Raw genomic sequence first — 288,358 nt, 5'->3', positions numbered from 1 at the left:
TTTAGATCAACTGTTCCTAAAACTATGGAAACAACAGGTGTAATTCCTATCAGTTAGCGTCGTGGGTCATGCTGTGTACCTGCTGACTGCCACCGTCTTAACTGCCTGATGCTTCCCCACCTGCTGTCCTCCGGGTGGCTTCTCAATTTTACTCTGAAAAAGCCCCTTCCTTCTTCCCTGCCGGAACCATTTTTCCTTTTTAACTCAGGAAGTTAACTTTTCTTTAGAACCTCTAAAGAGAAAAGTGATCCCATGAGGTTGTCCTTTCTAAGGCATGTAGTGCTCCATGATGAATCAAAGGCATGTATGCAAAATGTTGAGAAACACAAAGAAAAACGACTTTTGACAAATCCAAATAAAGATTTAGCCAAGCCAGCCTGACTTGTTAGAGATGCATAGTTGAAGGTCATAGAGGCCCCTGTCCCATAATTGGAACTTGACTCACACCTCCATTGGTGGGAAGCTCACAGAGTTCCCTGTAGATGCTTTACATCGTATTGCTGCATTATGGACTTTCCAATGTGAATATGATGATGTTTTGAAAATCTCTACAAGCCCTTTGTAAGAAAAATCACTAGCATCTAAAACAATTTACAGACACAATGAAATCTCTGTCCTAGCAGGACAATGTGACATTCTGATGTAGCCGTTTTGACATAAAGTCAAAACTTTAGTGATCAAGTGTCCTGTCCCCAGATAGTAATTTGACTGTTATCCAATAACCCTAAAAACTAATTAAGAGTAAAGATAGAGTTATTTATCTTTAAGGTCCAGAGTAAGTGTGAAATTATTTTGTCTTAGCTTCTCTCAAGCCCATTTCCATTCCATCAAAGGCCACACTGACAGGAGAGTCAGCCCCACAGTTCTGTCTGGTATCTGACCCTCTAACCCAGATCAACACACCAAAACCAGGAAAGTACACTCGGCCCTGACTTGTTTTAATGAAGCAAGCTAAGGGAGGAATGTTTACAGGATTTTAGGGCCTGAAGTGAGTGATTTTCAGGCAGGACTTGCAAAGTGGGGCCTGATTGAGACTGGGAATCAGTTATGACGCAGTAGCTTTGGACTGATAGCCGTGGCTAGGAGTCTTGAAGCAAGTTGTGATTAGCAGGTTGCTTTGGTCAGATGGCAACCTTACCTTCTACGCGCAAGTATTTCCTGAAGCAAGTAGCTAAGGTTTCTTACGCCTGGCCCCAGCATTGCTTAATTCAGAAATAGGGAGTTATGTTGGTCTCAGTTCCCAAGATCTACACTTGCCTAAATAGTATCAGAGAAAGAGGCAATCCAGAAGTTCTCACAAATACATGCTTAGATTACCATTTGCACAACTGTCCCCTCACCACCACCACCCCCCCCCCCAACCAACCAACCAAATAAGCAAACTGTTCCTCTTCATTTCTTATCTCTCTTCACTCTGTCCCGGATTCTGGACCAATTTATCCTTCAGAACATCCTTACAATGCTACCCACCTGAAACCATTGGACCCATTGATCCTGATCCTTTCCATTGTCACATCATCATAATATGCAAGAGGCTTGGTGTTAAGGATTAACCGTAGTTCTCTAGGCAGTGCTTCTTTAGAAGCAGACCTAATGTTGACAGGTTTTGAGTACTGCAAATCATATGGTACTTCTTTGACCAAAACTACATAAAGAATGAAATCTTGCCATTTGCAATGACGTGCATGGATCCAGAGGGTGTAATGCTAAGTGAAATAAGTCAGTCATAGGGAGACAAATACCATTACGATTTCACGCATACATGGAATCTAAGAAACAAAGTAAACAAAGACAAAAAAAGACAAAGAACCAAAAAAACAAAAAACAACAACCAGACTCTTCAATGGGGAGAACAAATTGGTGGTTACCAGAGGGGAAAGGGTTGGGAGATGCCTGAAATAGGTGATGGGGATTAAGAGTACACTTACCAAGATGAGAACTGAGCCATGTATAGAATTGTTGAATCACTATATTGTATACCTGAAATGAATACAACATTGTATATTAGTTATACTGGGATTAAAAAATTTAAAAAAATTTAAATAAAATTTTAAAAAATTACCACAAAACAGCTTTTTAAACAAAACTACACAAGACATGGTTTTTCTCTTCTTGCCCTCTCTTTCTGATCACAGCTCAACCCTTACCTTTTACAGAAAACGTTCAGTAGCTTCATTTCTTCTCCCCTTACTTCACATCCCCTGGTCACTTTCTCCATTTACTCATCATTTACTCCATTACTCCTCACCTCTGACTTTCATTGTCTGATACTCAAAACTGACAACACGTTTGGGTTGGCCTCCACTGCTCTACACTGGTCATGAGTTTTCACGCATATTCTGGCTGCAAGCTCTTCCAGTGGCTTGGAGTTATTACCCCTTGGTTCCACATGAGGTGGTAAGCCTCTTCCTCAATTCTGATCTGTTCCTCACTTCACTGTGAGAGAGAATAGATGGGATATTTTCCGACAAGTTTCCTGAATTGCTAATTTTAAAAATATGCACTGTTCTCTTGGGTATTACCTCTAAAATTTAAAACTTCTAAAAATGTACAAATAGAGCAACAACTGTAAGTTTTTCGAATCGTCATGTTCCAATACCTGTTTTCTAATGGGAAAGCTGTGGGACGGGATGTAGTTGGCAAGATAGTCTGCACTTCAAAAATGAATGCTGGATGTTGAACCAAGACCAAAGATGGCTGTGGAAATCAGCGGTAGGTGCTGGGCACAGAATGAGTACGTGAACGAAGAGACTTGGGGCGCCTGGGTGGCTCAGTTGGTGAAGCGTCCGACTTGTGGTCTCGGCTCAGGTCATCATCTCTTGGTTCGTGAGTTGGAGCCCCGTGCTGGGCTCTGCGCTGACAGTGTGGAGCCTGCTTGGGATTCTCTCTCTCCTCTTTCTCTCTGCTCCTCCCCTGTACTCCACATACTCTCTCTGCTCCTTATCCACACTCTTCCTCTTGAAGATAAATAAATAAACATTTTTAAAAAATGAAGAAGAAGAGACTTAGCAGTTACTGCCCGGCCTGGGCTCCCCTTGCAGTTTTAGTTTTGGTTCGTGGCGACTGTCGGCACATTATTGTTCCTGCTGGACGAGGCTTCCGGAAAGCTAACGTGCATCTTCTTCTCCCCTAGATCCTTCTCTGGTCTGTGGTTTGGCTCAGGTGTCCTTCTAAGTTTGTGCCAATATTTTCAACAGACATCAGTGAGGAGGATGTCATTTTCTACTTGTTAAAAAAGAACTTAGATAGGGAAGTGTTCAAGTCACTTAGGTGTATTTGATTGGTCAAGTAACTGCTAACAACAATGAATTATTATTATTCAAGGGAATCAAAGGAGGCCTTGAATGAAGAGCTTCTTGGTGCTGCTTTGCTAAGGCGAGCCTAAGGTCTCACTATGCTGCATCTAACATTTTCAGTGTGTAGATTGCTAAATAATCAAGACTTTGAGATGCATATTCCTTCAGCTAGACTCTAAAGCCGTGTGTCTTAGGTAAACCTAAGATGTCAGGTTTATCAGCTATATTAAGTATCCATATCTACATGTAAAATATAGACATCAGATATACACAATAGAATTAATCTGCGTAAACCCCACAAGGTAGGCAGGACTACAGTCACGATTTACAAAGCAGGACACCATGGCACCAGGAGGTAAAGTCCATTGCCCATGGTTATATCACGAATTGGTTAATAAGCTAGCATTTGAACCCAGGCAATTTGGCTCCAGAGTTTCTATTAAACACCATATGATGCTGCCTCAACAAGGAAAAATAAACCACTTTAAGTGGCTTGTGTTAAAATACATTTCAGCATGATTCAGAATTCAGGAAAAGGTGACCCTTACTTGAATACCATCTAGGGGTTTGGGAGTTCTCAGAGGGCCTCACCAAAGGTCTGTCTCTCAGGCAAACCTTCTCCATTTCTGTGCCCCAGCCAAGCACAATGCCTGGAACTGTAGAAGGGATTATTAATGTTCTGTGGTATGGAGCTGAGGCTATGGAACCTGTAATCTCTGATGGGCCAAGACTCTCAGCACAGCTTACTGGTTAAGAACATGGGGTCCAGGGGAGCCTGGGTGGCTCAGTGAGTTGAACGTCCAACTTTGGCTCAGGTCATGATCTTAAGATTTGTGGGTTCAAGACTCATATTGGGCTTGCTGCTGTCAGTGCAGAGCCTGATTCATATTATCAGTCTCCCTCTCTATCTCTCTGCCCCTCCCCTGCTTGCATGCTGTATCAAAAAAATAAACAAACATTTAAAAACCATTAAAAATAAATAAATAATAATAAAAAAGAACATGGGGTCCAGAATCAGACTCTTTTGGCCTTAAATTCTGACCATGGGTTATGATGATATCGATGGATACCTTTGGCAGGTGGTTATAGCCCTATAAACTCCATCAGCCACTGCCACCCTAAATAAGTCTCTACTCGTTGGTGAAAACTGAATATTTGCCTACAAATGAAGCTTTAGGATGACTCTCCTGGCTCCCACGTAATCCTTAGGACTCCTCCCAACAAAACTGCCTTGCCAAACCCTCCCCAAGTCACTACTCCACAGCCCCATTCACCACTGAGGGTGGGCAAGTTGTCTGACCTATCTCACCCTCAGTTTCCACATCTGAAAAATGGGAATTTCAGGAAAGGTGAAGTAAAATCATTATGTAAATCAGTTAGTACAGTAGTTAACTCACAGTAAGCATTTTGTAAACAATTATTACCACCTGGGTTCCATCTACGAGTGAATAATCAGGATTCACAAACACTCATCTGTATTTCAAACAAGTCACTGGAAATTACACATTTATTTTTCAGAAGGTTGTATTGACAGAAACACCAAGTTTCTTTGCTTTGGGTGGGGTTATAATATAGTGACATTTGTTACATGTCCCTAATTAAAGAGTGGAAAAACAATGTCTTTAAAATGAAGTTGGTATATAAAATATTTTTCTAAGCTTTCGAATTTACACAGGCTTACCTATTCAAGATTGTTAACAAAAGTAATAAAATTATAGTACTATAGATTTTTAGTTTATTAAATTTTCATTATTAGCCTCAAAGGACACTTATTAGATACCTATTAATTTAATTAAGAATTTAATAAGTACCAGGCACTATATGGAAAGAAATATATATTAATGCAACCTATAGGAACACGAAACCTTCTTTTTACTATTTTTTTTTTCATCCTCACCAGAATACAGAATATCTGGATTTAAAAGCCTACTTCACTGGCTCCTTAAGAGTTAAAGTCACATCTTTTAAGAGGGCAGACTAATTTATTGAGATACTGGTTTATGCTTATTCTGACTCTATTTTTTTATCCTCCTCCCCTTTCAAGCAGGTTTTGCGTTCTTTTTTCTGGAGGATGGCAAAAGGAAAAGGACCTATTTCGTGGGAAAGGTGATCGTTGTGCAAGGAGAAAGCTGAAGCCCGCTGGAATGAACAGCACCTCTGTTCTGTACAAGCCTAAAGTCATCATGACAGCACTAGAGGTCTTGGAGTGCAAGAAGAGAGAAGAAGGCGTCCCTTCAGTTGCAGATGAAGAGAAGGGTTGAGAAGAGATTTTCTCTGGGATGGAAAGAGGGAGGGGGTCTGTAGGGTGCAGGAATAGTTACGACAGTCATACGGCTAGGCGTCAGCACCCCAGGGAGGTGGCAAGCTCTCAAGGGAACGGCTGTGTGTGAACTTCAGGAAACCAGACCCAGGCACCAAACCCAGACTTCCATCTTCTGCAAAGATTCCTGTGTCCCACAAAAACAGGACAACAAGGAGCCACCAGCATTCAAGCGCTGCATTGGTCTCAGCGTGGCTGGTAACTTGATGGCCCAGAGGTTCCTGATGTTCTAGGTTCCATGTAAGTCTTCAGGACTTTTGGGTGATCTCAAGAGAGATGGAGGTAGAACCCTACTGCTGCTTTTTTAAGGTAGGGGGCTCAGAGTCAGACTGGGGTTTCTTTAGAGAACATAAAGAAAGAGGCTGGTCTTGCAGAACTTCTAGTTTGTAGGCTACCAGCCTGTATGCTTTAGCACACTACTTTACACATATTAGGCACTTAGGGAATTTTTTTGAATCGGTGAGACACTGTCGGTGGAAATTTATGGTAGCAGTGTTAATTGAGGTTTACACAATCATGTAGACACTTGCCCCAACAGAGATTAGAAACTATCTAGGAAGCCATTACTTTGGTGATTAACAGTGATATTGCCACAAGGCAAGTGTATATTATAGAATATGTAGAAAAGGGTAAACAAAATAGTGCCAGTTCAGTGTGGCAATCTTTGTGTCACTTGCTTGCTGAAGGGGTGAGTTATGCCCTTGTTTAATTTGTCAGTGTTTCAATTAAAACATCATTGGTGACCCTTCCTCCTGACACAGGCTATTTTGTTCTTGCTACAAACTTGGCCATTGGCCACATTTTCTGTTATTGATGATGCGAATTTATGTATTGCAGATATAAATGATTTAATTGCATATATAAATGATTTAATTGCAGATTAGATAAATATGATGTAGACATTCCCAATCACATAATTATTCAAAAGATGATAATAATTTTGTCCCATTTGTCAAATAATGTTACTGCATTTTAATTTACATTTTTAGAAGATTTAATTAACCAAGTTCTAGGAATTTAGACAGGAACAAGCCGTCTTAAATCCTTCCTGCAACAAGGCAGGATATAAATAAATAAACAGACAAGAGCAGATTGTCCCTTTTACTGATATGATTTCTTTCCTCTAAAGATTCCTTTTTTTTCTCTCTCAGAGAAGAATGTGATGTACTTGAAGTGACCCATCAAAATTAAAATTAATCATCATAAAAAACATACAGCAAGTGTATCCTGACTTAGAACATTTTAAGATCTATTTCTTTTGGAGCTGCTCTGTGGCATTACGTTAGATCAGGGATACTTAACTAAAACTGGGGAGTCCTAAACATGAGTGGGAAACAATTACATCTTTATTTTTCCTGCAATGAAATTTATCCTCTTCTTCAATTATAAGTGTAGACAACAAATCACGGTCGTATTTGTAGTACCTGTGATGTTGCTGATGAAAACCTCCTTAGAGCTTGTTATAAAATGTGTTAGTAAAGAGGCATGTATCTTCTGTATTGTAATTATGTAGTTTTAATATGGATTTCCTTTATAGGAAATGTATTTGACTTTATGCATTTTAAAACATTCTGAGAAGGGGCCCATAGGCGGCACCAAACTGTCAAAAGGGTCCACGGCAGAGAAAAAAAATTAAGAACCTTGACTATACACAATATTTCAGGGAGGAGTCCTTCACCCAAAGCCTCAGCAGGGACCGTGTTGTATGCCCACACTTAAAGTAAGTGCTTAATAAATACTTGCTATGAATAAATATTAAATATAATATTAATAAATGTATTTGTATATATGCATTAAATGTATATGGTCACCTCATATATGATATGATAAGAAACATTACAGAATTTCCTTTCTCACATCAGAAAATTATTAAGGGCATGTGGACATGTTCTCATCTTTACAAGACACAGTTTGTACTTTAATACTTATTTAATACGTATTAATTCTCCAAATTCCATTTTTAATAACGCCAATGCATATGCTGCATGTTTTCATATTTCCAACAAATCATTTGCCTTATATGACATATGCATAGGGGGAGAGAGAAGGAAGTAAATGATGTAAAAGTTCTGACACAATTTTCTGCTAGGCCAGCTACAGTTTACATATGTGCCACGACTTTCACAGAGCAATCACGAGCATTTGTTCACAGCCACAGTGGAAAGAAGGGGTGAGACTTTTGAGAGAAAATACAGAAAGCTTATTTAGAAAGAGGTCTGTTTTATTCGGGAAGACAGAATCTTGCTGGGAAACTTTTTTGTTCCCATCTGAAATCCAAAGGTAAAGGTAAACAGTAGATCTAGTAAAATGTCCCCAGGGATTGAGATGTCCCCTTGCCTGGGGAAGCCATTGAGCTCAGCAAGGCTAGAACTAGAACCAGCATGTGAACAGTGAGGCCCTGACAGCATGCTGCTGGGTGGAGAGTCTAAAGGGTTCGTGCGAATGTTCTCTCACTGCCATAACACATTAGCACAGACTTAGCTTAAAACAACACAAATCTACTATATTGCAGTTCTGTGTGTCAGAAGTTGGGCACAGGTCTTACTGGGTTAAAATCGAACACTGACAGGACTATATTCCTTGTGGAATCTCTGGGTAGGAGACTTTTTCTTGCCTCTTCTCAGTTTCTTCTTCTTCTTTTTTTAAATGTTTATTTACTTATTTTGAGAGAGAGAGAGCAGGGAAAGAGCAGAGAGAGAGGGGGAGAGGGAATCCCAAGCAGGCTCCATGCTGTCAACACAGAGTCCGACATAGGGCTCGACGTCACAAACCGTGAGATCGTGACCTGGGCCGAAATCAAGAGCTGGACGCTTAACTGACTAAGCCCCCCCCCCCCCAAGCGCCCTGCCTCTTTTCAGTTTCTAGAGGCCATGCTGCCTCTTTTCAGTTTCTAGAGGCCATGAGCATTGCTTGGTTTCTAACTCCCCTCGTTCCATCTTTGAAGCTAAGAAAGGTGAACTGAGTCCTTTTCACATCACACCAGACCTTCTCTTCTGGCTCCCTCTTCCACTTAAGGACCCTTGTGTTTATATTGGACCTACCCAGACAATGCAGGATGATTTCCTATCTCAGTGTCCTTTATTTAATCACAGCTGGTATTTAAATGTAATCATATAAGGTAAAATTTTCATAGGTCTTAAAAATGAGGACACAGACATCTTTGGGTGAATGTGTCATGCTGTCTACCACGGTGTTCACAGGCATGATGCCTAACCTAGGGGAGACAGATGGCTCTAGAGAAAAGTGGTTACCTCACGAAATAAATTCAAATTTTGGGTAATAAAAAAAGTTGCTCAACTTACCACAGCCTAGTGGTTACTTAACAATGGGTTCAAAGAGATGAGTGCAAGGGAAGGGGACAAGAGGTTAAAAAAAAGGCAAAGAGCAGTGCTTTTCAGCTATAGATTGCAGGCCATTAAAGGGAACAAAGGCACAGAGGCAGAGAGAGAAGTACAAGAAGAAAGATGACAACAGCTGAAGACCCACCACGACAAGCTTGAGGATAGACAATTGAGTGGTCTTGTACAATAGAATGCGATTTAGTAAGCCTGAGAGCCCAGCCCAGCTCCCATACTTTAAGAGGCGTTATTATTATAGGAGGAATCACTTATCCCCATGATGCAAGTATAGAATCCACACAAAGAACTATGCAAAAGAGACTAGAGATTTTGACTACAGTCCGTTTTGGTTTCAGGGGAGAAAAGCAATTTAAGAAGAAGGTATTAGGTAGATATTATTACATGTATGTGAACTTAGTCAACTGCTCTGTTAGTGCATTTACTTAACTAATCTAAGCCCTGAATTAAAGACATCCCTATCTATGAGGACTCTATCTATGAGGATCTTGAGTACTCTATTTGGAAAGTAACACAGGGGCAGATGCCTTGGCAGGACTAACTGTACACCAAATAAAAACAACAGCCAGGAAAATGCTAGTTAGGATAGATATAATTTGCAGAAGCAATTGATCCTTTTAAAATGGTAGGTTTATTTCTGGTCTTAACGGTCTGACTTTTGATAGCAACTAAATGTATCTTGGTAGTAAAATTTTATTTTATTTTTTTAAAAATGTTTACTTATTTATTTTGAGAGACAGAGAGCAGGGCGGGGATGGGGGGGGGTGGGAAGAGAGAGAGAGGGAGTGAGAGAATGCCAAGCAGGTTCCATGCTCAGGGCGGAGCCCAACACAAGGCTCAGTCTCCCAAATCCTGAGATCATGGCCTGAACTGAAATCAACAGTCGGACACTTAACCGACTGAGCTACCCTGGCACCCAGTAGTACAATTTTAAAAACAATGACTTTTGATCATTGTTAACTTCACAGGGTTCTCCGTTAAGAGGAGACCCAAGAGACAATTTAACTGTTTTCTCGCAAACTAAGAGTTTTTCAAGAAACAGACATTTCTAGTTGCTAAGAAACCTATCTTTAATGTGACCGCTGATAAACAAAAGTCTCATAAATGCATTCTAATTTTTCAATGTAATTATGATATAGTTTCACTTCTATTTTGACAATATATCTTACCATTTTTATGACTTAAATTCCTTAATGAATTCGCTATTTGAGTAAGCAAATAAATTTGAATCTGGGCAGTCTTTTCTGAGTCTCAAGAGAGAAAATAAAACAAATAAATTAAAATGCACATAATTACAATACAATAGAATTGTTTGTAATAGTCTCCAATCCACGGCCCTTTAAAAACTAAACAGGAAGTTTCAAGCAATATGTTTAAATAGAACACACTTTGTATTGACTCACTTGTATTGTCTGCACTTTTGATCACCATTTAAGAGAACATGGCTTCGGGCCAGCTATAGAACACACAAAGACAAACCTTTAAAGACTCAAATGATGTTTTGTCAAGGAAATCAAACACCTAGCCAAAGGGCATCATAAATAAATTTGATCTCTTTTCAAGGGGTGTCCCCCCAACTAACAGGCCATTAGAAAGCCTCTCTTCAATCCAATCCACCCAGAGAGGAAACTAATTAAACCCACTCCCAGATAAAGTTGATTAGTCTGGAAGAAGAGCTTGTAGCTGGGAGACAGAGACTGAAACACTGAGCCATCCCAGACATCCTGTGGCGAGAAAGCTACGGGGAAGTTCTTAGGTTTGGACATAAAAATGATTCAATAGTGAAACTGAGCCAAGCCGCTGAGAACCCGTGTCCTTCTCTGTATCAGAAGGAAAGAAGGTGCGAGCTAATAGTGGGGCCACGCATGCCTTTCCTGTACTGCACCCATTTTATTTGGAGAGCTAACACTTTAGGGACATTTTGGTGCAGTGTGATGCCTCTCAAATGATATGTGGAGCAGATTAGTTTTTGTCTTGCTTGGCTTTCCAATCTATCATGGCTGATACTTCTATAAAATACCATAGAAGTGTATTACTAAAATAGGAAACAACAAAGACACATGACTTCTAAGCCTCAATCTTTTATTATTATATTCAACAGGTGTAAAATTAATGTTCAGTTACTCTGAAATGTCTATAAACACTGACTCTCAATTCCTGGAGTTCTTTCTTTGCAGACCAGCAAGGGCCTACGGACCACACTGGGTGGGAAACTACTGCGAAGTATGGACTTTTGTTTTATTTATTTATTTTTTTAATTTTTTTTTCAACGTTTATTTATTTTTGGGACAGAGAGAGACAGAGCAAGAACGGGGGAGGGGCAGAGAGAGAGGGAGACACAGAATCGGAAACAGGCTCCAGGCTCTGAGCCATCAGCCCAGAGCCTGACGCGGGGCTCGAACTCACGGACCGCGAGATCGTGACCTGGCTGAAGTCGGACGCTTAACCGACTGCGCCACCCAGGCGCCCCTGGACTTTTGTTTTAGACAGACTTCTGTTAAGTTCCCATTTGTCACTTATTATCTGAGTAACTTAGGAAGTTGTTTAACTATGTATAAGAGGATAAAACCCAGAATTAGCATGCGTTCCTAATCTTACTAGGATCATGTACAAGATCCATTTTATAAATGTCAAAATACGTTGATACCTGAATTCCTGCGTTTGTTGCTGCCACCTGAAATTGTTATCAGAAGACAGACCCTCTCTAGGTTTCCCCATTTCTGTTAAGATATCATTTTAGTTCATCGCAGATGCTAACGAGGCCGATGCTTGCTAACAATGCATTCCAGGAAAAGTCAAAAGTGAAGAATGATGGTTTTGGGTTGGGAGATTGGAAAAAGTCTAACTGCAACCACAACAGTAGCCAAAATGAGTGACTCGAGTTCCCAGATGATGTCTAAAGTTACCTCAGGCTGACCCAAGGGGTGGGTCACTGGTAGTGAAGAACTCAATAAATATTCGCAAAATGGATTCTGGAAGAGTCTTTCCGAGTAGACAACAGATGTGTCCATGGGGTGGAAACATAGGTGATATGTTACTTCTTGTGCAAAACTGTAATTATTTTACCGTCTCAAGCGTGTTATCTTCAAATGTACTATCATACACATCGGCCCACTCCCTGGGCCAGCTGTTTTCCAAATACTTTTAGCCATGAAACCTATCTTGAAATGCAACCTTAAATTGAGAGCCCACTGTATAAAACACATGGAATCACACTCGTGTGAGTTGAAGAGGTGGAAGAATGAGCGTTTTTCCTATTTTGTCTTCCAGACTGAAAAGGACAAAACAAAGCACGATTTGAAAATCTTGGCACTAAAATTCTACTGCATTCCATGGAAATTCCAAACAATGAGGCAAAAAAAAAAAAAAAAAAAAAAAAAAAGCAAGTTGCACTGTTGCCTTAGCTTTCAGTTCTCCAATGAGACATCTCCAAGGTACTGCCATTCATTGATCCTGCCTCATTGCAGTCCACTGCCTCCTCACCCTGGACAAGACCATCTCTCCCCATCTCTTCTGTCTCTTTCCTCGTCTCTGTGCGTTCTACCCTCAATGTCCACTCTGCCACAAATTAGCATACTTTCTTATTTAAAAACCCAAAACAAACTCAACCCAAGTGCTTTGCTGTATTACTAGAGCCTGAAGGGTATAGTGGACCAAGAAAGGTTTGACAAGTTGTATACCTTCTCTCTTTCCTGTCTTAGTCTTCAGCCTTGTCTCCTTGGAGCATCTAAGGTGCATTCCTCTTGCCAACGACTGTTCCTGCATCAAGAGAATAAACATAACATTATAATGACTGGACTTGTATCTATTTATTTGAGGGATAAAGTCTCCATAAAATTCTAGGTCTATAGGTCCTCAGAGTATACACTAACCACTTCAGGTACAGTTATGGGTAAAGGCAAGGTTTATAGAAACCTCATGCATTTAGGGATTTGATCAAATTTTTCTTTTTCTTTCGGAGCTCTTGGCTTTTAGTATATAACCATAACAGCTCTTGTAACACAATAACCTCACTATAATATATATATAATATATATATATAATAAATGTTAGTGAAATCAAAACACCATAGTTACATGAATATTCCAGAAAAATATACAGATGACAGGTTCATTGTGTGCATTCAGGATAAGTTATCTCTTCAAATGAATAACATAATATAGTCTCTCTGTAAGTTATGCCAGCCATGTTCTACAACTTTATAAAACAGTAGGATCTGAGTCAATCTCATACTCATGTTTTTAATCCAAAATGTTTAACCTTGCCCATTTACAATGCCACGCTTTAGGAGCACATAGCAAACAAGACTCATTTCCTTTCTTAGACATCTTTAATAATTTCTGAACTTGCTGACACATAAACAGTATTACTGTCAGTCTTACCAATAATTCTCTTATAGAGAATTTGTTTATGTTAGAATGGAGATACAGAAATCAAATAACAAAATATTAGGCAAGTAAATCGATGCCTTCAAAATAGATTTCTTTTCTTTCTATTCAGAATTTGGGAAGACAATTAAATAAAAATTCTATCTAACCTCTAGGAGGTTTTTTTTATATTGCTATATATCAAAACCCTTAATGTTTTCCATGGAATATTGATATGTTACATCAGTTCTATAAATCCTATCTTGATAATTTATTATTTTAAGAGAATGTTTGGTTGCAAACAAATTTAAAACATGACCAAATACCCAATTGTGAAAGACTGGAATTTTTAGAATTGTTCTTCAAATAAACTTGCTAATAAATACGGATTACTTACAGGAGATGAGAAAAACAATGTGACATTAACCCACAAAACAACACCCATACCGTTGAGCAAGGCCAAAGACTGTTCTGCAGCCTGTAGGTGCTGAATGGAGGAAGGTAATGAGAAAAAGTGATTGTGACAAGCAATTATGTCACCTATGTGAACAGCTTAATTTTCTAAATTAGCCACTTTGATAATTATGACATCTCATTTGTCTTTTAATTCCATGAGCCCTGAAGTTTACCTTTGAATTTTTCCAATCAGATGAGAGTCTTTGATAAGCCAAGGGTCTATTATGTGTCTGAAAACTTCAGATTTCAGTCTGATTGGCCTTGCTGCTGGCTTCAACCAGCACAAATGGCTCTCTCCATAAGGGCTCTCAAACCTTGCTTTCCTCGCTTCTGTTTGCAAGAGTGAGAGAAAAATGGGGAGGGGAAGAAATTGCAAAGCAAATTAAGTGTCAACAGGACCAAAGAGAAAACTGTTCAACCTACTTCAGAGGAAAGGCAAACTGTTTTTCGAGTATATTAAAAATCACTTCAGCAGTGTCCACTTTGCATGCATGCCCCCAAATTACCAGCCTAATTACAAATTATTCTGGTGTACTCATTGAAGCACTTAGAAGATCTTCAGAAGACTACAAATTCTTGTTTTTATTGCACTGACTTGGGAGATGTACAAAAAAGTTGGGACACCTATAGCTAAGTATATTAGGAAGATTATTTGAAAGAAGAATCCCAATGACCACTGACAACTGGATTTCTGGAGAAGAGTCAGATATAAAATTAAGGAGAGTACTGATTGAATCAATTTCAGGAACTTTGGTATCAGTTGTGACCTCTCTTACTTGAATGTGTATGTACTGAGGCCAAGAAATACCAAACCAGATGCAGGAGTAATTGGTTTACTCCATTGACAAGGACATGCCCGTATGTCCCTTCACAGGTAAGGTCTTAAGATGAGGTTCAGATCAGAGTGTGGTAGCACTTGGTACCAGAGTGTGAAATACTTGGAGAACTCAGGAAAATTGTTTTAGCCCCTCACATTAAGGCAGGGCCATGCAGTTTGTGTTAATAGGGCAGTGGCTTAAGGATGTGGCCCTCAGGAATCAAGAGATGACTTGACTGTTCACACACACACACACACACACAATCATACACATGTGTATATATATATATGTATTGCCTTATATCCGACCATGTCCTAAGTGGATATTTCTACTCTCCATGTATTTGGAAGACTGTATATTATCCTTTCCTTTTTTTTTTTTTTTTTTTCTGAGAAACAGTGAGAGACAGAGCATGTGAGCAAGGGAGGGGCAGAGAGAGAGGGAGACACAGAATCCAAATCAGGCTCCAGGCTCTGAGCTGTCAGCACAGAGCCCGACATGGGGTTCCAACCCATGGATGCAAGATCATGACCTGAGCCAAAGTTGGACACTTAACTGACTGAGCCACCCAGGCGCCCCTTCTCCTTTCCTATTCAGGGCTACCCTCCTAGCTTATTTTAACCTGATTTCCCCAAGAAAAAGAAAGTTTTTGTGCATATTCCTGGGATACATAATAGGATAAGTATTCAATTAATTGCTTAGAACAAGTAGTTCCCAAACCTAACTGATCAAATTTACCACCCACTTCCCCCACAAAAAAAGACACCCAGGCACAGTCAGCCTTAAATGGGGAATCTCAGGCATCTCTGCAGTTGGTCTGGAACCCTTCTGAGTCTTTGGAACTGTGCCTAGATTCTTACACCTGTGACTACACAGAATATAGAAGTGTCTTTGTGGTTAAATCTCCAGCAACACGGGGCAGGCCAGGAGCCATGACCATGGCTGAGATCAGAGTGAGATTTTCTGCTGGAAAACCAGCCAGCTACAAAGAGTCTGGATCAAGACATTTTTTTAAAGCAATCCATTCTTTCCTTTTTTAATATTTAGAAAGCTATAAAGCCTCTTTACGAATCTATTTGTCAAACTTACCATTAGTTTATCATTTTTTTAAATGGAGTGGATTCTCAATACTTTTTATCAAGATATAATTTACTTACAGTAAAATTCATTTTTTTAAGTGTATAGTTCTATAATATTTGACAAACATATATAATTATATAACTAACACCACAATCAAGATATAGAACAGTTCTATCACTATATCAATTCCCCTATGTCTCTGTGTGGTCAATCCCTTACTTGATCCCCAGTCCCTAACAACCTCTGATCTGTTTTCTGGCCCTGGAGTTTTGCTTTTTCCAGAAAGTCATGTAAATGGAATCATATAATATCTACCCTTTTTGACTTGTCATGATGCAATTGATTTTCATCCACTTTGTTATGTGTAGCAATAATTCATTCCTTTCTATAGTTGAGTATTCTTCTGGTGCATTGCTGAACCATGGACTAAAGGGACAGTTATGCACTGAAGGACATTAGGGTTGTTGGCAGTTTTTGGCCACTCGATGCATTCACGTATTTGAATCAGGATTCATCAGAGATTCCTGATTCTAGAATAAGTGCTAACAATTTCATAGGTGCTCTTCCCACGGAATGAATCATCTCAGCCCCTGACCTCTGCTTTCCTTGGATACTGAATCTTCCAGGTCTCCAGGAGAAACTTCCTTTATTTCTTGCACACAGCTTAAAATCCACATTAGAGAAAATCTCATTATCTTTTGTTTTCCCAGGCTGAAGTCTCTACATACTAACGAATAAAGAGATATGAACAAGTCTATGGTATTTGCTCATTGCCTTAGCTACATTTTTAAAGGAAATTTCTTCCTTACTTGTTGAGGTTCCCCACAGCTTGAGCTTGCCTTTCCTCCTTTGCACATGCGGCATGGGGTAGAGTATGCCCTTGACACTTAAATAGATGGATCCAGAGAGAGACATTAGTTCTTACTTTGGTTTAGTGTGTTTTCAAGTTCCAGGTAGTATGAACATTTTACTGTGTCTGAAAATCACATAAATGACAGCTAAGAAAGAGAAAATGTCTACAGAGAGTGCTCATGGATACATGGGGAAATTTTGAGGTCAAAGAATTTATCTAGCCTCTTTAGAGCTTTAAGAAAAGGCAGTGTGAGAAAATTCCAATTAAAAAACTATGTTTATCAGGTTCTGGGTAGTCATTCCATAATCACCATGTCTTTCAGAAAGCATTTGCCTTGGTTTTCCACTGGGAAAGCAAACTCTCCAGTTCTTCCAGTGCATTTAAAATGACCCCCTTCAGCCACCTATTGCATCAAATACGATAAGGCATGGCTTCATTTTTGATGCCAGTTTTATTTTATTGGAGGGTAATGACTACCCATCCTCTATGTATTTGGGAATGGAGGCTATAAGGGGCAGCGGGAAATAGTGAGGCCTGTTAATTTTTTCATGAGATCATTTTTTCCCTTGACATGCAATTTGATGCTTAACAATTTTTCTGAAAGTCAAAAGGAGTACTACGTTCCCTAATTTTCACAGTGCTATAAATAGCCCCTCACAAAGCATAATTGTATAAAAGAGATGACACTTCTTTATGAAAGAATTTCCACTGGAAAGATAAAAGGAGGTCAGAACTCTTATGTGAGACATGTATTTTCAAGTATTCATAAAAATAGAAATCATCAGCAGTGGGAAAATTCTTCATGATAGACAGTCACACATAAGATATTGGAGCCAAAGCCATTTTCACAGGCGCCAACTGTAGTTTGAATGGAACCCAGCCAAGAAGCGGCTGCTGGGCATTTAGCTCAAGTGCCAATAAAAGGGAAGAGTACACACACACACACACACACACACACACACACACACACACTCCAGCTTGTAGAGGTATTTGCCAGAAACATTTTCGGGCTTCTGCCATCTGGGTCCTGCAGCCATCAGTCAGGTCCTGTGGTGACTCCAGCTGCTGAGTCCTGCTCCTAAAGGTGGAATAATGTGGGAAAAATGAAAAAGAAAAAAATTAGGAGAGCACCGACAACAGCTGGAAGGATCGGCGAGCTGGCATTTAGATAACATTAAGACTCCGATTCATTCGTCATGACTTTGATGCTGTGAAAATATTAAGATGTCTGCTCAGCTTGAAAGTGATTACACATGCATTTTTATTGTTTTTATTATTTATAAATCACCAGAAATGGATAGGACGATTTACAAAACATTGATAAAGACTAGGACTCTATCCCACTAGGTTTTTAGGCTTACAAAAAAAAAAAATCATATATGTATATGTGTGCATATATATATGGACACACAACACATCATCAATTATTTTAAAAATCATTTGTGGTGATGATATTGAGCCACCATGTATCAAGTCCTTACCATGTGCCAGGCACCAAGTGAGGTCTTTACATAAACCCTTTATTTTAAGCTTTACAACACTCCATGAGAAAGGTATTCTCGGCAGCTTCATTTTGCAAATGAGTGATCTGACCTTAGGGGATGAAGCTGTTTGCTCAATACCCCACAACTGGTTAGAGAGAGAGGTGAGACTTGAATCCAGGTTATGTCATATATTTTGTAAAGTTTATTTATTTATTTATTTTGAGAGAGAGAGCAAGTGCATGTGCACACACACACAGGAGGGGAGGGGCAGAGAGAGAGAGAGAGAGAGAGAGAGAGAGAGAATCCCAAGCAGGCTCCAAGCACTGTCAGTGCAGGGACAGATTCAGGGCTGTATCCCATGAACCAGGAGATCATGACCTGAGCTGAGACCGAGAGTCTGATGCTCAACTGACTGAGCCACCCAGGCACCCCCTGGTTGTATCATATTTTAAAACCTGTGTTCTTAACCTCTGCTATACTGCCTTCCATGAGATTGTGCTAGGTCAGACCTCTGTAGCCTAAAAACGTTTCTGTAACCTGCCAATATTCTGAATATACAATGAGGGTCTGATAGAACAGTGGAGCACAGACAGCCATTCTTCTGGCATTTCCCATGCAAATAAGTCTCTTTCACCCACTTCCACATGAGATTGCCCTCTGGAGGGTGCACAAATCAGATACCTCCTCTGGATAATGATGATTACATTGCCCCAGCATCCCATGTCCACAGGTATATGGACATGCATCCAGCCCTTGGACAACGAGTTCTCACAGAGGATGAAACATGGCTGCTCAGGTCTGTTTTCATCCTTATGAGGATGCGTGTTAGGGCTGGGATGGAAGCTGAAAGTTAAGATTATTTGCTGGCAGCAAATGTTGTTCTCTTTTGGCTTCAAGTATCTGTGCCCTCCCTGTTGATTATTTCCTGCCACACTCTCAGTTATTACATGCGACAAAATTGGGGGGGGGGGGGAGGAAGAGGAAAAACCTGTGTAGGGTCAGATTCTCATTCACCTCATCACTTGGTTCACTTCTTCCAAGCTCAGAACTCTCTCTGTCGTCAGGCAGAAAGGGAACCTGGGGAAGTGGGGCAGGAGGACTGGGCATGCAATAATTTAGTAGAACTTCCTCAAAATTTCATCATTCATACCAGAAAGATTGTGTCCTAGTTTTATTGAGGAACAATTGGCATACAACGCTGTTGTAAGCTTAGGGGGTATAGCATGATGGTCTGATTTACATATACTGTGAAATGATCACCACAATAGGTTTAGCTAACATCTATCTTCTCATATAGACACAACAAAAAGAAAGAAAAAAAGAAATGGAAAAAAAAATTCTCCTTGTGATGAAAACTCTCAGGATTACTCTCTTAATGATTTTCCTACATATTGTGCGGCAGTGGGCTAGAGTCAACATGTTGTACATTACGTCCTAGTACTTGTTTATCTCACACCTGAAAGTTTATACCTTTTGACCACCTCAGAAGTATTTCTTATGGGGTAATATTCCCGTGCTTATGAAAACATTGTGTGCAGCTGAACTTGCCTAATCTGTGATCATTTTGCCTCTCTGAAGATTTGAGGCAAGGGTATTATGCCATTATAATGTTAAAACGCATCAGTGACTTGATCATTTGAAATGCTTTAATAAAAATGAACTCTGCTAGCTGATTCTGATTATCCAGCGCCAGACTTTTTAGGCTTTTAAGACATTTTCCAGTTGTCAGATATTTTTCTGTGAGACATTTAAATATTTAGATTCCATTCTTTCTGGGTATTCCAAATATAGGAAATAGATATCTTAATAGCAGAAATATTAGCAGGATTACTCTGTGGACTGTCTTCCCCATCTTGATCTGATTATGGATCAAACCTTTATGCTTGAAGTGAAGTTGCAGGTAGAGACCCAGAATTCCGTTCTGTTAAGGTTAGGTGTCTGTTAAAGAAATATATTATTATGGCCAATTAGAGAGACTGCAACGTGGCTCATTGGATTCCCTCAAAAACTTCTCCAAGAGTAGTAACTATCAATAAAGGATACCCTGTGTGACATTAAAGTCTGCATCTAAATATGGTGTTTATCATGCATTCCTTGATCTGTTGAGCAAAACTCATTTGCATAACACACATGCCTGCCACACACATGCATGTGCGCGCACACGCACACACAATGATTTTTTGTGGTAAAGTGTTAGGAACCCTGCAGGTGGAAAAATAATTTTAATATGTTAAGCAATTTATGTGTTGCATTACAAATATTTTCTTTTTACCCTGGGGCTTTTCTCCCATTTTAGCTAGACTATGAGGAATCATTTCCTCCGAGGAGGTCTTACCATAGTAAAGTAGATAAAAAGTATCTGATACTCCAAAAAGAAGATTCAAAGTGTGAGTTAGAAGAAGCCTCTCTCCCAGTCCCATGCCCATTCCCAAGGGCATATAAAAATTCATGGGTTAGAGGGAATGCAGAGGAGGGACATGAAGGGATTAGACCCAGAAGGTCTGTATAAAGAGGAGCACAATCAGTATAGAGACCATTCCTCACATCTCCCCATCTTATGCATCATGACAGGACAAGAGAGAATTGTAGAAGAGTGGAGAAGGTTATATATTAGTATCTTTAACAGTACTTTCCCCCCATCTTTTGAACACAGGTGACACTTTCATTTCCCACTGGGCCCCAAATGTTATATGGAAAGGAAAGCTATCCTTACTCCCTAACCCATTCTTTGGTGTGACAGAAACTAACCAAACCTCCATACAACATGACCAGAACACATTTGGACATCCCTCTAAGACAAAACAGCAGTAGAAGGTTCTCCCATCACACTTACATTTCAATATATGTCTCAATGTTTATTTCTGGAGCAGTAAGTATTGTTGAAGAGTATTTTAATTCTTGGTAACTTTTTTTCCTCTGAGGATAAGAGACGATTTACCCCCTACTTACCTAAAACAAATGTGCAGAAAATTAGTGAGATCTCAAAGCCCCCAACTCCAATACCTTGAAGGACAAAGTTTAAGGATGATTGATGGATAAATCAAGATAATGTTTAATTATTGAGCACCTATGATGTACCCAGCATCCTGGGAGATGACTGAAGGGGGATGGATAAGACACATGCGGTATGTTAGTTTTCTATGACTGCATAACAAATTACCACAAATTCATTTATCAACTCAATTTTTGCGGGGCAGGAGTCTGGGTGTAGCTTAACGGGGTTCTCTGCCTACCACATCCAAGAAAAGGTGAGCATGCTTGCATTGTAGTTGGGGAGATAAGACTAACATTTCTGAATCACTGAGATCTGAAACTAAATGCTTCTATGGCTTCCAGGAAGAAATCCCCACCCCCACCCACTCCATCTCTCTTTTATTTATTGTTACTTATTTTTTTAATGTTTATTTATTTTTGAGAGAGACAGAGCACAAGTTGAGGAGGGACTGAGAGAGAGGGAGACACAGAATCTGAAGCAGGCTCCAGGCTCTGAGCTATCAGCACAGATCCCAACACGGGGCTTGAACTCACAAACTGTGAGATCACGACCTGAACCGAAGTCAGACGCTTAACCTACTGAGGCACCCAGGCCTCCCTCCACCTGTCTTTTAATGATTCTGATAAACATTAACCAAGGAGTGATTATAAAGCACTATGCCAATATGGAGGTCAACAGTAAGTAAATAACCTAGTCATTTGTGTTACCAGATAGCTTAGGATAAATTACCTACTCTGATGTGATAGGTTACTCTATTTTTATAACTTAAAAGGGGAAAAGCTTACCTCTTCCTCTTCCTTATGTCCAGGCCTGTGGAACCCTCCAAAGGAAGCTGAGTGATGGTATTCTCCTCTGCTTCTGGTCTGCAGCTGCCCCTCTCTACAACCATTATGTAGAGTATAGGTAGAAAGAAACAGTGCACCTGCTCATTGATGCCCAGGAAGGACTGGGAGCCACCCATCACCAGAGAGACTTCATCTAGCAGTTGAAGGAGGCAGGTTTGGGACAGGATTAGAACTCCACTGCCAGACCAGGGAAAATTGCAGCATTCCAGAGATGTCATGCTAAATACTCAGAAAATGAAGGAAATTTCTAAGTGGTAAAAATGAGAATGACTTTCAATGTGGAAGAGAGGAAGTGGGGACCTACCAGGATGGAGAAGTTCACATTAAAGATCTCAGATTTTGTAGGATGCCTGGGAAGCTCAGTTGGTTAAGCATCTACCTCTTGGTTTCAGCTCAGGTCATGATCACATGGGTTCACGAGTTCAAGCCCTACGCTGGGCTCTGCCCTGGCAGTTCGGATCTTGCTTGTAATTCTCTCTCTCTCTCTCTCTCTCCCTGTCCATCCCCTACTTGCACTGTCTCTGTATATCTCAAAAAAATAAACTTAAAAAAATATTTCAGATTTTCCATCACAATCCAGTCTGGAGCTCTGTGGAGGCTAACCTGATTCCCAGCAACTGACAACGTGCTTCTGAGGTGGGGTAGCTTGACCACGCTAAACTGAGTCTCACTGAACAGAGAGTTTGTTTATAAAGACAAATCCTTTGGTATATGTGCTACTCAACCCAATTAATTCAGTATAATAAAAAGTATTTTCAATTAAAGAATGTATACTGATTAAGTTAATAGAGTGTTTTAAAAGCCCTCAAAATCAGAAAATTATTTAAGCAAAAATTGGAACACCACTTAGTTTTCTAGAGCACCTTCTATTTCTACTGATTAGAAATGACTTGTGACTTGTCCAAGATTCAGTCTATGTTGATGCCTTTGAGACCTCGTAGACACCGTCTTGGAGTATTATATAGACAATTTATTTAGAAACACAGGATACAGCTATAATTTATTTCCTGCCATGGGGAAGAATGCTAGGCAGACTTTGGAATAATACCCAATGGAAAAGGATGCTATTCATTAAGTAGGCCATGCTGTGGCATAAAATGCATTCAGACAGATTTCTCTATCTTTTTTACTCACTGAAAAACCAGCCCGATGACACTAACTTATACTAGCACCTTCTGGAATTCTTAACTTTGCTCCATAGGTATTTTGGGTCAAATTTTCATTCAGTAGCCCTCTGGTAAACTTTTATTTTCTTTTCTTTCTTTTTTAATGTTTATTTATTTTTGAGAGACAGAGCATGAGTGGGGGAGGAGCAGAGAGAGAGGGAGACATAGAATCCGAAGCAGGCTCCAGGCTCCAAACTGTCAGCACAGAGCCCAATGCGGGGCTCGAACCCACGAACCGTGAGATCATGACCTGAGCCTAAGTCAGACGCTTAACCGACTGAGCCACCCAGGTGACCTGTAAACTTTTCTAATACCACAGATGAGACTTTGTTCCTTATTTTCACTCATTCAATAGTTATTGAATATTCTTTATGGGCAAAGCACTGGGATAAGCAACAGAAAAAGTAACAAAATATAAGTATGAATGGGCCCCACCCCTTGCAACTTATATTGCAGACAAAAGCAACATCTTTCTCTCAAGTCTTGTGTGATGGAATGTTTAAATGAAGCAGTCTGCTTATACTTCAGGCATTAAACACACACATTTTCATTCAAGAGTTTTCATAATGATTTTTCCTAAGGTCAGTTACTAAACCTGAAACTTACTGATCTTGTTTTATACCATTGTGATTTTCCTTATCAGTCCTCCACTCTCTTTTGCAGGGCTGAGTCAAGCATGATATTCTTTTTATCTGTATTTTCATTTCATTGTCATCCTCTTAATATAAGACTCTTTGATTGCTATCAGCTGTAAAAAGTGTTCCTGGCTAAATACAATAGATGTACCTCTGAAGCATTTCATGCAAATTGAATTTTTTTAAATTGAATCATATTTATATTTAGACTATAATTTTAGAAGTGTAGTACAAAAGAATATACATTGCTTCAAGAAATGGTCGAATAATTTCTGATGCCTACCTGGAATTATTAAATGAATATGCCTGCATCTTTTCACATCTTATAGACCATACAAGGCAGGATCAATAATGGGACACAGAAAAATCCATTAACAATTTACCTGAATATTGAACACATTTTTTTTCTGGAGACCTTACCTGTATTTTAAACCTAGGATGCTACATTCAAGTTAGTGCTTTCTCTCACTGTCATGGATTCAATTATTTCACTCAAAGGGAACAGGCTTGGAGCCCAATTCCCTGCAATTTAAATTTTGCCATTAGGTTAATTTGGCAATTTGGGATTATCAGGTGAAATGTTTAATCTACTTCTGACACCTTGGGAATCCTTCCATTTTCTCTTTTCAACATGAGTCAATATAGCTCAGGATGTAAATCCTACTGAAAGATTCAAAGGGGAAGATGAATATAGGCTTAGAATGGAACTGACTTTTGTTGAGTGTCTTCTACATCAAGTCCCGTGCCAGGTACTTTAGATCTATCATTTCATCCTACATCAGTGCGAAGAAGAATGTGAATGTACTCACTTGACAGTTGAAGAAATAGCTTTTGAGATGTTAAGTAACTTACCTGAAGAGACTCAATAATAAATGCAGGGAAGTATATGGGAAGAATGGGGATTTGGGAATCAATCAGACACTGGATTTAAATACTTGCAGGACAGAGGGAGAGATGCTTAACCTTCCTAAGCCTCAGTGTCTCCATCTACAAAATAGGGCTATTGATACCTTCTTCCAGATTCATTGTAGATGAAAATAAAATACACACAAGATCTAGCTTATGATGGGTGCTTGATACATGACAGTGATAGTTCTATACTGAACTGAAGCCTAGGTCCAAATTCCCAGCCAGTGTTCTTTCCAGACTGCATCATTTAAAGTGGTGGACCAGTTAAGGAAACCTAGAAAATCCCCCACAGAATGGTATTCCTGGGACAAGTCCATGAAAAACTAGGGTATCTTGGGGGGGGCGGGGTTCTTCTAGATTTCCCTAACATCAATCAGCAAAAGAGTGAGCAAGGTAAGAGCCCTGATGCCAGCATGAGCTGCAAGACCTTGGGTAAGTCATGTAATTCTCAGAGCATCAGTGCCCTGATATTAAAATGGCAAACCTGGATGAATAAGATGACCTCAAAGATGCCTTCTGACTCTCAAAGTCCATGACTCTCATTTGACCAGGACCTGGGAAACAAATTCTGGGTCTTCTTTGTGTAATAACTCTTTTCTTTAATAAGTCTGTCAGGCAGAAACTAAACCAAAAGAAGCGAATGATCAGTTGACCATTTAAAAGCCCATTTCCTCATTCTCTGTTCCAGTTTATCAAGAATCTTGTCAGTGAACCACACATGTAAGCTAGAGCCACAAAAAGTACCTACAATAGAGCTGCTTTCAGCCAAGACGGGTCGAAACCAACCAAACAGGTTGATGATGAGAGATAACTGCTGGTCTGCATGTATCGTAGACCATGTTACTCTTCATGTCAAATTAAAAATTGAAAAGGCTCTTTGAACAACAAGAGCAGCTTTTCTGTAGCTTCAGTATCTGCCATCAGCAAACAAAATTAACCATGTGAAGGCCATTCAACAAAGGACTCACCCGCTATTGCATTCTGTCAGGTCCACAGATCCGTGTTGTAATGGATATAAGGATATATCAGCATCGGCTACTGTTTAAAACACATGGCCCAGTGCTTTCTTCCACTGGACCTTTCCAGCAGGCTAAACAGTATAATTTATTAAAATTATCTTGACTCCTGAATAATCCTCTTGGTTTCTATATTTTCAGTCTATATCTTTAAGAAAGCATGATTCAAAAACTCAAGTCAATAAATATTAATTGAATACCTGCCATTTGCCGGGGTCTAAGGTAGGCATTGTGAGGACAGAGCAAAGACAAAGGATTTTAAATGAACAAAACATGATATCTGCTTAGAGAAGTTGACAGTTCGATTTCCCAACTATAGAGCCCTAAGACTTCAAAATTGAAACTTGGCTAAAATACATATTTTTAAGGTTTGAAGTGAATTGTCCCTGCAGACGAAGAAAGCCCAGCCCAATGGAAGTGATGTTGAGGGGTAGAAGGGAGGGAGGAAGGACACAATCCCTCCTTGTTCTCTCTCCCTACCTGTCAAGTTTGATGATTCTTCCCATATTTCTTTGGGTTTTATGATCCCAATCAGGGCAGGGAGAAGAGTATGGAGCCAGCGGGTTGGAGAAAGTTGGCAGTTAGTGACGTTGCCTTTTGAAATGCTTTCACTTCATTCTAATTTATATGTATGGTAATAAATAAACAATGAGGAAAGTCTCGTTCAGCCACGTAACTCACAATATGGCTTTGCCATAATCATGGAATGGGTGAAGGGAGAAGCAAGTATGAAAGGTGGGAAATCATTTCTCTCTCCGCGTTACTCTCTCAGTCACAAGGAGAGAACTAGGCTATGGCATTTTTCATCTGATTTGATGACGAAAATTTAATTTAAAGCTTGACATCTGTACATTGAGATTTGTGATGTTGAAGATCTACTCCAAGTATGTTACTGATTTTATAATCAGTACTGAGTTTATAATCAGAAACTCTGAATAAATTTTTGATATGTTTTCTTTATACATTATTATTGATATACACAAATCATACAAAGGATGCCTATTTTACTTATTCATATTACATGCAATGAAGAGAATGGATGCTGGTTTATACTTAATATAGAACTCATAAGCTTTGAATATTACTCTTCAAAACATTTGAAAATATCAGAGACTTATCATGTTCTACATTTTGAATTTGCTGAAGACAATATAGCAATTTTTTCCTATGAAATACAGTAAAGAAATATGAAAACTTCAAAGAGTCTCCACAGGGAAAATACTTGATTGTCAGCATCTTGCTACCCCCTTTCTCACTCTTCCTACTACTAGCATCCTGATTTAGGACTCTAGGACCTCTGCAAGCACTTCCTGTTTTCCCCTTCTAAGCATCTCCCACCCCACATCTGCCAGGGTTACAGTCATAAAATTCCATATTCTTCATAACATTCACCTGCATAGTCTTCAGTGTCTCCTCAATACCTGAAAGACACAAGTTAAAACACATGGATTTCATACCCAATGCTCAACTAACTGGTTCCAGCATCTCAGTTCAGCCTTCCTTTGGTTCAGTAAAGCTGGGAATTCAACATGGAAACTTCATCAATGTTCTTTCCTGCCTAGAATATCTCTTCTCTCATTTGTCATTCTTTATACCCAACCCATTCTTTATAGGTCTTTTCAAATCTCCCTCCTTTTTCCTCCAGACGGCAGCAACATCAAGACATACATTTTCCCCACAGTCATGTAAAAAGTCATCCTCTCCTATATCTTCATGTCTCTTACATTTCTATTTAACTTTCTTTATCTGGATTATGTCTTGATTCCGATGGGGTCAGAAACCATCATTATACTTTCTAATGATATGGATATAATGCTAATTATACTCCTTTCTAGTCTCCAAACATTTAGGAAAATAGGAGCTTTGCTGAGTTTGTAGTTTTTAAATTTTTTTACATTGATAATTTTTTTAAAGTAACCAGTTGGTCTATTGTTAGGAAAAGACTCTAAGAATGTTTAGTCAAGTAGAAGGGCAATAGTAACAGTCCTCAGAAAGTCAAAGTGGGCTCTTTCTCACCATCCTGGTCATTGGTTTATATATACTTGCTCAGTTATTAAACACATAGACCAAGCATTGGAAAGATTTACATATTATTTGGAGACACAGCAGAAGTGGCGGTAGCTCTTTACGTTACCACTTGCATTGGCACCAATTTCCGTGGGTCTCCAAAGGAGAGTTGTCCTATTGGAGGGAAACGAGAGAAGTTCTGTGAGGTCACCCATGTGGGTTGAGTGTAAACAGGACCTGCAGAATCCCTTAACAAAGTAACACTAAGAATTCCAGAGTTGGCAATGGAGGGAAAAATTGGCCAACCAGGGAGGGGCAAATAAAATCTGTGGTCCTAAAACTCGGACTCCCATTCCCTTGGGAAACGATTATTCCTTCCACCAACAGAATGCCCTCAGAATGCTCCCCTTTTAAAAGCTCTAGCTCAAGCAAGAATAAACCACTCTTTTATCCATCGATAATGCTCTTTTCTGTAAAGTTGAAGGATGGATCTTCATGTGGGCAGGAACCACTAACCCAAGCCTGTGAATTCTTTTTTTTTTTTTAATGTTTATTTATTTTTGAGAAAGAGACAGAGCGAGAGTGGAGAAGGGGCAGAGAGAGATGGAGACACAGAATCCGAAGCAGGCTGCAGGCTCTGAGCAGTCAGCACAGAGCTTGATGCAGGGCTCAAACTCTGAGACCACTCTATCATGACCTGAGCTGAAGTCAGACGCTTAACTGACTGCGCCACCCAGGTGCCCATGGAGCCTGTGAGTTCTTGCCTCAGAGGTTCTTCTTTCCTTTGATGGTCATTCTTGTCCCACCACATGCAAAGGAATGCATCAACTTCAATAGGCTTGATGTTCAGGAATGCTGAGAAGTATGCAGAGAGAGAAACATCCTGAAGGGCTCTTGTGAGCATGTAGGGATACTGATTCCTCATATCGGAGACATGAGCTAAACTCCAATATAATGAATCAGAATGATTATCTCAAGTCATATTTTCATAACAGAGAAGAGAATAGACTTTCCCTCATTCTTCCCACATGGAGTTCTTGGTATTCATTTTAAACTTCAGCATATCATTTCCCTAACAAAGTAGACCATAACATTTAGACTGGAAGGAGACGACAATGTGATTTTTCTAAAAAGAAGTCCTGGTTTCTGTACTGTTGGAGATAAAGTACATTTGAGTAAGTTATAATAAGGCTGGAAAAGAAGGAGAATTTGTCTTGAAAGAAAGATGTTGAATAGAGGTATGCACATACTTGTTCAGAACACATACATTAGTATTTTCCTTACAAAAGACACTGATGTGCAATATAAGTGTTATTAAGCACTGGTGCCTATAACCATACCTGGAAACATAGTAGTAATTATTTATTGAACACATGAGAGTATTGGACAACAGTGATGTAGAACCAAGATCATAATGACTACCATTTTGGTACTTAGTGCATGTTATTAACTCTCTATATGACCTATAATCCTTACACGATGAGAGATAATAGAATTATTACTCCTAATTTTAAAGGTAAGGAAACAGAGGTTTAGTGAGGCTAGGTAATGCTCACATAGTCAATGGTCACACAGCTAATGAATGATAGTATCAGTATTTGATTTTAGTGTTCGTACTGAAAAAACTCTTTTTTCCCTACAACACCAACAATGTAGGGGGAAAACTAACACCTCTAGTAGGAAGATGCAGATTCTAATCTCTAACAAGTTTCTGCTACCAATTTAATCCCTGCCATGCTGACTTCCCTCCCTGCTCCTTTCCATGATGTCACTACTGCCAGAGTACGCTACAAGACTCTCAGAGCCAGTCTTGACTGGCTCAAGACATCAGCATCTAAGAGGTTTCTGGATTCAAAGAGGCTCACAGCTAAAAGTCTAGATGTATTAAGTATTTGGAGATCAGTGTTAAAGCTGCTAAGGGCTTAGATGGAAATTTCAAGGAAGTATTCAACTTAGAAGTGCAGGTCTTAGGGCTTGCATGAGCTAGGATGATTTTGGCTGCAAGTAACAAGGAAACAATGAGGAAATTTGTCTCATGAGACAGGAAATGTGAAGGTAGAGTAAGTTGCAGGCACATTATAATCGGCTATCCAAATGCTGCCATCAAGGACCTACTTCTCTTTGTCTCTCCCATCTGTCATTCTCAGGTTTCATTCTCAGCTGTTCTCTTGTAGCTGATGCAAGATGGATGCCAGGAGCAGTTGAGACTGGATGTTTCCTTAGCTTCAAGAGAGACAGAAAGAGAAAGAGAGAGAGAAAAAGGGGAAGGAATCCAAAAATATAATTTCTTTCCTTCAGTCTAATTAGGGTGATTTAAGTCACATGCCTATTCCTGGATTAATAATAATTGCCAGGGGAAAGCCATGTACTACCGTGGAGGTAAATATCTGAGAAAATGGGGGGTTCTGTTAGGAAGATAGAGGACGATAGACTCTGAGTGTGCACATTAAAGTGCCATTGTTAGAGGTGCTCAAATGATAAACATAATTAGGTTGATGCCAATGGTCTCATGAGTGACCAAGTGGAGTATAGCCTTGAGGCAGATCCCCCTGACCCACAACTCCAATTCAGGAAAGTATGTAACATACATATGTACATATTTTTAGCTTTTTAAAGGAGTCATAATGTTTTAGGCATTTCACTGGCAAAACTCTGATAAAGAGGATGTTGTCAGAGATTTACAAAGAAAATAATAACTTTTATGTTAATAACTATATGTTCAGGCAGATGATGCTGTTTACTCTGAACAGTTTGGGTAAATTGGAAAAAATGATCATTTTTTTGTCGTTCTATGTAAATCTCTGACAAGATCCCATTTAACATACCTTCTCACTGAGAGACAGCTCACCAAGATGGGTTAGAGTGTGAGCTTGAAAACCAGGTGCCCTGAGCTGAGCCCTCCAGCCTGCCACTAACACTAAAGAGTCTTGGGCAAGTCATTTAACTTTCTGTGACTCAGTTTCCTCTTCTACACGTAAAATGGCAATGATAAGAAGAGCAATGATAAGGTTGGTCTGAGAATTAAATGTGAAGTGGTTAGAACAGTGAATGGCCCAATATCCTACATGCATGCTAGATAAAACAAACACCCCAGTGTTTACAAAGAAATGGTCTACCTGAAACCCACAGATGTGTGGCTATCACACAGTTCCCTACATGTTCCGGTCCCTTGAGGGTTTACCCCATTTGGTGTTCATTGAGGCCCTCTGAAGTCCCCAGTTTTACTCTTTATGTCCCCTGCTTAAATCAATGGTCCCAAATCTGCTAGCATCTGACTTTGTAGCTCAGCCTTTCTTATTTCATAGAAAACAAAATGGAAGATTGGAATTGCCAGCTGTCTGGTGTTTAATGGGGAATTTTTCCCCCTCCCTCCCCACCATTTTTTTTTATAGTTCACCTATCGTACTCGTGTGCAATTGAATGCCTCTCCCGTACACTATACTTGCCAACTCTATCTCCAGTAATTATTCTGTTTTAGTCCACTGCAATGTACCTGCCAACAATCTGAAATGTGCAGGTGGTGGCTGCTAAGCACTGCCTCGCTCTCTCTCCCATTTGCATGCACCCTGTGGTGGCAACCTAATGTGATGGCTCTGACATCGCTTACAAAGGAGACAATGACAGGAGGCCAGGGCCGCACAAGTGCCTCTTCTATTTACCATCCAGATGATTTTTTTTTTTTTTTTTGCATTCCCTTTCCCTTCTTTTTCCCAGAGAGAGGCAAGGTAAATGTCCGCACACACTATGCTTTAGATTGGCATGAAACACTTGCAAAATACACAAAAACAAATATCCTCAGTGCCTCAGGGAGAATAGAGCCCCTACTCCCTGACCCCTCCTCAACCACTTAAGAATCTCCTCTGAAAAATTAAACATAACACAATTCGTTGGTGACTCCTTTTGACCATGTGAGTGTATTTTTTTTCTTAACTTTTATCTACAGAAATACCTTTAAAAATGTATTCTATATTCCCTTAGGGAATGTGACAGATAACAGCTCAAAACGATAGTTTTGCTCCCATACACCATTTTTGCTCATCGATTCCTTTCTTTATTTTCTCAAAAAAAAAAAAAAAAACCCTTTGGGACTGGAATTTTCTGAGATTGGACTGAACTTAGCCATTATCTAAAAAAATTCATTATTTCAAAATTGTTGGGCTACATTCTTTCAATTATTTTTGAATTATGGAAAAAGTACAGTTTTCCCACTTTGACAATGGACTCCCACCATTTACGGGTATGACTCAAAAATAGCGATCAGCTCCAATCTGACTAGACGAGTCTTTCATGAAGAGTGAAAAGGAATCCAAATTTGAAGTCGCATGCTTGGAGCCCTTAACATCATGAATTCCTGAAATTGCAAGCCTGAGTGTGCAATTATTACATTTTTGTCTCAATCTTTTTTAAAGTGCTTCTGTTAAAACTCTCATTTTGAAGCAGCTCCAATAAAGTATTAGTGACAAAAAGCCCAGAAGCTTTAGACATTTTCTGAATTTACTCTCGGAGTCAAAGTGTAGATCAAATGCCTCTTACAGCCTACCTCCATTTTCAGAGCTGTGTCCTCGACCACAATTCCCTTCTCTTAGACCCACCTTTCTCTCAGTCACTTCTGACCCTTTTTTCTCCACCCTGTCCATTTTCCTTTCCAAATACTAGCCTCCTAGTACTTCTTTCTATTATGAATACTTTTTTCGACGGCATAATGCGATACAATGGCATACAGGAAGCACTGACGTCTCTCCGGAGTATAAAGGACTATGTCCATTTTTGTCCCCCTTCCTCAGGTGCTCACACTCACATTAAGGGGATTTGACTACCCTCTAGATGTCTCAACACTCCTGTGGAGATGGAAAAGTCATGTGGTTTCTAACTTCCAGAAAATGTTTTGGGATACTTGTGTGCAAAAATCAAAGAAGGTAATTTGCGATCACTTTAAAGGCTTCCTTTATCGTGGAAATGAAATGAAGGCCAAGAAAGGTAAAGTGACAAGTGGTTTCATGTGTACATTTATTCTTCCTGTTTTTATTGAGGCCCAACATTGTGCCAGCTACTCAGGGCTGAGTAACAACTGCTCACACTCAGAAGTTGACTTGGAGGGAGGAGGCGCATAAACAAATTGTTGTAAACCCACATGGAGTAAAAGAGATGTGATGGTAGAGAGCCGGAGGAGAGGAATGGAAGCCAGTCTTCAGCTTTGGAGGGTGGGACTGTGGGAAGGGAAGGAACCGACACATGGACCGTGTGCCTTGCCAAGGGGCACTCAGTCATTGGATGGCAGAGACACAGTCTGAAGACCCCCTTTCCTGGTGACAGGCACTCCAGTACTCCACCTTTGAAGCCAGTCTCAAGAGTCAATGGCATGATTTTCCCGCTCTTTGTCTTTGAACGTAGCTATCTGCTCTCTGGCCACCACCTAAAACATGGGAGTCAAATCCCAAATTGGCCCATACCAGACTGGATTGGCACAGTGCCTGCTCATCAGCTAAACACTTCCCACATCTCCTATGGTAACACTAATGATGCTATGCTACGTATTTTGGTTTTCAGATGATTGTTTTGAACAGCAACAATTTGGAATGAAAGAAGACAAACAAGAGTGTAATTCTCCATCTTAATTCTTTTTGTTTCTAAACATCATAATAAAGGTATGTCCAAAATCGCTTCTATTTTATTCGGTTATTGATGTGTATACTGACTCATTTCTCAAAGAATGTGAGGTGACATATAGAAATCCACATAATGTAGTAAGATAAAGCAGTCATAACATCTGGGAAAATAGGGGACACTAAATTCCAAGGGTGCACATTTGAATGATAGATGCACTGCAGATATATTGTATATACAACTGCCCAGGCAAACGAAAAGGAATTTCATGTGGAAATCTGTCTTCTGCAGACATAGTTCAGCGGGTGCAGTCAGAATAGCAATCACACCTTAGAGGCCAGCAGCTGCGACCTCTCCTGTTCTGGCCCCAGAGTGTCCCATTAATGCACTGCTTTCAAAATAGCAGGTCGATTTCCTTGTACTGGTTTGCTTTTTGTTTTTTTCACTTTTCAAATTTTTTCCCCCCAGGTTAAAATGTCTGTTTTTTAAAATCATCACAAAGCTGTTTTTATTTTTAACATCTTTCCAGCTTTATTGAGATATAATTGACATATAACATTGTGTAAGATCAAAGTGCACAGTGTGATGATTTGACAGACTTATTTATTGCACGATGATTACCATCGTCGGTTGGTTAACACCTCCATCACCTCACATAATTACCATTTCTTCTTTGTGGTGAGATCCACACTCTTGGCAACTTTCATGTGTATAAGACGTGCTAACTCTACTTACCATGCTGTATATTAGGTCACCAGAAGTTGTCCGTCTCATAACTGAAAGTTTGTATGCTTTGACCAACATTTCCCCATTTTCCCCACCCTGGAAACAACCCCTGGAAACAAGTCCCTGGAAACAACCATTCTACTGTTTCTATGAGTTTGACTTTTTTAGATTCCACATGTAAGTGATATCATAGAGCATTTGTCTTTTTCTGTCCGACTTATTTTACTTAGCAGAATGCCTTAAGTTCCATCCATGCCGTCACAAATGGCAAGATGTCCTTCTTTCTCACGGCTGAATAATATTCATTGTGTGTGTGTCTGTGTGTGTAATATATCTTTATCCATTCATCTGCAGATGGACAGTCTGTTTCCGTGTTTTGGCTATTGTGAATAATTCTACAATGGACATGCGAGTGCAGATACCTCTTTGAGACCTCAATTTCATTTCCTGTGGATATATACCTACAAGTGGTATTGCTGGATCATATGGTCGCTCTGTTTTGAATTTTCTGAGGAAGCTCCACACTGTTTTCCATAGTGGCTGTTCCAAGATGCACTTCTACCAATAATGCACAAGGGTTCTTTTTCTTCCACATCTTCACTAACACTTGTTATCTCTTCTCTTTCTGCAAGCAGTCATTTTAACAGGTGTGAGGTGATATCACATTGTGCATTTCCGTGATGATTAATGATGCCGAGCTTTTCATATGTATGTTTCCCACCTGTATGTTCTCTTTGGGAGAATGTCTATTCAGGTCCTCTGCTTATTTTTTAATTGGAATTTTTGTGGGTTTTTTTTTTTTTTGTTACTGAGTTGTGTGTGTTCCTTATATGTTTTGGATATTAACCCCTTATTAAATAGACAGTTTGCCAATATTTCCTCCCATTCTGCAGGCTGCCTTTCCATTTCATTGATTATTTCCTTTGCTGTGCAGAAGGTTTCTAGTTTGATGTAGTTTCACTTATTTATTTTTACTTCTGTTGCTTGTGATTTTGGTGTCATATCCAAAAAATTATTGCCAAGACTAATATCAAGGAGTATTTTTCCTTTATTTTTTTCCAGGTATCAGGTCTTATTTTTAAATCTTTAATCCATTTCAAGTTAATTTTTGTAGTGGTTTGAGATAGGGTCCAATTTCCTTCTTCTGCAAGAGATTACCCACTTTTCCCTAACACCATTTATTGAAGGGATTCTCTTTTCCCCTTGAGTATCCTTGGCTCCTTTGTCAAATATTAATTGACCATATATGTACAGGTTTATTTCTAATCTCTCAATTCTCTTCTTAGTCTATTTATCTATTTTTAGCCAGTATCATACTGTTTGGTTACTATCATTTTGTAATATAGTTTAAAATCAGAAAGTATGATGCCTTCAACTTTGTTCTTCTTTCTCAGAATTGCTTCAGCTATTCAGGATCTTTTGCGATTCTGTATGAATTTTTGGACAGCTTCTTCTATTTCTGTGAAAAATCCCATTGGAATTTTAAAAAGCATTGCATAGAATCTATAGGTGGCTTTGGGCAGTAAGGACATTTTAACAATATTAATTCTTCTGATTCATAGAAATGGAATATCTTCCATTCATTTATGTCTTCTTTAGTTTCTTTGATAAATGTTATATAGTTTTCAGTGTACAGGTCTTTTACTTCCTTAGTTATATTTTATCCCTAAATAGTTTATTGTTTTTGATACTATTATAAATAGGATTGTTCTCTTGCTTTTTCAGATAGTTTGTTATTAGTGCTTAGAAATGTAACTAATTTCTGTATGTTGATTTTATATCCTTCAATTTTCCAGAATTTGTTAACAATAACAGTTCTAACAGTTTTTTAGTGGAGTCCTTAAGATTTCTTTATACATGATCATATGTATGATCACATCATCTGTAAATAGAGACAATTTTACTTCTCCCATTTCAATTTGGATAGCTTTTATTTCCTTTTCTTGCCTAATTACTCTGGCTAAGACTTCCAGTACTTGTGTAATAGGACTGGTGAGAGTAGGCACCCTTGTTTTGTTCCTGATCTTAGAGGAAAAGTGTCAACCTTTCATTGAGTATGATGTTAGCTGTGGATTTGTCATCTGTGGTCTTTGTTATGTTGAGGTACATTCTTCCTATACTTAATTTGTTGAAATTTTTTATCATTAAAGGATGTTGTATTTTGTCAAATGCTTTTCTTTCATCTACTGACATCTCACTAGATCATATGATTTTTATCTTTCCATTTATTAATGTGATGAATAACATTTATTGATTTGCATATGTTGAACCATTGTTGCATCCAAGGAAATATCCCACTTGGTCACAGTGTATAACTTTTTTAATATGCTGTTGAGTTTGTTTTGCTAATACATTTTTTCTAGAATTCTCATGTCTATATTCATTAGGAATATTGGCTTCTAGTTTTCTTTTCTAGTAGTATCCTTACTTGAGATAATACTGGCCTCATAAATTGAGTTTCAGGGTATTTCCTACTCTTCAATTTTTTGGAAGAATTTGAGAAATACTGGTGTTAATTCTTCTTTAAGTATTTGGTAGAATTCACCAGGAAAACCATCTGGACCTGGGCTTTTCTTTGTTGGGAGGTTACTGATTCCTGATTCAATCCCTTTGCTTATTATTGGTCAGTTCCAATTTTCTATTTCTTTATGAATTCAGTCTTGGTAGGTTGTATATTTCTGGGAACTTATTCTTTCTAGTTATCCAATTTGTAAAATTGTTCATAGTAGTCTCTAATGATCTTTGTACTTCTGTGGTATTATTTATAATGTCTCATTTCTTTTAAAAAAGTTTTTTAATATTTATTTTTGAGAGAGACAGCATGCAAACAGGGGAGGGGCAGAGAGAGAGGGAGACACAGAATCTGAAGCAGCCTGCAGGCTCTGAGCTGTCAACATAGAGCCCGACATGGGGCTCGAACCCATGGACCATGGGGTCATGACCTGAGCTGAAGTCGGACACTTAACCGACTGAGCCCCACAGGCACCTCTGTCTCTTTCATTTCTGATTTTATTTATCTGAGTCTTCTACTTTTTCTTAAGGTATGGCTAAGGGTTGGTAAGTTTTATTTATCTTTTCAAAACATCAGCTTAGTTTCTTTGATTTTTTTTTTCTATGATTTCTCTGATCTCTATTTCACTTATTTCTGCTCTGTTCTTTGTTATTTCCTTTCTTCTACCAACTTTTGGGATTGTTTCTGTTTTAGTTCCTGGAGGTGTAAAGTCAGCTTGTTTAGTTGCAGTCTTTCTTTTTTCTTAATGTAAGCATTTATCTCTATAAAATTCCCTCTTAGAAATACTTTGCTGCACACCATAAGTTTTGGTATTTTGTGTTTCCATTTTACGTGTTTCAAGATTTTTAAAAATTTCTTCGTTGATGTCTTGGTTGTTCAAAAGTGTGCTGTTTAATTTTCTAATATTTATTAATTTTCTATTTTCCCTCTTGCTACTGATTTCTATTTGTATAGAACTATGGTCAGAAAAGGTACTTATTACCTTTAATTCTTGGTAAGTTTTGTTCTTTTTTAAATTTGCTGACACTTGTTTTTTGGCTTATCATATGATCTACCTTGGAGAATGTTCTGTGTGCATTTGAGATAATGTGTATTCTGGTGTTATTGGATGGAATGTTTGTGTGTATGTTATATTCATTTGGTCTAAAGTATAGTTCAAGTCCAATGTTTGCTTATCTGTATGGATGATCTATCCATTGTTGAAAATGGGATATGGAAGTCCTCTATGATTGTCATATTGTAGTCTATTTCTCCCTTCAGATCTGGTAGTATTTGCTTAATATATTTACATGCTCTGATGTTGGATATGTGTATATTTATGAGCGCTATATCTTATTGATGGAGTGATCCCTTTATCATTATATAATGATCCTGTTTTTCTCTTCTATAGCTTTTGAGGTAAAGTCTATTTTGTCTGATGTAAGTGTGCTATCCTGCTCCTTTTAGTTTTCCTCTTGCATGTAATATCTTTTTCCATACCTTCACTGTAAGCCTGGATGTGTCTTTAAAACTGAAGTGAATCAGGGGTGCCTGGATGGCTCAGTCAGTTGAGCGCCCACTTCAGCTCAGGTCATGATCTCATGGTTCACGGGTTCAGGCCCCACATTGGGCTCTGTGCTGACAGCTCAGAGCCTGGAGCCTGCTTCAGATTCTGTGTCTCCCTCTCTCTCTGCCTCTACCCCACTCACACTCTTGTCTCTCTTTCTTTCTCAAAAATAAAATAAGATAAATTTTAAAAAAATTTTAAAAATAACTGAAGTGAATCCTATTATGAAATATAAGATAAAAACCTTAGTCAAAAGAACTGTTCAGTTTTTTAGCAATATTTAAAAGAAATGTAGAGGGCCCAGAATAGGCTCTCAAGACAGCAAAAGATTCTCAAAGTAAGAAATGGCCTTGGGGCAAGGATCAAATCTAGGGTAGTAAAATGTTTCATGGTATACTAAAGTCAAGGATAAAATTATAAACCCTTTGTTAAGATCTCAGAAAGATGAGACTTGTGGACACTTTCAACCAGACAAAAGGCTTTCAAAAGATATTAAGAATGTGTCTTCACCCAGTTAAAAAATGGGCAGAAGACATGAATAGAGACTTTTCCAAAGAAGACATCCAGATGGCTAACAGACACATGAAAAGATGCTCACCATCACTCATCATCATGGAAATACAAATAAAAACCGCAGTGAGGTACCACCTCACACATGCCAGAATGGCTAAAATTGACACAAGAAACAACAGGTGTTGGCGAGGATTCAGAAAAAGGGGAACCCTCTTGCACTGTTGGTGGGAATGCAAACTGGTGCAGCCACTCTGGAGAACAGTATGGAGGTTCCTCAAAAAACTAAAAATAGAACTACCCTACCATCCAGCAAATGTACTATTAGGTATTTACCCAAAGGATACAAAAATATAAATTAGAAGGGGTACACTCACCCCAATGTTTATAGCAGCATTATCAAAAAAAGCCACACTATAGAGAGAGACCAAATGTCCATCTACTGATGAATGAATAAAGAAGATGTGATATATCTCTACAGTGGAATATTACTCAGCCATTTAAAAGAATGAAATCTTGTAATTTGCAACAGCATGGGAGAACTAGAACGTATCATGCTAAGTGAAATAAGTCAATCAGAGAAAGACAAACACCTTATGATTTCACTCATTCACTCATATGTGGAATTTAAAGAACAAAACAGATGAACATGGGAAGGCTAAGGGAGAGAAAAGAGGGAAACAGACCACAAGGGACTCTTGATGATAGAAAACAAACTGAAGGTTAGTGGAGGGAGGCAAGTGGGAGATGAGCTAGATGGGTGATGGGTATTAAGAAGGGCACTTGTGGTGAGCACTGGGTGTTATATGTAAGTGATGAATCACTGAATTCTACTCCTGAAACAAATATTGCACTGTATTTTAGCTAAAATTTTAAAAAAAGAATGTGTCCTCATGGCTTTCTTGATTAAACAAAAGACTTTGAAGAGGCATTGTCCTGCAGCAGCTTCTCAGAGAGCCTAAGAAAGTGAAGGACCTATCCTGAAGGGCTTTGGGGAATGTAATATAATTTCCTGTATAGGAGTCCCACAAAGCTTTTGAAAGAATTATGTCAGCTGAAACTGAAATGGTCAAAATGAAAGTCCAAAATGAGCCACAAAGTAAGAAGTCTGAACACTCAACTGGAGATACCATGTAGAGAAGTCCTGAAAGTATATACATAGACTAGCCTAGTTTAGTGCAGCCTTCTAGCCATCCCAGCCAAGACATCAAACATGTGAGTGAAGCCTTTTTCATCTCTCCAGACTAGACTTGTCACCAATTGAATATTACCAAGTGACCCACTTGATGCTTCATAAGGCAGTAGAATCTTCCAAGTGAGCTCTGCTCAAACTTCTGACCAACAGACTATGAAATTAATAAATAGAAGAGTAACTTTTTTTTTTGAGGTTTAAACAATAGAAATCTGTTTTCACATAGTTCTGGAGTCTAGAAGTCCAAGATCAAGGTCAGATATCAGCAGAGCTGGTTTCTTAGGAGAGTTCTTTCAGTGGCTTATAGATGGCCTTCCTCCTGTATTTTCACATGGTCTTTCCTATGTGCATATCTGTGTCCTAATCTCTAGAATAGTAACTTTAAATTCTAAACTATGGGGTGTTTTCCTAGTTGTCATAGATAATTGGCAAAAAAAAAAAAGTCACTACAAGGATAATCGACAACAGTAATGATACAGCCATCATGTTTCTCTAGGCTTTGAACCTCTCAGCACATTCTCTCCCAACAGATATCATACAACTCCCAAGTATGATATATACAACCCAGAAGGATCTGGACCCTATCAAAATTTTTGTAATGTTTCTTTTACATTAACCTATCCTTTAAATCAAGTGTCTTGCATTTTTTTTTCCTAACTGGTTATCCAAATGTCCCATAACAATTCATCCCCTGAGCAGCTGTGAAATGGATCTCAAATACAAATCTGATCTTGCCATTCCCATGCTCAAAACCCTTTAGTAGTTGTCCTTGAGACAAAGTCCACATTCTGAACCATTTATCACTACAGTCTTTTCTTTGCCATTCTCCCAGCACTCTATGGCTTCTAATCTCCCAATAAACTGTTCTAAATCTAACTTCTGGGCTATGGTACAGGCTATTTCTTTTGCCCCGAATATTTTGTGTCTTAGTCCTCTTGGCTGACTCCTAATCATTCAGATCTTAGCTTAATCTTTATCTCTTTAACGAGACTTTACTCTTTGCTCCTACAACTTGTGCTTATAGGAGCTTAGGGCTTATCACCCTCAGTTGGACTCAATGTGTGTACACTTTTGAATCAGCTCCATCTAATGACCTTACATTTTTGAAGATTTACAAAATTGATGAAATTACTTTTTGCATTCAGTATACCTTTCATTTTAAAATTAAAAAGCAAAGAGGAAAAAGATAAACAGTCTACACATTGCTGAAATAGTGGCTCAGAGTTCTCATGTTATAATATTGATGTCCTCATGAAGTTCCATGAAAATGGAAATAGAGATACCCAGAGGTATTGCTTAAAAGATTAAAAGCCTCAAAAAAAAAATAACTAAAAGAAAATAAAAGATTAAAAGCCTCATTTGTCTTTCCTATAACACAGTAGATCAAAAAGTCCTCTGTCTGTTCTATGTTATAATGCTTTCCAACTTAGTTTTTGCTGAAAGGCTACTTTTCCTTTTTTTAATAATAGCTTTTAAAGTGAAGGATTTTGTAATAATGGGTTAAAAGATGAACCCTATATTTTCTTCAATTGTAATTATGTGGTAAACTTAATGAAACAACTTTGGAAGTACCAGGCTACAATCCCTACCAAAGAAGTCAACTTTTTACTTAAAGTTTCTCTATCCCAGAGTCAGAATAATTGGGTGAACTAGACCTTGAAGATTTGCGGACAGGTTAGCTTCTTCCAAGAAACCTCAAGAGAATTTGAATTACTGTCTTCTTTCTTGTCCCAAGGATGGGCATGTCTAGTAAGTCCTGAGTGCTTAAAAGAGAAATCAATTCATTATATACATTAGATGTCTGAGGGATTTCACGAAGACTCTTGGGACAGTGTTTAAGTAGAGTTGGATGGTATTGTGGTAGTTTACTCCTTGCCTTATGGTTGTTTTTTCATGATAATGATTTGAAATATTTCCAGTTAAAAAAAAATTCATCTCAGAGCAAGCACTGGCCCTCAAGGGAGTTCACCAATAGAGGTGCTACTTAAATATCTTAAAACAAAGATTTGCTCTGCCAGAGAGTGGCTTCCCTTTAATTTAAACCCCATAAAGCAAAATCATGAGAAAACAATGGAGCTTTGTTAGGGTAAAGAAGGCCCTACATCTCTTTTGCAGTAGGATCATGGTTTTATTTTAGAAGTGTGATTTCCCAAGAACTCTTGATATTTGGTTTATTTTGCAAAGACTATCTTCCCTCTGTCTTGCAGAGCTTCAGATCTCCAGTTACCAGCAGCCATTGGACCTATTTTCTAGAAGACCATTTCCATTTCCCAATGGACCTTCCCATCTTCCTCTAGGGAAGGTTGGGATACTTGCCATGCTTCAGGGGAGTCATGTGCTCTCCAAATGGAACTGAAGCAGTTAGGTTACCTGTTTCATAACTACAGAAGGCAATTCTGAAGTGCATGATTTGTCTTGTGCCAAAGGTATGCCTTGCAGAGCTGCATTCAGACGATCACTGACGCCAGTATTCTACTTTGTCTGTGCTTATGGCCAATGGCAGTGATGCCACAAAGGGTGTTTCATTGACACTGACATTACTCATTTCTCTCTATCATTATTTGATATGGTTTTGTTAAAGAGATACAACCTTAATAAAAGTAATCCATCCTTACCCTGGTGCCTACCAAGAATGTTATGGTTGGGAGTCACTCATCACATCTATAATAAATCTTTTTCCCAGCGTTGCATGTTTTAATTTGATCATAAAAATTTTTTTCTTAGTTGAACATGACACCTCCCAGCTTGGGAACACTTTTATTTTTTGAGTAAAAAGTGAATCTACTTGGCAATTTCTAATGAACATAAATAAGAGGAAATTATTTACCCCTGTGCCATTCTTCCCCATTTCATTGCTGTCTTTAGTGACAAAAGTACCAATTTTCAATGCCTCAGAACCCAATAATTAAAAGCAATTTACTTTGCGTTCTCATACTACAAAGTGAACAACATCAAATCACAGAGGCATATTTGGGTTTATATGGGGGAAAAGTTCTAGTAAGTTCCATACTCTGCAGCATTCAGAGGAAAGTCCATACCATGTCTCCAGTGACTCTTCCTTCACACGTTTATGACACCATGCCTTTAGTACACTATGCCTTTATAATGTAGTAGGTGTTTAACAACCATTTGTTGATGGGGTTATATTGTTTTGTAAAAAGAAGGTCTTCCTTCTCCCAGAGAATATCAGAATGGGTCGTTCATTAGGAACAGCCACTTTTCACTTTTTTAAAGTAAGACTTTGAACAAAATGCCAACAAAGGACCTGCAGTCCTGGGGACAGACAGGAGGCCCTGACAAAGATGTATTTGCTGATCTAGAAAGCAAATTTGTGCTCCAGGAATTCAATCAATGCAAAGCTATGAATGGAAAGAATATTCTGGTCCAGTTTGTCAGGGTACAAGGATCAACCTACGTGCATTGGCAAAGTTCATTTTAGCCACTGGAATAGATAAGGGCTCTAGAAGTTTCCACGCTCACAGGGCATGATTTAATCTGCACCACCACAACCAATAAGATTCCTAGTACATCTTGAATGTATTTCAGATCTGCTCTTGGGACTGTGCCTAGACCTGGAATGCTTCCTAGCACTCTGAGTCACCTGGGTGAGAACCCACCAGGCTGTTTGAGATCTTGCTTCAATTCCCCCAATAATTCTAATTTCAAACATGGACACTGCCTCAAGCCTCCTGTACTTGTATCCTACCCATCACTCAGGCCCTAAAGATAAAGAGACTGATCCAGAACAAACTCTGTGATTAGGATGCTTGGGCACAGCCCCAAATCCCCTGACCATCCACGGGAAGTCTGTCAAAAATATCAAAAAATTTGGACATGACTAAACAGGGTCACAGATCATTATGAAACAATACTTAATTATCCATTTAACCCAAGTGACAATAAAAGATTTCAAAGGCAAATACAGAAGGTTATAGAGCTATGAGCACAACTTAGCCCTTTTCATGTTAAGACTTAGTTTTCCCGAGTAATCAAAGACCTGCTTGGTGATAATGAGCACAGGAACTCGCTTTATTAAAACACCAAATCTCTGCTTTCTGGGCAGATTGCTTAAAAGGTAAAGACAAACCTTTCACAGGGGCAGACCAATAGTCCAAGAAAACTTCTCTGTTCAGCAAATCAAAGAAAATTAACTTTTTTAAAAATAGAAGTACACAATTAATATTAAAGCTTACTTTTAAAACCCTCATAATAAGAATTCCATTTTAGCCAGCTTCATTGCACAAAATAAAATTCCTTCTCTCTTCCTAACTTTCTATTCAATTTGTCCTTTATTTTCCCCCTTGCCTATTTTGAAGTCACTAGCTCACTTTGAACCAAATTTACTTTCTTTTCCCTTAACAAAAATGCACTTTCATCCTCTCATACCTTTTCTTAGCCCAAAACACATCTTATTTGCGCACAGTTATTTCCCTCATTATTTCTGGCAGCTTTAATCGCATATGTGAGAATTCTTAACCCTTAGGTACTTTAATTTCCTGTGAAAATGACTTTCATTTTAGTAAGCAACTGTGAACTCCCTGTCACACCAGTTTTCTTTTAGGCTGGCAAATTTATGAATGCATTTCATAAATTCTAGAAGCATGTGCTTCCCCATAGTACAATTTCTCAGTGTCAGACTAAGTGTGTTGAACAGACCCAAATATCTTTAATTTCTCTGTAAGAAGAAAGCCAAAAGTAGGTAAACTTATATTCAGTAATTAATGTTTCATTATTTTATTGGAAATTATCTAGACAGTCAATAAATTTTTACCTTCTAATTTAATTGAGCAACATGCTAAAGTTCCAAGTTACCAAAAAGACTTTGGAAGCTATTTTTAAGTACACATACAACGAAATATAATTTTTGCTTAAAAGTTCACCTAAAAACTCTTATCCTGCTTGCATCTACCTAAATCATTGCTCCCAACAATAAGGTTTAGACTACTCATGAAACCTTTATGAGACTCAGACACAGTTAGCTATTACATCAGCAATTTTTCTTGCTGTCAAACTTTGCAGGAGATAACATGAAGTTATTTGATCTTTCCTAGTCTATGTAGAATAAAAGTATTATATTTAATGCTGATAACTCTAAAGACATGTCTATTTTAACTAAACCAAGAAACTTAAACTAGCTTTAATAACAAATCCTTTTTCAGATAACATTGAACCCGAAAAACATTTGGGTTAGTTTCTTTATATTTCTGAGAACTTAACAAATAGTTAATTTATAAACGCTTGATTTTAAGGCAATCAAGTAGAGCTCTTTATTGATTAATTTTGGCAATACTATTCAGAGGTAGAAAAATATCCCATATCTATATTATATTTAATTTATATATGTTTATATATAAATTATATTATATAACGTATAATTTATTGTTACACACATAAACATACAGACAGATCAGATTTTATAGCTTCATTTTTAAATTTTCGCCCTGAGGTGGATATGAGAATACAAAATTCACTGGTTTATAAAAGAGTAGCTGTATCCAAACTTTTTTTGGCAGATGGAATAAATTAAGGTTACCTGCTTAGCTAAAAGCCTGTTGTGCTAGTATTTGTGGAGAAAACATTTAAGATTTTTTCATTAGCCCAATTTCCAAATACCTCCCTCTTCCTTTTTTTTTTTTTTTTTTTTTTTTTTTGTCTTATGAGAATCATCACTCTAAAGTTTGCACCTTAAAGACTGATTCTTTGGTCCTAGAGAAGATAAGCGTTTAACATTTACATCACAAAGGCACAGAAAAAGTATCCAATTTTTCACCAAGGAGTTTTGGAGTATGTTTGCCTGCTATAGGAGGTGCAAAGTAATTACAACTAAAATTCTTCCTTTTCTTAAGTGCAAGACAATTCTGTTTCCAATGTTCTTATCTTTTACAATATCTCCAAGCATTCTGAGGTGAATAGGGCAGGTTTGGGGATTGATCAGGATAGAACAGATTTGGATTGCTTCTAGAGCCACATTTCTGGTTTTGTGCAGATTTGTAAGACAACGGGAGTTATTTCCAATTCCCCAAAGAACTGGATCACTGCCCGAATGTTGAGGGACTCACCTGCCTTTCCAATTAAACTTGCTTCTTTCTATCAGGGAGATTTCCAACCAGAGGGCTTTATAATTTAGAAGACCTGCTGCCGTCCAGGGGACATGAATTTTTTGCGATGGGAGTCCAGGATACATCTCATAGCAAAGGATATCTCATAGGAAAGCCTGAAGCTGTCTGGGCCTAATTGCAGAGCCCGGGAAAACAGGAGGGATCTTAAGGGACAGCAAAGTGAGCCCTACAGCTTATCTTGGGTGCTTCTGCTAAACGGATTTCCTGGCTTTCAGTATTACATGAGTGGCCTACGCACCCTGGGCCTGGACATCGGGCCGGAATGCTCTCTGTAAACTTGTGGGAAAGGGGAGGCTAAGATAGGCAGATGGGGCCCAATTTTGAGAAGAGGGATTTACACTGGATGAGGACATTAATTTTTGCTCTAATCTCAGTTCACCTTGCTAAAGGAGTTCCTAAGGCTAGCCATTATATTCCTCTGTGTTCACTTTTTTTTTAAGTTTATTTATTTATTTATTTTGAGAGAGAGAGCACACACGAGTGGGGGTGGCAGAGAGAGAGGGAGAGAGGGAGAATCCCAAGCAGGTTTCATGCTGTCAGCACCGAGTCCCACATTGGGCTCAATCCAGGAACCATAAGATCATGACCTGAGCCAAACCAAGAGTTGGATGCTTAACTGACCAAGCCACCCAGGCACCCCTGTGTTTATTTTTTAATTTATTCTTTTCCTACATACCAATGAAACAATCTTTTATGATGAGAGTTTTCTAAAAAAAAAAAAAAATTTCATCAAACATAGAAGTTTTTTCATTCTGGCCATTGATGAGTAGGGTCTATTAATCTCATGTGCCTCTGCATGGCTAAACCAAGGATGCAAGAGGCATCCCACAAGAGAATACAAAAAAAAAAAAAAATGCAGCCTGCACCTGCACAAGCTCCAGAAAATTTACTCCCAGAATTAATCTAAGTAAGCAAAGGCCTTCATCGTCACAGATGGTAAGAACTGTGAAGTAAAAACAGTGTGTCCGGTCTCACGGGAACATGAGACACCTTAAGTCACAGATCCAATAACCTGTGATGCCTGGCAGGTGCTACGGCAATAGGACTTTTCCAGCACTAACAAGACAGCAAAATAGAGATGACCAAGGCCCCTTATGGACTGGGGCCCCTTATGACCAAATCCTCTGAAAGCTGGCACAGACGGACAAAGAGAATGCTGCTTATTGACTTTATATCTCAGAACCCCCGTCTATTCAACTGACTACCAAGATGCACAATGGTACATGTACCTTCTGGACAGCAGAGACCAGAGAGAACCCAAAGCCAGGCTTAGAACATAGAACAAGATGAAAGGAAAATCTCTTCAGATTATGGTTTTCCTCCTTATGACAAACAACAGAAAAGACAACAGTGACCATTTCTGAGGGGAAAGGGTCCAACAGAAAACAGAGTACTTATAACAAATCCTTACCAGAGTTTCTATACCCAAGGAACTAGTTCACAAAATTATTTTCTCCTGCAATCTAAATTTGGGAAAAGAGAAGGACTCTCAGCATTTTGCTTCCAACAGACCTTAGAGGCAGGGACTAACATGGTAAGAATTCTCACCTCCTGCAGGCTCTTGTAAGGGTCCCAGCACCTCTCACCTCTAGCAGTCTCAGAGTGAGCAGTGTCCGGCCAGTGAGGTCCCATCTGGGTCACTAAACCTGAAGGAGCAGAAAGATTTTCCATTCTGGGTTCTTTGATTGGTCTAATAATTAAATTGATTAACAGGAGAAAAACAAACAGAAGTTTAATAACATGTATACCTCCTGTATACATGAATGAGAGCCAGGGAAACTGAGTAATTGACCAAAATGTCTGAAGTCGTCACCTCTAATACCATCAGTAGCTAAAGACAAAAGAAGATTGGAGGTGGAGAGTGAGTTATGGGATGTCACCAGGAAAAAACACAGTAAACAAGGGTTAGGTTGTTATGCAGATAAAAATTATTGGCTTCTTCATCGATAAGAGTTTCTAGAAATTGAGTCATCCTCTTCTTCCTGATACAGCAGGGGGACAAAGGAAATTTCCTTTATCCATGTAAATGTCTCTTACAAAAAGGTAACTTCTCCTCAGTTTTTCAGAGTTTTTACTTTGTCTATTTCTTAAAAATAATCAGCCCAGGGGGTGCTTGGGTGGCTCAGCTGGTCGAGCATCCGACTTGGGGTCACGTCGCGATCTTGTGGTTTGTGGATTCAAGTTTCACGTCAGGCTCTCTGCTGTCAGCACGGAGCCTGCTTTGGATCCTCTGGTCTCCCCTCTCTCTGTGTCCTTTCCCCACTTGCACTCTTTTTCTCAAAAAGAAAAAAAATGATAAAAAATGAAAAGATAATGAGTCCCAAATAATCAATATGCCAAAGAAGCATATTTTGGGGTGGCAAAATCTGTTCACTTTCAAGATACAGACATTTATGGCCCAGCCCAAGTGTTCTAGCCTCTGTAGGCTTTCTCCGGTCACTCTGACTAAACACACTCATCACCCTCGACTTCTTTGAGTCCTCACAATCATACAGCCACTGGAGTGATTTATAGTATAATCTCAGGTTAGCTCCTCAGGTGAGCTCCACAAGGGTAGTTGCCATATCTGCCTTGTCTATCAGCCTATCCCCTGTTCATGGCACATAGTAGGAGCTTAATAGGTGTTGGATCAAAAAAATGAATGAATGAGAGGTGCCTGGCTGGCTCAGTTGAAGAAGCATATGACTTTTGATCTCGGGGTCATGAGTTTGAGCCCACATTGGGTGTAGAGATTACTTAAATAAGCTTTTTAAAAACTTAAAAAAAAATGAATGAATGAAGTGGCTAATTAGGAATTGGATGAAATTAAATATGATGCCTAAATATATAAATTATTCCATTCCAGATTTGGCTTAAAAGTATACGAGTAGCAATTATGCCACCTCACTAAATATAACGACTTATTCTGGAATACTGCTATTGGTCAGGAATAGAGTCGAAAATCAGGCATACCAGACAAACCATCTGACATTCAGCAAATGACCATCTCTAAATCTATTTCCTCACTTGTAAAATTTCTAAAAATTAAAAACAAATTCTTAAGTGTTACCTAAATGGATGTTTTCCATAGTAACCTTCAGCAACAAACCCACATCCCACATTCTTCCTCTCAACATTAGAAAGAGATGAGAGAGAGGAGGAAGAAAAACGCAATGGGTCAGAGCGTTGTTTCTACGCGTTTTCCCCGTGAGCGGCTGGTCCCTTGCCCTCGCCACTCCATCGAGCCCATGAAGTATAGCTCAATGAATAACTAACAGATGATTACATTTATGAGGAAAGAGTACTCAGAGCAGACAGCTACTTCCTACAGGTGACAAGCAATCTTCCGCCGGGGCTTCACCTGACGAGTCATTTTGGGACGTGATCACAAGGGTTGGAGACTGATGAAATTATCCTGTCCAACATCAAACACAAAGTGGTTGTAAATCAGCAGAGGCTGTGGCAGAACGAGAGCAGCTCATTCTTTATGCTTTGCAGACAGTCTTCCACCTGGGGGCTGCGTCAAGCTTCCTAACAATCATTAAGTGACCTATAAAGAGATTTAATTAAAAAAAAAAAACATTAGGGTATCTATTGACTCGAATCCTTCAGCTGTCTTGAGCAAGTTGATTTGAAAGCAAGTTATATGATTTAAAAACTTGAATGTGCTGAGACTAACTCAGCATAGCATGGCAACATGTATAAATAAATAGATGCCTGTCTGTTATAACTCTCCATCTGACCTTGCCAGGCGATTGTGCACTGAACTTAGACTATCAGCATGTTTCCTGAGGGTCACATAGGGAAAAGCCAGCCAAAAAAAAAAAAAAAAAAGAAAGAAAGAAAGCGAGCCAGCCAGAGTTTAACCTGGTCAAGGGAGTTCTGCAGAATCAGAAATTGATCTTGCAAATGACTTCTGTAAAAAAAAGAAGGAATAAAATAGGGATGATTTACTCGTGGTATCTGCCGAACAGCACTTGATTTACACATGATCTAAAGAAATGTGCAGAAACTGTTCTGAAGTTGCCCTATGGACGGAATCATATTTTAAGAGTAAAAAATTGGCAGGTTTCATTGAATAGGGAAGGAGCTTTCTAAGGATCCCATTTCCCCATCACCACGAAAGGGATTTATATGCATTGTTCCCTTTCGTGGTGTCGGCAAGTTCCAGTGTAAATCCTTTAGATTTCACTGTGGGTACCAGCTATTCAGAGGCTCCCGGGGCTTGATGATTCGCACAAAATTGTGGTTTAAAAAAAATGAATGGAAAAACTATTTTTTAAATGGTTCTGCTGGAAAGGTAACCGAGCTTCCCCGGGGGTCAGGTTGCCATCTTCTGCAACCTCAACGCCTTCCTGATTTACTTGCATAACCGGCTAGGCGAGGGCATTTGAGTGGCTCTGCGTGAAAGGCCTGCACACATTTAAAAAGGCTGTGTGAATAGGAATTGTGACTGATGTGAAAATACCCCCTGCATTTTATTTAGTGCTTAGTTCTCCATTTGTAATTGAAATGAAGCTTCGAAAATGCCGCTTTCCTTTAAATTTTTAGGAAATCATACCTTTGGTCTCCTAAGGGCGTTGTTCTTCAGGTAATTTCGCGTAAGTGATTGAGGGAGATAGGAGTTTAATTTTTTTTAATTTGCAACTTCTCACAAAATAGTCAATAAGTGGGGAGAAAAAAAAAAGAATAAAATGCCTCAGATGGTAAAAAAGAAAATGCCTCTATTTGAAAAGAAAAGGAAAGTGAATGTAGCAAGGAGCCGCTGAGGTTCCCAAGAAGCGTGCTCCGTAGCTCTTTCCTGCTGGCTATTTCTGTGCACACGGTCTGGTCTGCGGGGCTGTCTCCCGTTGAACTTTAATTATCCTGCACTTTGTTCGGGGCAGGTATGTGTTGGCTCGCAGCCAATGTGGGCTAGGACTCTTCTTGTCACTACAGTGTCTAACAGCATGTACAGAACAATATCCCAATTAGATCTTTAAGTGTTAGAAATATGATACACCAGGGCATTTTTCTCGCAGGCTGATCAGTGGGGAGTTTCAAAAACACACAGAAGGTAAGCTTTATTCTAATCCTTTAAACACCAGCCCAAGAAGGCAGCCAAAGTAACGAAAAATATAACTAGACAGGTGAGTATCTCTTCAGCTTGTAATTTTGTCTTAAAGACAATTCATAGGTCAGAATGGTCAAACCATCATTTAAAAGAATTTTTTTTTTATTTATTCATTTTTGAGAGAGAGAGACAGAGACAGCATGAGTCGGGGAGAGGCAGAGAGAGGGAGAGAGAGAGAATCCCAAACAGGCTCCATGGTGTCAGCACAGAGCCCATCACAGGGCTTGAACCCACAAAACCATGAGATCATGACCTGAACCGAAACCAAGAGTCAGATGCTTGACCGACTGAGCCACTCAGGTGCCCCTCAAACCATCATTTTAAAAGAACATTCCTTTTGTTATTGTTACCTCCCAAGACACAAATTCATTTCTTCGGGAACAAAGGGAACTTTTTGTGCCTCCAGATTCATAATGTTTCATTGCTAATCGGAGATTTCTGGGCTAATTAACATGAGGGATGCTTTAAGTAGCCATGTAACTTAGATTCCTTTTCAGGTTAATTCTCTAAATTAACTAACAAATACTATTTATTAACTACTAAATTAACTAATTAACGAATAAATACTAATAAAATAACTAATAAAACTAATAAAGTGAAATGCCCCTCTCTCTATGTCTATCTCTGTCTCTGTCTGTCTCTCCCTCTCTCTCTGCTCCCCCTTTCCTCTCCCTACTCCCCCCGCATATCAAAGATGGTAAGAAAAAAAAGATGTGGCAAAGGAAGCAAGCTCCTTTTATTCTTCTGCCCTGTTGAGACAATAATTGGGTAAAATGTCTGGACTAAGTTAAAATAGCCAAAGACAGCCTTTAATTTACACCCTGCAATGGGTTAAGAGTCCAGTCAGTCTTTTCTGTTTCTATCAGTCACTCTCTTTATAATCATTGAACTAAGTTATTTTGGATGTTAAAAGTATTTACATTCTTTCCAGTAGTCCTACAGTCAACCACCGCATGGATTATCAGCTCCATGGATTATTAACTGTCTTCAGACTGAGACTGTAAAGGCTTCAGCTATGCCTGTGCTGATGACAGGGCTTAGGAGAGGGTAGACAGGGACCAGGGGTCACGACCAGAGGACGGCAGTGGACACATTTCTGGGGAACCACGGGAGAAGGGAAAAGTAAGTTCGATTTTCACACACAGGTGCCACCTCTCTCTCATCCACGCTCACGTGTACACTCACATGATGAGACTTTCTTTTGTGATATCAGTACAACAGATGGCTTAAGTGTGATTATTTGGTATGATGTTTCAAGTTTTCTTAGTTCACTGTAGTCTTCTCAAAAAATAATGAAATACCTCTGCTTTCTATCGTTTGTCATTTATACTTAGGTACTCCTTTCAAAAAAGATCCCATGCCGAAACACTGGGAATACTCCTTTTTTTCAAAATATTGGCTAACATTTAAAGAAGAGACTGTCTAAGTCCCTGGTAAGTGAAGTGCCTTAATATGCTGAAGGGAAAGACACCATAATTATTGGGCAAAAGATTTAAATGAAATTTCGAATTTCGAATTTCTAATTACTAATATCAGGGCAAAATGTGATTAACACAGCCAAGTAGAGGAGCCTGAGTTTATGTGACGTAAAACTGCTGCCTTTATGAAGCTTTTTTTATGGGCTTCACTTTAAAGATTGACTGGTAATGATTGGTGTCTCTGACCACTTTCCCCAGTTTCAGTTCTACCTGGACCTGCCCCCACCGCCACCACCTCCAGGCCCAGGAAGGGACCATGGAACTGAGAAAGAACAAGTCATCTGCTATTACAGCACATTTTAAGAACCAAAAGGAGCACAGGGCACCTGGGTGGCTCAGTCAGTTAAGCATCTGACTTCGGCTTGGGTCATGATCTCACAGTTTGTGGGTTCGAGTCCTTCGTCGGGCTCTGTGCTGACAGCTTGGAGCCTGGAGTCTGCTTTGGATTCTGTGTCTCCCTCTCTCTCTGTGCCTCTCCCGCTGTCTCTCACTCTCTCTTTCTCTCTCTCAAAAATAAATAAACATTAAAAATTTTAAAAAAGAACCAAAATGATCACAATGTTTATTAAAGGCATAGAACTGATAAACTTGGAAGTCTTTTATGGATCCTCAAGGTAGATATAACCTTGGCAGGAATGGAAGAGAAATTACTGCCAGCTCTCAGAGTTAATTTCTGGGCTTCTCTGGTGCCCCAATTAAAGGATTTAAAAACTGATCTAATGAAGTGTTTTCATTAGGAGAATAAACAGAATAATAATTCAGATTAACCTTGAATAAACTCAATTCAATGACCAAGTCATCTATTTCAATGTAGGTGTCTTTCATTGATACAGTCGCTCCCAGAAACATCGCAAAACTTTTCTTTCTTTCCAACATCCTTTTATGGATCAGACTGTCACAAGAGAAGTCAGGTGACTTGCCCAATGTTGCACAGCCAGTGAGCCGTAGAGCAGGACTAGAACCTGTGAATCGACTCCCTCCATAAGCTTCTTGGTGCTACTCCCAAGCCCGCCCTTCACAGCATTAACAACATGTGATAAGCTGATGCTCCCCTAAGACGTCCACCTTGTCAAAGTAGAACCACTGCTGTCAAAGACAACGACTGGTTTTCTTTAACTTTTCTTTCCACTTATTTTAGTGGATACTGTGAGTACCATGCTGAGCCGCAATGGAGTAAAAGGAAAAGCAATTATACTGATTTTGTCTTTATTTAAAATATTGATATTGTGGGGCACCTGGCTGGCTCAGTCGGTAGAGCATACAACTCTTGCTCTCGGGGTTGTGAGACTGAGCCCTGTGTTGGGTGTAGAGATTACTTAAAAATAAAATCTTTTTAAAAATAAAATAAAACATGGTAGTTATCATGGAGTTTTTTTTCATAATTTTTTTTTTTTTCGAGAGAGAGCGCAAGTGTGGGAGAGAGGCAGAGAAAGAGGGAAAGAGAGAATCCCAAGCAGGCTCCACACAAAGCATGGAGCCTGACACAGGGCTTGATCCCACAACCCTGGGATCATGACCTGAGCTCAAATCAAGAGTCTATTGCTCAACTGACTGAGCCACCCAGGAGACCCCAGTAATTTTAATTCTTAAAAATTTCATTAAAATATTATTTTGAGCAAGTAGATGAAGGAAGCCATCACTTCTGTTTTGCTATTGGCTTCTGTCTGGGCGTTTAAGGTTGGTGTTCAGCTTTATGTGACCCCAGATGGCGGGTTTGTCCTAACCTGTCCAGGGAGGGAGGAAGCATGATGGGAATCTCGATTGCTCTGGATTCCTTACCCAAAGGTCTAGGACCTGGTCAGGGTCACACCAGGAAACTATCACCCACCCATATATTCTCTATTGCTCATTTACATTATGCTTAAAGCTAGTGTCCATTTGGGAGCTCTTTAGGAATGTAGAAGGATGGGGAGAAAGAAGGAGTCTCTAGGGTGTCATGTGGCATTATCTCAAGTTGACAGGCCCTCCATCCCAGATCTTGTAGATATCAGAGCCCCCCCAGCCTCCCTTTTAATGAAACAAACCTGGTTTACGTATTCTTATGGATATACAGCCTTCATTCAATATATACTCATCAGTGCTTCATTTTAAGAAGGTGGAAACACATTTTGCAAGTTTTTTCTTAGCCTAGACAACTTGAGGGGGGAAAGGCAGCATAAAAGTCAATCTATGAAAAAAAAAAACCTGAAATACCAAATTTTATTGAATTCTTTCTATCACACATAAATCCAATGGTAGTTATGGTGACAACCTCACAAAGATTATTCTCATATTTAGCCCAGCATTTAGCATGTAGTTCTTCATGTACTTTGTCTCATTCCAAATCACAGACTCCTGATGACAGAGTCAATAAGATAGAGTAGGTAAAAAAAAGGACGGGAAACTCAGGGATGCTTGACAACTATTCAACAACTATTAGATATTGCTTTTCTACTAAAAGAACATTCTGGGGCAAAATTTTAGTCAGCAATGGAATCTGCTTTTTCATTGATGTACTACCCACTTGAGTGGAGCAGACCTTATTTACCTGAGTGGTGCCGTTACTTTAAAAATTAAAATATTTACATTAAAAAAGATATCACCCCCCCCCCCATAAAAGTTGTAGGTACATGGGAGGAGAAAAAAAATTGATACTCTTTGTGTTTCACGATCTGTAAGTTATGTCTGTCTTCATGGATTTTGATAGCTTATGTTTTGCCAGGTTTTCATTTTATCTTAGCTAACACCCCGAACAGAAAACACAGCAAGTAGGTAAAAAAATCATCTGTGAACCATAATAAATGGATTTCTGCCAATGACAGGTCATGATACAGAAAAAAATCTGTGATGACCCTCTTTCCTCTACACTCATTTATCTCTTCCTGGTGTCCACTGATAGATTCTTGCTGTATGATTTATTGCAGAAAAACACCACCTAGAAATGGGCTTTTGATAAAATTGTTCAAGGATTCCTGGACAATAAATCCTAATCTTAACATGCAATGCTGCAGAATGTTTCACCTTTCTTATGCTATAAATAAAATATGCCAAATGTGATAATAAATCCATACATTTAAGCACTATCTATGTAGTTTAGGAAATAAAGTCATAGTATGTATGCCTGATGTTAATAGCAGTTCTAAGCCTGTGGACATTGATGGCAGTGTTTGTGCATTTGCCATCCAAATTTTTGGCACTTTACAGTACTTATGAAATTTCATGGCTTTTATCTGCTTCAGAAGGCTTGATCTGCAGAACATATGTGGGTTAAGCATAATCAGTTTCTGGTGGCTTGAATCAAAAGAGATGTTTCCTGAACACAGACAACTTGCTCTGGGAGACAGCTGAAATTTTGAGTTCATGCAGAGACCTTTCTCATAATTAATCATCTACTGAGGAGGCGATGAGAGGCTCAGTCACCTTACCATGACCCCACTCATGGCCCAGGGTGTTAAGGGTACAGAGCCCTAAGATTTAGGCTTCCTCTCATAAGCTCAAGGACAGGTATCTGACTTCCATACATGGTAGAAGGTTGAGGGAGCCAAGCCCTACTGATCTTCTTTGAGCTGATTTGCTCATCACTGCATGGAAACCTAAAGACTGATTTTAATTACTGAGTGCCCATGAAGCTTATAAACAATTGTAAACCTCCATCTGTTCAAAAAGATGGAGGCAAGATCTTAATCACAGTCGGGTTTCTCAAACTTGGCACTATTGACATTTGGGGCCAGATAATTCTTGTTGTGGATGGCTGTTCTGTGCATTGGAGAATGTTTAGCAGGATCTCTGGTCTCTACTCACTAGAAGCTAGTATCCTCCTCCCTATCCCTCCAAGTTGTGATAACCAGAAATGTCTCCAGACATGGCCAAATGTCTCCTGCAGGGCAAAATCATCGGTGGTTGAAAACCACGTTGATCAATCCTATCAAATACATGTAAATAAAAACCATGACATTAAAGAGAACAAAACTACTTTTATCTGCAGAAAAAGGAAAAGAGTCAAAGTAAAAGATGCTGAGTTTGGGAATGAGAGTGAGTTGGGCTTTATTTTAAAGAAGGCTAAAAATGTCTGTGGAATGACCTCCCTATACCACGCACAGAAAAAAGGAAAAGTCCCATGAAGTGCTGTTACTAAGAAATCGTGTGTTAAATACCCCATTTGTGCAATCATTTACATTGAACCTGACAGAATTAAAATATGGATATAAAAATAGGGTGTACTTGAAAAGGGTGACCACACTAGAAAGGAGGAAATGGAAATGAGAATCAAAGAACCTAAGGGAAGTTTTTTTCTCCAACAAATTGGAAGTGGAGAAATCCATTATATCATGTGTAGCTTTCTTTGTGTCCTCAGATATTTATTGAAGGTCAAAGACAGAGATGCCTAATGGGTTATGATTATGTGAAATGAAGTGAGAAACAATGTTTTATAACAGAAAACACTTTTTATAGTGACAGTGTATTATGTTCACTAAAACGTCTTACAGCTGCCTTGTCCCTGGTATCCATGGCTCAAAGCAGGAAAATAATATGTTATTCAAGAAATACATAGAAATTGGGGGTGTGACTTGTTCAGAGCTAGGGCTCTTGTTTCAAGACCCAGGAAAATTTCCCACTATTCTTTGTCCAACTTGAATAACTATTTACTCTAAAAAAAAATATTGCTTCCTTCACATCATTTTTTTTCCATCTCAGCTCTGAAAAAGCATTATATCTTAGTGATAAAGAACTGATGAAGATTTACATCAGGGTTCCCACCATTTTGAGCTTGAGGATACCTTTACAATACCAAAAAATCTCAAAAAATATTCTCATTCATGCATTTATTCCTTAATTTATTCACCAAAAGTTTATTGAGTGCTTCTTAAATGTCAGGAACACTTAAATGCCAGGAGCCCTGAGATCAGAAAACAGAAAGAGCCCCTGCCCCTGGGAAGCATGCAGTCTAATGGGAGACACAACATGCTCACTGCTACATCTTAGGACTTAACATGGGGCCCAGCGCAATGTACATGCTCCATCAGGGCTCATTGAAATTTAGTGCATGTACACATATAGAATAAAATCTAAGTGGCTTATTTTGGCCTGTGAGACTGCAACATCTGGCTCCTGCCTTCCTGACCATACCTCTTAGCATCCTTCCCCTCACTTTGCTCTAGCCATACTGGTTTCTCTCTGCTTTGTGGGTCATGCCAAGCTCTACCCACTCACCCCACCCCACACGTCCCATGCATGGACTTTTCTCCTTGCATGAAAATATCTTCTTCCAAATCTTTGCCTGGCTAGCTCCTAGGTTTAGTGTTCAGCTCATATGCCTGCTCGTCACTGAAGACTTCCCTCACCTGTCTCTCAATGTCCTGTTTTATTTTCATGATAGCACTAAGCACTATCTGATACTTTTGTTTATTCGCCTCCTTGTTTAGTGTCTGTCTCTCCATAAAGAATGTTTGTCCCATGAGGACAGGGACTTTGTCAGCTATGTTTATCAGTTTAACACCATGTCTAGAACACATCTGGATCACAGTAGATGCTCAAATATTGGTGGGAGGCTGAAGAAAACAAATACACATGTTAATTATAAGATGTAAGGTGCTACTAAGGAAAGAGAACATTAGCATGGAAAATAGCAAGAGGAGATTTACAAGGTACAATTAGTGAAGATTTCGCTGGGGAAGTAACATTTAGGCCAAGACAAATGCTATCAGAAATATAGTGTGCACAGGCCCCAAGGGAAAACAAGATTTTTTGTCTTGGAGGGGCTAAGAGGAAGTTGTGTGATTGGTACTTAGGAAGCAGGGGAGGGAGGAATGGAAAAGTAAGAGGAAGCAAGTTATATATGGCAGGGGTTAGCAAAAAATGGCCCATGCCCTATATCTGCCCTGCCACATGTTTTGGTAAGCAAAATTTGATTGGAATACAAACATGCCCATTTGTCGACATATCACCTAAGGGTGTTTTCCCACCACAACAGCAGAGTTGGGTAGCTGCAAGAGAGACTGTTGTTTCACTTCCTGAGCCTCAAATATTTACTATCTGGCTTTTACAGAAAAAATGTATTAACCTCTAAGGTCTTGGGGCTGAGGAAATGGACTGGAGTTTCATTTTAATGTAATGCTATCTGCAGGTTCTTTGACATTCCTTCCTTCTTGGAGAGGAGTCTATGTCTCTTTGCCTTGAATTGGGCTCTGTGACTCTTCAGCCAATAGGATACAGAAGAAGTGACACTGTGCACTTCTGTAGACTCAGGCTTCAAGAAACTGACAGCTTCTGTTTTGTGTCGCTTGAAACCTGGCTGCCATGTTGTCAGGAAGACCAAGCAGCCCACAGGAAAGTCTGCAGGGTGAGCCCCACATGGGTGCCAAAAGCCAGCACACACTTGCCAGCCGTGTGAGGGAGGCTTCCTGAAAGGAGATCCCAGGAGGGCCACAGCTTTAAACCACATACAGCAGAGAGGAGCTGTCCTTGTCTAAATTGCAGATTTGTGAGCAAAATAAATGAAGAATTGTTTTTAGCCACTATGTTTTAGTGTGATTTATCATCCAACAAAGGCAACCAGAACAAATGGGGAGGCATTGATGTCATTTTCTCTACATAGTTTCTCTACATAGTTTCATATCTCTTTTAACATACATGATGTAGAATCACTTCCTTAATGTTTATCCTGTCTCTCTGTTTTCCTTTCAAAGTATCTCCCATCTGATCACACAACTTCATTCATTCAATAAACAAATGAATGTCTACTGTATGTAGGAGTCTATAGCATAAATTGTCATTGCTTGGCAGCTTGATATTTAAACAGGATATTCAGTTTGAAAGTGAAGGCTCATACTTCCAGTACTTCTGTCAATACAGAGGAACATGTATCTAAATAATCAGATTTTTCCACTCTGGAATTTTAATTGTGAAATTTAGTAAGGCCCCCTTATTTTTTGCCATTTTCTAAAGTTTCAAAGAACAGTTTGGTGATCATTGTAGAATTCTCATATTAATAGATTATGTTGGCAGTCCATAAATATCATATTATTATTCTATTTATGAATCAGCCATTTTTCTTGAAACACATGTATATAGTGCCAGGTTTTTTCTTAATATATAGAAACTGAATCATTACAAACAGAACTGGATGTTAAAATTAGAAAAACGAGTACCTGAAGATGAGGAAAAGGATTCAGAAAAACTAAAAAATTAAAATGTTCCACATATAGTGTCTTTTGGAAATCCGGCCTAATACTTTGAAGACTGATATAGAAAAAAGCTGATAGAAAAATTTCTTTAGCACTATGCAAATTTTTAATTTATGAAAAAAGCTATATTATCTGCCTGCATATGAGGAATAAAAATCACTGGGTATTTTTTTTAATCCTTTCATTTTACAGGCCACAATAATAGGGCAAGTTACAAAAAAATTGTTTTCTGCCAACTTCACGGTTCAAACTCTGAGTAAGACTGAGATAATTTATGGTGGAGAAAATGATCTGTATCTGGAATCTCTAGTTGAACCTGCCACATGACTGAGCTAGTTTTTATAAAGAAGCTAGAAATCTGGCGCCACAGCAAATGAAGAAAATGAGTTTAATCACTTAACAAGCATGCTGCCTTGGATGCTGATGGCTGGAGTGGAATGAAACATCTAAGGAAAGGACAGCAGGTAGAAACATTGAATGTCTATGGACCACTGATGACTGGGCATGTCAAACAAGCCAAAACAAGCAAATCTCCAAGGACATGGGGGATGGTGAAACCCAAGACCATGGCATTATGTGTGTAAGAGAGGAACTCTGTGTTATCTATGTGACAGTAGTTGATAAGATGGCAAATAAAGGGATAAGGGACAAATAAGGGACACTGGCCCGTCAGGGAGCAGCTCCCAGCATGCTGGAGTAGCATCATGCACTTAACGCTTCCGCGCAATGGAGTTTTTATTTTCAAAACTCACCCATTACGTTACTATGAAATGGCCATCCTGGGTCAGAGATGGAGCAGAGACAGGCAAAATGTGCAAACCACACAAACTCAGAACAAGGGAGAAAGACAGAGCTACAGGCTCAAGCAAAACTCTGGAAATTGATTAAAAAGTTCTCTTAAAGAGAATACTGAACACATTCAGAAAAAGAGGCATCCTAGAGAAATGATTTAAGAACACAAACTCTTTTAACAGCATCCTTAGCGTTCAGCTCCTAGGTTGAATGAAGCTTTTACAATGTTCAACTTATTATTATGCATATATATTGCATTCATTATTTTGCATTTATTAAATACATATTTAATATATGGAACATGTAGTATATTTTAACTATTACATAACACAGAACTGGGTTTGGATTCTAGCTCGATTACTGTTACATTGAGTAAACTGCTTAAATGTTCTGTACCTCAGCACCTATAAAATGTATGAAAGTATAAATGTATGAAACAACCTCACTGGAGTTCTTTAAGGGTTAAAAGAGACCATAATGGAAAGTACTTGGCACAGACTTGTGTTATTTTTAAGCTTGAGGGTAACAGCTTAGACACCAGAAAATAACATCCCAGCATAGACTGTAATGGAATTAGAATGGCATTAGACACACAGAAAAGGATCAGCATAAATTTGGAAAATGGGATAAAAAAGATTCTGAACGGAATTAGAACCAAGGCTATTCCCCCACTCATACTGTTAAGAAGTTTCTATTAAATTCTTAGCACTGATAAGGGCACCTGGGTGGCTCAGTTTGTTAAGTGTCCAACGCTTGATTTTGGCTCAAGTCATGATCTCACAGATCGTGAGTTCAAGACTTGTTTCAGGCTCTGTGCTGACAGTGCAGAGCCTGTTTGGGATTCTTCCCCTCTCTTCCTCCCTCCCCCTCTGCCCTTCCCCCACTCATGCATGCTCTCTCTCTCTCTCAAAATAAATAAAAATAAATTCTTAGCACTGAGACAGGAAATTCCACAGAAAACCTTTTGTAGCTTCTTGAATAAAATTGCAGTTTTGTTAGCAGTATAGAAAGTGAATATATATACCTTGACCCCATGCTGTGGTTTCAGTCATTCCCAAAATTTCTGAGAAAATACCCCTGTATAAATATATTCACTTTTTTGAAACAAGTAAGGTCTACACCCACTGTGGGCATCAAACTCATTACTCAGAGATCAACAGTCACATGCTCTACTGACTAAGCCAGCCAGGAGCCCCTAAATTTATTTGCTTTTATCAAAGAGATAAATACCAGGATGTTAGAGATCACTTCCTGGAGGTCGCTGCAGCTCAAAACATCCCTGACCTTTAAGAGCCAAAATGAGAAAGAGGTGGGGCAATCAAAGCAGACATTCTCCCTCCCTCCTCCAACCCAATAGCAGATCACAGCAGCATCCCTTTAAAAATCCATCTCTGGATGGAATCATGTATTCAACATTATTAGATATGGTCTTCGGTTGAGACCTTATTACGATTTATTTGGCAGGCAGTTGAAAGCCCAAATGGCATAACGACTGGGCTTGTGAAGCAAAAGGAGAAAGAATAGGGAGCTTCCAAGAAAGAGGAAGGAAGAATAGGTGATAAAATGTAAAAGGTGAAATATAAAAACATATTTTAAAAAATATAAAAACTGCTGAGTCATTGCCTCATGTTCCCATAGCAGGTATTCCAGGTCATGGCCTTTTTCTACAGCCTGTGAGGTCATTATCCAAACAACCATGTTCCAAATCAAACAACAAATAGCTACAACTCGAGAGTCCTTTACAATAACCCACTGTTTGAGAAGATTCACACCATCTCCTGCTAGACTAACCTGCGGAGCTAGTGTAGACTGTTCAATTAAAATGTTTTCTCACCAACGAGAGATGCAAATTGGGTTATAAAAATGCAACTGTTTAATAATCACCACTTAAACTAATGAATTAGAACAAAGACATACCCAGAAGTCCATACCTTGTGGCGCAAGTAAGGAAAGAACCACAGATAACGATGACAGCACATCTGTTCGTAAAGAGCAGTAGCACTGGTGGGAATGAGGTGAGAAGTCATGACTGAGACACATGCATCACCAGGACAGGAAAAGAAAATAAGACTGGGTGGGTCACACAAACTCCGTCTCACAAGAATCCTAAGTGTCCTCATGAAGAAATCCATCTAAGTCAAAAATAAAATCTTATACATAGATTCTAAGACACCTTGTCATTTTATATCTAGAAGGAGAACTTCAGCGCCTCCTAGTCTAGGAGTCTACAAATTTGGCTGCTTATCAGAATCCACACAGGACGCTTTTTAAATCCCAGATTGAAAGGGCGTCAGTCCAGAACTTCTTAGGGTGGACTTTGGAACCTGCAGGGATGAGAATCTAGCTTCTGGTCCAGTGCCTTTCTTTCTTTATTATTATTTTTAATATTATTTATTTTTCATAGAGAAACAGAGGTGGGGAGGGGCAAGGAGAGAGAGAGGGAGACACAGAATCTAAAGCAGGCTCCAGACTCTGAGTCTAATTCAGGGCTCGAACTCACGGACCGTGAGATCATGACCTGAGCCAAAGTGAGACACTTAACTGACTGAGCCATCCCGGCACCCCTTGGTCCAGTGCCTTTCAGTCCTAAAGTCTGTTGGGTTTTGAAACATTAACAATGAGAAGTGCAAGGGGTGTTCTAGCAAATACTCATGCACCTGCCTCTCCTTTAAAACATTTTCTCTTGAAATAAATACTTTCATAAAGACAATGTATCCAAAATCTGTTTCTAAATCCATATTTTCAAGCGAAACAGCAGTTGAAAACACAACTTTCCCAGTGGTTTCCCACAACCTGCAATGAGACCTTGATTTTAGCCCTTTGTCAAGTGAACGATTCATGACACGATTTAAGCAATGAGAGATGACAAAAAGCAACGTGTTTGTGTGGCATTACACTTGCATTATACCTTCATGCCCCCCAGGAGGACTGAAGACAAAAAGGCACATTTAGCCAATTGTTGGTCTCAATATTTTTTTTTACTTTATATGTTGAAATAATTATAGATGTCCAAGAAGTTGCAAAAATGGTGCAGAGAGGTTCCCTGTACCGTTCACTCAGTTCCCCCATCAAGGTAACATCTTATATAGGCTCTGACATAATTATGGCAAAATATCAAAACCAGAAAACTGACATTGGTTTCAATTTTATTATTCAAATTTTTTCACCAGCTTTACATCCACTCATTGAAGTGTGTATGCTTGGTGTGCAATTCCATGCAGTTTTAGCCTCTGTGTAGACTCACGTAATCTCTACCATAAACATAATATATATAGAATGCTTCCATCACCATAAAGACCCTTCTTGCTACTTACTCCTTTGTAGTCCAACCTAACCCTCTCCTATCTTCTCCTCAAGATCTCCAATCCCCTCCCTAACCTCTGGCAATCACTTATCTCTTCTACATTTTAAAAATTTTGTCATTTGGAGAATGGTACGTAGATTAAATATAGTACGTAACCTCTTCAGATTTTTTTTTTCCCATTCGGTATAATTCTATTGAGATTCACCCAGGTAGTTTCATGTATCGATACTTTGTTTCTTTTTATTGCTGAGTCCCTTTCTATCACATGAATGCATCACAGAGTGTTTAACTATTCACCCAATGAGGGACATTTGAATTGTTTCCAGTTTTGTCAGTTATAAATAAATCTGCTACAAACATCCATGTACATATTTCTGTGTGAGCTTAAGTTTAAATTCTCTGGGACAAATGCCCAGGAGTGTGATTGTTTTGCTGTATGGTAAGCATGTGTTTCAATTTTTAAGAAACTGCCAAATTGTTCTCCAGAGTGGCTGCCAGGAGTTTATATTTCCACCAGCAAGATGAGTGATTGAGTTTCTTCACATCCTCACCAGCATTTGGTGTTGTCATTATTTTTTTTATTTTAGCTGTTCTAATAGCTGTGTAGTGATATCACATCAGGTCTTAATTTGTGTTTTCCTAACAGCTAGTGATGTTGAATGTATTTTCATGTGCTTATTTGCTATCTGTATATCCTCTTTTGTGAAATATCCATTCACAACTTTGGCCCATTTTCTATTTGGATGAGGTTTTTTTGTTTGCTTTTTTTCTTCCCTGTTGAGCTTGAGAATTCTTTATATATTCTAGATGGGAGTCTTTTGTCAGTTACATGGCTTACAAATACTTTCCCTAGTCGGTAGCTTGTTTTTTTCAGAGCTTTTTGTAAAACAAAAGGTTAGATTAAAAGAGAAAAAGAATACTATTTTATAGACATGCCAGTAAATTTTATGGATAATTAAGATTTGATTGTAGTCAACAACAGGAAAATATTTATAATTTAGTTAGCAAGTTCTTTAAAAGTCAACTCTGATGTAACTTCTTCTATGAAAGTAAAAACTTCAGTAACTTTAGTTTTTAAAGGAAGCGTTACATTCTTCATTTTAATTATTATATCAAGGATAAACTTGTACACATTAATGGGTGATACGTGAAATAAGAAATAATGTTCTCACTTTCTAGAAGTTAGTTTCTGATGGAAGCAGAACACTACCAATTAACATTCTTCCTTTTAAAACCCTCAATGCCCATATCTCTTGCTCTCTGCCACTTACGTGAAAATATCGTTTAATTGTTTCTTCCTTCCTTCATATTTCCACATATTCCCACAGTTCATTGCTTACATCTGTTTTTAACACTTAGGGGTCTTTCTTTACTTTATATTTTAGTTGGCTACTGACGAGTGTCCCTTCTCTCCCTCACCACTCAAATTAGTTCTTTGAATTGTCTTTGTTTCCTTCCCTAGGTCCTACCTTACACCTGACCAATTGCAAAGAACTCAGTAAACATTGATATGATTTTAAATAATGCCATAACAAGATAATCTCAAACTATGATTAGTTTAAAATTCATCCATGAAGTTCATTTTTGCCTCTAATCTGCCTCATCAGGCTCATTCTCTGGCTAACATGACAATTAGTGTAAGTTCTTTGAGCCATACCAATTGAGGAATCCAGGGGGGCAACCTCTGAATATGTTGCATGTAACCGAGAAATGCTTATCATGGATTTAGTGAGGGCAGTTTGCTATCGTTAAGTTCTGTGTTTAATTTTGCCTCAGTGTGCCTTTCTCACTAATTCATGACTCTCTTTATTAGATGATGAAAGGATTTTGGTGGGGCTTTTGGCAAGAAGGAAAGATAACTACCTCCCCTGCTTCTACTGTGCAGAGAACAACTTTCTGTTAGTGCAGGAAGAATATAAAAAAGCAGCCTCTTTCTCCTTGGCTTAATATTCCATCTCCCTTCCAACATTAAATTTTAACTGTGGCTTATCTGTGTGATCTGGGATCATTCTGGTGGCCTGGCCAACCCCACAATGGTCTCATCCGTCCCCAGTGCTCCAGGCAGGACTGAGGCCCCATATAATACAGTCTCTTCTCTCATCTTGGGCCTTGAAGCCTCCTTGGCCTTATCATTTCAGTGCAGCCTACCAGGTGTACTGACCTAGGAATCATGCTGGAGCCCTTTTCTGTCACTTGCCCTCCCCATCTAACCTTCTAGTCCCTATTTTTGACCTAAACTAGCATTCACCAGTCTCTACTTAACTCCTCTAGCCCAGTCTTGGGACCTTTATCCTAGTCATTTCTCAGGGCCTGAAATTTGGGGTTTTGACTAGTTTTCTCCAGGATTCTAAACTGTAGCTTCGCAGGGCATATTTGGCTTGATTTTCTGTCTCTTACCACCGTTGTAGATCAAATGAGAGTTTTCACTACATCTCAAGTCCTAGGGCTCTCCATAGTGACTGTGGATCTGGCTTGTTCTGGCTAGGCCAAATTACCACTTCTTTCCCCAGACCATATAAGAGAATAAAGGTTGGGGTGGGTGGATTCAGGCACATTCTTTGACCTCTTTACAACCTAAACACCAGCTTCCACTCCATTTCAATAGCTCACTCATGAAACCCTCATTTATCAAGCTTCTCCTAACCATTTTTTGGTTACTTAATCCAAAAATATTTCATCTTGAGTTCTGTGTCTTAGAGAAGTTGCCCAGATTACTCGCCTCATAAGAAAGTGACACCAGGAGGAAAGATGGACTCAAGACCTCTAAAAATCTTCTTTCTCATAAAAGCAATGAGAATGCTGGTAAAAATTGTCAAAATAAACCTTTTCAGAACTTGAAATAAACCAAAGGCTTCATTTCAGTTAGGGAGCATTTGTTGAAGAAAAAAATGGTGAAATCTTGGTCACAGCAGGTTGTTTTGTGGCATTTGAACTTGTGCTATTTTCATTTCCCCCGCCACAGCTCTGTGGCAGCTTTGAAAGCCCTCAGTGCAATTACAATGAAAACCAGTAGGCCAGCAGCCATAGGAGGGGGCAGAATGGGGTTGGATCTCCTCCAAATCCATTACTAGAAAATCGTTATTCTTTGACCTATCTGGAAGTTCTACTTGTAGGGCTTGTCTTTATTTGAACTGATTCAGAGCTCATCTGGTGTAAATAGACTTTTCTGTGGAGGCATTTGTTGAAAACAGCCAATGGCAATGGTTTCACAACAAAGCTGCCTTTGGGGCCAAAAAGAAGCTACCCAAAATACTCAGAAGGAAAACGTGGGAAATTTGATGAACATGAGTTCTGAAAAGATCTCACATATATCTAGGAATCCAGAAGATCACGCATATGCACAGGACTGAAATCATGCCCAGAACTTTGTGCATGCAGGGAAACAAAATTGAGAAGACCCAAAACTCTCTTTCTGCATGACTTTGAGGCTCTGCACAAGTAGGAAATTAAAGCTAAGGCAGAGTTGTAAACTGCCTGCCTAATATTGAAGGCATACCCCAACACTCGCATAGAACCTCACAGCCAAAGCTGGGACACTTATTGGTTCCAAGCATTTAATGAAATCTCTAACTATTAGCTGCCCTCTAAACTAGCCAAGCAGACTTCATAGCCTCACATAACAGAGAAACAGACATCACCAATGTCTGGCAAGAGAAAGAATTAGCTAACTTGAAGATATGTCAATTTAGATGATCCCGTTTGATAAACAGAAAGAAACAAGAAAGAGGAGAAGAACAGTGTTTCACAGACCTGTAGGACACCATTAAGTGTGCCAATATATGCATAACAAAAGACCCAGAGAAAGAGAGAAAAAAAGAGGCAGAAAGATTTTTTCAAAAAACAATTGCCCAAACTTCTAAACTTTGATGAAAACATTAATCTACACATTTATAAAGTTCAATGAATCGCAAGTATGATAGACTCAAAAAAAAAAAAATCCACACCTAGGCACAGCATGATCTAACCGTAAAAAACCAAAAGCAGAAAAAGAATCTTGAAAGCCACAGCGCCGTGACTTACCTCAATAGTTCTCAGTGGAGTGGAAGACTTAGTACTTTCTGGATGGCAATATTCCTTAAGTTGATGTATAGACTCAGGGCACAAACAACTGCTGTGGGCACCTGACCCTGGATTCCTCTAGCTTGGCTGCCCTTTGCCTATTTTCCACTTTGGCCACTTATTTAATCAGGTCTCTTGTCTTCTCAAGCTGTTTTAGTGCTATACCTCAGCTTCCTACTTCCATCTAGATTTCTTGGCTTTAAACCCTTGATTTCTTTAAACGTGACTTGAGCAATTTGCCTTCAGTTGCAAATACCACAATCATGAGGCTGGGGCTTCCCCAAATCTCCACGCTAGCACCCAGCCCAACCTAGACTGTGCTGGGAGACCTCTGGGTGCAACTCTATAGGGAAAGAAGAACTAAGAGCCTTCACCTCCACAAAAATAAAGACACGTATGAACTCCAACCTTATCTTCCCTCCATTTCCCCCTCCAACTCAATCTATCCTTACTTATTTTCATCTTGTTACAGAATAATGTGCCTCCTTCTTCTCAAGATCAACTTGTGTTCTTGACTCAATTCCCACACACTCCTCTCCTCCAGGATCTCAATAGTCTCTTCTCTCTTCTGTCCTCCTTCATCTTTCCAGCTCTATTGGATTGCTCCACACAGACTGTAAACATTATAAAGTCATTCCCAGCCATGCCATTCCCCACCTCCCCATACACAAATATTCCTTAATCTCTACTTTGATTTGCCATATAAAACCTTTAAAGGAAAAGCCATACTCCCTGCTTCCATTCCAGTCATTTATCCAGGCAATAGCCTTACTCTTTCACTATCCCAATAATGTTGTTCCTGAAAGTAGCCTCTTCTGGGACCTTGTTTTACTAGACTTCTTTTAGTTGTTACAAGCTGCTACCAGGAGGGTACACAGACCTCACTCACTCTTTCACCTTTCTCACTGTTGAGACCATGATTTAAGTCTATGTTACACATTAGAGCCGTCATGGGGGTTTACAAATTGCCTGTATGTGGGATCCACCTTAGAAATTCTGATTTAATTGATTTGGGGGGAAATGCAGGGCAGCTATACTTCTTAGAGACGACCCTATTTGTTCCAATGTACAAATAGACTTTCCCAAGACTCTGCCCTCAGTTTCCCCCTGCTCTTCTCATTCTCCCTAATATCTGGGGGTGGTTTTTATCAGCTCCTAAGGCTCCAGCTTTACCTGTAATCTCTAGATATCCCCAAATCTCATCTCCAGAGTGGAGTCTCCAATACCCCTTAGCACATTCTGCTAACTTCTCTGTGCACGTTTTGCAATGACTTAAAATAAGACTATTTCCTGAACAAACTCATTATATATCCTTCAAAATATGCTGTCACTCTTCTTTTTTCTCTCTGTCTGTAAGCAGCAACATCATCCACCTATAAACAAACTCCAGAGTCAACCTGGATTACTTGTCCATTACCTCCTAACAGCTTCTTACTTATCTAGTGCTATCTGCCTCTGAACTGTTGAAACATCATGGCTTTAAACTAAAGCACATCTCAGTTTGGAGCTCCACCACCTATTAGATATTACTTGTGTCACTAACTTCATATCTCTAAGACTCTTTAGAATGGGCATAGTCACGCTATCACACAGTGTTGTTCTGAGGAATAAATAAAACGAGGCATTTAATTCACAGTAATGACAGTAGTAAATGACAGTTGTGGTTATTGTTCTAACCTTCGTCCTCTGGATCCCACTAGAACCGAATTTAAGCCATTGGTCTCTCTTCCTTGGACAACAGTGGTATGTCTCCTCCTGCCCAGTCTCAGGGGCATCTTCATAAAACACAGATCTGATCACATCACACACGACTTATGAGACTCCAGTGGCCCTACCATTCACATAGAACATCAGAACCAAGAGTGAAGAGCCTGTGATAGAATGGTGGGTAGTTTGGGAAGGAGGGTGAGCTTTCTCATAAGCTTCAACAGCACCCATCCATTCTTTCATAAAGACAATTGGTGTTTTTTCACCTTTACGTAAAATGCTCTGTGATGGATGCTACTTTACATTCTTCACTCATCTTCCATTGAGATTGCTGCCCCATCCCTTGTATATAGAAATTCTGGGGCTACTACTGTCAACCGGGAAGGACCTCCCATCACCCCACTCTCTCATTCTCTACTGGATACTGCTCCATATTCATAGAATTTCAGAAACAGCCCTAAAGGCAAAATTCTTGAGGCCAGAAGAGGTCAAAACTTTGTTAGCACAAGCTGATCACCCTCAAGAAAGTATGGAAGTATGGTAACCCGGTGGATTTTTTTTTTCTATTGCTATTCATACACATCTCTAATAACAGCTGCTTCCACGGTTGGTGTGACAGGCAGAAACAGGGCAAATGTCAAACTACCAATGATAGTGACAATTCAGTGGGTCCTCCATTCACTAAGTACTTAAAATTCTTTTGCATAATTACGCACATCTCTCTTTAAAAATATGTACATATTAGTTTTAGCACAACTAATGATAGCTTTTCTGACACAGGATGTCTTTAGTTTTTCTCAATAAATTGCTATTTTTTTATTTTTTTATTATGGGTTTTGGAATGAAGATTGATTTTTGAACCATTTGGGGGGGATAATAGCTGACTTTTGTGCTACTGTGCCATTGCACAGTTCACATTTCAATAATTAAATATAAACACGCTCCCTCAAGGAACAGAGTCACTTAAAATATGGCAGTGCTTCATTAATAATCGATTTACAGAATCTCTCGTTGTGGAAACGACAGCCTCTCGAAGCTGTCATGACACTGTCAGTCTTGCTAAAGCAGGTAAGAATTACTTCTTGAGCTCCAAACAGAGTCACAAATAGCAATGGTTTCCTTGGAGACTCAGCAGCAAAGCTTAGAGCACTGTACCTGTAGTGCTGGGGCTTCCAAATTGGAAGGAAGTTTCCCCCCAGAGACTGATCAGTCTTCCCAGATTGAGGAACTTTTGGCGCTTTCTTAGGGAGAAATCTCTAAATGTTTGCTAGTGAGGAGGAAGGACAGAGGAGACAGAGAATGTGCAGCCTTGTGAGTTGGGTCACGGTCAGAGCCACAGCCACAAGCAGCCTAGTTTGCAATGCTAAGGAGGCTGGGAGCAGCGGACAGCTCTCCTTAGTAATGAGTCACCCCTTATGAAAAGCCTCCTGTCTGTGTCTCTGGACTGATCATCATCAAGTCACAAGAAGGATATGCTAGAGACAAAGACAATGCAAGTCATATTTTTTAAAAGTGGTGTATGATGATTCTAGTCCTTCCTTCTTTTCGTGTTATTTTATTTGTGGAATCAAAAAAGTTGGGCTCTTTTGGACATTTTAGAATTCTGGACGCTCTTCGTGGATGCTGTGGATGTATAGCACATTTTTTCCCTTCTCCCACACTCTTTTTAGCATTCTTTCTGGGGGAGGTCCTACAGATTTATTGGGGAGATTTGAAGGAGACTTTGGTGCAAAATGCTTATCTCACTTCTCCCTTTCCCACCACCCCCCCCCCCCCCCGCCCTCCCACACCTCTTGCCTAGAGGAGGCAGCCAGGGTCCCTGGGTGAGAAGTGGAGACAGAACTCAGATAAGATGTGAATTTTGAGGGGTTAAGAAGCACTCTGACTTATAGATACAAAGTAACTGCATACAATAATGTGTCAAAATTAGAAGATGGGACCACTTCAAAAACCTGCATGTCCTATAGAAAAATGCATTTGCCTGAAAGGTGTAACAGCTGCTGGATCACCAGCCTGCATTTTTCATTAAATGTACCTTTCATAGTTACCTATTTATAACTACATGTACTGAGTAACAAAACATGGGAAATATGGACTCAATGCCCTGCATTTATATAAACTATAGTTTATATAATATATTGCATCTGAAAATTATTACCAAGCACAACTCCTTACCGTGAGGATTTATCTTCATTCGTTACCCATGAAAGCTTATTTTGTGTAGTAAATGAAGCATACTGTGTGCATAATTTTCTTTAAATCATACTCATTTCTTTTTTATTGTTTTTATGTGTTATTTAATTGTTTATTTAATGTTTATTTATTTTGAGAGAGAGAGAGAGAGAGAGAGAATGCGTGGGGGAGGGGCAGAGAGAGAGGGAGAGAGAGAGAATCTCAAGCAGGCTCCGTGCTGTCAAAGCAGAACCTGATGGGGGGCTCAATGTCACGGGCAGTGAGATCATTACTTGAACCAAAATCAAGAGTGGCTTTAGCCGACTGAGCCACCCAGGCTCCCCAATTATACTTGAGGATACCTACTCCCTTGGACAAATAAAAGCAGCTCACTATTACAAGTCCCTGTCTCCATGATTTCTATTTGTTGCTGTTTATCTCATACTCTTTGAGGGGCACAGTGGTTATAATCTTGAGCTTTGGAACTAGGCAGACTAGCTGTTCAAATGAAGACTTGAGCTGTGTGCCAAGCCTCTCTGACTCTGTTTTCTCATCTGAAAATAGAGTACTAGCTCCTACTTCACAGGACTGTTATAGGAATTGACTGAAATTGTATCAGTGACCAGAGAACTGAATATCACATATAGCACATAATGAGAACCATTTAATTTTTACTGACAGTATTTTATATTTGTGACTTCCTTATGCTTACTATCTATACTCTTCATATAATTTTTTACAGTTTTTTAAACTTTCTATGGACAAAACTTAGATCGTATTTATTCTTTAGGCTGAATTTTGACTGAACTATGCTATTTTAATTCAGTCAAATTTTAAAAATTGTGGACATCTTTTCTAAATGTCTCAAAAACATCAACATATTCTAAGGTCTAGTTTGCTGGAAGTATGCCTATATATAGTTGATTGAAAGCCAACTAGACTAAATCACCTTAAAATACCACTTTATGGTCAATTACAACAACAAATATTTATTGCTATTTTGCAGGAGCAATGTGCTACGCTTCTGTGCTAGGTCTCCTGATGTTTTGCAAAGTGTACTTGTTGTCCTACTGTAATTGTCATCATCATGACAGAATCATACTAAAGTGAAATTAAAACTATGTGCCAATTTTTTTCCTCTAGGATTTTATATTAAGTTGAGTTCAGGGCAGGGGCACCTGGGTGGCCCAGTCAGTTGGATGTCCGACTTTGGCTCAGGTCATGATCTCATGGTTTGTGAGTCTGAGCCCCACCTTGAGCTCTGTGCTGACAGCTCAGAGCCTAGAGCCTGCTTCAGATTCTCTCTCTCTCTCTCTCTCTCTCTCTCTCTCTCTCTGTTCCTTCCCTGCTCACACTGTGTGTGTGTGTGTGTGTGTGTGTGTGTGTCTCTCTCTCTCAAAAATAAATAAAGATTAAAAACATTAAAAATAAATAAAAAATAAATTGAGTCCAGGGCAAATTTGATTCATGACACTCCATTTTGTCTATACTACAACAGTAACCTGGAAATGTTAATTTTCCAAACATATGTATTTTGTCTTTAGTTCTGTATCTGTGTATATTTATTTCCAAGGTGGCTTTGAGCCACATCTTTTCAGTACTTTTAAGGTTATTTGGTAGTAAACAATTGATTTTCAAGCACACTGATCTCTTTTTGGTAGAATAACATTTTTGTAACATTCTGATTTTACTAAAATGGTCAGATACTCTAATGTATTAGAGAAAGTGTGATGTGGCTGAGAAATAAATTCTTGGTAATATTTATGCTCTTTTCTTATTTATAATTTATTTGTCACCCTATATATTTGGTAAGTGTTTCTACACATTGTTCTTGGCATTGTGATATTTTTCTTGGAGGTTTGAAATGCTGGTCAGGTCATTCAAAGCCCTCCATGAGTCTTAGCTTTAGGTTACTGAGAATTAAGTTCAGAGCCAATTGTTGGGGGAGAGGGTCATGGACCACGTAGGTATAGTGAGTATCAGAGGGAGAGGTTAAGTAGCAGGACCAAAAAGGTGGTTTTTATCAGCTGGTGCTAAGTAAGACCTAATGCTTGTTATGAACAATCCTTCTTTTGCAGTCACTGCACAGGAGGGCGGAATTGCACCCTTATGACCCATCACTCTACCAAGGCTGCATTTTGCGGAAGTTTCTCTCCCCCTAATTATATGGATGTCAGACAGGAGACTCCAAACTTTTGACTTCAGAACTATGGAATTAAAGAATTTTAGATCTGGAAAGGACTTAAATTCCTAGTACCTCCCGCCAGTCATTTTATGGGTAAGAGACTAAAGCCCATCAAATCTAAATGACCCTCCTGAACTCAGGTGGAAAAGCAGGAACAAGGGTTTGGAGATTTCTTTTTTGCTTTGAAATCTTGAAATCCAAACCACATGGGGCACAAAGTGAGAGGCAAAGTGAAGATGCATTAAATTTCTGTATAAACAAGATGTCATTTAACACTGTTTTGAATGAGATAGCATAGAAGGAAGGAAGTTTCACACTAATCTTTTTCCCCCAAACAGTGAAGTGTCACACTTTTCATTTGTACTGGTTGGCCAAATATTCCAGATCACCTATATTGTGATTTCCCCTTTTTGAAAATGTTTGTTTGTTTGTTTGTTTGTTTGTTTGTTTTGGAGAGATAGAAACAGAAACAGAGAGCAGAAAAGAGCAGGGGAGTGGCAAGCAGAATCCTAAGCAGGCTCCGCACAGCAGTGCTGAACCTGTTGTGGGGTTTAAAACCAGGAACCGGGAGATCACGACCTGAGCTGAAACCAAGAATCAGACACTTAATTGACTGAGCCATCCAGGTGCCCACAGTAAATATTTTTGTTAAAAATATTACAGATTTTTTATTTTTTAATCTGCAAGTATTCTACATCCACTTGTCTTTTCTCAGTCTTTAACTTTCTTGACTTCTCTGGAGAATATGACTTTTTATTATAGGTAATTCTGTAAGGAAATTCTTTGCTTATATAGTTTTTAGGTTGTTTAAGTAATTTGGGGGGAAAGTTTCTCCATATTCCTAGATCAAAGCACATGAACACTTGAGGAATCAATTACCAAGATTTTGTGATAAATATTGGCTTTTCACATGTATTATGATCTTGCTCTTAAGGCCCTCCTCACCTTTGGAAGTAGGAAACCATCATCCTCTGGCTGTTTTCTTTCTCCCATTTCTGGAATAATAGCTGTTGGCTAAGTTTCTAATCTTCATAAGCTTCTTCTGCATCCCTTGGAGAACTCATACAGCCTGACCACAAGCCACACTGTACATGTGTACAAATCTATGCCATTACTTACATCTTTCTGAACCCCAGGTCCATATTTTCAGCCATGGAGGGCAATTTCCAACTATCCCTGGCATCCTACACTCTTATTTAACATTAAAGATAATCTTTCCTTTCCAAATCAGCCATTCCTCTTAACTTAACCTACTCCTGATAATGACTCAATCACACATTTGCTTAACTAATATTTTTTGAATGCCTATTATATGCCAAGACCTGAATTGGATGCTGGAAATATAAGGGAAATAATTGTGTTCCAATCTTTGCCCTTAGGGCACAGAGGTGGATAGAGGCAAAGAAGCAACACTTACAAAACGTTAAGTAGGCACCAAGCCAAAGCAAGGACAGGTGATATGAGAGCTCTTCTCCCTGATAATAAGGCATAAAATTTTTTAGTGATCTTAGCCCCTCTATGTATGCCCTTCTCTACATTTGATGAGCAACTTACTTCCAGGTAATGCCTAGTTTCCATTTTCACAATGATTGTGGCAAATTAAATATGTGTATGTGTGTGTATATATGTATATATATATATATCATGTATACATATATATTAACATGTGTACATATACATATAAATATGTATATATATTATGTATACAAATATATTTGTATATCTATTACAAATTAAATATGTATATATATAATATAGATACACACAATATATGTGTATATGTATATATATATACAATACATATATATACTATATATATTATACATATATACATATATTGTATATATACATATATTGTATATATAGGAGATGTGGTGATACCTGCTTTACAAGAGCACTCTAATGTATGAAACATAAGTTGTACACTGTCAAATATTCTATATATACAAATGTTATTTACTCTTATTCAAGTTGTTACTGCTATTTTTCTCCTAGCCAATCTCTCACTTGACATTCTTCTGATATGTTCTTTTGTGGAATCCCTTACAACATGAGTACAAACCCTTAAAGAATAGGATTCAGGCCATAAATACCTATATGGTTCCCCCCATCCCATCTCACAGTGTCATGCCCAGAATGTTCTTCAATAAGATTTTGTCAAATGAATGAATGAATGATGAATGTGTACTGTTGTTTAGTTTTGGTGCTCACCTTAAGTCAGTGATTGACTAAATGTAGTAGAAAATACTTCCATTAGGCCACAGACTATAACCACAAATCCGGTGTGGCCAGCTGCAAAGCCAGAATTAAAGCTCTTGCCTTTACAGTGATTAATTAACACATGGAAGAAAAGGCCAGTCCCGCCTCAAGCCGAGAAGGAGACTGGTGGCTTAGTATACCTAAAGCAAGTCTTCCAAAGTAAGGCAGCCTTTCAGGAAAACTGCAGTAGGAAAATTAAGATAGCAAGAGATGTCTGCAGGCCAATGCCAATATCCTAACAAAGAATCTCAAGGGGGTGGAGAACGAAGTTATGAGAGAAAAAAATACCAGGTGCTGAGAAGTTGAGAATCCTTGCAAATTAACGCTGTTTACTATTTGGGGATTAGGATCTCATAGTCAAATCCAGTTTTACAATCATTTTTATGGTTGCCTCAGATATCACTGAATATTGTAGTGAAATGTACTTAATTAATCTTCTATCAGTGGACAATTAGGCTATTTAGAAATATTTTTATCGTCATATTTCATTTTTATACACTTATCTTTAAGAGCTTCTCTCAGCTAAATTCCAAGATGTAAAATTTATTGACTCAAAGAATATGTATATTTTAAAGACTTTAAAAAGGTTTGGCAAAATTAGGTTTGCCATGGTTGATGACAGAGTTCAGCATGGGAGAGAAGGGAAACCCAGGATCTGGGTCAGTCTCTGCCTTGGGTCAGACCCTTACCACTTCCTGCAAGTGCAAGTGCAATGGCACCCAAGTGGTGTTCCTGTCACCAGTCCTGAGGCCAGAATGTTCTTTCTAACTGTGATAGGATCCAACAAATCAGATCACATGTCTCCCTGGTGAAGCACAAAAGCACCTCTTATCTGACCCCTGATTACCAGGCCCCCATTTCTTTCTCCACGCATCTCCCACCTGCACTTTATGCTGAAGTCCTAACTTCTTGAAGTTTCCTTAAGCATTCAAAGCCCTCTAGATCTTCATGCCAGCACTTACACTTCTCTTAACTCTTATATCTTTTCTCTGCATCCATAAATGGCCTATTCTACTTGTCTTTTAAGACCTGATCATCATATTCTCTGGGAAGCTGTCTATTCACTAAGTTTCTGAGTAGCCAGTACATACCTCCACCATGACGCTCCCCACATCATCTCATCCCTGTTGGTTTAGTAGACTGCATTCCCAGGTAGGTCAAGAGCCCCTTGAAGGCAGACTGTATTTTGTCTAGAGCTTAGCTCAGGACCAAGCACATTGTAGACACAGAAGAGTAAGCAACCCAACAAACAAACAAAATCAGGGAGAGTAATATGGGAAGAGGAGGAGTAGATCGCAATGAAGGCAATGTGTAAAGACAGGAGTAGGGGGATTTAGAAGTACAAGAGGTCAGACAGTAGCATTTCAGGATTTGAAAGTCTGAGTTCTGGATATGAAGATATAAAGAACAGCAAGACAAAAGATATACTGCAGGTGGTGGATGGCTACACTTGTCAAATCTTGGGAAATCAAGGAACAAGGAGTCATGGGCATTGGAAGGGTCATTAATGTGGATATCAGAGTTTTCAGACATAAAGGGATAGCCAAAAGGAAGTTAGGCTGCTCTCTCTCTATAGAAGTGGGTGTAGGATACTTCCTGTATTTAAGCTTAATGTCCTTAACCTGAGGACATTTACAGGCTATAAGATTGTATTCTTACAAGTTTTTGGTGTACATATCATTATCATTTTAGTAGCAGTCAACATTTTTGGAGTGCTTAACTCTGCGAAGCAGCTACATTTATTATTAGTAAGCTCTTCACACTCAACAGCCCATTTTACCTTCACTGAGCTCAAAGATTTCCTTTATACCCCCTCTTACTAAAGACAAAACCGAGGCTCAAAAAAATTAGAGTGACATCCCCAAAGCCACACAAGGGCGTGTCACCGAGACAAGATTCCAATCAAGGGGTGTGCTAGCTCCTGACTTCCTCCCTCATAATAGTGTCTCATTTGCTCTTGCTGGAAGCAGAGAGCCCATCACCAGCACCAGCACATCCTCATATGTTGCTACAGTATCCATCACAACTCAAAATCTATTTTACCACCAGATTACGGAGTTTAGGTGTTTACATTAAAATGTCCTTATTCATCAGGATGACACAATCCTATGTCTCAAAAATATTATGGGTCAAACATGTTCTTTAGCCTTGCCTGAGAACAAAACACAGTTGAAAACATTTATTGAGGACTTATGATGTCCTAGACAATGTATTCTTTTTCTGCGGGAAAAAAATATATCAGAGTAGCGATAAAAATTGAAAAATGTATTCTGGGAACTAAAGTTGGATCTTGCCCACATTAAAAAGAAAGGAGAGACAGAGAATATTAAAGAAAGTCACTTGGACAATTAGTTTCCCTTCTCTCCCTTGTGCTCAGAGATTTTCCCATGTGGAAATCTCATGCCCTCAATAATCTCTGTGATACCCTGTCTCAGTGGTTTATCAAGTGTGGTCCCTGGAACAGTATCATCAGCATCAACCAACTTGTTAGACATACAAAATAGTAGTAATAATAATAATAATAATAATAATAATAAATGTGCTAGTCTTGGTCTCAAAGCCCAGGGGAGAGCTGAGGGATAGTGATAATTTAGCTTATAGTGCAATAAAATTAAATTAAAAGTACTACTTTCATAGCAAGGATTATGTCTTATGAAGGAAACCCTGTGCATAAACTGCAGGGACTCTCAGTCACATAAATGTCAGTGTAGTAGTAACAAAAACAACAGTATTTGATCATTTTTAACTTACAGATTTTCCAACTTCTTTTATTATGCAGAACTCATTTGAATTTTTCTTCATTTATCTATTTTTTTTTTTGGATCTGTCCCTCTGTACTTTTATGATTTCGTACAAATTCACATTATTAAAAATATGCCTACAGGGTGCCTGGCTGGCTCAGTCGACAGACATGCAACTCTTAATATTGAGGTTGTGAGTACGGCCCCATGTTAGGTATAGAAATTACTTACAAATAAAGTCCTTATGGGTGCCTGGGTGGCTCAGTCAAGTGAACGTCTGACTCTTGATTCTGGCTCAGGTCATGACCTCATGGTTTGTGAATTCAAGCCCCACAACAGGCTCTGTGCCGACAGTGCAGAGCCTGCTTGGTATTCTCTCTTTCCCTCTCTCCTGCCCCTTCCCCTGCTCTCTCTCTCTCTCTCTCTCTGTCTGTCTCTCAAATAAGTAAATAAACTTTAAAAAAATGTTTCAAAAATAAAACAAAGTATTTAAAAATATATGTCTAGGTCTTTCACAAATATCAAGGGAAATGAAATATTCGTGGCTATTTCCTACACTTTGGTGAGGTGAGTGTGGGAAACTGTGAAAACTTCCTCAAATCTTTAACTAAATTCTACCATGGACTAATTTTCCCCTGGGTATTGCCAAGGAAAACCTACATATTATTCATTCATTAAAATTCCTTGCAGTGCTATCTCGGTGGCTAATTCTCTACCTAGCTACCAGGGAAATGAAATCTCCAAATTTGATCAAAGTTAATCAAAACAGAGGTGTGTGACTCATTCAAAAGACAAAGCATGCCTATTAAAAATGTTCCAAAAGAAGATACACGGATGAAGCTGCTGGAGGCCACTCTAACTTGTGTTATGATCATTTAAAAGGGATTTTAAATGACTATTTACGTTAGTATTCAATCAAAGGTACCTTCCATGACAGCCCCCGAATTACACGGAATATTTATCCCGTGCCTGAAACACAGAGCATCTACGTTCTTTCCAGTCAGCTTACTACTGTGTTGCATTTGACCTTTCACTTAATGGCAACTCTATAATCATATTTTGTCCCCCCCCTTTTTTTTTAACAAACTATGAAAATAAATAGGATGGAAGCCATAGATTATAAGTAAGAAAAAATGGAAGGTAAAGACCACTGGATTATGTTTGCCTTGGGCTCTCTTGATTGTGCCACTTTGTTGTTACTGCTGTAATTTTCACTGAAGCGAAATTACGCCTAGTAACTTTGTAACTTTTAATTTCCATTGCGAATGTATGGCACTTTTTAAAAACATAAGCTGATGAGGCCTCATACTTAATATGGCTAAGGTTTCAACATTCAGTTCTTAAAACTTTTTTCATTTATATAGCCACTTATATGCTTATATACCTCCAAAGATTTGATTTAACCTATAATAATTCCTCATCAACTACAATCACAAGACTACCAGGCATATATAGGAAAGTGGTACTCTCTTTAAATGTCCTAAAGTCGTCTCAGGAAGACAAAGCTTCTTGATCAGTTTTGGCTGAAGCATCATAGGAGGAAAGAATTAGTTCAGCTTTTACCTCTGGTCTTTGAATACAGTCATGCTAAATGACCATTATGCACAGCAAATCAAACTCTATTTTTAAAGCTTCTCTGTGCCCGTGGGGATAATGTCGCTTATGATTTCCTTCGCGCCCACCATTCTTAATGCCTACTTTCAACTCACCATAGAACACTCTGCACTGGTTTATGTCTTTGCTTACCAGCCATGCCAGATTTGGTGGGAATATGGTGAACTTCCTGTTAGTCTGAAGAGATTTTTGAAGGAAAAAAAAAAAAAAAAGAGCCCAAAACTACTGTATTCTGTGACATACTTACAGGATGAAGCCATTTTAATTAAATCTACTGTCTTCTCCCCGCCTCCTGCTACTATCTACCTTATATTTTCAGGGCCAAAGATACCTAGCAAAGGGGCGCCTGGGTGGCTCATTCTGTTAAATGACCAAGCCTTGATTTTGGCTCAAGTTGTGATCTCACAGTTTGTGAGTTCAAGCCCGGCATCAGGTTCTGCGCTAATGGTCCAGAGCCTGCTTGGGTTTCAGACAGAAAACCTCTCAGCCCCAAACCCAGCTTGTGCTCGCGCGCTCTCTCTCTCTCTCTCTCAAAATAAATAAACTTAAAAAAATGTTTGAAATTTAAAAAAGTACACAGTTAAAAAAAAAGATATCTAGCAACACTAGATTATAGAAATTTTAAGAGTCCAGCTTCTGAAGTCATTACACAGCATTAATATTCATAGTATCATTTCCTTTACAACATTTAGTTTTTCACTTGAACCTCCTTGAAAAAAACTCTCCTTAAGTCTTTTATGTCACTGCCTTCTCCATTTTACAGTCAATTAGGTCAAAAACCTGACGGTGTGGCCATCCAACATTTAAAATGGAAGTTGGGATGTGAGTCGGGGGCCCAAATGAAATTAGGGCTTGCTGAGGCAATGGCAGCTCCCGCCTGGTTTGTCACACCACCCATTAGTCAGTCAACACCAATCGCCTGCACAGAAAAGGAATTTCATCCATGAACGTACACATGTGCAATCCCACCCGATGGAAAACAGGTAAAAATCACTAGACATTAGGGCTCTGCCTTCAGAGCACCTGTTTGGTCGAGTCCGAGAATAATAGGTATGAAAACATGAACATCTCTTTTGAATATCTTCATGCAGGAAGACGTAAAGTCATGTTAATTTAATCTCCTTTCCTAAACGTTAACAGCAGTGTAGAAATGGACGCTCTCATCCCTGTAATCAGTTGCACAGTGCACGGGGGCAGCGGTCTCTTGTGCCTCATCTGTGAGCTAATCTTTCATTTCATAGCAGATCTTTCCATATCAAACAACACAAATGACTTAATTTGCATGACAGGATTTGTAACGGGGCAAATCTAGTGTCAAAGTCGATTAAAGATTACACCAGAGAACTATCATAATCAGTCCTCTAATGAGCCTAAATAGTACATGTAAAGTCTCCCCTTTTTGCCATTCCAGTCATGTATAAAAGGGAATGTGTTTCTTTTCATCGATGAGCCAGGCCTTTGGTTTGCACATTACGCCCTACGTTGAGCTAAAGTCATGTCAGTCTGGTTTCAGAGGGAGAGAAAGGGAAATAATAAAGCAAACATCACTTCACAAATGACATTGCTTGGTATAAGCCAACGTTTGAAGCCCTTAATTCTTCTAATCTGCAAAATAGTCAATGCTAATGGGTTTTTGCCTTTGTGAAAGCTGATGCATAGAAAGAAAAACTTTAATGAGCTGCCTGGGCCGTATGCTTACAGATACCTGTCAAATGTCTGTCATCTTAGCTATCGCTGAGGCATTATAAAGAAAGTAAGAAGGAAGGAACGACAGTATTTGTACAAGCATTTTCATGCTAAAATGGCACAATTTTCTTCCTGTCATAATTTCATTGTATCTGAAAGTCAGAAAAGCTTAACCCTTTCCCTAGCACGTCCTGTGTACTCGTATCACACCATTTTGGAGGGAGCGGTTTAAAAACAGCACTGTGATTTTGTAAACAGCATCTTCTGTTGAATTTGTTTTTGAAAATGGAATTACCTACATTTTAAAAAATGTGACAACAAACTATTTAAATCAATTGCTTCGCCCCAGGGAGATCAGGAGTTTATTAGATGCAAACCTTCCGTAATGTGTGAGGCTGTCATTTGAATCAGTTCTTTCTGAGTTCTTAATTTAATATTTCTTTGTATCTTTGCGTGCTTAACACACATACCAGGGCAATAAGGTCAACAAACTCCCCTAGTCTCACCTTCTCTTTTGTTCATAAAAACAGGGAACGCAAATGTATCTTATTACTCCAGCACCTGCAAGGTCTGTTGTAAGAAGCTTGTATTAGTCTTATTTTCTGGGATTCCTAATAATGCAGTCATAAAAATGCAATGTGAGTTGAAACTGGGCAGGAGAGAAAAGCCTCTGTCCAGGTGTGACTTGTTTTCCTTCTTTCAAATGACAAAGCAATGTAAGCGTATATACACACACACGCTCCCGCACGCACGGACTTTCAAGTTTGGGGTCAAACAGACTGGGGTTTTCAAAAAGAGTGGACTTTAAGTCTTATGTCTCCTGGGTGGACAGCGAGAACAGAAATGTGCCCCCGTCTGATTGGTTGTGTTGGCCATACCCTTACCACCAAATAAAGCTAGAAAGAAAAGGAAATGAAGCGCTTTCTAGAGAGGGAGGAACTTTTCCTAGTGGAGTGTGGATGCGTTCAGAGACGCATTTTTGGTCTTCCCACTGACTCACTGTGCACACCAGAAAAGCTGGGTATTTTCGCTTCTGTATACATAGAAAATCATAGGATACTCCTCAATGCTTATAACAAAATAATAGGGATAAAATGAATATTTGCCAATCAGAGAGTGCCTGGTGTTTTACATCTGTGAATTTTGCAAGGAACCCTGACCAGGAATATTGTCTCCCCACAGAAGCATAGTTTGGCATGTTAAAATAGTTAAAATAGTTAAAATTAAAATACCCTGGGCTGGTGACTGAACTCCAGCTGCCCCACATGAGCGCATGGGTACAAATCCTCCAGCCGGTTCCAGGCACGAGTAATGATGATTGTAATAAGGCGGTCACCCTGTTGATCGTTCGTGACTGGGAGTCCCCAAGGAGGTATGTGCACTCTGAATGCCAATCTTTTCCAAGAAGACACGTGAAGGATCAGTAAAGCAGAACCCTCTTCAGTTTGCCTGAAAGTGTTGTTGTAACACCCGGAGCTTTGACTCATTTGCTTTCCCTCCCCTGTTGCAACATAAAGAGACCAACTTGAATGAGCTCATTGGGCTGTATTGTCTCCCAAAAAACTATTGTGACTTGAGGTAGGAAGTATTAAAGGCTGCTGCTGCAGGTAGGCTCCGAGGGCCCTAATCAGTTCTCCAGCCCTCTGCTTCCTTTTCCCAGAGTAGGAGAAGTCAAAACAAACTCAAGCAGAGGGCAAATTTTCCTCAAGTGGCATTAAAATTTTAAATTAGATAAAGCAAGCCAAAAGCATTAGAATAAGGATGCCTCCAGCATTCAATGCCTAGATGCGGCAAAAAACCGGGTCCCCAATTAGACAGCTCTTAAGGCCAGGTTTATTGAAAAGAAATTAGGCCAGTGTTAATTTGGAAGTGAATTGTTTTAACATCCTTTGCAAGAGATGTTCAGCTATTCTGAAAAGAAACAAGTTCACTTCAGCAGCATAAAAAGCATCCTCCTTAGGCCTTACTCTGATTTACAAACAAGGAGACCTCTTAAGCTAAAATGAACAGCAGAGCCAATTTCTGTGGCTGTGGGGTCCTCATTTATTTAGCAAATATTTATTAGGGACCCCCAATTCGCCAGGCCCTGAGCCATAGGATCAGGTTTTGTGGCAAAACTCACTTCCGTGGCACCAACAGATAAGTGTTCCTCCAAGTGATAAAGCTCTCTTTATCCAAGAAATCTGGCTTCTCTGTAAAAGACACATTTTGCCTGCAAAGCCTCATTTATCGAGTTGAATACATAAAAATCTATGAAAGAGATCCGATGTCTAGATCTGTTTTGACATTACTAGTTGTTGTTACTGCTTTGTCCTGTTTTTAATTCAAAAGATAAATCAGTAGCCTGAACCTACTTCCATGCCACTCCCCATCCTGTGGTACGTGTTCAAGCCCACCTACTTTATCTGGAAATGCACACGTATTCATCACCCTCTCCTTAAATTTCAACCTGCTATTTATCAAGAGGCCCCCAGTTCCCCCGCCCACCCCTCCACCGACCCCCGCCACCATTGTGTCTGAGCTCTGGAGCCTTTATGCCATGTGGAAAATAGAACTCCCAGACATTAACACACAAACTTTAATAACATACATTAGCCATACATGTACGGGTTTGACTCAAATTTCAACCACTTTCCAATATGAATAATTCAACGGCCCTGCCCAATTGTTCCTGTAAGGATACGATATGAATTAAAAGGCTATAAGCCGTGTTACTAAACAATGCTTTGCATTTTCCCGCAGCAGTTGTGTGCAGAGAGAGACACGGCCATTTGTATTTCAGAGTTCATTTTTCCTGCAGTCCTAAACTCTCCTTCCCCTTGAACACTGCTTCTGTGACCCAGTTGCTATACCTCTGATCCGCTGCACCCCAGAGGCTGTCACAAGTCTCCCTCCTTCCCAGGAGTTGAACACACAATAGAGAAAAGGCCCTGGCTGGGAGGTTCAGCCGCCATTAACCCCTACCAGCTGTGCCTGTGGGGAGCCTTCTGGCCTGAATGTCCTTTCTCTGCGGCCGCCTTCATGCCACTAATCTAACCATTGTTAGGGAGGAATGCTGACAGGAGAAAAGAAATTTTTCTTGTGTCCATGCAAGTGTGTGTATCCATGTGTAAGTGAAGGAAGAGTGAAGGCTAATTTCTATAGTTGGCATGAATGGAGGGATTGGGAAAAAAACCTAGTTAAAATGTGTTTACTTGCTTAAAAGGCTCAGTCAATTTAAATAATTTCAGTAGTGTGCTCTATTTTTTTTAGGGAGGGGGGAGAAACTAGTTACTATTATAATTTTCTTTAAATCCTCTGAGATGTTTGGGCATGTTTAAGACTTTTAAAATTCACTGCCAGCAGAAAAAAAAAATTGAATTGAATTTCTTAAAAATACTGGCATAAAGTTACAGACACACAGAATTACTCACTTCTAATGGACCTTAAAAAATGAGAGAAAGAGAACTGGTTATACGGGTCACATTTCCTTCAGAAAAATCACTCACATTTAATGCTTAGGAAAGTTGTAAAAAATCTTTTAGAATTGAGCTGGGAAGGGAGTTGCCTTTACCAACCACTTTTAGAGTAAATGATAAATCCAAAGACATGCTGTATTTTTTAACAGGCAGATTTTGCTTTCAGTGAACTTTGAAGTTCAATAAGGGAATGTGAATTTCTCTTTAGTTTCAAACAAGACATACTCAGATGGACCGCAAGTGACTACCTGAAGCAGTAACTTTGCAAACTTGGAAAGCCAGGTGGGGGACCATGATGCCCACAGCTCTAACCGCATTGCCAAGCAAATAGCCTACACCTTTGAGAAGTTTGCATATTTTGGTCCCTGGGGACTTCGTTTGCTTTTTCAAAGCACTGGCACTGAAGAGAAACTATTCTTAAATTTAATGCTCCGTGTTGTTATTTGAGAAAGTTTCATACAACACAACAATCGGCCTATTTCAAATCAAATCAAGTTACGAATAATTCATGTAGAAATGTATTTTCTGGGCAATTAGACTGGATCGTAGTAGGGCAAATGTCTGATATCATAAAGCTCTACTCTGCATCTGTTCCTATGTCTAGACCTGCTGCAATGGGCAATTACTGGTCCTGAAACAACAGCAGCAAGATAATGCTCCACTCACAGGTTTCAGCCATTAAAATTCAGCATTCTCTTTCTTTGCCCCTTTATTACCTCAATCATTTGATTGTGATAAAGTAGATTTAACTTAATGAAGTTATACTTTTCCACATTTGCATGCATACATTTACATAAGTGGTGACTGCAGTTATCAGGTACATTGTTTTCCAAAACATTAGAGGTAAATACCCTGGCATTCAGCTCATTAAGGTGCAGTGCGCTTGTTAAGCCAAAACAACAGCAAAGACAGCAGCACAGAAAAGCCCATCTCCTCTGAACCCAGAGCCTATCTCTTAGCCACTTCTCAGACGCTTCCATTTCCCAGGAAGGAAATTATCCTAGAGAGGAAATGAATGTGATAGCATATGAATTGATGGAATAGATGAAAACAACAATGTGGTTTTGATTCCATTCATTTAGTCAGTCAATCATCCATTCAACATCCATTCAAAATCTTTATGGGGTTTCTCCAATATGCAAGACGCGGTGCCCGGTTGTTTAGAAGGACACAAAGACAGATACTACACACCGGCGGGCACCCAAGAAGTTTCCTACCTAATATGAGAATAGCTGTGTGATATAAATAACTACATCGTTAGATAGGGATGTAATAAATGCTGGCTAGGGGGTGTTCGGTTAAGTTATGGCAAAAAAGTCAAATCTTCCCCTCCCAACTCTCATGGTTATTACAGTGATAATTTTCTAGCTCTACCCACTGCCATTTACGTCAGAAGTTCTCGTGGCAAAAGAACTCTTATGGCAAAAGAATATAACTCTAGTCAAGTCTAACCTAAAGAAATTGTCCTTAGGATTTCTCCAAATTATCCCAGCTCTTTGGATATAAACTATGTTCCTAGACTCTCTAATTTTTTCAAGAGTTTAGAGAAAGACTATTGGTGCTTAGAAGACTTTGTAGCAGAGAAATCACTAGAAGGTCCCAGTATGTCTACTGCTGAGGAAATGCCAAAGGACCTGAAGAGCAGGGATGCCAATCTCTAGGTGCAAACCCGTTTCTTCCTTGTCTAAGAGCTACACCAAGAACAGTCAAGTGATTTTAACATCTAGGGGGTTGGCTCCAATCCAGTTCACCCTGCTATATAAAAATACACTCGTTTCATTCTAAATATAGTAAGAATAATCAGAAATTCTCTTTGCCTCTGTAAGTAAATAAATAGCCAGAGGAAAAATCTATATTCTTTAGAAACTTGCGATATAACAAAAATAAAGGAAGTAAAGTTGTTTTAACTTTTGCTGATACAAAAGGGCACGTTGGAACAATCCCGAGTTTTGTTTTTGGATAACTAATAGAAATTAAAAACGGAACAGGAGAGCAACACTTCAAAGCCAATATGGTGGCTATAGCCAGTGGAAAAGTGACTAAGGTCCATGGTAATGATCAAACGCTTGAATAAAGGCATATTTGATTTAATTATGACAGCAATTACAACAAAAACCTTACTGGTTTCTCAGTGTCTGAAGAATAAATTTAGACTCATTAAACATGCTTTCCAGCCTCATCTCCCTCTTCCCACACAACACCTCATCCTCCAGTCAAGTGTCCTGCTCCCCTTTGTAAGTGTGGGCTGTAGGCTTCACAGCCTCTGTTCCTTTTCCTCATGCTGCTCCTTCATCCACCCTTCTCTTCCCCAGTTCTGCGGGAGAAATCCCACCTATCCCTCAGGACCCAAATCAATCAATTTTCCTTTGATTCTTCGCCACCAAATTTACTCATTCTGTAAATTATCATGGTTGTTCGTGAGGGCAGTTTTGTTGGTCTCTAGAAAACCTTTTTAAACACCATAACACAGAAATTTTACTTCAAAGATCCATCCCAGAAAAATATACTTGTACATAAAAGAACGTTCATTGTGGCACTGTTAGTACTTGCCAAAAAGAGAAAAAATATAAATGCTCATCAATAGAGAAATGCTCAAATTATATTGCAGCTAAGTATCAGAATACTTTATAGCCAGTAAAAAGAACTAAGATTGTTGAATATTGTCAAGAAAAGAATTTCAATCTATAAATGGGACAAAAGTAAACAGTAAATTGCAACATACTGAGAATGATCTTTTCATGGAAAGAAGGCAAGGAGATAATAAAAGGGAAAGACTGTTGAGGTATTTATAGATATGTTTGTACATTCATAGAAAAAGTTCTAGAGGGATAGACATTAAACTGGATAATGGTATTTACCAGTACAGATGATAATGGGATAGGATAAAGAGTGCATTTAATTTTTTAATATTTTGGATTTTTGGATGTTTACCACAAATTTGCATTGCTTTTTTAATTTAAAAGAGGTAAGAGTTCCTTCCGGTGAACTCTATTATTTTTCACATTTATTGTGAAATTTCTGCCTCTTCTTTTTTTTTTTTTTTTTTTTTTTTTTAGCATTTATTCATTTGTGATAGACAGGGAGAGACAGAGAGCAAGTTGGGGAGGGGCAGAGAGAGAGGGAGACACAGAATCTGAAGCAGGTTCCAAGCTCTGAGCTGTCAACACAGAGCCCGACGCAGGGTTTGAACTCACGGACTGCGAGATCATGACTTTAGCCAAAGTCAGACACTTAACTGATTGAGCCACAGGTGCCTCTATTTCTGCCTCTTCTTAAGGCTCTTGAAACAAGGAAGCACATCGTGTTCATCTTTGCACGCCTTGCTCAAACCATCAGTCGTTCTCTGCAAAGGTTTGTGGACTTATTTATTGAACTGAGATGAGACCCATAATTACCCTTTTGACTGTGCTTGGAAATTTCTGCAAGGTATCATCTCTCTTGAAGACAAGGCCTAGATGAACCCAGGAGTAAAGAACAGCTTCATCCAAGGGCAATACGAGCAGTGGGAAGGAGGAATGACAAGCGCCAATCCAGTTTCCCTCTCTGTCCTAGCGGCTAGACACTTCCATCCCACCTTTCCCAAACCTGGATTTATGCATAAGAAATGAGCATGTGAGAGAATGACAAAATAAGAAATAAATAGAAAAACTATTTTTAAAAACTCAACTGGAGAGGCTGTTACCAAAAAGAAAAGAGATGACAAGTGTCAGTGAGCGTTTAGAAAAAAACAGAACACATGTACCCTGTTGTTGGGAATGGAATTTGATGCAGGCACTACGGAAGGCAGTATGGGGTTTCCTCCAAAAACTAAAAATAAAACTATTATGTGCCCCAGAAAAAAACCACGTCTGGATATATACCCGAAGGAAATGAAACTGGTACCTCAGGGGTATCTGCACTTCTGTGTTCAATGCGGCATCATTCACAGTAGTCAAGATATGGACACACCTGAGCGTCTGTCAATGGATAAATGGATTGAAAATGTGATACACACACACACACACACACACACACACACAGAGGAATGTTATTCAGCTACAAAAAGAAGGAAATCCTGCCATTTGCTACTATATCGATAAACCCAGAGGACATTATGCTGAGTGAAATAAGCCAGACACAGACAGATAAATACTGTACGATCTCACTTATATGTAGGTCTAGAAAAGTAGAACTCAGAAACAAACCATAGAATGGTGGTTGCCAGGGACTAATGGGTGGGGGAACTGGGGAGATATTGGTATAGGGGTACAAACTTTCAGTTATGGGTAAATTCTGAGGATCTAATGTACAGCATGGTGATTATAGTTAATAATACTGTATTATGTACTTCAAATTTGTGAAACGAGTAGATAGATCTTCAGTGTTTTCTTTTTTTTTTAATTTTTTTTTTTAACATTTATTTATTTTTGAGACAGAGAGAGACAGAACATGAACAGAGGAGGAGCAGAGAGAGAGGGAGACACAGAATCTGAAACAGGCTCCAGGCTCTGAGCTGTCAGCACACAGCCCGACGCGGGGCTCGAACTCACTGACCGTGAGATCATGACCTGAGCCGAAGTCGGACACTTAACCCACCAAACCACCCAGGCGCCCCAATACACAAACACACACACACACACACACACACACACACACACACACACAAGAATGGTAACTATGAGGTGACAGATGTGTTAATTAGCGTGACTATCTATCTATCTATCTATCTATCTATCTAAAATGATCACATGGTACACTAAATGTATACAATTTTTTATTTGTCAATTATACTTTACTAAAGCTGGGTGGGGGAGTCAATCTAAGAGACAACAATCATAAAATTCAAAGAATATGGCACATGTAACTGGTTCCCAAATGAATAAAACTTTGCCATACTGCTGTTTGTTTTTGCCTCTAATTCTACCCACTCTTTTAAGAGGTGGAGGGTGGGGAGAGTGTGAGTCACGAAGCAGATAAGAACAGCTTTTACAGTCCTGTGGGACCTGGTTTCGCATCTAGCTCTGCCACTGACTGGCAACCGGAGGCATATTCCTTAACGTCTCTGATCTCCAGCGTCCTTATCAGTAAAATGGATGACAATATAACTGCCTAAAACCATGTTTTGAGAATGAAATGAAGTAGCATAAGCAAAATACCTGGCAAATGCTTAAGACATGATTATTCATAATTGTGGGGCCTTCTCTCCCCCTGACGCAGATCCTCTTCCTAGCCTTCTCCTGCCAGCAGGCCCATCTTGCACCCATGACCCTCCTTGGCACCTGATCCCACTATCATCCCCCAGGGGGGGAACAATCAGAACTTGAACTCAGCCCCAACCTCTGCAAGACCGCCACTTTCTTTTCCTCCTCTGATGCTGTCAATGTTCTTTTCTGCTACCAGTTCAGCCCCTAAGCCTTCAACCAACCTCCCTTCACCGCTCTGCTCCTTCCAAGCTCAGAAAGCCTGAAAGCCTTGATAAAATGACAGATTGTGGGAACTCAGAGTTCAGGTCTCAGAGTGACCAGACTGGTCCAGAAACAACTCAAACTCAGCAACCTGAACTCAGGTTGGGACTTGGGCTCAACACTACTGTCAGCGATAATTCCCTACATTCTGGGTAATAAGAATACACCCACAGAACCACCATGAAAACAGTGATTTAATGGGAAAGTTCATTTTGAGTGTTAAGCAACTGATCTAGAAATGGTCCTTTAGAAGAGAAACCACTTGTGATTGTGGAAGCACCTGCAAAGGAGCTAACACTATTTAAGACAGTTTTGCTAATTCACTAAATTTGACTCGCAGAACATTATCAGAAACCTCAAATCTGTCATAAACCCTACAAAAATTCATTCATTCCAAATATTATTGAATGTGTGCTGCAGGCCAGACATATTTCAAGCACTGGGGATAGAGAAGGGAACCCTGGCCTCAGGCATCTTCTAGTCTAGGGCGAGAGTGACACAAGTCAATGCCAGGATGAACAGTTCAGAAAAGACACTGATTTGGGACTGGTAATGGTGAGAAAGAGTTACCTCAGAGAAATGCTCAGGGAAGATATTTCCAAGGAGGTGACATTTGAAGAATGGTAAGAAACTGGGGGAAGACTTGGGTCAAACATGTTCTAGGCACAAGGGGCGAGGACTTCAAGGAAGAACAAGCCAGCTATGTCCAACCCATATGATTGGGCAATTTTTTTAAGAATCAAAACTGGTAATTAATTACTTGCTTGCTAAAATGTTATTCCACTTCTCCCCTTGTCAACAAATATGATTTCCATGATGGAGATATCCAGAGAGAGAGCAAGAAAGAGAACACAAGGAGATGGTATTGATCAGCACCCCTGTTTCTCTCTTCTAAAAATTATGCTAGATTCCTAAACAGGTGGTACCAAGAAAGGTAAATTGGTTTATTGAAACAATAACTAAGCCAAGTAATATGATATATTGATATTTTTTATCCAGATCTAAAATGTCTAGCTGGGCTGTTATTTCTGAGAGTAGTTGGAAAATATTTAAGTGTGTTTTTTTTTTACCACTGAGGATAAAAAGATACTAGTCCCTAACATAGTTTTAACTTACACTTCAAGTGAGGATTTACAGATGTCAGTAAATAAAATATTTAAAGGCATACTCAAGGTACAAACCTGAGCAACAATTCTAATGAACACACCGCACTCTGCTCCAAATGAAAGGTACCAACTAAAAATGGCAAACCATAAACTCGGTATGACACAAATGTAGAGGCTGGGTGGCGTGGTGATGCCTCCCTCTTACGTTTGTGTGGTTCTTCTTTCCCAGCTCTCATAGGGATCTGACAACTTCATCTTATTCAAAGGGGGAAAGATGGAAGAAGGACTTGAAACCAACAAGCCAGGCTCTGGGCTCGTCCCAGGAGCTGTCCGTCAAACGTCAGGCACACCTCTTTCATTCCCAGCCCTTCCCTAGCATCTTGGAAAAGACACGACCCTGTGTTCATGGAGTCTTTCATTCAACTTGGTGGCTGATTTTGAGTAGTAGTTCTCAAGCCTCTTCTTTGTAAATATCGGAATCTTTTTCTGGTGAAATCTTACACAGAACTCCAGTAAATGAAACCACAGCTCCTCTGGCTGTGATGCCTTCCCTTCCCTCCGGGCATCCATGGCCTGCATCTGTAGATCAATATTTGCAAACCTCAGCTTGTGGCCTTTAGTAGGCCACAAGCAGAATATTTTAATGAAATAAAACAGGATAAAAAATAGAGTATTCCATGCATAGTAAAGATACGTGTTATTTTGTGGGGCAAAATTGTTATATTCAACAAATACTCAATGCCTATATAATGGACGTTAAAATCAGGTGAACAAAACAGATAAAAGCTCTTGTCGTGATGGAACTTATATTCTAGCATGATATTAATACATATATATTAGTATATATACATATACATATAGATGTATCTATAAAAGAGAGAGAGAGAGAAGTTTGAAAGCCACTGGTATAGCTAATCACTTAAACATATCCTGAAGTTCATGATTTGTGTCAGAGTTGTTTTAACATTACTTGAAAATCTGATAGCTCGAGAATATATTCATGCATCTGTAAGCTTAACACATACCATTCATTCAGTGGAATTTTAAAGCATTTAATGATACTGTCAATAGCCCAGCTTGTCAATTGACCAAATCTCTTTTTGAGAATCAAAAATCAAACCACTATTGCCCAGACTGATGCACTGACACCAGAGGAAGAAGGGCTGTGGTCCGTGGAAGGGTTCTCAGTACATAGCCTAAACAGGTGGCCAGAACTGGAGTTGAGGGCACCTGTAAATCAAATGTCCTCAGTGCTATGTGAATCCGCATAAGGAAGGACATTTGTCTGATCTTTAGCAACTTTCATTTCTTAACTCAAGGTCATCTTTCTCTTTTAACATGTTGAGACCCTGCCGCTGGTAGTGATCTCTCCCTTCAGTAGTTAGCCCTTTGTTACAACTTTTGCCACAGCAGATTTGTCAAATTGTATTGTGCACACAAATCGCCTGGAGAATCTCATTAAGGTACAGGTTCTGGTTCAGTAGGTTTAGAGCAGGTCCTGGGATACTGCATTTCTTTTTTAAAATTTTTAAAATGTTTATTTATTTTGAGAGACAGAGAGAGAGAGAGACAGAGTGCGAGCGGGGGAGGGGCAGAGAGAGAGAGGGAGACACAGAATCCGAAGCAGGCTCCAGGCTCAGCCCAGAGCCCGACGAGGGGCTTGAACTCACCGACTGTGAGATCATGACCTGAGCTGAAGGCAGATACTGAACTGACTGAGCCACCCAGGTGTCCCTGGAATACTGCATTTCTAACAAGCTCTCAGGTGACCATGCTGTGAATAGCAAAATGGCAACACGCGTGTGCGCGCGCACACACGCACACACACACACACACACACACACACTCCGCATGTTCTGAGGGCAGGGACTGTGACATATTCATCTCTAGCTGACGAGCAGTAAGGAACTATATAGTTTGTTCTAGAAAATTATGTTGTAGAAAATTTAGTGATTAATCACAAGAGATTTTTGTAGTTCAACCATTTGGACTAAAACATTTTGAAATGATGGAATAAGTGCTGATGATTTATGTCAAACATCAACTTTCCATATTCTACTTGCAGTCTTCATCACTTTATTAGTTCGTAGTCTTCACGAGCACTATGAAACATGAAAACGCTGCAGCACCAGGGTGGAAACGCCCCTTTGTAAGAAATGTTTATTTATAAAATACATACAAAAATAAAAAAATTGGGGTATATTGGGAGCCTGGCTGGCTCAGCTGGTGGAGTGTGTGGCTCTTGATCTGGGGGTCATGAGTTCAAGCCCCACGTTGGGCATAGAGCTCACTTAAAAAAATACATAAAGATCGATATATTTAAAATTTTTTTAAAGAAGAATTGGGGCATATTTATTTCCATTATAGAAATTCATTTACATGAAAAAATTCATCTTTAAGACTTCTTTAAATTAGAAGCTGTAAACTATACAGAAGTAAGCAGAATTCAGTCCATAGGCATGTTTTATTTATGTGTCTTAAAATCATTTATTTGCCAACAGTTAAAAATAGGGTGATTTCACATAAACATTAATCCAGATATATAAGTCCTCTTGAAAAATTAGAAAATCCTGAATTACTGGGTCCTCCGACCCTCACTGAATTAGGAGAGGTTGTCACTTCTAGACAAGATGTGCACTTTCCACTGATGTCATTACCCTTCTCTCGAAAGGGGGTCTGCAAATCCTACATTACATAGTAATGTCTCTTTATAGATTTATGTTCTGATTTGAATTATGTCAGTTCATCAAACACGTATCTTTCCCAGAATATATTCGTTGCTGAAAAATATCTTCAGATATATTGTTTACTTTGACATTCGAAAAGATGCTCTTCCACTTTTCATCTATCTGCAAATGTGTTCTAATGAGCAGGATACTAATTTCCTTCATATTTGACTTCTCTCAATTGGTCAGCCTCATCTTTTTCCCTTAAAAATATGTATACTCTGGGGCATCTGGGTGGCTCAGTCAGTTAAGCATCCAACTTCAGTGCAGGTCATGATCTTGCCGTTCATGAGTTCGAGCCCCGCGTCGGGCTCTGTGCTGACAGCTCAGAGCCTGGAGCCTGCTTCCGATTCTGTGTCTCCCTCCCTCTCTGCCCCTCCCTCTCTCTCACACACACACACACTCTCTCTCTCTCTCTCAAAAATAAACACTAAAAAAATTTTTTTAAATAAAAATATATATATACTCTATTTTATAATGGAGTGTGTATACACACACACACACACACACTCTATTACAAATGCATTTCTATCTATTAAAACACTTAATGGAAGTAGATGATAAATAGAAACTCATTTCGAAAATCGGTGGTGAAAATTATACCTTTCAATATTAGAAAGTTTACAAGGCTTCATCATGTTTCTCCAACATAAATGATTTCATTATAGGCACTGGATTTCATTGGTCCACAATGTCTTTTTATGAAAATGCTTTCCACCAATGGCTAGGCAACTTCCATGCTATGTGTGCTTTGTAAAAGGAAGAAGGCAGTGCCACCCAACACATAACTACGTTATGCTGGATACAGCTAAATTCAACTTTACTTAGAAAGTGTATGTCCTTCTGACTCCTCTTGGAGTATGTAAGCACACACTCCCCAGGACATTTGTACTTGCTGTTTCCTGCCCTGGCACACTCTCTCCTCAGATATTCACATGGCTTACCTTCATACTTTTTCTCAGTCTCTATTCATATGTCTTTTCCTCAGACAGACCTGGCCGAGCCATCATAAAATAGCAGCCAAACCACTAGCTTCAACGAAACCTGCTTTATTTTTCTCAGTATCATGTATTACCACCTGACATACATTTACCAATATCTGTTTCTACTTCCATGTCCCTTTCCATGTCCCTTAGCCCCCATGAAGAAAGGGACTTGGGTTTTTTTAATGTTTATTTATTTTGGAGAAAGAGAGAGAAAAAAACAAAAACAATGTGAGCGGGGGAGGGGCAGAGAGCGAGAGACAGAATCCAAAGCAGGCTCTGCACCCTCAGCACAGAGCCTGACACGAGGCTCAAACTCACGAGCTGCAAGACCATAACCTGAGCTGAAGCCCAATACTTAACCAACTGAGCCACCCAGGCACCCCAGAAAGGGACCTGTTTTATTCCAGGATCTTGATTGGTGCCTGGAACTTTGTAGGAAAGATCTGACGAATGAATGATGCTGTATGGCTCTGAATAACTATAATTCTGTTACTCCTGTTCTAACATTCACCATTTGAAAGGGAATGAATAATCATTATAGACACATACCCATGACATTTCCCCACTTGAGGGCAGGCATCTCTGAAGAGGGAAGCGTAATAACCCCACAAAGTGGGCATTTTTTCCTGTCTTCTATTTGTTGGCGTTTTTTTTTTTTTTCTATTTTCTGTCTGTTTTTGGACACACTGCATCATCCTACGAACCAAATGTGGAATCCTATTCTCTGAGCACTTTTTTTTCAAATATGATTTTATGTGATGGTTTTATAAGGAAAACATCTATGTGTCATTCAGATCTCCTTTTTGCATTTATCAGCACAGAAAGGGAAGAGTCCCAACCCCCAAACACACCACATCATAGCACACGACAGCCTTCACCTAGGATGACTGCCTCCTCTTTATCAGAAAGTCATGCAAGGAAAGCCAGGCAGTGAACAAGAATGCCAAGAGAACTTTGATTCTTTTTCTGAAATGCTTTAACTTGGTATTTGTCTGTGGTGTGAACATATCCAACCCCATTAAGGCGAAACATCAAGGATTCAGTGGCTAACTTCTCAGAAAATGTTGACACAATGGCGACATTTTGAGAAATCAAGAGCCTATGTCTAAAGAGCACATCAGGGAGCAGATTCAAAGCAAGTTCAGTGAATTGACCAAGCTTTTTACCCTTCTCTGGAGTCCTTTCAGAGCAACCTAGCTTATCAGTGAGCTGAGCTGCCAGGAACATATATCCTGGAGGCTGAAATAGACAACTCATTTTCATTCTAACGTGGTGATAGTATAGAAGTGACTCCTGCACTCACGCAACTCATTCTGTCATCCTTAACGTAAGAAAATAACTTATTTCTCTCTCAAAGATAATACCCTCTCCGTGTCATGTTACAAGTAGGTAGGCCTCTGAAGTGCTTTAGAAAAACAGTACTCTGAGAATATTCAATATAGAGAGTCCTTAAACAACTTACTATATGTATAGAATCCAGAAGATTTAGCATATTGCTATGATCTACCATTCACTGGGGACAAGACACTTGGAGAAATCGCTATTATGCTACAGTGACACATGAATTCCCAGAAACATTCTTCTACACAAAGAACAGATAAATGTATAATTACACAAAGTAAATGTTTTAGAAGTTTCTTTAGAAAAGAGAGAGGGTGTATGTCAACCAAGTAACAGAGGTTTAGACAGTATGCTATGAATTGTCAGCAAGAACTCAGTGAAAGGAACATTCACATCATGTTTGATGTTGAATCCCTTTGCACCTTGAACACATGCACTCATTTGTCCTCTGAAATCTACACTTCGGTACTTCAAATTCCATTCTGGATAGTACCACCAGCCAGAAGATAGCCTCATGTCAAAGCATCACCAAGTGAGGATTTCCGAGGACACTGCTCCCCGCTCTCCAACTGCATGTCTTCTTTTGAAATTCCCTAATTTGGAGAACACGTCTCCAAAGAGGAAACCATATGGAGTTCAAAAATTTACAAAATTATTGAACTTGCTTATGATGAAAATGGAACATCATTGTTACTTATTATTTCCCCAGGATGACATTTATATTCCAGGAACCCTGCAATATACACCATTACCTGAATGTCCGTCTTGTCTCAAATACGTTGAGTCTACTTCTGCTTAATTTCTGCCCAGTTGCGTGCGTGTAATAGACAAGACCTTTTAAATCACGCACACATGTAGGTGGCAGGTACTATGTCAAGAGGTATAACATTTTTTAAAGGAAGTTGGGCCATCAGCTTTCAAAGAAAAGATTTTTAAAACCCGCTTCAGATAAGAGTGTAAACCTTTGGAAGACGGGCATCTTTTAGAAACCATGAAGGCTAAGAAACAGGAAAAAAATACAACTATTAAAATGCACATACACTGCTAGCCGGCACTGTTGTGACAGCCAGAGGTATCAGCGTCAGTCAATTATCTTCACAAATGCCTCTTGTGCTAATGAGCACTCACAAAAATCAGCAGACTTTTCTGGCAAGGAGAAAAGATCAGTTTCATTGCTTGCAGAACTAATTCAGGGTACAAAAGTGAAGGCTCCCCCGATCGCTGCCTCTTTTACTGCTCCTTTTGTAAAGGCTTTTGATGTGTACTGAAGAGCTGGGCCTGTGTTTGGGCCTCTTCGTCTCCAGTTCATTGCCTGCCATTAACATACATATCCATATGAAAAGTTCGGTAAGTCACTAACAGCTGTCCAGAAAGGAGTTTGAGAACGATGGAGAAAAAGGACCTATTCCTTCTCAAAATGCTGACAATACTATTTAGCCCCTTTTTGGCAATGATATACCTAACTTTTTAAAGCCGCCTTTCACTCAAAGAGGGACTAGGCATAATACAACATTCAAACACATAGTGGTTTTTCATTTTGAAACAGTCATTTGCTGTATTCAGGAAAAAAAAGTCTATAGTTACCAGATGCAAAGGAAATCCATCATTCATGATACATATGTATATGGCAGACACACACGCACATACACACACACACGCGCGCGCACACACACACACTCCCTCTATATTGTTTTTGCAGGATGCTAAATAACCTCACATCTTCCATTTTGCCCAGAGGAAAACCCCCGCAGCAGATGCTCATGAGAAGTTTTATGCCCACTGCCTTCTTCAATTTATGACACTGACAGTTACCTATGGTCAATTTGTTACCAATGGATACTGTGTTAGTAGAAGAAAATACCATCAAAATTGCACCATAAAATTTTAAAAGGAGATTTAATAATTTGCCTCTAGCTGAGTTGATGAGAACTCCTTTCAGGAAAAGAAAAAAGACAGGTTGGGAATGTATAGGTCATGGTTTTGAACACGGGGAATTCGTATTACATGTTTTTCAAGTCTGATAAGACCACGGAAGCTAGCTGCCTAATTGGATGATTATGTCATATCCATGGTAAACAATTTTTAAAGAAAGTGCTAAAGGTCAGCTAATACACATCTTACGAGAGAGAAATAGTTAGCTTTCCTTTAAGAAGAGGTTCTGAAGGCCAGAGCGGGAAGAAATAGAATTTACATTGTTGAAAAGGGATGCTTCCCAATCACTTGGTCTGTGGCTTAGTTTTGTCAAACTCAGAAAGAAAGCATGTGATGGATAAATGCTTTTCCCCCACGCCCCGGAGTTCACGACCCTGGGGCCATCTCAAGGCACACATGGCACCCAGCATTTGCCGAGTCTGAGCTGGAAAGTGAGGGGAGGCAAATCTGTGTCAATGATCAAGGTCTGACATGGTTTATAATCAGGATCTTTCGTTTTGCCTTTCTTTTCTGGCCTTTCTTTTTTCCTTTCCTCCCTCCTTTTTCTCTCTTTCCAAATCAGAATCAAAATGCTAGGGAAAACTACTAGCTCCCAATTCTGTAAAGAGTTTATTCCTGTAAGGATCCTCCCACCTCCAGAAACAGCTTGTGCTGTATAAAACCAAGTCTTTAATCCCACTTGTTGCTTCCCCCCCAACCTTTCTTCATCCCCCCCCCCCCCACCCCGCCCCGGCCCCAGTTTCTATTCTCTTTTCGGCAGCATCTCTCCCAGATCCTAGTCGCTAAAAATCTTTAACTCTGCCTATTTTGATCTGAAAATTAAATCTTATTTATTATGCATCCTGTTTGTTGTCCTTGAAGAACACCAGCATTCATTTAAAGGGGTCCAGAATGACTTCTTAAACACATTTCTCTCTTTGCTGCAATTAAACAAAGTGGAGCTGTGATTAGTCCTCCACAGGGGGGAAAGAAAAAGACACCCTTGAATCAAAATGGGGGGACCTGGCTGGGCATTATTGCCTCACAATGCAGGAGTTTATTGCTGAAACCTGCTTATCCCCTAGCTCCGCACTCCATGGGAACTTCAGTCAGGTGGAAAGTTATTCTCTTCTCCGCCGAAGCAGCTTGAAGTATCGTAAGACCCGCTAAAGCCCCTAAAGCTCTTCCTCGTAACTGAGACATTTAGGATAATCTTTATGAGAGTTTTGCACCAGCTTCTGCTTTTTGTTGCACTTAGAAGGAGAGTTAATGATGAGCTTTCACTGCTTCTCCTTCTCCTTCTCCTTCTCCTTCTTCTTCTTCTTCTTTTTTTTTTTTTTGAAATCTAAGCCAAAAAGCGCCTGTTTAAGTTAAGTACCACCTCCCTCCAGCCCTTGGGAAACCACTCAAGAGGGCTTTGCTTGGCTCTGTGTTCATGACACATAATGAAAACAATTTTACGCTGTGGAGGGAAGTATTGGGCAATTACTGATGTAACAGCCACCTGCAGTAGCGAGGCCTGGCTGCAGCATTGCGCGGTTCATGAATATTTTATGGTGTGATGTTATTTTGAATGGCTGGGGCAGGTGAAGGGGGCCGAGGGTGTAATAAGTAACTCTGCTGGAGGCTGTGTAGCGGCTCTGTTTCCCCGCAGAGCGCACAGTGTAACACCAAGAAGCATCCTGACCCCGCCTGGATCGACGCGAGGGCAGCTGAGGCTGAGGCAAGATGGTATGACAATTCATGGTGGGCACCCTTTACAAGCCCTTGTCTGCCGATTTTACACGCGATGTCCGGCTTGAAAAGCCCCGGCATCAGTCTTGTCTGATTTAATTTGATAAATTAAGTGTGGATAAGGATTAAATGAGAATTTTGTAATGGAGAAAGCTTGTCCCTACTCTCTAATCCAGTTAAGATAGTATGGGAGAGACCCTATAAAATATAGAGCAACGGCTTGAGAAAGCAAAGTAAAAGAGAGAATCACTGGTCACTTCAGCGATGTTATGTCCATGTAGAAGTTGAAAGAAAATGCTACTCTCGCTTTCTGGTGTTTGCGTGTGAAACACACACCCTCTGTGTACCAAGAGATGTACCATCATACACACACGTTTTATGGAGGACCTAGAAATATAAGAGAGAAACAGGGATTTCAACATGTTTTACATAATAAAATATGGCTATCGAGAATTGTTCCTGAAAAGGTGGAATATTTGGAGTATCATTTCCTTTTTCAAATGTTATTTTCCTAACAGGAAATGTCAAGATTTAAACTTGGGATCGTCGCATAAAGAATACATTTCCGGCATTTCAGACTTTCTGATTCTTCCTACTGGCATATTTAAGATTCCAGGCACAAAAATCATATTGTATATGACCAAGATACAAACAGTGCAAAAATTATTTTATTTGACAGTTATATTTCTATAAAATGGAATGGTATAAACAAATACTAGTTATCTAGACAGTTGATGGAAGTTCAAAACAATGCCATGTGAGACTCTATTAAAATTCTTTTTAAAATGTGTGTGTGTGTGTGTGTGTGTGTGTGTGTGTGTGTGTGTGTGTGTGTTTTTAGAATGGTGCGCTTTTGAGGAAGTGCTTGGGAAGGCTGTACATTAGACTTCAGGCTGAATAGCTTTGTCATAGAGATCATGCTTAGAAAAAGATACAAAAGATTTGCAGAATCCTTGGACACAAACTGGCAGAAAGAACGGAAATCCTCAACAGAAGCACAGAAGGCAAATGTAGCCAACTAGACATTCTGAGAAGAATGTGAGGCAACAGAGGAGTTGCCGGTGACAATTTTAAGATTATAAAAGATAACTCTTTAATTTTTGTAAGTGATGGTTTCATAAGTGCGCTTCTACATTTCATAACATCAATTTAGAGTTTATACCAGAATAAAGTAATGTGGTGATACGTTAAATTTTCTACTTTAACATTCACCTTATCGTAGAACACTGACGTACCACTGCTTCTGATGGTTGACAATCCCATTTGCATTTCAAAAATTATAAAGTCAGGATGACAAAATGATAAGTGTTTATACAATCCGGGCACAAGCCACTTTATCAAATGGCAGTATATTACCTAAATTCTAATCTTATTATTTAGTATTGGCATTCCTATCTACTATGTCCATTGAAAGAATTGTCTCAGCTTGCTTGAATATGCCATTTATCCTCTATACATAAGGTACGATGTCAGTCCTTTTTAAAATATTGGTACTTTTCATTAACAAAGAGGAAATGATGACATCAGATGATCTTGATAAATCATGTCACTAAGAGCCACCTCTCTTTACAAACAGGGTGAATTCAAGAGAAATGAAATAAAATTGCAAATAATGTTAATATAATAATATTAATAGAAATTAACATACATTCAAGAAATTCCAAAATATTTAATTTTGTCTCACTATATATATTTTTCCTGCCTCATAATGCATGTTAAAGGTGCCCTGATTTAGCAATTTTATAAAGATCAAATTATAAACATGCAGTAAATTTCAGATTCTTGTAATTAGATTTTTAGCTTAAGAGATGTTAAACTCTGTATGTAAACGACATTATTTAAAAGCCTGTCTTCTAAAAGAAAATTGCTGTTTGACAATTCTATAGAATATTGAAGAAAGGTAATTACACTGCTCTGGTTGTTAAAGATGCAGGTGTTGAATAAAGTCACTGCTTCAGCTTTTGCAAAAAAAAAAAAAAAAAAAAAAAAAACTCCAGCGAGGAAGAGAAAGAAGTGTGAGGACATGACCCCAAATCCAAATCTTTATCCTCAGAATATTAGAATGTTGGTTCACACTGTTTCCCTCTCCTCTCATAGGTGATATGATGATGATCAGAAGAAAAAAATTCCCAGCCAACGCACTGATGCAGAGAAACTGTGAGGAGAGAAAGACTTCTCTATAAAATTCACACGGAGGGGTGTCTGGGTGGCTCAATGGGTAAAGCATCTGACTCTTGGTTTTGGCTCAGGTCACGATCTCATGCTTCATAACTTTGAATCCTGCATCAGGCTTTGCAATGTCATTATGGAGCCTGCTTGGGATTCTCTCTCTCTCCTGCCCTCTTTCACCCTGCCCCACTTGTGCTTTATCTCTCTCTCTCTCTCTCAAAATAAATAAATAAAACTTAAAAAAAATTTTTTTAATTCACATGGGTACTGTTATTAGATACTGAAATAAAACATCAAGCGCAAAATGGGAGAAGGAGGGCATTAAAAAAATAATCAAGTGCCATATAATAAAATAGGGGCCCAAAAAAATGACTACAGCAAAAACTGGTCTTGACTGACCCAGTTTTACAGAAATGCTTAGGGCTTTAACATTCATTTACTTACTCAAGTACAGGTAACATTCCTAGAGGCAAATTTAATTTTGAGAATTACAAATTTAATTAAACTCTTATCTAAATTACTTTAATGTCTTGTACTATTAAGAAATGTCGGGCCTAGAGAAACCCTAAATGTTTTTATTTTGTTGCAGAGTAAAACATTTGTAATGAACAGTGGATGTGGAACACCAAGAGTGCACACACACACACATGCACACAGATGCGTCCCGAGTGGTCAGTGTTAGAGGGAGAGGATGTTCTAAGGGATATTTAATCCCTTAGTTCAACAGCAACCAAAAGGCTTGTTCTGAGTTTGAATACATACAAAGTTCCCAAAAGACATTTATGTCATCCTTTCCACTGGATGAGGAATAGAAGTTAACAGATAAAAATACAAGACAAGTCAATAAAAAGACAAAGCAAACACAAAGGTTTTAGGTGTAGGGTACTTTATTCTCCTCTTTAGCCTTTCCAGATGCTTTTGGACAGATACTTAGAATTGTGTTTGAATTGAGAAAGAAAACATGGGAGTCATGATGTTTTTTTTAAGTCTCCAAACTATTCCTATATTTTTAAAAGAAATTTAAGAAAACAAGAAAGTCAGCCATTTTCTCTTACTCCTGTTGAAAATATACCCAAACAATCATTCTCGTGCTCTTAATTGTAGTAAAGGTCTTTGTCTCTATTCTCTTTCCCCTGACAATGTTTTGTCTTCTACCCAAGAGCTGAAGTCCCATGCCTTCTCTGCATCTTTTTTCAATGTCTCCGCCACTGAATTCCTACAGTACTTACTGCTTATTCTTTAATTAATGTGTACTTGCACCATTATGCGACTTTCAAATATATGATGGGTTACAATGCAAGCAGCGCCCCTAGAGTTGTATAGGAGAGTGGCCCCTGAATACAGAGAGTGGTCTCTATAGTATAGCTCCTACCTCCTTGATGACAAAGGGTTTATTTTTAAAAATACTTTTTTTAAGAGTTTTTTTCATGTTTGTTTATTTTTGAGAGAGAGCAGATGTGCAAGGGAGGGGCAGAGAGAGAGGGAGACAGAATCTGAAGCAGGCTCCAGGCTCCGAGCTGTCAGCCCAGAGCCTGACAATGGGCTTGAACCCAGAAACCATGAGATCGTGACCTGAGCCTAAGTCTGATGTTTAACTGACTGAGCCGCCCAGGCACCACCAAAGGGTTTATTTTTCAGTCCCACCCCTCTGCCACACTTCCTAAGTGCTCTTCCCATAACTGATGGTCAATTGAAATAAACTCACTGATTTGAAACTATTCTATTTCTCCCTCTTTCCATTTTTATATAGCAGCCTGGGTTTACAAAGCACTTTCCACAGATAACTCTTGCCTGGTTAGAACAGCAGGGAAAGACTTCTATCCTGACTGCACACGTTAAGGAACTGAGACTCTGAAAGGGGTAGCATCCAAACTTGAACTCTGTCGACTCCCAATCCAGTGCTCTTGCTACTCTCTCATGTTGCCTCTCCCTTTGGTGCCTGTCTCACACAGTTTTGAGTCATCAGAATTTAAAGAAGTAAAAAGCACCTACATACTGGCTAAGGCAGAGTTTGGGGGGAGTCTGAGGCAAAGGGAGTGATGAAAAAAGCTGCCGCTATATTGTCTTTCTTAACACCGGGGCTAAGTCTGTGCTGGGCGGGGGATGCGGGGAGTAGAACAGCACTGTGGTTGATGGACTGGATGACTCGAGGGTCCTTTGAAGCAAGTAGGTCTTAGAGCCCCCAACTACCTCTTAGTGACACCTATTACTGAGAAAACCCAAACACCTGCCAGGGGAATGTAGTCATAATGGTGATAACTTTAGGCACTAGGTAGTTTACCTTCTCATGAATAGACACGCTGTCTGAGAAACTTGATGGGCAGAAAATCTGAAGCTTCTTCTATGGTACTTGCACAAAGGAAACTGGCTTTCAGCTAATAATGAAAACATGTGGGTTATGATTTCTCCTTTGAAGTCCAACTTCCCCAAAACTAGACTTCAGGAAATAGCATGTAGGTGTCATGTAAGTTTTCTTAACCTGTATAGAGCTCTTGGCCCCCGGGATTTATGCTACATTTTTTTTAGGGCAGCGAAGCTGCACCATTTCATGTGAACAACATCCTTGGTCTACACTACACCAGAATTCTAGCACGTTCTGTAGTTTTCTGAAAAATGCCAAGTCCTACTTCTCTGAACTTATCTCACCCTACCTTTGTTCTTGCTCTTTGCACACCAGCCTCGTGGATTATTTCTGTTCCTCAAACATGTGAAATTGGTCCCCACCTTAGGATCTGGGCGCTTGCTATTTTTGTGGAGGGGAATGCTTTTTGCCTAGGTGATCTTGCTGGCATTGCCTTTTCATCAGATGGAAAATCACTCCTCAGAGAGAGGTCCATTTATAGTTGTCCCTCAATTGTCACAGGATCTTATTTCATACTTGTGGTTTTAGGTTTTAGGCTTATAGAAAAAGTGAGCGGAGGGGCGCCTGGGTGGCGCAGTCGGTTAAGCGTCCGACTTCAGCCAGGTCACGATCTCGCGGTCCGTGAGTTCGAGCCCCGTGTCAGGCTTTGGGCTGATGGCTCGGAGCCTGGAGCCTGTTTCCGATTCTGTGTCTCCCTCTCTCTCTGCCCCTCCCCCGTTCATGCTCTGTCTCTCTCTGTCCCAAAAATAAATAAAAACGTAGAAAAAAAATTAAAAAAAAAAAAAAAGAAAAACTGAGCGGAGAGCACAAAGTTCCTATGTATCCTTCCTCTCTCTCCCCCGTCCTCACACCGTTTCTCCTATTAACCCCAACCTACATTAGTATAACACACTTGTTATGATTAATGAACCAATATTGATACATTATTATTACCTAAAGTTTATCATTTATCCAGATTTCCTTAGTTTTTACCTAACATTCTTCTCTGTTCCAGGATCCCATCCAGGATAACATATTACACTTAGTAGTAATTTGTTACACTTTTGGCTTTCATGTTTATTCATGTCTCTGCTGTGACAGTTTCTCAAATTTTCCTGGTCTGCCTTTAAAAAAATTTTCTAATTTTTTAATGTTTATTTATTTTTGACAGAGAGAGAGAGAGTATGAGCAGGGGAGGGACAGAGAGGGAGACACAGAATCTGATGCAGGTTCCACACTCTGAGCTGTCAACACAGAGCCCAACAAAGGGCTCGAACTCATGAACCACGAGATCATGACCTGAGCCGGAGTCAGACGCTTAACTGACTGAGCCACCCAGGCGCCCCCTCGTCTGCCTTTTTGACTGCTGATTGCCAATGCTGAAAACAGTGCCAACCCTATACCTGGTATTCAAAATATTTGCAGAGCATGTGTAAATGAATTAATAGCTTGAGTGAGGAATTCACAATTAGTATTATATTATTTGGCATTTGTTTAACACTTTCCAATTTGCAAAATAAATTCATTTATCTTATTCATTATCCTGATAATCTTGTGAGGTGGGCCAAGGGGACACATATTATTCTCTAAAAGACGAGACCTAAAGTTTATAGAAGTTAGTGAATTGCCTTTGATACAGGAAAGCTGATATCACACCCTCAGTTCTCTGATGATTCTATTCTTTCTAGTACCTCAGTGGAGAGGGTGGACCAAGAAAGAAAATACCATTGCAGCCAATTTTATCTTGGGTGGTGGGTAAATCAAATGCCGAAAGCCTCTATAATTTTCACCGAAATAAATAAAACAAAACTTGAATAAACAAGCACAACATACAATAGATAGATTGGAAACAAGACAGATTTACACTTGACTCTAAAATTAGGTCAAATTGACTTTACAGATATACTTTTTTCAACATACAAGTAAACTTGTATTTGTTGAGTGAATGTTTAATGACTCTTAATTGCATGTACCTTGTTAAGGTTTAATTAGAAGATGTAACTTATTAGCCTAAGGCAAAATTTCAAGAAGCACCATAGGAGGACTGCTATAGCTTTGGTAAAACATGTTATACTTGTTAATCCTGGTAAAGGTAACAGCTAGTGGGATGTCAATTAAACAATTACTTAATTTCTGGTGTTATAGAACAATCAAATGTTTAAAAGGTAGAAATCTAAATTCTCAGATTTTTATAGGAATTACTTCTTTATCATAAATAATGGTATACACTCTTACAGCTGGAAGGGACTTCTGTAATTTAACCTGTCGTTTCACAAGTGAGGATGCAAAAGGTGAAAGAAGTTGAGTAATTTCCCAAAATCAACATTAACCAGGTTGATGGTAAGAAGAGAGTTTTGATCTCACGTATTTTGGCATTCATTCCAGTGTTCTTGCCCTTGCTCAAATTGTATGTCTAATGCCTCCATCAAGGTGTGAATTGAGTTGATATTCTAATAACAAAACTTGGCTCTTTAATGTAAGGGTAACTACTCATATCCTTCTAAAAAGTGATGGATCAGTTCTTAACGATGAGCAAATACTGTTACGTCTACCTATCAAAACTGTACTGGATCAAAAAGGGCATGATCCCCAAATTTTTATGGAAAGCTATAAAGGAGATGCAACATACCTGTGTCAATCAACTTTTGCATATTCATTATATTCCTCCTCGAGAGAAAAATTAGCAACCTTTGTGGATACTTCTGAAATAGAGAAAATATTCTAGAATAAGGAAATATTTTATTTATTTATTTATTTATTTTAATTTTTTTTTCAACGTTTTTTATTTTATTTTTGGGACAGAGAGAGACAGAGCATGAACGGGGGAGGGGCAGAGAGAGAGGGAGACACAGAATCGGAAACAGGCTCCAGGCTCCAAGCCATCAGCCCAGAGCCTGACACGGGGCTCGAACTCACAGACCGCGAGATCGTGACCTGGCTGAAGTCGGACGCTTAACCGACTGCGCCACCCAGGCGCCCCAGGAAATATTTTAGATTACAAATCAATACTTGCCATATTTGAGGGACACAATAATTAAAAATACCATTATAAATAAGCAAGAAACACAAAGGGCTCTGTCCATGATAAAGAACAGGTAGGGGGCGTCTGGCTGGCTCAGTCAGTTAAGTGTCCCAACTTTGGCTCAGGTCATGATCTCACAGTTCTTGGGTTTCAAGCCCAGGTCGGGCTCTGAGCTGGCAGTGCAGTGCCGGCTCTGGATTCTCTGTCTCCTCTCTCTGCCTCTCCTTCACTTACACACATACACACACACACACACACACACACTCTCTCTCTCTCTCTCTCTCTCTCTCTCTCTCTCTCTCTCTCAAAAATAAATACATAAACATTAAAAAAAATGGGTGGGACTCGATACTCCTGTTACCATCTTCCTGTACTGCAGGAATTTATAATCCAACAGCTACACCTATGTAAAGCTGGTGAATGTTATTTTTCAGCACCACTTGAGATGCATAATGCCTCCTGACCTGATTAAAAAAGCTTATTTGAAGGCAAATGCTATCACTTAAAATGTTATATGGCATTTGGTGATGTTGAGTAGGTTTGTGTCATAAGAATGGGAAAACCCTACTGATTCAGGGAAAGACACAGAAGAAGGTTTTTGTTGATTGAGTTACTTCAGACTTCTGACCAAGCAAGTTATTGAAAACCAATGTGTCTGGTAGAGATGATAGCCTGGATGAAATAAAGAAGCCCATAAAGAACTGTGATAAGGTTCCTGGGGCGATGTCACAACTTTACTTTGTCCTACCAGCCATGGTATCAAGAGAGCCTAGGTCATGGTGAGGGGAAAGCAAATCCCCCATAATGTAAGAAAGTAGCAGCTACTGATAGAGTTAGGCTGTGACATGCCTTCTTATTTAATGAACTAATTTATTTATAGGTAATGGATGTTATTTTTTTCACAAACACAGTCACAGACTGGTTGACTTTTGTTAAGAAACTAAGAGATTCAAGAAATGTTGAGGTATTTGGTCAGGGACAACATCTGAGCTGTCTACAGCCAGGGTACTGCAGAACCCTGCTGATAAAGTATCCACAAAGGTTGCTGATTTTTCTCTCGAGGAGGAATATAATGAATATGCAATAGGTTGATTGACACAGGTATGTTACTTCTCCTTTATAGCTTTCCATAAAAATTTGGGGATCATGCCCTTTTTCATCCAGTACAGTTTTGATAGGTAGACGTAACAGTATTTGCTCATCGTTAAGAACTGATCCATCACTTTTTAGAAGGATACGAGTGGTTACCCTTAAAGAGCCAACTTTTATTGGCTCAGATAAATTAGTTGTGGAGTTTTCTCTATGTCTTTGGTTTGGGAGGGAGAAAGAAAGTCAGAGGCATAGTTATTGCTGACAAGAAATTTACAATTAAATCTTAGACTATAAATTAGGGAGCTCTCTTGTGCGACAGTGGGCAGACCACCTAACTTTTCAATCTTTGTTTGTTGCAAGAATAAAATAAGAGAGATTTGCTCTTAGAAGAATCATGGCATAATGTTTAAGATGATAGGCTTTAGATCAAGACCAAACTACATTTGATTCTTCATCAATGTTTACTAATCATGTGATTTGGGCAAATGATTTAACTTTTCTATGGTCCCTGATAGGTAGAAGTGTTCCATAAATGGTAGCCATTGTTAATAAGAATTACAGATCAGTTTTATTAAACACAAACTAATCAGAGAGTTGTATATCAGTACCAAGAAATTTGTGAGCTTGTTACTATAAATAAAAGTTTTCCAGGATAATTCATGAAAGAGATGCATTCTGTAAGAGAAAGAAGGAAATGTGTCATGTTTTATGAAAACCGTAAACATGCACCTCTTAACAGAGCTGTGGCATACTGTGGAGATAACAGTATGACAGGTGTACCGCAATAGTACAGGGGTGTTCATGGCTGATTATTTGAAATAGCGAAGATTGGGAAAAACGTAAATTTTTCTAATAAAAATTATAATTACTAGCTTATTGTGTTGACTGTATTCTAAGTATTATTGTAAGATTTTTAAGTTAATAATTTATTTCCCACAAAACCTCTATGAAGTAGAGAGCATTTCCATTCTCACTTAACTATGGTCATGTCAAAGAATTTATGTATATTTATATGTACTGTCCTGACATGTTATTGTTCATACAAAAATAAACAAGATTCAAAACTCCATTTCTCTGTCTCTTTCTCTCTCACTCTCTCTCTCTTTCACTCACACACACACACACACACACGCACACACACATGCACACACGCACACACGTGGTCATATTGAATTTAAAGAATTAACCTAAGGGGCACCTGGATGGCTCAGTCAGTTAAGCATCCGACTTTGGCTCAGGTCATGTCTCACAGTTTGTGGATTCAAGCCCCACATCAGGCTCTGTGCTGACAGGTCAGAGCCTGGAGCCTGCTTCTGATTCTGTGTCTCCCTCTCTCTCTGTCTGTCCCCCACTCATGCTATGTCTCTTTCTCTCTCTCTCTCTCTCTCTCTCTCTCTCTCTCTTTCTCTCAAAAATAAAAACATTAAAAAAAAAAGAATTAACCTAATAATATATTTCTTACAAAAGACTCAGTTTAAATATAATGACACTGAAAAGCTAAAAGGATAGGAAAAGATATACCACTGTATTTCCAATATCAACAAAAAAATAAGAAATAAAATATTAAAAATATTATCTACAAAAGAATAAAGTATAATAAGTCTTCTGTAGCAAATCAAAGAGAAGATATTTAAAAGTTCTATGCTAAATTCTACAAAAAACTATTAAGATCAGTTAGAGAAGACCTCAATAAATGGAGGCATATACCATACCAATGGATTAGAAGACTGAATAGGATAAAGATATTGATTCTCCCAAAACTGATCTATAGAGTCAATGTAACTTCAATGACTAACCCCAGCTGGTGTGTGCATATGTGTGTACCGCATGTGTGTAATTTGAAAACATGATGCTAAAATGAATGCAGAATGTAAAGGGTTAGGAAATAACCAATGCACTCTTGAAGAAGAATATAACTTGAAGATTTACACTACCAGACGTGGTAATGACTAATAAATTGGGATTGGTTCAAGGATAGACAATAAACCAATGGAATAGACTAGAATTCAGACACAGATCCAAAGACAGAGGGTCACCTGATGTTTGACAATGCTGACACGACAGTGCAATGGGGAAAGGATGACAATTATTTTTTTCAATAAATGGTGCTGGGTCAATTGGATATCCATTTGGAAACAAACGAATGTTGAACCTTTTATCTCCCACCATCCACAAAATTCAATTCTAGTTGGATTGTAGATCTAAATGTGAAAGGTAAAAAAATAAAGCTTTTAGGAGAAAACTTAGGAGCGTATGTCATGACCTTGGAACAGGAAAAGATTTCTTAAACAGGGCACAAAAACACTAATCATAAGAGAAAAAAAAAGAGGATAAATTGGATTACATTAAAATTAAGAACTTCTGGTCATCAAAAGACATTGTTAAGGGAGAGAGAAGACAAGCCAGAGTGAGAGAAATTATTTGCAGTAACATATCAGACAAAGAATTTTATGCCCGGGATATAAAGTACTCCTACAAAATAACAAATGAAAACAAACAGTCCAACACAAAAATGGATAAGACGGCATGGCAATGAACAAAAGATAACCAAATGGCCATTGGAAAACAGGGGAATGCAAACATGAACTGCATTGAGACCTTTTCATGCCCGCCAGAACAGCTGAATGGGAACACAAGCCACCCGAAGAACAACAAGGACATGCAGAGACTGAAGCTAACATACACTTCTGACAGAAGTGCAAAGTGGTACAATCACCCTGAAAAACTATTTGTCAGTATCAACCGAAGTTGAATACGTACATTCCTATAAAAGCATAACCAGCACTTTGTCCTGTGACCATATGAATAAGCACACATATCGCTCACACAGAAATGACAAAATAGTCTGTACCCTGAGATACTACAAGAGGAACAGCCCACCTGCGCAGGTCTGGGACTCAAAATAAATGGAAACCTTGAACATTTCCTATAAGCCTTGCGTGACTTGCTAAAACAACTCTATCACTGACTTTTGCGGCGCTGGTATCTGGAAATAAGCCATGACCTTTGTGGATATGATAATGACATGAGAAAGTGGTTCTTTCCCACCATGAATAGATCAACTAACATGAACTTGGAAATCTTGAGGGTTTTGTGTGTGTGTGTGTTTAGATAATCTCCTGGTTTTCTATTTTTGTAAGTCTTCTGAAGCCTGAATCCTTTGCACCACTTTGTAAATAAACACCTTTTCTTCTTCAAATCGACAAGTCCTCTTCTGACAATCTTAAAACAGACTAATTCTGCTCCTAGCTATAGACACAATACAATGAATGTGTATGTTTAACATGTATGACTGTTCACAGGAGAACATGAATAAATGAATCATGGTATAAAATGGATTGAATAGAAGGAAAAAATGAATTATGGTTTATATATTCAATGGAATGTTATAAGACATGAGAATAAACAAGGCACTGTTGCATGCAACAACAAAAAGCCATCTCAACAAACACAATTTTGAGCGAAAGAGTCTAGACACCCAAAATACTCACTTCATGATTCCGTTTACATACAATTTTAAAACAGGTCAATTTATCTATGGTGCTAGATGTCAGGATGGTGAGATATGATTACCTTTAGAGGTGGATAATGGTTAGCTTGACTCATGTGCCAGTAATAGTCTTTCTTGACCCACACGCTCGTTACGTGGAGGTACTCACTTTGTGAAAATTCATTAAAGCTTGCAAATAAGAGCTGTGAAATTCTTTGTAAGTATGTCATACTTAAAGTTTATTTTGCTTTATTTTATTTTTTTAAAAAGATTTTACTAATTTATTTTTATTCTAGAGAGAGAAAGAGAGCATGAGCTGAAATCAAGAGTCAGAGGCTCAACCAACTGAGCCACCCAGGTGCCCCAGATTTTATTTTTAAGTAATCTCTACACCCATCGTGGGGCTTGAACTCACAACCCCGCGATCAAGAGTAGTGTGCTCTACCAAGCCAGCTAGGTGCCTCTAGAGTTTATTTTAAAATGGAAAAGGACATAGATCAATAATGGAGAGACAAAAGCATGTGCTGTGACACGGTGTGAGGAGCAGCTCAGTGCCCACAGGCTGACTGTGAGTGACGTTTGTCTGGCTCGTGTATGAAAGAAAAACAAGCTGAACAGGTTTCTTAGAATCCTTCCTCAAATCCAGGAAGACTTTGATCAGGGGTGATGGGGATGGGAGGGGGGCTGGTAGTGGTCTGAAATAGTCCAGGAGAAATAGAGGATTAAATTTCAACAAGAGTGAGAAGAGACTTGGGCCCATAGTGTGAGGAAGGCAAGAGAGAGTCAACATGTTCGGTCAGGGTTCCAGCCTTGCCAAGGGTTGATGATCAATACATTTTCATCTGTGTTCTTATTTCCTCTAATCTGGCCCATGATTAAATTGGCTGGCTTAATACACCTACACATTTCATGTATGTCATATCCTTAAAGGATGGGTATGAATGTAGCTGCGTCACAGTACACAACTGCAGGTTTATTTGCTAGAGCTTCCTGACCATAATCTGCAAATGCTCTCATCAAGCGCTCTCCAGTATTTAATGACTGGCTTCTAAATATACAGGCACTGGGAAAATAGAAGAAAAAAATAAGATGTCAAATCCTCAAAAAAGCTAACAGTATACATGGGGATTTAGGGCTACCACATATAAAACTACTGAGTGGGTATAAGAATGACATTCCAGGGGCGTCTGGGTGGCGCAGTCGGTTAAGCGTCCGACTTCAGCCAGGTCATGATCTCGCGGTCGGTGAGTTAGAGCCCCGCGTCGGGCTCTGGGCTGATGGCTCGGAGCCTGGAGCCTGTTTCCGATTCTGTGTCTCCCTCTCTCTCTGCCCCTCCCCCGTTCATGCTCTGTCTCTCTCTGTCCCAAAAATAAATAAAAACGTTGGGAAAAAAAATTAAAAAAAAAAAAAAAAAGAATGACATTCCAGTGTCGACCTTGTATGAAGGGCTAACACCAAAGCACCCAGCAAAGGATCTCTGCTGTGTAAAGGGATCATGGGGGTACAGCATCAGGAAATACCTGGGAGGATTTTCTTGACAACAAATCTTCTTTATTAACAACCAAAAAAATATTATATTTTTAAGTAATTTCTATACCCAACTTGGGGCACGAACTCACAACCCTGAGATAAAGAGTTGCATGCTCTACCAACTGAGCTAGCAAGTGCCCCTGGAACTATATACATCTTCATGTTATAGTCATATTTAGGCTATTCATAGTATTAAACATGTTTTTACATAGGTGTGGGGACTAATTATTTTCCAACATATCCAAGTAGGGTAACAACATAATGAGTTTAAGCAATAAAAAATATAGATCATGTAGCATGGAAGACTCTAGATATTGGAACTCAATCTTGACCCAGTAATTCTGGCAGTTTTTATATGAAATGGAACATTAGTAACACTTTAGAGCCCTAAAGGACATCCCTGTTGATCATGAAAGAGAAAGAAAACTGTACCCACTATTTCACTTTAAAAGGAACAACTGAATTGACACAAGCTACGAATATCAAGATGGTGCCAAAAATAGTGAATTTCCTGCTCAAAACCAGGAAAACAACTACCACATATGGAGTCCAGATTTGACGTGACTTCCTCTTGGTCTGGCAGGTATCAGAGATTATGTAGATGGATTCACAAGCAGATATAAGGACCCCCAGAGATTACCAGAAATATTTGGGAAGAGTCACCATGAGAAAAGACTGGGCTGTCTTTCAATGGAAGGGATCAGAACATCAAAATTGGAAGCATTCATGTAAATGTCACCTCATCTATTTCCTCAAAGAATCTGTTCTCACGCCAGACATGACTTAGTCCCTGGGGTGATAGCAGTGGATAATAGAGAGAAGGGGTATGCTTTCAAAGAGATTATATTCTAGGCGTGCCTGGGTGGTTCAGTCGGTTAAGCATCCGACTTCAGCTCAGGTCATGATCTCATGGTCCGTGAGTTCAAGTCCCTCATTGCGTTCTGTGCTGACAGCTCAGAACCTGGAGCCTGCTTTGGATTTTGTGTCTTGCTCTCTCTCTGCCCGTCTCCTGCTTGCTCACTCGCTCTCTCAAAAATAAATTTAAAAAACTACAAAAACAAAGAGGTTACATTCTGGTGGAGAAAGAGAATATAAACTTGAAAACAAATAGGTAAGTTAAGGAAAAGGGCTTAATGAAAAAATAAAATGGCAAAGGCACAAGGAATGCTTGGAATAGTCTTTCAGCCACGGTTGCTGGCTGGGCTGTTCTGCAGACCTAAATGGTGAGAAGCAGGCAACAGAGAGAAGACGGGAAGAGAAACAATTGCACAGCTCTGCAAAGCCTTGCACATGCTGGTTACAGTAGCACAGGGTGATTTATTTCACTTCTAGGTCACTGTTAAACATATAAACAACTGTCAGTAATTTTCTTGGGGAAGTCCTATAGCCTCTGATATGCTAATGGATGTGCTGGAATCAACGGAGAAAGACAATTAGAGAAATTGTGCAAAGTCAGCATTGCCCTTGCATTGATAACATGTCTGAGGACAACCTACCCAGAGACACTCCCAAGCTCTGTCCTGACAGGAACATGCAGAGCTAAAATAATCCCTGAATCCTATGTGACTCTGAAGCTCTAAAAGTGCATTCAAATACCTTTGCCAATGCAACCACACTGAATGTTACTACGGTCTTTATGTTTTAGTAGAAAGAGCTCAGATCCAGAGTGTGAAGACATGAATGTAGGCCTGAGCTCCACCTGTCAAAATTGAGTAAACTTAGACAAGCTACGTTCTTCATCTACGTAACCTTCTTCAACCTAACCATCTTCAAGCTATGTAACCAGAAGGATGACACCAAGATCCCAGAATAATTGCAATGATGGTAAGAGATCAAGACCTACAAAAATGCTTTGTTAGTTCCAAAACATAATGCAAATATTTGTCAACGGAATTTATTCATCCTGAATCAAGTCCGGCCCCAACATGGAATGACCATGTTCTGAAACACCAGCCTTATATCCTTTCGTGCCCAATGAAGTGCAAACCAAGAAAAGTGGACCGGCATCTTTAGATGAAGCATCTGACTCTGGCTTCTCTCTGTAAGGACAAATCAATTCTCAATTTCTTGGTTTGGGTGATGTGTTTATCCAATGCACTATATACAAATTCAGGGCATGATTCCATTCAGCCCTAGGCAGTTCATGTTAGAAATATTTGAGCCACACCTCTGCTCATTCACTTCTGCTTCCGATGGAGCCTGTGGCTATTCCTGACTCATCATTCATTGTCCAAGTCAGAGGGAGGAGGATTGCAGCAGGAATGTTCCTTGTGACAGTAGCCAAAGACCACGGCAATGGACTCAATAATAAATAGTCCTAGCATGGGTCCCACTTTTCTGGTCAGCTATCTTCCTCTAAGTTTCATATTTACATATATATATATATATATATATATATATATATGAAATATATATGAAATATATATGAAATATATATGAAATATACATGAAATATACATTTTTTACTTAAAAATTTTTTTAATGTTTATTTATTTTTGACAGAGAGAGAGAGAGAGAGAGAGAGAGAGACAGAGCATGAGCGGGGGAGGGGCAGAGAGAGAGGCAGACTCAGAATCTGAACCAGGCTCCAGGCTCTGAGCTGTCAGCACAGAGCCCAATGCGGGGCTTGAACTCACAGACTACGAGATCATGACCTGAGCCGAAGTCAGACGCTTGACCAACTGAGCCACCCAGGTGCCCCTATTTTTTACCTTTTACTTTATATATATTTAAGAACATGTGAGTTAATAATTTCCAAAAAAATGAATCACAGGGCTACCTATCTCTGAAAGCAAGGTACACGTGGACAGGGCAGCTTTATACTAAACCTTGTCCTTTCTAGTACAAAATGAATGAAATGCAAAGAACAGAGCCTCCAAAGAGGATTTAAACCAAGGATAGGTGAGTAGTTATTACCAGGCCAGATATGGCCTACCCAGCTTTATAAGACTCATGGCTAATGTCAAAGCAAAAGGATTCAAGAGGGAAAAGTCTCCTAGTGTCTCCACATCATTTTTAAGAAAGCTAGACATGGGCCTTTCAGCCAGAGAGTGCCAGGGCTATTCACTCATATACAGGGCTGAGTCACAGCATCTCAGTCTTATGAGAAGTTAGGACATCCGGGCTTACCATTCACCTGGTGTATTAGTTTCCTAGTGCCGTTTTAACAAATTACCACATACTGAGTCTTAAGAGAACACAAATTTATTCTCTAACCATTCTGAAGTTCAGAAGTTAAAAATGAGTCTAAAAGGGCTAAAATCAAGATGTTGGCAAGACTGATTCCTTACACAGGATCCAGGGAGAGTCAACTCCGTGGCTCTTCCAGCTTCTGAAGCCTACTAGCATTTCTTGGCTTGTGTCACATCACTTCAGTCTCTGCTTCTGTCGTCACATTGCCTTCACCTATTACTCACTTTCACCTGCCTCTCTCTTATAAAGATCCTTGTGATTACATTGGACCCACCCGGAGAATGTGGGATAATCTCCCCATCTCAAGGTCCTTAATCACATCTGTGAAGTCCCTTTTGCCATATAAAGTAAAATTCCCAGATTCTTGAGATTAGGAGGTGGACGTCTTTGGGTACCATTATTCCCATTATTGGGTGCCTAGTTCAAGCTGTCCTGCCTAGCTGAGGATGAGAGGGAACCTGCCAAACAGAGGAAAAGAAAGTTCAGACTGGCTTCAACTGACAGGAAGTAGACACATTTTCTTCTTCTAGCCCTTGACACACAATAGGTACTCAAAATGAGGAAGATTGCTAGTTGTCCCCCAATATGCATGTCACACTTTGTCCTTTGTTGGTAGAATGCCTTGGTTTAGTTGAGCACAAGGTTACTTGCTTTTAGGTATTTTCAAGTTCTACAGAAGAGATGTTTACAACTTCCAGAATGAGGTTCTAGAGTAAAACAGTGAGTCCTTCTCCTTCCTGGTGACTGGAATTATGATGTGATAATGGGAAATGAAGCCACTGGAAAAGACCGTGAGCTGGAAGCCATGAGCTAGCACCAACAAGACAAATGGAGCCTGGGTCTCTGACAGAGTGGAACTATCCTATCAGCTTGGCACTGTTTGTGTTCAGATTATTTCAGACAATTGAATTATGGAGCAATAAATCTCTTTCTTATTTGGGTCTTTATTGGAGAAGCCAAACTCATATCCTAATGTAGTTTTCAACGTATCAACTTGATAGTAGAACAAACTCATTCTCTCTACAGCTTTGCCACTAAATGGATATATGATCTTACATAGATCAGGTTGCCTCCCTGATCCTTGGTTCCTTTAGTTGAAAAACAGAAATGATAATAATATGTACCTCATGTGTTACAAGTATTAAATGGCAGTGGACATGTGGCCATCATTTGTGAACTCTAAGGCACCTTATAAATATAGGGGTTGAAAGATTAAAATGTAATTTCTGATTCCTCCTCAGACATGTTTGGCTTTTTAACATTTTATTGTCTAAAAGGCTCTGGCAATTTTCTCATTGACTTTCATTTATTTAATAAGGTCAGGAACATAATTTGTAGAATATATATACAAACTTTTTTTCTTCTAGGACTTAATAAAACTACATTTATTTTGAATGGAAAAAAATACAACCCATTAATTTTTATTTTTCTGCATCAGCCTTGGTGAAAATGTTTGCTCACCACAGTGTAGGGGAGGAAAACTAACCTTTCCTTCCACACTTGTTAGCTCTTGGCTGGGGGAGACACTTAAAAGACAGTTTAAGGTGAGAAAAACATACACATTTATTAAATGTAAGTTTTGCATTACATGGGAGCCCTCATAAGGAAATGAAGACCCAAAGACCCAGTTAGAGTTGAATGTTTAAATAATGAACTGGACAAAGAGTTTACATTATGAGAACATGACACATCAAAGGGCTTGGGCTGGGGCAGTTAGTGTCACAGGTGACTAGGAAGATAAGGGCTAGTTTCATAAGGCTTGTGAGTACAGATCTTCCTCTGCTTCAACTTCCCATCTTCGGCAATGAGAATGTTACTTTCCTCCTGGAAGAGAATGGACATCTTCATATAGGGGTTTTATCTCCTTCTCATGAGAGCACCCATTTTGCATCTGCTGTTTTCTCAAGTGTCTTTAGCTCAAAATAATCCTTATGCCAAAGTGGTATATTTTGCCACCCTTCACCAACCTTACCCAATGTCTATTTCTCCATCAGTGATGACGTGTAAGAGAACACAGTTACCCAACTGTGGATTTGGACCAAATAACCTGGAAAGGGAATGTAAAAGGCTGTGTGCTCTCTACAAGGTAAGATACAGGAACTCAGAGTGTGAAAGAGGTAAATAACCAACACTTTCCATACAAAGAAGGTATAGAACACCCTGTCCAAGAAGCAGGGAGAGAAAAGATTCGGATGTTCTCAGTCATGTGTTCTGTCTCCCACTTCAGATCTCTGAGTTCTAGAGTTAAGCCACAGCTTAAATTCCACATTCAGAACGCCCTCAGAGCAGAGTTGGAAGAACACAAATGGAGAAGGGTGGAAGGTGGCGGCTGGACATGTTCTTCTAGAATCCCAATAGCCATTTGGGTTTGGATCAGAGACTGAGACTAGCCAAGCAAGGACTCTAGGAACTCCTCAGTTTGACTTTTTGCTTACTCCTTATCCTTCATTTTCATTCCTTCCCATTCTACCATCTGTGGGATCAAAGACGTGGCAGAATAAAATGAGCATTTTGGAACCAAAGAAAGAGGGTAATATTGAACTTTAACTTTTTGGCATCAGCGGTACTTAAATAAAGGTTGTATCAATGTTTAATGATGGGAGAATGAAGTGATTACGTATAGTTCCTTTTGTTAGCCTTTTGTCCACACACGTAAGACTCCTACTTGCATTTTTTTCTTTGTTTTAACAAAAGGTCTTCACTGACAAATTTTACCAGGTTTCTGTATAAATTTAAAGATGATCCTTAATAAGTAAGTGAATATGAAAGTTGCAACTCAGTGTCACACAGAGCTTTTCGTCTGTTCCTTTTGTCTTTGGCATATATTGGGCACTTTTCAGGAGCTGTTACACATGCAAAGCGTTGTACTTCTGGATGAATAACAAACTGGTGCATGCAAAACCACCCAGTACACCGTAATTACAAACTGGAAACTCATAATTGGTGCATGAACCACTTCCTTTATGAGTTGCTCGGCTTTATTCATAACTTTTCTCATTGGAAGGGCCATGTCTTCTGGCTCTACCTTTAATAATGGTGATAATCATAATAACTGTAATAATGGAGCATTACTTTCTAATTACAAAGAAAATTTCTTCTGAAGGGCTCAGAGCACCTCACAGACATTATCTCATTCATTCTCATAATCTCTCTGTGCTGCTTGTCGGTCACTAGCATGGCCATAGTAACAGCTTGGTCATGTTCCACTTCTCTATGCACTCATAAAGCCAGAATGGCAAGGGGAACCTTTATACTTCCCAGACTCTGGTGGAAACTTTCAGCTATTTCTGAATAGTGTTAATTATGCCACTTTAGACATCAGTAATGAGACACAAAGCACTACATGTACTTGGTGGAAAGGAAGCTTTTCATGGTTTTGGCACCTCCTTCTAAGGACACAATGCTCTGCATTCTGTCAGTGGAGAACCCCCAAATGCGCAAATTCACTCCAGTTGCTAATGGCATCCTACTGTGCTCTTTCACATAGTGGAGCCTAATATACTGAGCAGTCCTCCCACCAGTGCTCAGCAACTGTGGCTCATGGGCCAAATCTGGATAAGAATGGTCTTTATGTTTTTAAATACTTATGTGTGTAAAATAGTTCTATAATTCCCTAAATAATATCTTGGATTTTGCCTCTTGGATCCCAGAGTCCAAAATATTTACCACACAGTTCTGTAAAAGTTTGCCAACCCCTACTACTGAGAATAGGACACACACATGAAAGCCTGACAGTAGGAGGTAAGCAGAATGGGTAATCCCTGAACCATCCCAGAGCACTATCAAGAAAGATCCTGATGCTAAGATTCCTAACACACCTGACAGAAAAAGGTAAGTTTACTGGTGCTCTATATGTCCATTTGATTTCTCAGTTAGATGATTTCTTAGGTCTTAACTATACTTTTCCCAGAAAAAAAGTCTAACCTTTAATATGGCTTCACCGAGTGATATTTCTTTGTTTCCTCTTGAGGTTCGGATCTTCAAGCCATTGTACAATTGCTGAGATAGTCACACTAACGTGTACTTTTAACTGTATATATTGCTTGTGTCTGGGCTGTTTTATTTGTACTAGAGAAAAGGATTAAAAGCATAGTTATGACACATCTTAGAGATGTTTACTAGTCTTTACAGTCAGTGAATAAGCAATGGGTGTGGTGGTTTTGACTTATTCATGTTCACATGGTGTTTTACTTTTCTGATCTGTCAACTTTGGATGAAGCCTCAGTCTAAGTTTTAAGACATTTGATATTCAGAAACTTCTTAGGGACAGAGTTTGATAAAAACCCACAAGGAAAGGATAAACTGGTTATTGGGCCTGGTCTTCCTGAGCCACAAATGGCAGTGGGACTATACTGTTTCTGAGGCCGGCACTGACTTTTCTGGTATTCTAGGTCCTCATGTACCTCTTAGCTTGGCACTTTGCTCACTTTTTTTCCTTCCTATTCATTTCTTCCCATTATTCCCCCCATTGCGCCCAAAATATGAGAGAATAAGATGAGAATTTGGAAACAAGGTAATAATTGGGCACTTCTATATTTTGAGATCAGCTTTGGTTTAGTGAAGACTTTACAAGTATTTGGTACACTGGGAGAGTAGACATGACTTTTGGGTCATATCTTCAGTTGGCTGCAAGCTAAGCAGTAAATAGAGTTGATTTTGACAAAGATGTTATAAAGGCAAAGCGGAACACATGTTCCTCAGGCACAGAGTTCTTCATATGTGAGTGTGTCCCAACAACAGATCCAGTCCTACCTGTGAGCCTGGGTATTGAATATCATGGACAGAGTTTACCTTGTCTTGTCCCCTCTCATGACTACAAAAGGGATTAGTCACCAGTCATGGCACCCTGTAAACCAAGAAAACATTTTTTTTTTCACAGAGCTAGAACAAACAATCCTAAAATTTGTATGGGACCAACAAAGACCCCGAATAGCCAAAACAGTCTTGAAACAGAAAACCCAAGCAGGAGCCATCACAATTCCTGACTTCAAGATGTGTTACAAAACTGTAATCACCAAGACAGTATGGTACTGGCACAAGAACAGACACTCAGAATAATGGAACAGAAGAGAGAACCCAGAAATGGAGCCACAAACATAAGGCCAACTAATCTTGGACAAAGCAGGAAAGAATATCCAATGGAATAAAGACAGTCTCTTCAGCAAGTGGTGCTGGGAAAACTGGACAGCGACACGCAGAAGAATGAACTTGGACCACTTTCTTACACTATACACAAAAATACTCAAAATGGATGAAAGACCTAAATGTAAGACAGGAAGCCATCAAAATCCTCCAGGAGAAAGCAGGCAAAAACCTCTTGGACCGTGGCCGCAGCAACTTCTTACTCAACATGTCTCTGGAGGCAAGGGAAACAAAAGCAAAAATGAACTATTGGTACCTCATCAAAATAAAAAAGCTTCTGCACAGCGAAGGAAACAATCAACAAAACTAAAAGGCAACTGACAGAATGAGAGAAGATATTTGCAAATGACATATCAGATAAACGGTTAGTATCCAAAATCTATAAAGAACTTATCAAACTCAAACCCAAATTTATCAAACCCCAAAAACAAATAATCCAGGGAAGAAATGGGCAAAAGACATGAAGACACTTCTCCAAAGAAGACATCCAGATGGCCAACTGACACATGAAAAAATGTTCAACATCACTCATCCTCAGGGAAATACAAATCAAAACCACCATGAGATGCCACCTCACACCTGTCAGAATGGCTAACATGAACAACTCAGGCAACAACAGATGTTGGCGAGGATCCGGAGAAAGAGGATCTCTTTTGTACTACTGGTAGGAATGCAAACTGGAGCAGCCACTCTGGAAAACAGTTGGAGGTTCCTCAAAAAATTAAAAACACAACCCAGCAATTACACTACTAGGTATTTATCCATGGGATACAGGTATGCTGTTTTGAAGGGGCACATGCACCCCAATGTTTATAGCAGCACTATTGAGAATAGCCAAAGTATGGAAAGAGCCCAAATGTACATTGATGGATGAATGGATAAAGAAGATGTGGTGTATGTATGTGTGTGTGTGTGTGTGTGTATGTATATATATATGCATACCATTATACATATATATATATATCATTATACATATATATATACTCCATTGTGTGTGCATGTATATATATATATACATATAGACATATATCTATATGTCTATATGTATATATATATACATATATCTATACATATAGACATATACATATCTATACATATAGACATATATCTATACATATATCTATACATATAGACATATATCTATACATATAGACATATAGACATATAGACATATCTATACATATAGACATATATCTATACATATAGACATATCTATACATATAGACATATATCTATACATATAGACATATACATATCTATATGTCTATATGTATATATATATATACATGCACACACATGTCTATATGTATATATATACATGCACACACACAATGGAGTACTTACTACTTGGCAATCAAAAAGAATGAAATCTTGCCATTCGTAACTACATGGATGGAGCTAGAGAGTGTTATGCTAAGCGAAATTAGTCAGAGAAAGACAAATATCATATGACTTCACTCATACGAGGATTTTAAGAGACAAAACAGATGAACACAAGGGAAGGGAAACAAAACTAATATAAAAACAGGGAAGAGGACAAAAATAAGAGACTCTTAAATGTGCAGAACTGAGAGATACTGGAGGGATTGTGGGAAGGAGGATGTGATAAATGGGTAAGGGGAATTAAGGAATCTACTCCTGAAATCATTGCTGCACTATATGCTAACAACTTCGATGTAAATTTAAAAAATAAATTAAATAAAAATTAAAAAAACATTTTTAATAGTAACAGATAACAAGACAAGAAGCAAGTTGTAAAAATAAACACTGAAAGTCAATGTTAAAGTTCTATTTGAAACTTTAAAAAACAACTTTTGCTATGATCTCAGAAACACAGGCAACAAAATATAGATATATTGAACTTCATCAAAATTAAAATTGCTTGTGTCTTAGCAGAGACTATCAAGAAAGTGAAAAGATACCCTACAGAATGGAAGAAAATATTTGCAAATCATACATCTGACAAGAGATTAATATCCACAGTATATAAAGAACTCCTACAACTCAACAACAAAACATATACAATCCAATTTAAAAATAGGCAAAGAATTTGAATAGATGTTTTCCCAGAGAATATATACAAATGACCAATGAGCACATAAAAACAGACTCAACATCATTAATCATTAGAGAAATGCAAATCAAAACCACAATGAGATACCACCTCACATCTACTAAGATGGCTATAATAGTAATGATCATCAAAATAATAAACCAGCAAATAACAAGTGCTGGTGACAACGTGGAGAAATTAGAGCCCATGTGCACTGCTGGTGAGAATATAAAATGGTGCTAGCATTATGAAAAATGGTTTGTTGTTTCCTCAAAAAGGTAAACACAGAACTACAATATCACCCAGTAGTAATTCCGCTTCTATGTCTATGTCCAAAAGGATTGAAAGCAGTAACTTGAACAGATATCTGTACATCAGCATTCATATCAGCATTATTCACCACAGCCAAAAGATAGAAGCAACCCAAGTGTTTGCTGATGAATGGATAAACTAAAGGTGGTACACATACAATGGAATACTACCCAGCCATATAAATGAATGAAATTTTAATATATGCCACAACACTATGGAACTTCAAAACATTGTGATTAATGAAATAAGCCAAACACGTAAGGAATATCATATGATTCCACTTATGCGTGGCACCTAGAATAGGCAAATTCATAGAGAGAGAAAGCAGAATAAAGGTTACCAGGATCTGGGGGTAAGGGAGAAGGAAAAGTTATTGGTTAATGGATACAGCATTTATGTTGCGGATGATGAAAAGGCATAGGATATATATAGTGGTGACAATCACACAACGCTGTGAAAGTATTTAATGCCACTGAATGTATACTTACAAATGGTTAAAATGATAAATGTATGCTATATTTTATGTATATTTTACCAAATAAAAGTAATTAAAAATAATCTTTGATATCACTTCAATCCTCGTGGGGGTTTTTTGCCAAAAAGCTAACATTTTTATTCTTATTTTGGACTTCTGTTGTCATCATTAGGAAGGTAGTTTTTGAACTTGAAACTGACAGCAAAGCTCCCTGAAACAGCAGCTGTGATTCTGTGCTCCTCTCCAGGAACTGGAATCGTGTCTGTAGTTATAATTTCAGCACATGTGAACTGAGCTTCTAATATGTGTATTATAGAGCAGAGCTACAATTCATCTTAATGATGGTATGTGAAAGAACATCTCGGCAGGGCACCTTAATGAAATGACAATTGGTTGAAGACTTAGAAGATTAAAAATACCCAAGACTTTCAGAAGCCATTTCAACTCCCATTTGGATCCTTTAAGGGATAGTGTAAAATAATGTTCTCTGCCAAATAACAAGAAAGCTTATAGCAAATAGAGTAAAAATCCTTTTAATATATTTTTCAAGGATGGAGCCATTAAAAGCGTCTAATCAGAAAAGCTAAAAAGGTGAACCAAATTCTCGAGTCTGAATATATCATAGGCACCTCTGGAAGAGACTTCCTAATGAATGGACTAAAATATTGCCAAAAATATTTAGGTTCTCTTAAAATAAATTACAGATAATTTCCTCTATGGAGTAGATACTCTTGGTCAGGCCCTGTATTAGCACAGTATGTCTTTCACTTAACTCTGAGAACAGTCTCATGAGGCAGGGAGTAGTAAACCCAACACACTGTAAGAAAGCTGGGGCTCAGAGATGTTAAGTGTGTTCACTGAAGCTCAAAATAGACAAAGCTTCATTGTCATTAAGGTATGACTATCATTTAACAGCAAAAAATGTGGACATAGTATATGTGCCATTTTGTAATCATTACATTAACCAATACAACAAAGAGAAAAATTATAGTCAGGCAAGCCTCTTTTTCTAGGTCCAACACAGCAAACAAAAGGCAACATATTCCATAAGAATTCTAAATTCTTTCCCTGGATAACTTGAGATAGGCATTCTTTGTCTTAGTTTCCCCAAGAAAAATATCATTGAGTATCTCTTATTCCAAGTCCTGTACTAACCATTTTCACATGCATTATCTCGTCTAATTGATTCAACCTAATTTTTGTTATTTTTCTTCTGCATAGCTAGCAGGCATGAAAGATGTGATAGTATCCTCTGTGAAAATTGATACACGAGTAGTCACTGGTTTTTTAAAGATTTTTTTAAAGCAATCTCTACACTCAATGTGGGGCTCAGACTTTGAACCCCAAGATCAAGAGTTGCATGCTCTACCAACTGAGACAGCCGGGTGCCCCTTTCAGTACTTACTTTGTTAACATAACAAACTACTATGATGTACAATTAACCAACAATACTCCTCGAATTTTTCTTACATTAAAAGCATTTATCTTAAAAATGTTTAAGTAATATATTTCAGAATTAGCTAATTCTTTTCAAATTATTATGCAATGCACAATATGGGCACATATTGTGTTTGCCAATAACTTTGACTAATATTTGGATATTTTTTTCCAAAAATAGGGTGTTCTGAAAACTTCCCTATATTCATATGGCGAATTCATATTCATAGGTGATTTAGAGATGAAGTCACCCTATCAAGGCTATTCTCTAAAGGCCAAAAATGTAGCAAAGATTTGATCATCTATGTTATGTCCATCTTGTGCTTTTTTGTAGCATCATCATTTAGTACGTAGTAAGAGACCAAGAAACAAATATTAGAATATATTCTAATAGTCTAGGAATTTTAGTGAATAGTCTAGGAATTTTATGTAGAATACATGAGTTAATAATTCAGGTTTTAAAGAACAGTCCTGTTCTACTGTGCACTTTAACCCCTGAGTGTTTCTGCATATCATGCAGCCAGCAAAAATAGTAGTGGGATTCTATAACCCTTGCATTGTTCCCTATACTAATGAACAACCATTTGCCTTATTCTGTCTTTATTACACTTCTCTATGTAGTCTTAATCTTCCTGGCTTCTGACTTTGTGACCTCGTTCTATTTATTCCCTCACCTTGGCTCTCATGCTTGCTCTGCAACACTGCTTCTTCCGTTAAAACTTCTTTTGCTTTCCTCTCATGACTTAGGCTTTCCCCTGACAAGACAGGCTTCAGTCTCTTTGCGTGAAGATGTTTAGCATGGCCCATTTTAGTCTCTCAAACACTTTGATTTAGTCTCTCAAACACATTCCATAAGTGTAGCACTACTGCTAGGTTTATGTTTTCCTCTGAGCAGAACCTAGGTGTGCTATATATAATTAGGATGATGATAGTAGGCCAAAGTTATCCTGAACTCAACAGCATAAACTAAGCACCTTATTATAAATCAGACACAAACTGTCCAAAAATCGTCAAAGGAAAATAAGTCATCTTTTATCATCAGGTTATTCTTTCGTCACACACACGTGACGAATAAGTGGAAAACTTGATTTTGTTTCCTTTTTTAATGTTTATTTATTTACTTATTTATTTAGAGTGTGGGGGGGGGAGGGGTAGAGAGGGAAGAGAGGGAGAGAATTCCATGCCAAGCATGGAGCCTGACACAGGGCTTGATCCCAGAAACCGTGCAATCATGACCTGAGCCAAAATCAAGAGCCAGACACTTAACTGACTGAGCCACCCAGGCACCCTAGAAAACTTTATTTTAATGGCTATTATGTCATCTGGGAGACTAGTTAAAAATAAGGGATCGGTATGGCCAAAGAACTGAATATATGAGAGATTTCCTATTCAAATTGCCATTAGCAATTTTATAAAGATTATATCTACATCACGCTTGACATTGATAAAAGAAATTGAAGATAACATAAATAAATGGAAACATATACCATGCTCATGGATTGGATAGTTAACATTGTTAAAATATCCATACTACCCAAAGCAATCTATAGGTTCAATGCAGTCCCTATCAAAATATTAATGGCATTTTTCATAGAACTAGAGAAAAGAATCCTAAAATATATATGGAATCACAAAAGATACTAAATAGCCAAAGCAATCCTGAGATAGAAGAACAAAGCTGGATTTATCATGCTCCCTGATTTTGAACTATACTACAAAACTATAGTGATCAAAGCAGTATGGTACTGGCACAAAAACAGACACATAGATCAAGAGAACACAACACAGAGTCCAAAAATAAAGCCAGATTTATATGGTCAATTAATCTTTGACAAAGGAGGCAGGAACATACAATAGGGAGAAGATAGTATCTTCAATAAATAATTTTGGAAAAACTTGGCAACTACATGCAAAAGAATAAAACTGGACCACTTTCTTACACCATATGCAAGAATATACTCAAAATAGATTAACAACTTAAATCTGAGACTGGGAACCATAAAACTCTTAGAACAAAACTTAGGCAATAAGCTCTTGGACGTTGAAGTGAGCAATATATATTGGATCTGTTTCCTCAGGCAAGAGCACAAAAGGAAAAAAAAAACTAAATAAGTCTACATCAAACTAAAAAGATATTGCACAACAGAGGAAACCATCAACAAAATGAAAAAGCAGTCTACTGAATGCAAGAAGATATTCACAAATAATATAACTGATAAGGGGTTAATAACAAAATATATCAAGAACTCACAACTCCTTATCAAAAAAACAAACAATCCAATTTAAAAATGGGCAAAGAACCTGAATAGACATTTCTCGAAAGAAGACAGACGTGTGGCCAACAGACCCTTGAAAAGATGCTGAACATCACTTAACATCAGGGAAATTAAAATCAAAACCACAATGAAACATCACTTCACGCCTGTCAGAATGGCTATTAGCAAAAGGACAAGAAGTTACAGGCATTGGTGAAGATGTAGAAGAAAGAGAACCCTCAGGCATTGTTGGTGGGAATGCAAAATGATGCAGCCACTGTGGAAAACATTTAGAAATTAAAAACAGAACTATACTACAACGTAGTAATTCCACTTCTGGGTATTTAACTGAAGAAAACAAAAACTTGAAAAGGTATATGCACCCCTATGTTCACTGCAGAATTATTTACAATAGCTAAGATATGGAAACAACCTAAGTGTCCATCAGTAGATGAATGGATAAAGAAGATGTGGCTTATATAGACAATGGAATATTGCTTAGCCATAAAAAACAAATATGTTTTATAATTTGTGACAACATGGATATATCTAAAGGGTATTATGGTAAGTGAAAAAAGTTAGAGAGAGAAAGACAAATTCCATATGATTTCACTTACATGTAAAACCTAAAAAACCAAAACAAATGAACAAACAAAACAAAATGGAAACAGACTCAAGGATACAGAGAACAATCTGGTGGTTTCTAGGGGAGAGGGTCTTGGGGATGTGCAAAACAGGGAAAGGGGATTAAAAGGTCAAACTTTCAACTATAAAATAAATAAGACACGAGGATAACAATGTACAGCCTAGAAAATAGAGTTAATAATATGCAACAACTTTGTGTGGTGACAGATGGTAGCTAGATTTGTCGTGCTGATCACTTTGTAATGTCTATAAATGTTGAATCACTATGCTGTACTCCTGAAACGAATATAATATTGTATGTCAACTATACTTCAAATGAAAAAAAAAATGATTATCTCTACATCATGCTTAGTAAAAATGGTTAAGTGGGATGGTTAATTACAAGCTTTTGTGAACAAAGGAGTCATTGTACTGAGAGCTGAAGAATACACTAGAGATGAGGAAAGAGTAGTTTAAAGTAAACATATAGCTGCTAAATATAAACTTGAAGGAATGCTGATTAGATCTCAGCCAGAGGGAGAAAAAGGAAAAACACAGATTAACTTAGGCCAGTGGCTTTCAATTAGGGGTGATTTGTACCCCAGGAGACATTGGGTAGTCTGGTGACATTTTTGGTTGTTGCAACTGGGGCAATGGAGTGTGTGCTACTGGCATCTTGTGGGATGGCCAGTGATGCTGCTAAACATCCTACTACACACGTGACAACTGCTCACAACAAAGAACTGTTCGACCCAAAGTCCAGCAATAGTGCCAAGACTGAGAAATACCAGACTAGAGCAGAACATTCTGAAACCAGCTGGGTGATATTTAATCAATGTGATTAAAGGGAGAACCACATGTGAATAAACTTTACAGAGTATAAGCATACTTTGGGCCACAGATCAAGTTTGCCTCTGCTGTTTCAATCTTCTCTGACATCCTAAATCTGATTAGGTATAGTGTTCTTTGTGATGTCTGTATTCATCAACGAGTAAAATCTTACTCGAGAAAATTTCTAACAAACATCCGTCCCAACACAAAATGGCTTCCCATTTCATGAGCATTTTCTCTTAAAAGCGGCAATATTTTCATAGGCAATAAAACATGACAGATCACAAAGAATAAATCTCTAGTGATGGAATCTAGGCATGAGTGGGCTTAGAGTGGAAAGTTTTCATTTGAGGGAGTACTTTGGGGGGCTTACAGGTGGTGCCTCTTCCATATGAGTAACCCTTTTCTCCATACAAGAATAGATCTCGGTAACTGTGGAAATAACACTGGGTGTGGTATTACCGAACTGCTACCAGGGGAAGGGATACATATAAAGGGACCACAGTCATTCACAGACTACAAACCATCTTGGAATAACAGACTTCTAAATACTAGTAACATCACCATTCTGATAAAAAGAGTAGCTATGTCAGTTTTCTTGTAAATTATTCCAAAAATATATTAGAGAATCCTATTTACTTTTCAAGATCTCTATCAAAATCAAAACACTGAATGGCTCCTTTAATTATGCCAAGTGGACTGCTGTTTAAAACAAGTTATACTGAATCTCTGTGCTCTTCTGCCTCAGGATGTTATTCTGTAATATGTAATAAGTAGCAAGTAATAAATATGCATATAACTATATAAACACATATACAAAACATATAAAATGTTAAAATTAGAATCAATATGAAATCAGTACATAGTTACAAAGGAAAAACACATAAATCAAATATATGTAATACAAATATTTGTGGTCTGGGGCAGTGGGTGTCAAAATGCCTCTGCTGAGCCCTGGGTTTCAGTTATGCCAGGGGAGGCATGAGAAGGAGGGAGATGCCAGCTGACGTAGCTCTACCTTTATGACTTTTCATATAAAAGCTCTTACAGAAACGGATTTGGTTGGGAAAAAAATGGAAAAAGAACTGCTCCAAGGGGTTTACAAAGAAAACTTTAAAATTTTTTTTTCAACATTTATTTATTTTTGGGACAGAGAGAGACAGAGCATGAACGGGCGAGGGGCAGAGAGAGAGGGAGACACAGAATCGGAAACAGGCTCCAGGCTCCAGGCTCCGAGCCATCAGCCCAGAGCCTGACGCGGGGCTCGAACTCACGGACCGCGAGATCATGACCTGGCTGAAGTCGGACGCTTAACCGACTGCGCCACCCAGGCGCCCCCAAAGAAAACTTTAAAAGTATATACCCTGGGACGCCTGGGTGACTCAGTTAAGCATCTGACTTTTGATCTCAGCTCAGGTCTTGATCTCAGGGTCGTGAGTTCAAGCCCCACATTGGGTTCCTCACTGAGCATGAAGACTACTTAAAAGAAAAAAAAGTATATATATATATATATATATATATATATATATATATATATATATACACACACACACACACACACACACACACACACACACACACACACATATATAGTAAAACCTTGGATTGTAACTTCTGTGAGTGTTTTGCAAGATGAGCAAACATTTCTTTTTTTTTTTTAATTTATTACGTTTATTTGAGAGACAGAAAGACAGAGAGCACGAGCAGGGGAGGGGCAGAGAGAGAGGGAGACACAGAATCCCAAGCAGGCTCCAGGGTATGAGCTGTCAGCACAGAGCCCAATGCCGGGCTGGAACCCACAAGCTGTGAGATCATGACCTGAGCCGAAGTCGGACGCTCAACCGACTGAGCCACCGACTGAGTCACCCAGGTGCCCCCAAACATTTCTAATTTTGATAAACAAATGATGTCTTGCAATATGAGTAGCACATGATGCCAAACATCACACGATCACAACTGAGCTAATGGTCCTTGACATTGGCTTTGATATACAAGCGCTTCGGATTACAAGCATGTTTCCAGAATGAATTATGCTCACAAACCAAGGTTTTACACACACACACACACACACACACACACACACACACACACACACACATATGCACCCTCAAAGATATTTTCAAAATATTTTTAATTCACTTGACTTTTTGGAATAAACATACCATGAAAAGTTCTGTGAGACAGAAGGAAAGTAAACAGCACAATGTTGCATGCAAAACCCTTCTCAGAAGACTCAGTTGCTCCCTCATCCATGTTACAGCCCAAATGAGCTCAGATAACTTTGTATTTCAGTTACATGTGTACTCATCTGTCTTTGCAAGACTTGGCTCCTAGAAGACCTGGTCTTGTTCAACTTTTTAAAACAGTCAGTGACAGGGACATTGCGAAGGCCTTAGTGGGATGTTTGTTGAACTAAATTGGTGAACACCTGAAATAATTTTGTATTGTCATACTTCTGCCTTCACATAGAATCTGAACAACATTAAATACTCTAGCTGTTTTCCCCCTTCTTTGGAAGACCTATTTGTTGTCTGAGACCAAGACAACAGTTTCCAGAAAGATAAAAAGCTTCCCCCCCTCGTCCCGCCCCCGGAAATTCCCAGAAAGAAATATACTACAAAGGCTTTCCCTTTATGGTAATAACTAATAAGAACAGAAACCATCATTCTTCAGTCTGAAGAGCCTACCTTCTTCATACACAAAAAAAGAAGCACTTATGCATGCAAACCAAATAATGGGCAATCAGGATAGTGCTAAGTCTAGACATCTCAGGTAGGTTAGTGGGAAACAAAGGAACTTTATTTCAAGTGAAAGCCATGGAAGTCTAGGTAATTTCAAGGCACCGCAGGCCAAGTTTCAGATTCATATGGGCTCAAGACTGTGGATGCATGAGTTTCCCCAAATGGAGAAAAGGATCACCACCAACAAAATAAAAAGAGGTAATACAAATCTATGTAAACCATAGCTAATGAGTTTCCCACAGTTCTGGAAATATGACTACTTCATTTCTTTTCCTTTTAATGTTTGTGAGCTAAAGTCAACCAGGGTATCTTGAAAATGGACTTCTTTGAAAATAATGTTAATACAAACTTATTATTAACTTATGTGTAGGACTGTAATTGTCTAAAGCAGTAACCTATAGTTCATATTAACAGCAACAGAGACTGAAACTCTATTTAAAAAGGATCATGGACACTAGCAACAAAGACAACAATAAATAATACAGGCTAGAAAGGATAGTACCAATTTCTATTAAAGATATACTGTAATTAGCATCCAGTAATTTGGGATTCCTATAGCATGTTCTGAACGTGTAAGCCTTACGCTCACTTTGGCCATTTGTCTCCATCTCTTTTCTAACCTTTGTCTGTATTTTACTCATTTCTGGCTTCTTTCTTCACCCTCTCCTTTGTATATTTTCCCTTCTATCAGTGCTTGAGCTAACTCTTATTTTGCCTTGTTGCTCACTCAAATCCCATCATGTAGTCAAAACACACACCACAAACACACACAGATATACACAGACCCACAGGCACACATACAGACACACAGACAAATATTTCAAAGAGTTTCCACCATTCTCAAGATCACTCATTCAGTCTCAGGGCAATTTTTAGTATTTCTTCCCAGCGTTAAGAAGCTGATTTCATTGTGACAGTCAGACAGGGATTTTAGTCCATAAATAAAATATTCAAAACAAACACATACCCAAGTAGATGGGAAAACAAAAGCAATACAACAAAATTTTAAATTAGATGAGGATACATATGAGAGCATGTATTTTTCTCCTTATAAAAATAAAATATATTTTTCAAAAATTCATTAAATATACAGAAATATAAAGAAGGAAATTAAAACCCCTGTAATGCTGCCACAAAAGCCATAATCAATTCTCACCATTTGCTATATTTCCTTCCAAACCTTTCCTTGTCTGTTCATATGCATGTATAAACACACAAATTAAAAGTAACAAAATTGGAAGCTTACTCTCTGTGTGTCTGTGTATATACACACACATTTAACTATACATTTAAATATGTAGCTAAAATTCTGTAGACTAAGCAATTTTTAAACAGTCTAGAATACTTTGGCTAAACTAATGAGATTTTTTAAACAGAAAGACAAAATAAAAACACTTCGCAAAGAATTTGCTACATGTCATCAAAGTAAAGATGTCTCACTGTGACTGATTGGGAAGGTATAACACCGATCTAGAATGGTGTTGCTAATGAGATTAAGTCTGAGTTCAATCCCTGAATGAATGAATTTAGCACCACACATGCAAAAGCTCTACCCCATGGCCCCAGAATATCCCTCAACTCCAAAGAGTGGTTCATACTTATGCACCATTACTCAAGAAATGGGTGTCGCAGAGTATATGTGGTTGGTGAAATCCAGCATTTCATAAGCCTATCTGGGCACCAGTGCCCTTCATTTAGAGTAAGAACTTTTCCCATCCTGGAGAATTACTATTCCACAGGACGTACTTTAGGAAATACTGGCCATAGTATTTAAACTTTCCAGTGTGATATCATATGAGGAACTTTGTGATCTGGCTCCATGTAATTTTAGAACCATGATGACAAAAATCCTGGGCTCTGGAATCAGATAAATTTGAGTTTGGAGCCTGAACCTTTGTAAGCCTCACTTTTCTCACCTGTGAAAGAGATTAATAACAACAACTTGCACGTAGTTGTGAGGAGTAGAAATGAGGAGAAAGAAGATTTATCATATTATTCTGTCAATAAATGGTGGATATCTTCATTATTATTGTTGTTGCCTTTTTCACCACATTTACTCTATTCCATCACATAATCCCTTTCCTCAAGCCCAGTAATTCTTAACAGGCATCCCGCCAACCATATGCAAGGTATGACACCAAGTTTTAAAAAACATGCAAATTTTGTTGTTTGTACAATTGAATGTGTATTGGGTTTTGTCACTGCTTGCCAATGGAGTGTTCAGCTAAGAGGACATAGGGTATCCAGTAAGAAGTTGAGGCAAATTTATTCTAAAGTAAGCTTTACAGAAATATGTGACAATTATACCTTAGGAACATACATGAGCAGGGGAGTAAACTACTCAAACACAATCATATAGCTGAAGGGTGCCTGCTTGAGTAGTGTGATAACTACGGGTACTTTATACATGTTAGGATATATTCTTGCAGTGTAGTGCCAACTGGGTTATGGTTATTGATGGCTTGTTTAGTGTTACCTTAAGTCTTTTCATCCCTTAAAGAGTGCTGCCCATAATTCCAGAATGCCATGAAGACTTCAGTTCCTAGTCATGTCTAACCACTAATGGTCCCCAATACACCAAACTCTTTCTTGCTTCCTTGAGTTGGTACAAAAAAAAAAACTAACTTTTTGCCTGATAAACTCTACTTTCAACACACTCTTTAAATATTTGTTTACTACCTAAAATCCAAGGTTGAGGTAAATTATCAATAGTAGACTTGAAGATAAGAACACAAAAGTGAGAAGATAATAACGCTATAGGAAATTCAGAAATGATAATAACTTGGTGAATGCAAAAACAAAAGAAAAATTTTAAGAATATGAGTATTTGGAGCCAACGCATAATTCTCTGTGACAGAATTTATACGTATTATTGGCTCTGAAGAGGAAATAACAATACTTCCCAGGCATTGCTGTTGGGGGATGTTGAATGGTACTACACATAGGAAGTGTCATGGCACTTAAGTTCATATCCCATGGCTCTTCCCTTTGGTGGCTGAGAAATATATCTCTGGCCTCAAGAATCTCAAGAACATGAACCCAGGCCAGATTGTTTAGTTATTCTGAATTAATAATTCCAAGGTGAGACTCAGGAATTCACATATTCTATAAGGCCACTAATTGATTCTGAAGTACATGATCTACAAAGTCTATTTTGAGAAACAAGTCTACAAGCCATTTTCCAGTCAATTAAAAAAAAATCCAATAAGATATAACTGAATCACAAAACACGATTTTAAGACTTGGAGAATAATATCACATATATACACACATTCCTATGTTTCTAACATTGGGAACTAGAACCATGATTCCCAAGTACTGAAAACCACTCTAGCATTCTTTCTCAACAGATGGCAATAAGATCCACTATTGTGGACTGAGTTGTGTTCCCATCCCCTTCAAACTGATATGTTGAGGACTTAACTCTGAACATAACCATATTGGAGATTTAGGCTTTGAAGACATAATTAATGTTAAATGAGGTCATAAGGGTGGGCCCTAATCTAATAGGACTGACATTCTTATAACAAGAGGTAGATACTACCCCCACACAGAGGAAAAACCTTTTCAAGGGCTCCATCTGCAAGCCAAGAGGGAGTCTTTCCAGAAACTAACCTTGCTGGCACCTTGATCTTTGACTTCCAACCTCCAGAACTGTGAAAAATAAATAAATTTCTGTTGTTTAACCCCTCCCCACCTCCCCCCAGTCTGTGGTATTCTGTTATGGCAGCCTGAGCTGACTAATACATCTATCACTCTAAAAACTAAGAATATATCTATGGCCTAAATATATTGTCTATTAAGTCAAAATTACTGATATGGACACAACCATTTGTCTCTGAAAGAAAATTTTTAAGAAAAAAATATATACTTACAGATTTTTACCCATGGAGAATTTCTTTTTTCTTTTCTTTTTTTTTAATGTTTTGGTTTTGGTATGGTACTTATGTGCACTAAAATTTCCTGATAAAAATGTGTAATTAAAAAAAGTTGAACAGCCTGGAAGACAAACAACTCTTCTTTGATTTGCCAAAGAAATGAGGCCACAGGGCAAACGACTGCCCCAAATATTAGAGACACAAACAAGAGGATACTAGAATCACAGCTTCATTGAGTAGAAACCCACAAGCAGAAACCACTTATAAAAATCAGTGCGAGGGTAAGAAAACCTGAACTATACTTGACTAATGGCTGGAAGCTTGTCATGGACAAGTCTGACAATTAAAATCTCCAAGGGGTCCAGTCATAGGGCAGCCCCCACACTTTTGTGGCTTTTACTTCTAGGAGTTCTACCATGTTGTCACAGTAAATATTAGAGAAAAAAATCTCTTCTTGCTTCTCACAGGGGGAGGGGAAAAGTAAATACTCTTCTCAAAAATACTACCCTCAAGAGAAACTATTTTGCCAGAGCATAATCTGTCAGGATTTTTATCAGAGCCTAACTAACCCGAGAGAAGGGAAAAACCCACCTCCAGCCCCCTCTAGCTATCCTGTCCCTATTAAATGGGGGAGAAAAACTGAGAAGCATTTGTGAAGTTCACAGCCCAGAGGCAGGCTCACAACAAGACTAATCTCTAATCACAGGACTATATATAGACTGTTCCCCTCCCTGCCATACTTCACCACCACATCACTAAAAATCTGTTAATTTTTTAAAATTATTTTGTGTGTAGTATATTGTTCTTTCCTTTTAACAAAAAATTAAAAGGTATAACAAAAGGCAAAAACACAGTTTATAGAGATAGAATAACCATTAGATCTAGATTCAGATATGGCAAGGATGTTGGAATTATCAGACTGGGAATGTAAAACAACTACGGACTTTAATGGATAAACTAAACAGCATGCAAGAACAGATGGATAATGTAAGCAAAGAGATGACAATTTTGATATTGAAGAATCAAAAAGAAATGCTAGAGATTAAAACCACTGTAACAAAAATGAAAAATGTCTCTGTCATGGGCTCATTAGTAGTCTGGACATGGCTGAGGAATGGATCTCTGAGTTTGAGGATAATCAATGGAAACTTCCTAAACTGAAAAACAAAGAGAAAAAAGTCTGGAAAAAAAAAAAGGAACTGAATATCCAAGAACTATGGCACAACCACGAAAGGTATAACATTTGCATAATGGGAATACCAAGAGGAGAAGGAAGGAAGGAAGGAAGGAAGGAAGGAAGGAAGGAAGGAAGGAAGGAAGGAAGGAAGGAAGGAGGAAATAAGTGAGAGAGCAAGGGAGGGAGGGAGCGAGGGAAGGAGGAGGAAGGAGGAGGGAAGGAAGGAAGGAAGGAAGGAAGGAAGGAAGGAAAGAAAGAAAGAAAGAAAGAAAGAAAGAAAGAAAGAAAGAAAGAAAGAGGAGGGAGAAAGGAAGGACATGAGAGAGGTTTGAAACAATATTTACTGAGAATACCCCTAAATTAATTTCAGATATCAATCCACAGGTCCAAGAAGCTCAGAGAACAAACACTAAGTGGGATAAACGTGAAAAGAAAAACAACAACAACAACAACAACAAAGACATCTGGGTCTATCATATTCAAACTGCAGAAAATCAAAGATAAAGAAAGTCAGAAATATATCAAAGATAAACTCAGAAAATGCCAGAGGGAAAAAACACCTTAGCTATAGAGAAGCAAAGATAAGAATTATGTCCAACTTCTCCTCAGAAACCATGCATACAAAAAGGAAGTAGTGGAATATTTTAAGTGTTGAGAAAAAAAAAAAAAACAACCATTGATGAAGAACTCTTTATACTGTGAAATTATCCTTCCATCTTTCCAAACTGAAGGAGAAATAAGATCTGTGTGTCTGTTTTTGTGCCAGAACCATACTGTCTTGATGACTACAGCTTTGTAATATGGCTTGAAATCCATAATCGTGATGCCTCCAGGTTTGTTTTTCTTTTTCAGCATCTCTGTGGCTATTTGGGGTCTTTTGTGGTTCCATACAAATTTTAGGATTATTTGTTCTAGCTCTGCAAAAATAGTGGTGGTATTTTGATGGGGATTGTATTAAATGTGTAGATTGCTTTGGGTAGTATAGACATTTTAACAATATTTGTTCTTTCAGTCCCTGAGCATGGGATACTTTTCCATTTCTTTGTGTCCTCTTCAATTTCTTTCATAAGTTTTCTATAGTTTTCAGAGTATAGATCTTTCATCTCCTTAGTTAGACTTATTCCTAGGTAGCTTGTTTTTGGTGAAATTGCAAATGGGATCAACTCCTTGATTTCTTTCTCTGCTGCTTCACTATTGGTATATAGAAATGCAACAGATATCTGCACCTTCATTTCATATCTTGTGATATTGCTGAATTCAGGTATTAGTTCTAGTAATTTTTTTGTGGAGTCTTATGCGTTTTCTACATAGAGTATCATGTTGGCTGCAAGTAGTGAAAATTTGAATTCTTCCTTGCCAACTGAGATGCCTTTTATTTCATTTTGTTATCTGATTGCTTAGGCTAACACTTCGAGTACTATGTTAAACAGTAATGGTGAGAGTGGACATCTTTGTCTTGTTCCTAACCCTAGAGGAAAGGCTTTCAGTTTTTCCCCATTGAGGATAATTTTAGCTGTGGGTCTTTCGTATATGGCCTTTATGATGTTGAGGTATGTTCCATCTATCCCCACTTTGTTGAGAATTTTTATCAAGAATGGATGCTGTATTTTGTCAAATTCTTTTTCTGCATCTATTGACAGGATCATACGGTTTGTATCCTTTCTTTTATTATTGTGGTATATCACCTTGATTGATTTGCAGGTATTGAACCAGCCCTGCAGCCCAGGAATAAATCCCAATTGATCATGGTAAATAATTCTTTTAATGTACTGTTGGATTCATTTTGCTAGTATCTTGTTGAGAATTTTTGCATCCATGTTCATCAGGGACATTGGCCTATAATTTTCCTTTTTAGTGGGGTCTTTGGTTTTGGAATCAAGGTAATGCTGGCTTCATAGAATGAGTTTGGAAAATTTCCTTCTATTTCTATTTTTTGGAACAGTTTGAGAAGAATAGATATTAACTCTTCTTTAAATGTCTGGTAGAATTTCATGGAAGCCATCTGGCCCAGGACTCTTCTTTGTTGGGAGATTTTTGATTACTAATTCAATTTCTTTGCTGCTTATGGGTCTGTTCAAATTTTCTTTTTCTTCCTGTTTCAGTTTTGGTAGTTTGCGAGTTTCTAGGAATTTGTCCGTTTCTTCCAGATTGCCCAGTTTGTTGGCATATAATTTTTCATAGTATTCTCTTATAATAGTTTGTATTTCTATGGTATTGGTTGTGATCTCTCCTCTTCCATTTTTATCTATTCGGGTCCTTTCTCTTTTCTTTTTGATAAGTATGGCTAGGGGTTTACTTGTTAAGAACCAGCTCTTAGTTTCTTTGATCTGTTCTACTAATTTTTTTGTTTCTATATCATTTATTCCTACTGTAATATTTATTATTTCACTTCTTCTCTTAGTTTTAGACTTTATTTGCTGTTCCTTTTCTAGATCCTTTAGGTGTAAGTTTAGGATGTATATTTGGGACCTTTCTTGCTTCTTAAGATAGGCCTGAATTGCAGTGTACTTCCCTCTTAGGACTGCCTTTGCTGCATCCCAAAGGTTTTGCACTGTTGTGTTTTCATTTTCATTTGCTTCCATCTATTTTTTTTAATTTCTTCTTTAATGTCCTGGTTAGCCCATTCATTCTTTAGTAGAGTGTTCTTCAACCTTCACATATGTGAGGGCTTTCCAAATTTTTTCTTGTGATTGATTGCAAGTTTCATAGCATTGTGACCTGAAAATATGCATGGTGTGATCTCGATCTTTTTGTACTTGTTGAGGGCTGATTTGTGACCCAGTATGTGATCTGTTCTGGAGAATGTTCCATGTGCACTCAAGAAGAATGTGTATTTTGCTGCTTTAGGATGAAATGTTCTGAATATATTCTTTAACTCCGTCTGGTCCAGTGTGTTATTCAAAGCCACTGTTTCCTTGTTGATTTTCTACTCAGATGATCTATACATTGCTGTAAGTGGGGTGGTAAAGTCCTCTACTATTATTGTGTTATTATCAATGAGTTTATGTTTGTGATTAATTGATTTATATATTTGGGTTTCTGCCAGTTTGGGGCATAAATATTTAGAATTGTTAGATCTTCTTGATGAATAGGCCCCTTAATTATGGTATAATGTCCTTCTTCATCTCTTGTTACAGTCTTTGTTTTAAAATCTAGTTTGTCTGATATAAGTATGGTTACTCTGGCTTTTGACATCCATCAGCCTGATAGATAGATGGCTCTTCATCCCCTCAATTTCAATCTGCAGGTGTCCTTAGGCCTAAAATGAATTTCTTGTAGGCAGCATACAGATGGCTCTTATTTTTTTATCCATTCTGATACCCTATGTCTTTTGGTTGAAGCATTTAGCTCATTTCCATCCAGAGTGATTACTGAAAGGTATGAATGTAGTATAATAGTGTTACCTGTAGAGTTGGTGTTTCTGGTGATGCTCTCTGGTTCTTTCTAGTCTTTGATGCTTTTGGTCTTTTTTTTTTTTCTTTTTTCTCCACATGAAGAGTTCTCCTTAAAATTTCTTGTAGGTCTGCTTTAGTGGTCACAAACTCCTTTAGTTTCTGTTTGTCTGGGAAACTCTTCATCTCTCCTATTCTGAATGACAGACTTGTTGGATAGAGTGTTCTTGGCTGCATATTTTCCCCATTCAGTGAATATATCTTGCCTCTCCTTTCTGGCCTGCCAAGTTACTCTGGATAGATCTGCTGTGAACTTGATCTGTCTTCCCTTGTAGGTTAAAGACTTTTTTTTTCCCTTTCTGCTTTCAGGATTCTTTCCTTATCTGTGTATTTTGTGAATTTGACTGTAATAGGTCTTGGTAATGGCTGGCTTTTGTTGAATTTAATAAGAGTTATTTGTGCTTCTTGGATTTTGATATCTGTGTCCTTCCCTAGATTAGGGAGGTTTTCAGGTATAATTTGCTTACATAAATCTTCTGCCCCCTTTTCTCTCTCTTTGTCTTCTGGGACTCTTATGATAGGAATGTTATTAAGTTTTAATAAATAGCTGAGTTCTCTAAGTCTGCTTCCATGATCTGTGACCTTTGTTTCCCTCTTCTTTTCCACTTCATCATTTTCCATAATTTTATCTTCTGTATTGCTAATTCACTCTTCTGCCTTATCCATCCTCATTTTTAAATTCTTTTTAATGTTTATTTATTTTTGACAGAAACAGAGCACTAGCAGGGAAGGGACAGAGAGAGAGGGACACACAGAATCCAAAGCAGGCTTCAGGCTCTGAGCTGTCAGCAGAGAGCCCGACATGGGGATTGAACCCACAAACTGTGCGATTAGGACCTGAGCTGAAGTAGGATGCTTAACCAACTGAGCCACCCACGGGCACCATCCATCCTCGTTTTTATAGCCTCCATTTGGGTTTGCATCTCGGTTATAGTATTTTTAATTTTGACCTAACATTGTAGTTCTTTTATCTCAGCAGAAAAGGATTCTCTGATGTCTTCTATGCCTTTTTAAATCCCAGGTAATATCCTTATAATAATTGTTTTAAATTCTAGTTCTGACATTTTCCTTATATCTGCACTGATTGAATCCCTTGCCGTCATTTCTTCTTGTTTTTTCTTTTGAGGTGAATTCCTCCATCTTGTCATTTTGGAGGAAGAAAAAAGAACAACAATAATATTAATAGAGTAAAATAAAAGTTAAAAACAATTTAAGTCAAATAAAGGAAGCTGGATCCTAGGTGTGTTTTGGTCTGCTTGTTAAGAGAAGCTGCTGTATTCTCTCCTTCAAATTAGGCAGATTGTTCTATTAATTTTCAGACTGATTTTCTAGGTGTTCAAAAACAGGTTGATGTTGATCTAGCTGTGTTCAAGGGATGAGACAAGCCAAGGGTCCCCTTACTACTCTGCCATCTTAACTGCAGTTTCTAAATGCATATTATTAGGTGAATGAAGCCAACCTAAAAAGGCCACCTTTGAAAAAAAAAGGCATATTATTATATCATTTCGACTATTCTGGAAAAGGCAAACTTAAGGAGGGATCACTGGGATCACTGGGATCACTGTGATCACTGATCACTGGATCAAGGGATCAGTGATCACTGATTGGGATCACTGATTGCCAAGGGTCAGGGGAAAGAGGGATGCATAGAAGAATGCAGAGGATTTTCGGGATAGTAAACATACTCTGCATTTTAGTTAATGTCACTGAAAGGTTTTGCAAGTTCAGGTTTGATACAGAAAAGAACTGGAGCTAGAGACTGATACGGTAGAGGCTGTTCCAAGCTTACTAGATTTGACTGTTAAATATTCAGGAATTTTGTGTGCTGATTGTTAAAACACTGTAGCTTGAAACCACCTGGTTTCAAGTGGGAGTATTTATACCAGAGAAGTTGGCAAAGGCTACAAATCAGGTTTTGGTCCCCCCCACCCCCACCTCCCTCTTCAAAAAGTAGTCTACCAGCACACCACTGATTAGAGACAAAATCTGAGAACTATAAAATGGGAGTGGTTACACTTTCTGCATAGTTACTTACTTTGAGGTATATCAATATAAGTTGGCTCTATATGTGAAATACCTTTAATCCACACCCTAGGGGCAATTAATTACCATTTGAAGTAATCTAATCATGAATACACACTCTAGAAATCGTTATAACTTGTACTTTAGGTGTTATAGACATCTGCACCAGAGGCTTATTAGAAAAAGAAATGCTAGCGATAATTTTTGTTGGTAGAATGCAGTGAAACGAGTGGTGTTCAAGATATGCAGGGGCCAAAACAGGTTATAAAAGTCCAGCAAGTCCTCCAGAGAATATTCTTGAGTCATCTTAGAGTGAATCTTCCATGCAACATGTTTGTTTAGAATGTTTGAGGATAGAAAGTAGAGATATCATCATCCTGTAATAACAAGTTTTAAAACCTGTTTCTGTGTCTTCTTGATAATAATCAACAATGGATATATAGTTGGCATTGGACTAAGATCTGCTTGTATTGCGCTATGTACCTGGTAACAATGGTATGGGAGAGACACCAGTAACTACCAATTTTTACCAAAAGAATCTGGGTTTTGAGCAGCTGTTTTGACCGAGGTCAGTTTATGATGGAGGTGAATAGGAGTTGATAAAGAATTGAGAGCTTCAGCCTCTAATTCATGGGTTGATGCCAAGTCCTCCAAAAGATTTTTGTTTCTGTGATGCCTTATGTCTAATGACCTTACATATCACTTTAGGATTAATCTTTCAATCATTATATTCTTCTACTCTAAAACTTTCCATGATATTCTATTAACTAAAAAAAATTACATCTCTTAATCATGTATTCAAAATTATTCATCATCTGGTTTCAACTTATATTTGCAATTAAATGTCTCACTTCTTCCTTCATTCTTGCCAGACTGCTTTAAACAGTCTTTGAAACAAACTATGTGCTTTCCTTTGTAACCAATGTGCTCTTTTATAATGCTTTACCTTGGAGATTCTCAAAGTGTTGTCCCAGGACCAGCAGTATAAGCATTGCCCAGGAATTTGTTAGAAATGCAAATTCTTGAGGCCCATCTGAGAACTGCTGAATCCTAAACCTAGAGGGTAGTTCCAGTAAATTGCATTTTAACAAGCCCTCTAGGTGATTCTGATGCATGTCTTGAGAAACGCTGATCTGATTTATTCTTCATGTTCTTTCAATGAATACTAGCTAAACCCATTAGCATTATACTTTAAGACCCAGATCAATCCTACCTTCTCTGGAAAGTCTCTAGCATTTGAAAATCTAAAGTAATAATTGTTTTATACCACATATTACTATTCTATTTTTTAAGACATATATCTAATGCTCATCTACACTGTAAGTAACACAACCATGTCAAGACAATGAAGGTGACAGCTTAAGTGTGAAATGAAATCCTCAGGCCAGGAGTCAGGAGAGCCAGGAAAGAAAAAGCAAGCGGTGAGAAAATAGAAAAGAGTCCAGGACTTGAAGAATGCTGGAGTTTCCTAGCTTTGTTTTCCCTTAGAGAACATTGAGTTGGCTTAAAGTACAGGAAAAACAAAAACAGGATAAGTTGCTGGGTTAGAATCTGAAAGAGAGGAATCCCGGGGTGTAATGTCTGTCCTTTTATCCCAAAGGAAATCCTCTTCACATTTCCACTGACCTAGATTAAAACTATCTACTCAACAAGACAGAGTTACATCTTTTTATCCCAAAAATAATAAAATTATTTTTTCTGATTATAAAAACTGTATGCTATCATTGTGAAAATTCAATGGAGAATCACAGAGGTTATTGCTCCAAATTTCATTCATGACAGACATCTACTGCTTGCATCTGAGTGGTCATCCTTCCAGATGAACTCAACAATATGCTCTGATATCAACAACTATAGAGCAAAATAAATATTTTGAATATATGCACAAGATTGACAAGTCGTAATTTATTTTTAATTGCCTATAAAAAATTAGATCTTTTCCTATAAGCAAGATGGTCGTGAATAACCATGTTTGGACATCCAGGCACACTTGGTGGATTATCTTTTCTCATTAAATTCCTAAGAGAATTATTGTTGAGTCAAAATGAATACACATTTAAATTTTAGATTGATAATGAGAAACACAATAATTTCATAAGCCAGTCAAATGGCCTTAAGAAAATTTAATCTGAGGGTGTCTGGGTAGCTCAATCGGTTAAGCAACCAACTTCAGCTCAGGTCATGATCTCATGGTTCATGTGTTTGAGCTCTGTATCTGGCTCCCTGCTATCAGCACAGAGCTTGCTTCAGATCCTCTGTCCCCCTCTCTCCGCTCCTCCCCCCACTTGCATGAGTGTGCACTCTCTCTCTCAAAAATAAATAAACATTTTTTTAAAAAAAAGAAAATTTAATCTGGTGCAGCTACTGAGTTTGACAGGTTTTGCACACACCTCACCTCTGTGAGTTTCCTAGGCAGTATAAAGTCTCTGATGTTGGCTGTGGCATGAAATCAACAACCATTTACATTGCAAGTAAATTTCTCTCCACAGTGCATATGCTGATATTCAAAAGTCCTGATTTCCTAAGGGCTTACTGAATTATCAAAATCAAATTAATGCAGGTGTAAATGCAGAAATATCATTAGCAATCTGAAAATTGCCTCACAGGAGATGGCTTAGCCTCTTCTAAATTGTCCCTCCTCATAATTGCTTGTAAATATGTGTCTTAGTCAGTTTGGACTGCTAGAACAAGATGCCAGAGACTAGGTGGCTTAAACAACAAATGTTTCTTTCTGATGAGTTTCTGGAAGGTGGGAAGTTCAAGATCAAGATGTCAGTAGATCCAGTGTCTGGTGGGTCCAAGATGAAGACACTGTCAGATACGGTGTCATTTACAGAAGTCCATCTTCTTGTTGTATCCCCACATGACAGAAAAAGGGCTAGCTCTTTCCCTCTTGTAAGGACACCGATCTCATCAAGGGGACCACACCTCCATGATGTAATTAACTCCAAAGGCCCTACCTCCCAACACCATCACATTAGGGGTTCAACACATGAATGGGGGGACACAAACTTTTAGTCCATAACAATATGTTCTAAATATTTGTTTTATGTGATTTAAAGCCTTAAAATTGTGTAATCTTTCATTTTCAACACCTTACCAGATATCTCCCCTTGGATGTTCTATAGACTCTTTGGAACCAATCAAACATGGGAATGACAATAAATACAGGCACACCACAGAGATGTTGTGGGTTAAATTCCAGATCACTGCAATAAAGTGAATATCACACTAAAGCAGGCCAAATGAATTCTTTGTTTTAGCAGTGCATATAAAAGCTATTAAAAAATCTATGAAGTGTGCAATAGCATTATGTCTAAAAAAACAATGTACATACCTTAATTAAAAAATATTTTATTTTGGGGCGCCTGGGTGGCGCAGTCGGTTAAGCGTCCGACTTCAGCCAGGTCACGATCTCGCGGCCCGTGAGTTCGAGCCCCGAGTCAGGCTCTGGGCTGATGGCTCAGAGCCTGGAGCCTGTTTCCGATTCTGTGTCTCCCTCTCTCTCTGCCCCTCCCCCGTTCATGCTCTGTCTCTCTCTGTCCCAAAAATAAATAAAAACGTTGAAAAAAAAATATTTTATTTCTAAAAAGTACTAACCATCATCTGAGCTTTCGATGAGTCATAATCTTTTTGCTGGAGGGATGTCCTACCTGGATGTTGATGGTTGCTGACCGAGGCAGTGGTTGCTAACAGTTGGGGTGGCTGTGGCAATTTCTTCAAACAAGACAACAATGAGGTTTGTCACATAGATGGACTTTTCCTTTTATGAATGATTTCTCTGCAGCACAGGAGGCTGTTTGTCAGCATTTTGCCCACAGTAAAACTTCTTTCAAAGTTGGAGTCAATCCTTTAAAACCCTGCTGCTACTTTATGAGCTAAGTTTCTGTAATATTCTAAATCTTTCGTAGTCATTTCAACAATCTTTCCAGCATCCTCACTGGGACGAGATTCCATCTCACGAAACCCCTTTCTTTGCTCATCCATAAGAAAGAACTCCTTATCCGTTCAAGTTTTATCATGAGGTTGCAGCAATGCAGACACATCTTTAGGTTCCACATCTAGTTCTAGTTCTCTTGCTGTTTCCACCACATCTGCAGTTACTTCCTTCACTGAAGTCTTGAACCCCTCCAATCATCCATGAGGGTTAGATCAACTTCTTCCAAACTCCTATTCATATTGATATCTTGACGTCCATGAATCATGAATGTTCTAAATGGCATCTAGGATGGTGATCTCCAGAAGATTTTCCATTTACTTTGCCCAGATCCATCAGAGAATCACTAACTATGACAGCTATAGCTTAACGAAATGTATTTCTTAGGTAATAAAACTTGAAAGTCAAAATTACTCCTTGATCCATGGGTTACAGAATGGATGTGTTAACAGCCAGGAAAACAACATCCATCTCATTGTACATTTCTATCAGAGCTCAAGGGTGACCAGGTACATTGTCAATGAACAGTCATATCTTGGAAAGAATGTTGTTGTTTTTTTTAACTGAGCAGTGGGTCTCAAAAGTAAGCTTAAAATATTCAGTAAACCAACTCTGTTGTAAACAGTACTGTTGTAAACAGTAAAGCCGGCTTTGTCGTTCCATTTTTAGAGCACAGGCAGAGGATGAGTAGTATTCTTAAGGGCTCTAGGATTTTTGGAATGGTAAATGAGCATTAGCTTCAACTGCAAGTCACCAGCTGCATTAGCCCCCTAACAGGAGAATCGCCTTAGGAAGCCAGGCATTGACTCTCTCTCTCCAGCTAGCTGGCATCTTTTCCCAATAGAAGGCTATTTAGCCTACACTGAAATTCTGTTGTTTAGAGGAGCCACCGCCATTAATGATCTTAGCTAGGTATTTGGACATCTTGCTACAGCTTCTCCATCAGCACTTGCTGCTTCATCTTGCACTTGTAGGTCATGGAGACGGCCTCTTTCCTTAAACCTCATGAACCAACCTTCACTAACTTCAAACTTTCTTGCAGCTTCCTCGCCTCTCTCAGTCTCTAAAGAATTGAAGAGAGTTAGGTAGGGCTTGGCTCTGGATTAGGCTTTGGTTTCAGAGAAAGTGGTGGCTGATTTGATCTGTTGTTCCAACCACTAAACTTTCCCCATTCAGCAATAAATCTGTTTCACTATCTTATCATTTGTGTCTTCAGTGGAATAGCACTTTTAATTTCCTTTAAGAACATTTTCTTTGCATTGACACCTTGGCATTCTTAGGTGTTTGGCCCAAGAGGCCTATCTTTTGGCCTGTCTCTGCTTTCAACATGGCTTCTTTGCTATGTTTGATCATTTCCAGCTTTTGATTTAAAGTGAGACATGTGTGATTCTTCTTTTCACTTGAACACTTAAAGGACGTTGTAGGGCTATTAAGTGGCCTAATTTCAATATTGCTGTGTCTCAGGTAACAGGGAAGCCAGAGAAGAGGGAGAGAGACCTGGAATGGTTGGTGAATGGAGCGGTCAGAAGACATGCAACATTTATTAATTAAATTCATCGTCTTATGAGAGTGCAGGTCATGGCGCCCCCCCCAAACAATTACAATAGTAACATCAAATATCACTGATCACAGATCAACATAATAAAGAATAATAAAAAGTGTGAAATATAGCAAGAATCCCCAAAACGTGACAAAGAGACACGAAGTGAGAAAATGCTGTTGGAAAAATGGTGCCAAGAGAATTGCCTGACTCAGGGTTGCCACAGACTTTCCATTTGTCAAAACGCAACATGTGCAAAGTACGATAAAGTGAAGCGCAATGAAGCAAGTTATGCCTACAACACTACTTGAGTGCGTGCTAATGCATCAGGTGCTGCCACAAAAATGCGTTACCACTCATCTTCACAGCGACTCTGCACGGTAAGAATTATCTCACTTTTAGAGATGAGAGACGAGGGCTTCTTCAATAAATGATTTGGGCAAGGCCACCACCCAACCAGTGAAGGGAGAAGGAACTCTCATCATTAAAAACCCCACTATGTTCTAGTTGTTTTACATACTTTTCATTTCCATGTAATCCTCATAGTAACCCTGCGAGGTAGTTGTGATCTCCAACATGTGGGGGAAAACAGACTTAAAGCATTTCCCACTCCCTACTCTGGTTTTAAACACCTAAGACAGTGCCGGGCACACAGTACGCCTGAGTGAATAAATACATGAGTAGCAGTGGCCCTCAGCAAACCATGGGCTTCCAGAGACATACAAAACAGCCATTTAATTGTCTCATCAAACTTCTTATCTCTTTCAAAAAAATCTCTTGAGTTTACAGGCCTAAGAAACAAAAGGAAAAAAATACAAGTGATCACTGTCCGTCATTATCCTGTGTCCATCAGCCCTTGTCAAGAACTATAACAGTGTCATACTGATGGTGGGAGGGGGATGTACACAGGAAATATAGTATCTTAGTGTAGTTTTCTCTCAAATTTAATCCTAAAATAATTACATATTATTTACAAATTTCAAGATCTTATCTCCCTGTATCATGGTCTCCGTAATAAATAAAGACTAATGTTTAAAAGAAGATGAATAAGACAAATAATTTCAAGGCCAAATATGTGTCACTTGTAGATTAAATTTGCAAATCTATTCATTTAGTATGCTCGATTGGGAAGACGAGAGATACAGAGTTAGTCCCCTAAGTGACCTTTCCCTGAGAAATAATTAATTGGCATGTGCTGTGCTTTGTTAAAGAAAGCAAACACCCTTCATGAATATGAATTTAATGCCTTTTGAAGCAAATAGAGTGAGATTTTTTTTAACTACCTCTCCCTTCTTTTTGGACTCTGCATATTTTGAGAAACCTAATAAAATTCTATATAGTCACATAGGTTTTCACAAACAAAAAGCTTCCAGAAGTCGTCTTCTATTCATGGGTTTCCCTGAACAATTATTGGACATGTGACCACAGTGTATTATAACTCATGTGCAAGGTATTCACAATGTGTCAGAAATGAGCAATGTCTAAAAACACTGGATTTACCACCCCCACTCATAGAAGCCAAAGACAGAGCTACAGACAAAATGAGATGTTCTGCTTCTACAGCAGAAGGAAACATAAAGTGTAAATATGTTGATACTTAATGCAGAATACACATAAGGGTGAGGAGATGTCCCACCTGCCTTGTCCTCCTCTTGGTCTCTTCATGAGGAGCAAAATGCAAAACCTGCAAGATGGGAGTCTATAATGGCAAACGCAACACCATGAAACCTCTAACTCTTTAGTTTTGTGTGTGTATGTGTTCATTAGGATATTTAGGAGACCTATGATTTCTCAAAACATTGTGGGAAAACTCCTGACATGCAAGAAGTTTTAAAACTGAGGAAGTCTACAAAGATGATTTTAAAATGTCCACAGAAAAGCCTTAAGGAAGAAAAAGAGAGAGAGAGGGAGTGGGGAGGGAGAGAGAGAAAAGAGGGGGAGAAAGCAAGGGGAGAGGGAGGGTGGAGGAGGAATGAGAGAGAAAAAAAGGGACAGAACTAAGAGATTTAATCTTCAGAGTTTATTATGTAAGGCAAAATGCTTGGTAGTTATTATTTGCCCAAACTCTTCAAGACAAATGAGTCTATCTTCTGATGAAACAGAGGGAAGGGAGAGAGAGAGACACACACAGAGAGAGACAGAGGGAGAGGGAGAGGAAGAGAGAATGGCTCTGTCCATTTTAAAGTTAATCAGTATCCATGGTGATGTATTTCTCCAAAATAATAAAATGGATTAAGCAGGAGCTAAAAAAGAGGGTAGCCATTTTATTGCCCCCCCCCCCCCACATCCTCATTCAGATGAAATATACATAACATAAGAAAGGGCCATGGGCAAGTAGCCACAGGAAGAGCACCTGGAAGATTAAAGCTGTGGCCATAACATTAACAAAGTACAGACCACACTGAATTAATGAGCACTGGAGATAGACATTCAGTGGAGTCTTAATTTATTTTCCTTTTCTAGCTCATCCTTTAAGAAAATGACAGTGTCTTCTTATCGATTTTACACTCAGAGATCAATCAGAATTGCCCTGACTCAGACAAAATTTACAGCAGTCTCTGACACCGCCCCGAGCATGTGGGCCCAAACAGACATTACAAGGAAGCAATAGATCATGTTTGTATGTAGAGCTTGACATGCTTAAAAATAAGCTAATCTGTAGTGGAATTTCCTTCTTTTTGACAAGTTGCTCTGCCCAGCTCTTCGGCCCCTTGTTATGAATTTCTCTCCCGGCTCCACTATTAATTATCACATGCGAAAAGGATTCATGCATTTAGGCCCTGAGGGAGGTCATCTGATCTGCAGTTTTAGATAAAATATAAACTAACAGATCACTCCTACTTAAACAATGTGAAATGTCACTCTGAGGCACTCCATAAAAAAAAAAGCTAGAGGTGTTCCGTCAAGAGCTATGATCAATTCTGACAACCCAACAATATCAGGGCTAAATGATGGGCCTGTACATTCCTAAACAGCCCCCAGTGGAAATTGCTGTATCCGGAAGCTCTTTTGTGCACGTAACTAGCTGTATTAAACGCAATAATTACAGAAAAGACACTGACTGTGGCGCTCAGGCAGTTGTTGGCTAAGCTGACTTGTTTCCACACCACCATTTATCTTGTAACTGGGGCTGCACACTGACTTGACACACTGGAGGGAATGTCTAGGGAGCTTCTCCTCCCAAGCCCACCAGAGGCTCTGGCTCACAGTGTGCCAGTGGGGAGAATTATTCTGGGAGGCATTTGTTCAACAGGGACAGAGGAAAAGCATGAAAACAGTTGCTCGGGGGAAATGCATTCTGTGTGTGGATCTGACTGGAATGGGGCTGTGTGTGCCAACAGCTCAGCTCCAGGGAAAGCGCTGGCTGGGTGGATGCGAGACCTGCCTCCATGCAAGGTTCTCCATAGCTAAACCTCCCGCAGAGGCAGACACAGAACAAACCAGTGGAAAAGTCCAGTGACACACTTCCCTTACAACTAGTTGCCATATATTAAGACAAGGTTCCCCTATGTTGCTATCTGGAAGGAAATGAAACCATTTAGATATTAGAGTATCCATTTTAGCAAAGAAAGTGATTTGGAGCAGTTTGGGAGACTTCTGTCAAATCACCAATGGAGGTATTTGACCATATTACAAAACAATTAAAACTAACTTTAGGGGCACCGGGGTGGTTCAGTCCGTTGACCATCTGACTTTGGCTCAGGTCATGATCTCGCGGTGCATGGGTTCAAGCCCCGCGTGGGGCTCTGTGCAGACAGCCCAGAGCCTGGAGCCTGCTTCAGATTCTGTGTCTCCCTCTCTCTCTCTCTGCCCCTTCCCAGCTCATGCTCTGTCTCTCTCTCAAAAATAAATAAACATTAAAAAATGAAAAAAGAAAACTAACTTTAAAACATACATGGAGAGTAACATACTTATTCTCTCTTATAGGAAGCAATGTCATAACTTTTAGAATTTGATTCTTAAAGTTATCTTTTAAAAAAAAATCTACCCACTCAAACACATCAATCTTAGAAATATTTAAATTGTTAAGAAGGTAATTCTACAAAAGACTTCTCTTCTTATAAAAGAAAATACCATTGTATTAAGATCCAGATATTTCAAGGATAGTGTTTTTGTTTTGTTTTGTTTTGTTTTTTTGCTATAAACCACCCACATTTGGACTATGAAATTTTATTTTGCCTGGAGATAATAAATATTCAAAAGCAGCAATGTAATTTAAAACTACTTACTGAAAAATGCCTCGGTGCCAGGCTCTGATAGACCCTGAGGATACAAATGAAAAAGTTATGACCACTTTCCTAGGCTGAATGTAGTAGGAAAAAGGGACAGGTCAACAATTATCTTAATTCATTGTGATAAGTGTTCCATAAAAGTGTGCAGTGCTATAGAAACACAGTTGAGAGGGATCAAAGCTGCCTCAGGAAGAAAGAGGCTTTCAAGAAAAAGAACCAAGAGAAAATACCATTTCATTTGTACCTGGAAGGATTAGCAGAAACTCTCCAAGGTGACCAGGAGGAATGGAGAGGAAAGGTGTCCTTGTTGGTGTGAACAGCACAAGCAAAGAGAGGTATGGAGGTGTGAGAATGTGTGCCAAGGTCCTGCAATGGTAAGTACTTAGGGAGAGCTACAGAAAGAGGGATAATAGGGCACAAGCACAGACAGACACACTCTCATACACACACACACACACACACACACACACACACACACACACACACACACACGAGCTTGTCTAGCGGTAACTTAGGATGACTGTTTCCCAGAACGCAAAAGTGTCGAAGCTGGATGGGTCCTTTAGGCAAAGCTGTGATAGTTCAGGCAAGCGATGACCCAGCTTTCACCTGCAGGATGGTTGCTACATTTATATGTCCCCCAAATGCTTTTTCTCTATCAGGTCACATTAATTTCTCCTGCTCAAAATTTTATAAATACCTATTTTGTTGCTGTGACTAATTTTGTTGTGCTAGTTCTAGGTAACAGGTCCATAATCCCTGGGAGCAGTGATGGAGTGCAGGGGTTGAATGCCTAATGATTCAGTGCTTGGCTCTGCTTCTCATTCATGGTTTGACTTTGGACAAGTTACTGAGCTTTGCTATGCCAGGGTGACATCCCATATAAAATGGCAACAATACAAGCACCTACACTTTAGGCTTATTGCGAGGATCAAGTTAGTCAATGCATTAAGTGCTTAAAAGGGCATCCCAATTGCCAGATCCCTGTTGTCAAATGTGAAAAGGGATTTCAAAACTGGCATAACAGAAAAATGATCTAGACCTGAATATTGTAATATGGTCAAATACGTTGACCTGTGATTTCAGGGAGGTCTCTTAAACTGTTTCAAATCATGTTCTTTCTTAAGATGAATATTCTGATACCTAGCTGGCATCCTTCCAGGTATATCTAAATATCTTGCTATAAATATTACTCTACATGATTATTCAGACTCATTTTCATATGTATCAGAGGTGTTATAAAGTACCATTGGTCAAAAAAGTGAGGATGCTGAGTCATGACAAGTGAGACCCAAAGAAAATGAATGGCATCTGGATGGCTCAGTTGGTTAAGGGCCTGACTCTTGGCTCCTACTCAGGTTCATGGGCTCGAGCCACGCATCAGGCTCTGCGCTGATGGTGTTGAGCCTGCTTGAGATTCTTCTCTCCTTCTTTCTCTGCCCCTCCTCCACTTGTGCTCACTCTCTCTCTCTCTCAAAATAAATAAATAAACTTAAAAAACAAAAGAAAATGAATGGGGTAATTAAAAAATGTCAGGGCACCCACAACGCTGTTATTTGCCTCCCCCCAATGTCGGAAAACCCAGCAAAGATACTGCTACAGAGAACTGGAGATTCCCTATAGAGGACATATTCCAGAAGACAAGACACTGACAGAGTCAAAGTGGATTACTTCTGAAAGGCGAGAAAGACATCTGGTTTCATCATATCAGTACAAACATGTGAATGTGGCATTTAAACATGGGACTTTAACAACAAGATGAGGGACCAGAGACCCTGTAGTAGTAACGCTAAAAGGTTTCCCTACAGGAGAGTGTTAAGAAATAGCCCTACCAACCTTTTGTATTTCTAAGTTTTTATCTTTTTCTTTTTCGGATTTACTCAGGTGTGCTATTTTACGTTTTTCATCTGACCGGGAATTCTGAAAAGTGTACCACATTTTTTCATCTCCACTCTCTGTACCCTAGTCTAGTGCTGTGTTTCCAACTCTGCATGCAGACTGTCTTTATTATATTACCTACTCCTGTCCCCAGCCCCTTCTCTTGGCCAAAAAAAGGGCAACAGCATTCACTTAGTGTCAATAAGTGTCTGTGAAAGCAAAGCCTGGAAGAGGAATTTTTTTGACTGTAGCAGAGTTACTCACTTCTCTTGTTCTCTAGAATATTACAATGATTCCCCCTGGATGTAAGTGAACTTGGATTTAGTTCCCAGGTAATTTGAGAACTTCAACCTCTGTCATCTATAGGTGACGGAGCACATCATGCAGTAAAGGTGATTTACAAACTTTCAAACTATAGAAATGCAAGTGCAAGTCACATGACACCTGTGAGGAAAGTTAAGTTGAAATCAAGAGACTTGCTTTTCAAATTCATTCTTATTTTGAAAACGAGTTGAATTAGTGGATTTCACATTTTGAAGTTTGATTTAAAAGTGAAACTAAGAAATAATAACTGTCCACACTTAATACGTGGTATGGATTCAATAAACATTTATTGAATGAATGTTTCTGATTTCTAAAATAGCAATTCCATTATGAATGTTTAGTTATTTTACTTTTTAATTAAAGTAAAAGGTCTCCAATAGTATAATTGAACACATACCAAATGTAAAACTAAATAGCTCGATGTCTACTATCATTTGGAATAAAACTAATGTTAATAAAATGGACGGTACAACAATATGAGTATCTATACCTCTAGATTTGTGAGGTGCAAAGACCCAGTCTTCCTTCTAGAAGTGTTCAGTTTCAAAAACCCAAATGTTAATTTATATTATCATTCCAAAGTGATGGCTAGGTAACCGGTACTTTTGCTATGATGTAACTCTTAGGCATGTAACTCATCAATTTTGGTTCAGTCTCTTCTTATATAGGAGCATATTTATATCCTTCCTAGTATACATTTTACCTTGGTGGTATCCTTACCTTCATTCATTCATATTATAGTTGTGGTAAACCATCTTTAAGTATGCAGTTCAGGACTGTTAGGTATATTCACATTGCTGTACTACCATCACCACCATCCATCCACAAAACTCTTTTTGGGGAGCCTGGGTGGCTCAATCGGTTGAGCATCCCACTTTGACTCAGGTCACGATCTCACTGTTTGTGAGTTCGAGTCCCACATAAGCTCACTTCTGTCAGCATGGAGCCTGCTACAGATCCTCTGTCCCCCTCTCTCTCTCACCCTCCCCCTCTCACTCTCTCTCTCTCTCAAAAATAAATAACCATTTTTTTAAAGAAACTCTTTTAGTCTTTCAAAACTGAAGCTTTATACCCAGTAAACAATAACTGCTCATTTGCCCCACTCGCCAGCTTCTGGCAACTACCATTCTACTTTTTGTTTCTATGATTTTCATGATTCTAAGTACCTCATCTAAGTGGAGTCATACAGTATTTGGTTTTGTGTGTGAGTGCCAGGCTTATTTTCACCTAGCATAGGGAGATTCTACTCCATACCCATTATGATGGCTACTCTCAAAAACCAGAAAATCGCAAGTGTTGACAAGGATGCAGAGAAACTGAAAACACTTGCACACTGTGGGTGGAATGTAAAATGGTACATCCACTGTAGAAAACAGTATGGCATCTCCTCAAAAAATTAAAAATTGAATTACCATATAGCGATATAGCAATTCCACTTCTGGGCATATACTGTAAAGAATTGAAAGCGGGGAGACTCAAAGAGATATTTATATATCTGTGCTCATAGCAGCATTATTTACGGTAGCTAAAAAATGAAAGCAATTCCAGTATCCACCAATTGATGACTGGACAAGCACAATGTGGTACAAGAGTAAAATGAAATATTATTCAGCCTTTAAAAAGAATGAAATTCTGACACATGCTATGACATGGACACCCTTGAGGATGAGAACTGATTTTTGCTACCATGGCCACCTTCACCCATAGGTGAGGTTGCTGTGGATGCCAAATGAATTGTATGCTCCTGAAATAGTGACACTGGAGAAGGCACAAATAGGCAAAGGAAGGCAAGTACTTATCTGACCTTTCAACTTTGCATTTGTGTAAAAGGAATACACAGATATTTTCATTTTCCCACCTAACTGGTCAAGGAGTGACTCTTTTTTCCTCACCTAGTCTCATAAGAAATATTAAGGAGCATCTCCATTGTTCGAATCAATTAACACTGCATTAATGAAAACTGCATAGTTTGTGGTGAATAAGTGGATGTTTGATAGTTTCTTCTTCATTCTAACTTCACAGATTTTGGCTTTATCTTCCATACTTATAAACTCTATATACACCAAGTTTCATTTTTTAACTTCGGGGTTAAATATTATGGAGTTGCATAGGAGAAAAAACTATGGAACAGAGAAATTGGCAGTGCTAAAGTAAACATAACTTGTCTCCCAATCACAACATTTAATAATGTTTTGCTGTGCACCATGTAATCATTCCTAGTTTAACTCAGTGCTACTGCGTATAATTGTAAAAATCTTGTCCATTAGGTGATGAGATAAAGTTATATTAATTCATTCATTCTTTTTAAAAATTTAACCAATATATATTGATAACCACATGTGTTCTCAATTTGAGTCAGCTGCTGGAGCCTTTTTTTATTCTCATCTTAAGAAATATTTCCATTTGGTCATTACCCTTCCCCATAAAATTCTATTTCCATTCATTTGTCCTATTATGCTCATTTGTCTTATTAAATCATTATTTTATCAATTTGATCTATGTATTTTCTCTTCAGAATGACGTTCTACTATTTTAGTCTCCCCTTGACTCTTTAAAGCATTCTTTCTGTGGCAAGAGAGAACAGAAAAAAAATAATGCTTCTGAAATATCTCCTATATTAAGTTCAACTAACCCCACTCAATTTTCTTTTGTGTAAAATGCTTCCTGTTTACCAATTAAGTTTGTTTTCCTTCCTTAGCAACTTAATTGATTTAAGGTAAACAACCCAAAATGGATGGATTTAAAAAGCTGGAGAGAGTCAGGGCACCTGGGTGGCTCAGTTGGTTGAGCGTCCGACTCCAGCTCAGGTCATGATCTTACACTGCATGAGTTCGAGCCCCGTGAGTTCGAGCCCTGTATCGGGCACTGTGCTGAGCGTTCAGAGCCTGAAGCCTGCTTCAGATTCTGTGTCTCCCCCTCTTTCTGCCCCTCCCCTGCTCATGCTCTGTCTCTGTCTCAAAAATAAATTAAAAAAACATTTTAAAAAAACTTTTAAAAAGCAGAGGAGATGTAGAAAATTATTTAAATTCACTAATTTGCTGTAAGTTCCTTCCCAGAAGTTTGCTTTCCATCTCTCTGCACCTCTTGCCACTTGTTCTCTTGGTGGTTCAGACTCTCCTGGAATTCCAGGGAAACTCCCATATGAGTAATGTCCCATTTGATTTGATTTGTGCTAATGGTGGCCCATACTCGAGAATTGCCTTAATTTATGAATCAGATATTTTTTTTAAAAAATGAGTGAAGTGAGAAACTCTAACTTACTTTATTATACTATTTTTCTCCTATCATCCTATCAATATTTATTCATTGTAGAAAATATAGAAGAAGAAACTAAGGATCTAAATCCTCTACAATTTTAACATTTTACCCAGAAATAATCACTGACAAGAGGGTATATAATTCTGGTCTTTTTATTATTATGTTTACGTATGTTTAAATAGATCTGTATTTCTGTTCTTAATGAAATAATCATGTAAAGCTACTCTGTATCCTTTTTAAAACTTAAAAATATTTTTTAAGTTTATTTATTTAATAAACTTCAATAAATAAGCCAGGGAGGGCAGAAAGAGAGGGGAGAGAGAATCCCAAGCAGGCTCCACACTCTCAGCCTAGAGCCCGACAGGGGGGCTCCATCTCAGGAACTATAATATCGTGACATGAGCTGAAATCAAGAGTTGGACGCTTAACCCACTGAGTTAATAGTTATGGTAGAAAACAAAGAAACAAAACCAAAAACATAAAACTTCCCATCTAACCAGGTGCTCTGCATCCTTTTTTAAAAGTAAATACTTTCACATTAACATCTTTCCTATTTGATAAGCACATTCTTTTTTTTTTTTTTTATTATGGAAGGGCTACACTTTATTGAGCCAAACTCCTGTTGTTGGTCTTGTAGGTTATATTCAAGTCTTTGGTATGATAAACTATTAACATTGTAGAGTAAGTTTTGCCCATAATCTTCATTATTTTTCAAGTGCACTTTTCTAGAAAGTAAAAATATTTGATAAAAGAAAAATATTGGTTATTTTCTCAGGGGACTCTCTCTCCACCTTTTCTTCAAGAATAGCTAAAGCAATGAAAAACTGATCCTCTAAGTATCTTTTGGAGTATTTTCTCTTCCTCTGAAGGGAGAGCAAAACCTGAGAACTTTTTGACTCCCTGTTTTCTTCCCTGCAGGGCGGCCCTAACTTTCTTGAGAGATCACAACGGCAGAACAAGTAATAGGTGCTTAGATAAATAGATTGAGCTATGTAAAATTGCCATTTTTCTAGGCCAAAATTGACTGGAAATTGGCAACTTTACAACGCTCAAAGCTAAGACACTTAATGTAATAGTACAAATGGCTTTTTCTCTGGCCCACCTCATTTAGAGTGTTTTGCTACTCTTGTGTGTTTGGGTATCCTCAGAAACTTTTATTTGGGGGCTTGTGATAGAAAACATTGTTTATCATGCCAAAAGTAGTTAACTGATTTTGTACAGTAGATGCACTAAATCAAGCCAAATACACCCCCCAAATGTACATAGGTTCTCTGTACGTTCTGCATGATCATAAGTTATATTAAAGGAGAATAATAAGAATGCTCAAACTTAGTTTGAAGATGTACATGTTAGTTGAGAGGATGTTCTGATTTCATTTTAAGGAAGAAAGTATTTCAAAGTAGTATTGGGTGTTCCAAGTCACCTAAAAAGAAACACACCAGCAGTTATACCATTGGCCCAGAATTTACAATTACGAAGATTCTACATTGGCATGCTCTGCGGGCCAACATAAAGATACTGCAACGTATTCCTGTGAAAGAAAATATAGAACTTTCATGCATCAAATGAGCAAGGCTTGACAGGCAGTTCCATTTTGATATGGGTCATGCAGCTCATAACTACCGCCCTTTTTAAAGGTTACATTTTAAAGGTTACATTAATGTTGAAGTTGTGCATGAAGATGAGTACCCTGTATAACCATAAGCTTTATATTTCATTCATCTCTTGTCATCTTAAAAATATAGTTAGTGATACAAATAGGACATAACATTTTGAAGAGCTCACTTGGTATGATAAAGACTTACCCAACCAAACCACCATTTTTTCCGAGTATTAATTCCATTAAGGGGGAAAAAAATCCATATGACCTTATTTCTTTCCTGTCTGCTTTCAATCATACCACCATATTATAAAACAAATTGCTATTAACCATGAGACTGTCATATTCAGGAATGAAATGGGTAAGCCCAGAGAGGCAAGTGATTGGCACAGTGCAAGTTTCTTTTTATCAATTACACCACTCAACAAAATACCAATGTTTGAAAGAGTCCTACAGAGTTATGAACTAAGATGGACCTCATTTACTGAACACGAGGGTGTCCTCATGGAGATTCATTTTAGAGCTCACCAATAAACAGATCAGAAATCCAATAACTATGGATCACAATTCTTGCCTGCAAAAAGCTAAGTCACTTCCAAGGATTTCATAGGGTCCTGGTATTCTTATCTATAAATGAAGATAGCAATGTCCAATTTCATCCAAAAAAATACATATTACTAAAATCAACCTGAAGAGGCATGAACCCTGAGCCTTAAAACCTATACCTACTAATAATTTGAGAATTTTCATAAATCTCTCCACACACACTTCTTCCTTTGATAAAAATTTTTAAAGGGACTCATTCATTCAGAAAATAGGTATTGAGCTCCCATTGTGTATCAGGCACTGTGCTGAGTTGAAGCCAAAGCAGGGAGCTGGGCAGACGTAGGCTCATTCTGACAAGGAAAACTGAGACCAAAACACTGAACTGAGAGAAAAGCTGAGAAACACATCGAGTGTCTGGTTTCATTTCTGATCCCCATTGCTCACCAGTAGTCTCCAGATCAAAGTAAGATTTGGTTATTGAGTTGAGTGCTTTGCCAGCTCTGTTGGCTGAGGTCCTACCTCCCTGTGGGTGAGATATGTGGGAGGAGTGGAGAGTAATGAGCAGGGTATACGAGAACCTGACCATCCACCTCAGATACCAACATCACAACTCTACTTTTTTTTTTTTAAGTTTATTTATTTATCTTGAGAAAGAGAAAGAGGGAGTGCACGCAGCACAAGTTAGGGAGGGGCAGAGAGACAGGCAGAGAGAGAGAGAATCCCAAGTAGGCTGTGCACTGTCAGTGCAGAGCCCGAGGCCAGGCTGGAAGTTAGGAACCATGAGATCAAGACCCGAGCTGAAATTAAGAGTGTGACGCTTAAGTGACGGAGCCGCCCAGGCGCCCCTGCAATTTCACTTTTAACTTTACTTAGGGGATGACTACACTTTGCTGTTCGTTAGAAAAAAGAAGAAACTCTCTAGAAAAAAAAATATTTTATCATTCAGATAGGGCTATTGAGAAAGAGAGTAATAAATAGACTTGTGGAGGGTGTTGAAATAATAGCACACCAAGGGTTGGAACCCAGGCCCCTGAAGAATTAATGTAGGCCTTTTTGTACTTTGCTCTTCAGTTGGCTTAGGCATGTACTCAGCTGCCTGTGGAGTAACTTGCAATTTTTAGCTTTTGAAAATTATAATCTTAGAGCTAGAAAAATGTCGAATTATCTAATGCAACCCCCATGCTATGTAACGGAGTTTTTCAACCTGTGGACTGTGATCATTAGTTGGTCAAGAAATTGATTTAGTGGGCGGCAACCAGCGTATCTGTCTTTTAAGGTGAAAGAGAATAGAACAGTAAATATCGGAATGCATACTGTGTGGGATAAGACTAAGAGTTGTTTTATAAAACCTGTACATAAATGTGTAAAAGACATATATACACATACACACACATATTAAAATGCATACACGGACATATATATATATGTATAAGTACATGTGGGTGTGTATGTATATAAATATCTATATATCTATATCTATATCTATATCTATATCTATATATATATATATTTGTACATATAAAGTCATGAATAAATGTGTTTCTTGCTGTGGGTCATGGTCAAAAAGGTTCCAATACCAGTGATACATAGGAACCCCTTTACCATTCCTCTAAGATGAAGACTCCAATAACAGAGCCACGGAGCTCTTATTCCTCCCCCAGGCAATTGCTTCTAGTTCTACTAGATCAAGATAGACATAAAACATCATCCTTTGATCATGTTATTATTATTACTTTTTATTTTTAATTTTATATTTGCCTGCTAACCATTCCTCATTTCTTCAGTAGGTTGCCCTGTGATAATTTCCAGACCTTTCTCCATCCTGGATGTTGTCAATGGCTTTCTTAGAATGAGGTGTCCTTAATGTAAAATAAACCTCCTGTTAGAAACAGCTACATAATGAAAATAAGGAGTTTCCTGTTCAAAAATTATTGACTTTCAGAATAGGAGTGCAGAACATTAAGCCAAGCATGGAGTCCATATGGGCACTGAGCCCTGTGTGACTACACAGGTAGGATGCCCATGAAGCTGGCCCTGCCTCGAGGTACAGGCTGCCTCTCACAAGGTGCTGTGGGTTTCTGCCGCTGGTCGTTCAAGAACCACTCCTCTATTATCCCAGCTCTGACCACAGGAGTTTGTTATTTCCAGGGTGAGTAGTGACTACAAAAGTCCCTTGCCTACAGAAACTCCAGCTAGTCTCCTAGCACATGGGGAAGAACTCAGCCTGCTTTGTGCACCCTCGTTTGTCCTGACCACACCACCCCCTTGCATCTCTGCTCCTCAGGCATGGAGGTCTTTGATGTGAAATTTCATGCTCAATCTCATGGTAGCCAGACCCATGAGTTATGTGGCATTCAGGGTTCCAGACATGGCATCATGCCTGGCTATGAAGTTTATCTCAAAAATGCTCTGTTCAAATAGTGAGTTGCTCATTAAAACGCCCTAAGTTGGTAAGATATCCCTAAAATAGATGTTTTGTAAAAAATCCCAGCAAATCTGTGAAAACCCCATACTTCGTGAAGATTAATTATGATATTACTTAGAAAGAGCGCTATGAAAAGTCTATTTCATTTTAATAAACAAACCAAAATAAGATCATTTTATCCTAAAATGATGAAAACAATCAGGTATTTATCTTAGAAGGATCTCATGAGTAAGAAGTCTCCATCTTTTATTTTAGAAATATTATTCTAAATTGCAAATATATTAAACACAGGCCAGTTGAAATTTCAGGGTAAGTATTCACTGAAAATCAAAATGCAGCTTAGGGACCAAAGCCAAATTAACTATATTTTTTTTACAAGTCATTATTATGAAATTTCCCTTACATCTATTAAAGCAAGTAAAAATAAGTATTGGCATAAAATTTAACAGACTAAATGTATTGGCACACTTTTTATAATGGACCATTTTAGGTAGAGCAAGTCTGCATTTAATGCAAAATTCTGTTCTTGGGTCTGCAATTTTCTGCTTTTTCCCACTTCTATTTAAACATGGTTTGTTCTCACATGAACTTACTTAATTAAAAGAAAATAATTTTAATGCTGCATTCTAAAAGAAGTCTCTGTTGTTGCTGACCTCAATGCATGCCACCAGACTATGAGGCTCTTAGAGAGGAACTGTGGTTCTCACCATGTGTCCCCACACGGTTGGACTCACAGAAAGTTACCAGCAAATGTTCACTGAATGACTGACTGGATTCCTCCAGCCAGGCCTCCAGGATTTAGAGAGTCTCCTTGCTGAGAAATCATCACTCTGGCTCACAGACATTTTTTGGTGTAGGAAAAGTAATTCTGCATTTTGGTTTTGGAATGGCTTCCCAAATAGCTAAACATGAGTGGAAGCCACATCAAACATTTCTCTCCTTCAAGATCCTCTTGTACGGTACATGTTAAATAGAATGGGTGTCTGCATCATTCAGGACTTATGCAGAAGTAGTAGGTTAAATTTTTTAGGGTCCATCTCCCTAGATTTTAACACCATTCTCCCTCCTGAGTCTAGTCTTTTCTTTCTCTGCTGCTCAGCTAATTTAGGATGAGCCCTTGAGAAATCTGCCTTAAGAGAGAGAAAGGAGGTATTGCGATGTACGGGTCTCCATCAGTAGTGTCTTATTGGGTGGAAATTTGCTTACATCGAGATACCAGTGCCATCTACCATTCCATTATGTGATTGGCAATAATGTTTTCCACCCAGAAGTTGAAATGTAAGGAACCCACCATTGTTGAAGAGTAAACTGAAAAAAAAAATGTAAAGAGAAGAATTATACTGATTATCAGGCAGGGACATACTTGTGTAAGAAGTGATCTCACAGAAACCTATGAGGAATTCTGGACCGCCTGGCTGGCTGAGTTAGAAAAGCATGCAACTCTTGATCTGAGTCATGAGTTTGAGCCCATGTCGGGCATACGGATTACTTTAAAAAAATAAATAATTAAAAAAATTAATGTTTATTTATTTTTGAGAGAGAGAGAGAGAGAGAGAGAGAGAGAGAGAGAGAGAGAGAGAGAGAGAGAAATATGAGCAGGGGAGGGGCAAAGAGAGAAGACACAGAAACCGAAGCAGGCTCCAGGCTCTGAGCTGTCAGCACAGAGCCCAACATGGGGCTCAAACTCACAGACCACAAGATCATGACCTGAGCCGAAGTCAGACACTTAACCAACTGAGCCACCAGGCAATTTTAAAAAAAGAAACAATTTAAACAATTAAAAAAAAATTTGTTTAAAGAAAAAAGAAAGAAACCTATGAAGAATTCTAAACCCTGTTGTGCACAATCAGGCACTTGGGCATTCCCTTCCCTTCCTTTTTCTTCCCTTCTCTCCCTCCCTGTCTACCTTCATCCCTCTTCTTCCTCATCCTCTTCCTTGTTCAATGGGAAGACAGTAATAACTTGCAGACTATATGAGTTAGAATCCCAGATCCACCACTTATAAACCATCTGATTTAAAATTTTTACTTAATCTCTCTGAGCCTCAGATTCCTCATTTATTAAGTGGGGTTGATAACAGTATCTACCTCATACGGTTATTGGGACTATTAAATGGATTAATAATGCCAAATACTTAGGGCAGTACCTGGCTCATAATAAAGCCTAACCAACTAAATATTAAACATTGTTTCTTATCATTACTAGTATATCAAATAGTCACATTCTCCCTAAAACAAACAGATGAACCAATGAACTGTTTATCTCAGAACTGGGTTTTTAAAGTTTATTTATTTTGAGAGAGAGAGAGAGCGAGCACGTGTGTGCACACGTCACACGCAAGGGAGCAAGGGAAGGGCAGAGAGAGAAAGAAAGAGAAAGAATCCCAAGCAGGCTCCATGGTGTCAGGGCAGAGCCCAACGCGGTAAGCGATCTCACAAACCGTGAGATCATCAAGAGTCGGAAGCTTAACCGACTGACCTACCCAGGCTCCCCCATCTCAGATTGTTGATCCTGTTCTACACATTTTGTTAAGACTTCTCTATGGCATGCTATTTCCATCTGTTCTTAAATTATACAACCATTCCAAGGTGAATCACGGTGAAAAAGTCATTCGATAATTGGAAATAAGAGATGTGAGCTATTTTTTTACGGCGATATTTAACAGTTTATCTTCTTGTAAGGAAGGAATGAAGGCCAAGTGAGCTCAGAGAATTTCTGCTTCCTTAGCAGCAATATTATCAGCGGTGGGTGAAAGCAAACTGCTTCACACAAGTTATTAAAACAAACAAACTCACTATCTATGAGGGGTCAGTTAGTACCTGTATGGCCAATCTAGTTTATTCCTTATTCCTGTTTGCGGTAAACAGATGCTGTTAGTTATAAGTAGTATGTGATGAGAGAGAATGAATGATTCTCAAGGGTTCACACCCTGCAGGAGTGCAAGGAAGGGCAGCAGCCACAAGAGGACACATAACAAGAGGTAGTTTCCTAAAACTGTGGGCAGCCTGAAAACTTTAAATACACTATTTTTTGTTCATAAATGAACGAACCTATTAAATCTACTCAAGATATTTATTAAATAAAGATATCATAAATTCTGAAATAAATGATCCTTTTCTAAGCTGATATCCCCCCAACATCTCAAATCCTATATTAATCTCTGCAGCAAATCCAGAAATTGGTATATGAGTGTGTATAAAGGGAACTAGAAGGTGTTCTCCATCTTCTTGTTTTTTCCCAAGTCTTCCCTACATTTTGGGTGCTGGGCCTTATATATAAACCCTCAGGGACAGAACATGTGGTTAACTGCCATTTAAAAGACTAGGGAATATGCACAAGTGTCCAACAACCGATCATAGCGGAGCAAGGATTGGGATATCAAGCAAGAAAACACCTAGGTTTTGCTTAAATCAGTGTCAAACATCTCATGTACAATCTCCAAGAACATTTCATTGGTGCGGTAATTTACTTGCAGATCACTTGAAGTGGAACCAACAACTCCTATTTCCCCAACCTTATTCCAGCCACGCCCTCACCCCCCCACCCCCCAGCCCTACTCATTACAGGAAGAAATCCGTTAATTATTCTTTCTGCAATTACTTTGAAAGAGCTTTGGACTAGAATGACACGGTTCCAACCATCAACAAACAAACTCCAACAACAAATCCTAGAGTATGTTATTGAACAGAGAGATGAGATGGACTAAATGAATATTTACTGTACTTACAGTGTGCAGGAGTCTTTCCAAAGGAAGGAGAAAAAAGAGAGAGAGAGAGAGAGAGAGAGAGAGAGAGAGAGAGAGAGAAGGAGAAATATTTGCAGGACCCTGTGTAAGCCCTGGCATTTATAAGAATTCTTCCCTCTGCAAGGAGAAGTTGAATCTGAACATCTGAGTTTCTTAGAGTCTTGTATGTAAAACATGAATATCAACGCCAGATCCAAATCACATATAAAGAGAGAAAGAGTGAAAGAGTCAGTGACTATTGGGCACACTCCATCTATTTCCTCAATAACTACTTAAAATATTCTGGAAAATCAAATATTTAGATTCTATATAAAGCACCTGCCAGCCAACCAGCTTTCCTTCCATAGTTCAAGAAAGAAAAAGTAGAAGCTGAGAAATGAAGCTCTTCGGTAGCAGAATGCAGTCTCCAGGGCCAGAATGCCCAGGTTCTGACTGGGATGAGTCCCAGAGGCATCACCCAGATCTGTATCCCAAATGCATCATTCATTCACCGCATGTCCTTGTGTCAGCCTCTAAATCTCCTCAGCTTCTGTTACCTCATCTATAAAATGGGCATAATAACAGTACCTTCCCAATAGGACTGTTCAGAGGAATAAATTAAATGAGCCAGTTAAAGTGATTAGCATAGTATCTGGCACCTCATAAGCCCGGGCTACCTTAGCTGTTGCAATTCTTACCCATTTCCCCATCACGGGACTCAGTACTTGTCTAGAAAGGTGAATGATGTGAGTGACAGTTCACGACCAACCTCTGATGGTAATGTTGACAGTAATGACTGCAGTCCGTGCTAACCCATGAGTTTTTCCCCTTTCGTAAATATCCACTGCCCCCATCCAGCAAAGATAAAATTGTCCTAAGTCTTCCACAAAAGTTACTTAACAAAGTCCCTCCACAAAGTGAGAGTTTTTCTGGGTCCTGATCCCAATTAATGGGACACTTATTTTCAAATCCTAGGTTTAACCAATTAAACACCCAAGCAAACGTCACTCTCTCATCTCTACATATATGACCACATTTAAAGTTAGGAAATTGAATTGGGTACTAATTATTCCGAAAGAATATATGCTGCTCATATAAAATAAGAACTGTATTAGACCTCAATATCCCAGTGAAATTGGTTGTTATGAACACTTTCAGAAGCAGCAGATAATAAACACATTTCGTTGCTTTCAAAGAATGAGATGCTGTGCTGTAAATAAATCATTACATCACATCAAAGGTACTAAAATCAACAATCACCTGATCATCATTGGCAGGCCTTGTCTGAACTCCATTTTTTTCCTAATTAAATGAGAGAAGAGAGTAAAAGAAATCTTTGCAAAATGTCCCTCATACAATAGAGTTTCTAACTGTAGGGGGTAGAACGATGCATCCATTTCCACTTACTGTATTAGGGAACGACTAAATTACGTGTAGCTCCCTTTCTGCACGTACCCTTGTGAGTAATGATATAATTTTCTAAATCACATAAAAATACATAAACAGGACTCAGTACAATTCTGTGCCCCATCTTTATGAGAATTCAGATGGGTACTAATTTTATAGACTGTTTCTTAAGAGAATTTTAAAAAGAGGCTATCTTAGTTCTGTTGCGTGAACTATCTTAGTTCAGCCTACATGTCTGTATTGTACATGTTTTAAGCTTTGAATGTGCAGAATGGTCATGTTTTTCTGTGTTTTGGCAACTGTATGCAGAACCCGAGATCTTAAAAATTCACTATTTCTCAGCTCGCTCACAACTTTCTCTTATAAAATTAAGCTTTCATTCCCAGTCTTAATATTTGAGTCATTTAAGGCTCCTTTTGAAATGTTGAGTGACCATAAAATCAGTAATGTGAGTTTTATTTTAATTGATTTTTGTATCTTCATCACCACTCCTTAAAAAGAATCTTGTCTTACTACTAGAGATAATGTATGTGTCAAAAAAGAAGCCTCAAATGCACTTCCTGTGCACTTGACAGGGTGACAAAATATTTCTCCTATCCTTTCCTAATTGAGCCGCAGTACAAAGGAGGACATTATAATAATATTAATAATAGTTACATGGATATTTGTAGGTACTGTGTAACCCTTCAGTCCATTTTCCCAGACAATAGTGGCTACAAAGAGGCTTCAAAATAGAACATCGCACAATATGAATGCCACTTTTTTCTATCTTACATTTTAAAAACATCATTGAAATCAGAAAGTTCATTTACAAAGGACTGGCAGTTGCAATCACAGCAATAATGTAGTGCTGAGAAAAAAAGGGTAATTGGTTTGGTAAAGATCGCTTTCCATTACACCATAAAGCACTACACAATAGGAAAGGTCGCCAATTAAGCAATCATGAATACCAAGTACTGAAGCTGATGAAAATAGGGCAGTGGTTTAAATAGATTTGCAAGCAATTTACCTTTTCACAATGTTGGCAATCTGATGCAATTTGCTTGCAATTTTGTCTGCTTTCAGTAGCACTCGAAGCTGACACTACACAGACCAAATGGCAAAGAGGCCCTGCATAGAAAATGTAAAACTATCTTGGCTGCATCAGGAAACCAGAATGGTGGTTCATCAGGAAAATTACAACAATTAACATAAGTGCTGCAAAAATCAACACTTTAAATGTCACACTCACTAGTCTGTCCAAAGACTGTAAAAGTACCATCCCCATTGCCGGACTAACAGTAAATATGAAGCAATCACCACCAAACCTTGGGGCTGATGGCTTTACAATTGATGTGACATTCTCTGAGTGATAAAATAGCCTCTCATTTTACAAAAGTAAGTATTTTTCTTTCTTAGACTTAACCTGGATTATGTCAACACAAAATTTACGTTTAATTTTTTTCAACTTTTTTGACAAAGCCATTTTGTGCCAGTGTGGGTGTAGTTGGTCTTGACATTTAAAAAATAACTTTATATTTCAGAGAATTAGAGCCAAGTTGATAAAAAATAATCCCTCCTCAAATATTGATCCGGTGCTTTCAAATGTAAATCATGTTCCAGATTTATGTCGAAAGCTGTTATACTGTGTGAGGTACAGTGTGTCTGACCAGAGCCTGTTTTATTATCTCAGAGAGGGCTCCAAAAAAGCGTCTGTGGCTATTCCCATGAGGACTGGCTGGAATTACAGATGCCATCACATATCTATATCAATGTATTCCCAGCTAAAAGTTAGACACCTCAAAAATAATTGATAACTTCTGCTTTGGCGTCCATGTTTTGGGAAGCTATAAATTTGTCAGGCTTCGAGGAGAATTGGCTTATAGTGTAAACCTAATGATTTCTCAGTGAACTGGGAGGGATCCAGTGGGGAGAGAACAAGAGTGGAGTGTCAGAAAATCTAAGTTTAATTTTCACCTCTATATTGGCTTGACTGTGGGAGTTATTTTAGGGCTGTGTCTACAGAGGGCCCATCTTCCATTTTGAGGGACTTAACTGATTATTTCAGCTTAGGAAGAAAGTTGGATTTTCCCCCTCCTGAACATCTCCTCCTTGCTTGAGTTTGAGCACTATGGTTTCCATGCCAGAAAAGAAGGAAGAGTGTCACACATGCATGCGTGTGATATGCGTGCAATTAAGAGTAAACAATTCTACGATGAGCTTAGTGACAAGATCCATTGTAGTAACAGCTACTCCACCCCCATTTACTTTCACTGCACAACAGGGCTCATCTTTCACTCCTTCTAGGTCTATCAAAAATCATTTCTTAAATAAAAGAGAACTCCGAGTTGGCCTGTGGAACCCAGGTTGGTCCAAAGCTATGGGATCTAATGTATGGTGGTGACACATATCTCTGGGAGCCCTCCCTAGATGACCCTTCAGGTCATCACTAGTGAGTCCTCTCATTCTGTCAAGAGTTACTTTCCCCCAAATACCTTACTCCTGACACCCTGTACTAAGCAACAGCATCGACTCCAGGGAAAGGTTTAATCAGCTGCCTTTTGCTATGATCATCTTAATGAGCATCAGTAAGCAGTACTCTGTGGACAGGGTCTCTGCCATCCATGCTGCCCAATGAAGACCATCCCTAAACACTGAGGGCATTGTCCAGAGGGCTGGGGCTCAATGTTGGCAATGCCAGCTCTTCAGGAAGTTGTTCATTGCTTGGCTGAAAGTTGAGGGCTTAGCCTCTGTGAGAGCTGCACTATCCTCTGAGAAGGGTTTACAGTTTCTGTGAAGGGAAGCTGGCAGAATTAGGTAATGGTTTCTTCCCCGGCTTTAGGTGGCCTGTTTGCAAACATTTTCTGAAAGTATGTGTGCATTTGATACCTATTCTCTGACAGATTCAGAGAGTAAGTCACCACAGGAAGGGAGTGACCTTCTGTTGCCATCTACAACATGACAGGGATGATTCTATGGAAGGATGACATCAGTAGTCTCAAGAGTAAATTACAGGCTGGGAACAGCAGTAAGACATTTGCTATCTCACCAATACAAAATACTTAAAAGTTTGTAAGATTGCTTCCAGAGAAACAAACAGTGAGAAGAATTAGCTTTCCTCCCCGTACCGCCCCCCTCCGTGTACGTGTGTATAAGTGTGTGTGTGTGTGTGTGTGTGTGTGTGTGTGTGTGTGTGTGTGTAATGCAGCACGATCAAGAGAGTGGTATACAGGAGGGTGAGGAGAAACTATAGTTAATTTTGATAAATATAATGACCTGTGGGGTTTTTTTCTCAGCTGTTGATTGGTGCCATGAAAACAATTATTACTGGTTAATTTAGTTGCTGGCATAGTGCACAGTAAATATTTTTGTTGTATCACTCTTTATTAACTGCAGAAAAGGCATTTGGATTTTATTTATCAAGTTAGTCAAAAATCACACACAGCAACCATATGACCATAAAGCAGATAGTATCAGAATTATCAAAACTATTTCAAAATCACTATTATAATCCCCATGGTCTATCTCAGAGAACGATCAGAATTTAATATAATCTAGTCCTCAGAGACTTGAATCTAAAAGATAAGATTTGTCAAAGAAGAGATTCAAAATCTTTGCTAGTTTGGGTTGAAGTAAATATATACATTGGTTAGACTTGCCCAATATATCATGTAAATTCTTTTTTTTTTAATTTTTTTTTTCAACGTTTATTTATTTTTGGGACAGAGAGAGACAGAGCATGAATGGGGGAGGGGCAGAGAGAGAGGGAGACACAGAATCGGAAACAGGCTCCAGGCTCTGAGCCATCAGCCCAGAGCCCGACGCGGGGCTCGAACTCACGGACCGCAAGATCGTGACCTGGCTGAAGTCGGACGCTTAACCGACTGCGCCACCCAGGCGCCCCTATATCATATAAATTCTTATAAAACTGCTCAGTGGGACTTGCTACCATTAAGCAAGCAAAATACATAAAAACCACAGCCCCTTTTGGGGAACACTGCCACTTATCCAAATAAACATTTTTAGCCCTCAAAGTATTTTAGAAGACAATGAAATGAAAAGTACTTCTAAATAAAAAAGTATTTAAAATATGACAAAAGATCGCCTCAAATGGCAGTTATACAATCACTTTAAGGCCAGATACGGATTGATTTTGACTCGTCTATTTATTAGCTGGGTAGCCTTCGGCAAATCTCGTAATCTCTCTGAGCCCAAATTTTGTCATCTGTAAAACGGAGAAAATAAATCTTACAGAGTCTGTGAGCAGTAAGAGTGTTGCATGAGATATGGCCTATACTAGATATTTAAATAAAGATCTTCTGCCATTATGGTCGTGGTTGTTGTTTTTGTTGTGAATGATGCTGCTGCGGGTTGGGAATCTACCTGGTAAACATTTAAGAGCTTCTATTTTAGTGTTTTTTTTCTGTGCAGTTCAAATGCAGACAGTGTATCCAGGGATAAAAATGGAAATAGCTGCTACATTCAAATGAGGTAACCTATATTAAAAATGTTTAAATGTGCAATAAAACTCAAGTAACATTTTACTATTTCTCTTTCAAAAAGAGAAAAAAAAACTTTCTCAAAAGGTATTTTTCAAGTCAGAGCAAAACCACATTTCAATTCCGTGTCTTTTGGTGAATTGCTACAAAGTAATTTCCGAGATAGAACAAACAAAATTCCAAAAGCTTGGCATACGTTTGAAAAATGTAAATTGTTTAATTTCCCTAAAATCCACAAAATCAAGCAGAAAGTTTGTGTTCTTCCAGTATTTCCTACCCTCTTGGTTCTTGATAAACGGAGAACCCAGTGCAGAAGACTGCAGAATCTCACTGGAAGCATCCTGGGGAGAGGGGAAGAAGTGAAACACAAAGCCCAGTGCCCTCCATGCATCTCTGAGCCGTTCCAAACAAGCTGGGAACAGGCCTAGATAAGCAGGACCCGAGGTGTGCTCCGAGTATCCCTGCTTTGGGGCAATCAGGCAATTCTGAACACATTGGGAACTCTGATTATCTCTGTTCAGAGAAGTCTGGCCATCCTTAGCTGTAGTGGAATACTGGCAGATGTTTCCGACACCAGCCGGTACCTATAAGACATCTTAAATCAGGGAGCCTGGGTGACTCAGTCAGATAAGCATCCAACATCGGCCCAGGTCATGATCTCAAGGTTTTTGAGTTCGATCCCCACATTGGGATCTCTGTTAGCACAGAGGCCGCTTTGGGTCCTCTGTCTCACTCTCTCTCTGCCCCTCCTCGGCTCATGTGCGTGGTCTCTCTCTCTCTCTCTCTCTCTCTCTCTCTCTCTCTCTCTCGCTCTCTCAAAAGTAAACATTTTAAAAAAAAGACACCCTTAAATCTCTGAAACCAGCCACTCTGGACTCCCACCTGGCCTGTGATGGCTGCCTCGAGGCGGCTGGAGATACCAGTGGATCCTCAGCTGCTTCATGGACCCTGTGAGTTCTAGTGGACACTTTCACTACTTTGAATACCTCTGATCTGAGCCAAATAATATGCACTCAACAAACATTTCCTGAGCTCTTATTATGAACTATCCTTTATGGAATACAGAAATAAGTTATTGCCTCTGTCTCCAAGGAGCTTACAGTCTAGTAGAAGAAGTAAGAGGTATTTTATGGCATATAAATATTTAAATAGAAGATAGAAATGGCAGGTACAATAAAAGAAATGCAAAATGCCAGCTGTTGAGAAGAGGGAGGTGATGCAAGTAAAGCCGTCGTATAGAGTGTAGTCATCTCACTAAATTTTGCCCTTACCTTTTAACTACATTGACAGTTCTATAGAAAAGTTGGTGCTTGAGATCATACTTAAATGCTTTACTAGGCAAGCTTTGGATGGATAGGGAAACTATTCTAAGGTAAAAGAAAGGGTGTAGGAAGGAAGGAAGGAAGGAAGGAAGGAAGGGAGGGAGGAAAGAAAGGAAGGAAGGAAAGGAAGGGAAGGGAAGGGAAGGGAAGGGAAGGGAAGGGAAGGGAAGGGAAGGGAAGGGAAGGGAGGGAGGGAGGGAGGAAGGAAGGAAGGAAGGAAGAAGGAAGGAAGGAAGGAAGGAAGGAAGGAAGGAAGGAAGGAAGGAAGGAAGGAGGAAAGAAGGAAGGGAGGGAGGAAGAGAGGGAGGGAGGGACCCCACTTAGGCCAGAAAATTCAAGTCTACTTTAGCTAGAATGCCATAGCAAGAGCATTCAGAATTCTACGTGTGATCTTGTTTGAGTTCACCTGAAAAATCCTGAATGCTCCAGGTAAATGAGTTTTCCCATTTCTAACTTACACATCAAGCATTTCATAAAGCATGTCCTCAATTACAGAATTTCAGTGTACATTGTAATTATACTTCACGTATGCTTGGGAATAATAATCCTGTACTTGAATTATCTTGAAAGGATGATACCAAGTCAGAAAAAGGCTGATTTTTCATTCTTCCTGGGTCAAATCACACTCTAATAAAATCTGATGTTGTAATCATATATATTCTTAATCTTTCAGGTTGAATCTGAACTTGGCCCCAGGCAATCCAGCTCTTATATAAAAGGCCGTGACAGAGCAAATGAGGATTTCACCAGCTCAAGAACAAACTGCGCTTTCTAGTTTATTGCTAGTTTGAACAGGAAGTTATGATTTGTGCCCATCCACAGGTCAATGTAAGTTTTTATTGACATTGGAAAACCCTGTGTACACTGGGCTAATAAACCCAATAAAATCAGAGCTTTTGGTTTCCAAATGTCTCCTGTCACCGTCTATAACCACAGGACATTCAGTTATGAAAATTCCACTTTCAAAACACTCAGTTCCTTTTTCTTTGACTCCTTTTTAATGCCCAGTCCTGCAGTATCACATCCCTTCTACACTACACTGGCATGTTTCCAGATCAGCAGAGAGCTACCCCAACTTAAAACAAACAAAACAAAGATCAACTCTTCAGAACCTATAGATTACACTTCAGTTGCCACAGATGGATGCTAAGAGTCTTTTTGATGAGGAACTTGGGACCCGGATCATCAAATGTCATAGAGCTAACAGGTCTAACAGCCTCACTGCTGTTGAACGACTTTCTCTCTCAGCTCCCAAGTTTGGTGGGAATAAAAATATGGCACAGATGGGGCTATAACTGACCGTAGCCTGCTCTATTGTATGTCCAACCATCTCTAATTACAGCACCACACGAGAGGAAGAGATTTGAAAGGGCAGGTGACGGGAGAGGAGAGGAACCTGGTCTGACTTAAACAGCACAGGATCCCTCACCATCAGGCCTGATGTACATCAGCCTGACAGCTAATTAGGGTAGACATGAATTTTTCCAATGTAACAGATGTTCGCTAATCAGGCCAGATTTGGAGCCCTTGCGCCAGCAACATTTCATGCACAATTTAACTATCTAAAAGGAATAAACTACTTAATGCATTGTACTGAAGGCACAGCTGTTTCACAATCAGAAAATTTGCTGTCAAAGATGTTCTCTTTAAAACTGACATGTTTTTATATAACTCTGATGGGGTGTTTATAATGTATTAATAGTTGTCAGCAAGAGCTGCTGTCATCATCAGAAGTAAAATATTTCTGAAGGTATATTAAATTGAACAGAGTTCTTTCTCTTCCCCCCAAATCCATTCAGATAATTTAACTAGGTTGAATGTGGTCTGCTGGGTTCCAAAATGTATTTGAAACAAAGAACATCAATGTATTCTTTCGATTTATTTTAAATTTAGGACAAAATCACGCCTGTGCCTTGCTTTTGGTGTAAAGGTTTAAAACAATCATAGGTCCGTTTGTTTACAAAGCTGTTTTTTTTTTTTTTTCATCGTTTTAGTTTTATGGAGATACACTAGGGGGAACATCATTACCACACCAGCAATGTTTTATTGGATAAAATGAAGGTTTGACATCTTCATAAGCACAAACTAATTTGGTTAACAAAGAAATGGGATTTTTCTCTCTTTCACATCCTCTTTGCACCTTCTGCACTGACCTCTTATAAGAAAGGACTCCTAAATAGAAACTTGCAACTTTATTTTCTTTCTTTTGACAGTTTAGCTTTATAATTTGTTGTTTGTATCTTTTAAATGGTAAAGCAGGGGTGCCTGGGTGGCTCAGTTATTTAAGCGTCTGAGTCTTCATTTAGGCTCAGGTCACAATCTCATGGTTCATGGGATCGAGCCCTGTGTGGGGCTCCACGCTGTCAGGGCGGAGCCTGAATGGGATTTTTCTCCCTTTCTCTTTCTGCCCCTCACCCACTCGTGCTTTCTCTCTCTCTCGAAACAAATAAGTAAACTTTAAATAAATAAATGGTAAAGCAAAACCTTTAATACTCTAAGAATATTGACAAGTTCACCTCATTTATAGATGGTCTTAGAAGTGTGTATTTGAAGTAGATGTTAAATATAAGCTGGTGACTTCAAATTCTACAATAAAGACAAGTTGTAGGCTTTAGTAACCTGTACTTTATGCGTAATTTAGCAATTTGCTAATTTTTGTAACATTTTTAGCAGTTTCCCCCACCACATTATGATTCAAAACTTGTGTACATTATTTTCAACCAATAATGTTAACAGTATCATCAATTATGCTTTATCTGGCAAGAGAGCAATGAAAGGTAATGTAGTCTCTATGGTGACTAGGTTACTACTGACCCTCATTTTCATGTGCTGGCCCAAGTAGATTTGTGACTCCTAAAAGGTACTATGTTGAATTAATAGCACCTGGAGCTCAGATCTTCTGGCAAATTCAAGGATAGTATCTTTAAAACCCAGTCTGAATTAAAGAACTATTTTCAGTACTTATAAAGGAGCCTAGTATTCTCTGCTAGGACTTGAGTATCCTATTTTTAGGATATGTGTGTGTGTGTGTGTGTGTGTGTGTGTGTTTTCTGATGTGATGACTTATCCAATGGAAACTGGCTATAGACCAACTGTTTTAAAGAGTCACATTTCCAGGTGATGACAAATGATACCACACCTAGAGGAGAGAGTTTTCATATCTGTGTTCCAAATCAAATTAGCCCTGAGAAGTATTCAAAATTAACTTCATAAAAGGTTAAAAATAAAATGCCTTGATTCTATCACTCTCCCTGTGGATATCCTATGTAAGTAGGTTTTTTGCTGTCTTCAATCCCGGTATCTTGAGGACACGAATCTTTGAATCTTTAAGACAATTTCACAACCACCAGCAGTTATTTAACAGGGGGCACATTTTGAACTACATTGTAGATAAAACTTTTGAAAAATGAGAAAGCTCCGGGTTATCACCTACTTCATCTTGAAATAATTTAATTTTGCACATAAGTATTTTATAGGATAATTAAATTTTTAAAAGATTATCTATAGATTTAGATTTCTCTTAGAATAAAATCCATACCCTTTAGCACAACGTACAAAACTTCACCTTACCTGGTCTCTCTTACCACCCAACAACATTGCGTGTCACTACTCCTTGCTCACCATCATCTAACCAACACTGATTTACTTTCTGATACTTGAGCACACCAAAGTCTTTCTGTCTTTAGGTTTACTTGCTTCTTTCAGTCTAGAATGTCCTTCCTCTGCTTGGCATCTCTGACTCCTTATCTTCACTCAGGAATCAATTTAAATGGAACCTATCCAATGAAAATTTCCATGAGAATCCTAATTAATATTGCCACTCATCCAGGGGCACCTGGGTGGCTCAGTCAGTTAAGTGCCCAACTTCGGCTCAGGTCATGATCTCACGAGGTCATGATCTCGCGGTTCATGGGTTCAAGCCCCGCGTCAGGCTCTGTGCTGACAGCTCAGAGCCTGGAGCCTGCTTCAGAATCTGTCTCCCTCTCTCTCTGCCCCTCCTCTGCTCACGCTCTCCGTCTCTCTCTCTCTCTCAGAAATAAACATTAAAAAATTGTTTAAAATATTGCCACTCATTCAACCACCACATCACCCTGCTTATTTTTCCATAGCACTCATCAAAATAAAAAATTAATTTTCTTATTTGTTTATCTTCTGTTTCCCCACATCCTCAAACCCTCTAGAACTGTGAGGTCCATTACAGTAACCACTAGCCACATATGGCTATTTAAATTAATTAAAATTAAATGAAATTGCAAATTCCATTCCTCATTTGGTCTCAGTAGCACTGATAGAGAACATTTTCATCTCATAGAAAGTTCTATTAGACAGTGCTAATCTAGAATATAATCTCTGAGAGCAAGACAAAGCTCTGACCAGTGCCCAGAGTAGCAATCGATCTACAATAGTTCCCAATTAAATGGATGGATGGATGGATGGATGGATAGGTGGATGGATGGGTGAACTTACATTTACACATAATCATTGAGAAGTATGATATTCCATCTAATGTAATACTATGGTTTCTATTCAATCTTCTATTCCTAATATTATTTTAATAGGATGAGATAAAGTATATTGACCCTAAAGTATATCTAATATGATTTCATCTTTTCTGAAAGTACTTTTGAAAGTAACTTCCATGACCTGAGCTCTCTAAATTAAATGATTTAGTGGTTACTGTACATAGTTACATAATTATTATATAGGACCAAGGACCATAAAGATTCCTTTAGAATCAAAAAAGCCTTAGGCTTTAGATCACAGCTATGGTAAGAGTAGAAAGAGCAGGAGTTTGTACTCTGGTAAATGCCACCTCAAATCCTAACTCTGATGTTTACTATTTGAGTTTTTTGTGTGTTTTGCTGTTGTTGTTTTGGAGAATTTATCTAGTCTCCCTGAACGTTGTTTCACTCATATGTAAAATGGAAGAAGAGTACCAACTTAACAGGGTTATTCTGAGATTAGATGCTTGGTTTATTGTAGGCTTACAGTAAATGGTAAATGCCATTATAAATTTCCTTGAATTAATGGCATGACGGTAATTAGTACTTTGGAAACCTGGGTCCATCTTGTATCACTCCTTCGCTGGCACTGTTCTTTGACTCAGAAATTTTAGAATGCTGTGCCCATAAATACTGTCATGAACTCTTAGAAGGCTTGTCATCAGCATAGGTCTTGGGATGAGGTTAAAAAGTATCAGGGCCATGGATGAAGATTGTGGGCAAAAGAAAACATGCTAAACAGAAACAGCTACTTACCAGACAGCTCTTGACATGGACTCTAATGGTTTCATGTTTTTTTAATCTCTGAAAGTATGAAAGATTTCTGGGGCTCAATCATTATATACAGTATCCACTACATCACTTACTTTAGAGAGTCAGGTAGCTACCCTTAAGCTTAGGAAACACAAAAGATGGATCCCAAGACACCAACTGGGAGGAGGTCCTAGTTATATGTGTTTTTCTGTTGATTAAAACAAAAGGGCAATTTTATAATGTCATCAGAGACAATGAAAGTCCATCACCCTTCTTACAGTTTCCCATAGGGAGAAGGTTTATAGAGGATCAGTCTGAAGTTATCAGAATCAGTTTTCCTTTTAAGCCTATAAACAACAACAACCACAAGGGAAATGGTACAAACTTGAGAAGGATTAAATTTTAAATCAGAATATGAGTATAAAATAAGAATTTTCATTAGCAGTGTATTTAGCTGATTTTCTACATTTCCAAGGGAGGGGGTGTCTTTTGTTTCTTTCATTATAATTTCCCTGTTACCTTCAAGCATGATCTTTGAGGAAAGGAGCCGAAGTGAATTCTGCCTTAAAACTCTAAAAGTGATCACTCCTAAATACCCTGGATTCTTGGGACTATTTGGAAGTTATTTAGTTTTGAACAAAAGTATAGAATGCTACATGTTTTCTTGAATCACACGTGAGAATTCCTGTTCTTCTATGGTGAGTGCATCTTGGTTTTTGTTTGCTTGCTTTTTCTGAGACTTAAGCCCAAAATAAGCAGAATGCTCGACATTACAACTGTTTAGAATTGGTCAGTATCATTAGGGAATCAATTTTACTGTTAAGTCACACATTAAGGTTTGGAATATCTTTAATGTAAACCTTTGTGATGTGGGTCCTGGGATAGAGAACATATTTTTGCACTAACTGTCAGGGGGAAAGAGTTTATGCTCATGTGGTGTTCTCCTATTTCTGGAGTAAAATATCAAACACTTCCTAGCCCACCATAGAGAAAAATACATATGAAGAATAAACTGATTAAACAGAAATTTTGGGGAAGAACTCTGCCTTGAAAAGAACATATTGACAGACACCATATGTTTTCACTCTTATGTGGATCCTGAGAAACTTAACAGAAACCCATGGGGGAGGGGAAGGAAAAAAAAAAAAAAAGAGGTTAGAGTGGGAGAGAGCCAAAGCATAAGAGACTCTTAAAAACTGAGAACAGGGGCGCCTGGGTGGCGCAGTGGGTTAAGCGTCCGACTTCAGCCAGGTCATGATCTCGCGGTCCGTGAGTTCGAGCCCCGCGTCAGGCTCTGGGCTGATGGTTCAGAGCCTGGAGCCTGTTTCCGATTCTGTGTCTCCCTCTCTCTCTGCCCCTCCCCCGTTCATGCTCTGTCTCTCTCTCTGTCCCAAAAATAAATAAAAAAAAAAACGTTGAAAAAAAAATTAAAAAAAAACAACAACTGAGAACAAACTGAGGGTTGATGGGGGGTGGGAGGTAGGGGAGGGTGGGTGATGGGTATTGAGGAGGGCACCTTTGGGAATGAGCACTGGGTGTTGTATGGAAACCAATTTGACAACAAATTTCATATATTGAAAAAAAAAGAGAAAAGAACATATTGAGGAATATTCTAGAAGAGTTTTCTGTTGTTGTTGTTAAGACACCTACAGTAGAGTATACATAATATATTAAAGACCTAAAGACTCTGAGGCTCTATGGCACTGTATGTTAACAACACTGGAATGACAATGAAATAAAAATGAAATAAAAATAAAGACCCTGAGGGGAAAACTCTTTACTTTATGGTTTATAGACAATAAGAGATGATGATTTAAAAAAAAAAAATGGTTTGCCACCATTTTACATAAAAGCCTTGCAATGAGAAGCGAGTAAAGCCGTGGAACTTTTGACCTTCACTTCTTAGAACAGGATTTTCTGGGTCCACTTGCAGCACAAATGATATTTTATGTTTGTTTATTTCATCTGCAGGCCCATTACTCGCTGTTATCACTTTACTTTCCTTTACAAGATTAATTTGTCTCCCCATCCCCTCTACCTTACCTCCTCTTATTATCTGGAAACAGTCAACAATGATGGCTGGTGTGAAAATGAGAGCCTCCAAGTGAAACAAAACGGCGAATTAGAAACGGATACTAAATGAAAATAGACAAGCAAGTAAAGGACAAAACAAAACATGACAAAACACCAGGCTGGAAACCTCAGACATTGTTTCTATGTGATAATACATTGATGTCTTCACAGTGCAGGGTCTTGTCTTCCTTTACTATAAAATTAGGACATCCCGATATTGCAGGTCTAAGACTTCAATTGTATTTCTTGGGGGGGGGATCTTTGGGATATTTCTCAATCATGACCTCTAGATAAATCATTGTTAACAGTCTCATGTGATATGCATTTCTCTGATTACGAGTTTCCTCCCTTTCCTTCTCCATTAGCCTTTAGATTTTCCTGGACCCTGTCTATCCATGTGTGGGTGCTGATGTTACATATGGGTGCTGATTTGGGCATCTCATTCTACCATCTCACTCCCTTCAAGTTTCTCTTTCCTTCTCTTTTTCAATCTACTTTCAGTTTTATTTCCCTGTATGTCTTCTAGGAATACTTCCTACTGTTTTAAAGCAAAGCATATTAACCCTGAATAGGAACTCATTTTTATGTCCTGAAACTTGCCTTTTACCCTAGCAAGTGTCAGGTTAAGGTTACCAAAAAACTTTGACCATAGCCCAGAGAGCACATCCAAAACACCATTCCTCCTGTGATTTCCAATCCTCCCTATATTGCAATGCATGGAAAAATCCTATGGGCAGAGGCTTTCTTAGTGATTTTACTCTAGGATCAAACTTACAAAGTAAACCATTGGTTAAAAAAAAAAAAAACTAAATGCAAAACTCCAATGGCTGAAATGAATAAATAGATAATAATTAAAGTATTGCAATTTTGAGTGAGGTGGAGGTAGACCCTTTAAAAAAATATTGTAAGGGTAATTTACATAATTTAAAAATCATAATTTAAAAATCAACAAGTGTTAACACATAAACAGTAAAAGCATTTGCTTCTACCACTGTTCCCATTTGTCGGTTCCCACAACCTGCTAAATATTACAAATTGTATTAGTTACTTTGTATAATTATTTATATAAATAATGTTTTTAGGCAGGATGAATATACATTTATATTTTCTCTCCTAGAAAAAAAGGTAGCAATTTATACACATGGTACAGCACATTTCTTTTGTTTTTATTTCATGTATCTTAAAACTCTATATTGATAAACAGAGATTGCTCAATTTTTAAAATTCAATTGCATAGATAGACCATGATTAACTTAACCAGTCCCTTATTGGTAGACATTTGGGTTGACACAGTATTTTGCTATGAAAATCAATGCAACAGTACATAACCTTGAACATATGTGACTTTGCGCGTGTACATGTTTATCTACAGGCAAAACCCCTCGAAGCAGTATTGCTGGGTCAAAGGACACATGCATTTGTTACTTTGAAAGATAATGCCATAGATAGTACATCAGTTTACACTGCTATCAGCAATGTATGAAATGGCCTCTTTTCCCAGAGCCTTGAAAACAAAATGTTAATAAATTTCTGTACTTTGGAGAATCTGGACTTTGACTGCACACACTGGTAAATTATAGTGTCTTGGTGTGTTTTTAGTTCACTTTTCTTTTATATGGAGTAAAAGTGTGCATTTTTTTCACGTTTAAAAGACATTCCTGTAAAATGCTGCTCGTTGTATGCTGAAAATTATAGAAAGCTTATGAAGGAAATTGAAGAAGAAACAAATAAATGGAAAAACATTCCATGCTCATGGATTGGAAAAATAAATATTGTTAAAATGTCAATACTACCCAAAGCTATCTACACATTCAGTGCAATCCCAATCAAAATTGCACCAGCCTTCTTCTCGAAGCTAGAACAAGCAATCCTAAAATTTGTATGGAACCACAAAAGATCCTGAATAGCCAAAGTAATATTAAAGAAGAAAACCAAAGTGGGAGGCATCACAATCCCAGGCTTTAGCCTCTACTACAAAGCTGTAATCATCAAGACAGTATGGTATTGGCACAAAAACAGACACATAGACCAATGGAATAGAATAGAGATGCCAGAATTGGACCCACAAATGTATCGCCAACTAATCTTTGATGAAGCAGGAAAGAATATCCAATGGAAAAAAGACAGTCTCTTTAGCAAATGGTGCTGGGAGAGGTAGACAGCAACATGCAGAAGAATGAAACTAGACCACTTTCTTACACTATTCACAAAAATAAACTCAAAATGGATGAAGGACCTGAATGTGAGACAGGAAACCATCAAAACCCTAGAGGAGAAAGCAGGCAACAACCTCTTTGACATCAGCCACAGCAATTTCTTGCTGGATACATCTCCAAAGGCAAGGGAATTAAAAGCAAAAGTGAACTATTGGGACCTCATCAAAATAAAAAGCTTCTGCACTGCAAAGGAAACAATCAACAAAACTAAAAGACAAATGATGGAATGGGAAGAGATACTTGCAAATGACATATTGGATAAAGGGCTAGTATCCAAAATCTATAAAGAACTCACCAAACTCCACACCCGAAAAACAAATAATCCAGTGAAGAAATGGGCAGAAGACATGAATAGACACTTTTCTAAAGAAGACATCCAAAACAAACAAACATTTAAAAAACAACAACAAAAAAGAAGACATCCAGATGACCAACAGGCACATGAAAAGATGCTCAACATCACTCCTCATCAGGGAAATACAAATCAAAACCACACTGAGATACCACCTCACGCCAGTCAGAGTAGTTAAAATGAACAAATCAGGAGACTATAGATGCTGGAAAGGATGTGGAGAAATGGGAAACTTCTTGCACTGTTGGTGGGAATGCAAACTTGTAAAGCCTCTATGGAAAACAGTGTGTAGGTTCCTCAAAATATTAAAAATAGATCTATCCTATGACCCAGCAATAACACTGCTAGGAATTTACGCAAGGGATATAGGAGTGCTGATGCATAGGGGCACTTGTACCCCAGTGTTTATAGCAGTACTTTCAACAACAGCCAAATTATGGAAAGAGCCTAAATGTCCATCAACTGATGAATGGATAAAGAGATGTGGTTTATATATACAATGGAATACTACTTGGCAATGAGAAAGAATGAAATCCTGCCATTTGCAGCAATGTAGATGGAACTGGAGGGTATTATGTTAAGTGAAATAAGTCAGGCAGAGAAAGACAGATACCATATGTTTTCACTCATACGTGGATCCTGAGAAACTTAACAGAAGACCATGGGGGAGGGGAAGGAAAGAAAAGAAAAGAAAAAAAAAGGTTAGAGAGGGAGGGAGCCAAAACACTAGAGACTCTTAGAAACTGAGAACAAACTGAGGGTTGATGGAGGGTGGGAGGGAGGGGAGGGTGGGTGATGGGTATTGAGGAGGGCACCTGTTGGGATGAGCACTGGGGGTTGTATGGAAACCAATTTCACAATAAATTATACAAAGATAAATAAATAAATAAATAAATAAATAAATAAATAAATAAATAAATAAATAAATAATAAATAAAAAATACTGTTCAAATCCTTTGCTTATTTTTTATTGGATTTTTAATCATTTGTAGGAATCTTTTTACATATTAAGGCAATTAGCTATTTAATTGGCATGCAATCATTTTCCTGTTTTGTTGTTTTTCTCTGGATTTGCTAATTCTTTTTGTTTTGTTTCCATTCAGAAGTTTAAAATTTATTTTTCTATAAATGTATCTAAATGTTTTCTTATGGTCTTTAGACTTTTGTCATACTTCAAAAGACCTTTGTCATTCCAAAGTTATAAAGGGATTCTCTCATGTCATCCTCTCTACTATTATGGCTTCATTTCTTAAGTCTGAAACTTTTGGAGATAATCCTGCAGTAGGATAAAAAGAAGGAATTAAACTTAACTTTTATGGATGGCTTTACCATTGCTGCAGCTTTACTTATTGAAATAATGCATCTTTTCTCCCACCGATTTGAGATTCTATCATTAGCAAAGGATAAGTTCCTTATTCATACAACTTTCTGTTTTGTTGGTCTATATACTCACTTTGGATTTAATTAGAGAGAAGTTTCTTGCTTTTTCTCTAATCATCCATGCTCTGAAATACTCACTTTTCCATTCTAAGGTCTTCCACAATGGAGCATCCCGGTTACCATCATGCCTTTGTCTGTGCTGTTCACCCTGTGTGCAATGCCCGCCTTGCCCCTCTCTATCTAGCAAACTTTGCCTTGTCTGCTAAGACCCAGATAAACCATCACAGTTCCAAAGAAATGAGGAGCAGAAAACACCACTATAATTACAAGTTTGAGGCGAGGATATTATGTACCTATGTAAATAAGAAGTCACGAGAGTAGTTGCCTCTGGGAAGAGAAACTGTCAAATTAGGATGGAAAGGAGATAGACCTTTTGCTGTGTTTCTTCTCTACTATTTGAATTTTTACCACAGCAATGTATTCAGTTTTTAAACATACAGTTCAAGGAATGGCATGTAGACAATTTATCTTGGCTGTCCAATGAAATTAACAGTGTAACAATGTAATAAATAAAAGACTATGAGAGAATTTTTTATGTCAATATTATATCATCTCCCCTGTGTAGCACCCCTCACCGTTACTCTATTCTCTGCAACAATTAAAGGCTCCGTCAGCTCTGTTCATACAGCACATCATACAAACTTCAAAATGGAAGCATATTGTACATTTTGGTGTTATCATTTGCCTGTCACTCCAGTGAACTGTTGGCTTGTTGTCCATGTTTAGAGTTGAGACTTTGAACACCAACTGCTGCCTTTTAGTAAGCACACAATGTTAGGAGAAGAAAGAAAAGATGAAGGGGAAGGAGGAAGGAAGATATTGAGGGACACTATATTACAAAAGATGTCTAATGGAAAGAGGGGAATGAGAAAAGAAATAGGAGCGTAAATAAAGTAAATAGGTGACTTTACATGGACCAAAGATGAGAGTGTGTCATGAACGGAAGTGGAACCGTTCAAGGATTTCTCTTTCTCTCACAATCCATTCCCAATATTTCTAGTCTGCATATGGAAGCTGGAGTAATCTTGTTTAACAGTATGTCAGGGGGCACCTGGGTGACTCAGTTGTTAAGAATCCGACTCTTGACTGTGACTCAGGTCATGATCTCACAGTTCCATGAATTCGAGCCCCTTGTCAGGCTCTGTGCTGAGCATGCAGAGGGTGCTTAGGATTCTGTTTCTCCTTCTCTCTGCCTCTCCCCAGCTTGCTTTCTCTCAAAATAAATAAATAAACTTTAAAAAACAAAAATAAAAGTAAATAAATAAAAGTATGTCAGATCATGTCTGTCCTCTGCACAAACCTCCAGCTCCAGCCCCTTGTCAATGGTATCCAATTTTTACACAGTATAAATTGACATTACAATGGTCAGTGTGGCCCCACATAATCTAGCTTCTCGTCACTTCTCTGATCTCCTCTTTTACTATTATTCCCCTAAATAATTTTTCCCCTCCCACATTGTCCTCCTGGCTATTCCTCAAACACTCTACATACACTCCTATCGTAGAGGCTTTGCATCTGTTTTTTCCGCCTGGAATACTGTCTCCATGGGCAGCTCTATGACTCCCTTACCTCCTTCAAGCCACAGACAGCACTTTCCTGCCCTCATTTAAAATCGTAAGCTGCCCTTGAGCCCTTGGCATTACCCGTCTACTTTCCTTGCTTTGTTTTTCTTCATAGTACATAACAGCTTTTAATATACTACATAAAGTACCAAGTTGTTTTGTCTATCCCTCCTAGAATATAAATTCATGAAGGAAGGGCGTGCCTAGCACAAATTAGGTATCAAGAAAATAGTCACAGAATTATGGAACAAAAGCATCTTAAGTTCTGTCAAGTAAAAATGACCTGGTAAGAAGCAAGGGTAGACTTGCCTTATATTTTGCAAACTGCTGCCCATCCCCCACATCTACCACCAAATAACATGTCCTGAGATCCAGTGGGTTTGGACTGTGATTCTCTCTTTTTCTCACATTCTTACTTTATAGCCTTATGTACTGCCCTGAATTCTGTTTTCATCCATAATATGAAGTCTATTTTCAAATGATACCTGAGAGGAACTCTAGCCCAGAGCTGTCTCCTGAAGGTATCTGGATACCTCTGGATCTTTCCACTCCCATGATTTGCAGGTACCTCAAATTCAACACGTCACTATTGAATTCATCTTCTGTTCCTCTAAATCTACTCCTCCAGTTTCCTTTCTGTGAGAACTACATGATAGCCTTGCCAGATGATCCAATCATCAATATGGATGTCACTCTTGACTTCTTTCTCAACCAAACTTACCCAATCAACCACAAAGGACTACCAATGTAAATTTCTCAGTATTTTTTTGAACCATTCACTTTCTCCAGTCCCCATTTCCACCATCCCCTTTTAGGCCACTACTATCTTCCATTTGAATAGTGTAACTATTGCCTTACTTTGCCACCTAGTTATTCAAATCTGATAAAAGTAGTTAACTTTATTGGGCACTCAAAGCACTTAACATCCATTGAAACCGCGTAGGAATCCTATACAATAGGTTCTATTATTATTCCCATTTTAGAAATAAAAAACAGAGGCACAAAGTGTCTGTGTAATTTCTCCAAGTCCTGTAGCTACAAAGCAGTAGATCTGAAATTTAAAACCAAGCAGTCTGGCTCCAGACCCCATGCTCTTTATCACTATCTTACTTAGTTTCTTTCTATTAAGTTACACCCTTGCTTAAACACGTTAATGTCTCCCAAGGCACCTGACTGGTTCAGTTGTTAGAGCATATGACCCATGATCTCAGTATTGTGAGTTCAAGCCTCATGTTGGGTGTAGAGATTACTTAAAAATAAAATCTTAAAAAAAATCCATTACTCTTAGATGATGCTCAAATTCCATACTACTCCCACCAAAATCTGAATCTTGTTTATCTCTCCATCTCTATCTTCAACTTCAAGAGCCACCCTCACCCCCTTCCCACCCATACATTCCTCGCCCTTACCCTTTGCTCTATCACTTATGAACTTCTTACAGTCAATTCCTTGAATGTTTTTGTGCTGTTGCACATGTTATTCTCTGTGCCTGGAACACTTTCATTATTACCCTCTACCCATTTGCCTGACTTATCCCCATTCACCCTTCAGGCCACACCACAGGCCGTTCTGAGGAAAGCTTCCATAATCACTTCCCCTTGTACCCCCACATCTAGCTCTTGGGAGCCTCCATTTCACTCCTACGTCTCAAGCCTGTGCTTTGAGATTCCCTCTTTTTTCTCACTATACATGGTCCCACCATGAGTTTATCCAGCTATGTGTCAATGGCTCCTAATCTCTATCTGACCTCTCTTTCAGATGTCTGACTGCCAATCTGACACCTCTGCATGTAGGTCAAATAGGCCCCACTCAAGCTTCATACATCCCAAACAGAATTCTTTCCCCACTATCCATTCACTTGTCCAAATCTAGGGTAATTTTTATTCCTTTTGTTCCTTAACACTCTAATCTAACCCTGAAGTGAGTCTGATTAACTGTGTTTCTAAAGGATATCCCAAATCTATGGACTTCCCTCAGTGTCTCTTGTCTAGAATATGTCAACAGCCTTATAAGTAGACTCCAGGCTTCACACTTGCCACATGGCAGCAAAGTAAATATTTAAAATGTAAATCAGATCATGTGCTCTCCTACTCAAAACATGGCTTTCCAAAATGGCTTCCATCACACTTTAAATAGAACTCTACCCTTTACATAGCTCAGTCACCTCCCTGACTTCATCTTTGACAACTCTCTCCTTTTACAATATTCCAGTCATACTGCTCTTCTTCCTATTCCTTGTCTATGCATCTTGCATCTGCTATGTTTGGATTTATCTATAAGAGACAGAAAACCCAACATAAAGATGACTTATTGGTTATTATGCTCTCAAGTAAAAGAGATTCACAAGTAGTCCAGGGTTGGTATGGCAGTTCCGTAATCATTAGGGTCCTAGGCTTCCTCTATCTTGTAGCTCTGTTATCCTCTACACATGGCTTAAACTAAATTATCCAAGATGTGAGCTTGAGCCCCAGCCATCACATTAAGATTTCAGCTAGCAGGAAGGTTAAAAGGCATATTTCTGCCTTTTATGGATATACATGCTGTTATTCCATTAGCTAAAACTCTGTGCCATGGCCACATCATACTTCCAAGGGAAACTGTATCAATAGTTCCTTTTTATTGCTGAGTAGTATTTCACATACAGACATACCATAGAGTGTTTACCCATTCATTCATTGAAGGATATTTGAGTTTCTTCTAGATTCTATTACAAATAAAACTACTATTAATATTCACCTATCGGTTTTAGTATAAACACAAGTTTTCATTTCTCTGCGATAAATTTCCAAGGGTGCACTTGCTGGCTCACACATAAGCACTTGCTCAGTTTTTTAAGAAACTGTCATGCTTTTTCTAGAGTAGCTATACCATTTTACATTGCCATCAGAAATGTGTAAGTGACCCAGTTTCTTCACATCCTTCACCAGCTTTTAAGGCTATCATTATTTTCTATTTCAGCCACTCAGATAGATGCATAGTGACATTACACTGTGGTTTTAATTTTCATTTCCCAAATGGCTAATGGTGTTGAACAGTTTCCATGTGCTTAGTTTCCATCCATATACTTTTTCAGTGAAATGAATGTCACTTCATGTCTTATGCCCATTTTCTAATTGTCTTAATTCATTTTTTATTGTTGACTTTTGAGAATTCTTAATATGTCTTAGACACAGCCATATGTCAATTGTCTGGTTTGCAAATGGTTTCTCTCCGTCTGCAGCTTGCCTGTTCATCCACATCACACAGACTTCCAAAGAGCAAACATTTTTACTTTTAATAAGGTCCAACTTACTAATTTTTTTTCTTTTTTGGATCATACTTTTGGTGTCAAGTCTAAGAACACTTTCCCCAGCCCTAAGACCCAAAGATCTTTTCCTATGATTTTGTTGTTGCTGTTTCCTAAAAGTTTTATAGCTTTGCATTTTACATTTAAGTCTATGATCCATTTTGAGTCAATTTTTGTATATGTTGTGAGAATGAGATCAAGCTTCTTTTTTCTCTTTGGCCTATGGATGTCTAATTGCTTCAACAAGAAAATATTTTATTATTTAAAAAAATTTTTTTTAATGTTTATTTATTTCAGATAGAACATAAAAGTGGGTAGGAGAAGAGAGAGAGGGAGACACAGAATCTGAAGCAGGCTCCAGACTCTGAGTTGTCATCACAGAGCCCAACACAGGGCTTCAACCCACAGACAATGAGATCATGACCTGAGCTGCAGTCAGTCGACCAACTGACCGAACAACCCAGGCACCCCAACAAGAAAATATTTTAAAAGATATCATTAAACAGATCGGTGTCCACACATAAAAAAGAAAAAGATGATTAACAAGGAAGAAAACAGGTTCATTAAAACCAAGGTAGGCCAAACTAACTTCTTTTCTCTTTTAAACTTAAATACAATTTCTATGAGTGGCAATTTGGAGGATGGTGGCAAAATAAAACAGACTTAACACACATAGCCCTAGATGAAAATACAATATTCAGTGAGAGACAGAGAGATCATTGTTCCAATATATTTGATATTTGTCAGAGCATTTCTGGAGTAGAGCTTTGCCTGTCAGTTATCCATTTTAAGAGCACATGCAGGCGTGTGTGTGAAGAAGGGCCAAATGATAAGAGGTCTGCAGCCGTGACTTTGGGGAATGCTAAAGGACTAGGTACTGCTTATTTCACTTTCAGTGGATAGTGAGACAGTGGATAATGAGCCTAGAAAATAGGAAGCCTAAAGAAGAAACGAAGCAAATTTGAAATGTTCGGCAGGCCATCTCACAAAAGGAGAGGTGTGTTATGCACGGATTTGGGGAGAACGAGCTAGGACAAGGGGGTGGAAGTTGAATCTTGATTTCAGCTCAACATGAGGAAAACCTTTCTAATAATTTATGCTAATTAATTGTAAGTTACAATGTGGCTCCAAATATGCACATGGAATAATGTACCTCAAAATACAGTGAATTCCCTGTTGATAAAATTGCATGAGCTATAATGAGAGGTCAACCCACATGACCTCACAAGTCTATAGCCAGGATTAGAAACTTTGAATTTACTGGAAGAAGGTTTTCTTATAGGCTGGAGAGGTTAGGCAAGATTTCACAGAGTAGAGATGGCATTTTATGTTTCTTAAATGGTTAGTGGCTTTGTGCTTTAAACACATGAAGGTAGGGATTGTTGGTCAAGGAAAGATAGCAAGCTATCTGGTTGAAGCAGAGATTTTTTTGGATGGGAGGGTGGAGGGAAGTATCATCTAAAGATGCCTCCCAGGGGTGCCTGGGTGGCTCAGTCAGTTAAGCATCCACCTTCGGCTCAGGTCATGACCTCACGGTTAGTGGGTTCAAGCCCTGTGTTGGGTTCTTTGCTGACAGCTCAGAGCCTAGAGCCTGTTGGGGATGCTGTGTCTCCCTCTCTCTCTGCCCCTCCCCTGCTCATGCTCTTTCTCTGTCTCAAAAAAAAACATAAAAAAAACTTTTTTAATAAAATAAAGATGTCTCCTAGCTCGGAATCAACTGTTAGGTCACATCTAGACTGTGACTGTCTGAAGGAGTGTTTTTCTATACACAGACTCAACCAAATGGTTGTGATAAAAATATACATGGTAGACTGAGATCTCAACTTGAGGTTTATTGCATGGAATCAACATTCACGTATTCTTCTAACTACATTTAAATGGAATAATAAAATGTTAGAAGTAAAGGGGCCTCAGATACAACCACTTCTAATCTACCCACTTTATAAGGGGAAAAAAGGAAAAAAGCAGACTCACAGAAGTTCACATTTTTCACTCAAGAAACACCTTTCATATGTAATTAATGATAGAGAGTCAAGCCTCCTTATTCCAAAAAGTTGGTGTTTATTGGGTACTTTTCATATGCAGAGCACTTCATATGGATGATATATTTAACCCTCATAATAATTCTATAATTTGGGTATTATTATTAACACCATTTTGCATATGAGAAAACTAAGGTTCAAAAATAATTACTAGCCCCAAATTGCTAGAGAATAGAGGAGCCAGGATTTAAAGCTAAACTATCAGAATGGCTAGAATCAAAAAGACAAAAAATAACAAGGGTTGGTGAAGATGTGGACCACTGGTAGGAATACAAATTGGTGCAGTCACTATGGAAAACAGCATGGAGGTTCCTTAAAAAAATGGAAATATCATATGATCTAGTACTTCCATTACTGGGTATTTACCCGAAGAAAATGAAAACTCTAAGTCGAAAAGCTATATGAACCCCTATGTTACTGCAGTATTATTTACAATAACCAAGATATGGAAACAACCCAAGTGTCCACTGATAGATGAATGGATAAGGAATATGTGGTATATATGTACGGTGGAATATTACTCAGTCATAAAAAAGAATGAGATCTTGCATTTTGTGACAACATATTATGGACCTAGAGGGTATTATGCTAAGTGAAGTAAGTCAAACAGAGAAAGGCAAACACTATGAGTTCACTTATATGTGGAATTTATGAAACAAAACAAACAAAAAGCAGAAACAGACCCATAAATACAGAGAACAAAATGGTGGTTGCCGGAAGTGAGGAGATGATCAAAAGTGGTGAATGGGAGTGGGAGATACAGGCTTCCAGTAATGGAATGAATAAGTCACAGGCATAAAAGGTACAGTGTAGGAAATAGACTCAATGGCATTGGAATAGCATTGTATGGTGATAGATGGTATCTATACTTGCGGTAAGCAGAGCATAAGGAAATGAGTTATTAAATCACTAAGTTGTATACCTGAAACTAATGTAATATCGTATACCAACTATAGTTCAATAAATATAATAAATACATAAATAAAGCTATCAATCTCTGAGACTGCATTTTTTCAACACTTCTATTTTATTATTTTTAGTCACAAAGGTAATTGAAGTCCAACAATATAGAGATGTATAAAGAAAAAGTTAATAATCTGCCTCCCAGATTATTGGAGGGAGGCTGCTCCCCAACCATTCTCCTTGGGGTAAGGAAAGTTTCCAGTGTGGTACCTAAGATCTTAGACTCTTCTCTAAACAATGCCCAAACGCTTGACCGTTGTGTTTGTGGCTACCCTAAATTAGTCTTATTTCTAGGATCGAAAACTACCTCCAAATGAAAAAAAATGAGAAGGGAAATTTTAGAAATGACATGGTAAATAAGCATTAGCTGCTCTTATTAAATTGATATCAAAGTGTACTAAAGTCACCAGAACAGGAGGCTCCATGTAGGGATAAACATTTTCTGGTAAGATTTACTCTGACGAATATGTGTAATTAAACTGAAATGGGAAGGTCTAACTGTGTATGTGACTGTGCTATGGACAATCATTACTTTGTCCCAATAGCAAACAATTATTCCTTGTATGAGAGCCAGATTTGGATGCTAAATTTCACTCTGGAAAATAAATGATCATAGATAATTATAAGAAACTCTGAAAATAAGTCTTTTCTCGTGGGGATTCAAGGGGGCCTTGTCTAATGTGGTAAGATCCCCGGGTACAACTCTCATCCTATCAAGAAGAAAGGCACCTTTTTTACTTTTCAGGGAAAACTAATTTCCATGTTTCACGGGACAACTGTATTGAAATACCTATTTTTCTTCTGAAGAAGTGGCAAATTAAAAGGGACAGAATTAGTTAATTCTGTATAATCTGATGTTGAGGAAATAGGGCACAATATAATCTCACGAATAGAAACACATCTTTATCCAGAGTCCTTCCTATTTTGATTTATCACCTCTGTTGCTTTTGGAATCTGGGGAAAATTTTGTTACAAAATTATTCTGACTGTATGGCACAACTCCTCCAAAATGGGCTTTTTCCAGTCTTTTTAATTGACAAAGTTTCTCCGTAAAACTTTGTGTAGAATAATGTCTCCCTTCATGGTTTCAAACAGCTTAACAGCAGACCAAAATGCAGGCTTAACATCAGCATATCGAGATGTATCCAAAATAGGAACATTTCTCTTGTATCTAAAAATAATCTGTGACTATTTCAATTTGTGGGACAAATAAAATGGAGCGGGAAGAGAGAGCTCGTAGCACTACCTACAGTGTGACTGACTACTCCTTTCATTTCCTTCCTCATAAATTTAACAATGCAAATTTAGCAATGGTTTTGCCCAACAGTTGCCAATTTGGGCACCAACTCTTCTCGAAGAAATAGCCTGATTGGAAAATAATTGTACTTCTCCCCCGCTACTGTTACCACACCTGCACTTTTCATTTCCTATAAGGTACAGTGGCAAAACTGCATCTTTCAACTCTGCCTCTTTTATCTGATGTAGTGGATGACAGGTAATCTAGCTGAAAGTTCCGACAATTGCACCACCAGAAAAACACTGGCTGATGAAATCTGAGCAGTTATCACACTAACCATCACCTGTCAAGCCTCTTGCTTCAATTTAAGGGCGCATCAATTTTCTGAAGAGGAAATCAAGGGCAAAGAATAAAAGCGCTTCAGATAAACACTGACAAAGGCCCTTTCTGCCTTTTTTTTTTTTTTAATTTATGATGGGATGTACTATCATAGGTTGCTCCGTGAGGTTTTATCAACTGTCCTGATACATCCCAGATAGCTCGGAATTCTTTGGCCATTGATGAAGTGCTATACTTGCACTTACTGAAAGGGCAGAAGATTTCCAACTGAAAATTACTTTCACTAAATACCACAAAGATATTGAAGGCAGAGAGAGCCAGGAGATGGAACAAATGACAGCTGCATATAACAATGAACCTCTCAGTTTTTGAGGCTGGCAGACAAGACTGATTAGAGCAAGAACATGAAATAATGTTTTCTTAAAGCCAGGGAGCATATTGTGTAAAGTGTCAGGCACAAAGAGTTCATACGTTCGTTCTTTGTGGCAAGTCGGGAGCTCTGGGCTGCCAACCGTTCTTAGGATGTGTCCTGTCATGGCTTCCAGACCAAGAGTTGTTCTAGATTTCTCTAAATGTATCTGGTTACCACATTCAAAATAAAACATGCAAATAATGGTATTCGGGGAGAAGAAAGATAAAGGCTAGGGAAGTAAAAGATACAGTGAAATAGATTTTGTGAGGCAGTGGGAACTTGGCCCTTATCAAAAGAGATCTGCTTTTCTTTGGGGGTTGAAAGCCACAGGGTTGAGGGGCTGGGCCTTCACTACAGTTCTTGTGGGGTACGAGAGGGGAGCGTTTTCAAGAGGGAAGCCACATACAGAACAAATACTAGTTATGACTGGTCTTAGGGCATAAGAATTATGTGAGGCTAACTCGGTGACATTTTCTCACTCCTGATACATCAGGCAACCCTCCTGCCCAATGGAAAGTGTACTCAGTGTCTCTGGAGGCTGCTGGAGTTGTTGAAAGAAGTGCCCATAGAGTAATGGTTTCTTCTTTTGGTCTCTTCAAGCTGTGAACCATTGGGAAGACAAAGCAGTCAGGGATGAAAACGTCAGCTTTAGCGGCATTAGAGCGAGTCTGGAGAACTCGGGCGGCACACGCCTGCCCCAGTGGGCTTAAGAAACAAAGGAGAGGATGGGCATCGCTGCCGCCAGGCAAGTTCTGGGCAAAAGAGTCAAAGGGGATGAGGCCACCTGTGTACAACCGAGCCTCTTTCCAATTTTCCCAACCAAGTAAGCTGTGTCTCCTTTACGGTGGGGTGAACCTGAAGGCAGGGCAGAGAAACAAAGATAATATATTCTGACAAGATGGAAATTTGAATTTTGTGAACCAAAGTCCTACATTTCCCCATGTTTTTATTTGTCTATTGATTTCTTGGTGGGCCTGTCTGGGTAGTAATGAAAGGAGAGGATGAAGAAGCCTATTTTGCCTTTGAGTGTAAGCCACATTCTCCAATCCAGTTTTATCAGTAGTAAAGCTGATCCTGAACCTGACGCCCATATTTCTGCTCTCAAATCTCAGAGTAGAAAGCAATGTCATTAATATGCTCAACAGCTCAGACTTCTCCAGATATCAACTGGACAGCTTCCCAGTGGCCTATGAGAGCAAGTCTATAGAGTAAGTGTTGAATCTATTAATGAGAAATTTTTATTCTGGAACAGTGGTGCTTCAGGTCTGGGTCAGCTCCAAGTTCGCTCAGGACAAAACAATTAAAAGGGATATATCCTAAACTCTGGTTTACCAGGAGAAAAACAATTGCTTGTTTTTGACCTGTTTATATAATGGATTTCCCATTGCATTTCTCACGAAAATCAGAATCAAACCACAAATGCATTTTGCTGCATTCCCTTAAATAAAGAGGTTGTTTTCATTACTATCCACACATTAAAGGAAAGCATGGACTTCCTAGGATCTCACAGTCATAATCGCAGAGCATCCTTCCTTCTTTCCCATACCTTCCCAAAGTAGGCTTCTGTCTCAAGATGCCACTTTTTGTATTTATCTATTCCTTCTAAGAGGCCCAAAGCACTCACAGATATCTCCACAATTTGTGCAATATTCCTATGACTGATGAATGAGCGAGGAAGAATAAAGTTGAAATAAAAACGAGGAATGGAGACAGTTGATGGGGCCCAAGTTACTCAGGGAAGCTGAATCAAGTGGGGCAGCGGGGGCTCACTGAGCTGTCAGACTGCCTGTTGCTGTGCTCTCTGCATTCACCCAAAGCATGTGGCCCTGCGAATTTGATAAGCCTCACAGTCATTATGATGGGATTCCTTCTGCCTGTGCTTGTCTCACCCTCATCAGACTGACCATGAACACTTACAGGCAGGAAACGATTTAACAGCCACACCATGAGAGGGCTAGAAATGTTTGTTTTTACCTAATGAGGGAAGCAAATTCACAAATGTGCGAGTTACTGAATAGACTGTTCGTCATATCTCAGAGGATAAACATGGGATCCTTGCCCTTTTTTTAAGGTGAGAAAGGGAGAAAAAAAATTTTAGTTTTTCATGTTTTGTCATTTTCTAAGTACCTTTATATGGCAATCTTGCATTTTCTGCTTATTCGCAGTTCCCCCTAGCCCAGAGGTACTGGACAAGAATGAAAGGGGGTGGGCAATTATGTTCAAAAGGAAATGGGTTCAAGTGCCACTTCATTGGGCAACATTCTGAATAGCTCTAACATTTGGTGTCTCGTCTGAAACTTGATAAGTTTGTGGGTGATTAAATAAGACGGCATGGTACACGTGTACCCCCCGGCCCCAAATCACTAGTGAATGTTCCCTTCATCTGCTCATTTTCCCTTCTCTGAATATTCAAATTATCTGTGTTTACCCCAATTGTATTTACGCTTGGATGAAGCCATCTGAAGGCAGCATTTCTGATTTTTGGTTTGTTTTTGCAGGGGGATGTCTTTATTTAAAGTGGCATTGCTTCCCTACAAAAGTCATGCAGAATACCAGGGACCCAGGGGTTGAATCCATAAATGGGAAACATCTATTTTGGAACAGTGGTGGTTCGAGTACGACTTGACTCTAGGCAGTCTTTTATGATAGTCATTGTGCTACTAACTTTGCCATCATTAGTGACAAAAATGGGGATCACCTCATTTATGAGCAGGGGCCATCAGAGGCAGTACTATTCTCTTCCTTCCTAGAGAGATATTTTAATGGTGGTAAAGGACAGGGTGGCATAAGGTCTTTTGTCGTATTCAATTTACAGATTAACAAAGACTTGTGAATCACTGTTTTATGGCAATAAATACATACTCTCGGTCAGAGCTAGCAAAAATGAAGAACCCAGTATTCGAGTTTGTCTGATTAGGTAAGAAAGCAAACTGACTGAATTCTTTCCCCTGGACAATGTCCTCTTTTGGGAAGGAGGGTATTAGCAGTCCTAAAACAAGGGCAGGATGGGGACCATTCTTTTTATAATGGACGTAAAAATAAGACAACTTCCCTTCCTCTGTGGTTGGGGGTGGGGTTCTCTTTCCATCCAGTGGAAGTAGAAAATAGAAGATATTTCTTACATTTTATTTCTAGCTCTAAACAAAAGCTGCTATGTCAAGAGAATTGATAATGTAACCCAAGGTATTCCTTCCTATCACTTTAAATTTCTGGGCATGCATGACAGGAAAAAATTAATCTGCCTTTCCATTTTTAAAGTACCTTTAGTAATGTAGTTAATTCCTCCATTTTGAGGAACCAAAGTATTCTCCACCATTGTTCTGGCAATGCCACGTTCCCCTCCTATAAGTTATCTGGGGCTACGGTTAGGCCAAGCACAAAATCTGGATGCACAGATATACTGGATTTCCTTTTCGTGATAAATGGAACTGCTCTCCTAGAAGTACGAAATGTATGACTTGTTTTTCTTCCTTAATAACATAGACGCTTGGGTTACATTTGCACACGTGCCTGTCTCCTCCTGAGCCTGTGTTACACCTGCTTGCTCCTTATTTCTCTCCTCAGGTTGCATAATTAATTCTTTTTTTTACTCAGGAAAAGTATTATATTTTTGTATTCTAAAACCCCATTTCAAATAAGAGATGCTAATGGCGCTCAGAATTGCCTAAGCTGAGCTCTCATGCACTTTAACACAAGCAATATAAAATGCATATATAAAAGGGGTTTCTTTGCTAGAGGTGATATTTGGATAATTATCACCAAATCATTATACTGGGTGCTATTCAAATAAACTCTATCATTATTAAATATTTTTAAATAAAAAAGGAACTAATATATTAATACAACATGGTTAGAAACTTAAATGTTATGGTTTAAACCTCACATATTTTTATGACATCAGACATCAAAAGTTTCCGTTTTGTTTCCTTGTAGAACTTTAAGATTTTTTATGAAAAGAACCTGAAATGAAATTAGTTACCTACAAATACAAGTTGCAATTGATCATCCCTAAGCCATTTTTCTAAGCCTTCAGCTAAAGACTCAGAAAGTTACAAAAAGTTAGAATTCTTTCCACACTAATTTTTGGTTGAATTATATTTCACTTAGGATCACAGCTTTGCTGTTCCACAAGCAGGAAGACACGTCCAGTGGCTTTTAAATGCACAACATTCCATAATGGAGACTTCTTATTTATGATCTAATTAAATCCCAAAGCTATTGTGTTCCATTTAAAATAAATTTTAAGGGGCACCTGGGTGGCTCAGTTGGTTAAGCGTCCGACTTCAGCTCAGGTCGTGATCTCATGGTTCATGGGTCCGAGCCCCACATGGGCTCTGTGCTGACAGCTCAGAGCTTGGAGCCTGCTTCAGATTCTGTGTCTCCCTCTCTCTCTGCCTCTCCCCTGTTCACACTCTCTCTCTCTCTGTCTCTCAAAAATAAATAAATGTAAAAAACAATTAAAAAATAAAAATAAAAATACAATAAATAAAATAAAATAAATTTTAAGGGGCACCTGGGTGGCTTGGTCGGTTAAGCATCCGACTTCGGCTCAGGTCATGATCTCATGGTCCGTGAGTTCGAGCCCCGTGTCGGGCTCTGTGCTGACAGCTCAGAGCCTGGAGCCTGTTTCAGATGCTATGTCTCCCTCTCTCTCTGCCCCTCCCCTGTTCATGCTCTGTCTCTCTCTGTCTCAAAAATAAACGTTAAAAAAAATTTTTTTTAAATAAATTTTAAAGTTAACACTTAAGAAGAAGATTACTGCACAAACATCTTCTATGAATCCTTTAAGAAGTGGTTTCCTACTGTGTTATCTTCTATGCACTGCATGGCAGGCAGCAGATATTCAATAAATGTTTTTTTTAAAAAAATGGAAACAAAGAACATAATAGCTCCTGAGCCCATGATTCTAAAATCTAAAGAATTCATAGTTTTAAAACAACAGCATTAAACTATATGCTTACGACTTTCATTTGCCTGAATGGGAGAAATGACGTGACTTCCTCTTACAACACAGAGTTGCCTTCTTCTGATTGAATGGAATGGTATATCTAAGTGATGATGCTGCATTTTATCATAAAACTTACCTGCACTGTTAAGATAAATGCTTCCCTAACAAAAGCTTTTGTTTTTAAGTTAATAATGATCATTTTGAATTCCCATATCCCACTTCCAGTTTATAAAATTCCTCTTCGAAGAGCAACTAGAGACAGAACACGGTACTCAGAGGGATTACAGAAGATACGAAATGAAAAAAGGACTAGATGGAGCACCCTAAATGAAAAGACGAGAGGTCCGGTTTTAATTTCTGCCAGTGCTTTTATTTTGCCTGAACATGTTTCATGTGGATCCCTCTTCCACACACAAATTCGTAGACAACGAGAAGGCAATCGGTAGTTTAAAAGGAAGTACTAACTAGCTTATTTTTCTGTGATGCCAGTTGTACACACTGAGTTGAACGACGAACGTGGAACTGCCTACAAAGCACAAGAACCTTGGCAAATATTCACAGAGTAGAGCACGATGCTTAAATACAACTAAATGATTTAATGACAAGTAGGGAATTACTGTAAAATATAATGCTGGAGAAAGGCAGCAAACAGCCCCTGCTGGCTGGACTAAGAAATCCAAAATGGATTCCAGGAAGAGAGTACAATGCCCAGCTGCTGCGGTAGTTGCCTGTTCCTCCTATACTGTTATTACTGTTCAACAGTCCTGAAATCTGAATGACAGTGGCCTGAGCCCTTTCAAACAACAGAAAGAAGGTCAATTTTTGTAATGAGGAAATGGAAGTGGTGGCGCCGAAGATCACTGACCCTTACAGTTTCTTGTGCGATGAAGGAGCAGTGAAGTGCACCAGGAAATTATGGTGTAGGAAAACAGTGACACCACCATCATAAAACAGAACCAAGGAACAAGTAGCAAATGCACTAAAATGTGCATAAATCAAATATATGCCACCAACCCTGGGTTTATCCCTCTTCTCAAACTGTGGAAAATTGGCCCAATACGTCTGTGAAGAAAGGAAAAGGAAAAGGGCCAAACATTAAGCTCAAGCACCTAAAACGATACTTTTCACCAGGATAATATTTTAAATACTTAGCAATGAGATGGTCTAGGTACTGACTGATCAGAACGCACGCTGGTCAAGGTGCTGGAGGAGAGGCTTGCTGCTCTGCCAGGGACAATGTTGATTCCCAGATCCTGGGTAGATCTGGGGCTCCAGAGAGAAGTCAAGGCAGCTCAGGCAAAGAGTTGGGATGGTAGCACTAAGGGCTGGGTCAGTGGTTGTTAGCCGACGGGTCCAAAATTATTTCAATATTTGAGCATCTCCTAGAGGTCACCAAGCTCATCATGCTGTTCTTTTTTTTTTTTTTTTTAATTTTTTTTTAACGTTTATTTATTTTTGAGACAGAGAGAGACAGAGCATGAGTGGGGGAGGGTCAGAGAAAGGGAGGGAGACACAGAATCTGAAACAGGCTCCAGGCTCTGCACTGTCAGCACAGAGCCCGACGCAGGGCTCAAACTCACAGACCGTGAGGTCATGACCTGAGCCGAAGTCGGATGCTTAACCGACTGAGCCACCCAGGCTCCCCCATCGTGCTGTTCTTTAACCCTGCTTCAGTATACTGCCAGGCCTAGTCACACAGAACCGTGTGGCGTAAAGCAGGGGAACAGGAGCTTGTTAACGGGGCCAACTGAAACTTGTCTTCGATATGTGATGGCCCTTTTGTATTTCATGCCCTTTGCCATTATGTTACGAGATCATCCTCACACTTATAACCCAGGAGTCTCTGAGTGAGACAGGAGATGTGCTCAACTCACTAAGGGAATTAATGAAGTTTATTTCACTAGATAATGATGATGCCTGATTTCCTGATTTGAGGAGCTCAGAAGATTTTTACGATGGCATTCTAGACTTCCCTTTTGGCAAGAAAGCAGAACTGTAATTTTGAACAGGTTAGACCAGACCTAGCAATGTTTAGAGATTTGATGACTTTGCAGTTATAGTTAATTTTTATCTGTTTAGTAAGTATAGTAATTTTAAATAACAAAATGTGAAACATTAGCAAATGGGATTTAGAATGAAGATTTGGAAGTATTAAGACTTCAAAGGGACACAAAGACCAAATGTTAGTTACCTTCTTTTCTTTTTTCATATTTTTTAATGTTTACTTATTTTTGAGAGAAAGAAAGAGACAGAACATGAGCAGGGGAGGAACAGAGAGAGAGGGAGACACAGAATCTGAAGCAGGCTCCAGGCTCTGAGCTGTCAGCACAGAGCCCCATGCAGGGCTCGAACCCCCAAACCGTGAGATCATGACCTGAGCTAAAGTCAAGCGTTTGACTGAGCCACCCAAGCACCCCAGTTACCTTCTAATATAGGGTAAATGTGATCACTTTAAGATGATTCTACTAAAAAAAGGGAGGGATACCTGGATGGCTCAGTCAGTTAAGCATCTGACTTCAGCTTAGGTCATGATCTCATGGCTCTGAGTGAGTTCAAGCCCTGTATCGGGCTCTGTGCTGACAACACGGAGCCCACTCTGAATCCCCCATCCCTTTCTCTCTGCCCCTCCCTACCGTGTTCTCTCTCTCTCAAAAGTTAATAAACCTTAAACAATTTTTTTTTAAAAAAGTGATTCTGCTGACAGTAACTAAGATCTTAAAACACCTGAAAGACAGAGAAGCTATAATAAAAGCACTGACTTCTCCAGATTTTTTCCCCCACATGTGACAGTGGAGGAAATGCCCATCCTGGTAAAGTAAAAGAGATGCCTAATCATCAAGAAAAAGCCAGGATGCGTGGTGGTGGAAGAACATGACACTCAGTCTGTACAATGCACAAGACTGGAATGTCGCTCAGAAATATCTAGAAGAAATATTAAATAACATGAGCTGAACTTCTAAGCAGGTAAGCTGACATAGAAAAAAACCAGTTTTTCAGGCCACGAAGAGATGAATATTGGATTCAAATTTTCCTTTTAAAAAAAAATAAGTTTATTTACTTTGAGAGAGATAGAGGAAGAGAGGGTGAGAGGAGGAGGGTCAGAGAGACAGAGAGGGAGAATCCCAAGCAGGCTCTGTGCTGACACAACTCCACCCCATGAACTGTGAGATCCTGAGCTGAGATGAGGAGTTAGACGCTGAACAGACTGAATCATCAGGCACCCCTCAAATTTTCAAATAGTTATTAAACACTGGGAAAGTGCCACCATTGTGCTGGACGCTGTCTTTGATTCAGGTGCCATGGGAAGCCAATAAGCAAATACAGAATAAGTACAGGCGTTTGTGGTGACAGTGGGTAATGAAATCATGTATATCTTTAATCTGCCTTACAATGCACCGAAAATTGAAGTCTGGGGAGTTTTTTGTAATAGTCAAAAGAAGATACACTGAATTCTAAACTTCTAAGTGTCAGACTTCAAGGGGCGTCTTCGTTGAGACTTACACATATAAGCAGGCGGGAGAAAATGCCTACAAATTTGAAAAACTATGTGCCCCTCATACATTTTGAGTTGACATCTTAAATTAATCGTCAGTGAAAATAGTTGTAAAGGATGTAATATCGACATTTTAAAATGCAACTTTATATCACTCTTTTCAATGAATTCAATGGGATATAAATGCCATAGTGATTTTACACCCACCACCATCCATTGAAAAATAGATTCAACCAAGTCTTCTCAAAGAGTTGCAAATTTTACATGATTCTTTTGTCTCACTGAAATTGTTCCTATTCCTCTTTTCTCACACAATTTTATCTACCTATAGTAAGTGTTTAATATTTGAAAGCACTCTATTGATTATGTTATACTTCTCTGCAACAACAAAAAGCATATAAATTGAAGTTTTTAACTTAAAAAATATGCTGTTATCATATGGTACTAAGTATGAAAAGCCATTCTTCAGGATAAAGTTTTTTTAAAGTATTGGTAATACTCAATTTAACAAAACAATATAAGTATTTCAAATAATTTATAAATATTATTGAATATAAAAATGAAATTTTATTAGAAACCATCTCCTTATAAGATGGAGGAATGATTACGCAATCTTAATTACAGGAGGCTTCTTCCACACACAAATAAATTGTCCCTTTATGCGGCACTCTGGGAGGGTTTCTCTAAGGTTTATTTCTTTATTTTTGAGAGAGAGAGAGAGAGAGAGAGAGAGAGAGAGAGAGAGAGAGAGAAAGCACAAAAGAAGTGGGCGAGCAGGGGAGGGACAGAGAGAAAGGGAGAGAGGGAATCCCAAGCAGGCTCTGCACTGTCAGCACAGAGCCCAGCGCAGGGCTCAATCTCAGAAATGTGAGATCATGACCTGAGCCAAAATCAAGAGTCATTCGTTTAACCAGCTGAGCCACCCAGACATCCCTGCACTCTGGGAGTTTTTCAACCCTGGGGAACATTATACTGAGGTCTCTAACTTTGGGGCATAATGTAAGCTCAGCACTATTTAACTCAGCCTTCCATTATTCAGCACAATTCCTGGCAGCTAATCGGTGTGCAATGAGGGTTAATTTTCACGGTCTCATTTCCCATCTATCCAGTTTTCAACCTTGCTGGGGCAACCACTAGCCTAACAAATAAAGCCATCTCAACACCAAGAGCTTCATTTTAATAGGGATCTTCTCAGATAAATAGGTATAAACAGAACCTTTCCTTGATGTCACCACATTTTCCTCACAGCAGGAAAGAAAGATTTTTAAAACAGTTTTCTCCGTGTAGATGCACATTTAATCAAATGGCTGAATGCGATGTACACATATAAATCTCTAAATCCAATGTTATTGAAAAATGAAGACGTTCTATGTAAGGGCATTTAAACTGTGACATTTATTGCAAAAATACACTAACTTAAAAAGATGTTTCTTGGGGCGCCTGGGTGGCACAGTCGGTTAAGCGTCCGACTTCAGCCAGGTCACGATCTCGCAGTCCGTGAGTTCGAGCCCCGCGTCAGGCTCTGGGCTGATGGCTCAGAGCCTGGAGCCTGCTTCCAATTCTGTGTCTCCCTCTCTCTCTGCCCCTCCCCCGTTCATGCTCTGTCTCTCTCTGTCCCAAAAATAAATAAACATTGAAAAAAAAAATTAAAAAAAAAAAAAGATGTTTTCTTTTCCAATAGTAAATGCTTATAGTATGTCAAGAAAATGGAGAGTGCACTTGGATACACAATACCTGGAACATTTGAATCATTTTAAAAAAACAAAGATGGCATTTTAGAAAGAGTGTACCTTTCTATTAGCATAGGTAGGCTGTGGGTTTTTTCAAACGTAATGTGGCTTCTGTTTCTACCCCCTGCCTGACTATACCGCCTACTACTGAGCAGTCTGACTACACTTCCCCACTGGTCTCGCATACTCTCCTCACACAGGGAAACACACTCTCCAGCAGGTACTTTTTATTTTTAACAGATAAAACCATATTAATGGCTCATTTTCCTTTTTTAACCATAGACTATTTTTCACTATTGTTATTTTTTTGAACTAGGATATTGCTGCTTCTCTTTCAAAGAAATGTGCCAAGCACTTAAAAATCTTTAAAAAATAAATACAATCGTATTTCAGAATAAAGATTTTGGGAGAACTTCTTTGTAAAAGCAAACCATTGCATTTTAAGTGTCTTTATTTTTTTTTTTATTAGCAAACCTTAATACAGCAACTCAGCAATAATTGCTATTTTATGATCTCCTGACTATTGAACTATTTATTATGCAAATTAATACTCTTTGGAGTATGTACCTGCCTAGCCACCCAGTTCTCTTTTGGTTACATATTTTACTTGTGCAGCTTTTGCCAGTCAGCATAAAGAGGCATCTTGATATTTACTAATTCCAGACGTAAACAGATTTCTGCCAGACACATAGCAGTTACACTTGATGTCTTTGTTTTTAAATTAAGGAAAGACATATGGAAGGTTTGCAAAATAGGAGGAAACAATTTTTTGGTAACAGCTAGATGTTCTCATCAGCAGACTCAGCAGTCCCATCATGGTTACAGAGCCCTGGGACCAGGGTATGACTCCATAATCCACATAGAACGTGGTGCTTTAAGAAGATGAATTAGGTTGGGGCCCCTGGGTGGCTCAGTCGGTTAAGCATTCAACTCTTGGTTTTGGCTCAGGTCACGATCTCGGGTTTTTATAAATTCAAGCCCCACATTGAGCTCTGTACTAACAGTGGGGAACCTGCTTGGGATTCTCTCTCTCCCTCGCTCTCTGCCCCTCCCCCACTCGTGCTGTCTCTCAAAATAAATAAATAAACTTACAAAAATAAATTTTAAAACTTTTTTTTGTTGTTTGTTTTTTTTTAAAAAAGAAGATGACGGGGCAGCTGGGTGGCTCAGTCAGTTAAGCGTTCAACTTCAGCTCAGGTCATGATCTTGCAGTCCATGAATTCTAGCCCCACGTGGGGCTCTGTGCTGATAGCTCAGAGCCTAGAGCCTGATTCTGATTCTGTGTCTCCCTCTCTCTCTGCCCCTCCCTTGCTTGTGCTCTGTCTCTCTGCCTCTCAAAAGTGAATAAATGTTGTTGTTTTTTTAAAAAAAGAAGATGAATTAGGTTAAGCCATATGACATTGTCATTTTGTGGGTCAAAAATGGTGAAATATTGCAATTTCATATAGTTCAAACTAATAGTTGCTGCATATAGTCTCTTTCCTCATATGAAGTTCTGCAAGATAGATCTCCTCATGAAAATGCTATAGAGATGCTCCCCCCATCCCCAAAACTATTTCCTAACATTGGTAAAACTCCATTATATGATATTTATTTAATTTCAACATAGTCTACCAAATCATTTCATGAAGTGAAGACTTGATAAGCACATGTTCTGCTCTAAAGAGCAGATGTCTGTTAAATCCTTCATGGCCTTTCTTCTTCCATGAAGAATTGGCCCCATCCCAGTCCCAGAAGCATCAATGGCTGGTAAAGGACAACCATCCTGGGCCCAAGTATGTGGAAGTCAATAAGAAAAAATGATCTGAACATACAAAAATTTTTGACTGTCTTAAAGATTATTTCATGACCACCATACTGGCCTCTAAATCATTCCACCTTCCATTTGTATGAATACATCCACAAGGTAAGGAGGGTATATTATTATTTCCATTTTACAGATTAGGAAACTAAAGCTCCAAGATATTAGGCAACCAACTCAGGGTCACCAGTGACACAATGGCCTATCTACATTAGAACTCTGTTCTGTCTCATGGTCTGTTTCATTGGGAGATAATATTTGAACTTAGGATACTAGGCAGAATATCCCTCCAACTTCTTCCCCTAGTCACCCTTTCCTTCCCTCCTCTCCTGCTCACATGCTAATGTGGTAAGAGGACTTGGCCAGATGGACTGGAGGTAACTTCACAAAGAGTCAAGCACTTCTCTGCTTCTGTGATGAGGCATAGGATAAAAATGGCAAAACAAAACAAAAACCCACATATTCCTTTGGAAAGAAAAGAGGATGAAACAGAAAGAATTTCATAGATTTCATGAGAACAGACATCTAGAATTTTTGTATCATTTTGGGGCAAGAAGAAGGAGAAAGAAGGAGAAAGTTCTCTCTTTGGCAGAGAGAGCTGTAAGGTTGTTTCTGGGCTTTATTTTCACCACAGCAACGTGAGTTGAGCATGCGATGTGGACAAAGCCCAGTGAGACAAAGAAAATGTCTCTCTCTCTCTCTCTCTCTCTCTCTCTCTCTCACTCATTCTCTCTCCCTCTGTCATTGACCTTAAAAAATGTACAATCTGAATAAGCTTGGACAAACAAATGAAAAAAATGATTGGCAGAGAAACATATGGGTGTTAATATGGATGTTCAAATGCTCGGAATGATAGATGTCATAAGAGATCAGCTATAAAAACCTTGAGTAGAAATTGGCCCTCAAAAAGCTGGGAATTCTAAAGAGATGCTTAAAATTTCATATAATTGCCAAACACTGGAGCAGAGTAAGATCAATACAACACAGTTCTCTTTGAGAAAAAGTGCTTACCTGTTGAAGTTCCAAGTGGCCTGGATATACCTAGCAACCCTTGACTTGAAACTCTATTCATCTAGTTCCACTGTAACATAAGAGTCAATAAAAATAACTTGAATTTGTATAGCTAACTTTCTTCCATGGACTCAAAGAAAAACATGTGAGAAAATGGCAGAATGTGTTTAAAAATAAAGTCCATCCTCTCTCTAAAAAAAATATATGGTGAGACAAATATTTCCACCCCAAAGTAACTTTTCATTTTTGCAATGTTGTGTAGAATTCTTGTCATATGTAATAGTTAACCAAATCAATTTTAAACCAGTTAATCACTTCTCACAAGGATAACTTTCTGTACATATAATCATTTTTGTTAGAAAGTTCACTTACCCTGAATCCTATGCCCCTGACTTTGTGTGCGACATCAGTTTGTGATGCTGTGTGTGTATGAATGTGGATACTGAAACTGAATCTCGCAAAAAAGCAAGATGTGAGAGCTTATGGTATATAAGCTCTAAAATGTTTAGAATGTGGTCTTGTCCTGTCAGTGAAAACTCAGAAATCAAGGCTACCAAAGTCTGCTGAGAAAGCCACCCTTGAGCTTTCCAGATTGATCTTTGAGTAGGCACAGGAGCACAGAGACTTCAATATGGATCTTTTTTTGTAACCTTGTGCACAAATACCACGAAATGAGGATATTCAAATATTCCAACCAAACTTAGACCAGCTTCAGGGCTTGATAAACAGAGAGTATGAAAACCTTTAAAATGTGTAAGACAAGTAGAAATGTATTTATGCTTTAAGTATTTTTAAATAACTCAGGTATCACTTCTGATAATCATTGTGCATATCACCAACACTATTCCTGGCCAGAGAGTATTTGGGGGACTCTAAATCAGAGATGAAGATCAGTATTCATCCTCATAGCCTTAACACAAAGGACACTAAATGACCAAACTTATGTTTTATCTCCCTTTTAAGTCCTTTTCTCTCCTCAGTCATCAGAGCCTCCAACAGGCCTTTATGGGCACCTCTCTATTCCTTTGTGTATATCTTTATGCAGGCACACATATCATTATATTTTCCTTAGTAATATCTATCTCCTAGCCTAGTATATTAGTGCCTGGCACTGCCATAATGAAGTACCACAAACTGGGTGACTTAAAACAACAGAGATTTATTGCCTCAGCATTCTTGAGACTCGAAGACGGAAATCAAGGTGTCAGCAGGACTATGCTCCTCTCAATCCTATAGAGGCATCTCCCTTGCCTCCTCCTGGCTTCTGGGGGTTTGCTGGTGATCTTTGGCATCCCTGGTTTGTTAGACATATCATTCCAATTCTCTGTCTTCACACAGCATTCTCCCATGCTAGTTCAAGTGTTGGAACTTGCCATTGGGATGGTTAATTTTATGTATCAACTTGATGGGGCCAGATATTTGGTCAAACATTATTTCTGTATGTGTCTCTGATGGTGTTTCTGGAAGAAGGTTAACACTTGAATCATAGACTCAGTACAGCATATTGCCTTCCCTAGTGTAAGTGGGCTTCAATCGATCCTTTGGAGGCCTGAATAAAAGACTGAATAAGAAAGAATTCTTTCTTTAACTTGACTGTCTTTGAGTTAGGACATTAGCCTTTTGCCTTTAGACTCAGACGTGGACTAGAATTACACCACCGAGCTTACTGACTACAGATCTTGGCACCTTTCAGCCTCCATAATCGCACAACCTAATTTCTTACAGTAAGCTGTTTTCTCTCTCTCTCTCTCTCTCTCTCTCTCTCTCTCTCTAAAAGTTCTATTTCCCTGGAGAACTCAGACTAACATAGTTATTTGTGAAAACTGGTAGAAAACACATCCCCAGGAAACAAACAGGTGGACTTGCCTGTAGGACACAGAAGAGGGAAGGGCACACATAGGGAGCAGGTAAGTGCCATATGGCAGAGAAAATGAGTATAAATGCCACAGGCTGGCCAGAAAGGAGAGACCTGACAGTGAGGGTGATTCAGGACTACAACCAAGTAACGAGGATGGATGTAGAAGCCAGTTCTGACAGAACTTGGAGAAGAGGATGAATAGCCATTTTTCTTGAAACCTGGGGAGATCTTGCCTGGAGGTGGAATTTGGGCTGAATCACTCCATAAATTTCCTTTTTACACCAAGATGGGTTTATCTGACTATTCATAAGTCCAGAGGAACTTCTAGAAATTAGACCTAGGTGGAATTTAATATAAGCTAAAACAAGGAAAGACTCATATAAATAACAATCTAGGACTCAGACAAATTGTTATTACTGGCCGTGCATATTTAGAAATGATTATATGCATTGCCCAAACCACATAAATTCCCAGCTCTACTATTTTTGAAAATAGTATCTTTTACTGTTTGTGTCTTATGCTTCACTTCTATGGACCTCTCATAGAGGAAGAGAACTTATACTGAATTAGTTTCCCTTGTGGAGAGGCAGGGTTAGCATTCCCCTTGGGTCTTTAATTTGCATAGAATGACAAGGCTGAGGATAAGAAATACCCTTGGCATAGCAATTTTCAAGTTCTACTTGTAGGACAGTAGGGTTGTATTTTAAATTTTTCTAATAGACTAGCTCTCCTAACCACCTTTGTCCATTATTCTATTCATGCAATCCATCATCAATGAATATATGAATATTTATGTGTAGCTCTAATATGTATAACACTTTAGCAGGCAATTCCCTTAAAGACTACTGCAGTGTTCTGTGAACAAATTTCAGTGGGTTCTTGTGACCCTCTTCCAGGCTAACTTTTAACCTGATTAATTGGAATTATAATATCACCTGGCAAGCAATAGTAGGGAAGCAAAATATAAGAGAGATTAACAAGACAGTGAGTTAGAGAAGCAAGTATGAGCCAGAAGCCCAACTGCCGTAACCAAGTGATGTTTGCAGACCTAGCTCAGTGGAGAGGAGAGTCGAGAAGGGAGACATACAGTGAACTCAGCCTTGATATTGATTGGCCATTCCAGGAAGTTCTCGGGACTTCTTTGTTTTCATTTTCTATGTGAACGGACATTTACAAACTCAACCTTGCCACAACCCCCAAAAACTAAGATTTGTGCTTCCTAACATTGTATGTACTTTTATTATGTTTCCCACAATTACATGTTTTGCATGAAGACACCAGGAAGAGGTTATACATGGACCCTTTGGTCCTACCTTCCCTCTCCAATGCTAAAGAATAAGACAGAAGTCCAAGGGATTGAATCAGGGCATGCTCAGTAAGGAAAGGGGTCTAATGAATTATTCCCCTTTCCCATCCAAAGTCAGAACCAATAAAAAGATAGACGTAGCAGTCTGGCAGGTGAAGAGCAAATAGTCAGTTTCATGCTTGATTAAGTTCTGGAAAACAATGCTTACATATGTGAGGACTTTTGGATCCTTATAAACAGTCTAGAATTTAGCTAGACTCACCATCAGTTTCTGGCATATGAGCTGACTACTTTGCTGTACTACAGAGAACAGCTGAATGCACCCAGCATACAGAAGGGAGAATTCAAAAAAGGGCTTAACAGGAATGGAACCACACAGGTCTTCTCTTCCTCTATCGCTCAGCATTCCTGTGTGTCCTAGTTAGCCACGCTTCCTTCCCTTGAGAGGTGGAAGTGAATGGGCCAAGAGAGGCCAGGAGTGTGTCCTCTAAACTAGCAGTTTTCCAAGTGTGGTCCAAAGACCAGCAACATCAGCAGCATATGGGAACCTATGAGAAATGCAAATTCTGAGGCCCCATACCTGACTGGCTTGAACAGGCATACTTGGGCCTAACAATCTGCGTTTACAGGCTTTCCTGTAATTGTGATGCTCACAAAGGTTTGAGGACCACTACTCCATAGAGTAAATCTCAACACAGAATCCCTTGAGGATTTTTTTAAATATCAGGCTGTCCAGACCCTCCTCCAGACCAAATAAACCAGAATCTCTCCGGTGGGGCCACATATCAGTATTTTTAATACTGTTGCTGGTGACTGAATATGAGGGCTTTCTGTACAGAGCAGATGTTTAAAACTAACTCTTTCATGGACACATTTGTGAGTTTAGGGAGACCTTCCCCCACCCACTCACCCACATCACTAGGTATCTCCCTCCTATAGCTATCTAGAATGGTAGTTCTCAACTCAGGGCAATTTTGTCCCCCAGGGAAGATTTAAGAATGTCTGGAGACAGTTTTGGTTTATAACACTGAGAAAGGGTGTGTAATTGACATCTAGTGACTGGAAGAAGCCAGGGATGCCACTAAACACCCCACAGTGCATAGGAAACTCCTCACAAGAAAGAATTACCCTGTATATGATGTCAAGGTTGAGAAACCCTGCTCAGTGGCATATATTTCTGAACCCTTTCCTATACAAAACCCTTTACAAAACCCTTTCCTATAAATCAGACTAATTTTTCTCCTCCACATGTAAATGAAGGAGATGATGGATCCTTGGTCAACATTTTTTCAAGTTATTTCCTTTATGATTCCATTGCAGTATAGATATCTACATTATAGGCTAATCAAGGCCATCTGCCATATTTGTTTTCTCACTTTGTGAAAACACTTGGCACAGTGTCCCATGTAGAAGGCACTTGATGAATGCTATTTGATGATGACTGAATTAGCCTTTCCTAGCTGGGAAATGCAACTTAAAAAAATTTTTTTTAAAGTTTATTTACTTTTGAGAGAGAGAGAAAGCACAAGCAGCGGAGGGACAGAGACAGAGAGGGAGACACAGAATCTGAAGCAGGCACCAGGCTCCAAGCTGTCGGTGCAGAGCCCGATGCAGGGCTCAAACCCATGAACCATGAGATCATGACCTGAGCCAAAGTCAGATGCTTAACCAACTGAGCCAACCAGGTGCCCCAAAATGCAACTTTTTAAATGCAGTGCCACCTTTTTTCCTCTTAGTATAATTTCAAAATCACTTTATTATGTGCAACCTTTGTATCCTATAGTTCTAGAGCTCTGCAGCTAACAGTTCTTCCCATATATCTGAAATTCCAGAGCAGCTCTCTGTCAAGTATGCTCAAGCGATCTCAGTGTGCTGGGCTCCCTGTAAGCATACATTTCCCTTCTCTTTCATTTAACATCTTCAATACGATACTGATACATTTCCTGCTAAATATATTCTATTTAGGGTTACCATACAGAATACAGGGCTCCCAGTTAAATCTGAATATCAGATGGACAATTAATAAAGTTTTAGTATAAGTATTTCCTAATATTTCCTGGGAAATATTTGGGACATACTGACACTTAAAAAAGTGTTTGTTGTTTATCTGATATTCAACACTTATACTTCAGTGAAGTATGTCCCAAATATTTCTTGGGAAATGATTCCATTCCTTTTTTCCCAGGAAATATTTGGGACATACTTACACTTTAAAAAGTATTTGTTGTTTATATGATATTTAAATTTCACAGGCATTTCATGACTTACCTTTTAATATATCTATCTATCATCTCTTTGAGGAAATTTAAATATTTTCGATACAATTACTTGATAATTTTCTATTAGAATGAGTGCTGACAGTTCAATGGTATACCCAAAACAGTCACATTGTTTGCCAAAATATCAATATCTTCCATAGATGTTAGAAAATATGCACTCCTCTGAGCCTCCTAAGTGACTTTCCAACCTCCTTCCACCTTCTTTTGAATCAGCAACTAAAGAGTTAACATCCAGCCCTTGGCTGGGGTCTCCTAGACCTGGCTCAGGTACCTTCACTGTGACATCTGTTCTCACTGGTCAGTGCCTGGACACACTGCCATTAAATAGTTTTAATATCAGCCCTAATAATGCCTCTCATTTTAAAGCACCCAGATGATTCCTCCAAAGAATCCAAACACAGATATAATTACATCCTGTGTATATATTTGAATAAACACATTTTTAAAGTCAAGTGTACTTTCATCTCAATTTCCAATCATGTCTTCTCCCATCTTTCCCCTTCCTAAGTAAACAGTGACAGTGCCTCCTTTTTTGAGGTTGCTTTTCTACCATAACAATTCTCCAGCTTTCCCAAGGGATTAGCCATGGTGCGATTTACTTTTCAAGGAGGGCCCATTTATCTTCCCCCTGACAAATTTCAACACATGCACAGCGCTAGCATGAACATTTCTGCAGATTAATCCCTCACCCTTCTCAAAGAGAAGAATTATTCTTAAACAATCTATTTCAATACGGAGTTCCTGGTGTGAAGTTAATTTCCACAAACCTTGCGAGCATGCTACCCAAACACCATCTCTGTTATTCACTGAGAACAACAGAAGCCCTCTGGCTTGTAGTTTTTCATCCTTATTGTTTAAATGTAAACAGGAAAGAAAGACAGGCCAAACCATGCTTTTTAAAAAAAATCAGTGTTTCCTGCAAGCTCTTGGAATGGATTCTGGGTACAACACTCTGTGGTCATTAACTATTAGTAAATATTTATTCAGCATCTACTATCCAAGCACTACATATATATATAACATGCAATGAATGGTGAGATTTTACATATATGTGCAATTGGACATTATGTGGTTTTGAAAAACAGCGATGAAATACCAGCTATGTGTTCAGATCAGTCTAACAACCCAAAGAGATAATAGTGCTTTATAAAACATACCCATATCTTGCTGTAAAAAGAAAATAATACTTGATTAGATTATTAGGAGCAGCTAAAAACTATTTAGTAGGGCAAGTACAGAGTAATATACCCTGGAAAAATTACCAGGCACTACGAATATATAATGGCGAAAAACAAGTATGAACAAATAAAGCAGAGAGAGAGCTAGGGGACAGCCACAAGCTGAATATGAATCAGCAATTCAGTGCTATTGTGATAAAAGTCAATATGATACCAGCACAAATCAATAGGAGTAGAGTCGGCAAGGCTGAAACATAATTCTTCTTCTCTCCTCCCCATTAGTCAGAGGGAGGAAAGTATCCTGTTTTGGACAGCACACTCAAAAATCTGTGAGAAAGCCAACAGCATTCAAAAAGAGAGAGCCACCTAGGTAAAGGGATGGGAAGGGAGTCTGAACAGAAGAGGTGAAAACGCTTTCAAAAAGTGGCTCTAGGGTGACAGGAAAGCTGTTTCTAAGTATCTGTAGATTTTCAGGATAATTCTGGCTGGTGACTCTAACAATGGAGGTTCAAATAAGAAAAAATATCATTCTAAAATGAGCCTTGTGGACATTTCTGCTAGACTTAAGGAAACTCTTGCCTACCCAGCAGGACAATAAAACAAAAAAGGAGGTGTTGTCCTGAGATAAAGATTCCGAAGGGTTTATCCCTTAATTTTTAAAACAATATTTAATGCAATCTTTATGAGTTTATCACTCCACATGAAGATTAGGGGAATAGTCATGTTCACCTATATCCTAATTTATACAGAGACCATAAGACTTATATATCTACATCCTAAATGAACATTTTATTATAAAATGTCTGGATCCCGTGCAACAAGGCCAGCTGGGAAAAGTGGTAATATATTCTCCAGCTACTTCTCAATCAACACACATCACTAATATGAAAGCAGACCATGCTCCTCTCTAAGGAACACCTACCTATACAGATTCCCCATTTCTGTCTCTGACTCAGGCACACAGCCATACAATAATTGCCTAAGAGCTAGACAGAATCTAACTACCTTCTAGATCATTCTGGATTGTTTCAAATTTACTGACTGAGGAGATCATATGGTTTAAATATTGATGTGAGGCATGTACATTTTTGTTATTGGATAATAGAAAAATTAAACTCATTCATTTGACTGATTTTCTGGCTAACTACTTTTTTTAACGTGCAGTTTTATAGTCTGATGGATATAAAGACCACACTGAATTAGGGAATAAGGACGTGGTCTGTTACCATGTGGCTATGGTTTTTCTCTTCAATAGACCATTGTAAGGAATTTTTTTTAAGATTTTTTGTTAAAGATTTTTTTTTTTCAATTTTTAAGTAACCTCTACACACAAACTCACAACCCCAAATCAGGAGTCATATGCTCCACCAACTGAGCCAGCCAGGTGCGCCTATAAGGAATTTCTTAATCTTAAAAAGATAATAGCACTTTCACCCTTAATTTAACGTTTCACTCTTTCCTGAAATTGCCTTACTTTTCACATTGCTATTATGCTCATCTGAACATTAAGATACCTATAGAAGGAAGAGTCAGGCTCTGTGGTCTGGATTATATTTTTAGGAGAAGGAAGGTTACTTTTATACAGAAGGTTATGATGCTAATTATGCACATTACAGCTTGCTAAGAAGTTTGGGCATCAACATACTACCTCGCGTTAAAAGTTCTTTTGTGTTTAAGAGTTGTTCCTAGTGTTGAATGAAATAATTGTCCACATTTCTTAAACTGTAACTGCATTAATATTTCAGCACATACCTGTTCAGCTATTTTGTCACACAAGCCCTGTTCTTGCAATGATCTCACTCGTCTTCATCAGATGGCCCACATAACCATCCCTCCTAATCCACCCCCCAGCATGATAGACAATGATTGAGTGTGAAGAGGCAAGGACTGAGAAATGTCCTGCTCTTCTCCAGTTTATATTCCTACTCTTATCTTCCTGGGACTTCCTATGGAAACATCCTGGGAACTCCCTTAAGTCAGCTAGTCAGGAATCTCAAAGAGAACTCAGAATTAAAACCAGCGACTGTGGGCATAGTGACTACATATTTGGAGCACACACTGAATACTTATCAAGGTGCAGACATTGCGTTAGATACTCTCTGGGGATATAAAGATAAATCGGAAGCAAGATTCTACGTGGAAATCCTAAATTCTTGGGATTTGCAATATTGATTTTTGGAATTAGCCATTTTTCAACCAAATTTTCTATAGAATTTTGAATCTTGAGATAGTTTTAATTCTCTTAACACGGAGATTTTCATATATTTCAAGTTCAAGATCTACATAAAGTATTTTAAAAACACTAAACACTATGAGGAAATGATACTACATGATCTTCTGATAGGTAGAAATATTTTTTTTTTAGTTTTTATTTTCTCCAGGTTTTTTTGTTGTTGTTGTTTGTTTGTTTGTTTGTTTGAGAGACAGAGGGAGCGCAAGCAGGGGAGGCACAGAGAGAGAGGAAAAATCCCAAGCAGGCTCAGCACTGTCAGTGCAAAGCCGATGTGAGGCTTGAACCTATGAACTGTGAGAAACTGAGCCAAAATCAAGAGTCAGACACTTAACCCACTGAGCCACCCAAGTGCCCCGAGGTGGAAATATTTTTTTATGCAGAATCATACTGTGCAATTGTATTGATTGGGAGAGAGATTTATTTTTACTCACCAACCTTCACCATTGAGAACCTTAATGCAGGATGTCTGTAGTCAGCAGTCAGGCTCATGTATCATGATTTCCACCTGAAAAACAGGTAGCAAAGGCAGCTTAATATGTTTTGGCATCATTGTCTAAAAATTGCGAGAGAGGTGTCTTGGTATGTCTGTGGTCTTACATCTTATGACAAAGTGGCTGATTAAGGGGACAGACACTAAAAATAACTGAGCTACAGTATCTTGTGTCAGTGACTAAAATGTGAGTTCTTACATCTCAATGCTTTCATTTATTTTTACTTTTTTTTCTCACTCTGTGTCATTGGTATGTACTTTAAAAATCAGGCACAAAATCATATTTTTGGGCTCAGTTGCCCTAATTGGCCTTTGCCTTAGCTGCCTTGGAAAACTCTTTTCAATACCGAAGTATGTAAGATCAAAGTTCTGGTCACAATTTAGTACATTTTGAGACACATTGGCATAGTCCTAAAATTCAAGCTTTGCATTCTGTATGCACAAAATGGAAAAATGTGGACTCCAAATGAGTTAGAAGAATCAGTAGCACTTCGTAAAACAACATTCTAAATAGAAATTTTAAGTTCTAAACAGATATTTCAAAGTCTCAATCCAAGTACAAAACCCTTTCCCTGTCTTCTGGTGGTTCTGACTAATATTAGATCCCTACTTAAAACCATTGCTACATTAGTCAATTTGTCTAATCACTATATATTAGTTTCCTATTGATGCTGTGACAAATTACCAAAATCTTAGTGGCTTCAAACAGTACAAATTTATTATCTTACAGCTGTAGAGGTCAAAAGCCTGAAGCGAGTGTTATGGGGCTCAACTCAGGGTATCAGCAGGGCTACTTTCTTTCTGGAAGCTCTGAGGCAAAGTTCATTTCCTTGTCTTTTCCAGCTATTGGCTGCCTGCATTCCTTGATCTATGAACACTTTTCCATCTTCAAACTTATCACTTCAGCCTCTTCATTTAAATTGTGTGGTTCCAAATGTACTTGTGTTTGTACTTTTCTAGGAACCACAGACTATCTAGCCTGGATACTTTTAAACTATATTATCAGTCTGAGTTGTTTTTCCATATGCTAGTACAGTAGCATGAATTCTGGACCCAAAATTAAGGATGAACTGGCTTTAAGGATCAATCCGCAAAGGAGACTTTAAAAAGCTCTTTATCCAGAGCTAAGGTCAATATGGACAGGTATCTGTATACTGTCTCCCTTTGGTGGAGGGGGGGGAGGCGGGCAGTTCGAGGTCACTCTCTGAGCATCTTTTTGATGTCCCTTCTTCACCAATCTCCAAACAAACTCCCACACTATTCTGGCCTTGGATTTTGCTTCCTGTCTCCCTACAGATAGAACTCACATTCTAGGGTTTCAATGCTTGCTAAACTCCACATTTTCACCTTCTCCTTATTTCTGGCCTCTAAGAATTTCCCTTACATTCCATTGGATTCAGTCATGCATTTACATTAATCTACCATTCTTGAAAGGTCTATATTGGGAAAATTTCTCCAAATATTTAGTCCGCCTTAAAAAGACCCTCCTTAAAGTTAAGCTTTGAAGAATGGGTCTTTGGACTTTAAAAGGCTCATAACATGTTGAAAAGTATAGTAGATATTTTTAAAAATAAGATACCCATAATTGTACAAAACAATTTTATTATTAAAGTCATAAAGTTAAACAGAATTACCTAAGTGAATTAGGTTATGTTTCTCTGTTTTTAATTCTAAGAAAGCCATAGAAATGAAGAGAGAGGGAGAGCTACAGCGAGAGCGGGAGCGAGAGTGAGAGTGAGAGAGAAAACACTCAAACAATTACAGAGCCACTCGGGGCGCCTGGATGACTCAGTCAGTTAAGCATCCAACTTTGGCTCAGGTCATGATCTCACATTTCACGAATTCGAGCCCCACATTGGGCTCTGGTGCCAGCTCAGAGCCTGGAGCCTGCTTTGGATTCTGTGACTCCCTCTCCCTCTCTGTCCCTCCCCCGCTCATGCTCTGTCTCTCTCTCAAAAAATAAATAAATAATTTTTTTTTTTTAAAAATTACAGAGCCACTCAACAAGGGATTGAGTTCTAAATAAACTGTTCAACAGACAAATGGATCATAAGATAAACTTGTTTTAGATAATATGGTTTTTGGTGAATTAACACAGAGCTGTACTGTACAGAGATCTCTGTTACCTCTCTTTCTATATTAACTTTTATCTCAGTTTTTTTTTAATTTGTACAATTAAGCTGGGTTGAATGACATGTGGGTGTGGCTCAGCTTTCTACTGAATAACAAGTGTCATTTTCTTCACCAAATACAATAGCTACTTGAGAAACCCCACAAGAAGATAATTAATAAAACAGTTGGATTGGAATATTTTCCTTTGGCTTATGTATCCAGCAATTACTGCCTAATAATATTTCAAACAAATTAGCTAACTTCTATAGTATTTATTTTGATGATAGCATTGTTAGAAATATATGATTGCCATCAACAGAGACATATTAACTTTCTCAACCAGCATCATAAAACAACTGGCCAAGTACCTATGCTGTTCAATGATTCTGGCTCCTTCATTTTGAAATTGCATTTGAGTGCTCAATGTTGAAAGATGATTGACCACAAGAGATGCTGAAATCTAAAAATACATAATGCAATTGATTCATAAAGCCAAGGTTGCTAATTGGGTAATATTGTGCCTGCCCATCAAGTGACTATCATAAATTTGACTAAGGTACCCTAGGATATTACATGGATTCTTTCACCCATAAAGTATATTTCATTAAATTAGACATTGCCTAGCACATTATGTATATTATAGTTTAAACAAAACTATTATACTATCACAAAACTGTTTCTTGAGTCCTTTAACCCGCCAGCACAAAATCCATGGATGCGAAACAGGAGTCATTAGAATAGGAAATAAAAAACTAATTAAAATGCCACGGTTGTATGCCAAAATTTGTTTTCCTAATGGCACTATTAGAGATCTAACATAGTTTTCTCTTATTTGTTTCAAAAGATTTAAAAACACAAGTTCCCTCTTACCTATTCTGGCATAAATAAAAAATCATTTGTGAGAAACATGCATAAATTATATACTGGTTTAATAAGATATTCTGTTCTCTTTGTTCATTCATTAAACATTGGCTTGTACACTAACTTATTCCTTTGTGTCAAAGGAAGCTAGGCACAAACAGCCTATGAACTGGTCACAGACATGGCATTTCCAAGTTACCAAGTTACTTCTGTAGTTAGTTACTGTTCAAAACTATATGTACCTCCAAATAAGGAACACTATTCTTAGGGTACAAATAACGTAAAAAATAAGAACAGACAATATAAATCCAGTACACTGTAAGATCCATAAGGGCTAAGACTCTTTCTTGGCCACATCAGCAGAGTGCCTCACACATACCAGGCACGCAATGTGTATAATCTTAAAAAATGATGGAATGTTTAGTACAGAAGGACCTGTTCTCGAAAGCTCACCATGTGCATGCACGTGAGTGTGCACACACATGCATGCACACTCACACACGTATGCCCCTTTGGAAGAGGAAATACAATTACATTCTTTTAATGTTTATTTTTGAGAGGGCGAGAGACTGAGTATGAGTGGGAGAGGGGCAGAGAGAGGGAGACACAGAATCACAAGTAGGCTCCTGGCTCTGATCTGCCAACACAGAGCCCTATGGTGGGCTCAAACTCACGAACCATGAAATCGTGACCTAAGCTGAAGTGACCTGAGCCGAAGTCAGACGCTTAACCTACTGAGCCACCCAGGTGCCCTGATTAGATCCAGATATTTAAAAACATACTCCCTGTCTCAGTTTCAGCTAACCTTCCCTAAACAAACCAAGACTGAGGAACATCTCAGTCCAACGTCAGTCATTAAAATAGTCCCAATGCCACTGAAATTTTAATGCTTAATGCGAAAAAAAAAAAAAAAAAAGGAACAGATTCCGTGTTCTGGTGAATGGGATTTCTTATCTCCTCCTAAAACTGAGCGCCACTGGCTACTCTATATTCTCCTTCCCTGCCTGTTTATTTGTGGAGGGGTATACAGCGATGACCAGAACCACAGGTCTAGGGACAAATTTAAGACATGTTATTTCTTCCTCACAGAAGACCTAGCCATGAAATATTTTAGAATAGTGTTGTGAGAATCTACTTTGAAAATGAAAGAATGTTTATTGAATCTTCAATATAATAATTATGTTTTTTCTACCAGCTCCTCAACGATGAGGAGTGAGTACCTCTTAAATTCAATGCTTGTGTCCAAATGACTCATGAGTCTACAGACAAGAATATCAGTATCTTAAGAACCACTTTTTGAAAGCCTCCCTGAGGCTACCCAAGTATATTAATAGCCAAGACATGTGCTGGGATGCTGTCAAATGAGAATTTAAGGTGAAAAGGACCCTATTTATCTTACCTGAAAAATGATTTTAGAAGACTAGTATTTAGCTTCGTTTATTGACTTTTTGAACTTTCTAACAGCTGGTAGACTTCTTGTGCCTAGTTTTGCAATCTTCTGCTCTTTCTTCCAACCTTCTAAACACTATATTTTTATAAGATTATTATTTCTCTGAGCTGAGATTGGAAAATGTTTTATCGAGAAGCATTTTCAGTTGCCTACAACTTGGTGAAAAGATACTTACTCTTGTTGTTGAATTTCTGCACTGTTACGGTATTTGGAGAAATATTGATTAATATGAGCATATTTTAAAACTGCTTCTAGTTCACCAGTCAACTTTTAACCTTTCTTTAGGCTGCAGTCTCCTCGAAAGATGCACTAAGGAGTGATTTTTGCTACTACTTCCTCACCTTTCCTCTACCTTTATTTTTAAATCTTTTCTAAATGTTTTCACTTGGGAAAAAACTAAACTTTATGCTTAGAGGCCCGAAGCAATCTGAAATATGACCAGAAGCACAAAAAAAAAAAAAAAAAAAACCCAAAAAACAAACAAACAAAAAACACAGAAAAATGACAAGAAAACTGGGTAGATATGAATGTATATCAAGCCTTCCAAGCACACTTATTGTCCCATGGTTAACAAACATACAAGTGAACAATATATGTGTAAGTCAGGAAACAGAGATGGGTCATCCTATTTACAAAATCCCTGGAAATCCCAATCACTATTATTGTCATTCATCAAGAGATTTCATTCTCATAATTTGCAAAGAAAATACTTTTAATTTCTACCACTAAAAAAAATATGTTGTACAAAATACAATTGCATGAACAGAATGGACAAGTTAGGAATGATGTATGGACATTAATCTTGCAATTTTACATTTAAACACTGCACTGATCAAAATGTGTGTCATTCACTTCCAAGTTACTCATGTCACTCTGTATCAGGGAATACAGATCCTTCCCAAACCCAAAAGGGTCTGGGAAAATAACGCATCCCTGTTCTTTATCTTTCTACATGCTATCTCAACAACCTCTCTTGAGAAGCTGTTTCCCCAATTACCCTTTGCTACACAACAAATTGTCAGAAAACTAGTGGATTGCTTTAATAAAACAATTCCTGTGCTGATTTTGCGACTCATGTGGCTGAATCAGCTGGAAGATGAGAGACTGGAAGATCTAAGCTGACTTTACTCACAAGTCTGATACTTGGTTCTGGTTGTGACCTGGGAAGCCTCAGTTCACCAAATGGCTTCCCATCCTTCATTAAGTGAGTCTCTTCATGTGGAGGTCTCAGGGTGGCCTTTCCAGAATGCAAAGACAGAAACCACAAATTCTCTGAAGAGAATTCACACAGTGTCACTTCTGGCACGTTTTCTGCTGGTCAAACAAATTATAAGATCAGCCCAGATTCAAGGTGTAGAGAAAAAGACTCCACTTCTGGATGGAAGGAACACTAAAGTCATATTGCGAAGGGGCCTGGTACAGAGGTTGGAGGAATCTGTGGTCATTAAATAATCTACCACACCTGGTTAGAAAGGCCAATTTCCCAGTTCATAGGGCAGGTGGACATCTATCCTGGACACTGGACTGTGGCACATACAGATATGGACTATAGCACATATGATATGTGTCAAGCATTTGAAAAACATGTTGTCCAATATTATAAATATTAAACATCCCACACAATTTTCAAGTAGAGTAATCTAAAACTATGGTAAATAATTTTCTCCCAGTTAAGCCAAGAACTTGATGTCGTAAGCCTCATGCTTTATGCTTCAAATGTTTATTTATCTTGAGAGAGAGCATGAGCGGAGGAGGGGCAGAGAGAGAGAGAGAGAGAGAATCCCAAGTGGGCTCTGCACTGGGCTGTGCAGAGCCCAATGCGGGGCTTGAACCACAAAATGCGAGTTCATGACTTGAGCCAAAATCAAGAGTTGGATGCTTAACTGACCAAGCCACCCAGGCACTCCCATACTTCAATCCAATATTTCTTGTTTTGTGTCTTACAAGACAATACAGTGGCTCAGAATTCAGCTCACGATAGGCCAACTGGGTCACCATTTCTAAACTAAATAGTGTTTTAAATCCTCTTTTGAACAATACTATATGCCAAGAGATATGAGATAGGCCTATATAAGATAGGCTTTGGATAGAAAAAATAGGTAAGGGCACACTGAAATGGTAGAGATTCACTCCAAGTGATTTGAGAGAATAGGGGAAAGGAATCTCATCCACCTTAACCTGGAAGACAGCTGAAATAATGATTTGACTACCATAAAGATACATCTCTGTTTTCACCTTTTGTACTGTATTTTTCTTTTTTAAAATGTTTATTTATTTATTTTGAGAGAAAGAGAGAGCATGAGCATGAGCAGGGGAGGGGCAGAGAGAGAAGGAGAGAGAGAATTCCAAGCACGTTCCACCCCCAGCGTGGAGCCCAACATGGGGCTTGATCTCATAAACTTGAGATCACGACCCAAGTGGAAACCAACAGTTGGATGCCCAACCAATGGAGCCACCCAGGCAGCCCTGCACTATGTTTTTTCAAATGTCAGATTATATCCTACAGAATCTACAAGAAAAGCATAAAAAAAAATTTTTAAGCCATGTAAACAGAGAAGATGGGTTAAAATTCAGATCTACTTTATATTATTTAAATTCCAGTGACAGCATCTAAATGACACAACCTAGTAAGCTTTCACTAGCTATGCCTTGATGAATGTAAAGATAGATAAATAACATAATTAATAGTATTTATTTTATCTAATTTAAACATCTCCAATATTTGTACTATAAATAACGCCGGTCATTAATACTGTAAGTACTTTTTAATTTTATCTCATTATAGCAAATACCTACAAAACACAGCTTCCTGTCCCTTTGCTTCTAGGTAAAGAATCTCTAGATTACAGAGAGGGTCATTTCCTACACATATATGCACATATGTCTTTGTGCACTGAAAGTGGAAGATTTCTTTCAATTTTAAATGTTTTCCTTGAACAATGATCAATTTTTTTGTGAGCAGTATTTTATCTTTTAATTTATTTTAACTGCTTGAAATGGACCAGCTGCAGAGTGGGAAGTGTGTTGACATTTATCTGAAGTCTTATCTTTATTAAATCACTTGTATTATTGCACTACATAAACAACTTAATAAACACAGCAAATACTTATCTAACTAGATTCAGTAAGTCTATTGAGCTAGCCAATTTACTCTTAATTTTCTGAAAAAGATAAAACCTCCTGTATCAGTTGAGTCACTGGGGAAATTAAGTCTTCAGTTATCAAATCTGTTACCAAATCCGAAGTACCCCCCATGAGTACTTGGAAGGCTTTTGATTCTTTCTTTTCTATAGACACCCAACGGAACTGTATAGTGACCTTTCTACTCATTCCACTTGACAAATGTAAATAGTCAGGATGGTTTTTTTATTCCTACCTTCCCCCAATACCCCAATAACTTTCAGTTGTCCTTTGCCATACTTGATATTAGCAAGAGATTATTGGTTTTTTTCTTCAAATACACACACTCATATTCACCATAAAGAAAAATGAGATTGGGTTTTCCCAAAATGAAATCAAGTGTAAAGTTTATAATGCTCTTTGTGGTCTGTGCTGTCCAATATGGTACCATCGACCACATTAAAATTTAAATTAATTTAAAATTTAGATTAATTATAATTATATAAAATTAAAAATTCTACTTCTCAGTCACACTAGCTGTATCTCAAGTGCTTAGCAGCCATATGTGGCTAATGCCTACCTGGTTAGACATCACAGAGATAGAACATCTCCTTCATGGAAGGAAGTTCTGTGGGACAGTGTTAGTCTAAACAACAGAAACAATGACCAATATGTGGTCTGGTATGAACACCTTCAGTTTTTGTGTGTTTTTTTTTTTTTTTTTTATTCTAAGGCCATTTCTTCTAATCATATTTTAAGGTACTTTTTATCACATTTTTTAAATGCAAAAAAAGTATACTGAAGGCTCTTTGTCCCATTTTTCAAGACAATCCCTTCACCACCCGTGGAAACCACTATACTGAAGTTGATGAGCATCTCTCCCACACATTTTTAAAATATATTTTTCCTGGGGTGCCTGGGTGGCTCAGTCAGTTAAGTGACTCTTGGTTTTGGCTCAGGTCATGATCTCATGGTCCAGGAGTTTGAGCCTCTCATCGGGCTCTGTGTTGACAGTGCAGAGCCTGGTTGGGATTCTCTGCCACTATACTGCTCATGCTTGCTCTCTCTTTCTCTCTCTCTCAAAATAAATAAACTAAAAAAAATATATATAATAAAACTTTCCAGTGAAGAGAAAGAATTAATAATATTATCTTTTCATAGTTTCATGTAATGCTTCTTACATTTACTTTTTGCTCCACTAGAGGACAGATATATGATCTCTGTCATGTGGTAAAAGGTGCTTGAATGAACCACCAACGGCAGGCTGTAAGCAGTATGACCCAACTCACCTTCCTGAGAAACAACATAAAAAGTCAAATATTTATTTTTAATATTCAAGTCAGTTACTTGAGTTCTTAGAGTATCTGGGTTACAATTGCCTCCCTCCTGTGACATGCAAACATCAGATTTCTTAGTTTGAAGGTGGAAGTAATTTTTCTAGTCATCTCTAAGACAAAGCTGGAGAATATGCTAAACTGACCTCAGGTCCTTCTTCACCTCTGCTTGTTCTGTCTCCAGGATTTGGCAGGCATGTTGAAAATAGGCCACCCACATTATCAGAATGAGTTATATGCCAAGTACTTTACATATCATATTTTATTTAATCCTAATGAAAACCCACAGAAGAATGCATATTTGGATTCAAGGCTCAGAGAAATTAAGAAATTAGCAAAGATTGTGGAACTAGGAAATAATAGACCTTAAGTTCAAGACATTTGTCTGAAATTAAAGCTCTTTAAACACCAATTTTTTAATAAAGACTTAAGAATCATATAGTTAATTAAGTAATTCAGAAAAACTAAATTCCAGCCCATTTTGACCAAACTAGTTATGTGAACCTGGCAACAGTAGTACTGACCACAACTCTTTCTAGTATTTTACTTAAAAAAAATAAATACAGGGGCGCCTGGGTGGCTCAGTCGGTTAAGCGTCCGACTTCGGCTCAGGTCATGATCTCACGGTCTGTGAGTTCGAGCCCCGCGTCGGGCTCTGTGCTGACAGCTCGGAACCTGGAGCCTGTTTCAGATTCTGTGTCTCCCTCTCTCTCTGACCCTCCCCTGTTCATGCTCTGTCTCTCTCTGTCTCAAAAATAAAATAAACGTTAAAAAAAATTTAAAAAAATAAATAAATAGATACTATCACCTAAAGCCTCCATAGTCTCACTTATACAACTGGAGGATTAAATTATATGATTGTTAAGACTTCTTCCAAGGCTAAAATTGTGTGAATCTAAATGGAAAAAAAAATCATTAACAAATGTTGATTAAGATACATTTGTTATAATAAGTCTTCTATCAAAGAGAGACAAAAAAACAAATCTCTGTTCTCAAGGATCCAATAATATAAAGTAAATACCAATAACTCACACATATAAAACATGAAATAGAGGAATAAACAAATATGACATACCTGTTAAATCTAGTGAATGTTAAAGGTTCAAATAAAAATGAATAGTGGAAAATGTAAGCCACAATTCAACTTTCAGTTATGTATATAATGGAAGCTCCATGAGGGCAAGAGATATGTCTGTTTGGTTTGCTTCCCACCATTGTACACCTAGAATTGTGATTCCCACCAAATGATCACTCAGTAAATATGTGTTGACTGGACAAATAAATGAATGAATAGGCATTATTAAATAAATGGCGGGGGGTGGGGCGGGGAGGTGGAGATGGGAGCAGGAAGAAGAGCAGCCTCCAGGCATCCCAACTTCACAAAGGCTCTGGGCACCAGGCATCTGACATGTGCCCTCCCCACTGCCCACATGCCCAACAGGAAGGGCAGCTCAGATCCTCAGTTCCTCTAGAGAACTCTAGAGATCGGCAAGGTTATCAGCCAAAACTGCTTCTGCAAGAGTGGAAACGGAAACCAAAAATGGCAGCAGGAGAGGTTAAATCTTTGGACAAAAGGATGAAACAAAAGGGGAGAGGAGAGCAAAGGGAAAACAGGTCAAGGGTCTATCCAAGAATCTCAAGATTAAGCTGCAGAAAATGGAGAAACTAGACAAGAGGAGAGTGTAGCCTCCGAAGAAGCAGCAGAGGAAGAAGCCAAATCTGATTCACACCACCTACATGTCTTATTAATGGTCCCTGTCTCCCTTCCTGAACAATCCAGAGGAATATTTTTACCAATTATTTTGTAAACAGGCATTTTTTTGGTGAAAACACTTTTAATAGGGAGGGTATCCCCCTTTCCTATTTTTTACATGGAAGCGCTTTTTTGAAGGGGCAAAATCATTTGCTCATTGTTTATGTTTTGGTACAACCAGAAAATAGTGAAATATTGAATTATTCCAGGTTTTGAGTGTCTTGGGTGTTGGCTTAACATTCCATAGATTGGGGGAGTGCTAGTTTCTACACCTATAACACAAAACATGCTGAATGGCAATTTGGAGTCAAGGTTGTGCATTTAATAGGTCTTCAACATTTTAAGTCAATTTTATTCCCATGTTTTTAGTAAAATCATTCCCAAAAGAAAACCACTTCTTGATCCTGGCTCTTCCCTGTCAGAATTGTATGTCCTCTGCCACATCATTCAGGGGTCGTGGTAGCCCAACTTTTCTAATAACTTTGTTAATGTGCCGTGAAAGCCTGAAATTTGGGGTATGTAGCATATATATTATATTGTGAATTAGTGGGACCTATAATGTAACAGCCAATCAATATTTGAAGATATTGGTAACTGACATCCTCTTAAAGAAGATCTGCCTGTGAATTTTGAGCTGGAAAGTCACCAGAATAACTGCTTAGAAAAGAGTCACAACTGTAGGACTTTGGAGATCATCAGCATGAATGTTGAGAATTGTGTATAAATTGAAATATCTATGTATTGATCCTCAAAATAAACAATAAAATCTCAATTATGAAAGAAAATAAATAATACATACATACATACATACATACATACATACATAAAGTAACACGATCTTTTATATCTCAATTCAATGTCTCTTAGGGCCCTATGCAGCAAGAAAGATAGTCAGTGAAAGTATAATTTACTGAGGCCAGTTTACAGAAGTTAAGAGACAGAGTTTGTCTGTTCATTGACTAACACAAGGAACATGAGAATACCTACCTATCTTGGTCAGTTAGAACTTCTATAACAAAATACCATAGACTGAGTAGCATAAACAACATATATCAATTTCTCACAGTTCTGGAGGCTGGGAAGTCCAAAATCAAGGTACTGGTAAGGACCCTATTCCTGAAATGCCATCTTCCCAGCACATCCTTCCACGGCAGAGAACAGAAAAAGCTCTCTCATGTCCCTTTTTATAAGGGCACTAATTCCATCATGAGGGCTTTGTTCATATAATCTAATTACTTTCCAAAGGCCCATCTACAAATACCATCACACTAGGGATTAGAGTTTTGTGATATGAATTTGGGATGGCAGGAGAGCAAATATTTAGCCCACAGCGCTAGCTCAATGGGCTTCTATTATGTGGCTTCATTGGTATGTTTGTTATTAAAAGGTCATCTTCTCCCAGCCTGACCTTGGCAGGAACTGGAAGCTAGGGCATGATTTTGGAGGATTGGAGGAGAAGGGATGTTGCTCAGAGGGCCTACCTGGGACAGTTACACCGGACTAAGCGCTATCACCAACAGCACTGATAAGCACTCTCAGTGCCTTGCTGTAGGCAATTCTTCTGGCCATCCTTGGGGAGTAGTCGCTGTGCTCATCGGAAGTTCTCACCACTGTGGGGTGAGGACCCGTTTTCCCAGCTACCCACCTACATCGGGCATTGTCCAGTAGAAAGGCTTGCACGCCTACCCTGAGACTTTGCTAGGCTCCAATGTTGACTGCCTGTATACAGCTAGCAAGCATCCTACAGGAGAGCGTGAGGCAGGATAGTGTGAAGGCGAAAGCACATACCCCAGGTGCCAGATGAGGCCAGCTGATCAGGGAACCCACCCCAATTACATTAACGTTTCCAGATCTGAGATACGTCAACAATCTGTGCTATGTGTTTCAAAGAGAAAAAGGATGCACAGCCACAGAAACTCCACATATCCATTCATCAATGGCATTAAATACATTATTTTAAAATGTATTATTATTAACCAAAAATTTCTACCACCGATACAACAACAATTAGCTAAAGAGAATAATGGTAGGTGTTTATTCTAAATTGTTTATTTGCTTTCATGGCTAACATTTTTTTAAATATCAACCTGTGTGAAAGCTTTTTAGAGCGGTAATTTGACACAGAAAGTATCTTAATAATCTTTACTTGTTTCCACATTTTATGAATGAGAAACTGGGGCCTGGAGGGGTTAAATAACTTGTGCTAATGTTAGGAATGCAATTCTCCCTTTCACCATTTACTCAAGCCTTTCTCTGGCAAGGAGTTCTTTTTATTGCCCAGGAAATAAAGGTGTATGATTTTTCCAAGCAGTTGGAAAATTTCTGACTGTAATATTTTGATTGTCTTTGAACTCATCAAGATATCTTTATTTTTCATAACATGTAAATCATGAGTGGCAGGGGGGAAGCAATTATTTCTCTATTTCCAAAAATACATGGTAGCACCACATGGCCACTGAACTTCCAAAAAATTCTAGCCGTGTTGCTCTGATGCCAACTACTCACACACAATCTTTGCATATAGGAAATCTGAACCAGGAGAATTTTTGTAGCTGCAAATAGGAGATTAATGAGACTATTAGAACCACATGAATCTACCATCAAACACTTCAGAATGACCCCTTTGTCACCCACCACCAAATAAGGTTTAAGAGATGATATTCTTAAAGCAGTTCAAGCACATCTTGAAGGAGAATTAAGAAATGGGTGATGGAAGTCCCTTATCTTGATTCCAACTAAAGAAAGCTCTAGCTATAATTATAGCTACAGACCAATGAAATAGATTAACTCACTTCCATCAGAATTAAACGTGCGGGTTTAGGAATCGTCAGGTCTCAGCTGCAATTATGGAATCCTAGTGTCGATCCAGCTCAGTGACCTCAGGCAAATAATACCATTTCTCTGAGTCTGTTTCTTTAACTGCAAAATGGGGACAATAACAAGAACTTCCTCCCGGGATTGTTACAAGGATTAAAGGAGTCATCTGGTAGTGCTAGGAGTTGACCTCTGTTCCCCCTCAAAATATGTCGAAGCCCTCACTCCCAGTACCTGAAAATGTGAGCTAATTTGGAAAAAGAGTGTCTTTGCAAACATGACCAAATTAAGATGATGTCCTACTGAATTAGCGTGGGTCTTTAGCCAATGTGACTGGTGTCCTTCTAAGAGGAGGAGACACTTAGAGGGAAGAAATCCACAGGAAGACAGAGGCAGAGAGGGGTGTTGAGCTGTCGTGAGCTAAATTGTGTGCAGCTACAGGAGCCAGAAGAGACATTGGGGGAAATGTGGCCCTACCAACACCTGGATTTTGAGTCTTTAGAATTGTAGAAAAATATTTTTTGTTGTTGTTTTAAGCCTCCCAGTTTATGGTATTTGGTTAGAGCAGCCACAGGAAATTAATTCAGTAAGGTTTTCACACAGTGCTTGGCACAGAGTGAGAGCTCAGGCTGTTATTATTATTACTCGGGAGTGATGTGTGTTTTGCTTTACATAGGGAGGGGTAAGTCATACATTGTATTCTAAATCATATCATAAGCTTCAGGGTCTTTCTTAGCACAGACCCCTCAGGGAAGTCACCTTTCCAGTGTCCAGGGCTCTTAAGAGCTACTTTGTCCCATCAAGGAAATTGTACCACTTGTCTTGTTATATAGCAGAAAAAGTCTGTGGAATCCCTTCTGGCCCAAGGCCCAGCCCAGGGAAGTTGTCTCTAGTTCATTCTCAAATCTTCACAACTGCCATTTCCCCCACAGAATTACAAATAACCTCCTACCAGAAGTGATGGATTCCCACTGGTGTGTGGAAAATCCACACACCCACTTTTGGCCACACTCTGCTTGAACAAACTGAAGTACACGCCCTTCCCCCCTTACACATTTTAAAGTACAGAAAAGCCTTCAGCACTCAGCAAAGGTATAAGTTCTTCATACCTATAGTGTCCTCATAGTGTCTTGAAGGATCATTGTATTGTAAAGTTCAGGTTAAATTTGCATTTTCATGAATTGGGTTTCCTTAAAGCAGGTCACCTCTGTGCAGCAGCTGTGAGGAGACATTGCTATGATGGGCCTGTACAGTTCATTCAGTTTATTAAAGGAGCAAGCATGGATGCCATTAAAAAACAAAAAATCTGGGGTGCCTGGGTGGCCCAGTCAGTTAAGAGTCTGACTTTTGATTTCAGCTCAGGTCAGGATCTGATGGTTCGTGAGTTCGAGCCCCACGTCAGGCTCTACACTGACAACACAGAGGCTGCTTGAGACTCTCTCTCATGCTCTCTGGCCCTCCTGAACTCTCTTTCTCTTGCTCTGTCTCTCAAAATAAGTAAATAAACTTAAAAAAAAATATCTAAGAAGTCATGTGCAGGCCAGTTGTTAAGTGTTTATTCCTTTGCTTTTCACATTGTAGCATCGCACAAGGCAGTAATCTTCAGCTGGGCAGACCAAGTCAAGTTTGGATGCCGTGTTCCAAGGAGACTTCAGTCTATCAGCAGAGTTCACCAATTAGCGAGGCAGCACCTTGGCCACATGGTGCCAAAGGAAACTGTATGTGGGGAATTCAATACTTTTCTCAATACATTCTACAAAAGTCCTTGAAAACTACGAAATTATCTCCTCACTAACAAGGGGAAATCTGATTTACCTAACAGCTTTATTTCTTTGGGGGTTGGAGTGGGCAGAGGAGTGGAGGGGAGACGAGGGCTTCAGCAGGACATTTTTGGGTAAAAGAGCGGGAAGACAAAAGGGATGGGAATAGCAATTTACATTTATCCCAATCCCTCCTGACTGTACCACATCCGCGGTGAAATTCACATTTACCTCATGTGCAGAGCTCACTTTTACTTCATCGGGAACTCCATGTTTTCCAGGAATACAAAGGCAATGAGGCACAGTCATGATGAAAAACAATCCTGGAAGCATGATGTAGTCCCCAGAAGTAATGCAAACTTGTTAGCACGGGTACATGCATTTCCATTTTAGGTCAGACCACCAAGATGAAGTTCTAATAGTGTTCCAGTTCATTCTGACCTGAAATAGATTAGCAATTGGATTTTGAAAAATGTGTGGCATGCTACATTGTTAAATCACTGTAAATCAAGGGATGATGAACTAACCTGATGTTAATTGTGAATATTGCTTCCAGTCCTCATTTCTTTAACAATGTAGAACTATGCTTTATTTTCAATAGCTTTTCCAATATGCTTAATTGCATATTATAACTGAAAGCTCTTTGTAAAATTCTGAAGCCTTATCTCTTAAAGCCTTATCTATTAAACATTCTCCCATTATTATTTAACTACATTCAGTTCTTACACAGAAAACCTTCCCATTTACCACCCTCAAATAAAACTTTAGTAATTCTCAGTTTTCCTAATAAAATGATCTTTACAAACCCAATAAACTCCTCTCTTCTCCCCCTTTGATTGATGGAGATTTTAATCTGATAATACAACTCAGCAAGTATCCACTTTCATAAGTGCTGAATATAAAACACAGAAACATTTATTATTAGAATATCCCTAAATCATCTATTGAACAGATCCTAACACTAAAAGCGTTTTCAAAAGAAAAGGGGAAAAGACACAATCCCATCACTACATTATTTTCTTTGCACTGGAAAAAAAAGTTCCATGACCCATTTATTAGCAGTTTTCCAAGCCAAGTTTATAATGATTTCCGGCCTCTGCCCTTGGGTGCTTTCCAAGGGATTTAGAGGGATATATCACCTTGACTGATATGCGATATAACTATTTAGTACAGCTATGAAATTAACTGTTCACCCCTTACCCTGGGACTTAATGGGATCCAGGCTTGATATCATGAGCATTATTTAATAACTCAACACTCCAACTCTTTGCTTTACAAAGTTCAACATTTTAACAAATACTGACCACTTGTTGCTTTTGCTAAGAACCTCATTAGCCTCACAAAAGCAGAACATTCTTTCTACTCATTCCACACATATTTATTGAGTCCTAGTGGGTGCCAGGTCCTAAAATATGAGGGTGAACCAAATAAACCCATTCCTCATGGAGTTTACAGTGAGAGCCTTCGAGAAAACTGGCTAGCATTCATGGTCTTTTAAAGTTTGTATAGATTCCCTACTACATTTACCTAGTTTTCATTTGCCTGAAATTCTGGGATTTTTTTTTTAAAATCATCTCAACTCCCCGTGTTTTAAATACAGTATCTATTTATGTGGGAAAAAGGCTGAAGGAGTCCAAATAATTCAGTTTGTTGGGAAGACATTGTATTATATGTCAAACAATAATTCTAGAACATGCTTTTCCCAGATGATCTGAATTTATGAGACAGCACTGAATTCCATGTTACTACTGCAGTGTTTTGGAACCATCATCTTGTTACATGACTTTGCTTCATTGTTTCTCATGAATTGGAGGTGGAAGGGAGGCGGAGAGAATTAAGAAACTTAGCAACTTTGTTTTAAGGTATCACAAGCAATTTTTGCTATGTGTCCCCACAGTACTCAACACATAAATCTATATATTGCATATTATTTTCTATAACCTGCCTTTTCCATTCCAATTTCCAATTTCTACCCTGTAATTTCTAAGTACACATAATTACTACTTCAGGTGTTAAATTCTACATTCGAAAGTATCTACACCCCAGCCCTCCAAAACAAAAGACATCAGCTAGCTAGATACAATTACCATATTATAAAATGTGCAAATTTTAGCAATAACCATGGTCTAAGAATATTTAAACATAGATACTCTTCCTCAAGGAGCTGAATTAAAAGACCTAATGGTGAAATCTAGGCTTTACTTCAACAATTCTGACATCAGGATGTATCTTTACTAAGTGACTCATCTCCAAATGTTAGGAAACTGAAAATATATAACCAGAAAAGTGTTACTCTGTGAATATTCACAACTTTTCACCATATTTGTAGGGAAGATTATCTTCTTGATTCTCAGTTCAATACCCATTTATTAATAAGTAGCGAAATACATTTTGAGCACTCTGACTACTACCAGGCATTTTTCTAAGTGGTGAAGATAATGTCATAGGAAATAAAAACAACTTCCTGGCCCCATGAGGCTTACCTTCTAGAGAAAGAGGCAGATAGACTCTTTGCTCTAGTCACCTACTCAGTCACATGGGCAGGGAACCCTGCATGGTATTAATGTTGACAGGCAATGCTGAATTTGTCTTTGTCATGAATAGTTTACTACATTGAATACATAGTTTGAATATAGCAATTTACTACTAGGCAATCTACCAGTGGTTTCCAAGTAACATTTTGTGGGCAATAATGTTCATACAAAAACCACTGAGATTTAGCAAATTCTATAAATGGAAATAATTATGGAGGAGTATGGTCCCATAAATATCATTTAAAGGAAACCAAGCAGTTACATGTTTAGAGGGCAATTTGACAGTGCTTTCTCTCATCTGATACCCAGCCTTGACCAGTTGCCTGACAGCTGGCATCCATTCTGAGCGATGAGAGCCTGTGCTGGACCAATTGTTAAAGATTAAAACATCATTCTGGCAATGCTTGCCAAAATTTTAGTTAAACGTGCCCTTTGACCCAGCAATTCCACCCACGAATATAACCTGTAGATATGCTTGCACATGTAACAAATAATCTATGTACAGCAAGGAATTGGAAAAACCTAAATTCCATCAGTGGAGGTCTGGTTAAATAAATTATGATACATCTAATGAATAGATTATTGCACAGCTTTTTTAAAAGTATGAGACAAGAAAAAAAAAAAGGGGGGGCGACTGGGTGGCTCAGTCGGTTAAGTGTCCGACTTCAGCTCAGGTCATGATCTCGCCGTCCATGAGTTCGAGCCCTGCGTCGGGCTCTGTGCTGACAGCTAAGAGCCTGGAGCCTGTTTCAGATTCTGTGCCTCCCTCTCTCTCTCTCTGACCCCCCCACCCCATTCATGCTCTGTCTCTCCCTGTCTCAAAAATAAATAAACGTTAAAAAAAAAGTATGAGACAAGAGTGTGTAATGATATGGAAAAGTCTTTTAAAGCATTGGTAAATGAAAAAAATCGAGATGGAGAACACTGCAATGTGCTACCATTTGTGTATACATGCACACATATATACATACACACATAGTTGTTAAGTGCACTGAATGTTTCTCTAGAAGTATATACAAAAAACAGGTAACTGGTTGCTTGCAGGGAGATGATTAGGTAGCTAACTACTGGATAGTAGAAGGATGGCTTACTTTTTACCCCAAATCCCTTTGCTACTTTTTGAACTTTATAATATGTGCATGTATAGCTTTGTGTATACTACTTTTTGAAAGAAAGCCAAATAAACATAGTGCCCTGTATTTTCTTTACACCAGGGAGAATTTTAACTTTATTGTAGACATTAAAATGAAGGACATAAAAATCTAACATCCTCAAGTAATTTCTACTCTAACCCCAAATTGTACCATGCATATATCTGCTCTTGGGGGTTTTCCCCTTCTTTGTCTTTTAATTCTAATAAAATGTTACTAAACTGTATTTTCTACATTTTCCATGATGTCTAATTCAGAAGACTGATAAATAGCTCACGTGTAGTTTAGAACCTGTTCCTGATTTTTTTCCCTTAGGCGTAATGTTGTTAAGTAGGGCGGAAAGTTACTTGCAAAGCCCGCGCTCGTCAAGATAAAAGCTTAGGGGCTAGGACTGTATCAAAATCAGACTCATTATTCATCCTCTAGCATATTACTTGTCAATTTCTAGTCACAGGCATAAAGGAGAGTCAAACCTGTTGAACTTGACCTTTAGTTTTTAGAAAATTCAGAATTTCTTTAGAAACCACCAAGGTAGATACTTGAAAACCTTAGGAAGGAAGGAAGGAAGGAAGGAAGGAAGGAAGGAAGGAAGGAAGGAAGGAAGGAAGGAAGGAATTCAATTTAACTATTTAAATGCAATGTCTTTCATTTTTCACTTTACTTATTGTCAGCTGTTGATGCACACTGACATAAGTACAAATAGATTATTTTCAAAAGCTATCAGGGAAGATTTTTAATCTATAGTAAACAAAGAAAAGTTTGCATCTCCAGAAAAGTAATGAAATTTGTGTCAAGATAAATTTAGTACTTACCATTTACTGCAGATTTAAATCAATGCAGATAGCACTAAATAAAACAAAACAAAACAAAACAAAACAAAAAAAATTCCAAGGGAAGATTCAGAAACATTGATCATGGCCAAAATACGCCCCAACACTGTTAAGAGGTTTACTTCAGTAATATCTGTGGTCATTGCCTAGATCAATGAAACTCATTCTTTCAAGAGCATCCAATTACAGTTTACTGTAGAGTGAGCATTCTAATAAATCAGCATACTTTACATAGAAGTAGACAAAGCCAACACGCAGGTTAATAACACAACATGAGAAATTTAGGATCAACTTCCCTTAGGCCCAGAAAAATAGTCTTATGATATATTATTTCATTTAAGTTTGATTCATAGATGCAAACATTTCAAAGCCATGTCTTACTGATAGATAGTTTATGACCAGCAGTATTAATAGAGTTTGATTAAGCACTTAAGACACAAGATCAATATACTTCTGTCATATTTACACAGTAAAAAAATGGCATGTTCAGTGAGTGCAAACCAACATGAACTGAGGTACTAAATTATTCAGAAAGTTAACAATGATATTTTTCACAACTACTTTGGTCATTTGGAAAACGGGCCTTTTTAATAGAATTCAGCAGCTTCGATGTAATGGACTGAAACGTGAGTAAAGTAAGAGAAATATCAGAAACAAAATAAATCAAGTCAGTTAGTATTGGCTTGAGAATTTTTTTTTGAAAGAAATATACACTGATCATGAGTAAAGAATATTTGGTTGACAGCCAAGCAAAATACTGCTAAAAACAAATGACTTAGGGTTTTTTGGCCACTGGTGGTGAAAGAAGGAATTCAGACCTTAAGCTCTCTTACAAGATGCATTGAGAGTTAGAGTTCATTACAAGAAATGTTACACTAAAATTGACATCTGATTTTTTATCCAGACTGCTTAGTGTAGATAGCAAATTCTGATCATTAACATCCCAGAGTCAACTGAAGCACAATGTACAGATGAATTTAATTCCTGATGATTCACAGCAAATGTTTGCACAAGAAGAAAGCAGCTTCTAGAAGTGCGCATCAGGAAGCTCAAGGGAATCTCTTTTGTTTCTCTAGGATTGGAGGCACTGGAATGCTCCTAAGAGTGCAAGTATTTGGGCTTCAGGCCTTGGACTGACAGACACAATTTTGATCCCCAAAAGTAGTCTAATAAGTTTGGGTCATGACTGGAGTGAATCTTAAATGGAGGAGCTGGAAGATTAGAGTGGAGAGTCAGAAATGTCAAGTTACTGTCTTGGATTTGAACCAGGGAAACAAGGGGTAGGAACCAGCTACTGGGAAATGGATGAAAAGAGAAAGCTTTTGAAAAACAGTAGAAAGATGATGAAGTTTGGAGCCCAAAACATCTGGGTTTGACTCCCTCACTACCTCTCTGCCTAGCCTCAATATTCTCATCTACAAAATGAGGATATTAATTGTACTTCTCTGTAGTGTTATAAGAATTTAATGAAAGTGTATGGAAAATACCTAGGACAGGACTCAAAAATGAATATTTAGGTAGATCCCCATGCTTTCTAATACTATTAACTCAGAAGTACAGGGGGAACATGGCTTCATTATTTTGTCTTTAAATATTCTCATAACAGCAAGTATGAAGGGAAACTAAATATGGTCAAATTTGTTTTAGAAAATAGTGATTTTAAAATTTTAAACCAATGCTTCTCATCCATAGCTGTTGTTGAGTTTTAGGAATATTAACGTTCTGTCTCACTCTAGACCAATTAAATCAGTATTCATGCCAAGCCTCAGTATTTCTTCAGCTCCTCAGTTGAATGTAATATGTCACCAAGTTGGACAACTGTTGATTTGGGTACTTTTCAGTTATTTTAGATTACTATGATTTACTTAAACCTTCAAGTTTCATCCCTTGTGGCTGGGTACAAGTGTCACCCCAAAGTCTGGATTCTGTTAGCAAGATTACAAGGGGGGAATAGATGCTAAGGAAGCAACCCACATTGTCTTCCACATTTGCTAGATTTCCAATGTCCTCTAGTATCCAAATTTGGTTTTCAAGAGTCTTCCTAATCCTATTCTCTCCTACTTTGGAAAAATTAATCTCTTGATATAACCTTGGAGAAGTTTACAAATGTGTACTAAGGAGGAGATGAAACCATATCAGTTTAATATTTGCAAAAGTTTATTCCCTGTACACTATTTTGTTATCAGAAATGGACGTCTTGGCCAAAACCATGACAACTGGAGCCCATGTGTTTGTGTCTGTGTGTAGGCAAACACATATAAGCACAATTTTGTCACATTTCTCCTACCTTCTGCTCCCCTATTTCCTCTGACATTGCATGGGGGCAGTGTCCTGCTGTAGGTACAATAGTAGCTATACAGTGATATGCATGTAGAATGGGAGTTAAAATTACAGGGCATCACAGTCTACTTGTTATTCTGTCAAGCATCAGGGAAGAATGCCAATTATAAAAAAAGAAAAAACCTGAACAATCAATTAAAATTGATCCTGGTTTGCTCCCCATTGATTCTCTGGCTGAAACTTGGACAAGAGGGAGTGCCTCTAGGAGACAATAACTATAAAGTAGAGTTCCTCCTGTCCATATTCCTGGGAGCTGTGGTATATTGAACTCCCTTTGGAAGGGGCAAGCACTGGAAGATGCAGATCATTTAAATGTGAAAAATTCTTATGTGGAAAAAAATGCAAGAAAAGAACAAGTTTCCTGCAAGCCAATATTCCATAATAGACTACTCTATTAGTAATCTATCACTATTATTCATATTTTCAGAGAAAAACTAGATGTAGCATTACTAATTGAGAAAAGTGTAAATTGATAGGAGCCGATAATTGACTAAGTTCAATGTGTAACTGACCTACAGATGGTTACTCTGTAAAGACGCAATTTTGCTGCCAGTTAAGCTCCTTACCCTAGTGGCTTCTTCTCTAGGCTTAGCTACTCATCTCTGACAGCCAAATTCCACTAGGAACACCTTCAGTCATTACGCTTTAACTTCCATATTCTCTATGGTACTACTTTGACTCTCCTTGGGTTAGTCTCTATAGAATATCTATTGCCAGCCCTACCTGCAGCCACTACCCTTCACCTTATAAATGCTACTTAACATCTTATTGCAACCTCACCTTTCATTCAAATGGAAGACACCAGTGTAATTACAGTGAAGAGTGCTTCAAATCCAGTAGGCCACTGATTCTCAAAGTGTGGTCTTGGGAGCATCAGCAGCATATCTGGAATTTGATAGAAATGCAAATTCTTGTGCCCCATCTTAGACCCAGTGAACCAGAAGCACTGGGGATAGGGTCCAGCAATCTATGTTTTGACACATGGCTCTGATGCATGCTCAAATCTGAGAACCACTGCAGTATAATAAACTTTGCACTGAGATCTTTCTGTCAGTGACCATCCCTTTCCATTTGAGGGTGAGTGTGGATGGTTTGGTAGGTACTGCTCTTGTTCTTAAAAGAGATATTGTTGGCAGTTCCTCGATGCCATAGCCACATGATAAGTTGGCTACAATCGCCACTGTGTAAACCTTGACTTTAGGCTGAAGGTCAACGGCAGATTAATACTACATTCCTCTATCCCATGCTTCACGGCACACTTTGAACTTCTTGAAGCAAATTTGTCTTTTTCTACTAGGTATCATTTGCCAGAGGATGGACGACAAGTGGTGAGCCTTCGGGGAGAGTTGACACTCCTGATTTGAAGGTCTCCTTACATAAGCAGATGAACGGCCTGAGTTATTAGTGAGCAGAAACTTCCAGATAATTGTCTCTAGAAGAATTCTTGAAGACTGTGACATGAAGAGCTAAAAGAGTTTGCCAGAGGGTGAGAGGCAGACTCAAACAAGACTGTCAGGTAACTTGGGACTTCGAGTAAGTTGCATGAACTAGGACAACCAGGACTGAGCCAATGAACAAGCAAAGCTGTGCTCTCTTCATTTGCTAATAAAACATGGATTTGATGGGATGCTGACAAAACAGGAATCCAACCAGCCACATCTTTAGACAGTAGCCTTGGACCTAGGTAGGTCACCTTAAACTTCCAAACATAAAATCGGGCAACCTGGGAACAACAAGAAACTTTAGTAAATATAGTACAATTCCCTCCTCCTGTAGACTAGGAAACTAAGGCACAGAGACATTAATGCTGCTGAGGTCTTACAAGTGGATTGTGGAAAAGCTGAGACTAGAACCCAGCAATCCTGTCTTCCCCTCAGGGTCCTTACCTGCCAGGACTCAGATCTACCCATGCTGAAGGATGCTCTCATTAACTAATGATGACTGTTGTTCACAGGCATTCTATGTATCATGACTGAAATTGGAACATTTCAGTCCCAATGGGATAGGAGTTCTATCTCCTACACTTCCTGACAGACTTGATCATCTTGATTAAGAGTAGGGGTGACAGACCAAACACTGAGCCAATTAGTTGTTAGTAATTTCACTCCTGGAATAGAGCCTGAGGAAGTTACCTAAAATGTAAACAGTGGTTTATACTCAGAAAAAACAAACAAACAAAAACCTATAAAGAGCTTAACTGTGAGACAATAGAGGAATGATTGCATACATTTTGCAATTTCTGTATGATGGAATACCATGAAAATATTAAAATTATAGTACAAAGAATTTTTAATGATTTGTCTTAAACATGCTTAATAACCATAATGACAAGCAAAGAAAAAAGGAGGACATAAAAGACTACATGTGATACAATTTCAACTATATTTTAGATTATATAAATTTCTATTTTATATTATATTTAGAAAAATCCTATAAAGAAATATATCAAAATATTAATGCTGTTTATCACAGTTTTTTAGGGAGAGAAAGATTTTATTCTTTTCTTTTTACTCCATGTATGTCTGATCTATGTTTTATAATCTGAGCATGTATTATATTTGTATCGGAATAAAAAACTTAGGAGGGAGAAAATATGAGCAAATATTCTTAACGTTGGTGATTTCTTAAATTCCCTTACACACAGGGAAATAAAGCAAATGTATTTTCAAGTTTCATGTCTCTATATCCACCAAAAAAACCCAACTTCCTTAGAAAAAGTAAAATTTCAACTGCTCTCAAGAATGTCTTTTCTAAGTCCGCTGAAGAATTTAGTTAAAGTTTAGCTTTTGAGATAATTCACATTCCCAAACTCAGATGGATTTGTAACCATGATAAGATAAAGACAGCCTGCAGGAGCTTCTGATTAACCTTAGGAGTTACAGTCCTATAAAGAGGCATGTAAAATTTTAGAAGCCACATGCTATGATTATCTACACTGCTGAACAAGACTTTTTAATTTAGTAATAACACACACAGTATTTTAGCAATTATTTCAGCACCAAAATGCTTCTGATAGGTTTGTCTTGCATATATGTAGGAGTTTTTATGTCCATAATTTAAAACCCTTCTCCAATATTCTGGTCAGTTACTAAATAAATATAACATCGTCCCTGTTAAATGCCTCGAATCCCCTCTGGAATGAAGTAGAGTATAAGTAAATCACAAAAAGAATTTTTTTTTTTTATGATATCCTCATTTTGTAACTGAGAATGGATGAGTTCCTGAGAGGGATGATTCTGGAGAAGTGGGAGAACTGTTAAGATAGAAAAATCTCCATATCCTCAACACTATTACCATCCAAGACTGTGGAGAGACTGGATCAGATAGGTTAACCCTATGAGGAGGGGAGATCAAAAAGAAGCTGGATTCAGAAAGAGACAGATTTAGAGCAGGAAAAGATAAGATTATTGTAAAGTCATCCAGGCTGAGAAACAAGAGGCAACTCAAGAAAGAAAAGCTGAGTCTTAACTTCAGGGATTCTCTGTGAGTGAAATGAAGGAAACCTCATTGTTGCATATGTTCTAGTCACCCAGCACTTACTGAATGTGTATTCCAAACAAGACCAAATGCTCGAGTTTTGTGTGTGTGATGGAAAGCAATATGGACAAGAAGTGGGGAGGTGGACCAAAAAGATTGGACTTCTTCAAAGGCTAAGAGAGCTGAATGTGAGAGATCATGTTGGAATTAAAAAGAAGTAGGAGAGCTCTTTTCCTCCCTGGCTGTTTGAAGCTCGGCCACCATCATGAACAACACAGTAACTATCTGGACCAGGAAGTTCATGACCAACTGACTACTTCAGCAAAAACAAATAGTCATTGATATTCTTCATCCTAGAAAGGCAACAGTACCTAAGACAAAAATTTGGGAAAAACTAGCCAAAATGTACAAGACCACACCAGATGTCATCTTTGTATTTGAATTCAGAACCCATTTTGGTGGTGGCAAGACAGCCAGCTTTGGCATAATTTAGGATTCCTTGGATTATGCAAAGAAAATGAACCCAAACATAGACTTGCAAGACATGGCCTATATGAGAAGAAAAAGACCTCGAACTTAAAAAAAAAAAAAAAAAAAAGGAACTAGGAGACTCAGCAGCCTGATGTGGCCACCCATACCATTCAAGTATGACAAGTGACAAGGAAGACCTCTAAACTCTGTAGTGGAGCAAATGAGCCCAGGATCTATCATTAGGTAAAGAAGCAAGAGACAGAAGAATACGTGTGTTTACAGGCTACCTTTGTGTAAGAAGACAGGGGCATGCTATGTTTTGTGTGTGTGTGTGTGTGTGTGTGTGTGTGTGTGTGTGTGTGTGTTTACAGAAGAAACTATGGAAGGATCACTCCACCCGCCCCCCCCCCCCAAAAAAAAGGAAAATAGTTACCTACTTGGGATAAGAAAGAAAAAGAGACAAGAGAACTAAGACAAAAGTTAGATCTCTCTGAGTTGTTTTATGGTTTTGACTCAAGAACTATGTAGCTGTTTTACATAATTTAAAATAAAATTTTTAAAGAGGGAATCCTTTAAAATTGAAAACAGGGTGCCTGGGTGGCTCAGTTGGTTAAGTGGTCGACTTCTGCTCAGGTCATGATTTCTTGGTTCATGGGCTCAAGCCCCACATCAAGCTCTCTCCTGTCAGTGCAGAGCCCACTTCGGATGTTCTGTCTCCCTCTCTCTGCCCCTCCCCTGCTCATGTACACATGCTCTCTCTCTCTCTCAAAAATAAATAAACATTTAAAAAATAAATAAAATTGAAAACATACTTAAAATGAATATGGCCATGTATTAATATTAATAATATTAATATTAATATTTCAAAGACTTTGAAACAAAGAATTTGACTATTCTAGCAGTATAGATCAAAAAGAGAAAAGGAGCCACGATGAAATATTAAACTACACTCAGTTTAAGAGTCTCTTATGAAGAGCTATTGGTAAAAATATCATATACACACACACACATGCACACACATATAAACATGCATATTCATATACAAATGGAGAGAAAGAGAAGAGAATAAAGCAAACAATTGATTACGGATTATGTTCATGCTATTGGGAAGTCAGATTTTCAGTTAAGTGAAAAGAGATACAAATATAAAATCAAAAGCATTAAGTAAAAAAAGGGGTACTTTTATATTTGCATGTTCATAATTTATTCAGTGCATGTTCATAATTTATTTCTCTTTCTTAAAAAGCATATCATACCTGCCAAATAAAAAGATTTAGAGCCAGTGACAACCCAGTAGTATTGAGCACCCCATATCATGACCTTTAAATACCATTTCCCACTAAACAGGAACCAGGGCTGATTCCAGGGCTGGAGCAGAAATTACAGAGAAGGTGCCTAGGATATATGATTGCTATCAATGTCTACCAGAGTCATATCAAATGAACACAGCAATAAATTTGAAATCATTCTTCCAGTTGAAAATGGGACAATGTAGGTATCAAGAAGAATCATCACTACAATGCATTGAAAGCTGTAAGCTTATAGTGCTAACCAAAAATAACATGAGTTTCCTTTAAAGATTACCAGAACATCAAATTCATTACTATGAAAATTTAAAAAAAATTTTTTTTCAACGTTTATTTATTTTGGGGACAGAGAGAGACAGAACATGAACGGGAGAGGGGCAGAGAGAGAGGGAGACACAGAATCGGAACCAGGCTCCAGGCTCTGAGCCATCAGCCCAGAGCCTGACGCGGGGCTCGAACTCATGGACCGCGAGATCGTGACCCGGCTGAAGTCAGACGCTTAACCAACTGCGCCACCCAGGCGTCCCTACTATGAAAATTAATAGGCAAAAAATCAAGCATTTAACTGCATTTTCCATACAAATTGATTTCAGATTAATTAAATAGTTGATGAGCAAAAGTTCTCCTTTATAGAAGAAATGTGGTTAACAAATGCAGAAGGAATGGTTGAATTAGAATATCACCATTTTGCAACTTCTGATGAAATAACCCATCTCGCAACAATCTTCAATGGCTAAAAGCCATTAGATAAAAGATTAAGGGGGGACGTTATAATGGAGGTTTCAGATTGGCAAGATGTGACTTCACTGATCAATCTTATCATCCATTAAAAGTAGGGCAACCAGACGTTACATGCCTCCTGCTGTGTTGCATTAGGCAATATACGTATTTATGAAGTATGCTCACAAATAATCAGAGTCAATATGCAATCAAGGGTCTAGATCTTAAAAACCATTTACAGGAAATACAAGGAAAAGAATGTGTGCTAAACAACAAAACACAATCAGCCAAATCTAAAATGTAGATAATTCTATAAGAGAAGCATTAAAATAACACCAGTGGTAAAAACAGACTAGGCATTTAGGAAGCCCTCCGTCTGGGTGTGGCTGAACAAACAGTCACAGTTAGATCTATTTACAAATATAGAGACCTGGGATCTATTGAGTTTGACTCTTTGACACTGAGAATTGGTACCTTGGGAACTGCTTCCTGACAAAGGATTGTTGACATGATTTTACAACCTTTGCAAATGGTGCGCAATGCGCATAGACAGGAGATGGGTGTTAAACAGCTCCCACTTTAGAGCCTGGAACCGGACTTAAAAGGTTAGCTGCACATGAGAATCACAGGGGGCACTCAAGGCTGGGCCCTACCCACCAGAGATTAAGTTTTCTTTTGAAATACCTGTCATGTGATTGTAATGAGAAGCCAGAATTGAGAACCACACTGACCAAAGAACTAGAAATAAAAGTTCCAGCCCATCTCCTTCAGATACTACGGTTAAGAGCTCAGCTTTGGGGTCAGACCCCTTCAGCTGAATCTCATCTTCACTACTCAGCAGTCATCTGATCTTGGACAAGTTATATAACCTTAATGCCTCAGCTTCCTCATCTGTAGAATGGGGATAAATGAATAAATACATTAAAACATTCCCCCCCCCCCCATGATTTTTGAGAAGATTCACTGATTTAAGCATGTAAAGCATTTACAACAGTGCCTGGCATAAAATAATAGCAATTATTATATCTCACAGTATTTTCTAAAAGAGAACTGCCTTTAAGGTCTCACATTGGCTGAATGCCCTTGCAGTCTGGATTCTGCAATCTGCCATTTACACATCTCACAATACCCCAAAATGTTTCTTTTCGTGTCTAAATCCTCCCACTATACCAAGTTCTTGAGGGCACTCTACAGCAAGGAAAATATTGATCACATCCAAAACAGGAAATAATGTGGGGAAATGAGCAATTTAAAATTAACCATGGACTCCTTAGCTACCCTGTCACACTGGAAACAGAATGGAGAGATTGAGGGATAAATTACAGGACGTGTTATGGCAGAAAAAGAAAATAAAGTGGGAGGAGAGAATGAGTTAGGAAAGGGATTAGTACAGACTAGATTAGGACATCACCAGAGAGGTGGGTGGGGGTGTACACAGAGAGGGTGAGGTGGGTAACAGAGATCCAAAAATACACCTATTATTCTTCACAGTACTACAAAGGGGGCAGAGATTCCATTTTTCCTAACTTCTTAGCCAGAAGATTAGCTAGAATCTGAATCTGGCACAAAATACAATATCCTAAATATGGTGGAGAATCAAGAACCTAATGAATCAAAACATACAGCCAGTAAATTAATGCCCATCTTTGATTATCTTAACTACGAAATCTGTCAGGGAACAGTGATATTCAGAGGAGGGAGCAGCCGATGAGCAGAAACCACAGAGACACTTGGTAGTAGAAAATGCAATTCATATTGCATGCTTCTTAATTAGCTAGCACATTTCCCAAGTTCATTTACCCATCAGCATAGGTCCTGTATAGAAAGTAGCATTTTTCCATGTAATTGGTACCCTATGTTTCACTATATGCTCAATTGGAATATTTCTTTTTATTTAGGCAGCTGCATAAACGTTCTGCTTTTCTTTTCAATCATACTCCAGTCTTCCCCTCATCTCATGCATAAAAATATTGTGTGGAAACTGTCAGTTCATTGCATACTCATTTTCTTTTTATTTTAAATGAATTTAACTTAAATCTGACTGAAAACTGGACTATTCTTACATGAGAAAAAGATAACAGCCATCAATACAAATGATTGCTTGGTAAAGATTTTACTAGTGATCATTTGTTGATTTCCTAACTGGTTTGTTTGTATAACACTCTGTAGCCTGCTAGGAAAGGACCTAAGCAATATCATTTACCTATAAAGAAGGCTGGCTACACTGAATGGAGGCATAGAGCACCTTGATAGTTCCCTGCACATCATTAGCAGAAAGCAGCGACTCTGTAGAAGAATAACTAGGAAGAAGAAAATCAGATTAAATAATTAGTGTCAATTAGCTCCAGCAAAATCATTCTATAAACAATTGGTCTCCAGCGCCCTGCTTAATTATGTGAGACTTCCATGTTCCTTACCAAGACTGCTTTGATTCATGTTGACTCTTGGGCTTCCCAGAGGTGTAATTAATTATTGTCTTGTAAATAAACTCTTGCCAATTAATGGAAGCAGAAAACAATCAGTACTTTTTTTAAAAAAGTATTCAAGGAGAGGACCTTGACTATACAAATGACCTTTGCGTTATTTTTTTAAGGGAGACCCATCTTATAGTTACTGGGAGTTGTGTATGAAAGCTGACAAGTGAAAACACATCCTTTCTACTTTACATACCAGGAAGGAAAACACTTTATGTTGTGTTGCTTTTGAAAATGTTTGGTATTCACTAGACACCATTCTAATTTGATCTTGAACCTAATTAAAATACATTTTCAAACATCCAATTTAAATAATCAAACAGTTCATTTTGAGGATATTATAGATATTGAATTCACAACCCACCAAAAACATACACACACACACACACACACACACACACACAAAATACAGATATGAAAATAACATTCCATTATTTAGGTGTGCCTTTAAAAGCTAGCACCTGATTTCTTCAGCTCTTAAACATCATTCTAATCTCTCAAGAATGGTAGATGCCAACAAGGCTATCACCCCCAACAAACTAGCTCAATATCTTGCAAATCAGTGATGGAAGTTTCTTTCATATGTGTATTTAGGTCCTATCAATTATTTATGTGGTATTTTTTTGGCCTTAAAAATCATCACACTATCATATGGGAGTCCCATTTTTAAAAAAACCCTTAAAGATTCTAATTTAATGAGACATTAGCCAAATTCCAAGACAAGGCCATCTGTATACAGTTGTCATACTGGGATATTTTAGGAAGTTTGAGGACCCCGTCCATATTACCAACTGGCCTATGTGCTCACAGGATTCTAAAAGACACACAGCATGGAACCTACTCTCTAAATTACTGCTCAGAAATGTTGATATTAAGATTGCATTCAGTGTGGTCACATTTCCCTTGCCATGTCCTTCCTTGCAACAACCATTGATGTTATGGCTGAGATCTTGGCCTCTAGTTCATTGCATCTCATAAATCTTTGGTGACTGGGAGAGTCAACCTTAAGTGAGAGTGATAAAGCATGATTATATTGAATTCCATGTATTAGATAACAAATAAATAAATAAATAAATAAATTATGTGGAATGATAAATCATAAGTTTTTAGTCTTTTACATAAAAATATTTTTTCTTTAATAAGCTGCCAAGTTCCATTCAATGTGAATAACAGTGTCAACTTTAATTCTGTAAGGTAAATTAAAGGGAAAAATTAAGTAAAACTAGAAGCCAAAATCAGAGTTCTCATACTTTTAGATAAAGGCTTCATCACATCTAGAAAAACTAAGATCACTGAAAAATAAATCTCTGAAATGTGTAAGTGATATTTTAACTACAACACATAAGTAAATAAGAATATTAAAAATTAACATGGATTGAGTTAATGATTTCAAGAGCTTTTTCCACAGCATATCAGATTTTAAGACATACATAGGATTGGGGAAAGGAAAAATCCAAAAGGAAAAGAGTTTCCTAATAAGTTTTATTATATATATATATAGTGTAAGGGGAACCAATTAAAAAGCCAAGGCATATTTTGTCCCCAAACATATTAGGTAATATTTACGAAATGCTTAACATGTCTAAAAAAATAAGTATGCATAATGGAAAGTGTACAGCAAAAGGAGAGGGATGCTTCTGTGCAGAACTCAGTGGCATCAGAGATACAACTTTGAAACTCAGGGCTGTGCACACTCAAAGCAGACAGCAGGCACAATGACATGTTAAATTACCCACATGATGTATAGCTTAATGAACCCCCTTGTGTTGATCACGCTTGGCATTAATCAAGAGCCATGAACAGATTCCCTTATTTTCTCAATGCTGCTCTGATAAACTGCAATTTCATTTAACCTTGGACAGCAACTTTAATAGCTTCCACGGGACAACTGTCGATACCTTCCTGGGTATACAGTGATTAAACCGCAACCCAAGATGCATGTCATGAATTTTCTTCATTTGAAATTAGAATTTTTATTCTTAACAACTATTTGCATAAAATATGCTGAAGACACTGAGATGTGTAGAGATTTGCATTTATCTGAAGTCAGGATTTGCCACACTAAGTTAGAAAATATTAATTAATACCATATCCATGAGCATGTTTACTGATGTGTTTGTTTGACTCCTTCCAAATAACCCCTGCCCTGGACAGAAGCAGCAGAAGGAAGAAATTCAGAGTCAAAGTAACTTTGAAGCAACCCCCCCCCCCAAATACCTAGCGCATGTACCTAAGATACACCCTGCAGTTACTTGGGAACAAATGGGCAGATCTTCCCGTTAGGTCCAATTGGGAAGTGAGTGATGTCTTCCCTTCATTAAAACTGCACATGTAATGGCTACATAATATGACTAAATCTGACTAAAGATGGATTGCTAAATATAACAAAATCATCCAGTTTCAATTTCCTTCCTTGACCTTAAATGTATTTGTTTGCTAAACATATCTGATGGCTGGTCCATTTCCTAAATTTTAAAAACAACAGCTGGATGAAAAATATGATTAGGCCATTTTCTTTACACATGATGATCCATAATGCTAAGACATTTCTCCACAGCCAATTCTCTTGAAATTAGATTATGTGGAGTTTTCAAATGTGGTTTTGTTTTAAGAGTTTGTCACAACTCTAACATCAGTAAAAGGTTGGATTAAGAGTCCAAAGTTCATCAAAGGATAACCAATGACAATATTTCTTTTCCTCTGAAAGGAGAAAATTAATGAGACAAAGGCACATAGAGTATGATGAGCGGCGTAGGGCTGGAGAGGGGCATAGGAAGGTTACAGACTTGGTCACAGAACATATGCAATCCTCTATTTTTTGAGAAAATATTCATGGCAATCAGTGTGATATAGCCAGTATTTTCAAAATTTGGAAATTGGCCTCAGTGGCTACAAGGTGTTCAAAATGATAACTTTTTAATAAGTACCTGAGATTAGATATAATCTTATGAATCATTTTGTTTTATTTTCAGTAATTTTTTTTCCTTTTTTCATGTTAATACAAGAATTTGGTTATTTGGGGGTAGGTAAGGCCTAGAGGGAAAACCATCAGATTAGAAATTAGGTCACTTGGTTCTAGACTTAGCTCACATCTGTGTGACTTTTGGCAAGTCATTTCATGTCTATACGTAGATAGTCACTTCACCTCTCTGGGACCCCATGTGTCTAGAATGAGGGGAATAGGATTTTGCCATCTTTGAGCTTTTTCCTGTGATTTATAGTCTATGATCCATGACTAATTCCTGTGAAAGTATTTGGGTCTGAGTTGAGAGGTACATTTCCTTATTGTGAAAGAGACGAATGCCCCATAATAGAGTCCGAACTTCCTCCCCAAGAGCAACATGACTTCCATTGTTCGGTGTTTGATTTCACACGTCCGCTCAGAACCTAGATCATTTGTGCCTCTGTTTAAAGCTGTGTCTGGTTGGTTGGCAATATTCAGAAGACTACAAAGAACTGAATACAACTTTCGTCTAAAGTTCAACTGCTATTCCAGAGAGAGATTTTTTTTGTCATTCTTTATGCAAAAGGAAGAAAACCTAGAGTTGGATCGATGGCGTCTTCACAGTACTTTCACTAACTTTTCATTCTGTGCCTCAAATTCCTAAGCTACTAAAAAGAAAACACATCACTGGTGGAACCCAGGAAGTTTTTATTAGGATACAAAGTCATTCTGTTTTAATGTGAACAGCACATATGCCAGTCAGATTCTAATCAGAAATCCCCTTCAGAGTAGAAATACCTGAATCAAATGCGATGGAACAGGGTGTATGGAAATTGTCATCTAGGCACACAACTCTTCCTCTACCCATCTAGACTTCATATAAGACAAATCATGGATTTCCAGGGCACAGGCAAACAGTCTACCATAAGCCACTTAGGTTCATGACTTGGCCTGCTCCCAGAGTCCAGTATCTGGCTTTCACCCATATCCTTGAATATACCCATCTTTTTCTGCCTCAGGGTCATTGCACATGCTATTCTCTCTGCCTGAATCATTTTTGTTTTTTGTTTTTACAGATTTTTAAAACATATTCATTTTTGTAAGAGAGAGAGAGAAAGCAGGGGAGAGGCAGAGGGAGAGGGAGACAGAGGATCCGAAGTGGGCTCTGCGCTAACAGCCAAGAGCCCAACGTGGGACTTAAACTCACCAACCACAAGATCATGACCTGAGCCAAAGTGAAATGGGACTCTTAACTGACTGAGCCACCCAGTTGCCCCTGCTCTTTTCTTTTTTAAGTTTGTTTGTTTGTTTGTTTGTTTAGAGAGAGCACGCACAAGTGGGGGAGGCACAATGAGAGAGAGAGAGAGAGAGAGAGAGAGAGAGAGAGAGAGAGAGAGAGAATCCCAAGCAGGCTCCACACTGTCAGTGCAGAGACCAACACAGGGCTCAATCTCACAAACCGGGAGATCCTGACCTGAGCCAAAACCGAGTCAGATACTCAAGTGACTAAGCCACCCAAGCACCCAATTCTTTTCCTCCTTCTTAGACTTCTCAGCTTTCACACCTCAGTTTCAATTGTCATGTCCCCAAAGAGGTCTCCTTCTGACAGACTCCTCCTATCTCCAAACCAATGAAATCTGAACTATGTCACCAAACAAATAAGATGTATTTTAAAGAAACTTTAGTATCCCTAAAATAAGGCTATTCATTTACAAAGAAATGATATTAAACCAACTCAAGAAATATTCATGGAGTTTATAGTCAATGATAGTGGAAGGTGTGAATTAGTCCTGCCTTTAGGCTCATATATTATGATAAGTAGAACATTAATATATTTTGTGGTACACAAGTGTATTTGTTCCCAACAACAACAACAAATCTCACCAATATGGTGTTAAAATTAACATGTCAATTTTTGTCACTTAGGCCAGGGCTTTCTGTGACCCCAATGTTTAAAATACTTAATAAAACTTGTGGCCCATTTTACTTGAATCATAATTTTGATTTTTAGTCAAGACCAATCAAGCAGCAAGTTATACAAGTCATAATATATATGTTCTAAAATGTGGATATTTCCACAAATACTCAGTTAAAATGTTAATTATTCCATGATAATGAGAAAACAAAGACCCTTTTTCCAATGCAAAAACTTAGATTGCTTGAATATAGTAAAAGAAGACAAAAGTTTGTTTTTCCTCACAAAGATGAAATCTCAAGAATCTGTGTAAAGAGAAAAAGAGAAGGAAATTTTCAACTTAAATCCAAAAATAACAGTAAAATACATAATTAAATAATTTAAGCTAAAGTTTAAATCCTTATTGTTGAAGGAATGTATCATCTCTAAAACAAGAACAACTTTCTACTTTAGTTAATATTTGGTCTTATCTCCATAAAAACTCTTATTATGTAGGTATCATATAATATAGATCTTTCTCTTTCTTTTATTTTTACAGATTTAGGCAGATTTAAGTCATTTTCCCAAAATCACACCCTTAGTAAATTTCAGAGTCAAGATTCCAGCCTGTATCTGTGTCTCCAAAACCAGATCTCTTATCTATCTATCTTTCTTTCTTTCTCTCTTTCTTTCTTTCTTTCATGAGAGAGAGAGAATGAGCTGAGAGCTGGGGAGGGGCAGAGAGAGAGAGAGAGAGAGAATTCCCAAGCAGGCTCTGCTCTGTCAGCACATAGCTCAACTCGGGGCTCAATCTCACGAACTGAGGTCATGACCTGAGCTGAAATCGGAGAGTCAGATGCTTAACCGACTGAGCCACGTAGATGCCCCTCCAAAACCAGGCCTGTTAATCATAAAAGCAATGTACCAAATCACCTCCATCCCACCATTGTGAGGTAGGGTTAGAGGAAAGAAAATCAAATCGAATTTAGAGGGCTACCTAAGTTGTCCTACATTATGATTTAACGAAGCACAAATCACGCCAATTTGCTACATAACTAAAAATCAACAAGGGAAAGTTTATAAGGCAAAACACCATACCCCAAGTGTCAAAACACAGAATTTCTGTTCTCACTTATTCCTACTGATTTATAAATTAACCTCAAAGAGTTTGGCTTTTAGTCTGTGCATATGTTTTTTCATTCACCCAGTAGGAATTGTGATAAATACCTCCAACTTACCTTATAGGAAAGTTCTCAAAATTGGTGAAATCCAAAAAGCTTTCATAGCTCTTAAGAAAGATGCAATGAAAAACTTTTTTTTATCCCAAACAATCAAAGTGAATACCAATGAAAATTCCTTTTAAAGGATTAGAACCATCACTGTGTTATAGTATGTTAAATTGAAAATTAAAAATTAAAGGATAAAAGTTATAATCCATCAGTAAGAGGTGCTTGATGCTGGGCTAGCAAAGCTTAAATATCAACCACATCCATTAAAAAATCTGAAAAAAAAATCTGCTTGTAAAGCTGTCCACTGCTACAATTAAATATCCTCAAGATATAGATTTTTTCCTACTATGATATTTACCCATGACCTATATTTACATTATAAGATGTCTTAACTTTTATTTGTCCTTCCTACAGTTGACTCTATTGAGATTTTAGCATTTTCTTAACTTTGTTAACAAAAGAAGAGCATTCTATACTCGTATGCTTGCATACTTAATTAGAAGACTATGACTATTCTTTTATGCTTTCCTGTAAAAACTAACTTAAAAATAATAATTTTAACTTATTTTTCCTCTCTGGTTTTAAATCTTTTTATTTAAAACCTCTATGAAGTTTTGAGCTCTAAAAAAGAAACCTTAGACCGAGGCAATGGAATACAAGTGCGTGCCAAAAAGAAATGATCTATCAAGCTATGAAAAAACATGCAGATACCTTAAATGTATGGCGCTAAGGGAAAGAAGCCAATCTGAAAAGGCTAATACTGTATGATTACAAATATATGACATTGTAGGAAAGGCAAAATCATGGAGCCAGTAAAATGTCAGTGGATGCCAGAAGTTATTGGGGAGGGAGAGATGATTAGGCAGAGCACAGAGGAATTTTAGGGCAGTGAAACTATTAGGTATATTCTAATGGTGGGTACATGTCATTATACACTTGTCAAAACCCATAGCATGTACAGTAACAAAAGTAAACCCTAAGGTAAACTATGGACCTTAACTGATAATCATGTGTCAATGTAAGTTCACTGATGGTAATAGGTCATTCTGGCAGGAGATGTCGATAGTGGGGGAGGCTGCGAAGAAGGGGGCAGAGTATTTAGGAACTCTCTGTACCTTTCCCTCAAGTTTGCTGTGGACAAAAAACTGCTCTATAAAATAAAATCTTTTTTTAAAAAACACTTTAAAGGAATCTAAAACCAGTCCTATGTTCTTTGTTCAGAGGAATTATCTCACTTTTGTATTATTTTATTGAAGGTGAATTAAAAAGGGGCACCTGGCTTGGTAAAGCAGTTGGTAAAGCATGCCACTCTTGATCTCGGGGATCATGAGTTTAAGCCCCACGTTGGGTGTTGAGCTGACTTAAAAAAACAACAACAAAAATTATAAATTAAAAACAGTGAATAAAAAATGCTTCTGGCCCTAAAACTGTCTTCAGAAGAGGTGAAAGGAAATTGGATTCCTCTAATTCTTTGTATACTTAGTCAAAAAATAAATAAAGGAAAGGAAAGAAAACGCACTCTCCATCAAAGTGAACGTCGCTCACCTTTTAAGGTGCAATAATTTGGCCTGGTCACTAGGGATCCACTTAGTGTCCTGGAAGAAGTAATTAAATAAATGGGCCCTTGTGGCCCAAAGAAGCTAATAGAGCTGCCTTTTCAATAATAAAACATACCATTTCATCCTGACAACATAGCAGTTAATTTCTAATCTGAAAAATAGGAGCTGCCAGGCTGGGCTGTGTTGCTCCTTTCAGATACGTTGTTGATGACTCAGAATTACAGTTTTTTAGCCAACTTACCTATATTCAATTTTAAACTCTTCACTGAGTTTAGATGAAATGGAAAATGTGAAGATGCAAGAGATCTGTTTTTCTAAGCTTCCAACTCCATTCCCTTAATGCCCCACATGATCATTTTCTGCTTTTATGTCTCTACGTATTTAATTGACTCTGTTTTAAGGAGTGGTCACCATCCCTGTGTTCTGGGCTTGGCTAATGCAACTTCAGCCAAGTAACTTGAGATTTGGGGGCGTCAGGTGGACTACATGAGCTATTTGTTAATCTCAAATTTAAAATTGTCATAAAAATTATATTAAACTCTGAAGATTGTTTCTGGAACAACAGTCCATGGCTTTTTTACGTGGTTGATTTCTTCTCATTCTTCAGGTCTATATCATGCCCTCTCTGATGACCCAATCTACAGTACCACATACCTAAACACACACACACACACACACACACACACACACACACACACACACAGAAAACACACATATGTACACACAAACAGGGGCATATGCACATAACACTTAGTTGCCAAGAGCAATGATTCTGGGCATTTTTCCTTCATGGCACTCATCAAAATATCTAATTATGTTGTTTACTTCTTTTCCATCTCTCCCACAAAAATAGAAGCTCCCTGAAGGCTGAGACTTCACCTATCTTATCCACAGATGTATTTCTGGAGGCTAGTACAGTGCCTGGCTCATGGAAGGCCCTCAAATATTTACTAAATACATGACATAAAATGAAACCAGACTGCATATATTATAAAAACAAAATTTAAATCTCAGTCTATGACGAGTCCATGTTAGCAATATGTATACTTAGACATATATGGATGTATAAAAACCATTAAAAACATTATGACTGTTTATTGAAATACCTCTATGTGCCAGCACTAAATAAATGTAGATGAATGAATGAATGAATGAATGAATGAATGAATGAATCCATCCTGGAATTTCAGTGCACCACCATAATCAGGATTCCAAAGACTAAGCTGTAATCACATGATGCTGCCCTAATTTCAGCTTAAGTTTCTTGACAAGAAGTCATCAATTATTACCTTTGTTTCCTTTCATGTACATGATGGTATAAATATGAAGAAAAATTTACAAGATACTTAATTAGATATCTTATATTGACTCTAGTGTAAATTGGCCATTCTCTTGGGTTGCATTTTTTTTTTTTGCATATTGTTAAGGCTAAAAATCCATACTCATTTCAAAATTATCTAATAAAATTGTTAAAATTCCAAAAATGCCAAGAGGCTGAAAATAATTTCAGAAATTATATGGAAACAATTATGATAGATCCATCAATGTTATATATAACTTTATATTCTGGGTTATTCTCACACAGATACAAACAAAAAGGAAAAAATACAACATGGTGAAACAATGAATAAAGCAGAGGGCACTGGTTAATTCAAAGATTTTTCAGCCCATCACTAAATTGATCAATAGCTGAATACACAGATTCACTGGTTACTTTATGTGCACTTTAAAAAAATCATTAAAAATATTTTTATTGCCTTATATATCAGCGCCATTTTGTAGAGTGAAGAGAAGACTCCCAGGTTCTCATACCTTTCCTATCATCCTTGACCGAAACAAATCTCTCTCTATCCTATTTTTGCTTCCAATGAGAACGCAGCTGTCTTTTATTAGAGATGTTTAACTTACTGACTATATATATGTGGAGTTTTACATGCTTAACAGAAGATTTTAATACAGTTTTAGCTGCTGCTTGAGATAAATCAAACTCAAACTGACAAGTAAGCAACCGTGTCTGCAGAAAGTGGGGGGTTGTCTGATTTAAAACTCCAAGGAGCTTAGAAAGCCTTCAATCTCAGGTTGCACAAAATACACATTTTATTCAGCAAGACATGATAGATACTTTATGGCACGGTTGTTCTTTTTTTTAAATTCACTAGATGCAACTGAGAATAATCCAAAGCTATAGTATATTAATAAAATTAGCCAGATATGGAGAAAGAAAAACTCGTAATATAAGTAGTATAATTTATCAGTTGCTTTAAAAATTTTACATAGACATTTTCTAATCTTAAACGCCTTAGCCAGTTCCCTTGTTTTCATATTTCTCTTCTATTACACTTGGTGCCAAACTCTTTTTTTTCCATGCCGTCCAAACATTTTCCTGATTATTACTGTGCATGATTGTGTATAAATGCAAAGCAGTTTAAGATTATGCAGGGAGAAATGGTTGATGCACGCATTTTACTTCATATACCTAACTTATTACCATCCTGCTGCTTGATGAAAAATGCAGAGCATTTGTTGCAATATCTTTGTTCTTCAATGGGGCTATTCTTTACTTTTGTCTCTCCAGATTAATTACCTGAAATAATATTGCATTCTTCTGGTTGTCTACGGATATATTAAACCCCAGGACAATCCCCTCTTTTACAATAAAAGAAAATTGCTGGTAAAAATTTCTGCTTGACCAGATTTATAAAAAAATATTTGGTAGCTAATATAGTAATAATTAATTTAGGCAAAATTTTTTGGTAAACATTACAACCTCTGGGCAAAAACCAGCTGTGGAACAGGATCTAAGTATCTTATCTTGGTTTACCTGTTAATTACCAAAGGGAATGAGATCTTTTTTATTTATTTTTGAGAGAGACAGAGATCACAAGGGGAGAGAGGCAGAGAAGGAGGGAGACAAAGAATCAGAAGCAGGCTCCAGGCTCCCAGCTGTCAGCACAGAGCACAACAAGGGGCTCGAACTTATGAACCGTGAGATCATGACCTGAACAAAGTGGGATGCTTAACCAACTGAGCCATCCAGGCGCCCCAAGGGAATGATACCTTTAAATAGAGACAGTAGCAGACACTTCCTGAAGAAAGCAGTAAAGTTAGCATCACTGATAATGGGATACACTGACACTGCGTTGACATAATGCAGGAAGGACACAGCGCAGAGTAGCTAGGACTCCTGACAAAATGCATAACCTGAATCTAATCATGAGGAAACAATCAAACACAAATTTAGGGATGTTATACAAAATAACTGACCTGTTCTTTTCAAAATGTCATGAAGAAACAAAATATTGACAGGCAAGTCCAGATTAAAGGAGACTAAAGAGACACAATAACTAAACACAATGTGTAATTCTGGATTGATGCCTGGGTAGGAAAAAAAGGTTTTGTTTGTTTTCTTCTAAATGACATTACTAGGACAACTGGAAAAAATATGAATATGGACTGTATATTAGGTAATTTGTGTTGTATTAATGTTAAAGCTCCTAAATTTGATGATTAGACTATATTAAATCAAATTATAACTGTGAAATGTAGTTAATTAATTGATAATTAATATGTATTAAATTAATATAGGAGACTGTGAGGATATATGCTTTAAGTATTTAGGGGTGAAGAATCATGATATCTGCAACTTATTCTCCAAAAATTCAGCATGTTAGATAATGATAAGGTATATATATTCATAAAGAAATAAAACAAACGTGAGAAAATATTGATAAATGGAGAATCTAGATGAAGTGTATATAGGTATTCTAAAATTCTGTAAAGTTTTCTATAAGTTTTCTGAAAGTCTGAAGTTTTTCAAACTTAAAACATAAAACCGAGAAAAATTTCTATAAATGATACCACAGCAACAAATGCATAAATATTCTTAAAGAAGAGGAAAAAAATCAAGGTTAAAAAAAGTAAGCGTTCTAGAGTTGAATGGACTTGTTACCCATCCTTCAACATTGAACTATTTTATTCATACTGAATATTTTTAATGTGTTAGCTTTTCTGTAAGGCTTTAAGAATTTTCCATTTGTCCAGTCTGGTATATATGCCTACTTGTCTAAATTAAGGTACTATTTTAATTGCTGAAGTTTTTCATTTACTTTTGCCATAATTAGCCAGTAATAGGTTGAATTTTAGAGTTACAAACTTGAATATCTGAAACACATTTCAAATTTTCTTTTCTCACTTATAATTTAGTTTAAACTTAAAAAAAATCCTTTTGATGTCACAGAGGCAAGTACTGCTTTCAAAATAATGAGTTCAAGCATAAAAATAAAGTTTGGTTATTAACTGTATGTCTTTACAGACTCTTCTTTCACCATCCCAATTGTGTGTGTGTGTGTGTGTGTGTGTGTGTGTGTGTGTGTGTGTTTCAGAGAGTTTTAACATTATTATTTTCTATACATTTAGAAGGAAGCCAATGACACATTCCTGGTCTTCCTCATTCTTCCACTTTAAATCTTCACTTTGACCTAAGATTCAAAAGAAAGATACCTTTAATAATTTTACTTCTTGACTCTTGTCCTCAAGTCTAACTACTGTCATTGCTTTACTTGCCTGTAAATACCTATAAATTGCCTTAATTATGAAAAGAAAATATTTTATTCTAGGAAAATCTCTGTTTTTTCCTGCTTTAGAATTTTAGGGTCAATAAAGAACAGATGAGAAATATGCAAAGAGGATCAAAATATGCTCTCTCTTCCTGAGAGCCAATTATTACACTAGGATGTTCTACTTGTAAAGGCAATGGGAAAAGACCTCAGTTTGGCTTGCACTTATTACAAAGATGGAAACTATGAAACTATCCCAAACAGTAATATTCATGAAATTAGGAAACTGGACAAATGATGAGTTGACTCCGAAGTCTACATTATTCTGTAAACTCCAACCTCTAACCAGCAATGTTTGAAAAGAGATCCCCTCATCCTTGGCAACACTATAACGTAAAATTTTGCATTATATAGAGCAGGCCAAGCTCACCAGATCTAAAATAAAAAATTGTAGATTCTCTTAATGTTAATTTTTCTGTTTTTAAAAGAGATAATGGCATAATCCATGAAAAGCTACTAGCATAGTGTCTGACACATAAACAACACCCTGCAAATGTTAGATATCTAATTTTATTTTTTGTCCTGTGTCTGCCTACCCTCAAAGGACTTTTCTTTCCATTACTTGCATTTTTTAAATTTTTTTAAAATTTATTTATTATTTGAGAAAGAGAGTATGCATGCACATGGGAAGAGCAGAGAGAGAATCCTAAGCAGGCTCCATGCCCATAGCATGGAGCCTGACGTAGGGCTCAGTCGCAGAACTGTGAGGTCACGATCTGAGCCAAAACCAAGAGTCAGACACCTAACCTACTGATCCACCCAGGCGCCCCCTCATCACTTGCATTTTTGATGCTCAGGCTCCAAAAGCACCTTGCAGAAATCTATGTAGTCCTGATATTTGGCAAGTTCCATTTACCCAATTTAGAGCCATAACTTGGATTTTCCATGTTTGTACCAGTTAGCTACATAACCAGTCACTCGAAACTCGCAGTTTGATCAAACTAAGTGACTATTTTTTTTTTTTTTTAGCAAGCTGGCAGGTCTTTTGCTAATATGACTCCTCTAGCACCGTGGCAGGCTTTCTGTGTGTCAGATTCTATTCTACTCTATTTAGCATAAGATTAGCAGACTGTTGAAATAATAGCCCCAAATTTGTTCACACCTTTCTGAATTCTTAGTTCTGAATCCATCACCTCCCTCCCAAAAGCTCACTTTTGGATAATTCCCTCCCACACTCACACTGGTCTGGGCTTGGTCATATTATTTGCTTTAAATTATGTGACAACAGTAAATGTGACATGAGAGAGACTTTAAAAGGGTGTGCACATTGGGGTTTGCCCTCTCTGGCCGATCTTGGAGACCCTGCCATCACTGCCATGTGAACAGGCCCAGGCTAGCCAGCTTGATAATGAGAGACATGTGGCCCTGTGTCCTGGTTGGCCTCTCAGTAGCCAGCCAACCTCTGAAGTCAAGCCTCTTCTCTAATTGTCAAAGACCACAGATGCATAAGTGAGCCCAGCCAAGACCAGTCAATCTCTGCCCTGAGCTCAGCTCAAATTTCCCAACACACGTGTCATGAGTCTTAAGTGACACAAACGATTGTTTTAAGCCGCTAAGTTTTGCGATGCTCCGTTTTGCAGCAACAATTACTGATAAAGAAATTGGTACTTACAAGTGGGATGTGTCTGTAACAAAAACCAAAAATGCGAGGCATTGGCTTTGGAAGAGATGGCTGGTAGAGGCTGAAAAAGCTGAAAAGAAACTATGAAGACTGGAAAAACTTGAGGGTACTGTTAGTAGATGCTACAAAAGTGATGAGAAAACTATTATGGCAGGCTACCTACCTGAGTTAGGTAGTTCTGAAATAAGTAGTAAAAATGGTGCCAGTAACTAATAAACGTCTGGACTTGGCTAGGGAGACTGCCTCACAGAAAATTAAACTTGTCCATCGACTTCTTTTGGCTGCCTATGATAAGGTAGTGGAAAGGAAAGATGAGCTCAAAAAATTCTGTTTGTAAGCAGAACTTAGGGGGAATACAGAGGGACCAGGACAGGCTGGGAAGTAAACTGTTCCTTATCTCCAGTCTCCCCAGCAAAAAATTGTCAAAGTAATAAATGGCTTCAGGGTAAAGATCAAATCAAAGTGTAGCTGTAAGTCCCTTTGTTAAGAACTGTAAAAAATTTAAGAACATGCATAATAGACACTCTCAAAGAAAACATGGCATTTAAAATTCTGAAGGGTATTTTCCCCCAGCAGCCTGACACACTCAAGTAAAAAGAAGCTTGTCTCAATTAGAATTGTGGATATAGTTTCCGGATCGGAATCAGATTCACAGAAAGCTCTCAACGTGTTGGACTTAACTATACTGATAAAAACACCGCCATCTTGGATTGAAAGAGACCATGTCAGCGCAAAACAAAAAGAGGACTCTGGGCCCCCAACTTTCTACAGGAATGAAGAAGAAGGCTGAGGAAGCTATTTGGCTGCACACAAAAGCCTTATCTAATAAATCAGGATGACACCTCAGAAGGCCAAGCCAAAACAAGAACAATGGACTAGGGTACCATTCCCAGAGAGCTGTAGAAAACAATACATTGGACAAATGCTCCCAGCCTAACCAAGGTGTATGACCCTGGAGTATGGGAATCTGGCCACAGATGCCTGGCTGGATTTCAGAATTTATATGGACAGGTGACTGCTAAGTGTCCCCCATTCTTTCCCTTTCAACTGGTTCTCTCTACTACACTTATCATATTCTTGTCTTATCACTGCGTGTTGTAACTCATCTTTCCAGTGCAACTGAATCAAGAGAAGCTGCATCCAAAAAGTCACTTCCAGACATGATTGTCTATCAAGAAATCTTAGACTTGGAACCCGATGTTGTGACTAGATGAAATTTAGGGGGTCTTGGGAGGGAGAGAGTACATTTGACATGTGAGAGAGATATAAATCATGACAGCAGAGGCCTTCTGCAGTAGGTTGTGGCAGTAACCAACTCTAATTATTCACAGTTGTCTGTATGCATACCTTAGTCCTCTCCCACACTGGACTTGGCCATGTGACTTGTTTGAGACAATAGCAAAATGGAATCAGCAGAACCTTGAAAAGTACTCATACATTTGAACTTGCATGTTTTTGCTGCTCTTATAACCACCAGGTAAAAGAGCACAGACTAGCCTGCTGGCTGACGCCCAGTAAGATTGATTACCCCAGCCAACAGCGAGTAATCCCTACAAGCAGAACTAACTAGATGACCAACAGCTGACCACAAATACATGCGTCAGAATAGTTAATAACCACCCAGTTGATATATGGAATTGTCGACACACTATGTTGTACACCTGTAACAAATATAACCCACTGTATGTTAACTGCACTGGAATTGAAGTTTTAAAAAGAAATGACATTTTAAAAAAACAGCAACAACAAAACTGATGACTGGCTCTTCATATGTGGTAGTAAAATAAACTTAAGCTAAAAAAAACAAAAAAAACAAAAAAAAACAAACAAAAACATAGAAGCAGCCAGTTGAGCCGATCCCAAATTGTCAACCAACAAATAGTAAACTGGGGGCCTGGGTGGCTCAGTCAGTTGAGCGCCAACCCTTGATTTTGGCTCAAGTCATGATCTCAGGGCCATGGGATCAAGCCCTGTGTTGGGCTCTGTGCTGAGCACAGAGGCTGCTTGAGATTCTCTCTCTCCCTCTGCTCCTCTGCCACTCATGCTCTCTTTCTCTAAAAGAAAAGAAATTTTAAAAAAAAATGGTAAGCTAAGTGAATACATAAATAGTTGTTTTAAACCACTAAATGTGTGGTGCATTGTAGCATAGCAAAGAATAATGTTCTAGTACATCCAGCAAATTAGAGACTTCAGGTCAAATCCAGCCCACCCTCTGTTTTTATACAACCTACAAACTAAGAATGGTTTTTACATTTGTAAGTGGATGAAAAAAAATCAAAAGAATATTTTATGAGATATGCAAGTTATATGAAATTCAAATTTCAGTGTCCATAAATAAATTTTATTGGAACACAGCCACACCTATTTGTTTATATATCACCCAGACCTGCTTTTCGCCTTCAGTGGCAAAGTTGAATACTTATAACAGAGACTCTCTTGCCAGCAAAAACCAAAAACATTTATTATCCGGACCTTCAAAAAAGTTTGATGACCCCTGTTCCAGCTCTAGTTGTTCGATGTTTACATGTGATCAAAAATAGCATAGCTGATATTTGGCATTAAGAAGGAAAGTGGGTGTTCCACATCTGGGCAGCCCAGGCATGGGCTTCAAGCCACCATCCACTCCCACATGAGGCCATCCATCGATGAGTTCAGTGAGATCCTATCAGAAAAGTCAGAGAGCACTACCGTTGACCAGAACCCTCAGGAGTGAATGGAAAGGTGGTAACACGGCACAAGTGACCTAAGAGTCCAAGAGAAGAAACTGTGTGCTGTCCCTGGCTCTTTTTGCTGCCTGATGGTTATTGCAGCTGAACAATTAGTTATTAGCAGAACTCCAACTGTAGCAATTCAACAGTTAGCTCCTGCATGAGGAAATCCAAGCTTACATCAAAACAAACAAGTGACTAAGATTCTAATCTCATTTTAAATACTGTGCAAGTGGGGCGCCTGGATGGCTCAGTTGGTTGAGCATCGGACTTGGGCTCTGGTCATGATCTTGAGGTTCATTATTAGTTCCAGCCCCGCTTCAGGCTCCCTGCTGTCAGGGTGGGGCCTGTGTCCTCCCCTCTCTCTGCCCCTCCCCTGTTCGTGCAATCTCAAAAATAAACTTTTAAAAAGTGAATAAATAAATAAAAATAAATATTCTGCAAGTGTAGATAGGGTGAGAGAGGACTGGAAACAAAGGACTAATGTAGCTCCTACGGCCTTACTCTCATTATTTCCATGTCTTTGCTCACTCATTCCCCCTACGTTCTCTTTTTTTCCCGACTCTTACTTTTGGTTGTCCCAACAGAACAAAACTGATGAATTGAAACTCATTACACTTGAGTTTGACCAGCGATGAAGAAGAAACCAGAATATTTACCAGTGGGTGCTCTACGTCCCTTCACACATTCCCTGGTCTCTGACAATCCACATTTTGGGGAATGGGAATGAGAGCCAGCAAGAGACAACAGGTAGACGGAAAATGAGAGAGAGAAAAAGAGGAGGGAGATGAGAAAGAAAAGACAAAAACTAAAACAAAACAAAGCCAAAAACCTATTCTGATCTCTTTATACATGATCAGAAATAGTACAAAGGAATTTCAGCTATCAGAAGAAAAGCAGGAATATTAGTCCCTATCCTCCCCATTTCGATAATTGTCTTTCAGTCTGAAAGCACAGTCAAATGGCTACAGATGAGAACCAAAGTGACCAGGGATTCTGAAGTGCATTGGCCACTTAGGTACCTTCAGTGTCTTCTAAGTTAGTATACAACATCTGGAAAAAAAAGAGTGATAAGCCTCTGATGGCAATTCCTACAACCTTTGCCTGACTTTAAATTAAACCCGTTTGCTTATTTCTAATGACAGACCAAGGTAAGAGGGTGGGAGGAGCATTCTGCCTGGGTGTCTGCAATCAGGGGGCACATTCATAGCAAATTTAACAACATAATAAGGTTTAATAAAAACTAGTCTGCTTTTATTATCACCGTGCACAGAAAATCCTAAATGATGTGCATGATAAATATTCCTTCCTACCTGAAAGAGCCACCCAACCACCCTCCGCCTTAGTACACCGCTGCTCACTTTCATCAAAACTCTGGTTTCCATTCTTTCATATCCGTTGACGCTTCAGAGCCAGCCTCACACATACATCCAGAATCATCAACAAAGAGAAACCCTGCAAAAGCACTGATCAACGACTGAATTTTACTCGAGGTTTTGTGGGGTGGCTGAGAGAGGAAATACATAATAGGTGATAACACAGATCTTTAAAATTCTTTCTCTCCCATCCCTGATCCCTTTTCTCTTTTTTGGAAATCCCTCAGACTCTCCTCCCTCTTCCTGGCACCTGAATCTTCTTCCATTTTCTCCTCATACTCTGATCTGCCCTTTAATATCTCTGTCCCTTCCTTATTTAAGGAAATTTCTCCAATTTACATCTTCACCTATCAGCCCCTCCACAAAGCAAATAATGCATATGTTCCTGGGATGTTCTATTCTCCTTGGCCTAAAAAGACCCTGAGATAAGTAGAGGGTATAAAAAATGAATACTAACTTAACACATCTAGTTGGTAATAGGATAATGTGGGTGACGACATTAAAAATTAATTTAGGGGTGCCTGAGTGGCTCAGTCGATTAAGCATCCGACTTCAGCCCAGCACATGATTTCATGTTCGTGAGTTTGAGCCCCGCGTTGGGCTCTGTGCTGACAACTCAGAGCCTGGAGCCTGCTTTGGATTCTGTGGCTCCCTCTTTCTCTGCCCCCTCACCTGCTTGTGCTCTGCCTCTCTCACTCAAAAATAAATAAACATTAAAAAATTATTTAAATAATTTAAAATATATATAGGATGAACTGTAACACCTATTTAAAAATATCATAGAAAAACACAAAGGTCATAAAATGTGAGTGAGAAATATTTTCTAGAGGTATTTCTTTTTATTTGCATTACATTATCTACTATGAAGATAACGTGTATCTCCACCATATTAGTTTAGCATTGGTGGTTTTCAATTTTATACCACTTATAATATTAAGAGACAATTCCTGATAAATTAAAAGAAAGCAGGCTTGCATTTTGAGACCATATAAGCCATCTAGAGTGCTTACCACAGAGGGTGTTTTTCTATGGTATCCCCTTTGTGAAGTTGCTTATAGTGAAATTCTCCAATAGTGAAGTGGAATAAAAGGCCTAAATTGCTTCAGCACAATTCAGCAAGGTTTCATTCTACTTTTCGAAGTACACTTTTACCTACAAGCACGTACCACTGTTAAGTGATGCACTTATCACACACTGCAAGGGTGAAAAGTGCTTATATCGAAATGCTCCCTGTCTGCTTTCCCAGAAAGCAAAAATGAGAAACAAAAGTGGGTTCCCTTCCTGAAGGCTAAAATGACCAGGAAACTCTGCTGGATGAACTTTAGCTTCTCGCCAGTAATGCCTCCCCCAGCATCAGGCTCAAAAAAAAAAAAAAAAAAAAAAAGGTAGGGGTGAGCCCATAAGTGGCTCAGTCTGATGAGCCTCTGACTCATGGTTTCTGCTCAGGTCATGATCCCAGGGTCGTGGGATCCAGCCTCACACTGGGCTAAGCATAGAGCCTGCTTAAGATTCTCGCTACCTCTCCCTCTGCCCCTCTCCCCTGCTCATTGTCTCTCTTTCTCTAAAATCAATAAAATGGAAAAAAATGTTTTTAAAGTGGGGGGTAGAGAAAAGTAGAATAAAATAGATTCAGTTTTGTCAGGTATTCATTGTCCCATGGTCTATTTTCAAGATAGAGAACTAAACATCAATTCTAGACTATACAAGTATCTGACCTTTCCAGAAGTGTGTTATCCTTTGCAATGTACAGTAAATAGAATTCTCATCAGGTGCCATACATGCAAATCTATGTTATTTTAAAATAGACTCCAAAAGTATCACATGAAAGTGATCTTCTAGGTGATAAATCTAAGCCAGGACCCCATTCTCTTATCTATGAAGGCCGAAAATTATATTCCTCCTCTGTAGACTTTTTATCAGTGGACAATAAGATAAATGTTATTTCCTATTCAATAACATGCAAGGGAGATATTACAGAATATCCTTGATATTTTGGAATGTCATTTTCCAAACTATTTTTTGGGTACCACAGTCCATCAATAAAAGATGTTCAGGGGCACCTGGATGGCTCAGTCGGTTAAGCAACTTACTCTTAATTTTGGCTCAGGTCATGATCTCACAGTTCATGGTATAGAGCCCCACATCAGGCTCTGTGCTGGCAGCACGAGGCCTGCTTGGGATTTTCTCTCTCTCTTCCTCTCTCTCTCTCCCTCCCCTGCTTTCCTGCCCATGTATGTGGTCTCTCTCTCTCAAAATAAATAAACATTAAAAAAATGTTCAAGGATGAACTGCAAACAGTCATAAATTTACTTTTAAATTATATACTGTCATACTATGTACATCTAAAACACAAAAATAGCAAAATTTACAGAATCAGGTATTGAAGTATACAATATTTTAAAATATTTTATTGGTCAACAGTATTTTTAAAAAATATGATTCTCACTAAAAACATAATATTAATTACATTCATAGTATAATAATATGCTTCAATAGTTTCATAAATTTTGGTTTAATACCTTGCAACAGGATTTCAAAGTCTGCTTCTAAGTTCAGATTCTTTTGAGACATGTATTTTATAAGTGAAAAAGATTTCTCATAAGATATGAAGATCTCAAATGAAAGAAATGTGTCATTTGGCTGCACTTACTAATTTGTGATGCTCATTTTTCAATATCACCCAAAAATTATATGAAGGCTTTTGGTGAAACTTAGCTAGTAAATTTCTACCTTTGGGGCCCCTGAGTGGCTCTGTTGGTTAAGTGCCTGACTTCAGCTCAGGTCATGATCTCATGGTTTGTGAGTTTGAGGCCCACTTCAGGCTCTGTGCTGACAGCTCAAAGCCTGGAGCCGGCTTCAGATTCTGTGTCTCCCTCTCTCTCTGCCTCTCCTCTGCTCACACTCTGTCTCTCCATCTCTCTCATAAATAAATAAAAATTAAAATTTTTTTAAAAAAATGTCTACCTTCTCTAATGTCCAACAATAGTTGCAAACTGGTCACAAATATCCAAACACATGGAAACTCAAGTTGGAAGATTTTAAAATGAATTTTTCAATTGTTTCCAAATTTAAGTGTGGCAAATCATTTTAAGCAATACTATGTAATAGTGAAAATATTTCCCCATATCTGTTTTTAAAATACTTCTTTAAAAAAAGGAATTTTCCCACTAATTGTGAAAACTGCTTCTATCTTGTTGGTACATAGTAACTGAATGTCTTTGTCTATGTGAATTTCTACTAGGTAGCATTCTATTCATAGTTACTTATCACAGAAAGGTCAGGAAATTTGGAAACATGCATTTTGTAAAAGAAAAATACACTATTCATCTTAAAATTTGACAGTTCCTTCAAATGTTCTGTCTTGAAATAAACACTGAACTTCTGTAAGACATAAGAAATGTCCATGGTGACTCCCTATCTTACTAAATACCGTGAAGATTCTATTGTTTAGGGTAAGACGCTATGATCCATAAATCTGCTTAGAAGGGACACATATAGTAGCACCTTGGTGGCTCAGTTGGTTAAGCGACTGACTTGATTTCGGCTCAGTTCATGATCTGTCAGTTTCTGGGATGGAGCCCTGCATCAGGCTGTGTGCTGACAGCATGGAACCTACTTGGGATTCTCTCTCTCCCTCCCTCACACTCTGCCCCTGCCCCACTCACACACACACTCTCTCTTTCTCAAAATAAATAAACATCTAAAAAAAAAGGAGGGACATATGTAAACCTCAGTGCTCCAAAAGAGATGAAAGAAAACAAAGCATTTTCTTGTGTTCCAAGGTCCCCCTATTTGGAGAATAGCATTCCCTGAGAATAAAATGACCACCCAATTAATAGTCAAGCTTAATTTCTTTATAATTTCTTAGACCAAGCAAATATATAAATAAAAATTTGAAAATTTGGGTAGAACAGACCAATGAAACCAGAAGCTGGTTCTTTGAAAGAATTAACAAAATTGATAAATGCTAGTCACTGTGATCAAAAAGAAAAAGGAAAGGACCCAAATAAATAAAATCAAGAATGAAAGAGGAGAGATCAAAACCAACACCACAGAAATACAAATAATCATAAGAGGATATTATGAGCAATTATATGCCAATAAAATGGGCAGTCTGGAATAAATGGGCAAATTCCTAGAAACATATACACTACCAACACTGAAACAGGAAGAAATAGAAAATTTGAACAGACCCATAACCAGTAAAGAAATCAAATTAATAATAAAAAATCTCCCAAAACACAAGAGTCCAGGGCCAGATGGCTTTCCAGGGGAATTCTACCAAATATTTAAGGAAGAGTTAACACCTACTCACTCGAAGCTGTTCCAAAAAATAGAAATGGAAGGAAAACTTCCAACCTCTTTCTATGAAGCCAACATTACCTTGATTCCAAAAGCAGAAAGAGACCACACTAAAAAGGAGAACTATAGACCAATTTCCCTGATGAACACGGATGCAAAAATCCTCAATAAGATATTAGCCAACTGGCTCCAACAATACGTTAAAAAAATTATTCACCACAACCAACTGGGATTTACACCTGGGATGCAGGGCTGGTTCAATATCCATAAAACAATCAACGTGATTCATCACATCAGTAAAATAAAGGACAAGAACCATATGATCCTCTCAATAGATGCAGAGAAAACATTTGACAAAATACAGCATCCTTTCTTGATAAAAACCCTCAAGAAAGTAGAGATAGAAGGAGCATACCTCGAGATCATAAAAGCCATATATGAGCGACCCAACATGAATATCATCCTCAATGGGGAAAAACTGAGAGCTTTCCCCCTAAGGTCAGGAACAAGACAGGGATGTCCACTCACGCCACTGTTATTCAACATAGTATTGGAAGTCCTGGCCTCTGCAATCAGACAACACAAAGAAATAAAAGGCATCCCAATTGGCCAGGAGGAGGTCAAACTTTCACTCTTCGCAGATGACGTGATACTGTATATGGAAAACCCAAAAGATTCCACCAAAAAACTGCTAGAACTGATCCATAAATTCAGCAAAGTGGCAGGATATAAAATCAATGCACAGAAATAGGTTGCATTCCTATATGCCAACAATGAAGCAACAGAAAGAGAAATCAAGGAATCGATCCCATTTACAATTGCACCAAAAACCATAAAATACCTAGGAATAAATCTAACCAAAGAGGTGAAAAATCTATACACTGAAAACTATAGAAAGCTTATGAAAGAAATTGAAGAAGATACAAAAAAAAAATGGGAAAAGATTCCATGTTCCTGGATAGGAAGAACAAATATTGTTAAAATGTTGGTACTACCCAAAGCAATCTACATATTTAATACAACCCCTATCAAAATAACACCAGCATTCTTCACAGAGCTAGAACAAATAATCCTAAAATTTGTATGGAACCAGAAAAGACCCCAAATAGCCAAAGCAATCTTGAAAAAGAAAATCAAAGCAGGAGCCATCACAATCCCAGACTTCAAGCTATACTAGAAATCTGTAATCATCAAGACAGTATGGTACTGGCACAAGAATAGACACTCAGATGAATGGAACAGAATAGAGAACCCAGAAATGGACCCACAAACGTATGGCCAACTTATCTTTAACAAAGCAGGAAAGAATATCCAATGGAATAAAGACAGTCTCTTCAGCAAGTGGTGCTGGGAAAACTGGACAGCGACATGCAGAAGAATGAACCTGGACCACTTTCTTACAGCATACACAAAAATAAACTCAAAATGAATGAAAGACCGCAATGTAAGACAGGAAGCCATCAAAATCCTCGAGGAGAAAGCAGGCAAAAACCTCTTTGATCTTGGCCGCAGCAACTTCTTACTCAACAAGTCTCTGGAGGCAAGAGAAACAAAAGCAAAAATGAACTACTGGGACCTCATCAAAATAAAAACCTGCACAGTGAAGGAAACAATCAACAAAACTAAAAGGCAACGGACAGAATGGGAGAAGATATTTGCGAGCAACATACCAGATAAAGGGTTAGTATCCAAAATAACGAAAGAACCTATCAAAGTCAACACCCAAAAAACAAATAATTCAGTGAAGAAATGGGCAAAAGACATGAATAGACACTTCTCCAAAGAAGACATCCAGATGGTCAACCAACACATGAAGAAATGCTCATCACTCATTATCAGGGAAATAGAAATCAAAACCACAAATCAAAACCACACCTGTCAGAATGGCTAACATTAACAACACAGGCAACAACAGATGTTGGCGAGGATGCAGAGAAAGAGAATCTCTTTTGCACTACTGGTAGGAATGCAAACTGGTGCAGCCACTCTGGAAAACAGTTGGAGGTTCCTCAAAAAATTAAAAATAGAAGTACCCTATGACCCAGCAATTATACTACTAGATATTTATCCAAGGGATACAGGTGTGCTGTTTCAAAGGGACACATGCACTCCAATGTTTATAGCAGCACTATCAACAATAGCCAAAGTATGGAAAGAGCCCAAATGTCCATTGATTAATGAACAGATAAAGAAAAAGTGGTATATATATATAATGGACTATTACTCGGCAATCAAAAAGAATGAAATCTTGCCATTTGCAACTACATGGATGGAACTGGAGGGTATTATGCGAAGAAAAGTTAGTCAGTCAGAGAAAGACCAATATCATATGACTTCACTCATATGAGGACTTTAAGACACAAAACAGATGAACATAAGGGAAGGGAAGCAAAAATAATATAAAAACAGGGAGGGGGACAAAACATAAGAGACTCTTAAATATGGAGAACAAACAGGGTTACTAGAGGGGTTATGGGAGGGGAGATGGGCTAAATGGGTAAGGGGCATTAAGGAATCTACTCCTGAAATCATTGTTGTACTATATGCTAACTAATTTGGACGTAAATTTAAAAAAAATTTTTTTTCTAATTTTTGAAAATGTGGGGGCTCTTGGGCGGCTCAGTCAGTTAAGAGTACAACTCTTCATTTCGGCTCAGGTCATGATCTCATGGTTTGTGAGTTCAAGCCCCACATCAAGTACTGTGCTAACAGTGTGGAGCCTGCTTGGGACTCTGTCTCTATCCCTCCCTCTGTCTCTCAAATAAACAAATGAACTTTAAACCTTAAAAAAAAACTTTGAACATTTTCTTCATATTTGACAATAAATTTCTTGAGCATTCCTGGGCGTACTTCAGAGTAATGATCCCAATGAATGGTTCTGAAAAATACTACCTGACATTTGAACTACTCCAGGATCTTGTGAAAATAGAGATCCTGGGCCTCATCCAAACCATTTGAGTCTGAAACTCTATTAAAGATGCCAAGTTGTTAGCAATTAATAACAAGTATGTTATTTATTGTTGATAACTAACCATCCCAAAACAGAGTGGCTTAAAATGATGATTTTTGCCTTAAAATTCTGTGGATTGGCTGATTTGTGTCCCACATGGTATCTGGCAGGTTCGGCTTATACTGTTGCCTTCAGCTGGGAGCTCCATTGGTCTGAATTATCCACCAAAGTCTCGTGCTGTTTGGGGATGTGGTGCTGGTCATAGATGGGGCATCCTAGTCCTCCTTCATGTGGAACATCTTTCTCCCATGGTCCCTCACTAGTCATAGGCTAACCTGAGTTTCTTGCCATGGCAGCTGGTTTCCAAGATCATAGAAGCAAAAACTGATGGGTCTCTTAAAACCTAATCATAGAACTCAGAGACTCTTCTGCTTTCTACTGGTCACATGGACTGCCCAGATTCAAGGGGAAGGGAAATAATATTCTACCTCTTGAAGGAAGGAGCAGCATTCATGTATAGAGGTAGGAAGAACTGTTAGTCACCATTGGACATAAGCATTTACACAGATCTTATATTTAAAATTTGAGCTCTTATAAAGTGATAAATCCAGCAAAGACTGCTGAATTTAACCTAAGAGAAGTTTTCTGTATTCATAATAGGTTGTTACCTAGCTTTTGCCTCAAACTAGCTGTTACTGGTGAGAGCAACAACCGTAGATCAAAATATATGTACACACACAATAGAATATTCTAGAAAAGGAATTTCTCATGATGCTAAATTATATCACAATAATTACTTTTCTAACCATTCTTTCCTAAAACATCGGTTTTATCCTTGCAAAAACAATTATAAATAAATACATGATTTGGGTAAAAAAATGTTTATTAATGAAAGAAAATACCAACTATTTCAATGCCATGGTTTTACCTAAACCAAACCAGCCATATGTATTGGCAAAGTTGGCAGTGGCTGCCCTCATTACTGTCTGTAAGACCTTGGGTTAATCAATTTTCCTCTATTGATCTTTATTAGTTGGGGACTCAACAGGACACAGTTGGGGACTCAATATTTAATACCTAGCTAATTCTTATGTTTGAAGATTTTATGACATATTATTCTTTTTTTAATGTTTATTTTTGAGAGAGAGAGAGAGAGAGAACGAGTGCGCATTAGTGGGGGAGGGGCAAAGAGAGAGGGAAACACAGAATCTGAAGCAGACTCCATGCTCCAAGCTGTCACCACAGAGCCCCATGTGGGGCTCGAACTCACGAACTGTGAGACATGACCTGAGTTGAAGTTGGACGCCCAACTGACTGAGCCAGCCAGGTGCCACTATAATTTATTATTCTAAATAGAAACTTTCTCCCGGTCTTATTTGGGTATGAATCTCCAAAACACACTTTCACTCACATGTGAGGAACTGAATGCAGTTATTGATCTTTTTTAACTTCCTCAAACAAAGTTTTCTCTGCAAGTTAGTGTTTTATTAGAAAAGGGCTTGGGTGGCTCGGTTAGGCGTCTGACTCTTGATTTCAAGTCAGGTCATGATCTCACGGTTCAGTTCATGGGATCCAGCACCACGTTGGGCTCTGTGCAGACAAGTGCTGAGCCTGACTGGGATTCTCTCTCTGCCCCTCCCTCTCTCTGTCTCTTTCTCTCTCTCTCAAAATAAATAAATAAACATTAAAAATGGCAGGGTATTATAAAGATATGCTTTGGGGAGCAAGCATTGGCATTACCATAAAAAAACATTAAACTCTAGTATAAGATTTGAAAAGCGTAGTCTGGGTAGACTTTCCAGTGAATCTTAGCTGAAATAACCAGTCTTCAGCACTATCAGCTTTGTACTGACTGAAGAGTCATTTGGCTACATGTGACTTTTACACATCTGTCAACTAAATCAGAGCTCCAAATGAAAAATCTGGCACCTAGAAACATTATGGGGATTTGTGAGTCCCCCTGGAGAATTTTGGGTCCATAAACCAATGAATAGATTACTATGACACATAAATAGAGTATTTTCATCTGTGACAGATATAATCTCGCTCCAGAACTCTTTGTGTCATGTAGCAGAAAACTATACTTGCTGTTCTCAAACCAGCCTTGGAAAAAGTTCAAAGATGAGCAACAACATTGAACATGAACCAAATCTACAGGATAAAGAAATGAACCACATTTGGGAAGATCTAAATTCAATCTCTGCCAATACCACTAACTTCAATCTTTGACTTAGCCCACTAACTCTGGCCCTAATATAAAGTACCTTACATTTCAAATCATCTCAACAGTTAAGATTTTCCAACAAATCTGTGACATCGTGTAACTAGTAAGAAAACCAAGACTCACTGAGTTTGTAACTTACCTAAAGTCACAGAGATTATAAACATGCCTCTATCTATATCCAGCTATTCTTTCACTATGTCATAAATCTCTTAAATCTATACAATGAAAATATAACAACTCTTTATTAAGTTTTAGATTCTGTTTATTCATTCAGAAAATGTGTTATCTATAACTAGGATGGATCAAAACATGGGTATGTAAAAAGAGGAATTTATGTGTCTGTAGAAGGCAAAGAAAAGATTGCAAGGGAAATATTTAATGTTCTTTGAAAGCACATTGGTATCAAGCACAGCAGAAGCACCCGTGAATGTGGAAGTATAGATGAAACGAGCACCCCAAGCTCTGGGGACACTTTTGGGGGAATTTTTTTTGAGATCATGGTCTAGAGAACTCTGGTTTCACTGTGCAGAGGAGTGTTGAACATTCACATGTTGCGAATGTTGACATCCCTTTAGAAAGTCTCTGTAAGTGTGTCCTGGGCTCCTTGAAGATAGGTGAGGTCTCTGTACAAGTCTGATTATTCTGAAAGTGCAAATTATTAGCATTTAAAAGTAGAAGTGTTAGATTTGTATAGTGAGAAAAACTTCTGTACATTTTATATTCTTTCTTGTAAAATGCTTCCACAAAGAGATAACGTATGGAAAACTCATTGTTCAAGTTTTAAGTCAAGCCATTAGAAATAAAATCTTCCCACTGAGCATACTGGGATCTTAATTTTAGTCCTTTCGCCCATTTAACAATTACTGACACAGCTTAACACTGGCATACAGCTAACAGCAAAGCGTTTTTTGGAGTTACCCCCATCTCCTCCGCTGCCTCAACCCAAAGATCAAAATAGCATATTTCCTAAGTTAATCATCCCCATTGGGGACTGAATTTTCTTTTTACTTTTCATTTTTTAAAATAAATATAGAACTATAGGACTTTGCAACTATAGGAAGTTGCAAAAAGTGGTTTCCTAGCAACCACTCATCTCTTCTTCATCTCTGTAATTTTTGGTACTTTGAGGATATTATAAAACTAGATTAATTTAATATATAACCTTTTGTTTATCTCATTCAGCATAATTTTGTTTATCTCATTTTTCTCATTCAGCATAATTGTCTTAAGGTCCACTCAAGTTATACATATACTCCAGTAGCTGATTTCTTTTTGTTGCAGAGTAGTATTCCATGCTTTTAGCATCATGTCTAAAACATTTCATCTAGCCTTAATCCTGGGGATTTTCTCCTTTGTTTTCTTCTAATGTGTACACATATACCCAGTGCACTAATACTTTTATTTATTTATTTTGAGAGAGAAAGCACAAGTCAGAGAGGGACAGAGAGAATGACAATCCCAAGCAGGTTCTGCTCTGTCAGTGCAAAAGCTGAACTGATGCTTGAACCCATGAATCATGAGATCATGACCTGAGCTGAAGTCAGACGCTTTAAACAGCTGAGCCACCCAGGTGTCCCTGTACTAATACTTTTTTTTTTAAGATTTTAAAAAATGTATTCATTTTTATTTTTTAATTTCTTTTAAATGTATATTTATTTTTGAGAGAGAGACAGAGCATGAGAAGGGGAGGGACAGAGAGATAGAGGGAGACACAGAATCTGAAGCAGGCAGGCTCAGGCTCTAAGCTGTCAGCACAGAGCCCGATGCAGGGCTGGAACTCATGAACTACAAGATCATGACCTAAGCCAAAGTTGTATGCTCAACTGAGCCACCCAGGCGCCCCAAGATGGTTTTTTTTTAATTTTTAAGTAATCTCTACACTCAACGTGGGGCTCAAACTCAGAACCCTGAGATCAAGAGTCACATGCTCTACCAACTGAGCCAACCAGCACCCACCACCACCACCACAACGTACTAATATTTTATCCTAATTCATATCCCAGGTACCTAGGGTCTCAGCAGAAACAAATGACCCACTTGAACAGATAATTAGAGAAGTTTAATAAAGAGTCATTTACAAAGTTGTAGGAAGAGAAAAAACAAGGGTGAAGAACTCCAGAGGGTGGCAACATTGGGGCACCCTTACCACCCCTGACGGGGCTAGAGGGGAGAACAGATATTATGACCCAAAGGGAGTGGCCATAGCTGTGGAGTCCTCTTGGAAGGAGCTATGGCTTTCCTGGCAACCTAGCAGGGATGGAGCTAGAATACATACCTGAACTTCTCTCTCTTCCTTCCTCCCTGCTGCCCCAGACGCATGGCAGTAGTTCATAAAGGGCATGGTATCAACTCAAGTTGGATTTTAGGAAAGGCATCAGAATTCCTATGTCTGTATTCTTTTTTTTTTTTTTATGTTTATTTATTTTGAGAGAAGGAGAGAGAGAATCCCAAACAGGCTCTGCACTGTCACCACAGACTATGATCAGGGCTGGATCCCATGAACTGTGAGATCATGACCTGAGCTGAAATCAAAAGTGGGACACTTACCCAACTGAACTACCCAGGCATTCCCTACATTTAGATTCTTAAGGTGCAAGCATAAAAAATAAGCAAGAGAAAGAGAGAAATGAGAAATTCCAGTGTCAATTTGTTAGATTTTTCTGATCAGATCATTGCTGCATGTATTCAGTGCATTTAAAATAAAGTATATGTAGGGCACCCGGGTGGCTCAGTCAAATAAGCTTCTGACTCTTGATTTCGGTTCAGGTCATGATCTCATGGTTTGTGAGTTCAAGCCCCACATCAGGCTCTGTGCTGACAGTGCAGATATTTCTTGGGATTCTCTCTCTCCTTCTCTCTCTGCTGCTCCCTGATTCCTACTGTCTCTCTCAAAATAAATAAATAAATTTTAAAATAAAATAAGGGGCACCTGGGTGGCTCAGTTGGTTAAGCATCCGACTTTGGCTCAGGTCATGATCTCATGGTTCATGAGTTCGAGCCCCACATTGGGCTCTGTGCTGACAGCTCAGAGCCTGGACCTTGCTTCAGATTCTGTGTCTCCTTCTCTCTCTGCCTCTCTGCCACTGTGCTCTGTCTCTCTCTATCTATCAAAAATAAATAAATGTATAAAAATTTTAAAAAATAAAATACAGTATATGCAATACAAGAACTGTTTATTCCAAAAGCAAAGCAAGAAGTTGAAGCTGTACTGAAACTATTCATTATCTACTGTTTTTCTTCTCTCCAAAGGCAAGCAATTCTGATGAGGGTTGAGTAAAGACATTGCTTTCCCCAGCCTACAGGCACTTTCTGAACTGCCAAGCAGTAATTAACTTGAGAGGAGGTGGGCAGGACGTAGTAGAAAAGAGAGAGAGAGCCAGTGCATGGCAGATGGTTGTCATTAGGCATTTTGTCCATGTGGAACCAGATCCTCACCAAGGATCGGGCTAGATCCCATACTGCAGAGATGGAGGGAGGTTAGAAAACCAGCAGCAGCACTCCTGGAAACTGCGACCAATGAAGGAGGGCATAACTGTGACCTGGGACCACTCCTAAGTCTCAAGATAATTTGGAGACATAGCGGTCCAGATCTCAGAGCAGCCTACAAGACTCTCTCTCCTTATCAGGAGTGGGGTCTGCAGGACCTGGGGCTGGGCTGGTGACCACTGCTCCATGTGAAGGGGAATCTTGAATTCTTTACATTATACTCATTGACGTTCATATTGGTCTGTAAAATGAATGTCTTAAGCATGTAAGATCCAATATGACAGCTGAGAAAAGTAAGGATGGGACATTGACCTGGGGTTCATGGGGGTTACTCTGGATGGAGATTTTTATTCACTCATTAAACACATATTTAGCAGGTTCCTACTAAGTGCCAGTTAGAGTTTTGGGTGCTAGGGATACAATGTTAAGTAAGTAGCAAGTCCAACTTTCATGGAACTTACATCCTAGTAGGAAATGCCATCAAGGAAAAAAAGATAATAATCTGCAAAGAGTGATAAATGCCATGAAGAAAATAAAACAGTATTTTGATCATAACTGAGGGTGAGAGAGAGGAGGACAGCCATGCTAGGTGCAGAAGACTTCCCTGGAAAGGTGCATTAGTGTTGAGACTTACGCTGGGATGGCGTGAGCGATGCACAGAGAGAATATGGGAGAAATGCAAACAGCTGGTGCAAAATAGCTGCAGCAGGCATAATGCTGGCCAGTTTAAGAAACATAAGGTGGCAAGGCTGGAGCCGAGTGAGCCAGGAAATCATACAAGATGAAAGGAGACATGTAAGAGTCTGGTGCCAGATCTCACTATAGGACGTGCTCCCTGCTCCATCTCAAACCTTAGCTGCAACTTTCAGCCTAGATGCTGATTAAGTGCAATTCAGTGATGATGATGTCCTGTTGCTTCTGACAGTTACTGCAACCAAACTGATGAATTTGCAGGCAAGAGCCCATGGGAACCAACACCATCAAACCGTATTACCTTTAAGCTAATCAGTATAAAAGGACATTGCAGACCCCTAAGGATGAGCCAACACAGGTTTGCTAGATGACTGCTCAAGAAGCTTTGCCAGGCTGTTTTCCTCTGTGTCCATCCACCGAAGCCTGTCCCATTCGTTAAGTACGAGGACTCTGCCTGAAAGTCTGCCACCAGCCTAACCAAATGTATCGAGAGCCAGGACTCCATAAGAATATACTCTGAACGCTGTTAAGAAATTTTACCTTAAGACTTAATTTTGGCTGGGAACTTCTCTCATTATGATTAGAGGGTATGAGACTTCACAGCTGTGCACAGCTGATATGCTAGCATCAAATTGCCCTGTTAATCCCCTCTCGAGGTATTCATTCCTGGGAGACACGGGGACACACAGAATCACCTGATGCACTACCTCTCGACTTCCCAGGCAGGTTTTTTGTTCATTTGTTTGTTTGTTTTTGACCAGACTTCCTGGGGACTGCACAGAAGCAGAAGGAAGAAGTAGGTTCTCCTTGTCTCCCATCACTGCTTAATGTAGTCACAGGACTTTCACACCCGGTGGGCAGTTTTACAAATACATACTTCTCTAATGGGCTAAAAAACTCTAGGAGAGCTCTGGTTTTGCGAGTAACTTCCAAGTGAAAGTTGCCATTTGATCCTAACAACAAGTAAAAAGCTGAACAGACTGAACATTCAACAACTCTTCTTGGATCCATAAGAGAAAGGAAGACCCAGGGCAAAATGCTGCCCCCAAGACTGGGACAGACGACGAGTCCCACCTTCCTGGGAGCAGAGACACATAAGCAGAAATCAAGGTGGGAACCAGTGCTGGGGGAGCAAAATCGGAATTGTCATTGACAAATTGCTGGAAGCTCAGCATGGACAAGTCCGAGAATGAAAAACTTCAGGGGGACCTACTCATAAGTAAGGTCCCACACTGTTCTAAGACTTACCTCCGGAAGCTCCACCAGATTCCCACCATAAATACCGGAGAAAAATCCCTTCATGCAGAGGAACGGGGAAAGGAACAGTTCGGAAACACACCAGAGCACTCCGTTCTAAACAAGGCCTGAGCTCAGGGGGAACTAGTTAACCAGAGCCTAATCTGCGGGAGTATTATCAAAGCCTAACTGACCTGGGGGAAATACCCAGCTCCAGCCCACTCTAGCTATCCTGTTCCACCTAAGGGGAGAGAAAAAAACCTGAGAAACTCTCGTAGAGTTCACAGTCCCGAGGCATAGGCTCACTGAAAGACTGAGACTTAATAATAGGAATAGAGAATCCTTCCCTTCTCCAATACCCCACCACCACATTACTAAATACCTATTTATAACAGCTCATTTACCTGGTAAATCACGTCAGGCTATCAAGAAAAACATGATAAGTCATACCAAAAGGCAAAACAACACAGTTTTAAAGAGACAGAGCAAGCATCTGAACCAGACATGGCAATGATGCTGGCTAGATTTATCAAACAACCGTGATGAATATGCTAAAGCCTCTAATGGATAAGGAAGACAGCATGCAAGAACAAACCAGCAGTTTAAGCCTAGAGAGGGAAATCCTAACAAATAAAATATCTTGCTAAAGATAAAAACACTGTAACCGAAATGAACGCCCTTGATAGGCTTATTAGCAGACAAGACACAGCTGAGGAATGAATCTCTGAGCTTGAGGCTATAGTAATGGAATTCTCAAAAACTGAAGCAGAGAACAAAGAAAAGACTGCAAACAGAAAACAGAACAGAGTATCCAAGGGCCATGGCATGACTGGAAAACGTATAACATATGTGAAATGGGAATGCCAGAAGAAGAAAGGAACAGAAGAAACATTTGGGATAGTAACAACTGAGAATTTCCCAAATTAAAGTCAAACACCATACCACACAGATCCAGGAATGTCGGAATAAATGGCCCCCAAACCACACTTAGTCATACCATTTTCAAACCACAGAAAACCAAAGATAAAAAGTCCTGAAAGAAGCCAGAACCTTACCTATAAAGGAACAAAGATAAGCATTGCATCCGACTTCTAAAAAATCATGTAAGCAAGAAGAGAATGGAATGAAATACTTCAAGTGTTAATAGAAAAAAACCACTAACCCAGAACTCTGTCCCTTTCAATTATCCTGCAAAAATGAAGGAGCAATACTTTCTCAGACAAACAAAAATGGAAAGAATTTGTTACCAGTAGACCTGCCTTGCAAAAAATATTAAAAGAAGTTCTTTAGAGACAAGGAAAAAAATACAAGTCACAAACTGGGATCTACATAAAGAAAGAGCATCAAAGAAAGAATAAGCAAAGGTAAAATAAGAACGTATATTTTTCTTATGATTTTTTTTAAAGATTTTTTTTTTTTTTTTAGGGGCACTGACTCTTGACTTCGGCTCAGGTCGTGATCTCACAGTTTGTGAGTTGGAGCCCCGTGTCTGGCTCCGTGCTACTTGGGATTCCCTCTCTGCCCCTCCCCTTCTCATGCTTTCTCTCAAAGTAAATAAATAAAACTTAAAAAAAAAATTTTATTTTTTTATTATTTTTTTTAATTTTTTTTAACGTTTATTTATTTTTGAGACAGAGAGAGACAGAGCATGAACGGGGGAGGGTCAGAGAGAGGGAGACACAGAATCTGAAACAGGCTCCAGGCTCTGAGCTGTCAGCACAGAGCCCGACGCGGGGCTCGAACTCACGGACCGCGAAATCATGACCTGAGCCAAAGTCGGCTGCTTAACCAACTGAGCCACCCAGGCGCCCCAAGATTTTTTTTTTTAAAGAAATATCTACACCCCTCTTGGGGCTTAAACTCACAACCCCAAGATCAAAAGTCATATGTTCCAGCGACTAAGCCAGCCAGCGCCCCTATTTTTCTTAATCTTAATTGATCTAACTGATAAGTTTGTTCACAATACTAACATAATAAGTGTACTCAGTTACATATGGTTATGTATATATCCTCATGCAAAAAAATGAATCTTGACACATTCTTTATACCCCTCACAAAAATGACCCCACACTGGATCACAGACCTAAGACTACAAACTCCTATGCTATAAGCAGATGCAAAAGTATCAAACTCCCGAAAGATGACACGGGAGAAAAACCAGATGACCTCAGGTATGGTGATGACTTTTTAGGTACAACACCAAAGGCACAATCCATGAAAGAAGTAATTGATAAACTGACTTCATTAGAACAAAAACTCCTCCTTCATGGAAGACAACGTCAAGAGAATGAGAAGGCAGCTGCAGAGTGGGAGAGGGTATTTGCAAAAAGACAGTTGATGGGGGACTGTAATCCAAAATCTACATGGAACTCTTAAAACTCCACAATAAGAAAATAAAATAATCCTATTTAAAAAAAAATTTTAATGTTTATTTATTTTTGAGAGAGAGACAGCATGAGCAAAGGAGGGGCAGAGAAAGAGGGAGACACAGAATCCAAAGTAGGTCCCAGGCTCCCAGCTGTCAGCACAGAGCCCAGTGAGGGGCTTGAACCCATAAACTGTGAGATCATGACCTGAACCGAAGTCAGAGGCTTAACCAACTAACCCACACAGGTGCCCCCAAATAATCCTATTTTAAAAGTAGGTGAAAGACCTTAACAGACACCTGACCGAATAAGATACACAGATGGCAAATGAGCTTATGAAAAAATGCTCCACATCATAAGTCATCACAGAAATGCAAATTAAAACAGCAGTGAGATACTACTACACTTGTATTAAAATGGCCCAAATCCAGAAAACTGACAACACCAAATGCTGGCAAGGATATGGAACAAGAGAATGCATGTGGAACAACAGAATGAATGTTCAACAATGCATGTGGAATAGCAAACGTTGCTGGTGGGGATGCAAAATAGCAGACAGTTTGGTATACTATTAAGCCATACTCTTAATGTACAATCTAGCAGTTGTGCTTCTTGGTATTTACCCAAAGGAATTGAAAGTTATGTCCACATGGGGCACCTGGGTGGCGCAGTCGGTTAAGCGTCCGACTTCAGCCAGGTCACGATCTCGCGGCCCGTGAGTTCGAGCCCCGCGTCAGGCTCTGGGCTGATGGCTCAGAGCCTGGAGCCTGTTTCCGATTCTGTGTCTCCCTCTCTCTCTGCCCCTCTCCCGTTCATGCTCTGTCTCTCTCTGTCCCAAAAATAAATAAATGTTGAAAAAAAAATTTTTTTTTAAAAAAAGAAAGTTATGTCCACACAAAAACCTGCACACAAATATTTATGGCAGCTTTAATGATAATTGCCAAAATTTGGAAGCAATCAGGATGTCCTTCAGAAAGTGAATGAGTAAACACTGGTATATCCAGACAATGGACTAGTATTCAGTGCTTAAAAGAAATGAGTTATCAAGTCATGAAGACATGGAGGAACTTTAAATTCATATTACTAAGTGGAAGAAGTCAATCTGAGAATGCTACATACTTTATGATTCCAACTATAAGACATTCTTAAAAAGACGATACTATGGAAACAGTAAACAGTTCAGTGGCTGCCAGCCATTGAATGGGGAGGGGAGGGATGAATAGGTGGAGAACAAAGGATTTGAGGGCAGTGAAAATACTCCATATGATGTCATAATGATGGATACATGTCATTATACATTTATCCAAACCCATAGATTGTACAACACCAAAGGTGAATCATAATGTAAACCATGTACTTTGAGTGATTACAATGTGTTAATGTAGGTTCATCAGTTGTAACAGACACGACATTGGTGGGGGATGTTGACAGGGGGTGGGGGGAGTCTCTACCCGGGTTATATAGGAAATCCCTGTACCTTCCTTGTAGTTTTGCTGTTAACCTAAAATATTACTGTAAAAAATAGTCTTAATTAACAGAAAATCTAGGAAAGACAGTCATATGCAAAGACATATGTGTCTGTTGGTGATAATGATCCCAAATAAAGATTTTTTTTTTCTGTAGAGTCTTTCAGTTGTTGGCTACCAGTGGAACTGCTCTCAGCCACAGTTATTGAAAGGACTGTGTTTAACAGTTACCTCTTGGCTGCCGTTTCAGTCCCTCAAAATTATTTTGTAGGACACTAACATACCACAAGTATTTATGAATTGGCTTCCATTAAAGTGTTCTTAAACCAATTTGAAGTAAATTTCTTATGTTGTTTAAAAAAGGAATAGAGTTCTCACCTCTACAATCAGCAATTATACATAATTAGAATTTTGAGTATTTTTGACAATCTGTTATCTAGATTATAAGCACTAGAAATAGGCCCATGATTGAAAATTATGTGATTAGTACCAGGTCTATTAATATTTTTTAAAATTCAAAACTACAGGATTCTCTAGCGCTGAATATTTTTACATGTTCATGAACAAAGATCTATAATCTAATAAGGTCAAAGCACACTTCAAGATTAAAATCTTTATTTAAATGATCCATGTTGCCTGACCTTCCTTCAGAAAGTTCAAGGCTTTTTGTGGAAAAGCCCTTCTTAGAACGCCCTAAATTGAATGGCCACAGTTGAATAGCAATTTTCTACATTCCACTCAGAGTCATGTTAGCTTGCCTTTTTCAGACGTCATCAGCCTGTCTGGCTAAAACTCATGCCTCTCCTGATTGCCCCTTGCTACCCAATGAAAATGTAAAGTCAAAGGCATCTTTTCAAGAAGTTTCCTTCTTTGGAGAAGTTGGCCTGGTCCCTTCTCTCCTGACATACAGGATCATCAGTTCTCAGGAAGAAAGATGGAAGGAGGTATGAGTGGGAAAAAAAGAAATTCCCTGCCCAAGGCCCTACATTGAACAGGAAAATTTTCTCTTTTCTTAGCCATTCAGAGATCCTGACTGGCATCACCTCCCAGGACTCCAAATGCTTCCTTTCTTGTTATAATCCTCTTAAGTTCTTTTTTTTCCATTCCCCCTGCGATTCTGTCAGTGTTTCTCACTCATTCTCTGCCGGGTTTGGTGCCCCTCCTCCACCCTGCAAGCCTCACCCAGAAACCGGGAAAGAGGCCTAGGAGGCTTTCAAGTTTATGGCCCATTATAGGTGAATGCTGGGAGGTGTTCAGCAGGGCTGCGGAACTAATCAGTTATCTTAACACTAAGGACAGTAGAGCCAGGGTTTGTAGATGGCTAAATGTCACTGCTTATTTTAATTGTAAGGAAAAAAAGAAAATCAGTTTTATGAATCACAGATCAGTGCTTTGAACCAAAAAAAAAAAAAAAAAAATCCACAAAATCACCCACCAGATCAGACCAATTAAGAAAGAAAGGGGTGGGGGGAGGGACTCAAAAGAAAATTCTTTGCTTAGTGAACAAAACTAGAGTGAGGTAAATCAATGCTACTGCAGAAATTTTAAATGAAACAATGAGATGTGCTTTATGTTCAGATGAGGCTTATATGAAACCGACACTAAGGTTCCATATTCAGAGTTAATCACAAAACCATAGAACTGTGGGTTAAGCTACTGTGAAAGGTAAAATACAAAGCAACAGGACAGAGAAATTTTAATCAGGAACAAAGATTACCATAATCCCCAAATGGGCTTACTTTTGAAAGAAGAGACATTTGTAGAGGACAAACATTCTTAAAACAATAGGAACGGTGTATAAAATTAACCCAAGTAAGATCTAAACTCATGTTTTGGTGAGTCAGAATAGATACTTTCTAAAAGCAATCTGTTTTTCTATGAGGGACAAAACTAACTTTTTCTGTTCAGTGTGGTCCAGTTTTTCTAAGATTAGAATGTGAGCTTTTTGAAGGCAAGGGTTCCTTCATGCTTCATGGCTTCTAATATGCAGGGATTACCTAATTAATAAAAAGTAAATAATTCACTCATCTAATACTATCATATTCTTGGGCACTCTTAAGGAATGGTGATTGCTGTAAAGCTCCTTTCCATTTGTTTTTGGAGAAAATTCCACATAAAGAGTACAGAAATGCAAGTCATAGGTGATTATAAGAAGTCATTACTGTTTGACAACAATCATACCGTTCAACAATGGTAACAGAGCATATTACAGGAAAAAATAAATTGGTTATTTTAAAATAAAGGAGTTATTTTTTTCTTTTCCTAAGAGGCGAGATGTTTACAGGTTTCTTCTTACCTGCAGAAAAGACACACAGCCCACAGGACAAATAAGCTCCTTTTGTTGGGAGACCAGTCTATGGAATTACTGTAGGAAAATTAAGGGTTACTTCTTCAAAGGACCTTCTAAACAATTATGGGAATCTTAGATAGAAAAGCCAGTATAACAGTAAAGAAAGGTAAATGTTAATGAAGCTTTTTGTAGAAAGGTAAGAGCAAATTATAAGAAATAAAAGTAGTATATTAACAATACAGGAAATTTTACGAGTTCAGAACAAGAAGGTCAAATTGCAAAAATATGTAGATTATGATCATGAAAACAGGGTTTCACTATATTATTCATTTCTGTGACCAAGTCTGCTCTATTTATCATCACATTTTGGTCTCCTTGCAGAGTGTGCAGAACTCTGAAGGACAGAGTAGTAAAGTGAACTGCAAAGGTAAAGAACAAAGTGTCTCTATGTGGAGTTCAACTCCTTACTGAGCCAATACACATAATAACCCATAAAGAAGAGACCACTAACACTTAACATGATAATACTACTACAATAATAACAATCTATGCAAGGTTTACACTTTCCAAAGTGCTTTTACATTTACTCTAACTTCTTTGATATCCCCAAATAGAAAGTATTTGTCTTTGGCCCCTGAGGGAAACGTATCATTCATAAGATTGCTGGACTATCTGACTGTGTTTGAGGAAATTCGGCCCAAATTGGAGAA

The 288,358-nt window shown here is 38.6% G+C and overlaps 2 long non-coding RNA genes across 3 annotated transcripts; one reads left to right on the top strand and one right to left on the bottom strand.

The window, feature by feature from the left end:
• The first annotated feature begins 100,101 nt into the window (after positions 1-100,101).
• On the top strand, positions 100,102-103,007 carry LOC123381262. Its single transcript, XR_006588091.1, has 2 exons — positions 100,102-100,767; positions 102,868-103,007. It is a non-coding gene; the product is annotated as an uncharacterized LOC123381262 (long non-coding RNA).
• Positions 103,008-119,144: 16,137 nt separating this feature from the next.
• LOC123383899 lies at positions 119,145-281,698 on the bottom strand. 2 transcript variants are annotated; one of them, XR_006594267.1, is made up of 4 exons: positions 281,539-281,698; positions 233,616-233,825; positions 218,122-218,195; positions 119,145-119,430 (listed from the first exon to the last, which is right to left on the bottom strand). It is a non-coding gene; the product is annotated as an uncharacterized LOC123383899 (long non-coding RNA). The 2 variants fall into 2 exon arrangements; XR_006594266.1 differs by lacking the exon at positions 233,616-233,825.
• Between the last annotated feature and the right edge of the window lie 6,660 nt (positions 281,699-288,358).

This window comes from Felis catus, chromosome A2 (assembly GCF_018350175.1).
Source record: "Felis catus isolate Fca126 chromosome A2, F.catus_Fca126_mat1.0, whole genome shotgun sequence".
In the NCBI taxonomy this organism is placed as follows: Eukaryota; Metazoa; Chordata; class Mammalia; order Carnivora; family Felidae; genus Felis; species Felis catus.
This window is presented reverse-complemented; position numbering and strand designations above follow the sequence as displayed.